We start from the raw sequence: 219,563 nt of genomic DNA, 5'->3' as shown, positions 1-219,563 counted from the left end.
TGGCATGGACTTGGCTCCCTCCCCTACCTTCTCCAGATCTCTGATTCAATCATTCCCATGACATTGATAAACAAGAAAAAGAATAGTTCCTTTTCATTCTCCTACCCCGATCCCAGCCAAAGAGAATGATGCACATCTAAGAAGAGCAGCAGTTCTGTTTTGACTTTTGCATCACACAAAAAGTTGTGGGTTTTTTTTTTAAAGATTCAACCATCAGTTTTAATTTATATGCTGGTGTTACAAAGCCATGCAACCTTTCTTTAGCCTTTAAATTCCACAAGGCTGTTGACCCAGAGCCAAGAGGAGAGAGAAATGAATGAAATCAGCCATGAATTGAGGGAAATTTGATCTTTGCACAAGGTGGAGTGGGGGGAGGTTGCTGTGGAGGGAGAAGAGAGACACAAATCCTCAAACAAAAGGCAGACCAAAGCAGTAGCTGCTAGCTAGCGGCAACATCCATTTCCTCCAGTAAAACAAAGAACAAGGCTGGGCTACAGCTGACCTTTTCCCCCCTTCTTGGGGAATCCAGTCCGTATGGCATGGGATGGGATGTGGAAAGGTAGAAAGAGAGAAATTCCTGCATCCCCCAGCAAGGCCCGTTTGCTTCACTTAATCCTGCCTCCTCCAGATAAATGAAGCATAGCATAAATCCATTGTCTAGGAATGGTAACTGAGCCTGGGGCAAAGCAGTCTCTGACCAGTCCCTCCAAAAGCAGGTTCTCCCAAGCTCCTCTTCCCTGTGAGCCACAAATACTCAGGTTACCTCAAATTCTGTCTCACCTGAATGCCTGCTCTCTCTTTAGCTGGGTAGCATCTTTAAGGTCCCCGGGAAGAGCTTCCTGTGGGTTTTCAGCATCCTGGGCTCAGCTGCTCTGCTGCTGCCTTCATGGCCAGGAGACGAGGAGGAGGAGAGAAGAAACGGCGGAGGGAGAGAGAAAGAAAGAGCACCGATGCTTTTCATATTCATGAGACTCTCCTTCCCCGGCTCAGGGATTGGACAGAGGCCATAGCAAGATACACCCTCCCTCCCTCCCTCCCAGAAGCCCTCTTTATAGCTACCCATCCCTAGCTCTACTTGGTGTCCACTGGAGCAAGTAGAAAGAAAACAATAGGAGATAATAGTAGTAGGGGTAATAGGTGGTACATATAGCATTTCAAAGATAGGAAGCCCTTGACTTGCAATATGTAGAGCCCAAATCTCTGAGCAGAGCATATTTTTTTTTAAATTCCATTTATATCCCGCCCTTCTCCGAAGACTCAGGGCGGCTTACAAGCTTAGCAGTAGCCTTCATTCTATGTATATGCCTGCTTATTAGGGCTTTCACACACACCCCAAGCGGCATTATTACAAAGTCAGCTTAATTGCCCCCAACAATCTATGCTTGTCAGGCAAGCTGGACAGGGTCTGAACACAGATTGTACAGCTATTTTGCAGGCTGCGGACAATTGGAATAGAGGGCCTTGGAGATTCCAAATATGCTGTCTGGTTTCCATGGGGGTGGAGAATGGGAAAACAAAATCTAAATGAAATAACTTAACAAATAAACTAGGTCCAGGTTTCATTCCCAGCATCTCCGGGGAAAATATCTGTGCTACAGGCTGTGAATTGCTGCTGGCAGGGCATCTCTAAACTAATATCCTTTTAGAAGGGCAAATCAAAACTATGGTTCCATAACCCATATTAGGAATAACTAAGTTAGCGAAGTTTAGAAGGCAGTATCAATGTAAATTGCAAGTGGTAATAATGGTAAATTGACCTGCTTTTCAGATCACATTTTAGCCGTGATTTCATAGTCCCACTTTTTCACAATGCTCTCTGTCTTTCATTACAGTACCAGAATTCACAGATCATTTGTACTTTCCGCTAACCAGGGTAATGCAAGTTATTGTGCAAGTTATTTACATTTAATTTTTAAAGCACATTCATCTTCCTTCCACCCTGCTTCCCTCATTATGTATTCCACATATTTCTATAGGTGATCCATCAATTTCTGTAGTCTTCTAACTTGGTAATGACCAGAGTGATGATCTAACTTCATTACCTAGTAAAAGATTTTTGTAAACAGAGAACATCTTGAAAGATTGTTCTTATTTTAGAGGTCACTTTCCCCCTCAGTGTCTTTACAAATGTTATTATACTGCTTCTTTTTTCTTTTAATAGCTCTCTAAAATCCTTCGTTAGATTCTTTCCTGAGATCTTTGTCTTTCTTGCCTTTTTTTCTCAGCAATCAACACACAAGATGCCTCCAGAGACAAGGACAGCCATCAATTTCTAGTATCTTTCTATATTGCTGCAATTCAATATGAATGCCTGCTTTCTTCACCTGGGCAGCTGGGCTGACCATGAAGGTTGGGATGACAAGCATATACTCTTGAACAGGGCTCCCCAATCTATGCTCCTTGGCCCGGTACCAGGCCGTGGCCTCTTGGCCATTGGGCCATCGGAATAGCTGGCAAGCCACCACCACCCATTCGCTTTAGCAATGTTGCATGGATGCTAGCAGCCCTGGGCGCACCAGCGTGCCACTGCAGGGGTGCGTAGCCCATTTGTGCATGCACGCAAGCTAGTGGCACCACCGTGTGCGTGCCCGTTTGTGTGTGTGCATGTGCTAGTGGCGCCACTGTGCACGTGCCTGTTTGAGTGTGCACACACACGGGCCGTGCACCCACACATTTCCCTGCTTCTCCCTTTCCTTCAGGGCCGCCAAGCTGGAAAGGTTGAGGAGCTCTGCTCTTGAATACACTCCTGACATTCTTCATTCATTCCCCACCCCACCCCCCCAGGAACACAAAGACAGGAGGACTTGGGAAGGATTCAGAGAGACTATATATAAAAACAATATATCTATATTTTAACAGTTAGACAAACCGTTTTCTATATGATAAGCTGAGTTTATTAAAAAAAATCCCTCTTTGTGATTTTCAAATGTGAGTCTCTCAAGAATGTACCAAAAGAAAAACGGGACAATTTACTGTTTTGGCAGGAGAGTTTACTATGACCATTAGGCCAGCCTGGTATAAATTTATTAACTTGAATTAACAGGTTATAAATTCAACAATGCTCAAGGTTTTCATTTTGTTCTATCCTTTATTTTGTCCAGGACTACTAATATCAATCAATCAGAATACAGCTGAAAGGGAGCTTAGAGGTCCTCTAGTCCAACCCCCTGCTCAAGCAGGAGATCCTATACCATTTCAGACAAATCTGGGAATCATACTTGAGATGCTCCAACCTACACCAAAGCCAGCTTCAGATAAAACTGTCACCTCTTGTATTTTCAAAGGGAAAGTAGGCCTTGCTTCTTTGTCCTAGCAGACCTTCCATGCAGCCTCAGATCTTTTCCTGTAGGCTCAATTAAACTTAATTAGTGACAGATTTTATTTTCCTGGGCTCCAAAATCATTGCAGATGGGGACTGTAGCCAAGAAATTAAAAGACGCTCCTTGGGAGGAAAGCAATGGCAAATCTAGACAGCACACTAAAAAGCAGAGACATCACCCTGCCAACAAAAGTGCGTATAGTCAAGGCTATGGTTTTCCCAGTTGCAATGTATGGCTGTGAAAGTTGGACCATAAAAAAGGCTGAGCACCAAAGAATTGAGGCCTTTGAACTATGGTGCTGGAGAAGACTCCTGCGAGTCCCTTGGACTGCAAGGCGATCAAACTGGTCAGTCCTAGAGGAGATCAACCCTGACTGCTCTTTAGAAGGCCAGATCCTGAAGTTGAAACTCAAATCCTTTGGCCACCTAATGAGAAGGAAGGACTCACTGGAGAAGAGCCTAATGCTGGGAAAGATTGAGGGCAATAGAGGAAGGGGACAACAGAGAATGAGGTGGCTGGATGGAGTCACTAGAGCGGTGGGCGTGAGCTTAGGTGGACTCCAGAAGATGGTAGAGGACAGGAAGGCCTGGAGGAACGTTGTCCATAGGGTCATGATGGGTCGGACACGACTTCGCAGCTAACAACAACAACAACAGTCTAACTAGAAAAGCAGGAGGTCTGCAGGCTGAGTCAGTGTTCTGTTACTATTCTTTATTTGCCACAGCTTTTATTCATAAAGATCTGCAGATTTTAAGAATGCAGTTGGGCATTAAATATGATGCTGAAAGAGAATTTATAAATTCCCTGTACTGATATAATCCACAAGTTTTGCTACAAGTGTAGTTTCAGAGAATTATGATTAAGCAAATTGAAAAGTCAGTTAAACAGTTCTGCATGACAGAGAGAGTAGAATATGATGCATATAAAACTAGTGTTACAATTAGCACACAGTGCAAAAATCAGGCATTGGCTGGTTCATACATTGCTGTAAACAGTAAAGCAGGAATGGTTTCTTGTGGCATAACACACTGATTTTATAGCTGATGTGGGATATGGATTACAGATTGGCCCACAGCTCACATGCCACAGTTATTAATTTATTAGATATATTACACTTTTGTTCAATATAGAATAGTTTGTTGCCTATCCACTTTGTTGCTTGTTCAAGGTTCAAGGTGTTAGTAATGACCTACAAAGCCCTACATGGCATGGGTCCGCAATACCTTGGGGAGCACCTGCGGCCGGCATCAACTTCCCTCCGCCCAGTACGCTCCCACAGAGAGGGCCTCCTCAGGGTGCCACCGGTCAAAGAATGCCGACTGGTGGCCCCCAGGGGGAGGGCGTTCTCTGTGGGCGCACCAGATTTATGGAACCATCTTCCGGTCGAGCTCCGGATGGCGCCTGATCTCCGCTCTTAAAACCCACCTTTTTGAACAAGCCGGCCTGATCTGATGGGATGGGGTTGGGTTTTATAAATTGGTCTTAACTTTTAATCTGTACTAATTTATTACGGGCATCGCTGTTTAATTACTTTTTAATAATTTTTAATTTTTGTATCTTGTTTTTATTATGTATTGCCCTGTTCACCGCCCTGAGTCCTTCGGGAGAAGGGCGGTATACAAATTAAAATAATAATAATAATAATAATAATAATAATAATAATAATAATAATATCGAATGCTTTGTTGCTGAATTCTCATCCAAGCTTTGCTAGCTGGGGTATTCTGGGACTTGAAGTCCACATGTCTTAAAGTTCTGAAGGTTGAGAAACAATGCTCTATATTGTTATTTGTGAAGTAGATTAGGCTAAGAGATACTGACAAATTCACTCTGTGAGCTTTATAAATATGCATGGACTTGAACCTGGACCATCCCAGCTTTATTTCAGCACTAACCACTACTATAGTATGGTGGAATTCTACAGTCTTGCTTCTTCCCTTGACTTTCATGTTATAAAAACAACTGTAAAAATATTTTTTTCTTTGTTCTCTAGATGTATTTCCACAGGGTCATCCTGATAGGCAAAACATAACCTGCAAGGCACAATTATTTTATTTATGTATTAAATTTATATGATTCCTATCTCATTCTGAAAAGCAACTCCAGGCAGCATATAAGTTAGTTCTATCTCTGTTAACTATCTATGACACAACTGATGATCTTAACATTTCCTTTTTTTGTTTTTTTGTGATTGCACACAAGAGAACTAAGTCTCAGTTTGATTCTTTGCTTACAATGGACCCTAAACTGCTGACAATGGGAGGAAAAATATTTTCTAAAACAAGACAGCAGTTATAATTTAGGAAGCAGAATTGCTAAATAGAAATACATAGACATTTCTCTTCACTGCCCAAGGTCAGCCAAATCAGCTGAAATTCTAGGAGGGGAAAACCTAAAGTAGAGATCTGATTTCCAGGGCCAACTGCTGCTAAGTAGCATTTCTTTTAAAAGGTTTATAAGTCAGTGGAATAAATAAATGACTTGATAAAAAGAACCGTTCCAGAAATAAACTTCTAAGGAAACTAGAGATAAAATGGATATATTTTTTTAGAACAGAAAAGAATAACAGAGTTGGAAGAACCTTGGAGGTGTTCTAGTCCAACCCCCTGGTCAAGCAGGAACCCTATACCATTTCAGATAAATGGCTGTCCAGTCTCTTCTTAGATTAAGGTTGTCAGTTCCAGTAATATTTAGTTTTTTCCTCCATCTCAAATATTGGACTGCAGAATTAGATTAACGCAGCATTTGCATGTTAGTGTGTTAGCTTTTATATTCTTCTTGATCTAAAAAACAAGACTTCACCAATGCATCCTTCCTTAAGGTAAAGGTAAAGGTTCCCCCGCATATGCGTGCTAGTCGTTTCCGACTCTAGGGGCCAGTGCTCATCTCCGTTTCAAAGCCGAAGAGCCAGCGCTTGTCCGAGGACGTCTCCGTGGTCATGTGGCCGGCATAACTAGACGCCAAAGGCGCACGGAACGCTGTTACCTTCCCACCATAGTGGTCCCTATTTTTCTACTTGCATTTTTACGTGCTTTCGAACTGCTAGGTTGGCAGAAGCTGGGACGAGTAACAGGCGCTCACTCTGTTACGCGGCACTCAGGATTTGACCCGCCAAACTGCCGACCTTCTGATCGACAAGCTCAGCGTCCTAACCCACTGAGCCTTCCTTACCCTTACTATAACATTTATATCCAGCACCAGCAGCATTCCATTGATTCTCTCCATTCTATCGGGTTTCTGTTATATCATTTATTCCATTTATTTATCAATTCCATTTATTAATTGTAATTCTAAGTTTACTCACTTGACAAATGAGTCTGGGCAACTAACACACACAACATTCTAACACGTTCCTATATCTTCCTGACTCAGTACCTGCAGAAAGAGTCAAGTTTTTAAGTCTGCCCAAAAGGCAATAGTGCTGGGACTGTGTGCATTAACGTATTTGTCTGCAACTAAATACACTAATTCTTCCAATTGCTAGTATTATTTGAGAAACTACTATACCCTACATTATTTTCCAAATGTTGTTGGCATGAGATTGTTTCCTGACCATCTTGTCCAGTAAGTGATCCACTTCAGAAAAACACAGTATGCCTTCTCATAGACAATTCAAAAATACAGAACATAACACCAAGGAAAAAGAACTATGTTTATTGCAATAATCATTGGGTGCCTGGTTTATAAGAAACAATGAACAAGGGAAAGCAAAGACTTTTTATAGAAGATGGAGATTACAAGATAGGAAATCCTAGGCATCTTGGGGGAAAGCTACGCAGATCCTTGTTAGTGTACCTTGAGTACTTCAATTGTTGGCACCCCTTTCAGGAAGGGAGCAGTGCTGGGGAAGCCCCTTTGTTAAAAGAGATGGAATGTTGAGGGTCTCAGCTGATGAAAGACAGAACCTTGGGGCTTCTCTAGATTCCAATTCCTTTGTAAGAGCTTCCCTTGGGCTGTACCCTAATAAACTTCTTTTAAATGATCTGGTTGCTTATTGGGAAGGTAAACCAAGGCAGAACCTAGAGCCAGATTTGGCTATCAGATGGCACGGGGACTTAATCTGGGGCAGGCTGTGTCAGTTTAGGGTAGGATTAGGTGAAGAGAGGAACTGAAATAAGCCCTGGTCACATCTAAAAGACAGGCAGGAAAAAGAGTTCATCCTCTATTTTATTTGCTACATGTATTTTCTCCACTACATATCTTACACTATTCTCTGAAATATTTGCACCCTTCTGAATTGCATGTGGTCCAGCAAAGACATTCTGCCATTTATAAAGCCTAATTTGATTTCAGTTAAAATGAACATCCTCTTTCAGGTTGCTGCAAAACGTTTTCCAAAGTCTAATAAATCTAAACTCTTCCAACAATTCCCTAATGCTCATGGAGAAGGGCGGGATATAAATGTAATAATAATAAATAAATAAATAAATAACTGACCTAGGTTTGGAAAAGGAATACGGTAGTCAGTTCTATATTGGCACTCTGTGCAATAAATAGGAAAACACCATCTTCTCTATTGGCTTTCTTAATTAGTTTTTTTTCTTTTTCTTTTTTGCTTTAAGAACTGTTTGACCTAAAAGATAGCTTCTACAGTATGTAATGCTTCTATAGAGTTTGATGTCCTGATTCCCTCACAGTTGCGAAACATACCTTGACACAAGTCTTTTCTGAGTAGGAAGTTAGTAGCAGACAGAAGTCTCTCCTGATCCTCACTGTAGTCCAGGGTTCCAGATTACTTCTCTTTTTAAAGAACGTTGGCTGGGATCAACCTATTGACTAAGAAATGCTGCACTATCCACAGCTAATCACCTGATCAATCAGTCAACTGCTGCCATAAGCCTCTCCCTGTCAGACCATGAGCTCACAAAGTAAGCAAAGACGTCCTTCATTCAGCCAGATGAAAACCACACAACCTCACCCAGTTAGCCAACAAGATTTCTAAAATGCTAAAACATACCGGCTCCCTCACAAAACTTCCCTGTTCCCATTTGCTCACTCTTAATGCTAAAAGTTCAAGGCACTAATTTTGCACCATAATCCACATTAAAACTTATCTGAATATTTGAACCAATTGATTTCTCTTTGCAAGTTGTTATGTGAGCCGAACAAATTATTGTTAATTCTGTAAAGCATACTAAATAACACATTAATCATATGCTGTTATTTCCAATTTTCCACTGTAAGGTTTTACACTTAGCCTCACAATTGCCCCAGCATTACTCAGGAATTTAAAAGAGCCAAAAGAAACTCCTGAGCCGAGGTTTCAGCAAGCAAACAACTTTTATTTTGATCAAAATAGAGTTGGATGGCCACATCTCTCTTCGTGGCTGGTAGAGAGATGAAGGCAACAACCAGGAAAGATGTCTTCCACCTTTTATACCTTTCCAGAACAAAGAAATCTGGTCTTGGTACTAGGAACCAAAAGGTACAGAAAAATAATTCCAAGATGATGACTCATATACAACAACCAAGGCTCCACCACAACTCCTTTTCCCCCTCCCCTTTAACATGAGGCTTTTACTTTTTCAAAATACATAAAGCATCTGACTACAAAATAATGATTACAAAATAACAAAACAATTTTTTTTTATTTTAATCCCATTTATATCCCACCCTTCTCCGAAGACTCAGGGCGGCTTACAATTTAAGCACAAACCAATGTGCTTAGCAATGATTACATAATACCAATACAAGTATCAATATAAAATGGTTACTAATGGTTACTATATAAAATAGCTGCTAATGTCAAACTTATACTAAAATCATAAGCACAATAAAATCCCTTCACCACCATTCAGCATCACTGAAAGACTCTATTACTATTGGGAAGCATCTCACCTGGCTTAGAGGAGGGTTCAATGCACAGTTAGTCTGGAGTTACTGTGCAAAAGCATTAGGAACGACCCCAGCTGGGTTCCTTGGAGCCTTAGCTATTTGTTACCAAGGGAAGGCTGCCAGTTTTGGGAGATTCCTATATTCTCGACAGAACATAATAAAGCAGTTAGCTTGAATTTTGTATGTGTGGGTCTGATGGTTCATGCTTGTCATTTTCACAGATTAAACAAAGCCATCTTTCTGGAATCCAAAAAACACATCTTCTCTGTAGCAGCACCAGCCCTCTGGAATTAGGCTAAAATCTGAACAGCTCCCATCGTATTGATATTTTGAAGCATCCTATGGGCCTGGCTCTTTGCTCAAGCATTTAGCAAAGATGACAGATGCCCCACCCCCTTTCTTCTTTTTTTTCACTCCCCTTCAAGTTTTTTTTTGCCATTCTTTTATTTTGTGCTGTTTTTGTTTTGGGGTTTGTTTGTTTGTTTTGCATTTTGTTTGATTTCAAATGTTTTTAACATTGTAAACTGTCCAGAATCACTAGAGGTATGATAGCCTATAAATGTAATAAATAATAAAGACACTATATCTTTTCTCCCTGTCATCCATAATTTTATCCATATCTATGATGTGACTCATTTTTTTCCCCCTAAACCAGGGGTGTCAAACTGCCAGCCCATGGGCCGGATGCATCATAGTGAAACCGTGTCCACCCCCATTGCCGGTAATGGCAAAAAAGTCACGATACACTGCAACACATCACATGACGTTGTGAGTTTGACACCCCTGCCCTAAGCCAAGAAAAAGTACTGCTGACTTCTGAACAATTCTTGCTGTTGCTGATTTGATAAACCATAATCCCTCACCTTTCTTTTCTTTCTCCCTATCACGCACTGGGAAGGCGATAATAGTTGATGTACTAATCGTTTATTTGTTCTCTATAAGCAAATCTGATTGAATACAGCTTCTATTTTCAAATTAACCTGGCATTGCTGATAAGCTCATCTATAGGGAAAGCATTTTGTCTGTGAAACTCACGCCTTTTATTTTCAGCAAGGCTGCTACATCATGTCCCATCCAGACCGGTCTCACAATGCATACTTGCATTTCCTTTCCATCTCTAAGAGAGTTTCAGTGTGAGCTACAGAATAATTTTAATAACGAAGAAAATACTATTTTATAATTCTAATTAGAATCCTAAGATTTGAGAGGGAATCACGAAGTGCAAGCAGAAAGTAGATACCCCATCTCTAATCATTTTATGCCCTAGGAAAGGGAGGCAGGAGAGAAGCTAGGCTTGGGAGAGAGCGAGTAGCAATGAAAGCTTAAAAAAAAAAGCTTCTATGTCAATCCAGTGGCCAAATAATTTCTGAGACCAGGCGCCAAAACAGACATCTTATTTGCGCGCCGACTACAATGGAAGGACCCCGCCTGCCTCTCGTGGCCATTCAGCATCACGCGCCGGCCGTGGAAGAAAGTCCTCACCGTTCTTGTTTTTCCTATCCCAGCTTTTTTGGTTCTTTGTTTGCTCATCCTTTTGCTTCTCAGCGAGGGAATCGCTGCAATGCCGCTTTACGAGGGTCTCGGCAGCGGCGGAGAAAAAACCGCCGTGGTGATCGATCTGGGTGCGGCCTTCACCAAGTAAGATAGTTCGATTCCTGTTTTTTTTTCCCCTGCCAAATCGCATTAGCCCTGCTTTTTGTGACTGTGCACCTATTTTCTCTCTCGCCCTCGTATTTTATCTATCAGCTGATTTTATACCGTATTGCTACGCACTGTTTTTGCTCCCATTGCGGGTTGCAATTGTATTCCGCCACCGCCATCACCTCGCTTTCTCCCAAGTGGTTTAATGAAAGGAGAGGTTTATTCATTTCGTAACGATCCGGGTTCTTAACTGTGCTTCATTGAATAAATAAGTGCTGGCTGCATTCCCATAATCGTTGACCATGAACTACTTCTTTCTATCCATAGTAGCTGTTTTGCATATCTTAGCCCAAAATCTGATGAACCACATCCTGCTGCGATGCAAGAACCTAGCTTGAGAGTTCGTGTCTAAGACTTGCTGGAGCTGCCTTTGTACAATGTGTTTATAGTTAATTGAATCATAGCTTATTGAATTAATTTAATTGCTGAATTTTCAAAACTACAGCTATAAGTCTTCATAGCTGCATGCTTTAAGTTACATCACCCTGAGCCACACTGATCACCATTTTTGGTCTGGGGCAAACCCAGGCACAGAATTCTAGTGTTGAAACTTGTACTTATTGATTGACCAGGGAGGAATTTTGCTTAGAAATATTCCAAACTGAGTTACATTGCTTATGCTACTTATGTAGTAGGGTGGTGCTCTCTGAACCTGGTTTTCTTCCAGCTGTTTTATTACTAATCCAGGTAACATCAATGCATAATCTAGGTAATATCGTCAATGCACTTACTTAGTAGTACACTATAAAATGCACACTATTATAGAAGAGAAAGGAGAGAGAAAAGAGAATTGAGTTCTTGAGCAAGTTGTATATAAAGAATCAGGCTTTAAAATTCTATTTCTGGTGTCATGTAAAACAGTCATATTGTAATTGATTTGCATAAATTATGGTTTGTGGGGAAATGTAGTATTGCAGATTCATATAATTTGAAGATATAAATCTTGGCTTAAAATGACTGGAGTTACATATCACATTAATATGATTGGTTTCAGTTTAATATTAAATGTAAACCCAGCCACTTACCATGTTAACAAAACACTTAAGACCTAGCTTTATAGTGCATCTTATATTAATCAGTGTTTCTGATTATCACTTGTTCAGAACTTGAAATTACAGCTAATTTTAATTAATTTAAAATTAATTAAATTAGCCCTAATATTCTACAATTACGTATTTAAGGGAAGAGAATGATAACATTTTAAATTTAAAATATCATTATAGTAATAGTTAGGAAAAAACCTCTCTGCTACAGATTTAAAAGTTTCTGTCTTTTAAAATAGACAAAACTAGTAAAAGAATAGATGAGGTTAACTCAACACAATGACCAATTAACATACTCTAATAGATTAATGGACTCTGCCTGCTTCATGCTTTAAGGTTCCAGGTAGCCATTATTGCCTGCAAAAGATAAGATTCTTAGATTTATCCTTAGAAGAACCATGAATCAGGAGCAGGGTTGAGAATGACATGAAGCACACAGAGTCCATTAATTTATTAGAGTACATTAATTGGTCATGTTAAATTGTGTTGAGTTAACTTCATCTATTCTTTTACTAGTTTTGTCTATTTTAAAAGACAGAAACTTTAGCAGAGAGATTTTTTTTCTAAGCCATTACTATAATGATATTTTAAATTTAAAATGTTATTCTCTTTCCTTAAGTATGTAATTGTAGAATATGTACTATACCAGCCATGTCAAACTCGTGATGTCACCTGACATCGCACAACATATTGTGACTTTTTCCCCATTGCTGGCAATGGGGTGGGCGCGGTTTCAGGACAACGCATCCGGCCCGCAGGCCGGCAGTTTCACATGCCTATACTGTACCATAAAATAACAAGGGGAAATGTTCCAAATGCTCCTGAATATATAGAAGTCCTTAGGTTTTTTTCAATATTAGTTTGGCTTCAGAAAAATTTAGTGTTAGTTTGCTTCTGGTGTTATACAGAAGCATATATATTGGTTCTTAGTAGGATTACCAGATTGGTACTGCCATTTGGTTGTTTTGAATGTGTATGTATTTTAGTATTTTTAATTTTCCAGATGTGGCTTTGCAGGAGAAACAGGTCCCAGATGTGTCATACCTAGTGAAATAAAGAAACCTGGTGTTTCAAAGGTAATCTTTTAAGAAAATATAATATAGTTCTGTGGATATCAGAACAAATGGTGGAAATTGCTAATTGCAATCAGTAAATATTCTAATTTAACTATGCTTTAACTAGCAAATCTGGAGAATGTAGTTAACAGAAGAGTTCTGTCTACCTACCAATATCACAGAAAGGAGACTTAACAAGTTATTATACAGTATACAGTATTTAATTTTTGTTGTTGCTGTTGTTAGCTGCGAAGTCGTGTCCGACCCATCGCGACCCTATGGACAACATTCCTCCAGGCCTTCCTGTCCTCTGCCATCTTCTGCAGTCCATTTAAGCTCACGCCTACTGCTTCAGTGACTCCATCCAGCCACCTCATTCTCCGTCGTCCCCTTCTTCTATTGCCCTCAATCTTTCCCAGCATTAGGCCCTTCTCCAGTGAGTCCTTCCTCCTCATTAGGTGGCCACAGTATTTGAGTTTTAGCTTCAGGATCTGGCCTTCTAAAGAGCAGTCAGGATTGATCTCCTCTAGGACTGACCGGTTTGATCGCCTTGCAGTCCAAGGGACTCGCAGGAGTCTTCTCCAGCACCATAGTTCAAAGGCCTCAATTCTTTGGCGCTCAGCCTTTCTTATGGTCCAACTTTCACTGCCATACATTGCAACTGGGAAGACCATAGCCTTGACTATACGCACTTTTGTTGACAGGGTGATGTCTCTGCTTTTTAGTGTGCTGTCTAGATTTGCCATGGCTTTCCTCCCCAGGAGCAAGCGTCTTTTAATTTCTTGGCTACAGTCCCCATCTGCAGTGATCTTGGAGCCCAGGAAAATAAAATCTGTCACTACTTCCATTTCTTCCCCATCTATTTGCCAGGAATTGAGAGGGCCAGATGCCGTGATCTTGGTTTTCTTAATGTTAAGTTTCAACCCAAGTTTTGCACTCTCCTTCTTCACCTGCAACAAGAGGCTCTTTAGTTCTTCTTCACTTTCTGCCATTAGAGTGGTATCATCTGCTATTTAATTTTACTTGCTAGCAAAATAAAGCTTAGGATCAGATTACCCCGTATATACTTGAGTATAAGCCGACTCGAGTATAAGCCGAGACCCCCAATTTCACCCCCCAAAACTGGAAAAAGTTATTGACTCGAGTATAAGCCGATCCGCCGTTCTGCAAGCCTCTGCCGCCAGCAGAGGCTCGATCCGCCATTTTGCAAGCCTGAATACACAGGAATACCCTGTGTAGCCGCGGCTCGTCGGCAGGTCTCCGTTCCTCCTGCCGACCTTTGGGGAGGTTTGGGCGCCTCCCCAAACCTCCCCAAACCTCGGCAGGTCTCCGTTCCTCCTGCCGACCTTTGGGGAGGTTTGGGCGCCTCCCCAAACCTCCCCAAACCTCGGCAGGTCTCCGTTCCTCCTGCCGACCTTTGGGGAGGTTTGGGCGCCTCCCCAAACCTCCCCAAACCTCGGCAGGTCTCCGTTCCTCCTGCCGACCTTTGGGGAGGTTTGGGCGCCTCCCCAAACGTCCCCAAACCTCGGCAGGTCTCCGTTCCTGTTTGGGGAGGTTTGGGCGCCTCCCCAAACGTCCCCAAACCTCGGCAGGTCTCCGTTCCTCCGCGCAGACCTGCCGACCTTTGGGGAGGTTTGGGCGCCTCCCCAAACGTCCCCAAACCTCGGCAGGTCTCCGTTCCTGTTTGGGGAGGTTTGGGCGCCTCCCCAAACCTCCCCAAACCTCGGCAGGTCTCCGTTCCTGTTTGGGGAGGTTTGGGCGCCTCCCCAAACCTCCCCAAGCCTCGGCAGGTCTCCGTTCCTCCGCGCAGACCTGCCGACCTTTGGGGAGGTTTGGGCGCCTCCCCAAACGTCCCCAAACCTCGGCAGGTCTCCGTTCCTGTTTGGGGAGGTTTGGGCGCCTCCCCAAACCTCCCCAAACCTCGGCAGGTCTCCGTTCCTCCGCGCAGACCTGCCGACCTTTGGGGAGGTTTGGGCGCCTCCCCAAACGTCCCCAAACCTCGGCAGGTCTCCGTTCCTGTTTGGGGAGGTTTGGGCGCCTCCCCAAACCTCCCCAAACCTCGGCAGGTCTCCGTTCCTCCGTGCAGACCTGCCGACCTTTGGGGAGGTTTGGGCGCCTCCCCAAACCTCCCCAAACCTCGGCAGGTCTCCGTTCCTCCGCGCAGACCTGCCGACCTTTGGGGAGGTTTGGGCGCCTCCCCAAACGTCCCCAAACCTCGGCAGGTCTCCGTTCCTGTTTGGGGAGGTTTGGGCGCCTCCCCAAACGTCCCCAAACCTCGGCAGGTCTCCGTTCCTCCGCGCAGACCTGCCGACCTTTGGGGAGGTTTGGGCGCCTCCCCAAACGTCCCCAAACCTCGGCAGGTCTCCGTTCCTCCGCGCAGACCTGCCGACCTTTGGGGAGGTTTGGGCGCCTCCCCAAACGTCCCCAAACCTCGGCAGGTCTCCGTTCCTGTTTGGGGAGGTTTGGGCGCCTCCCCAAACGTCCCCAAACCTCGGCAGGTCTCCGTTCCTGTTTGGGGAGGTTTGGGCGCCTCCCCAAACCTCCCCAAACCTCGGCAGGTCTCCGTTCCTGTTTGGGGAGGTTTGGGCGCCTCCCCAAACCTCCCCAAACCTCCCCAAACCTCGGCAGGTCTCCGTTCCTCCGCGCAGACCTGCCGAGGTTTGGGGAGGTTTGGGGAGGCGCCCAAACCTCCCCAAAGGTCGGCAGGAAGAACGGAGACCTGCCGAGGTTTGGGGAGGTTTGGGGAGGCGCCCAAACCTCCCCAAAGGTCGGCAGGTCTGCGCGGAGGAACGGAGACCTGCCGAGGTTTGGGGAGGTTTGGGGAGGCGCCCAAACCTCCCCAAACAGGAACGGAGACCTGCCGAGGTTTGGGGAGGTTTGGGGAGGCGCCCAAACCTCCCCAAACGTCGGCAGGTCTGCGCGGAGGAACGGAGACCTGCCGAGGTTTGGGGAGGTTTGGGGAGGCGCCCAAACCTCCCCAAACAGGAACGGAGACCTGCCGAGGTTTGGGGACGTTTGGGGAGGCGCCCAAACCTCCCCAAAGGTCGGCAGGTCTGCGCGGAGGAACGGAGACCTGCCGAGGTTTGGGGACGTTTGGGGAGGCGCCCAAACCTCCCCAAACAGGAACGGAGACCTGCCGAGGTTTGGGGACGTTTGGGGAGGCGCCCAAACCTCCCCAAAGGTCGGCAGGTCTGCGCGGAGGAACGGAGACCTGCCGAGGTTTGGGGAGGTTTGGGGAGGCACCCAAACCTCCCCAAACAGGAACGGAGACCTGCCGAGGTTTGGGGAGGTTTGGGGAGGCGCCCAAACCTCCCCAAAGGTCGGCAGGTCTGCGCGGAGGAACGGAGACCTGCCGAGGTTTGGGGAGGTTTGGGGAGGCGCCCAAACCTCCCCAAACGTCGGCAGGTCTGCGCGGAGGAACGGAGACCTGCCGAGGTTTGGGGAGGTTTGGGGAGGCGCCCAAACCTCCCCAAACAGGAACGGAGACCTGCCGAGGTTTGGGGACGTTTGGGGAGGCGCCCAAACCTCCCCAAAGGTCGGCAGGTCTGCGCGGAGGAACGGAGACCTGCCGAGGTTTGGGGAGTTTTGGGGAGGCGCCCAAACCTCCCCAAACAGGAACGGAGACCTGGGGAGGTTTGGGGAGGCGCCCAAACCTTCCCAAACGTCGGCAGGTCTGCGCGGAGGAACGGAGACCTGCCGAGGTTTGGGGAGGCGCCCAAACCTCCCCAAAGGTCGGCAGGAGGAACGGAGACCTGCCGAGGTTTGGGGAGGTTTGGGGAGGCGCCCAAACCTCCCCAAAGGTCGGCAGGAGGAACGGAGACCTGCCGAGGTTTGGGGAGGTTTGGGGAGGCGCCCAAACCTCCCCAAAGGTCGGCAGGAGGAACGGAGACCTGCCGAGGTTTGGGGAGGTTTGGGGAGGCGCCCAAACCTCCCCAAACGTCGGCAGGTCTGCGCGGAGGAACGGAGACCTGCCGAGGTTTGGGGAGACGCCCAAACCTCCCCAAACGTCGGCAAGTCTCCGTTCCTCCGCGCCCTGCCTGCCTGCTTCTTTCCGCTGCGGAAAGAAGCAGGCAGGCAAGGCGCGGAGTTTGGGGAGGTGCGCGCGCACCTCCCCAAACCTCCCCAAACTTCGGCAGGTCTCGGACGGCGGTGGCTTGGGAGAGGTGCGGGCGATCCCGGAAGCACCAAAGCCTCGGCCGCGCACAAGTCCTCGGTAAGTTTTTTTTGTTGACTGGAGTATAAGCCGAAGTGGAATTTTTCAGCCCAAAAAGTGGGCTGAAAAATTCGGCTTATACTCAAGTATATACGGTAGATTAAAGCCCAATATGAAAAGAGAGTTCCCAGATTTTCAAAATGGCTTTAGATAAGGCTGAGAAACAAGGGATATGATACACCCTTAGTAATTGATGTGGTAGAAACAGCAACAAGTGTACTTACCAAAAGAATTGGAGAGGATCCAAATAAATGTGTAAGTGTAATCTTTACTGGTACAGTAAATCACTGAACCCTAAGCTTTGAGAGCCAAGAAACAGTTTCAAGAGCATATAAGTTACAAATACTTAAATGTTGATTTATGGGCAATATAGTTCAGAAAAAAAATTATAGGTAGTTATTTTGCAAGAAAGGTAAATTAGGGGAGACCTGTATTTTTAATGACTAGGCAGTATAAAAAATGTGGTCACCTTTCTTTTTTGTTACAGTAGGAGTTTTTGTGCTAATAGTTTGCTAGGAGTCTTGTCCTTGAAGTATCAGGTCTCTTTGGTAACTTGGTATTTCCTCCTAGGTCAAAAGGGGCACTCTTGTCCTGTTTACCACTATTTATAGTACTCTTTGTTTGTAGCTTCTTTGAAACTAAAAAATTCTAACAAAGCAAAGTTTTCATTGTATGTTCAAAGGTTTTCTTTAAGGTTACATTTTATTGCAAGTGGAACTTTTTTAAACATTAGAAATTTCCTTCACATTGGAAAAAACAAAATTGAAATGTCAGTAAGTGGTTTATTTTATTGTTTTGATCACATCAAGCTATGGAATGTGCTTAGGAAAATAGGAATCTCAGAACATCTCATTGCCCTTATATGAAAATTATATTCAGATCAAGAAGTCACAGTCCGGACAAAACATGGCAAAACAAGCTGGTTCCATATGAGCAAAGGATACAAAGCTGATCATTTAAGGTTGGGTATTCTTCCCTTAAAATAATAATAATAATAATAATAATAATTAATAATAATAATAATAATAATAATAATAATAATAATAGAAGAAGAAGAAGAAGAAGAAGAAGAAGAAGAAGAAGAAGAAGAAGAAGAAGAAGAAGAAGAAGAAGAAGAAGAAGAAGTTGTTGTTGTTGGAAGGGACCTTGGAGGTCATCTAGTCCAACCCCCTGCTCAGGCAGGAAACCCTATACCATTTCATACAGATGGCTGTCCAGTTTCTTCTTAAAAACTTCCAGTGTTGGAGTATTCACCACTTCTGGAGGTGGGTTGTTCCACTGGTTAATTGTTCTAACTGTCAGGAAGTTTCTCCTTAGTTGTAGGTTGCTTCTCTCCTTGACTAGTTTCCATCCGTTGCTTCTTGTCCTGCCCTCAGGTACTTTGGAGAATAGCTTAACTCCCTCTTCTTTGTGGCAGCCCTTGAGATATTGGAACACTGCTATCATGTCACCCCTCACCCTTCTCTTTGTTAAACTACACATACCCAATTCCAGCAACCATTGCCTATACGTTTTAGCCTCCAGTCCCCCAATTATCTTTGTTGCTCTTCTCTGTATTCTTTCTAGAGTCTCAACATCTTTTTTACATCGTGGTGACCAAAACTGGATGCAATATTCCAGGTGTGGCCTTACCAAGGCATTGTAAAGTGGTATTAGTACTTCACGTGATCTTGATTCTATCCCTCTGTTAATGCAGCCTAGCACTGTGTTGGCTGTTTTGGCAGCTGCAGCACACTGCTGGCTCATATTGAAGTGATTGTCCACTAGGACTCTAAGATCCCTCTCACAGTTATTACTGTTGAGCAAGGTACTACCTATACTATACCTGTACATTCAATTTTTCCTGCCTAAATGTAGAACCTTACTTTTTTCACCACTGAATTTCATTTTGTTAGATAGCGCCCAGTGTTCGAGTCTGTCCAGGTCCTCCTGTATCTTAAGCCTATCTTCTGGAGTATTGGCTATTCCTGCCAGCTTGGTGTCGTCTGCAAATTTGATGAGTTCCCCATCTATCCCCTCATCCAAATCGTTGATGAAGATGTTGAAGAGCACCGGGCCCAGAACAGAGCCCTAGGGCACCCCACTACACACTTCCTTCCATGTAGATGCAGTTCCATTGAGGACCACACGCTGAGTATGGCCTGTCAACCAGCTACGAATCCATCTGGTGGTGATGCTATCTAACCCACATTTTTCTACCTTATCAAGTAGTAGGTTGTGATCTACTTGATCAAATGCCTTACTGAAGTCCAAGTAAATTATATCTACAGCATTCCTCTGGTCCACTAATTTTGTCACTTGGTCAAAGAATGCAATAAGATTTGTCTGGCATGATCTGTTTTTGACAAACCCATGTTGGCTTTTAATGATGACTTTGTTTGCATCAAGGTGTTCGCTGATTTGTTGTTTGATTATCTTTTCCAGAATCTTCCCAGGTATTGAGGTCAGGCTGATAGGTGTGTAGTTTCCTGGATCTATTTTTTGCCCGTTTTTGAAGATGGGAACTACATCAGCTCTCTTCCAGTCCTCTGGTAGTTCCCCAGTGCTCCAGGATCTTTGAAAAATATAGTTCAGTGGTTCTGAGATCACGTCTGCCAGTTCCTTGAGAACCTTGGGGTGTAATCCATCTGGTCCTGGTGATTTGAACTCGTCTAGGCTGGATAGATGCTCACTTACCATTTTCTTGCCTATCTTAACTTGTGTTTCTATTCTGTTTTTTATGGCACTGTTTTTGGTAGGTTGGACTGTTTTTTCCCTTTGTGTAAAGACAGATGCAAAAAACGAGTTAAATAGTTCTGCTTTCTCCCTGTTGCTTGTCACCTTCTTGCCACTTTCCCCCACTAATGGACCAATCATTTCCTTAACTTTTTTCTTGTTTTTTATATGTTGAAAGAAGCTTTTTTGTTATTTTTGACTTTGGTTGCAAGCCTTACTTCATTTTGAGCCTTAGCTTCCCTCACTTCATCTTTGCAGGCACAGGCTATTTGCTAATATTCTGCCTTAGTTATGTGCCCCTCTTTCCACTTCTTATACTTGTCCTTTTTATCTTTCAGTTTATCAGAGAGTTCTTTATTCAGCCATGCTGGTTTCTTTTGAGAGCTGTTGTTTTTCTTCTTTGTTGGTATTGTGCTAAACTGGGCCTTTATTATCTCACTTTTCAAAATTTCCCAAGCTTCTTGAATTGTTTTCCCCTTTAGGATTCTCATCCATGGAATTCTTCCCAAGGTCTCTCTAAGTTTATTGAAATTAGCTCTTTTAAAGTCCAAGACTCTAGTTTGGCTGTGTTCTATTGCTTGTGCTTCCAGAATGTTGAATTCCAATATTGCATGATCACTTCTCCCCAAGGTTCCTGTGGCTTCGACACTTCTATCATTTCATCTCTGTTAGTGAGAATTAAATCCAATATGGCTAATCCCCTAGTTCCCTTCTCTACCTTTTGGGAGAGAAAGTTGTCTGCTAGGTTTGTCAGGAATCTGTTTCCATTTGGTGCAGAATTTGTCTCCCAGTTGATATCAGGGTAATTAGTCCCCCATTACTATTGTGATGTGCTTCCTACATACCTTAGTTAGCTGACTAGCAAAAAGTTCATCTATTTCCTCTGCTTGGTTGGGCGACCTATAGTATACACCTATGGTAATGTCATTTTTTCCCCTTTTATATTGACCCAAATGCATTCAAGTTTACAGTTTTCATCATTGTTATGCTCTATTTCTGTAGAGATAAAGTTATTTCTTCCCCTTCATGGATTACTGCCTTGTCGTGGCGAAGGGGCTTGCGTAATTCAATGAAGCTATGAGCTATGCCGTGCAGGGCCACCCAAGACGGACAGGTCATAGCAGAGAGTTCTGACAAAACGTGATCCACTGGAGAAGGAAATGGCAACCCACTCCAGTATCTTTGCCATGAAAACCCTATGGACAGTACCAAAAGGCAAAACGATATGACGCTGGAAGATGAGCCCCTCAGGTCGGAAGGCGTCCAATATGCTACTGGGGAAGAGCAGAGGGCTAGTACTAGTAGCGCCAGAAAGAATGAAGCGACTGGGCCAAAGCTGAAAGGACGCTCAGCTGTGGATGTGTCTGGTGGTGAAAGGAAAGTCCGATGCTGTAAAGATTTTTTCTCCATAGGAACCTGGAATGTAAGATCCATGAATCAAGGAAAACTGGACGTGGTCAAACAAGAGATGACAAGACTGAACATTGACATCTTAGGTATCAGCGAACTAAAATGGACAGGAATGGGTGAATTTAATTCAGATGACCATCAGGTATACTACTGTGGGCAAGAATCCTTCAGAAGAAATGGAGTAGCCTTCATAGTCAATAAAAGAGTAGGAAAAGCAATACTGGGATACAATCCTCAAAATGACAGAATGATCTCAGTTCGAATCCAAGGCAAACCATTCAATATCACAGTAGTCCAAGTCTATGCCCCAACCACCAGTGCTGAAGAGGATGAAATTGACCAGTTCTATGAAGCACTACAGCACCTTATAGAACTAACACCAAAAAATGATGTTCTTATCATCATGGGGGATTGGAATGCTAAAGTAGGAAGCCAAAAGATAACTGGAATAACAGGCAAGTTTGGCCTTGGAGTGCAAAATGAAGCAGGGCACAGGCTGATAGAATTCTGTCAAGAGAATACGATGGTCATAGCAAACACTCTTTTCCAACAACCCAAGAGACGGCTCTACACATGGACATCACCAGATGGTCAACACAGAAATCAGATTGACTATATGCTCTGCAGCCAAAGATGGAGAAGCTCTATACAGTCAGTAAAAACAAGACCAGGAGCTGACTGTGGCTCAGACCATGAGCTTCTCCTTGCAAAGTTTAGGCTTAAACTGAAGAAAGTAGGGAAAAGCACTAGGCCAGTCAGGTATGAATTAAATCATATCCCTGTTGAATATACAGTAGAGGTGACAAATAGATTTAAGGAATTAGATCTGATAGACAGAGTGCCTGAAGAACTATGGACAGAGGTTCGTGACATTGTACAACAGGTAGCAACCAAAACCATCCCAAAGAAAAAGAAATGCAAGAAAGCAAAATGGCTGTCTGAGGAAGCTTTGCAAATAGCTGAGGAAAGGAGGGAAGCGAAAGGCAAGGGAGAAAAAGAAAGATACACCCAATTGAATGCAGAATTCCAGAGAATAGCTAGAAGAGATAAGAATGCCTTCTTAAATGAACAGTGCAAAGAAATAGAAGAAAACAATAGAATAGGGAGGACCAGAGATCTTTTCAAGAAAATTGGAGAAATGAAGGGAACGTTTAATGCAAAAATGGGCATGATAAAGGACCAAAATGGCAGGGACCTAACAGAGGCAGAAGAGATTAAGAAGAGGTGGCAAAATTACACAGAAGAACTATACAAGAATGAGCTTAACGTCCCTGATAATCACAATGAGGTGGTCACTGACCTCGAGCCAGACATCCTAGAATGTGAAGTGAAGTGGGCCTTAGAAAAGCTGAGCAACAACAAAGCTAGTGGAGGTGACAGTATTCCAGCTGAGCTATTCAAAATCTTAAAAGACAATGCAGTAAAAGTGCTACACTCAATTTGCCAGCAAATTTGGAAAACTCAACAGTGGCCACAGGATTGGAAAAGATCAGTTTACATTCCAATTCCTAAGAAAGGCAGTGCCAAAGAATGTTCAAACTATCGCACCATTGCACTCATTTCTCATGCTAGTAAAGTCATGCTTAAAATCCTACAAGCTAGACTTCAGCAGTATGTGGATCGAGAACTACCAGAAGTGCAGGTAGGATTTCGAAGAGGCAGAGGAACTAGAGATCAAATTGCCAACATACGCTGGATCATGGAGAAAGCTAGGGAGTTCCAGAAAAACATCTACTTCTGCTTCATTGACTATGCTAAAGCCTTTGATTGTGTGGATCATAACAAACTGTGGCAAGTTCTTAAAGAGATGGGAGTACCAGACCATCTTATTGGTCTCTTGAGAAACCTATATGTGGGTCAAGAAGCAACAGTGAGAACTGGACACGGAACCACTGATTGGTTCAAAATTGGGAAAGGAGTCCGGCAAGGCTGTATACTGTCGCCCTGCCTATTTAACTTATATGCAGAGCACATCATGAGAAAGGCAGGGCTAGATGAATCAAAAGTTGGAATTAAGATTGCCGGAAGAAATATCAACAACCTAAGATACGCAGATGATACCACTCTAATGGCAGAAAGTGAAGAAGAACTAAAGAGCCTCTTGTTGCAGGTGAAGAAGGAGAGTGCAAAACTTGGGTTGAAACTTAACATTAAGAAAACCAAGATCATGGCATCTGGCCCTCTCAATTCCTGGCAAATAGATGGGGAAGAAATGGAGGTAGTGACAGATTTTATTTTCCTGGGCTCCAAGATCACTGCAGATGGGGACTGTAGCCAAGAAATTAAAAGACGCTTGCTCCTGGGGAGGAAAGCCATGGCAAATCTAGACAGCACACTAAAAAGCAGAGACATCACCCTGTCAACAAAAGTGCGTATAGTCAAGGCTATGGTCTTTCCAGTTGCAATGTATGGTAGTGAAAGTTGGACCATAAGAAAGGCTGAGCGCCAAAGAATTGAGGCCTTTGAACTGTGGTGCTGGAGAAGACTCCTGCGAGTCCCTTGGACTGCAAGGCGATCAAACCGGTCAGTCCTAGAGGAGATCAATCCTGACTGCTCTTTAGAAGGCCAGATCCTGAAGCTAAAACTCAAGTACTTTGGCCAACTAATGAGAAGGAAGGACTCCCTGGAGAAGAGCCTAATGCTGGGGAAGATCGAGGGCAATAGAAGAAGGGGACGACAGAGAATGAGGTGGCTGGATGGAGTCACTGAAGCAGTAGGCGTGAGCTTAAATGGACTCCAGAAGATGGTAGAGGACAGGAAGGCCTGGAGGAATGTTGTCCATAGGGTCGCGATGGGTCGGACACGACTTCGCAGCTAACAACAACAAAGTTATTTCTTATATAGAGAGCAACTCCACCTCCTCTTTTGTTTAGTCTGTTTCTTTTAAATAATTTAAATCCCTCTAGCTGTGTGTTCCATTTGGGGTTGCGTCCCACCATGTTTCCGTAATGGCAACAATATCATATCTGCCCTCATTTACCTGAATTTCTACTTCACCCTGCTTACTGTTCATAATCTGTGCATTGGTGTATAGACATTTGAGTCCTTTATAACTGACCCTGTGTTTACTTGCTACATAACTTGTGTGGTGCCTGAGTTTCCCTATTTTCTTAGATTGCCAGGGACAGTGATGTTCTGTATCAATTAACTCACTGTCTCCTTTGTTTAGTTTAAATATTTCCCCAGAAAAGCTGTGAATTTATTGCCAAGTAACTCAGTCCCTTTCTTGGATGGATGCAGACCATCTCTTTTGTACATCTTGACTAATATAACCAACAGACATCTTGACTAATATAACCAAAGCCTTCTCCTTTACACCACTTCTTTAGCCACATACTAAATTCTGCTATACGCTGGCCTTTTCCATTTTGCTCCTTATACACTGGTAAGACCCCTGAAAAAGTGAGCCTACAGCCTATTCTGCTGAGTTCCTGCCCCAAGCTCTGGAAATCATTCTACACACAGAGTACATCCTTTTGGGACAATCGTTAGTGCCAAGATGTACAATAGCATCCACATCACAATCATTGCTGGCATTGTTGACTATTTTGAAAATACACTTCTTGTCCCTACTGGCAGTAACACCTGGAAGACACCTGACCTCTTTTGAAACCTCTGTATCCTTTCCTAAATTTACATCCCTTATAATTAAATCACCAACCAGAAGGTGGCTTCTCTTTTTGGGTGCCTTTCTTTTCTTGCATGACTGATGTATAATACCTGATTCGCACTTCTCCCTGTCAAAAACTAGTTCATCTTGGACCATGGTCCCCTGCTTATTTGAGTTATCATCGCAATTACCTTGACCTGTTTCCTTAATGTCCCTATTAAGGTCAGCAAAGGCACTGTATCTGTTATGCAGGGACACAGCGAAAGCTTTGGGTTTATGGTTCACAGCTCTCACCCTGCCAGATCCCACGGTTGTCCTGCCCTTCTCCTGCAGGATCTTTGCGGTAGAGGAGGCTGATAGCGCGGAGGCTCAGTAGAGTAGGAGGGCTGAGCTGAACACCTAATTTCTGCCTGAAGAGCGCAGATTACAGACCCTAGATAAATAATCTGTCCTTGTAGACTAGTGATTTGTGTACAGATAAGACAGTTTCCCAGTTTGAAAAGAGTGCTGCGAAAGACAGCTGCAAAGCAAGTATTGCACTGAACTAAGCCAGACATGCTGAGATGAAAGGAATCTCAGATGCACTTGCCCTGAATGTACCACCACTATTTTTGATTTTTAGTTATATGATTCACACGCCGTTAGGCATGCAGGCCGCTACTTTGCTCCTCGACCCACTTTCTTCTTAACTCACAGTATTGTAGCTTTTCCCAGCAGCCTCTGGCAGTTTAAAAGCAAAGAGGGCCCAATCAGCAAGGGCTTAGCTACTTTGCTCCTCCACCCACCTTCTTCTTAATATATCTTGAGGAAAACTAGAGTGAAAGAAGATAAAAATCATTTTAAAAGTGGAGGAGGAAGCATCAATATCCTGTGTTGTGCTGTTGGTATTATTCTCTTTAAAATAATCAATTTTTCATGCTTTTACCACAAATTTAATAATATTTAAACCACTTAGGCCTAGCAACTTTCTTGGCTGTAGAATGACAATCATAATGTTACACAGCATCCTATCTAAAATTTGATAGTTATAGAAGTAATGTTATAATTATACAATGAAGGTACAGCCCAAGAGAAAGAATCTTTATTGGCTTTATGGTAGCATTGGATTATTAATATCTGAGACTGTCAGGCACAAATAAACAGATCCAGCTATGTGGAGTTTAAGCTAACTATTTTATTATATTCTGCCTATAATACAGGAATCTCCCCAAACTGCTTGCCTTCCCTTGGGAACAGATAGATAAAGTTCCATGGAGTTTAGGAAGTTCTGGATCTCCTGCAGCTGCATAACAATTCAAGAGCTAATTCCTCACTTGAGCACACACACCCCCCCCCGGGGGCTGGGCATTTCCCAAGGAAGACTTATTCAAAGAGAAGATCATAACATTCATAAATCTGCCATTACTTAAATGAATTATATGTGTATACAGTAATTAAGAAATATTAAACAGATTTAAAAATACTTAAAGCTACTTAGTTTTTTTTTAATTCACAGCCTATCAGAGTTGTTCAACATAACATCAATACAGAAGAATTGTATTCGTACCTGAAGGAATTCATTCACATGCTTTATTTCAGGTAGGAGATGCTGCAGTAAATATTTTTGTGATGGATTATTATTTTGGAAATGATTGGTTAGATATTGGATTAAGTAAGATATCATTATGGCTGTATTATGCATTACAAAGCTTCCATTTCCTATCCTAGGATTTGATATTATAGCAAAGTCTATGGTGTTTGCTCTTAGAATTACATCGGACTTTTTGATATCTAATAAGCCAAAGCTTGCTCATCTTCTTAAAGAGCAAGCAAAATCAATATTTATTATAATCATCTTGGCTTGCAATACTCTGATGTGACAACTTGAAACCCAGGCATCACTACTAGATTCAAGCGGTCATTATTTTATTTGCTAATAAACTAGCTTGATTGTGAGTCCAGTTCTTGTGACTTACTTAACAAATTGGCTAAGTATAATTAGTGACCCCAAGTTCACTGTTATGGTTTATAGGTCCCAGTCATAACATTATTTTTTCAAGACTTTTTCAAAATTTATCATCTTATCAATTGATCAATCTGACTTAAAACAAGACAGAATGTCTTTCTCTTATAAAATAATCATAAAAAGAGACAAGATGTGGTTTGCAATATGATTAAAAATGTGAATGTCATTTCACAATATAAATTCTTACATTTATATAAGCATCAACCTCAGATTTTCCTAGTATTGCATAACTGATTTCTGGCCAAGGTAAAGCTTTTTAAAGGAATTCTTGACATATGCTTGCTCTGAATCATCTTTTTTTCCTTCAGATCTGGTTTTCTCCTCAGCACTATAAAAATGAATATAGGCAAATATAACTGAAATTCAGCATTTACCTCAATATACATGCTTCTTTGAAGCTCAGGCATGTGTTAATTTTCTCATTATAGAGTCCTTAGGAGTCTGAGGGCCAGTCAAAATGGAAGGACAGTGTAGTTTCCTTTCAACTGAATTTCTGACCTAGGAGTCAATATTCCAATATCTCGAATTGCTCTTTTTTTTTTGGTTCCCATCCATTGAAACATTAAGCCTCATTGTACTTAGGTAATTTATTCCATTGTAATTTATTCATTCAGTGATTTATAGACCACTCATATCACAAACTACTGAGGCAATTTTACAATGACCATTAATAAAAAGCAATAGACAACAATCCAGCCTAAACTAAGCAATTCTACCTAGGACCGCAATCTGCTTGAAAACTGCACACCTAATACAGTACATTTGTACACAAAAGGCTTTTTATTTTATTCAGCTTTCTGAACAGACTCATTCATTTTTCAGGCATTTGCTGGTAAACCCTCGAGATCGCCGGGTTGTGATCGTGGAATCTGTGTTGTGCCCTTCTCACTTCAGAGAGACGCTCACAAAAGTTCTATTCAAGTATTTTGAGGTACAGTAACACATTCCTTATTGCTTGCTGTAGCTGACAGATTTAACAGTTGTCAGATTTTCTTTATTCGCCTGTAATCAAAGCAACCATGGCCTAATTTTTAATAACTTCGCCAGTCACTGTCATTAAACTCTGGATCTGGATCTGTTGAAAGTAGTCCTCAGCATAGGATCAAATGGTGGTTGAAGTTCCAGATGTCCCAGAATGCCCCCTGGTCACATGATTGCCATCTGGGTGCTTGGCAACTGGCTTGCACTAATGACCCATTGCAGTGCCATGACATCACATCTGCCACCTTCCCTGCCTGCTTCCCAGCACACCCAGTGAGGACGTTGGCAGGGAAGATCACAGGTGGCTGGAGTAAGTCTTTCCCACCCGTGTACTATTTCCCAGCTCCTCTGTGCTTGCACCAACCTCTCGTGCACCCTCCCCAATCCTTGCCATGCCTTCCTTGTACACCCCTGCCCCAATTCTCACCGTACCTCCCTCATGAGCTTTCCCTGTGCCTTGCTGCACTTCCCTCACACTTCCCTGTGCATCCTCCCTCAAGCACCGTCCTCGAGCCTTGTTGTGCCACCTTTGCATTCTCCTAGCCTTTCCGTACCACCTTTGTGCATCCCCCTCAGGCCCTCCCCTACCCATCAGGCACCACTTACTAGCCTGATGGCCTTCTTGCAAGCCACCTGGGACTTGCACCCTCCCCAAACCTTGCCACGCCTGCTGCCTTCCCCACTGACTTGGTTGTGGGATGTCAGTAGGAAGTTGCTTCATCAACAGCCATGGGATTTAATTAATGGAGAGAGGATTGCAGGGATTGCTGTTGCTAATCGATGCAGTCACGATTTTTGACCGCATTGCTTAATGACTGAAATTCTGGGTCCAATTGGGGTCGTATGTTGAGGACTATCTATGGCATACGGTACTTTCCTTTAATGGAAACATTCAGTTACAAAGTACATAAACTTGTATCAGGGATGTTTTAATTTAGACTTTATCCTGTCCCAGGCCAGACAAACATCCACACATACATGGACAAAGGAATTAAGCTGCAAAAGGCTTTCCTATGGTTTAAGCAGTTACAAACAAGAGCAGGCAAGAGGTGTATGTAGCCACATGCACAGTTCTGAGTAGTCCCAAATCCCTTGGAAGCTTGCCTGGAAGGAGTTTCAAGTAGTCAAAATCCAAAGTAACAGCCTGAAGCACAGCGCAAAGGTCTCAGCATGGTGGGTAAGTCATCAGCTTGTCCAAGTTCAAAGGAACAGGCTTTCCATAGGCAGAAGTTCATGATGTATTGACTGGGATTTCCTGTATACAGATGATAATAGCAGAGTTTCCAAATTATCACAGACGCCCTGCAGAATATTAAAAATTACATTTCTGTGTTCCTTCTAGGTTCCTTCAGTGTTATTTGCACCAAGTCATCTGATGTCTCTTCTAACACTTGGAATTAATTCTGCAATGGTTTTGGATTGTGGTTATACAGAAAGCCTGGTGTTACCTGTATCTTTTTAAAATCTCTTTTAATCCTATCAGTCAGGAAGCAAGTACCCTAATTACGACAAAATGGACTCCCCAGAATTAACTAAGTTGACTTCTGGGCAAAAAGATTTTGCTTCTCAAAATATCCTACTTTAATTAAGCCAATTCTGCCAATTTACACCTTAAACTAAAAATATTCCCAGGACATTCTGCAGTATAAAAGGAAAATAAAATGTATAGGTAGTGCTCAATTTACAACCACAATTGACGCCCAACTTTCTTTTGCTAAGCAAAGCAGCTGCTGGGTGAGCTGTGTCCCCCTTTACAACAGTTTTTGTCTAGGTTTACGGCAGCAAGACTTTTAGTAGGTCAATATTGGAAGAAGGAGGAACTGCCGACTATAGAAGAATGGACTCTAAAAGTTTCTGACCTGGCGGAAATGGCAAAGATTTCGGCTTATTTGAAAGACCATTCGCAACAACGCTATATTATGGAGTGGAAAAAGTGGATTGATTATATCCAGAACAAATATGGGACCAAAAAGTTTCATCTAGCATTTGTATAAGTTTTTTTATATGATATTAGTATTGTTTGTAGTCATTTCATATGAGCTAGAGTGCGATAGACTTAATAGTTTATTGTTGCTAGCATATGGTTGTTTATGATTGTTTTTTTGCTTTTATACCTTGTATTTAGCTCTGGGAAGTCGAGGGGGGGAGGGGGGAGGGATAGGGAGGGCTAGGTAGGGATGGGCGGAGGGAGGGGGGAGGGATTGTTAAAGATAAAATGTATTGTAAAACTTTTCAATAAAAAAAACAGTTTTTGTCTAGGTTGTTAAGCAAATGTTACAATTAAGTGAGTCATGCATTCATCAAGCAAATCTGACTTCCTCCATTGGCTTTGTTTGTCAGAAGATGCCTAGGAAGATTGCAAGAGCCAAGGACACAGCAATCATCCTAAATGCATGCTGGTTAATGAGCACCCAAAGTTTGATCACCTAATTGTAGGGATGCTGCAAGAGTCATAAGAGTTGAGAATTGGCCATATGCCATTTTTTCAGTACCACTGTAACTTTAAACTGTCATCAAATGAATGGTTGTAAATAGAGGACTACTCATAATGGTAATAAAATAACGGTAAAGGCAACAAAACACAGATAGTCCTCGACTTACAACAGTTCCTGTTCAACGTTACCACAGTACTGAAAAAAGAGACTTATGGCTGTTTATCACCTACACAACCATTGCAGCATCCCCAGGTCAGGTGATCAGAATTTGGATGCTTGGCAATTGACTTATATTTATCATAGTTGCAATGTCCTGGGGTCATCATCAATGAGGACGCCAGAGTCACTGTGTTACTAATTTAACAACTGCAGTGATTCATTTAACAATTGTGGCAAGAAAAGTCCTAAAATGTGGCAAAATTCACTTAACTGTTTTGCTTAACAACAAATTTGGGGCTCAGTTGTGGTCCTAAATTGAGGACTGTAAATGAAACAGAAATGATTGGGAAGTGGGGAGATTGAATGTTGGAAAAACAAAGTTGGTACTGAAAAAGATATAAGGTTAATGGCCCTCTCTTGAGGAATGTTCCACAAGCTGCCTGGTTTGAGTTGTTCAGAGCCAAACAAGCTTTTGTTACCATAGTCAGAGAGCCCATCATTCTCCCATTATCTCCTGTCCAAGCAGTGAAAAGATCCAGGTTTTTTTAGCTTCCACAAATTGGTTGCTTGATGTATCTTCAAGTTATGCCTAAGCATGGGATAAAAATCAGCTTTATTTCAGTTCAGTGAAAATTGCAAGGGCTTTGGGGATTTGATGCATTTGAAGCCAATGCTACCTATTTATAAGTAAAACACTTGCATGCAAAATTTCTTCATGTTAAGTATTAAGTAATTCTTATTGCAGAAAAAGCATACACATCTTCAAGGTCATTTAAAATTATGAAATTAAAATTAGTGATGGGGTTTTTTTAAAAAAAACATATTCAGAACAAAAAGCGTAATTGTTGTTCCAAAATTGTGGTAATCATTATCCTTTAATTCCTATCTTAGCAACCCAGGGTTGCTATTACAAGATGGTTGGCCACATAAATTAGTTGTAAAACACTGAAATTAAAAGACGATTTTTCTCTTCTGGTAATGCTGTCATCTGCAATTGTACATTTGTGTTTGGTGCCTGTATTTCATCTTTTGAATAAGAAATGCTGTAAAGCAAAACATCCTTAACTGTTTGAAGATTTATGAAGGAATTCCTGTACTTAGCTGCTGGGATGCTCTTCCTTTGGGAGGAAAGGCCATTCACAAGTAAGCTGATAGCCAATATTAAGGCATTTACGAAACAGAGACCACTTTGGCAGTGTTTCTCAACCTCAACAAATTTAAGATGCATGGATTTCAACTCCCAAAATTCTGGACTTTAGAATTAAGAAATACCTTAAAGCTACCGAGGTTGAGAAACACTGGTTTAGAGTAATATGATTTTGCTAAGTGGGAACTAGGATAGACTGGGTTTTTGTCAGTCCTGCAAGCCATTTTGAGACCTTTTGGATTTCACCTTTAATCAGCTCTGGTTACATGGGAAGGTTAGTGGGAAGGGAATTATGATAATTGTAGTCCATGATGTTGGGTGAATACTTAGTAGCCTACCTTTGTTTGTAGCCATGAATACCAGTTAGATATTATATAAGGAAAATCTCTCCTGCATAATACTAGAATCTGGGATCGTCACTGGAGAGGGTTAAAAAAAAGGCTTTATGCTTTTTCATACAGCAAATAGTTTGTGCAATTTACTTTTAGAAGATGTAATAAATGTAGACAGCATGTAGAAGATGATCAAGCTAATACAAGGAGGATGCCATTAGTGACTATTGATCACCATAGTTCTTTGTTATTCTTCGGTATAAATGGGCAGACGTAGCACTTTCACTACTATTGCCAGTGTTAAGTGGGCTGAAAATATTGTATCCCAGTTGTCTCTTTTCCAAAATGTTTCCTATACTGTATGTTAACCAAAACATATCTGATGAGGTCACAAGGCTGAAAATAGTCTGTTGTACAAATGCATCATGTGGGATAGATGGATGGGTGCCAGAGAATCAATGACAGGTATTTCCTAAACATCTCCCATTCTCCTTAATACTCTATAGAGAACTGGAGTACCAATTGCTGGAGCAAAGTACAGTAGATACAGGAGCCACCAAAGGACAAAGCCTTACCTCAGTGATGGGTAAGATGGCAGAGGGAGATTTCTTGTCATCTCACAGTGGTTCTAGGGGAGGATAGGGGATGGATGGATGGATAGATGGATCTTGTCCTAAGAAGCAGTAGTTTCAATGCTGAATCCCCTTATTTCTAATAATCTTTCTTAAACCAGGAAAGTTTCATTATGCTTGATCTTAGTGTACTCCATTCTAAACCCTTAAAGATCTTGGTTGCGATCCCTAACCTTATCATTGAACTACTAGACCTATCAATGTGGGTGTTTAATTCATGCTGAAGCAAAGTTGTCTAGCTAATTTGCACTTATTTGTCTGCATGGTCTGTATTTGAGTTTTGTGTCCTCTGTAGGTGTTAATTCCAGATGTATTGCATTCCTGCTGTTTTAGGTTCTGTTCCAGAAGACATTATAGAAGACATAAAGGGTAAAACATGTTTCTTTATACAAATTTTAGTTTAGTTTTTGTCCGGAAATCTTTAAATGCATGGAAGTAGACTTTCACAAAATAGTGGGATTTCTTTAAATCTGCTTCTTCCATAAATATATCTGAACAGCAGCAGCAGCTAATTGCAGCCTCAGACATTTTGAGGTGCAATTTTCCTTACCATCTTGCAAACCAGCTGCTTCGTGTTATATTCTTATTTATAGTGCATAATGTACAATCTGCAAGCTATATCCATTTCCCCAAAATTTTGCTCCAAACCTTGCTAGCATGATATGCATTTCAGTAGCAGGCTTATCAGTCTTTGCAAAGGGTAATGATTCAAAAAAAAAAGTAGACGATATCAGTAGAAAAGTGTTTCTCTTACAGAAATCTCACAAGAGGCTTATAAATAATGAAGGACAATAATCTAAAGACTGATTTTATATCTCTCTGAAGTTCGCACATGTTTTGTGAGTGACCTCCAGCGGGGACTGAAAATTCAGGCAGCAAAATTTGATATGGATGGTAGCGCTGAGGTATGTTGAAAATAGGCAGAAGTTTCTATTCAGTAGAACAAATTTAATTATTTAAACTTTTAACGTTTCACTTTCTGAGTGTGTTCATTCTTTGTAGCGTCCAACTCCACCCCCAGATGTAGACTATCCACTGGATGGAGAGAAGATTTTGCATATCAATGGAGTAATCAGGTGAGCAATACAGTCACTTTTTTGCATTACTTTTGCAATGGACAATTACCTTTTTAATCTCTTTCACAGGATTTTATTTTCTAGGCAAGAGCAGAATGTAAGATATCCAAGCTATTCTTATCTAGAATGTGTCAAGTGTTGTACTAGGGGAGGAGGTTGGTGAAAGGATTAAATATCTGGCTCTAAATCTACACTACTGTCGAGATATATTTCATCAAGCCACACCAACCTTTGAATGGGATTTGGGAACCGCACTGCAAACAAGTGGGACCGCATCAACAAGTTTAAAAAGTAGTGATAATATATAAGTTAAGTAAATGTTATCACCCAAAGGGTGTTGCTACTTGGGATGGAAGGCAAGTAGAGAGATCAAGATGCTTGAGTAGGAAAATAAAATTCATGCATATGGCAACAGGAGTATAAGAGACAGCTGTCAAGGTTCCAATAGACAAGGCCAAATAAATCAGAACTCAGGCTTGAGATTTCCTCAAAGAACATATTTATTGGTTACATAGTATCCGCACAGTCAAAAGTGAAACCAAAGAGAGACAATATTACAAACTTCCTACCCCAACGTACCCAACTGGTACGTTCCCCAATAGAACAGTTTGGTGAACTTTCTAACCAGATACGCCTCCCCCCACCCATCTAACTGACAGAAGTGACCTTGGTTCCCAGGGAACAGTAAAAATGTTCAGACTAGTAAAAAAAAAAGATGTTGAGAGTTTAGAAAGAGTACAGAGAAGAGCAACAAAGATGATTGTGGGACTGGAGGCTAAAACATATAAGGAATGGTTGCTGGAATTGGATATGTCTAACTTAATGAAGAGAAGGATGAGGGGGGACATGATAGCAGTGTTCCAATATCTTAGGGGTTGCCACAAAGAAGAGGGAGTCTATTCTCCAAAGCACCTGAAGGCAAGACAAGAAACAATGGATGGAAACTAACCAAAGAGAGAAGCAACCTAGAATTAAGGAGAGATTTCCTGACAGTTAGAACAATTAATCAGTGGAACAATCTGCCTCCAGAAGTTGTGAATGCTCCAACTGGAAGTTTTTAAGAAGAGACTGGACAGCCATTTGTCTGAAATGGTATAGGGTTTCCTGCCTGAGCAGGGGGTTGCACTAGAAGACTTCCAAGGTCCCTTCCAACATTATTATTGTTACTATTATTACTGTTATTGTTATTAAAATCCTCTGCACCCCCTCCTATACTTGTGGCAACCTAGAATGAGCAAAATGGCTGCAGCCAGGTTTGTTGTAGACTTGACAACAGCACTAAGTCAGAGGGTGTAGGGAAGTGAGAAAAGATGGGGCAAGTAGATTTGGGCCACCAAATTTGGTAGCAGAATGGGGAGTGGGCTTGATTGTAGGCTATGTCTGAACCCATGGTACATTGCATACAGCCCGACGCAAAGGATCATGTACTTTTGTCTAAAGTCAGTACAATCCTTTTCAAGTAAGTTAGGTAACCAGGACAGAATGGGTAATATCCTCTGGATTCCTGAACACACTCAGGCCTCATTCCCTGCATGTGAACATTGTAAACCACCCAGAATTGCCTCACAGAAACATGGGTGGCAAACAAATTTAATAAATAAATAATAATCAATAAAATATATGACTCAAGGTTTCCTATTTTTTCATCTCACAGAGATTCTGTTGTTGAAGTACTCTTTGTCCAGGACAATGAAGAGAAATCCGTGGCTACTTTAATACTGGACTCCCTTATGGAGGTAGCACAAGTTGGATACAGTTGTCTATTTGTGTGTGTGTGTGTGTGTTATACATCAAGCTCTGTTAGCAACAATTTTTTTATCAATACCCTGACGTAGGTAACATAATATATAATATATAAAGGATACTGATGACACAGATGAATCAGGGTGGGATTCAGATATGTGAACAACTGGTTCTCTGTGTGGGTGCCACTACCAGAAGTCCATTCTGGGCCAGGGCAACAAAAAATTAGCTACCGGTTTTGCCGAAGTGCAAACCGGCTGAATCCCACTGCTGAATCAAGGCCCTGGAAGCTTTTATGCTTCTTTACCATATACAGTAAACTATTTACAATAGGAATTTACAAAAAGATCCCAGTTTCTACTAGGTGTCAGGTTTCCTCTTAAGTCTCTCTCCTAGGAGTTATTCCCCTCTAATTCTCCTCCTTAAATGCTTAATTTCCTTCCATTTACTCTGCCTCCCTCCTGTTTCTGGGATTATCAAAAGAGATAATCTTTCTCCAAAGACAGCTGTCTTCCTCCTTCCCTTCTTGGGCCTTGGCATATCTCAGGGATTTTGCCTTTCTTTTTCCACCAACTTTTCTTCTCCCTCTCCGATCTCTGGAACCAACAACTGTTCTATAATAATAACAACTACTACTTGATTGTCGCTTTGAATGTATGCTGGCTGAGGAATTCTGGGAGTTGAAGTCCACAAGTCATAAAAGGGCCAAGTTTGAAGACCCCTGAGCTATAGACTGATTTAATACAGAAAGTATCAGCCTTGGTAGACAAAGGCAATCTCATGAGAAAATGGGCAGTTTAAAGTAGGAAGTCAAGTACAGATGTTTTGCTTCAAACCACCTTTTTCCCCCAGTTTGCTATATCTTTGGTCGTGCTTAATTAGTAGCCTAACTGAAATGTTTTCTTTTTTTTTTCCTCTCCCCTATCAGTGCCCAATAGATACTAGGAAGCAACTGGCTGAGAACTTGGTAGTAATTGGGGGTACAGCTATGTTACCAGGATTCCTGCACAGATTAATGGCTGAAATACGATACCTGGTGGAAAAGCCCAAGTACAAGGAGATCCTGGCTTCAAAGAACTTCCGGGTGCACATGCCACCAGCCAAGCCGAACTGTGTGGCATGGTTAGGAGGTTAGTTTGAAAGAGCTGGGAACATCAAGTTCCCTTCGTCCAGTGCGCTCGCAGAGGGAGGGTCTTCTCAGGGTGCCGGCGGTAAAAGATTGCCGGCGGATAACACCCAGGGAGAGGACCTTTTCTGTGGGTGCGCCTGCCCTCTGGAACCAGCTGCCCGTGGAGCTCAGGACTGCCCCTGACCTACGTTCATTCCGCCGGGACCTGAAGACTTGGCTTTTTGAGCTCTCTGACCCAGGCTGAGAATTTTAACTGGGGTTTTATTTTCAGGGATAATTTAATCTTTTAATTCTCTTTTAACTTTGTATTTTATATTGATGTGATTTTAAAATGCCCTGTAAACCGCCCTGAGTCCTTCGGGAAAGGGCGGTATATAAATCTAATAAAATCTAAATCTAAAACTGGGATGGAGATTATGTGGCCCTGCGCACAGTATACAGCTTTCACAGCGCCACTCCTAGGAGAGACTGGAAAGCTTGGATACAGAGGTTCTGATTTACAAATTTTAGTATCTTTTCCTCACTCTTTTCCTTGTGGAGATATAGAACTGGGGCCAGATACCGCTTTATATGTGACTCTCAAGGTTCATGAGACTATCAAGATACTTGGTCTTAATGTTTTTTTATAAAGCCCTGTTTACATTTTTATCTGGCCCTGTTTAATTTCTGATTGGTATCCAGCTTCTCAGAATCACTACTACAGGAATTTATTACTATATCTTTGGAATGGAATGGAATGAAAAATTACCAGACAAGATTGTTTGGGGTAACAGTAAAATCTTACATGGGCTGTACCTAATGGAAACACATGAAAATAAAAAGTTTGATAGCACTTTTCCCTTTTGGCACCACTTTATTTGTTTCTCCATGTTTTACACTCTGTCTTATTCTGTATTACAGGAGCCATTTTTGGAGCTCTCCAGGACATTCTTGGCAGTCGTTCAGTATCAAAGGAATATTACAACCAAACAGGACGCATCCCTGATTGGTGCTGCCTCAATAACCCTCCTTTGGAAATGATGTTTGATGTAGGAAAAACACCTCCACCATTGATGAAAAGGGCTTTTTCCACAGAGAAATAACAGTTCTATTCTTGCTGTGGTGCTACCTTCTTTTTTCATCTACCTGCAGTTGGACTGTTTTGGAGTTCAGTGGAATATGTTGGATAAATCTGCAAGTTAAATTCTGGGGCACTGGCCACAATTTTGGCTGATTACGTTCCTTTCTGTCAGTTACATTGGCTTCCGATGATGCCCCAGTGATGCTTATTTATATACACAAATAATATCAACGTAAATGTTCAAGCCTTTAATGTTATTTAAGTTATATACTGTAGGTACATTTTTTAAAAGCTCACTTGCTTAGCATCTGATGCTGCACATATCAGTTCTTCCACCAACTGTAATGCTGTGTTTAATTTGAAATTTGATGCCTGTTAAAATATGTTTAAAATGTCCACAACAGTTTGAGGGTTTTCTTGAAAATTTAGTGAACAATCCTGGCCCTTGCTTTTGTTAAGGTAAGGAATGGCAATAGGGGCCTTCTTGATAATTGTCAACACCAAATATAAATTAGAACTTGTAGTTCACAACATTAGAAGAACCACAATTCCTTGTATCCCTCGCCATTGGCCGGGGCTTCTGAGAATAAATGTTCACTGACATCTGGGGGTGGGCTTGTTCCCTGTTCCTGAAAAAAGAGGAAGTGACACTTTATGAAAAGCCAATCGTAATATAATCTTCTACTTATAATGGAGTCAGAGTGCTTAAAGTTGATTCACATGTTAAAAACATTTATTTAACCAATCAGTACAAATTGTGTACTCTGTTGCTTTTATTTTAATTTCAGCTGCTTTAATTTATTTTACTTAGAACATTCTTTCCATCTCAAATGAAAATCATTTTCAGAAATTACGACCTCCTTTTTATCTTACTTGGAACTAGATCCATCCGTGGCTTTGGTTATGTTGATTTTCCTATGAAAGCAAGTCATCTTAACACATTTCATTATGATATTGTCATGTAGAAACGATATTAAAATCTCCCAAAACAATGTGTCTGCAAAATACGGTTGTATCTCTGCTTTCACTAGGCCTACAGAATTGTTCTTCTTATTACTTCACCCTGGTTCTTCTATAAAAAAAATTTTGTTTGGTTTGTTTTTGGGTGGGGTCAAGCTGAATAAAATTTGTTTCATTATCCTGTTTTAAGCAACATGTTCTAGAATTTATTGTGGTTTTCCTAATCAACCTTAGATGTTGCAGATTCTACTTCTTGTTGGGGCAAACTTAAAAGATGGTGTATAATACCATGATTTCTTCTTGAGGTAGAAATATTGATGTATTCCTATATGAAAAGAAAAAGACCAAATTCTTACTACATGGGAACAAATCTATATCCTTTGTTATCTGGATCTATACCTGTATCAAACAGTGATTATGGGAAATAATATAGCATGCAAGCATTGGATTCATATATTGCAGGAGTGTCAAACTCAATTTCATTGGGGGCCGCATCAGCATTGTGGTTGCCCTCGGGGCCAGGTGGGTGTGGTCAGGGTGGGTGTGGCCTACTGGGTGGGCATGGCTAGAGTGCGTATGGCCTACTGGGTGGGCATGGCCAGCTCTACATTGTTCGCATCAAGGGTGCCCATGGGGGCCTGGGCAGGAGTGGGACAGATCTGAGGGTCTCTGGCAGGAGGAGGGTCTCTGGGCCAGGGACAAGGCAGCGGGGGCCGTTCCCTCACTGTTTCCAGGATGGCTTCGCGGGCCACATGAAATCACTTTGCGGGCCGGATCCAGCCCCCCAGGCTTTGTGTTTGACATGTCTGATATATTGCATTAAGCCATGCTTTGAACGAATTACACATCTAGCCCTGTAACACAGAAGGGTTGGCTTGACAAATTATAAGCCATAAAGTATGATTGAAAGATAGTAGCTATTATTACACAACTTACTAATGCAAATGTAAATCATGTTATAGCCTAATGTGATGCATAGATGTAGATTCTTTCTTACCTTGATTTTTTTCTGTGAAAAGTCTTATTGACCTAGACATCTATTTCAAGTATCTATCATTTCCAATTGACTTATTCTGTTTAAAATATAAATCCTAGAATAGAATAGAACAGAACAGAATAGAATAGAAGCTGGAAGAGACCTTGGAGATCTTCTAGTCCAGCCCCCTGCTCAAGCAGGAGAACCTATACCAGGGGTCGGCAACCTCGGCTCTTTTATGACTCGTGGACTTCCTTTGCCAACTAACTTTCCAAGTCAATGCATTTGAGTCCTCAATTAGTTCTTCCCCTATTTTTGTGTATATTGTTTGAAGTAAGAAAGACAATTTGATTAAAGTATTTTTGGAAGAACCCTCAGCCCATTTATATTCATTAAACAGTCTCCCTCCTCCAATTTTCCACAGTTCTCCTGACAGCTTTATCTTCCGTTCAATCAGCTCTTCTTCCTTGTCCTCAAATGTGTTCTGAGAACTTGACAAGTAAGATATCTTTTCCATTTCTGGTACTGCTGCATTTTCTGATTCTTAATTTGTCTGAGTCTGACTGTTAGGTCTTCCATCTTTGGATCTGCTTCCTCTAATTTCCCTTCTATTTTCTGGGTTACTGGTTCCTTCTTTGTAGTCATTTTCCGAATTTGTAAGTTAAGACTAGTTTAGATTAGAAAGTTGTTCTTTTATCTCCTTTGCATTGTTTTTAGTCTCATCATGAGCTAAGACAATTGTCTCTTGTATTGATTTCAACATAGAATCAATTTATTTCTGAGATTCATCAACATTTTTTTGTTGGTATGTGAATCTGGGGGTTTTGGAGACAAATGTTAGAGATGGTTTTTTACCATTTAAGACTTAAGTGCAGAACACCCTTTTTGTTTTTGTATGTGGTCTTTATAGTCCAATCTATTTTGAGATTTAAAAAGTTTCAGTCAATTGTCATTTGAACTACAAATTATCCAGCCAGTCTGTCCGTCCTTAGGCCTCCCCTAAACAATTATAAACAAAGTCCAGGTTTTTCTATCAAGTGAAAAACCTATCCTTTCTGTCCAATGAGAAAAGAAACAAGTAAAAGTTATTCATCAATCAAAAGTTTACAATCCAAAGTGTTCCTGATCATCATCTCGATCAGTCATGCCTGTTTCTTCTACAGGGGAATAGTTCCACGACACAGCTCTAAAAGTCAATTAGTATTTATATTCATAATCCAAGCAGGCCAATTTCAAATAGTTTATCGTCTCTGCCATGCAGATAAGCAGCCCAAGAGTTGTTGGTTTTTTTTCCTTCTCTAGCTGTAGTCTTCAAAAGTGAAATTTTCCAAGTACACCCAAAGTCTTATCTGAGTCTGGGTTTCAGGCCAAATTTCCTTTAAGCATAATAAATTGTAGTGCCATGGTTCACCACTAGATGTCATTAACGCCTTCTTCCAGCTTCAAACTTACATTGCAAGCTTTTCAAGTCTCTTTTCTAAAAAAGTCTCAAAAGCACTTTTAGTCCCCAAATTTCAAGGCTATACATCTATAATGATTCCAAATTAATGTTATAATTTTCTCTGTTTTCCCCCAAGCAGTTAGCCGCTTTTTTTCCTGCGGAAATTCCCTCTCTCATCTGGGAGGATTCTATGGTTTGGCTGTTTTTTTCCAGGAAAAAGTCTTAAAAGTTATAAAGAGAGGATAGAGCCTCACCCAGTTTCATCGACGTTGCTCAAAAGTTGCTCATTAATGCTTATTTCCTTCAGTTGTCAGCAGTTAAGCTTTCCCTACTGATACACAGCAGCCAAATACTGTTTTCTGTAATAGGAATAGACAATATTTGGGGCTGCCATGTGTGGAACTAAGTTAGAAAACAAAGACTCATGTACTCATTTGTGGTAGCCTGCACACACAGCCATGCACGTTGACAATGTTGCTCCCTCTCCCAGTAATCCCAATGCAGATGGAGGTACAACCCCATCCCCCATTTGACTTACTTAGCAATAGCACTTAGACTTATATACCGCTTCACACTGCTTTACAGTTCTCTCTGAGCAGTTTACAGAGTCAGCATATTGGCCCCCAACAATTTTGGTCCTCATTTTACCGACCTCGGAAGGATGGAAGGCTGAGTCAACCTTGAGCCGGTGAGAACCAAACTGCAGGAGCTGGCAGTCAGCAAAAGTAACCTGCAATATTGCATTCTAACCACCGCGCCACCAACATTTATTGCCTGTCATGTTTGGCAAGATGCAGTAACCACGGAATCCAATCATTTCAAAAGCCATTCGGTGTCATAGAGTGACTGAAAGCAGAGTAGTCTGATAGCATTATGCAATGGTTTCTTAAATAAACCACAATTGTTATGTTCATGATACTAAACTGCATAATCCCATGTAAATCAAAATGTATTTGGTTTATGGCTCCTGAACTTTTTACATTGACAGCTTCCTTTAGTATCATCTTAATGTACAGAATTTAGCTAAAAATCCAAGCACGTATGTATGCATGCATCATTTAGCACATTTTCATCACATTCAATAAACCCAAAAATATATAAAATGTGAAATTATAAATTTAGATTACAGATATAATTTTTTCTTAATTTATGACAGCCAGGAAATCAGCAAAGTCTTCATTAAAGGCTCTGTTTTGTCACTGTCACTATACGTTGCATTATTTGTTTTTCAGCCTCACAATTCGCCATTGTGATGGTGTTTTGCCCCACTTATAAAGGGTGCTTGCACGTTTACCATGGCCAGTGCGAATTTGGTTCAGTATTGTCCATATCCAAACACCAAATTAACACAAATTAACAATGAAAATACAGTGAAACTTTGGGAAAAGTAGATTTATTGTAACTAATGTAGCTAAAAGGTTCTTCACTCCTTCCTAGAATCTGTCTGTACCTCCTGAAGGGTGTCTTCCTGGAAACCCTGATTTAAGGTGTTCCCAACAGGTTCTACATGATCCAAATCACACTTTGAACATGGATCACTGCTCGGGGCTTGTGTTTTCATAAGCATTGACCCACAGGTATAAATAATAATAATAAAGTTGGAAGAGACCTTGGAGGTCATCTAGTCCAACCCCCTGCTCAGGCAGGAAACCCTATACCATTTCAGACAAATGGCTGTCCAGTCTCTTCTTTAAAAACTTCCAGTGTTGGAGCATTCACAGCTTCTTGAGGCTGGTTGTTCCACTTGTTCTAACTGTCAGGAAGTTTCTCCTTAGTTCTAGGTTGCTTCTCTCCTTGACTAGCTTCCATCCGTTGCTTCTTGTCCTGCCTTTGGGCGCTTTGGAGAATAGCTTGACTCCTTTCTTCTTTGTGGCAGCCCATCAAATATTGGGACACTGCTATCATGTCACCCCTATTCCTTCTCTTCATTAAGTTAGACATACCCAATTCCAGCAACCGTTCCTTATATGTTTTAGCCTCCAGTCCCCTGATCATAGGTTGCCAACTATAATTTAGTTCAATGTCTTGTGTAGTTAGTCTAAAGAACATTGGGTCATACATGTCCAAATCCTGATTCAGTTAATTATAGTCAACCTGTTGGACAAATATATCCATTTTTTTCTGGGAAAATCCTACAGAATTAATGTTTTGGTTCATTCAAAGCAAGACTCAGCAACCTGAGTCCTTAGGGTTGCATGGAGGCCTACAAATAACTCCTTTCTTGTAGCCCACAAGCCTCTATTGACCAGAGTTGCCAGAAATTGGGAGTTAAGATTTTTGAGGTGGGAAAAAGAAAAAAAAATACTATCTACCCTACAGTATCATCTTAATTGTCAATAAAGCATAGAAACAGCACTAAGCTCTTGGTATGACCTATTGTATAACTTACACATTTACAACATTAAATGTAACTCTTGGCCATCAAAATATTGCCTGCTTGCTTAAGGGATCCACAAGACTTACTGAAGTAGCACACAGGTGATTTTAATGCTCTAATTTTAATGAAGGAACACTTAATTCTCTTCTCAGATAAAGAGGTCCATACCTTACTCAGCTGCCTGGCGTTATTTAGGCTTAAAGGCTTTAAGGTAGAAAGAGAATGGCTGCAGTTGACTTTCTTTTAGAATAGCAATTTTTAACTTCTCTCTACTCTAAAAGGGTTTTCACTCAGTAACTGAACAAGAAACAGCAGGATTGGATTTTTGTTAATTTACTCAGTACTATTAGAAGCCATCCATGGATGGGGAATTCTCATTGGAAAGCTACCTAGATGAGTGTTCAAGCCAGGTAAAGTCAAGGTTGTTAGTTTAGGTTAGTATAAGAATGGCTCTGATGTATCTTTTTGTGCTTGTGTTCATGTGAATGGGGACTACATTTTAATGTATTTTGTTGTGCTAATCTTAAAATGTATATTACTAGTTTATTTTGTGAAGCCATAAAAACCAATTATGTATAAGTGTGTTGGAACCTTTCTCTAATGTCAGTTATTATTTGGAAAAAAATTATCTTTTTTTCTATGGCTAGGAAATCCTAGAGTTATACATTAACTGTGAAGCTAAGCAGAGTGGGATTTGGTGAGGAATATTGTGAAATTCTAGGGCTGCAGGCTGGACTAGGAAGCTGTTCTGTTTGGCTAAAATAAATCATTATCTTTGATTGGTAAAACTTTTTTGTTTCTTGCTTCCTAAAGGTACAAATATCCTGCCTCAATAAATTTAGCAAGTATCTTATCTATGTGACATTCTCAGCCTATTATATTGGCTGGCAGCCTGTAAGAAGGACAATGTGCCTGTTTGATCTTATTTATTCTACTAGATTCAGCTTATATATGTGTGTTCTAATGATAAGATAATTCCAGATAAGTGTTACCAAATGACAAACTATGCATTAAGGGGTGGTAGATTCTCTGTTAAATTAACAACAGGCTAGATGATTTAAATTGGGGATTTGCTGAGTCATTAGCACTTCCCATTGTTCCACTTGGCACCATAGTTGCCTAAGACAGTTCATGAGTTATAGCCAAACCAACGTGGTGATTTCAAAACATCTAAGGCAGGGGTAGGCAACCTTGGTTCTTTTATGACTCGTGGACTTCAACTCCCAGAATTCCTGAGCCAGCATAGTTTTTTTTTTAAAATCCCATTTATATCCTGCCCTTCTCCAAAGACTCAGGGCAGCTTACAATTTAAAGCACAAATCAATGTGCTTAGCAATAGCCTTCATTCTATGTATATGCCTGCTTACTAGGGCTTTCGCCCCCCCCCCCCAGCAGCATTATTACAAAGTCAGCTTATTGCCCCCAACAATCTGGGTCCTCATTTTACCTACCTTGGAAGGCTGAGTCAACCTTGAGCCTGGTGGGATGCGAACCTGCACTAATTGCAGGCAGCTGGTGTTACTTAAGGAGGCATTAGCCCACTGCTCCACCAAGGCTCCACCAAGGCAAGTTGTATGGGGAGTTGTATTAATCTATGATGGTGAGAAATGAGAAATTTGGTAGTGATTTTTCTAACACTTTTTATTAAAAGACATGTGATTTCATGAATTGCTGTCCACTTGATCACATGTAGAGAATGGCTAGTTCTATCTTTACTTCATCAGATGCGTAACCAGATCCTATAACTGATGAAATAAGCAGCAACTCACAAAATCTCGTGCCTTTTAAGAAGTATTAGAATAAGTACTACCAGTATTCTGATTTTTTAAAATCACAACCTAGGGTTGTCAATCATACCTAATAAGGATAAACAAGAAGTAATTTCTCTGGCAGGGCCCTTTAAGAATAACACTGATCTCTTCTGAATTCATGGAATAAATAATTAACTTGATTTGCCTAGAAGTAAAAATTGGGAGATTCATGGAATTTGCTTCCAAATGTATTTAGAATTATAATATTGTAGAGAGATTATTCAAGGGAGAAAAACAGTATCTCTTAAAATTCAGGGTCCAGGAGCATCCTGGTATATTTTAAAAACAATGCCTCTTCCATCCTGAAAAAAGGCATAAAGCTGTTTATTAGTCTTATTAAAAATCAAAAATCATTTGCTATTGTACATATCAGTAAAATTTCTCCACAAAACCTGAGGTTGTCAACTGAGCTTCTGCTTGTGGTTTGGAAGCCTGACTTTTAAGTTTTACTACTGTGTGTGTGTGTGTGTGTGTGTGTGTGTGTTTAAAAGAAGCTCTGCTTCTTCCATTTACCTCCTGATTTTGTACAACAGTCAAAGCTAAGTCATTAAATACCATGCATCAATGTAGTACATAAGGAAATTATGGTGTTACTAAGGAGCTAGTACTCGGTGTAGTGCTTTAGGAATCCATAAAATCAAAGTCCCTGAAATGTTTTCTGTCCTCTCTCCTTGAAGGATGATCTTCCATCAAATAGCCCTCAAATGTATTCTCCCATGAGTCCCTTTGGGTCAGATTTGCCTATTTCTGTCATTCCGGGCACATTGTTTACTCCTCAGCCTGACCAAGGCAAAGACTTCTCTTCGGTAGATCTCAGCTTCCTGCCAGATGATTTTGGACAAGATGGCAAACATGGCAACAACAACAACATGCTGGAAGAATATCAAAGCCCCCAGCTGGGAATACAAGGCAGTGGAATCTTCTCAGAAGACAGTGGGGGGTCCCAACAGAGGGATGAAAATGCAATTCAGCCATTGGCTGATTTATCTGGGACGTGTCCCTCCATGACCCCCATGACTCCTGTGACTCCTACTTCAGAAGCTTCTGGCATTGTCCCACAATTACAGTAAGTTTTACTCAAAAGCTAGTTGATTAGGCACATTGGCATTTGCCTCATTTTAGTCAAGCATGTTATTGAAAACACAATTAGTGGGAGTAGTTAATGATTCGGTAGAATATTCAGTCCCAAAAGTTTGATTGAGTAAGCTATGAATAAGTCAAGCATATGGCATGAAAAAAGGGGCAAAGATACAATTGTTAAGTTTCCTAGGCAACAGTACCGAAGTGACTTGCCATTAGCTTTTTCCAGAATGACTATGCTTCCCAGTTTAGCATACAGCTCTGATATTCCCTGGTAATCTCCTGTCCAAATATAAATATGGCCTCTATATTTAAATGCAATTTCTATCGTATTATTGGAAACAGACCTGCACAATATGAGTGATAGCTTTTCAGCATATAATCAAGACTAAATTCAAAGTGATTGGAAAATTCGAATATAAAGCAGGATTACAGCTATATTAATACTTGGATGAGTAGATGGGAGTGGATTTTAAAACCTAATGTAAATCATAGAGAGACCTGCATTTCCATCCTCCCCCTCCCATCAGTTTGCAGTTCATTTTCAGTAAGTGTTGCTTTAGATGGTTATTCACATATCATGACTAAGCAATGCTTTTAGAATTAGAATTGGAATAATAGAGTTGGAAGGGACCTTGTAGGTCATCTAGTCCAGCCCAAGCAGGAGACCCTACATCATTTCTGACAGATGACAGTCCAGTCTCTTCTTGAAAGCTTCCAGTGATGAAACTCCCACAACATCTGGAGGCAAACTGTTCCATTGGTTGATTGTTCTCACTGTCAGAAAATTTCCCCTTATTTCTAGGTTGAATATCTCCTTGATCAATTTCCATCCATTACTCCTTGTCTGGCCTTCAGGTGCTTTGGAAAATAGGTAGATCTCCTCCTCTCTATGACAGCACCTCAAATATTGGAACATGCTATCATGTCTCCCCCAGTCCTTCTCTTCACCAGACTAGCCATGCCCAGTTCCTGTAACCATTCTTTATTTGTTTTAGCCTCCAGTCCCTAATCATCTTTGTTGCTCTCCTCTGCACTTTGTATAGCCTCAACATCTTTTCTATAGTTGTGGAGACGAAAATCGGATGCAGTATTCTAGGTGTGGTCTTACTAAGGCTTTATAGAGTGGTATTAGATCTCATGTGATCTTGATTGAATCCCTCTGTTAATGCAACTTAGGAATGCATTGGCTTTTTTGGCTACTGCTGCACACTATTGGCTCATATTTAACTGATTGTCCACTAAGACTCCAAAATCCCTCTCAGTTACTGCTTTTAAGCCTGGTTTACAGAATACTGAATAAAAGAGTTGGAATGGACCTTCAAGGTCTTCTAGTCCAACCCCCTGCTCAGGCAGGAAACCTATATCATTTCAGACAAATGGTTGTTCAGTCTCTTCCAGTGTTGTTGAAGGACTTCTGGTTAGGTGTCATGGCGTGATGGGCGCAGGAAGATGGGTCTCCGTCTTCCATATTCAATTTTGCCCCACTGGAGACCCTAAAAAGGGTTGAAGGTCACCCCGAAGAGGCAACGAAGGAGGGGACGCTCATCAATCAAGGAGGAATGGCGGCCCCTCCGCTGGATCCAAGGAAGCCCTCAAAACTGGTGGAGGAAAGACTGGCTACATTTGTGTGGCCAGTCAGAAGCTGCTGACAACCAAAGATAAGCACTAACAAGCACTATTTGAGCAACGTGGATGTAACTGGGTGAGACTTTATCCTCTTTTTATGACCTTAATACTACTCTCCTGGAAAAAAGAATGCCCAAAGCAAAGAATCCTCCCTGATGAGAAAGGGAAGTTTTTGCCCCACTCCCTCAGGAAAAGAAAAGCAGTGAATTAATTGCTTTGGGGGAAAATGGGAGAAAACTACAAGATCAATTTGGAATTAATACAGATATATAGCTTTGAAATTTGGGGACTAAAAGTACTTTTGAGAGTTTTTCTTAGAAAAGATATTTGAAAGTCTGTAAAATAGGCTTGGATTTGGAAAGCTGGAAGACGGTGTCAATGACAGCTAGTGGCAAACCACAGCACTACAATTTATTATCCTTAAAGGAAACTTGGCTTGAAACCCGGACCTAGATAAGATTCTTTGTTGTTTCTGGAAGCTTTCACTTTTACAGACTGCAGCTGGGGAAAAGGGGAAAAAACCCTCTTGGGCTGCTTATCTATGTTGGGGACCCTATTGGACTATAAAGACTACATACAAAAACAAAATGGGAGTTTCATACTTAGCCTTAAATGGTAAAAAACCATCTTTAACACTTGTCTCCAAAGCCCCCAGCTTGATATACCAACAAGAAAATGTTAATGGATCTCAGAAATTCTTTCTATGTTGAAATCAATCCAATGGACAATTGTTTTATCTCATAATGAGACTAAAATAATGCAAATGAGATAAAAGAACAATTTTCTAATCTAAACTTACAGATCCAGACAATGACTGCAAAGAAGGAACTAGTAATCCAGAAAACAGAAGGAAAATTAGAAGAAACGGATCCAAAGATGGAGGACCTAAAGGAAGGAATTAACAGACAAATGAAAAATTAGAAGATGCAGTGATAACACCAGAAATGGAAAAGATATCTTACTGGTCAAAATCTCAGAACACATTTGAGGATAAGGAAGAAGAGCTAATCGAATGGATGATAAAGCTGTTAGGAGAAATGCTGAATATTGACAAACAAGAAATGAAAAGAAAAACTGAAGAAGAAGGATGGAGGCTGTTTAATGAATATAAATGGGTTGAGCATTCTTCCAAAAATACTTCAATCAAATTCTCTTCCTCATTCCAAACAGTATATACATAAAGAGATATGAATTACTTGATGATTCAAATGCACTGACTTGGAAAGTTATTTGGCAAAGGAAGAAAGCTAGAGTAAGACTGAAAAAAAATAGTGGCTTTGACCTATTAGGTGGGATAATATACTACTAAACAGATGTTTGAATATGGTTGAGAAAATAGATAATTGTTAGAAATACAAGTATTATAATTAGAAGGATAGGATTTGTAACTAGAATATTATATTTTGCTATATTATATTTTTGCTATATTTTGGCGTCTAGTCATGCCGGCCACATGACCACGGAGACGTCCTCGGACAAGCGCTGGCTCTTTGGCTTTGAAACGGAGATGAGCACTGGCCCCTAGAGTTGGAAACAACTAGCACGCATGTGCGGGGAAACCTTTACCTTCATCTTTTTATGAGATGGGAAATATGAAAATTCTAAAAGGGTTTGAATAAGGGAAGCTTTTGGTTACCCAAATATAATTTATTATGAGAAAATTGTAAGTGTTAGAGATATTTTGAAATTGATGGGAAATTAAAAAATTTTAAAAACCAGAAAAACAGGATATTGATTGAACAAATGGATTTTAAGTGCAAAAGCAATTGAGATAAGTTCTGGCTAGAAAAGATATTATAAACTGACACTATCAATATTATGTATATCAGAAAAAAGTGATGAAGATGTCTATATTTAATTGTATATGTATTAACAGTAACAAGAATTGTATTTGTCCAGTGTGGGAAAATGCCATTAGAACAAGAGAGGTACAAGGAAGCACTGGATAGTGTAGTATTGGAACTAGACTGAGAAAGTTCATATGTACCACTGAATTACCAATGGACCCAGACAACACATTGTTTATTAACTACTCATGATTGTAAAATTAGAAAATTAATAAAAAAATTATATTAAAAAATAAACTTCCAGTGTTGGAGCAGCCACAACCTCTGGAGGCAAGCTGTTCCACTGATTAATTGTTCTAGGTTGCTTCTCTCCTTGATTAGTTTTCATCCATTGCTTCTTGCCCTGCCTTCAGGTGCTTTGGAAATTTGGAAAATAGGTTGACCACCTCCTCTTTGTGGCAGCCCTATAAATCCTGGAGAACTGCTACCATGTCACCCCTACTCTTTCTCTTCACTAGACTAGCCATACCCAATTCCTGCAACCGTTCTTCATGTTTTAGCCTCCAGTCCCCTCATCATCTTTGTAACTCTTCCCTGCACTCTTTCTAGAGTCTCAACATATTTTTGGATTTGGTGACCAAAACTGGATGCAATATTCCAAGTGTCGTCTTACCAAGGCCTTATAAAGTGATATTAACAGAGGGATAGAATCAAGATCGCGTGAAGTACTAATACCACTTTACAATGCCTTGGTAAGGCCACACCTGGAATACTGCATCCAGTTTTGGTCACCACAATGTAAAAAAGATGTTGAGACTCTAGAAAGAGAAGAGCAACAAAGATGATTGTGGGACTGGAGGCTAAAACATATAGGGAACGGTTGCTGGAATTGGGTATGTGTAGTTTAATGAAGAGAAGGGTAAGGGGTGACATGATAGCAGTGTTTCAATATCTCAGGGGCTGCCACAAAGAAGAGGGAGTCAAGCTATTCTCCAAAGCACCTGAAAGCAGGACAAGAAGCAACGGATGGAAACTAGTCAAGGAGAGAAGCAACCTAGAACTAAGGAGAAACTTCCTGACAGTTAGAACAATTAACCAGTGGAACAACCTGCCTCCAGAGGTGGTGAATGCTCCAACACTAGAGGTTTTTAAGAAGAGACTGGACAGCCACTTGTCTGAAATGATATGGGGTTTTCTGCCTGAGCAGGGGGTTGGACTAGATGATCTCCAAAGTCCCTTCCAACATTATTATTATTATTATTATTATTATTATTATTATTATTATTATTATTATTATTATTATTATTATTATTATTATTATTATTATTACTTCACGTGATCTTGATTGTAATCCCTCTATTGATGCAGCCCAGGACTGCATTGGCTTTTTTGGCAGCTGCAGCACACTGCTGGCTCATACTTAAGTGATTGTCCACTGCATGAATGTTCCCCCAACATAACAATTTCTGAGAAAGAAGAGCCGGTCTTAAATGTGGACAATCTTGTACAATGGAAGGGAAAAATTTGGCTAGTAGAAAATTACAGAAAAGGGATGGGTGGTGGTAGGCAGGGCAAAATGGGACATAACCATGATTAAAACTCTTCCCCAGTTTCACCCAATCTATATCTGTACTTTTGTTTTTTCTTGCCTAAGTGTAAGACTTTATTTTTCTCTACACTGAATTTCATTTTGTTAGATAGGGCCCAGTGTTCAAATCTGTCAAGATCCATCTGGATCTTGAGTCTATCATCTAGGGTGTTGGCTATTCCTGCTAGCTTAGTATCAACTGCAAATTTGATAAGTTCCCCTTCTCTCCACTCATCTAAGTCATTTATGAAGATGTTGAAGAGTACTGGGCCTAGGACAGAATCTTGTGATACCCTACTGCTTACTTCCCTCCATGTAGATGTAGTTCCATTAAGTACTACTCGTTTTCTTTAACTATAACATACTGTATAAATGAACCACTCTTGAGTGGTTTCAAATGATATTTAATCTACATTAAATTATGGCTTAGAGTAATTTGTGATGTCAGACTCACTGATACATGCTTAGAAAATCTAAGTTTTTGCCTCATTCACTTTCAACTGAAAGTAGTAGAATGTGGCCTGCTATCTATTAGCTCCGTGGCAGTATCTGACAAACCTTATGCTGTAAACTAGATTGGGAAATGGGGAAAAAATAATTCTGGAAGATGACATAGTCTCAAAGAGCCAGGTTTAACTAAAAGGAAGGAAATATTAGCATCAGAATTCACAAGACCTCTTCAAAGGTAGCAAGTTGTTTGGTGTATCCATGTCAGAGTTGTGCCACTGTTGTGAGGGCTCAGTTGGGCAATTTTATTGGCTGAGTGAGGATATTTTGGTGGTCTACCAACTTCAGTTAAGCATTTGATAGATCTTTTTACTATGTTCTGAGGGTTAAAATATTGTAAAATTCTTTACCAATCAAAGAAGTAAACCTTGAGCCATTTCAGAGCAGGTAGGAAGCATAGCCTCTCCCTCTTACTAAAATAGTAAAATGGGCTAGAAGCTATGGCAAATAAATTTGCAAAGAAGAAGAGACGAACTTCAGTAGAGAGAACAGAAGGAGATGATGCTATGGAGTTTTTGGTGCTATTTGAGCTTGAATTTTTGGGCTTGCAGGGGTTTCATTACCCAACCAAGTAATGTTGATTGCTGAAGGGGATGTGTTCTAGTCTTTTTGTTTCCTAGGGAACCACATTGCCTTCATCAGCCAACACTCAGATAAGCAGGCATCAATACTAGACATGCAGAAAACAAGGTACCCCAGCAAAACTAGCAGGGCAAGCTATATTATATAAACAGGCAGCAAACCCTACATTGACTCGCACTGAAGGTGTTACTGAATTGGGTAGGAGAGGGCTGGGGGTTGCCAAATTGGAAAACCTCTAAAAAGTACTCTTAGTAGGACACATCCACAAAGCCAATGTGACAATCTGCATCTACTTAGAGGCACAGAACAAAACTACGCACTTGAATTTGAGAACAATTTGAGAACAGGCTGAGGGCATCAAATTATCTATTGCTGCTAAGTCCTCTGACTCTGATGGAAACCAATCATCTTCAAATGACAACAGGACTTTTTATAAGTTAAGATATGGAAATTTATTAAGCAGCTTTGTGTGCAAAAATTGCCAACTGTAAAACCATACAATATTTTTGAGACATTTACAATAACACAGCATCATCATATTCAACATTTGATAAAAAAAACAGTTTTCCAGAATGGGATGGCCAATTCTTATAATACAAGGTAACAGACGTACATAAAACAAAAGTGTCTTTTATAGTAAACTATCTTTTGAGTGTTTCAAACTACCCATGTTTCTAATGCCTACTTTTTTAAAATCCAAACAATCCTGGGCAGTTTCCACCACTGTCTATTTCTTACTCTCCTCTTCAAGCAAGACAGCAAGGGTCTATCAAATATTTCAGCCTCTTAATTTTTTCATAGCATGGTTCAGCTGCACATCCTTCATCTTTAAGGCTGTTTCTCCATGTTTTTAGTTATTTTGATGTACCCTTTATAATTTCAGGGTGGAGAGAAGAGAGATCTTGCTCACCAGCTGGCCTAAATAATGAAGGTGTCCACTTTCCTTCCCTTCTGATAAACATAACTCAGTATCATGAAAGAAGCACTGCTCAGTTGAGCCATCCAGAATCCTGTATAATTACAGAGTAAGATGGAGGGGAAGAATAAGATGGGTACTACTCAATAGAATGAAGGGCACAAGTCATAATTCTTTTCCTTTTTTCCTTATCTATCCTTTGATTCTTTTTGCTTGTATTGCAATTAAATATTATAATTAGAAATGCTTTTTTTTTAAAGAGAACTGTCAGAAGGCAAAAGACAGTTCAGTAGAGTCAAATTTTGGGTTATGGTTTTCAACAATTCTGTTGGGGACCAGACACTGTTAATCATATCTTTAGATTCAGCAGATGTCTTGAAAAGATTAAGCAGTATGTGGATTTTTCACCTTGATAACATTTTAGCAAAACTACTAAGAAAAGCCTAACATGGCAAAGTATATGCTGTGGATACTAGAACATCATCAAGTCTAGTCCCATTGCTATCTTCCAGCCTTTGTGTTGGCAGAAAAACATATCAGCAAGAAATTTGCTCTCTCTGTTGCTGGTACCAGTTTGTTGTGATTCAGGGTCAGCCTGTGGGTTCGGCAGTTGGGTCGGACGATTCAGAGGAGGAGGAGGGGGGTTTTGGAGAGCTTGCTGATGAGAGCCCTCAGCCAGGCCCCTCCCACCTGGTTACGACGCAGACCCAGCTGTGTGAGCCTGACAGCGTGGATGAAGATGACCCACAGCTGGCCCTGTTCAAGGACGCCCAACGCAGGAGGCAGTCAATCAGGAGTAAGCAGAGGAAGGCAATGGGGCACCTCGGAAGGAGGCAGAGAGAAGCCACGTCCTGAACTGTTTAAAAGGGGAATGCGTGGGAGGGCTGGTTTGCTGAAGGCAACCGTTTGAATAGCTCCTGTTTCATGGTTCGTGTCTTGTTTTTGCTCTGTTTGCTTTTGTGTCCATAAATTTGGCAGGCTTAGTTCCAGCCTCTTGCCTTCTTGTAAAGGGGTTGTCCCTGCCTTATCTGCAGGGCCAGTAGTAGGCTGGTACAGAACACAGTTTTGTCATTAGAAAAAAAGTTGTTTCCAGGACAGAAATGTTTGTGTCACATTCGGGTACAAGTAGGAAAATGCTGTAAGAATCAGATAGCCCTGAATTATCAGAGTTGATAATCTCTAGATCAGGGGTCCCCAACCCCCAGTCCATGGACAGGCACCCATCCACGGCATGCCAGAAAACAGTCTGCACAAACAAGTGGAGCCCCGTCCACAGAATGCAGGCAGCATGCGAAACCATGACCCCTCTGGTCCACGGAAAAACCTCTCTCCACAGAACCTGGTGCTCAAAAGGTTAAGGGCCGCTGCTCAGCATAACACAGTATAAATACCACTGTACCCAAATAATACAATGTACTACTTGTGTTTTTTAATGAAACAATAAAATAATATTTTTTTTTAAAAAAAAGAATTCAAGAGCCTCTGATGACTGTTGGAGTAAAAAGAAAAATGAAAAAGAAGCTGTTTTTACTTATGCTATTGCACTCCTTTTATATAAAGTTCCTAAAGGCTTTTTTTATCCCTGTTGTTCTGCCAGGAACATAGTAGCCACTGTAAATTTGGCTTGCAAATTGGACCTAAAGAATATAGCCCTTCATGCCAGAAATGCAGAATATAATCCAAAGGTAAGCACTAGTTCGCTCTCTCATCTAAGGATTTTTTTTTTCCACCTCTGAGGCTGCTTCTCTTCAAAATCTAACCTCTCTAAAGATGTTCCAAGCAATTGCTTGGCCCAAATAGATTCTCTTTAAGTTTGCCTTTTCCAAACTGGTTTCATAGTAGTGTCCTGGCCAGTGAATGTCTACTTAGAATCGCCATGCTTTGCTCATTTCTTATCTATATTCACTCTGCTATTATTTTGCTATAGAAGACTGCCTATAGAACGCAAGGACTCATTCCTGACAACCCCATAACATCTCCATAACTTTTCCAAGGCTTGGCTAGCATATCTTGCTGAGCTCAAAATATATGGCTACCCAAAGCAGTATTTTTGAGACTCTGGAAAGTCAACTCTACTTCCATTTATATTTTATAACCAAAGAGCAATTTGTTGTGTTAGTCTATATTATCCCACTCCCTATGCTATCTGACCTATTCTTCCCTGCTTTTATTGAAGAATTAATTTCTGCTTTGCATCTGTATAGAGATTCTCAGTCATCCAGGTCACGGTTGATCCAAAAGTGCTTTTTCCAAAAAGCAACTGGACTTTCTTCTTTGACAACGTTTCGCTTCTCATCCAAGAAGCTTCTTCAGTTCTGAGAATTGAAGTTGTGAGAACTGAGAACTCGAAAGAGAACTGAAGAAGCTTCTTGGATGAGAAGCAAAACATTTTCAAAGTAAAAAAACAATATTCACTTATCTGTTGGGGAAAAAAAATTTGAAACATCCTGCCCTGCATGTTCCAAGCCAGTTGTATGTAGCCCACACAATTTCTACATTGTTAATGTGAATTCCTCTCCAGCAAGCCAATTCACACTGGTCTGTTTCCTGCTTTGGGGTAATAGCTTGCTAGTTCTTGCTGTAACTACATTTGGCATCGCCCTTTTAGCTTTGGATTCCAAGAGAAAGTTTAATGTTTTCTGGTAATTAAAAGTAAATAATATTATTGTTTGGGTAAGTAGCATAAAGGTACTGTATCTGATTAGATATTTCAAGCCCATCAGAGATTAAGAAAATCAAACTTTATTTTTTGAAAAAATAAAAAATAAAAGCCCTAAAAATCGCAAAAGAAAATACAGTATCCCAAGCAGATCACAAAATGGTGTTGGTCTGCTACAAATGAATGCTTTCTCAAGGAGATGTTGCAGATTAACAGACTACCAGAAGATTATAAATAAAAATAATAATTTCCTGCCTATCTAAAGAATAGTCAGCAAAATTGAGGCTATGCATTTCCTAATTTTGAATAGAAAATAATAATGTTAGATGTTTGTCTAATTAAATGTCAGAACAAAGAAAGAAATCAGACTTAATGTAAGTTTGGCTGGATTTGATACCTATTTAGAACTAGGCTTCTCTTGAAAAAAAGCAATCCCTTTGTCTCAATTAGCTGGATAGTCCTCACAGGCCTATTGTAAGTCCAAATATATCAGAACATATAAATCATTTGAATAGATAAAAGGCTGCATTCACATTTTTTATTATAGATTTCATTGTCAATGTTTATAAGCTATCTTTTACAAGGAGAGACCTATTTATGTAAGGGTTTATATTTCCCCAGGCTGGTAAGGTCACTTGCAACTATTGAAGCAATCTCAAAATAAGGATAGAATGGGAAGAAAAATGTTTATGGTTTTCAATGGTCTAGCGATTAAGGCTCGAAAGCAGGAGATTATGAATTCTAGTCCTTCCTTAGCCATGAAAGTCAGCTAGGTGACCTTGGGCCAGTAACTCACTCTCAGCCCAACTCCCCTCACAGGGCTGCTGTTGTGGAGAGAATAGAAAGAAGAAAGAGTACTGGATATGTTCACCACCTTGAGTTATTTGTAAAAAAATAATAGCAAGATACAAATAAATAAATATTCATAAAGTGACTAATATAATTTTAAAAGGATTTCAAATTTGGATTTTTCTGAATTTTAGAGATTTGCTGCTGTAATTATGAGAATTAGAGAACCAAGAACAACTGCCCTTATATTTAGTTCTGGTAAAATGGTGTGCACAGGAGCCAAAAGGTAGGAATGCTAAACTTTACAAAATTCCTCATCTAAGGATAGGATTGTTGTGATATAAGGCTAATGTGATTGATTCAGACCATTAAAACTCCATCTAGTTTAGGCTGGGCATCAGACAACAACACTTGTAACCATCCTAAGAAACAGCCAACATCTTTTAAATGTTTTTAAGGCAATAAGTACATGTACATTTATTGCACTGGGAATACTGATTAATTAATTATTTAGTGCCACAAGACCAACTAGTCACAGACATGTCAAACACAAGGCCCGGGGGCCGGATCCAGCCCGCAAAGTGGTTTCATGTGGCCTGCGAAGCCATCCTGGAAACAATGAGGGAACGGCCCCCACTGCCTTGGCCCTGGCCCAGAGACCCTCCTTCTGCCAGAGACCCTCAGAACTGTCCCACTCCTGCCCAGGCCCCCATAGGCACCCTTGATGCCAACGATGTAGAGCTGGCCATGCCCATCCAGTAGGCCATACGCACTCTAGCCACGCCCACCCAGTAGGCCACACCCACCCTGGCCATACCCACCCAGCCCCCTGAGGGCAACCACAATGCTGATGCGGCCCTCAATGAAATTGAGTTTGACACCCCTGAACTAGTGCATTGTCAAATATAGAGCCCCTGGAAATACCATTTTTTAAAAAAATAGAAATGTTCTTGTAATATTCCACCACACTATGGTTTATTAATCTTCCCAAACCTGCTACTTACCAGGTGTGCTGAACTACAGTTCCCATAGACCAGGCATGTCAAACTGCCAGCCCGCAGACTGGATGCATCACATCGAAACCGTGCCCACCCCATTACTGGCAATGGCGAACAAGTTGTAATATGTCGCATGATGTCACAAATTTGACATGCCTGCCATAAACCATCAGCTAGCATGGACAGTGACATGTTCGGCTGAGTATGAAAGGATCTATACTACTAGTGCTCATTTAACAACAGCAATTGGTTTCAAGAAAATAGTTTGAGTCATTATGCAATGGCAAGTGGCATAAACTTGATCTCCCCCAAAGTCCTTGAGCCCTTATCTGGTCATTCCCAGGGGAAGAAAAGCAGTCTGGTGAGATTTTTGTAGGCAATAAACAATAAAGTCCCTGACTCAGGCTATTTGAGTAATTCTGGTTGCTGGTGCCTGATAGCACTCCAATTTTTTTGTTCAGTAGCAGGAAACTATGATAGATATTTCTAGCAATTGTGGCATGAGAAACCTTCAGAAGCCGAAATAACCAGTTGGGAGAATACAGGTGACTAAAAGAATAGAAATTACTCACTCTTGTCGTAAAGCTTTGCTGGCTGGATTTTTTTTTTTAATGCTTGTTGTAAATTTGCAGTGAAGAGCAGTCACGACTGGCAGCCAGAAAATATGCTCGTGTGGTACAGAAGCTCGGATTTCCTGCAAAATTCCTGGATTTCAAAATACAGAACATGGTGGGCAGTTGTGATGTGAGATTTCCCATCCGCTTAGAAGGATTAGTTCTAACTCATCAACAATTCAGCAGGTATGTCTCTCCCCATGGGTGTGCAAGGGGAAAAAGCACCAGGAAGACTTTGACTTCCATTATAACTGACCATTCACTTGCTGGTTGAGATGGTCGATGGGACCTAAGCTGGGAAAGGCAGATGAGTATCAAAATTGTATTTCTACTGATTGTTCAGATAGGTTGGCTAAATAGTCTTGGGAGACTGCTGAATTCTGGAATGTGCCCTTTTGCTTCAGATCTAAAGACTAGCATTTGGGTTTTTGCTGTTCTGTGGTGCATCTAATGAAAGATCTTATGGTATCAACTAGCTGTCTTCTAAGAGAAAGCAGTTTTATATTTATCCATGCAAAAACTGTTGCCCAGTTTCTCAATTAATGATGAGTTTGGAAACTCATGACTCAAGTTATTTTTTTCAGGATCTGAATGATCTCACAAGATTGTGCTATTTGCTCTTTCTTACAAAAATCAGAATTTGTTGCCAACAAATCCTGGGTTGTCTTACTAATCTAAGTGCAAATGCTCATGTTGGCTGGGTCTGATGTTCTTCTGAAATATTCTAAAATCTTCATCTTCCATTTTGTTTTTGTGTGCATCCCATTTAGGTTTGTTTCAAGGGAACCATATAAAACCAAATAGGATTTCACCAACTAGTATTATTTACTTGGACACTTTTTTATTTATATCCCTCTTTTCCATTCAGCTTGAGCACTCAGGGCAACACATTGGATAAGTGTCCACATTTGGGGCAGGAGGCATATGTGGAAATTGGGGTGTGGGCTATGAAAATTCTAGAAAAAGGCTGGCCATTCCTAATTTGCACCGACAAAACAGCTATTACCATAAAGCAACTAGTGTGGGTATTTCTGACCATCCCTCTATCTTTTCAAGGCATTTTAACAACCTTTTACCTTTCTCTTTTTAATGTGAAGGTGGACATGTTGTTACTAGGGGTTTTTTATGCTTCAATTTCTATTGGAAAAGATACTTCAAAACATCCAGAAATGCAAATGCAGCCTCTGTAGCTGATTAAAGCAGCCTTGTCTTTTTTTTCTAGGGTGGTATCTGTAACCCTGGAAACTGATGCAATTGCTTCAATGTGTCACAAAACAGGAACTGCATTTACATTCTTTATGCACTACATCTCACCTTCCATTTTATTTTCTTAGATTGAAGGTCTGTATGGGGCTCAGATATATTATTTAAAATACAAATTATATCTGAGGCTGCTACTTTACTTTATAGTGTACAGTTACCAGTTTCCAAAGCATATTAAAATTTGATAGGGCAGAAAAGATGGCACTATGAAACATGGGGCAGCATGACCAAAGTAGTAGGCTGTGTACAGCATATGAACCCACAGCTATCCCAATATGTAAGGAATTTGTCATATAGAGATGTTATTCAGGGGGAAATGCTGTAGCACTTACTGGTGTTTGAACAAAGTCATTCTCCAGCATTTTAAAAATGTATTCACTACATACAGTTTATATGCCACATGCTAGAAAGACTCTAGGCCATTTTCTAGAATGTAAACCAAGTGGCTGTTAGCTGACTCTTTTTTATCATGTGTTTTTGAAAGGAGATATCCAGTTAATTAAAAGTACAGCCTTCCTATTGTAATTATGCAAACTGAAGTAACTTACTTGATTGTAACTATAAAAATTGAGGTACAAAATATTTTACATGTAATTTTTGCTTGTCAAAGAGCAAACTAAGGAATTAGAGTGTCATTGATAAAAGGAATGCGACAGGATAGAGTTAAAAGGAGACAATAGCAGGGAAGAACAGACTGTATTTTTAGGCCAGGGGTAGGCAACCTCGGCTCTTTTATGACTCATGGACTTCAACTCCCAGAATTCCTGAGTCAGCTGACTCAGGAATTCTGGGAGTTGAAGTCCATGAGTCATAAAAGAACCGAGGTTGCCTACCCCTGTTTTAGGCACTGGAAATTCCAAAGCTATTTTTTAAAAAAAATGAAGAAATCTCTAAAAGATAAACCTGTTGGCTCATAAGTAGTAAATTTTGTCTATTTTATTTTTTTTCTGGAAATTGTAGTTATGAACCAGAGCTGTTCCCTGGGCTTATCTACAGGATGGTCAAACCAAGAATTGTACTGCTTATTTTTGTGTCTGGAAAAGTTGTTTTAACTGGTAAGTGATTAAGTTGTATATAAGCAGTCTGTGTCTGCATCCCTAACACATACACAAACATTGCAGGGCACATTTATTTCTTATATTACTATTATTATTATCAAATTTATGTAACGCCAAACTTGTGGTTCAAGGAGTCTCTGTTGGAGCTAAATGAAGCTATTCTTTTAGACTGGTGTTTCTCAATTTCGACAACTTTTAAGTTATGTGCACTTTCAATTGTTGGGTACTGTAGTTGAACTGTCTAGGCAAATTCCAATGGGAGAATGCAGTCCTGTAGAGCAGGGGTCCCCAACCCCCGATCCGTGGACCAGTACCGGGTCACAGCATGCCAGCAACCGGGCGTCACAAGCAAAACCTCATCTGCAAGATGCAAGCAGCACACAAAACCATGCCCCCTCCGGTCCACAGAAAAACCTCTGTCCACGGAACCGGTCCCTGGTACTCAAAAGGTTGGGAACCGCTGCTGTAGAGCAGCAGTCCCCAACCTTTTTGGCTTGGTGGCCTGGTGTGAGGTGTGTGTCTGAGTAGCAGGCACACAAGCACATAGACAGCTCTATTTGTGTGAGTGGCGTACGCATGCTCTCCACTTGTGAATGGAGCTTCACACACAAGCAAAAGTGTGCTCCGCTTACATGGAGTTTCACAAGCAAATACAATAGCCCTCTGCTCAGGCAAGTGCAGGTTCATGAGCATGCACTTGCCCATCTCTCCCACAGCTGTTTTGAACAGGCTGAGGCCTGGTAATGGACCACGGTCCAGGGGCTGGGGACCCCTACTGTAGAAGACCTAGGATTTTATAAGATAAGTTATAATACTTTAAATAGCCCCTTTAATACTTGCTGACAACAAGTACAGGCCCCACAATATTGCTGCGATGTGCTCTCATTGAGCCATGGTGGTGCAATGGTTAGAATGTAGTATTGCAGGCTAACAATGCCAGAAGTTTGATCCTGACCAGGTCAAGGTTGAGTCAGTCTTCCATCCTTCAAAGGTTGATAAATGAGGACCCAGAGTATTGGGGGCAATAAGCTGGCTCTGTAAACTTAGCAAGTGCTGTAAAGCACTATGAAGTGGTAAGTAATTCTAAGTGCTATTGCTAATGCTATTGCCAAACATGGACACAAAAAGCTGCATTCTGAATCAACTGAAGCTCACAAGTGACTTTCAAAGGTAGCTCATGTTGAATGCGTTGCAATAGTCTAACATGGTGGTGATGAGGGAATCAATCATTGCAGAAAGTTCCTCCCACTCCGATATGTTGGCAACTGGCACACCAATCAAAGCTTAATAAGTCCATCCTGACAACAGCCTCCATCTCCTGTTCTAACAGGAGCCGTGAGTCCAGAACCCCAAATCATACTACCTCCTTCAGGAATAGTGGCATCTCATCAAGAGACATCTCTGGAGCAGACAATAAATCCCAATGGACAATAGTAACTCCATTTTACTAAGGTTCAGTTAAGCCCATTCTCTCTCATGCAGACCTTAACAGTCTAGCATAACAGTGCAAAGTTGGCCATTATCACTATCTTGATATAAATGTCCAAAGTTTGGATTATCTCTTCCAATGGCTTTATATGAATGTTAAATAGGGAGAAAACTGACCCTTGGGGCAACCCCCCCCCACACACAGAGGAATAGCCATTGGGTTGATCTTTCCTATTTCCCCAATTGGAACTGTCCACCAAGAAACTTCGTAACAGAGTGCCCCCAATCCCCAACCATGGAGGGTCTAGAAAGGATATCATAGTTGGTTACAAAGGCCGGTAAGAGTTCTAAAAAATGATGATATACTTCCTACTTCATAATAAATTCATAATGAAATATAATAGAGATGAACATGAAGTTCTTCATGTAGGAAAAAGCAATAATGGTAGATAAAAAGGTTAATTATAGCATATGTAAAAGGAACTTCCAATTAGTTGATCACAAGCTGAATATGAGTCAGCAGTACTATATGTGTCTGCTGACTTTAAAAAGCGTAATTGTATGTTGCATCAGTAAAAATATAATTTCCAACTCAAGGGAAGTAATATTTCTACTCCATTCACCATTAGTCAATATCCACTGAATGCCTCGACATTCTGGACATTGCACTGGGACAGGTGCACAGAAGAGCAGTGGGGATGCCTTACAAGCGGAGACTGAGGAAATTCCATATTTAGTTTGAGAAAAGGTATCTGAACATGTCCCATCATCTGAACATGTCAAAGAACAATTTGAGCATAGGCTTGAGCATCTGAGGATCTATTTACCTCCAATAAAGTCTGCCCTCCAATAAGACTTGAGTAGAGTGGGTGCACTCCAGATCCTTTCAGTTCAAAACGGTGTCATCTATTGGGATTTAGGAAATGGGATTTCTATATTGTGCCTGCTCTCTGGAATTGCATTCCCCTGAAGATATGTACAGTTCTTGTCCCAACATTTTGAAAGTCACTTAAAACTTGGTTTTGCTCCTAGGCCTGGCAGGGTAGGATGGCTACTAAGCCCCTCTCATGCTTGTTTGTTTTTTAGGTTTTTTTGGGACATTGTATTTATTTATCTGGAAGTTCAGGATTTTTCATGCTTTCTTTTTCTCTTTCTCTTTCTCTTTGTGTTTTATCATGTACACCACCCAGAGTGATCTGGAATCAGGCAGCCTCTAAATTTAATAAAATAAATAAAATGATAATAAATAAGTCATACTCTTGCCTGTAGCCCCAGAATGCAGGATACAGAACAATAATCTTAAATTCAGGAAAGCAATTTCCTATTGATTGTTTAAGAACACCTTTAATTCTATTAAGTTAAAAACATATCTGAACATGCACACCTATATATTATTATATAGAAATACAAATTAATTTCATTATTCCCCAAGTTAGTGGTACAGAACTGTAGGTTAAGAACATGTTTTTTTGTAGTGGGATGAAATTAAATGTAGTTAAAACTAATTCTAAAATTATTTTTAGGTGCCAAAGACCGTTCCGAAATATATGAAGCATTTGAAAACATATATCCAATTTTAAAAGGTTTCAAGAAAGTCATTTAAGTTATTTTTCTGAAAAATTGTAAATAAAAAAGTGTGTATATATTGCAGATGTTCTAGTAATTGATGGAAACAGCTTCTTGCCTTAGTTTTGTCTCATTTAATGTTCATCACATATTTGTAAATATAGCTCAGAAAAAAATTGAATGTTAGTATCCAAAGGAAATTAATAAGGAAACAGCATACATTCAGTAGTATACTGAAAATTAAATTCAATGTGGAGTAACCCCCATGTAATTGTTTTGCATAAAATAAACTAAAATATAAAGTAATAATTTATTTAGTGCTAAATAAATATGTAATTGCCTAAGAGCGATTGATTGTAAGCTGCCTAAACTGGTTTATCTGGCTTTGATTTCAATAAATCTTAATCAGATCACTTACCATGTGTAAATCAGGACATTTAATTATGCAGGTAGTCCTCAACCTACAACCACAATTGAGCCAAAAATTTGTTTCTAAGTGAGAAATTTGTTAAGTGAGTTTTGCCCAATTTTATGCCTTGTGTTGTCATATTTATTAAGTGAATCTCTGCAGTTCTTAAATTAGTAACACTATTGTTACTAATAATCGCCCTGTGCGCTCACACAGGGAGGGCCTCTTCAGCCAGACAATGTCGATTGGCGATCCCCAGGGGGAGGGCCTTCTCTGTGGGGGCACCTGCCCTTTGGAATCAATTCCCCTTGGAGCTCCGGATGGCCCCGGATCTCCATTCCTTTTGTCGTGACCTTAAAACATGGCTTTTCCAACAAGCTGACCTGGACTGATGGAAGGGAGGTTTTCTTAATTTTGTTTTATTGTGTTTTTAATCGGACTATTTATGGGATAATTTGATTTAATACCTTTTAATGTTTGTATTTTGTGTTTTTATTGTTGTTAGCCACCCTGAGTCCTTTGGGAGAGAGGGCGGCATACAAATCCCATAAATAAATAAATTGTTAAGTGAACCTGGTTTCCTCATTGACTTTGCTTGTCAGGTCACAAAAGAGGATCACATGACCCCTGGACACCAAAACAGTCATAGATGTGAGTCAGTTGCCAAGCATCTGAATGTAAATCACATGACCATGGGGATTCTGCAATGGTCATACGTGTGCAAAATCAACTTTTTCACTGCCATTGTAACTTCAAATAGTTACTAAAAATGCTGTTGTAAGTGAGGACTACCTGTAGTTAATACTGGTTATGTGATCTTGGTTGCAAGCTCATTGAGTTCTGTTTATTTTGATCTAATACTTTTGTTTTAACATCTGAATTTGAGCTAACAGATCTCAGGGGGGGGGGGGAAACCCGGACAACCAATTAATTAGAGAGATAAAAATAACCGCAACCGTTGCCACCATCTAAAGATTGCCCCGAATGTTTTTGCAGAGCAGATTTCTAACTGTATTGTAGAAAGTAGAGGGAAGGAAGAAATACAGGAGTAAAGTATACACAGCCATGTAAGTCCTGTAAATAAAAAAAAATGAATAGAATAATATATAATAGAATGTAGAACAGAAGCGTTGTCACTTTAAACGTACACTAATCAACATAAACATTAAATCGCAGATGTCTCTCACGCCTATAACATGCACAAAAACTCTTACCAGAAATAAAAATCTGCATGTTCCATGGGTTTTTTAAAAAAAACCAAAAAACAACATCAAAACATGTTTATTCGTGGTCTGATTAATAATTTTGAGGCTTTTTACCATGCACTGAATTCAAACCCGAGCACGCAGAACACGATGAAACTACAATTAACTACAATCGGTCGGTGGTTTAGTACGTCATGGGAACGCAGTCTTTTTTTTTTTCCTTTTTCCGCCTGCTTTCTGCCCAGTTGCTCGTACCGCACTCGTTCGACCTCTCGGGGTAACTTCAAGGCTCCCACTGAGGAAAGCCGCCGTTCCGACTTCCTCCTCTCCGCAGCTCAGCCTCTGCTGTTTTGCTTAGCTCCGCCCCCAGCCTTCAGCACGTGCTGCTCTGCCTCGCCTTTTTTCCCCGTCATGCCTCTGTTTGAAAACAAAGTCCCACGTGACCGCCGGCCTGCCGCTAGCCCGTCAGCAATATGGCGTCTTCCAGGGGCGACGGCTGGGCCGGCCCGAGCTGGCGGCGACCGGGGATTGTGGCCGCCGCGGAAAGGCCTTACCCTGCGGAAGCGGAAGCCGGGGCCGAGGGCCTCTATGTCGCCGTGGAGCGCTGCCCCCTTTGCAACAGCACGCGCCGCCGCCTGACCTGCGCCAAGTGCGTCCGCAGCGGCGACTTCGTTTTCTTCGATGGCCGCGATTCTGAGCGGTGGGTGCCTGTCAGGACGGGGCTGGGTTGGGGCCTGGATTGTTGGCCTTATTTTTTTTTGCCGGTGTCTCCCGAGGGGGCAGGATTAAAGGTCCGAAACGCAAAGGTTCCAAAATTCCGTAGTAGTTACTTAAAGGGAGTGGATAAACCTTGCTCCCACTTCTCTGGCCGATAGGTGCTGATGCTATATATTGAGCTCCTCTTGATCGCACATCACGCCGTACTACAGACCAGCCAACCGCACTTTATTGTTTGATGTGTAACCTCTGTGGCTAACTTACGTTGTAGTGGATTGTGGGAAGTGACAAATTGGATCAGTTAAATTATCTGTGGTTAAAGTGACTATGGACAAGTGTGATGTGCACACCCAGCCATTGAGTCTATAATGGAACACAAGTCTTGTCAAGCATTTTTATAATTAAAGGGATCTGTGAAAGCCAGTTGCAAGGTGTTCATTTCTCAAGTCCTGAGAAGGACTTGAGGATAAATGAATGAAAGATTTGTGAACACGGGTTATATTTGCTGGATGTTTAGTTCCAATTTTCAGTAGTCAATACAATCAGTGGTCAAATATGATGGAACCAAGAGTCCTACTTTTCCATCTCTGAGGTCAACTTAATGTTCTTAAAGATGATTGGCTGGATTGCCAGTTTAGTCACTCCAAAATTAAAATGTGTTTCCATTTGGGTTTAAGGTATTAGTATTTTGCTATTTGTTTCATTTATTTTGAGGAGAGGGGACACTTAGGCCAATATTTAAGACTTCCTATATAACTCCAGGTGAACACATACAAATTACATTCACACAATATGCGAAACTAAACTGAATGGTTACTTGGTCTCAGTAAATATATTACAGATAAATTGTATAAAGAGATTGAATTGAATAAATCATGGTCAGTGGGTTCAGTAAACTGCTGAGATCTTCAGTGTTTTGATAGTCTGTTCTCGGCAGTCAGGTTACGTGCTTTCTTGCACTCCTTAATTGTGGAATTGGCTGCCATGGTATATACAAAGCAATTTATTACGGGGTGTGAGGTGGGCTACCGTTAGAGAATGGCAATCTTAGGCTTTTTTTGTAGCCCCTGAACCTCATCTTGGGAAACAGATAATGGGACTACAGATTACATTGGTTTGTGATTGGTATTGTTAAATGCCAGATCTGCCTGCACTAAATATGTTCTCTTCCATGATTTCATTAAGGATGAAGGGGCAAGCTTGCTATGTATTGCTGAGACCTCAATAGGTAAGGGGGTGGGGTTTTTCTCAGAGATCTACTCATCTGATTTTTAGACTTTGCATCAACCATGACCCCAAGGCAAAGGGGAGAGAGTGAAGATTATCATCTGGGAGATTTTCCAGGTCACCAAAGACACTGTTCCATAGATACCCTGGGTTTAAGGCACTATTTGTGAGGTTGCTTTGAGGACAAGGTGGGGTCCTACTGTAGTTCCAACTTCCTTGATGTACAGTTTGATCTTATGACTGATGTTGAATTTTCATTGATATTTTGTTATGGGGGACTTTAACATGCCTTCCTATGCTGGGAAGAGAAGCAGCTTGTGAATTCTTAGACACCATGACAATCATTAGCTTGTCCCAGATGATCATAGACCCAGCCTAGATAAGCAGATAGCCATTAGAGCTGTTTTGTATCTTAGAACAGCTGAAATTTGATATGAAACATTTCCATCATTCCCTTGTCATGCTTTACTCATGACACAAGATAGATTCTGTTGATTTCCAAACAACACATTTGAGGTTTCACAAGCTTTGGAGAGCAATTGAATCAAGGGCCTGATTGACCTCTAGAATAAGAGGGCAGAGAGACCACTTAATAAGATTGTTCCTGAGTGACCTCTCTGTAGTCACTGATCCATGAGGAACTTCCGTGTGTATTGAAGGGTTCCAGGACATAATGCAACAGAAAACATACTTAAAGCTACTGTGGCATCAGACAAAGCATGACACTAAATATAAGTAAGAGTTTGTGCCTGAGATTATTCCATGATAGTAATAGGGGTAAACAAGTTCAGTTTATTATATTTCTGGATAACTGCCCAATAACATTTAAAATGACTTGGTCACTATTAAAGAAATCATCCTGGAAGCTGGTCTGCTGGAGTGTTGCTAAGCATCTATAGAATAAAATCTCTCATTCACTTGGATACTGGTTAGCCAATTTCTGCAGAGATAATAAAAGCTTAGCCTTGAGTTTTCTGGGATTGATTTGAGCTTGAGTTCCAGAAGAAGTGGACAGTGTCCTCTGTGCCATTAGCATTACTTTCTATGAATGAGATCTCTACCCTACATTATTGGTGAAAGCATCTGGAGAAGTCACAGGAGGTTAAATGCAATTAGTGGTAAGTGCATCCTTTAGTGAAGATATGCTACCGTGTTTCCCTGAAAGTAAGACTCTGTTTTACTTTCTTTTGGGTTCTGAAGTAAGCACTAGGTTTTACTTTCGGGGAGGGCTTAGTTTTTGCAGGTACCGGTACCAGTAGTCTGTGACTGCGCAGGGGTGGGCCGGGGCCTGTGCATGGAGTGGAGAAGCAAAATGGCGAGAGTGGTGGCGGACCTGGTACAGTACCAGTGTGGCTGTAGTGGGTGGTGGCAAAAAGGGCACAGAGTCTGGTGTGGGGCAAGTCGGCCCAGATCCAGAGTGCCACCCCCCCACCCCCCGCTGGCCTGCCAGGGCCCTTCGCCAATGGTCGCCATTGGAATCGCTCCGGCCTCGCCTCTGCCTTTGGGCTGCCTGAGTGCCAGCCTGCACGCCTACTTGGTGCTGCAGGCGCCAGGCTAAGGGCTAAACCTGGTGCTGTTCGGGACTTGGTAGGCACTGCAGCTCTCATATCAGCTGGGCGCTTTTGGTGGCAGGAGGGTGGAGTTGCTTCCCTTCAACTGCTGGACACCTGCCGAAAGCAGCCCAAAGGCGGAGGCATGGCCGGTGTGGTTCCACTGGCGGCCGCTGGCGAAGGGCCCTGGCAGGCTGGCAACGGGGCAGCACTCCCGATATGGGCTGACTCACCCCGCGCCAGGCAGGAACAGCTCAGCAACCCAGGCCAGGGCAGCACAGCCAGGAGGGCAAAGAGCCCTGCAAAGTAGAAGCAGCATGGGCAGCTACTTGGCTGCCACATGGCACCCGACGCGGCTGAGAAAGTCCCAGCAGCAGTAGGGCCAGCAGGCAGGGCAGGTGGAGGCTGGGGCTCGCCGAGGGGTTGGTTCATTGCGGCCGCAGGCAAGCAAATGGTGGGATAGAGAGGGCGGTGCCAGCTGTTGCCAGTTCCACCGGCGGCTGCTGGCAAAGGGCCCTGGCAGGCTGGAGGTGGGGGGGCGCTCTGGCTGTCGCACAGAAGAGCTGGGCTGACTCGCCCCACCCCGCGCTAGGGCTTACTTTCTGGGAAGGTCTTATATTAGGCCCACCCACTCCAAAAAAATCAGCTGGGGCTTACTTTTGGAGTAGGGTTTACTTTCGAGGAAACACGGTATCTTCTGTCTTGAAAGTAGTGATGGTGTGTCTATTATTCAAGAAACCATTGCTCAATTTACAGATTACAGAATAACAGTTGGAAGGGACTTTGGAGGTCTTCTAGTCCAGGTGTCTTCAACCTTGGCCCTTTTTATGACTTGTGGACTTCAACTCCCAGAATTCCTCAGCCAGGCACGCTGGCTGAGAAATCCTGGGAGTTGAAGTCCACAAGTCATAAAAAGGCCAAGGCTGAAAAGCCCTGTTCTAGTCCAACCCTGTCCTGTACTATTTTCTATACCTTACTTTATACCATTCTGGACAACTGAATGAGGACTACCGTAAGTATTTCTAACTCCATGTAGCAATACAGTGCAGGTTTACTTACAAGTAAGTTTTCTTCAGTTCAGTGGGTTCAGTACTGTGCCCATAGTTTCCCTATTCCAAGTTCTTTAAGTATGGAAAGACTGCTTTCAAGCATTTTACAAATATATAGTTTTTTAATTGTATGCCGCCCAAAGTTGCTTAGGAGTTGGGTGATCCTTGAAATACATACATAAACAGACCTTTCTGAGAGATGGATTAGTATATGGCTTTCTCTTATTGAGCGAGAATTTTTAACAGGTCAAATATTTCTGCCCTCTTTCATACCAGCTAGATTGATAGGATGCATGTTGGATTTTAATTACGGTATTTACTACAAATACTGTCACTTTATCTTTTTGTCTATAAAGCTTCCAGCATGACTTGTCTATCACAGTAATGAAATGCAAATATTAAATGACAAGATAAACAGCCAGCATCAAAAACATAAATTGGCAAAAAGTCATTACACGTTCTCCATCTTGATTTTTGAAAGAGCATTGCCTTCACTGTTGAAAAATATTGTCAGCAATGGAACAATATTTCTCAACTGAAAGAGCATTCCACAGAGATAGCATGGTTATAAAAAGGTGGGTTTTTAATGTTTTGTATCTTTATTGGTTGTAACTGGAACTTACAGGACTTGCTGAAAATTAGAAATGATGAACAATATCTTCTTATACATGTTTATGTAGAAATCTCTCCCCTTCCTTGCTGAATGATTAGGTTGCATTATATTATTACCTGTGGTTAATTTACCCGAGTTTTATTCAATTTATCCAATTTCCTAGGATCACAGGGATCATAAACCATTCACATAGACTGTGTTTGTGTAACAAACGTGCTAAAATGTAACTGGCTAATGGGTCAGTATGTCAGGTGGAAACAGTCAAAGGATTATTTCCAAGAAGGATTGTGAAGTCCTCATTAAGAGTAAAATCTGTCCCATTGAACATAGTGGATCTTAGCCTTACCTGTACAAAGAAAATAATTATTGTTTTATGTTATGCATTTTAAAAAAATAAATACACGTTTTCCATCGACAGCTTAAAATCAGTTGTGGTAGAAACTTTTCATTAGAATAAAGCAATAATGTTAGCTGCAGCCAAGCACAATAATTCCAAAATTTCAGCCTATAAACTATCCTATTAATAGAATACGGTAAGTTATATTCAGGAACGGTAGTGAGATATAATCAAATATAATATAGCTGATTTTACACACACACATATACAATATAATCCTTGTGTGTCTAATCACAATTAGTCAAAGTATTCTAGTAAATCTGTATAATATTAGTTTCTATGATTGTCAAGTTGGACATTTGTTATTTGAGGCGTAGCAGAAGGTGTAATACCTGTTCCACCACATTTTTAAATGTGTATCAGTCTGTGTGTGTTTCAGTTGTGGAAAAGAATTGTATAGTCTTACCTGTAGAAAGGAAATCATTACTTTTGCATTATGCAAATTTTAAATGAAAATATTTTGCATCTAAGGCTGCCATTAAACAGTGAGAGATTGTTCATAGTGTCAGACCATAGAATACTAAAGATGGAATACTTAACGTACAACCTCATACTGTACAACTTCACTAAATCAGTCAGATTTAATATGTAATTCGTGCTGATAAAATTAAATTGCTTTAAATATATTTTAATTTAATACAATAATCAAGTACCTTCTACACATAATTAAATAAAAGTTATTCAACCCCTTCTTTAAAAAAGTTTTGGAACTGCAGAACTGCATCCCAAAGTTAAGAGCAAGATAGCAATACCAATAGCACTTAGATTTATATACCGCTTCATAGCGCTTTACAGCCCTCTCTAAGCAGTTTATAGAGTCAGCATATTGACCCCAGCAATCTGGGTCCTCGTTTTACCAAACCCGGAAGGATGGAAGGCTGAGTCAACCTTGAGCCAGTGAGAATCGAACTGCTGAACTGCATTCTAACCACTGTGCTACCACCAAATAAGATCCAAAGGCCTTGTTTGTTCAAAACATACACAAACGATGACTCAGCATAACAAAACATCTTTAATGCAGTAGAATCTCCTTATCGTAAGTCAAAGATTACCTGTATTAGAATCAGGCAAATTACCTGTATTAGAATCAGGCAAATTTATTTAAGCTGATGTTAATATACAATCAATTTTCTGTGTATCTTATTGACTAATGGTACATAGGACAGACTTTTGTGATTTCCCAGACATCTGATACGTGAAGCTTAGTTTCTTCCTAGACTGAAATTTTATCAATTTTAAAAATAAATATACTTTTGGAAGAACAGATGCATCTGTTTAGGAATAATAATTTCCTGTTTAGGAATAATAATTATAGTGATTAATATTTAGTATGTTAGTATGTAGTCAGCCTGTTCTATAGCTTTAAAGTAATAACACTAGTAACAGTTCAGATTTATGTGGAGAGTTCTTTATCGTAGTGTTTTAACCATTGACCAATGAGTCTCCCACTTTTTCAATTAATAGTCCCATAGGCCTTTTCTTTTGTGGGACCCAGTATGTGTAATACCTTGCTCAAGGAAGATTGGTCTTCAGCAGAGCTTACAGCATCCTATCACTGGCTGAGCAGGATTCTTTGGCAAAGAGCTTTCAGCTTACATATTGCATAGCTTTTCTTCCATTCTAATTCTTTTTGTGCTTAAGCTTGACTTATTGTTATTCCATGGTTTATTTCTTTTTATGATATTGTTTTTCCATGGTGTTATTGATATATGTTTTATTATTCCAGTTGTATGAGTTATCTTAACATTTGAATGCTATACCTAGTTGATAGGATTGACTCAGTGGGATTTACTTCTGAGTATACTTGCATAAGAATATATTGTAAAACGGTTTTCTTCAGTCTGGTGCATCTCCTTTAGATTGCTGCTCTGTATCTTCTATTATCTTCAGCTAGAATGATTGGTTTAACCTTTAGTTATTTGTAAAAATAATAAAGGTACGATATGAATAAATAAATTTGTTTGGATTCAGAGGACTTTAATACGATATAATATAATACATTGGAAGATATGTACAAGCCTGAAAGTTTTAATATTGCTATATAAAATTTGCCTTCCCAAATTCAGATAGGACAATCCTGTTTTATTGCATAAGTACAGGCTGTGATGTTTCATAGTTTTGAATTATTTATGCTCTGGCATAGCTTTTATTGATTCCAATTTTCTAAAGACTAACATGATTATCCTGATTTTGGTGAGATCCAAGCTAAATAAGTTCACTACTCTTGCCTAAGAATTTTAATTTCTAGTTAGTTTGTTGATCAGCTAGTTGGCTACTAATGGATAATAATCTGCATTCTTCCACTTCTGTCTTAACAAGTCTAGTGCATATCCAGAAAATCTTCCAAGCGTCATTTCATTCATCTTGTTTCATTCATCTTGTTATTTATGAAGTGAATGACATGTTCAACATAGTATGTAAAAAGATAAAGTGATAATACTTTAAGCAAGGCCTTTCTAATATAGAGCTTATTCATATTCTTATTTATTGAGAAACACCTTTAAATGTTACTCTTTTCTAGGTTTTCTGAAAAAAAAGAGAGATTAAAGCACCTTAGAAAGAAACAGCATGAATTCCAGTCCCAGTAAGTCCCAATTCATTTTATTTTACTTTATTTATTTAAGCTGATGTTAATATACAATCAACTTAATTCATCTTAATCAATATAGACATATATTTCTGGTTGCTAGTTAACGTTCTATTTCTTTTTCCACTCCTCCATTTTTTTAAATAGGTTGTTAAAAGCTATAGAGGGGAAGCAGATAGCTGATCAACTGGTGAGCCTTGCAGAATTCTTTCACTTCATATTTCAACTAGTTTTCCTTAGTGCTGTTATTCACGGTGCTCCTTGCATGGGAAGGGGACCAATAGTTATTCCTTATCATGCGTCTGTCTTATATGTACGTGATGGTGGCCATATTTTGTAAATAACTGAATTTCAGGCCAAATGAACAATGCTTATTATATCTGGAAAGGTTGGGTGCTTAAGATAGATTATATTCAAATAAATCTCTTTTGGAATATCAGAATACTGTTCTGACTTTACCTAAAGCTGGTGCTATTCCAGGCATTCTAAAAAGTGTTCATAGCTCAAAATTGCCCTACTTTAAGCTTGCACTTGAAACAAGATGGTTTCAAGTTCAAAACACCTACAGGAGGGTTATAGTAGTGCTAGAAAATTTCCAATAAAGTTGGAGCAATTTTTTCAAATCTTAAATCATTTTGTACACTGTTATTAAATAGTACAATAGTAGGATATTTTTAAAAGGATATTAGTTGCTCTTAAGTTTGATGTAAGATTTGTGCTTATTGAAAGTGGCATTTGGCTCCCCTGATATGTCCCTGTCTGATATAGAGGTTTTTGTAAGGATTTGACTGCCATTGTTATTTGAGGGGGTGGCACAGTGGTTCAGTCATTTAAGATGCTGGGATTGTCGGCTGGAAAGCTGGCAGCCCAGGTTCAAGACCCGAGTGCCATGTGACGGGGTGAGCTCCTGTCCTCAACCCCACCTCCTGCCAACCTAGCAATTTGAAAGTATGCAAATGCAAGTAGATAAATAGGCACCACTGTGGTGGGAAGGTAACAGTGCCTGTGACATAATGCTGGCCACATGACTGCGGCAGTGTCTTTGGATAGCGCTGTCTCAATGGCCTTGAAATGGAGTTAAGCAACCGCCCCTTATAGTCGGCAACGACTAACGGAATAAAATCTGCAGGGATTCCTTTACCTTTTTTTTACCTTGTTATTTGAGGATCACTGCAGCTTGGCTTAGAGACTTTCTACTTCTGAGACGGTACCTAAAGAACTAGCAGATAATAAAATTCTATAGCTTGCATTAGACAGTTTGGTTGCAATATCAATCATTCTGTTATGTAATTCTCTTCTGAACTGAAGGTAAAACTAAAATGCAGCACAACCAAAGCATAGATGGTTAATTGTGATGTCAAATTGAAAGGTAAATCTAGGGCACCCTAATTACTTAATGTTCCCTTTACAGTGGCCTCAGCAACTTCTGGGTTGCTGATTAAACTGAATGGATTTTGGAAATGGAGTTAGCCATCTGTTTACTTTGACTAACATTATTATTTTTTAAATGCAAAAATTGTTTACAGAGGTCCTAATATGTGTTCTTTTATAGATGCATTTTTATCCAGTGCAAAGATCCTAATAGATGTTCTTCTTCTTTCAGAGATGGAAAATAATGTCTTGCAAGATGAGAATTGAGCAGCTGAAGCAAACAATATGCAAAGAAAATGAAGAAATAGTAAAAAGTAAATGATGGTTGCAGAAGTCTTGGCAGATTCCTGTTATGGAATTCCTATTCTGTACCCATATGTTCTCTGATAATTGTACAAAATTAATTTAACCAGTTTCATTAACTTACCAAAGCTTCTTTGTTAAAAGGAGTAATGGTGTAAAAGATTATTGCCTTCATATTTCAAATTTTCCTTTGCACTCCTGTGCTGTTTATTTATTTATTTTATGTATTTACTTAAAGATTTATATGGCCACCCATTCACTCTCATTGACTCTGGGCAGCTTACAAACAATTAAAAAAACAAATACAAAAGATTATAAAACAGTAACCCCATCCCCCACCCCCACTACTACTATGAAGTATTATTGGGTGTATGAACTAAATATATTTAATATGTAAAATTGATTAGCCAAATAGGCCTACCTGGCATTTAGGGCAGGACTTTTCAACCTTTTCACCCATTGTACCACTTTTAGAATATGGTAATATCCGAGTACCACCAGTCGCCTAGCAAGGTGTCAAAAACTTGATGACCAAAAAAAGGAAAAAAGTGATGAAGTACAGGTAGTCCTCGACTTACAACAGTTTGCTTAGTGACTGAAGTTACAGTGGCACTGAAAAAAGTGCCCCCCCAGCCACAGCCGAGCAAGATATGTGCCTGCCCGCCTGGCGGCGCTCTTCCTCCTGTCTGAGGTTTTCATTGTTGTGAGCATTTCTGTTGAGGATTGGCAATGGGGGTGGGGTGGGGTGGTTGGTTTTTATTTCCCCCCCCATCTGCTGGGTTTTTGCAGCAGGTTTTGGTCACTTCACATGACCCTGACACTGACCGTCATAAATATGAATCAGTTGCCAAGCATCTGAATGTAAATCACAAGACCCTGGAGATGCTGCAACATTCCAGCTGATCGGTGCTTCTTCTGGGCTCAGCAGAAGCACCAGGATCAGTGCCGAGCTCCAGTCCCGAAGAAGCGCCGATCATCTGGAAAGTGGCACTGATCCTGGCGCTTCCGCTGAGCCCTGACAGCCTTGCAGCTCCAGAGCCATCTCTCGCTCAGGCTTGTGCGGTGCTGCCATCAGTTCAGCTCATTCCCCTCCCGTGCTACCACTTTTCTAGGATGGTCGCGTACCACCTGCCAGGTGCCAATGTACTGCAGGTGGCACCCGTACCACTGGTTGAAAAGTCCTGATTTAGGGTACACCCTCAAGTGAGCTTCCAGAATTCTTTGACACTAGTCAAGGTTCTTTGGGCAACATGCAGCATTTTCAATACATAACAGGGTCAGAGCAGGCACATAATTTGAAAACCAATGTTCTAGTTCAAAGAAAATTATTTGACTGCATATACAAAATGTTTCTTGTTTTCATGCGAAAATAATATATGTTCTTTCACAATAATAACATACTAAAATGTAGGCAACATTTTAGAAATTATCTGTATTTTGAGTGAAATCTTAATACTACAAAGTAAGAAGTCCATGGAAAATGCATTCTCAGTCTAGTATTTTTTCTGGTGGTGTTGAAGAATACTATTAGGTGGTGGGATATATAATCTCTCTTTTTTAATTGTTCATTTATGAAAATTATTCCTTGCTTTTCTACTTATATAAGACTTGAGAGCAGCACACATTTAAAACAAAAATACCAGATTAAACTGTAGCATTAAAGTCTATAAAATCAGTAATGAAGAAAGATGCCTCCTTACTGTGTTTTTAAAATATTGGTGCTTGATGGCTTAAATGCATCTCCCTAGAGAGGACATTCCATAGCTTGTGAGAAACACAGTGAGATATCTTCAGAACTTCTACTGGTTTATGTGATGTGGCAGTGGTCCTCAAATAATTAAGCTCTGTGGTGCTTAAGGCTTTAAAGGTCAGTATCTTGGAATGTAACCAAGATGTATATAACCATCTCTGTCCAACCTACTCAAGAAGGGTTGTACCAATAGCAATAGTGCATAGACTTACATACCACTTCACAGTGTTTTATAGCCCTATCTAAGCAGTTTACAGAGTCAGCATATTGTTCCCCCAACAATCTGGGTCCTCATTTTACCAACCTCGGAATGATGGAACGCTGAGTCAGCCTTGAGCTGGTGAGACTCAAACTGCCAAACTGCTGGCAGTCAACAGCCAGGAATCAGCGGAAGTAGCTGCAGTACTACCTTTTAACCACTGCGCCACCTTGGCTCTTGTAGCTGTTGCTATGGTGGAAATTGTGTAAAGGTGATCCTTACCATAGTCATGTCTTGGGAATGCAATGACAACTAAAGATCACTACCTGAGTGCAGCTCAGTCCCAAACAGGCTGAACATCAGTTTCCCTCCTCTCCAGATCAGCAGCTAAAATATTGGGATAACTCCATCAGATTATTATTTTAATAACTCAGATTAGATTTATGAATGCTGTCTGCCCTGAAATCTTAATAACTTCCTATTACTTCTGCCAAATTTTCTTTTGATTAGGGGGAGTAGACCTGCAAATGAAATACTGGGCTGCAGCTGGCTTTGTTTTTCTTTTCTAGGAGGCTCTGTTGGGCCTAGAAGTTTTACTCAAGATCAAGATAATGCTGGAAATGGTTGTTTAGTCTTGCAGCATGTTTTTCTTTAAAAACTTTTTTAGTGTGATAAATTAGGTGGGACAAGGTAACATTGGCATCCTAAAATGCTATGCTGTGGGTTTCAGGTTTAATCCTGCTTTGAGATCCCAGACACTGCTTTATTTCACAGTCATTACATATTTCTATTAAAGATACAATGTATAATTTTGCATATTTAAGTAATATAATTTATTCATACATTATCTATTGAGTAATTAGGTGCACCATTTTGGGAGTCTTCCAAAGATTTACTTTTGCCTGTGTTGTTCTAGATTCAGAGTGGCTTCTTAGGATCAAAGATGAGAACCAGAAACTTTACCGAAGGGCTCATCGCCATCAGGAGAAAAAGGAGAAAATCCAGAAGCACAACTGCAAGCTTGGAGATCTAGTAGAGAAGAAGAACTATGACTTGAGAAGTCATCACGAGCATCTGGCAGATCTCCGGCGGTCACATGTCCTGGAATTAACCTCTGTTATATTCCCTATTGAGGAAGTGAAAATTGGTATGAGGTAGGCAGGAAGAGTAGTGTGGCTGATGTGGTTAACCATATATTCAGAAAGTGATTCATGTTCATAGTCTATATAGAAGAAATGTGATTTCTACATACTTTTGTAATGAGGGGCGGAAAACCAGAAGGCAGTGACACAGAAGATGCACTGAATTGAGATGTTCTCTGGTTATTTGAAAACAAGCCTCACTGAAACCAATTGAATTTACTTCTTTAAATTGAAGTATCTATTTAATTTGTATTCTCCCTTTCTTACGGTAGTTTTTCCTCATAACGCTGAGATGATTAGGTTGAGAATTCATTACTGGTTTAGGATCTTTGGAAGCTTCAGTACCATACAGTATTAGTTATATTGTTTAGCAAATATCTTATTGTTTGGAATGAGTCAACTGAGCCCATGGATAGTTGGCAGAGTTGGAAGTTTAATCGTTTTTAATTTTTGTATCTTGTTTTTTAATATGTATTGCCCTGTTCACCACCCTGAGTCCTCCAGGAGAAGGGCGGTATACAAATAAAATTAATAATAATAATAATAATAATAATAATAATAATAATAATAATAATAATAATAATAATAATAATAATATAATAATAATAATAATAATAATAATAATAATAATAATAATAATAATAATACTGGCACATAGCTACAAATTCAGGTAGTCCTTAACTTACAACAGTTTGTTTAGTGACCATTCAAAGTTACAACTGTGCTGAAAAAAATAACTTACCATATTTTCTGGCGTATAAGACGACTTTTTAACCCATGAAAATCATCTCAAAAGTTGGGGTCGTCTTATACGCCCAGTCGTCTTATACGCCGGAAAATCAGCGAGCCCGGGAAGGCACGCCCTCCCCTCTCACTGTGGAGGAAGCAGGGCAGGCTGGCGTCTGGCGGGAGCTGGCAGGGTAGTCCTGCGCACGCGCACGCTCCCAAGCTGTTAAGGAGCACTCCTTAGCAGCCGGGGAGTGCGTGCGTGTGCAGGACTGCCCTGCCAGCTCCCGCCTGACGCCCTTCCCTCTTGAGGCAGCATCGCTCCCCGGCTCCTAACGTAACAATTGCAGTGATTCACGTAACTGTGGCAAGAAAGGTCGTAAAATGGAGCAAAAGTCACTCAATAAATGTCTTCCTTGGCAGCAGAATTTTGGAGCTCGATTGTAGTCGTAAGTAGTGGACCACCCGTATACAAGATTATAATCTACAAGTTTGCGTAGAAAGGACATAATTAAGGGGATTTCAGAAGTATTAGTTTGGAAAGGCCAACATCAGCCTGTCACATAGGTAGATAGCATTCTATTTATTTATCCCCTTTTCAACAGAAAGCCCTCCCTCTAAACTCCTTTCTTAAGTGTCGGTCAAATGAGGTGGGATCTTTTCTTGAAATGGGTTGCTTGGGCTGAAGCTCGTCAATCTGTTGTTGAAAATTCTTAGATAGTTGTAGTCTCTTTTCTAAGTAAGCTTCGCTGCCTGTTCTTCTCTAGAAGTAGCAAATACTCTGAAGGAGTAGATTCTTTTTTCAGACCTTGTTCCAATTCTTCTCGTTTCTCCTCTTGAAGTAGAAAAGTGAAACACTTTCACTTTTATTTCTACAAAGCTAAACAGGTTGTTTAATGTTATCTAGTCTAGTAACAAAACACCTGCAAGCAAACCAAGTTCAGAGAAGACAAGGATTCCACAACTCAGAATCTTTCCTCATAATCTTCACTGATTCTGCTAACTTTCTTTTATTCTTATTTGACGCATCCTCTGTATACTTTTTCCTTTTCTACTTGGTGGAGCAGTGGGCTAATGCCTCCTTAAGTAACACCAGCTGCCTGCAATTAGTGCAGGTTCGCATCCCACCAGGCTCAAGGTTGACTCAGCCTTCCATCCTTCCGAGGTAGGTAAAATGAGGACCCAGATTGTTGGAGGTAATAAGCTGACTTTGTAATAATGCCGCTTGGGGATGTGTGTGAAAGCCCTAATAAGCAGGCATATACATAGAATGAAGGCTACTGCTAAGCTTGTAAGCCGCCCTGAGTCTTCGGAGAAGGGCGGGATATAAATGGAATTAAAATAAAATAAATAAAATAGGAATTATAATTACTGTTCCCCATCCTGGAATGGAGATTTCTCAAAATGCATTGTTTGTGGAGATGTCTATAACTTCTTACCAGACCCAGCTCAAAAGTAGGGCATACTTTGCTCCTGAATATACCGGTAATAGCTGAGAGAAAGGACTTTTAGCACTCAGCCAGTACTATATGTTTTCCTATTTCTGTTCTAGTAAGGTGTCTATCTGGCACTTTCTTAGTTTCATAGAATCTGAGTTTTTAATAATTAAGTGTTTGAAGTGCTTTAAATACAGTTCCAAGCATGTGCTGTGAAGTGTAGCAGTGGGCCCTTTATATAGAGGTGGGGAACAGACAAGCAGGTCCAAGTGTCAGGAGGCTAATGGAAATAAGAAAAATACAGTATAGCAAATTTATTCACATTTGGCCCTTCATGGTCTCAAAAGAGAGAGCCTTAAAATAAATACACTTTCCCTGGAAACGTCCATTTGTCATCAGATTCCAGTGTCCATTATGAGAAACGAGTTGTCTTGATAGTAGCAGTTTATGTCTTTTGGTCTTTCTTTCACCGATTTGGAATTATAGATTCAGCTGAAGAAGTTTAGGCAGTCCTTTTCCTTTACAAGAATCAGCTGCTTTGCTCCCCATCTGACATTCTTGCTGGAGGAAACTGATTAGCAAAATGCCTCAGGGAAGTGAGTTATTTCATGGCCAGGCCTTTTTGAAGAGTTAGGGAGATTTTACGGGTATCAGTAGAGAACGTTAGCAGCGTTACTTCCATCTTTGGCTTGCTCTGCATCATCAACTGCTTGCTTGCTATATCCTTAGTTATCCCGTTTCCTCCCTTCTCAGAAGCCCTACTCATCTCGAAGCTCACCAGGCACGGAGTCTGAACATATTCATTCCTTAATAATAAGGCTTACTGCCAAGAAAATGGGTGTTTTTCCCTCCCCGCATAGATGGCACAGAGCTGCAAACATAGTGCTTTTCTGTAACTTTTTAAAACAATGCCACCTTTTCCTATCGTGCATGCTCTGAAACCTCTTCTTGGAATAAAATCTGAACTCCTGTGCAATCGTTTTAGTAACTATTCCTTGCCTTTCCTCTAGGGACTCCACAGATGTATCTTCAGAGAGTGACAATGCCATGACCTCTAGCACAGTAAGCAAGCTTGCAGAAGCCAGGAGGACCACCTATCTTTCTGGGCGATGGGTGTGTGATGACCATAATGGAGACACCAGCATTGGCATCACAGGGCCTTGGATAACCCTTCCCAACAATGGGGATTACTCCGCTTACTACAATTGGGTAGAAGAGAAGAAGACCACACAAGGACCAGGTAATGGGCTAGGCGTCATTTAAACTATTTTGAGTCTCAGGGAGCCAGCTTCTTCATCAATTTTTTAAATTAATATTGAGATGCAAATCCAATGATCTTGCACAGATATTTGGCATATTGAAATGTAGGAAAAGCACAGGGATACCATAAGCGGCCTTCTGAGCCACGATTCTCATGGGGAGCCTAAGAATTGCAAAGCATGATATTGGCTAGAGAGTTTCCCCAAAGCATATTTTTAGCTCTCATAGTTGAGAAGATGATTGCTCATTAACTGGCACTATTTCTCAGAATTCTCAGAAGCAAACAGATTGACTGATCTCAATGCTTTGGCAACCCTGGGTGCCAAAAGAAAAAAAACCCCAAAACCCTTAGAGATCTCACACAAGAACTTTAGCGACACTTGGTGAACTTGTGAGATTTTACAAAGGTAATTTTTAAAAAGTTTATTTAAATTTGAGGTTCCACAAGCAACATTCATAGTTGTTATGGGTACCTTGTTCTCTATGAGTACCATATTGTGAATCCTTGGTCTTTGCCTTTTCTGGTGTGGCCATGAAAATTGATTTTTTTTCCTTCTGTTCCAGACATGGAGCATAACAATCCTGCTTATACCATCAGTGCTGCTTTGTGCTATGCAACTCAGCTGACTAACATTTTGTCACTTATACTGGATGTAAACCTTCCCAAAAAGCTATATAACAGGTAAGGAATCTAGAAGGAGCTAGAACACGTGCAAAAACGTTTATCGAGAACATTATGTTGAATGACGCTCTAGGAATTGTAACCATTATAACCTATCACTTTATATACACCAAATTTTGAGTTCTAAGATTTTGCAGAAATACTAATAACCGTAGATTGACAGACTGCCAAGAATATGCATGGATACTGAGATGGTAATAAAACTTTAGAGATGGTGGATAGCAAACCCTCTTGTGACTTCATTTAAAAAAAAAACTGACTACCCAGGGCTGCAACATTCCTGGCATTTATATCATTGGAGTAGGTGGGCACTAAATTCCATTTCCCTCTCCCTCTCCCCCCGCCTCTGTTAGCTCTCCCAACAAATCTCTTTTGCCAAATCAGAGTGATCCAAAAGATGTTTATTTGCCTTGAGTCCTTGTTCAAGATTTTATGCCTTAATGTTTGCCCCTTAATATATTTTGCAGTGAGTTCTGCGGAGAAAATCTTAGCAGGAGGAAATTCACCTGGGCAGTGAAAAAGCTAAATGCCAATATCCTTTACCTTTGCTTTTCTCAGGTAGTTTTCATTTGGTTTCTTTTCCTTCTTGGAAGGCTTTACATTGTTTCCTCCTCATCTTTCAAGTCCTGCCTGATGAGTATTCTGCTTTCCTTCATATGCTTTTCCAGCATGTCAATTTAGATCTTCTGCACCCTCTGCATACACTCAGAAACTTGATGTACTTGGTCAGTCCTGAGACAGAACATTTGGGAAGGTAAGAAACAGTTCAATAACAAATGCCCCACTTTCTTCCCTGCCATCAGATGCTTTCTAGAAGAGCCTCCTAGCAACCCTTCTCTGTATCAGATATCACTGTAAACAGTGGTGAAGTTTGATAAATACTGTATATTCAACACCTGACACCAATAACATCCACTCTGAACGTCACCAACTCCCAAGTCAGAGAGAAAAGAGAATTTGGTCCTGCAATATGAGATGGGCCTTTTCAGTTACAGATGTACTTTGTTAAGGAATTATGAATTTCCAGGTAAAATAGTAGGAGTAAGTTTCTGACTTCAGTTGATAGCTTACCTATTTTTCAGCTTTTTTCATTGTGACAAGGGATTGAATGTTGTCTCAGTTCTGCATGAACTGCCCTATCCCATAGAAAACCAACACTTCTTGTAACTTGGTGCTTTATGGGGTCTTCACAGTATTTATTCCCTTATTCTGTGATATGTTTTAAAATTCTTGCTTCATCATGCAAGCTTGCTCCAAATGAGATTTTGAGTCAGTTGCTCAGCCCAAGTGTCACATCCTCAGCTTTGACTTTTACTTCAGCTCATACATGTGTGCTTATTTCCCCCCCCACTCCATTTTTGCTACCAATTGTGTGATCAAGCATCTCTTCCTCCCCTCCCCCTTGCTCCCTCTCCCCCTTCCCCTCCCCCAACAGGTCTGGACCATTTGAGATCAGTGCTGATTTGGAAGATTCCATGGAGTTTGTGGACCCCAGCGGTGCTGGTGAAACAGATGAGAGTGGAGATGAACACATAAGTGATGAAGAAACTGACCTTGGAACAGACTGGGAGAACCTGCCCAGCCCACGGTTCTGTGATATCCCCTCCCAGCCGGTAGAGATGCTGCAGAGCCAGAGCACGCAGGCTTCTCAACCGATAGCCAGCAGCAGTGCTGGTGGCATGATCTCCTCGGCAGCAGCCTCGGTTACCTCTTGGTTTAAGGCATACACTGGACACCGCTAAGAAATAGTTGGGCCTCTATGACCCACCGTCACTGTAGAAGACTTTGTGATTCAGTTCGGTAGTGCCTGGAACGGGGTGGGGTGGGGTGGGGAAAGGGTGTGTGTCTTACTTTCATTTGCAGAAGCTCCAGCAGCTCTTGGTTTGCCCATGCTGTGAAGTTCCTCCCATTTTCTGACACCTGCGACGGAATTCAGCAGCTCTGAATCACAGTTTTTTTTGTGTGCCGAAAAGAATTACCTGAACATTTTATTTCTAGTCTGCATTTTCTAAAAGAAGCTAAGAAAGGCAATCGCTTGAAGCGTGGAGACAGGAAGAGAATCATGGAAGAAAGCAATCTGAGAGTCATGCAAATGCTTAAACTCATCCTGGTCAATCAGTTCCAGCAATGCTCTTGGACTTCTTGGTTTTGTGGAGTGTACATCATTTGCAAACTTACCACAGAAATGTACATTTCAGGAACCTTCTGGCAAATGATGCTTTTTAAATGAGTTTCTAAATTCTGTTGCCATAATTTTAATACAGAAAACCATCTTTTTTTAAAAAAAAACAAAACACACTACTGTGATAATTCTATCTTTTGTATGTGTTGCATTCATCCATTAGAAGATCTTTCTGAATATTTTTCACAGAGTTTCCAGGCTCCTTGTTCTAGCACCAGACACCAAAGAGAGGCTGGCCCCTAATAATTTGCAAATATAGAGCCACTCTGCTGTAGTCAGAAAGTTTGTATTCATATGTTCTTTCATAGGGTGAAAGTTTGGTTTTGTGTACTACATGTTCTCTGTCTTTTGGAAAGCTGGCACTCCAGAGATGAGAACATGAGGACTTATCCGCCTTTTTGTGTCAAGTTAGTGGATAAAGAATGTTGTACATAGAATTTAAAACTGTTGTGATTTTGTTTTGAGTTTTGGAATGATTTTAGAAGTAAAAAAAACTTTCCATTTTCATTGTATTATTCTTGCCCATCGTCCTTTAACATAGGTTTATATATTAAACCTACTTCAGATGCTCCCTCGGCTGTCAGTCAATTCACATGTCTGTTTATGTTTCTCTTTGTCCATGCAGTATTGGCCCTCCATGCTGAGATCAGGACTTAGGGGTTTGGCAGTTTTGCATTATTCTTCTCATTAACAAGGATGAGGGACAGTCTTGCAAGTCAGGCTTGTTTGAGGATTCATCATATGTCTCTCATGCCATCATATCTTTACTTGATCATAAGAATTATTGGCTCTCACCGAGCACATCTTCCAAACCATCATGGTTGGAACTCCAGTGAGAAAATCTCCCTAACCAACAGGTCTGGGAAGGGATTGTAATGGAGTAAGGAGAAAATGGCATGTAATCATTTGCTCCTTCATAAAGCAGTTTCTGCCTTCATATTGCCTAGTGATCCAAAATATTGGCTAGGCAACTGTAACTTCTGTTGCATCTTTTGTATGCTGCCCCATTTGTGGACTCTGGGTTTGTAGTTAATAGTCCTAGCAATGTGAGGTTTAGATGCTTTTCTACCTTGGAGCCGGTTCAGCCTTTTAGCAGAGCAGGTACATCTATGATGTGGAATATCCTTTCTTCAAAAATACACCCACAATGCTTATCCTAATGCCCTGGAGATTCAACGTTGGGCACTTTTTTCCTGTATTACAAAGATTTGCAGTCATGCAAGAACTTCTGAATTGGCAAATATGTTTTATTCAGTGTTTCTGCCGTGGTCTTCTATTTAAGCCTGGAGTTCATATAATGAAGTGCATAGGGTTTTAAGTAACTTTGCTATGCAGATTTTCTCCCCTGCCAAATAGGAATTTATCTGGAGGATAGAGAAACTAGTCCTTTATATTTTTGTTGCTAAACCAAAGATTGCTTTAGTTAGGTGTTTTGATTTAAAACCAGATGGTGTGATTCTTCCATCATAAGACTTAGTATAGAAAGATAGCAATACAATGATCCACATGCATCTTTACTGGCTTCTGTGGAAGCTATATTGATTTACAAAAAAAGTGGCAGTGGATGGAATTGTGTGACTTTGGGCTTTGTCTCAAAGATCTTGGGTGACATGGGATTGTCCTCTTACTTCTGTTAATGAAACAAATGGAAATTTGTAAGAAGCAAGGCACTTTATTAGTTGCAGGTGATATGGGCTGCTTAACACTGACTGCAGGGGGGGGGAATTGCAGGTGGGCTTTCAACACTGTAAATATGTTTTCTGTTGTGTGTTCCTTTTCTCTCCTGCTTATTTTTGAATGCAAACACTTGGAAATCATTTCTAGTGAACTGAAGGAAATAAATGTAAAAAGCCAGTAAGCCATGAATCCTTTTTGCTTGTCACTTTCAACTTCTTAAACTGGCGCCTCTCCTTCAACAGTGGAACATTGCTTTGGAGGCCACCAAAAGGCATCCAAATAATAATAAGGTAGGGTGCTGCTCCCTTTCAAGAAAATAATTGTATTTTTGTAATGTTTTTACACTTCTAGAGCTGTCTGGAGAAGCTACAAAAACATTTTTACCATAAAATTACAGTGCAATAGAGGAACATTCTGCTTCATGGACAGGGAAACCATTGATGGGTATCCTGGGTTTACATCACTAATTGCACATTTTGCAAGATGTCACGGTGTCACAAAAGTAGAGCCGTATGTTTAGGCCCAAGAATCTCAACATGCTTAGTGGGTTACTAGAAATACAGTAAGCAGTTTGCTGTCTGAAAATTGGTTCTCCAAACAAGGATTGCTAATTTGAGTATCCCTAAATCCTTAGCTTGAAGCAGTAGGCGTGAGCTTAAATGGACTCCAGAAGATGGTAGAGGACAGGAAGGCCTGGAGGAATGTTGTCCATAGGGTCGCGATGGGTCGGACACGACTTCGCAGCTAACAACAACAACAACAAATCCTTAGCTTCTTTTTTTAGCTCATGACCTTGTGGTGCCACTTTCAAACTAGTAGTCCTAACTAAATGCAAATATGTTTTTAAAATTGTACTACTGCAATAAATCTTTGGGTTTTTAAAAAATTGCTCGGTTTTATTTTTACTCTGTTCTGATAGTACTGTTATCACTGGAACTACTTAATGTCCACATGCATGTATTTCAGTTGCAGAACACTATGAAGGAGAAAATACACATTTCATGCTAAAATATCTAGTGTTTATATTATCAAGAACTTACCTAAAGAAAACATTTGGCAGGGATCTTTTCACTGGTTATAACCCCAGACTGAGCCCTTTTCCCCCTAATTTGTGATGCAATTTAGCCATCCAGATGTAGCTAATTTTATAACTAAGAAATGAAAATTGAAAGGCATAAATGACATATCGTGTTATCTGTAAATATTGGAACCAATAACTAGTAGAAGCCTGTTATATTTGAATGTTTGAATCAAATTGATCCAAACTTTTTTTTAGTAATTTCCTAGCAGTTCAATCACCACTGCTTGTGATAGATAAGCTGGCTTAAGTCGAGAACTGAGAGTATTACATAGCTGGTATGTTCAGAATACAAGGAAAGGCAAATTACACATTTAGCTGCAACATCACCAGAGGTTGGGGGATGAATTTACAGGATGGGAAGAGGCTGGTATGGGGGGCCTTGGCATCCTTACTGGAACAGCGCAGAGCATGACGAAGGTGTGCAACTGGTGAAGTAGCTGAAGCTTCAAATGATAGCTCTACTAGTCATTTGCAGACAGCAGGAGAGGCTACATTGACTTGTCTTTCTTTCACAGAGAACTGGCTTTCTTGTGCTACACTTTTTTTTAAAAAAAAAACCTCCCTCATTTAGAGATCTTCAAATAATTCAGTTGGGTGGGAAAAACAAATACTTTGTGATCTATAATTAGACATCTTGATTTACAACAAGTGTTTCTGACTCAAAAGTCATCTTAGGATTGAACTCGCAAGTTTCTGACGACAACATTGATGCATCTGTCCATCTAGTTTTCTTACCAATACAGTAGATGTGATTTATCATTGCCATTTTTAGGGATATTTTTTAGGTTTCTTGTTACAGCCCCCATCGTTCCCTAGTGGTTGCCTATGTAAGTACTAAACTGACCTAATCCTACTTAGGGTCAAGCCAGGCAAATGGTCCAGGTGCTATATTGTTCACTCGGATGTTTCTGCCAAAAACATTTTGAAATCAGATGTAGAATTGTTTGGCACTAAAAACAAATTCCAGAATGAACAAATATTGTGAACCATTAGTTTTGCACCTGGCTCAAGTACCTTGTGTCTTTAGAACATAATCGAAATGGCTGAAGACAGTCTATTGCTGCATGTTTGGCAGTGCCTAAGTGGAAGTAGTGTCTCATGTTTCACAGTGTATACAATATCCCATTGTGTATGCAGATTACTTTGAAAGATACCCATTTCAATTAAATCTGAGAAGCTGTTTAGGTTTGATCCAATCATAGGGATGGATATTGTTAAATTCCTTCCTTTTGTAAATAGCCCTTAATAGTTATGCAATGCTTTTGATTTTTAAAGTGTTTCTCTGACTAACTCCTACAAGTTTGTCCATAGGAGGCTTATTGTGCTGGAAGCAGCACACCAGCCATCTTCATGGTCTTAATCAAAATAAGAGTTGGAAGGGATCTTGAAGGTCTTCTAGTCCAACCCCTTGCTCAAACAGGAAACCCTCTTATCATATTGGACAAATGGCTGTCCAATCTTCTCTTGAAAACCTCCAGTGATGAAGCACCCACAGCTTCTGAAGGTAAACTGTTCCACTGATTTATTATTCTCCCTCTTGGGTAGTTTAGGGTTGCTTCTCTCCTTGATTAGTTTCCATCCATTGCTTCTTGTCCTGCCTTCAGGTGCTTTGGAGAATAAGTTGATCCCCTCTTCATGGCAGCTTAGATATTGGAACACTGCTATCATGTCACCCCAGTCCTTCTTTTCACAAACTAGACATACGCAATGCGTGCAACCATTCTTCATGTTTTAGTCTTCAGTCCCCTAATCCTTTGTTGCTTTTCTCTATTTCTAGTGTCTCAACATCTTTTTTATATAGTGGTGACCAAAACTGGATCTTACCGAGGCATTATAAAGTTGTACTAGCATTTCACATGATCTTGATTCTATCTCTCAATGCAGCCTAGGACTATGTTGGCTTTTTTGGCAGCTGCATCACACTGCTGGCTCATATTTAACTGCTCGTCTACGAGGATTTCAAGATCCCTCTGTTACTACTATTGAGACAGGTACCATACTATACCTATGCATTTGGTTTTTTTTACCTAAATGTAGAACCTTTTTTCACCATTGAATTTCATTTTGATAGAGCCTAGTGTTCAAGTCTGTCAAGATCCTTCTGTATCTTAACCCTATCTTCTGGAGTGTTGGCTATTCTTGCCAGCTTGACCCAGACACGTTGAATGGTCCTAGGCCAGCAGTAGTGAGTTTAGTGAGCCCTTACTCAATCTTATCTAGAATGGGCTATTCTGCATGACAAATTGAAAATCATGTAGATTTTTCTTCCAATAACCTCACAATCCTAGACTGCATTAATAGACGGATAGAATAAAGATCACATGAAGTGTTAATACTTTATAATAAGACCACATTTGGAATACTGCATCCAGTTTTGGTCACCATGATATAAAAAAGATGTTGAGACTCTTAGCATTGCAGGAATTGGGTACGTCTAGTGAAAAGGACTAGAGGTGACATGATAGCAGTGTTCTAATATCTAAGGGGCTGCCACAAAGGGGATCAACCTATTCCCCAAAGCACCTGAAGGCATGACAAGAAGCAATGGCTGAACACTAATCAAGGAGAGAAGCAACCTAGTCCTAACAAGAAATTTCCTGACAGTTAGAACAATTAACCAGTGGAACAACCTGCCTCCAGAAGCTGTGGGTGGTCCATTACTGGAGGTTTTTAAGAAGAGACTGGACAACCATTTGTCTGAAATGGTATAAAGTTTCCTGCCTGAGCAGAGGGTTGGACTCCTCCTGGGATAACCTCCAAGGTCCCTTCCAAGTTATTCTGTTATTTCCTAAGGTTTACCTGAGATTTGTAGTAAAGTGAAATCTGAGTTCCTAGTTCAAAATCTTACCTACCTATACATACATGCTACAGATTATTGTATATAGTCATGTTTGTTCTAGCTTTATAATGAGGGATCCGGTAGTTCAGCAACACAACTCACTATTCCAATGTTAGTAATTAAAGAAAATGGGATGGTAGTTATGGTAATATCCATGGGAAATACACATGAGAGTAGCTGTGTCAAGAGTTACCCAACTTAGGTGAAAAAATGCTGAAGAAACTGCTTGATTTTAGTTCTTTAATGAACAATACCAATTCTCTCAATTGGTCATCTAATTACTGTGCTAACTACAACTAACAATGATTACCATGAAATTTCAATCGAGCACGGGTGTCAAACTTGCAATGTCATGTGACATGTCGTGACATGACTTTTTTCCCCATTGTGCTGTTTTGGCGTGACACAGTTTGACACTCCTGGTCTAGAATGTGGCTGGTCGCCCCTCTATCAAGTGTCTTCTTGTGAAAAGATTATTCGTTATTTTATGCTGATCTAATAAAAGCAACTGACCGAGGAAAAAGAAGATATTTATAAAGAACCATAAAGTGGCCAACATCTTGCTGGTAAAGTGCTTTCAGTCTGAAGAATTCCGGTTGAGCATCATTATATCAAATGTATATGGCTGCCCATTTCACAAGAGGTAACTGGGTGACACACAACAATGATGTCATTTGGTAGCTATTTGTCCACTAGTTGACCTTCATTTTTAAGAAAAATCCCCCCCAGTATGGCTTAGAATGCTGTTCCACTTTTTATAGGAAGTGTGTTGGTCCCCATCTACACCCCCAAAACAGGAGAAAGTAATGTAACCTTTACGAATGATAAATTTTGTAAAACACTTGAAATAATTTTCATCTGAATCTGAGATCTGCAAGGGTACCAATACCAAAAGGGTTTTTTTATGAAATGCAAGGGCGAGGGGTGTGTTGCCCTGATACAATATATTTCACAGCTATTGCGATCTCTGATTTGGCTCATGGCTGCCAGATTGAACCCAACCCTTCAAAATAAAGTCCGGATGCCTTCTCCATAAAGCACGATACCAATGTTTTCTTGACAAAACCTTAAGGCAGGAGTGCCCAACCTGGCTAAGACTTGTGGACTTCAACTCATGGCTGGCTGGGGGATTCTGGGAGTTGAAGTCTGAAAATTGACAAGGTTGGACACCCGTCTTAAAGGAAATAAAGGCAAAACTAGAGGTTCCCATTACCCTTTCAGATTAGAAATTATTGCCAAGGTAGTACCCTTAATTAAGAACATAGCAATTTCCCCTATATTTTCCTCTTCTTCCATTACCTCCCAAAATTTAGGCCAACTGAGCTGTTGCCTCTCTTTAAGGGATTTCCACACTTGGTTTATTTTCATAGCTGAAATTCTCAAATCATTTTGAACTTTTCCATTTTGCTCTCTGTGGCTTGTAAGCACAGTGCTGACAAATAAAACATTGCTTCCCATTTCTTTGAGTGTATTTTTCTTTAAAATAATATAAAAGATTTGCTGCAAATGTACGAATTGTAAAAACCATTTCAACCTTTCATTTATATAATCTTTTTTTTTTAATTTTAGTGTGCAGTATCTTGAAGGTGTAAATTTGCAGAGCATGTAACAATTCATGAAATTAACCAATCTTTCCCAAAAAAAACGTTATCAGGTTTCTCATCTTGCATTTTTTTTAACTTCATAAAGGTGCCAAGTTCGAAAAACACTGCTCTAAAATATTTGTAGTATCTCCATTTTATGCTAACTAGAAAATTAAACAATTCAATTAAGCAATTAAAACCATTGCTCAGGATATAGGACTACCATTGACTGATGTAGAATCCAGAAAGGAGGGAATTCTTCAAGCTAAGGACAAATCTATTCCTTGCTATCCTTATTTGCTTTCATGGCCTTCTTATTTTGTTCATGAATATTCCGTAAGAATAACAATATATTCAGGAAGAACCAACCAAGATTAAAATAGACTGAAGCCTGAAACAAGATCTTGATTATAAAGGGAATCAGGCATAGAAATCTTGCTTTTTAGTAGTCAAAATATGATTCATGAGGAAAGTTGTTTCGTGATGTAAACAGCTACTTTAGTGTAAGATTAATTCTGTTTGTATGAATTTCTGTAGAAGACGTCACTGTAATAAACATCAGTTGTCTGCCATTGTTACTGATTAAATCTCAGACTGTCCTATTCACGTGTTATATCTGGCAGAGTCTCTAGATTTATTTTGAAACGGGCACCATACAAATGATGTAATATGTAAATACACATAGGTATAGCTAATAGTATGTTATTTGATCCAGGTCAATGTTTATGCAAGCTGGGAATCTTAAGAAAATTTTGTGGACGTCTGAAAAAAAGATAGTTTAGGTTTAATTTGTGAAGACTGATAAAATTTTCTGGGATTTGCAAAATTCACCAAGACATGGTTAACGTCTGTAATGTTCATTTTCGTATCTTTGGTATTAGAATCTGTTGCCTCTAAAAAAAGGGGAAAAAATAATGTGCCACAAAATACACATTTATTTCCCAAATAATTTCTTTTAAGTACTAGGTACTTAGTACTTTTTCTAAGCACTGGGAAGAAAAAAAAATGATAAAGGACAGATTTAGAATGCACATTTTATTAAGTAAAAAAAAAACCCCAAGATAAGGTGGATGTAATAGACCAGAGCTCTCTGCTATATGACAACAATCTTCTTTTTCCTGCTACCACCCTCAAATATAACCTACCACATATGTGTTCTAGTCGTTTTAAGGTTGTCCAGTTAAACCATCCTTTTTGAAGATTGATTTACATATTTAGTTTCCTTTCAGAAACAATGTTAATATATATTTATATATATTTATATATATAAATGTATATTTTATACATGATATACAGATTTGAAAACGAGACACTTAAAACACAGGACTGTAGCCGCAAACACTGAGGTACTGCGTTGCAGCACTTTGATGTTGGTCAACCAGCTGTCGAGACACCCAAGGTGAAGCTATTCTAGAGCACTTATGTACACGGGTGGGCTAAACACAATCTTTTCTCTAAAAGGTAAAAAGGCCTTTGTGATTTAAAGTATGTGCAGTTTGGTAGCCCTGTGGAAAAGGGAAAGAAAAACCACCCAACAACTACATACAGTGTAAACATCACAAGGCATGGAATTCTCCTCCTACCCATGATTGAGGCTCCCAAAAGATGTGCAGAATGTGCTAACAGTCCTCATCTATTTCCCTGGATTTCTTGTGAATCGCACGATTAAGGTTATGGCAGGCGGGGACCCAATGATTGTCATGGAGGCCTAACTTGCATCCGGGGACATTCTTTTGGGATCTGTGACAACACATCCAGTACCCGGGCCCATAAGGTAAAGCTTGGCAATAGGGCTTGGGGTGCCACCGACATAACGAGACATCACCCTTGGTGTACTTCTTTTTGCACTGTTTGCAAGGGTCTTCTCTGTAGCGTGGATCACGAACCCAGCGTGAATCTGCTGGCCTGACATTGTAGTACTCAATGATAAATTTGAAATATCCACAAGTGCATTTGAGTGCCACCAGACTCCTGGTGGGCAATAAGCCAAATATCTTCACCATAATGTGGTGGGGCAGGAAGACCAGATATTGCTGGGGCTCCAAAAGTTGCTGGATCTTAAACCTGGTTTCCAAAAAGTCATGAGACCTTTGCCTCTTTAGATGAGATGAGTCAAGGATCTGCAGTGCATTCTCTGAGGAAACATCAGGGCAGTCACCTGAAACATGGCTTCTCATACAAACTTGGTCAGCAGAGGAAGCTTCTTTTCCTTGGGTCCCTGTTGGACATTCCTCCGTAGGAGTCTCCACTGACTGCAGGCACTCTTGGGAGATTTCACATTTGGATAATAGCAAGAAAAGTCTTCCTGGAAGAGAATCTTCACCAAAGCTCAAATCAGAAGACAGGGTTTTTTTGCAATTCTGATCTATCTTGCTGACAGATATGCTAATATTCAAGGATTCACTCACTCTCACATTTGAATTCAAATTAGGAACATCTACTGATTCTTTTGGTGTGCGTTCAGTTGACGAAGATTTGTTATATAAGAAATGCGGAGATGTCTGAACAGCTTCTGAATACTTAGAGGGATGTGACTCAGTGGTGTTTTGAGAATTATACCAGCTGACAGATATGGTTCCTTGCCCATGCTTAAGATCATGGTTCCCTTCAAGAGAAGCATCAAAGGAAGACTGGCCAGAAGAGGGACCTTCCCATAAACTAGCTTCCACTGAGCCATTGTGCTTTGATCCCCACCCCACCTTCTCATCATTACATTCTTCTTGGTGGAGGACCAGAGATGATACCTTGTCGGACTCGTTCTCTGGTAGTATTCCACTTGCCAGGAGCACTCGCCCTACATTCCGCCGGAAGCTACTATTTCTAGACAAGCTCCCTGCTTCACGTTCGCTTTGGCGCCTCAGGCACTCCGATTCAAGCTTTGCAACCATCTCCAAGACACGCACTGGCTCAGCCTGCTGCTCTAGACCGTGACTGCCACAGGGTGGCTTTTCAGACGGAACCTCGGAAGCCCTGAAGTCAGAAAAGAACACAGGAGAAGAAGGGGCAGCTTTAGGTTGCCCGGCAAACCTGGGCACAGCAGAGGCACTGGGACAGTTTCTGGTGCAACTGGCCAGCAAAACACTTGCTCTTTGCTCCAGGAAAGCAACCATCTCAACCACTGATAATGGTCGAACAGGGAACCCCCCTTCACCACCATCATTCACATTATGTACGGAGCAGTGCTCAATGCCACAGGCAAATGGCTCGGGCTGGTAGCACCTCGCATTGGCCTCTCTCATCCTTTCCAAGTGGATCTTGGCCTTTTTGATATCTAGTGACTTTTTCCGGCGTTTGGTTGCTCGCCCATCTATGTCCCAAGTGCTTTTGTTCTTCATGGAAAATACTCGGGTGTTACTACATAGCTGGGCTGCAAAAAAGGCTATTTTCTCTTTTGTGTTCCCAGGCTTTACAACCGCCCAAATATCCAGCAGTCCCTCTTCCTCTTCCCCCTGATGGATGGAGGCAGGCGGGGTAGCTCTCTTCTCTTTGACCCTGGGTGTTTCCACATGGCTTTGGTTGCTGTTCCTACTATAGGGTGTATTGGTCGAGAGGTTCCCCAACGGTTTCCAAAGAGGCGGATTGGCTAAACATTTTGGTTTGGGGTTCCTAGGTTTTTCGTCTTTTGCTAATCTCTGCTCGCTCATGGGTGGGCTTCGTGGAGAGTCCAGGCTTATTTCAAAAGATCTCTCTTTCTTCTGTAACTTGAGATAGGGCTTTAAGTGCATTCCAGATATTCTGGAGAGGAAAAGGGAAGGGAGTGAGAAAGAAAAGATACACTTTAAAAAATTACTGATTTAAGAGTAAATATGAATTTAAGGATTAAAACTGCTCTATGAACTTTGGAATTATTACACTGTGGGTTGGGAAAGGCCCTTACGTACCCCAAATTCTTTCTTTTTTTTTCAACTTTGTATGATGGAAAGCTGCAAGCATGAAAAGTGGTAGCATAATTTTCTCAAATTACAAATATAATATATCTGTTAAGACTTCAGCAGGTAATAAGGCACCTAATATAGTTTTGTAAAAGGAATAGACAGATAATGAGAAGAAAAGGCAAATTTGTTTTTTTTTGAAGGGTTGGAATTTTAGGTTTTATTCAGAGTAATGAATATTCAGCACGTCTATTTAATATCTTATTTTTAAAAAAGGAAACGATGCTGCTGAAAACAGGTTGCTGTGCAGAGTAACTGAGATAAGAGCAAGCAAGCCGCTTATCAGGAACCATGTTACTTTCCAATCATGTATGTTAAGTAGTATTCATTCCATCCTTTAGGATGTGGAAAGGAAAGGCTGAAGAGGAAGATGGGATGCTAGCATTGCTTACGGAGCACTTATACTGGACTCCAGAGGGAAGGTCCAAAGGAATGAAGTCTCAATTGATTTTGTGGCGAAATCTAAGATCTACAACTGATGGTGCTGATTCAAGTGGGTCAGCAATTCTGGGAGCTGGTCCATACAGCCTCAGGTTGCCAGCCTCACCTTGTCCCAGAATTCCTCTGTGGTTTATAGCGGTGTTCCTTAACCTTAACAACTTTAAGATGTGTGGACCAACTCCCAGAAATCCCAGCCAGCACATTTTGAAGTTGCTGAGAGACACTGGTTTATATGATAGTTGATTTGCTGCTGAATCCCTTTTTTGGATTCAAAGGGTATCCAATATTTAAATAATTCAAATTATTTGATGTGTTCTTATGCCTTATTCAGAAACAGCCTGTTCTTTCATTTTATATCTCTGAAATGAGCAGGGTATTATAACTCAAACCCCACCATTTTGCTAGTGACGCAATCTATAAAACTAGGCATTCCTGGGGAGATCTCCATGCCAATTATTTTAGCCGAGAGGAGTGCAGCAAAATAAGAAAGTGATTCCCAAAGCAGAAGCCGGAGGGCTCTGGAGCATTTCACTTGGCCACAGAAGGCACAAGGCATTCATACCGTTTGACTGGGTAGAAGGCGGAGGATGTAGAATTCAGCAGTTCCCGGTGGAGGCCAGCTCGGTAGGAACTCTTCATCATCACTCTCCCCACTCCCTCCCCCCCCTCCACCAGCCGCAGGTTGTCACAGCCAATCCATCTCAGTCCACTGCCAGGGCTCTTGCATCAGTTTGTTTCGCCCCTTGCAATGGCCAACTGGGTCTTTGACACCTAAAAACCGCAGGGAAGAAATGAAATTATGTGATCAGGCTTGAATTAGTAAACCATGCACAACCGACCGGTACTTCAGCCAATATTCAGGATAATGCAAACCCCCTCAATCAGGAGGGGCACAGGTTTATTTGCATAAGGTCACACAAATGCTAAACAATCAGAAGGTTTCCGTGTGTGTTACAGTGTGTAAACCATGGAGTGTGAATCCAGCCAACTATGGGGTGTATACCACAATCAAGGCTATGTGTGAATATAATTAAATTACCTGTTATCCATCTGCATCAGAACTGTCCTGATGCAGCTTTCAGAAAGCATTTTTTCTCCATTCCTACCTAGAGATGTCAGGCAACAAACTTGGTATCTTCTGCATCCAAAGACATACTGTATCTATCACTGATAAACAGGTCAATTTTTCTTTCCCCTACTTCTTGTGCTAGGTAGTCACATTTTTCTTTTGGATTCTCTGACAAAGGATTTGCAAGGCTCAAACGTCGGTTAAGTAATATGCACATGCACAAATGTAGCCATACAGTATAAAAACCTATACTGTAATATGCATAATAACCAGGGCTTTTTTTCTTTAAAAAAAAAGGTGCTGGAACTCAGTGGTGCTGTCACTGGGAGTGATGCCGGTGTCTTGCTACGGCGTTGCCGCCTGTCCTTTGCACCCTCGCCCCTGCGGCTCGGAGACACATGCCGCGGGGATTCCCCTCCCCACAGCCTCCGTGGGGATTCCCCTCCTCGCAGTTGCCACGCCGCGGCCCGTGCTGAGCCCCCACCCGGAGCTGCTCCGAACCCCAACCCAGAGCTGTGTTCCTCGTGGCAGTGGTCTCTGGCGCCAAACAGCTTCTTTCCAACCACATCCGGAAAAATTTGTAACAAACATTGGAATTCTCAAGGCCAGGTTTGGTATTTCCCAGCAATCTGTTACTGCAAGGAAAAAGCAATCCCTGCTGCGTTACTGATCCCAGAGAAGCATTTGCATGTATGCAGGTATCCTTAGGGTGCCATAGTTATGGATGAGAAACATTGGTTGCAAAGTTGGCACTTCTGGATGTAATAGAGATATATTGGACTTATTTTTGTTTCTTTGCATGTTTGATATTTTTAAAAAGGCATATGCTACTGACTACGCTTATGCACATATCTAACATCTTTTGCTAGGATACATGACCACTGCTCATCCAGAATGTGAAAAGTGAAAGATTGTGACTAAACAAAATTTTAATGTACAGATAATACCACCAGAAATTATTTTAGCCTTTTTAATAAATGTTGTTATTGATGTTAAGCTCACCATGGAACATCATATATTGTTATGTATATACTAGGTTAATTGTTTAAAGACTGAAGTGCAACATAACTAGATTCTAAATAATCTATTTTTCAAAACACACAACAGTCCAAACAGTAAAAGTAAAGTCCAAATTAAGAATATTTTATTCTTAAGAATTGTTTAATTTAAAGTGGTTTAGTTGTAATAGATGGTTATAGATTCAAAATAGTTTTCAAGAGTGTACAAAAGATACTATTTTTTCTAGCATCAGCTAAATTAGACATATTACATTGAGAAAAATGTTTCTCATTTCTTTCTTGTTACCTTTACTGATTTCATTGCAGAGATGTTAACATAGGAAATAGATTATTTTGTTATCTAATTTTACCTTCCAAAAGACAGAAGCAGATGAAAAATGTGAGGTTCTTTCCTGTTGGCTTTTTTGAATTAGCTGTTTTAGATTCTAAACGTTTAGTTCCTAAAGAAGTAACCTTGTAAATAATTTTAATGTCCGCCTCTAGTGCAGGGTAGGCAACCTTGGCTCTTTTATGACTCAAGAACTTCAACTCCCAGAATTCCTGAGCCAGCGTGGCTCAGCTTGGAAACCTCTCTCTTTCCCCTCAGCGTGGCTGGCTCAGGATTTCTGGGAGTTGAAGTCCACGAGTCATAAAAAAGAGCCAAGATTGCCTACTCCTAAAGCCAATAGAGGGAGCTTTTTTTTTTTTTTTGCAAAATAAAGGTGCCGGAAAAAAGCCCTGATAATAACAAAACAAAGAATAGATCTCACAATATAATGGTCATTTAAAATTACTTCTACGGTTATTACAGTAGAAATAAAAACAGGAAGCATCAAAATTGCAAATATTCTCAGAATACAATGCTGGCTTTTAAAATTTTACCTAGCCTATTGGATTTTGGAGAGAAACAAAAAGATCTTCAAGCTAACTTCTTAAAGAAATTTCATTACCAGACTACAAAAGCATCATTGTGGGGAATGGAGTTTCTGGTTGCTTACATGGGATAGCTTATTCTACTAGCCTTGACTGGAATATTTTTTCCTTGATTGCATTTTGGGTGGGGTATTGTAAACACAGACTTAAGCTAACTTGTACTGATGCCTCTACACTTACACCTGGAAAGAAGCCTAGAAATTTATCTGAAGCAAACACAGAACTTGTGGCCAGAACACAGGGTGGAAACCAAACCCTGCGTTTGTGTGTGTGTGTGTACATATATATACATACATACATACATACACACACACATATATACATACATATACATACATACATGTGTGTGTGTGTATATATGTATATATATGTATATGTATATGTATGTGTATATATATATATATATATATATATATATATATATATATATATATATATATATATATATATATATATAGAGAGAGAGAGAGAGAGAGAGAGAGAGAGAGAGAGAGAGAGAGAGAGAGACTAATATCAACCTTAGCAATCTGGCTCTTTATGAATACATAGACATCAATATAATTGCATTGTGGATCCCCATGAAATGGTATCAGTGTGTCACTTTATATTCTGTAGAACAATGTCAGTTCTGTCCCTTTATCTCAGGAATCCAGAGCAGAAGGACACTGGAACTTCTCGAGAAACAGGTGTCATCTCTAGGGCAGAAGAGTAAAAGCTATCATGAAGCTGCAAAACAACATTTACCAAGAAATTAAGAACCTGTTTTGTACTAGGTAGATTCACACATTGTTCTAAACTAGAGCTAGTTTGACCATACGTTACTGAATATATTATAGTTAGCTGGCTTTGCAAAATCATCCATTGTAGACAATTTTTGCTGTGTCCAACTTTCTCCTTTCAGGGAAGATAGTTGAGAAGATGGTTGCTTTGCAGTTTCAGAGGGCCCTTGATGGAGCAATTGTCTAGATTCCTTCTAATCAAGTGGCTGGGGTAGGGGACTGAAATAGTATTGGTTGCACTAGTAGATAAGCTCTGGAGGGGAGTAGGATGGAGGCAGTATGCCTATCCTGGCTCTCTTAATGGCCTTCAATACCAGTACACACCTTCTTCAGTAGCCAACATCCAGTTAAGCAGTTAACACCAGACAAACAATCAAGCAGAAAACAATATCCTAACCAACGATCTACTAAGGCAGGGGTATCAAACTGCCGGCCCGTGGGTTGGACGCGTCACAAGGAAACTGCGCCCACCCCATTGCAGGCAATGGGGGGGGAAAAGCTCTGATACGTTGCACGACGTCATGTGACATCGCGAGTTTGACATGTCTGTACTAAGGAGACAAACTATCAAGCAAATAATCAATCAATCAATCTGACAATCAGAAAACAGCAACCTACTCAAGAACCACCAAGGAAAAGATCATATTCCCACCAATATTGGCAGGGCAAACAAAGACCAAAACACATCTGCACTAGCACTGATTTTATCTAATCAAATAATGAGATGTCTGCAAATATCTCATTGAGGGAGATAGGGGTAAAGTAGCTTGATATATAAATAAACAAACAAAGAAGCTCAAAGAGCATCAAGGACTCCACATAACGTTCTTTTCTTTTGGCCTCAATACCATCAACCACAGTATTCTTCTGGACCACCTCCAGGGGTTGGGAATTGGGGGTTATGTTGTTATCCTGGTTCTCCTTCTTCCTCTACAATTGGTTCCCAGTATTGATGGGAGGAGGGGTCTTCCCCTTTTATGTGGGGTATCCCAATGATTGTTTCTTTATCCATTCTTCTTTAATATCCAGGTGAAGCAGCTGTGTGAAGTCATTCAATATCAGAAGGTGAGGTCTTAGCTATGTATTTCTATTCCTGGTCAATAGATGCTGTAGACCAGACATGTCAAACACAAGGCCCGGGGGCCAGATCCGGCCCGCGAAGTGGTTTCATGTGGCCCCTGAAGCCATCCTGGAAACAGTGAGGGAACGGTCCCCGCTGCCTTGGCCCTGGCCCAGAGACCCTCCTTCTGCTAGAGACCCCCAGATCTGTCCCACTCCTGTCCAAGCCCCCATAGGCACCCTTGATGCCAATGATGTAGAGCTGGCCATGCCCATCCAGTAGGCCATACGCACTCCAGCTGCGCCCACCCTGGCTATACCCACCCGGCCCCCCTGAGGGCAACCACAATGCTGATGCGGCCCTCAATGAAATTGAGTTTGACACCCCTGCTGTAGACTCTCAGTGCCTGCACGGCACTCGCCCAGGATATTTGAGGGACTACTTTATTCTCACCATTTCTATCCATTTCACTAGGCTGCACAGGAGAGGCGTGCTCTAGACCCCTCTATTAGGGATTGTCACCTTGTGGGACCCAGAAAGGAGGCCTTTTGTGTAGCTGAGCCTGTTCTCTGAAATACCATACCACCCTAGTCCAGTTGGCCCTGACTCTCTTCACCCTTCAGAAAACCTTGAAGACCTGGCTATTTTCCTGGGCCTGGGGGCCTGAGGAATATAGGTAGTCCTTGGCTTATGACCACAACTGAGCCCAAAATTTCCATTCCTAAGTGAGACAGTTGGTTAAGTGAATTTTACTGGATTTTACGATCTTCACTGCTACAGTTGTTAAGTGAATCGGTGCAGTTGTTAAGTTAGCAACACGGTTGCGAAGTGAATCTGGCTTCCCCGTTACTTTGCTTGTCAGACGATCATATAAAGGGGATCCAATGACCCTGAGACACTGCAACCGTTATACAGGACAGTTGCCAAGCATCCCAATTTTGATCATGTGACCCAAGGAACACTGTAAGAGTTGTAAGTGTGAAAAATGGTCATAAGTCACTTTTTTCAGTGCTTTGAATGGTCACTAAACAAATAAGTTTAAGTTTTTTTAATTTATATACCGCCCTTTTCCCGTAGGACTCAGGGCGGTTTACAAAGTATTTAAAAACATCAATACAATACAAGAGTTAAAAACAGTTAAAATAATTAAATTTGATCCCTGAGGGGGAAAAAAAACCTCTCAGCCTAGGCCGGAAAGCTCAAAGAGACAGGTCTTCAGGTCCCGGCGGAATGACCGAAGGTCGGGGGCAGTCTTAAGCTCCACGGGCAGCTGGTTCCACAGGGCAGGCGCACCCACTGAGAAGGCCCTCCCCCTGGGTGTTATCCGCCAGCAGTCTTTTACAGGCGGCACCCTGAGAAGGCCCTCCAAGTGGGAGCGCACAGGACGAAGGGAACTTGATGCCGGCAGTAGGTGTTCCCTCAAATATCCTGGACCCAAGCCATTTAGGGCTTTATAGGTCATCACCAGCACCTTGAATCTCACCCAGAGGGCAACCGGAAGCCAATGTAGCTCACGGAGTAGAGGTGTTACATGGGAGTATCGGGAAACCCCCATCACAACTCGTGCAGCAGCATTCTGCAGCAGCTGAAGCCTCCGAGTGGTCCTCGAGGGCAGCCCATATAGAGAGCGTTGCAGTAGTCCAACCGGGAGGTCACGAGTGCATGGCTGACTGTGCATAGGGAATCTCGGTCCAGATAGGGTCGCAACTGGCGCACCAGGTGAACCTGGGCAAAAGCCCCTCTGGTCACGGATCCTATGTGATCTTCAAAATTGAGCCGTGAATCCAGGAGGACGCCCAAGTTGCGAGCCCTATCAACGGGGGGTAACACCTCACTCCCCATCGTTAAAGATGGAATAGTCTGGTTAATCCGAAATGCCGGTATGCATAGCCACTAGTTATAAGTTGAGGACTACCTGTAATTCATGCTATACTGGTGAATGGTGTGTTCAGGACCCACTTTGTGTTAGTTGGTTGGTTGTTGTTTTCCTGTGGCTTAGTGTGATGGGTATACCAGGTTAGTGAGTTAGCTCATTCTTTAGCCACTAAGGAAAAAATTGGTAGTCAACTGTCACCATTAGCATTTAACAGTAGACCCAGTCTGCTAAATTTCAGTGGCAGGATGACTGAATTTCAGTGACATAACATTTCAGCTAAAACAACAAGAAAGTAAGTGTGGGAATGGCTTTCAAACCAAAATTCATTAGCCACCATGATCTGGCCCAATGTTTATAATATGTATACCTGCTGCAATCACAAGACCCTCAAAATGGTCTATGCAATCAGTTTTCCTGACTTAGTCTTGGTACCCACCCAACTTAGTATCTTGGGAGAATAACCCATACATTTTGAAATTGTTGTAATAACCAACTTTTTGAAAATAGAATTTTAAGCTAGCTGAAAATGAGTTGCTCAGATTTCACCAAAGAATTCTTTCCCCAAGCTGGAAATGATTGGAAATGATTTTTCAGCATGCGAATCACTGCATCTCTAACTAGCAATAACTTCCAGTTACAAACTAACTTTGAATAATTAACAGGATACAACAAAAAATAGATGAAATCCTTACAAATTGAGCAGAGTCCCAAAGTTTTCACTTTTTGCTTATCTGCATGTCCATAATCATTTATGATCAGGTGATTCTTAGCTGAATGTGCCAAATTTTGTACCCATTTTCTTATGTATCCACTCAACCTCATCTCAAGCCCACTTCGCTAAAGGCAAATCCCACTGATTTAAACAGAAGTTACTTCCAAGCACAGATGCTCAGGGTTGCAGGACTCTGCTGCATTTATCAAAATTCTCTGCCGTTTTGTTAACATGGGATAAAGCATTCGACTTGGTAAATCAAGTAGAAAGCTGTTCCATTTCAAATAGTTCATTTGGCTGCTGGGGGAAGGGGTGTCCCAGAGGATCACAGTGAAACAATATGTAAGCATGCAAATGCCATTCAACTCTGCCAAAACCTCAAGTTTCTTCAGATTAAATCCACCCTGAGAACTTCAATTAGTAGACAAAATGTTTGCATTAAAAAAAATAAAAAAAATAAACGAGTGATATAATTAATTCCACTGCTGAATATAGATGATTTATGACCCTGACAAAGCTGCTGACACTGCTGTGAGCCTGGAGGGCAAAGCTTTATTGGAAATCCTGAACCGATCTTCCCAAATGTGCTGTCCTTCTGATGTGTTGAACTGTAATTCTATCTGGCTGGACATGACAGAGGGGTGTGACTTAACATATGTTGAAAAACAGACATGATCTATTGCCCTTGAAAGGAAAAGCAAAGGCAACATGGAAGGGATGTGAGCTGTTAAGGATAAAGATGGGGAGGCCTCCTGCTGGCAAACCACTCCTATTCCCATGTGTAAAACTATCCAAAATCCTGAAAAATGGATGGAAATTGCTTGTTAAATAAAATTCAGCTATTTTTGCCACTGAATTCTGGCAACACAGTCTGAGTGCTGGTGAAGTGCAAATGGGGTGCTGGGCTGAATCAAAGTCTTCACACCAAAAGTGGATTTTGGAGGAAAAAAAGAGGCTGAGAATCCAGCAGGTATTCCAAGAACAAGCTCCTGAGAGAGGACAGGAATGTCACAATGGAGGATTATTATTTTTCTGTTGCTTTGCGTGTACACTGAGAGCTTCTGCACTAGAGACAAATTCCTTGTGTGTCTAATCACACTTGGCCAATAAAGAATTCAATTTAATTCAGCATCTAAAAAGGTAGTCCACTGAGTTAACTCTGCTCTCCCAATAGCAGCAGCATCCTGACCAGCACAGTCCCTGGGCTTCACTAGTATACCAGAAGCTAACTGACAGAGGTGCAACACCCAATATGTACCACAAGAAGCATGTTGTGCAGAGACATAGAAAGCCCAAAGTGCTTTTTCAAAAGGCAATTGGACTTTTCTTTGCTTTTCCTTGAAAATGTTTCGCTTCTCATCCAAGATTTTTTTTTTTCAGTTTTCAGTTCTCAGAACTGGAGAAGTTTCTTGGATGAGAAGAGAAACACCTTCAAGGAAAAACAAAGTAAGTCCAGTTGCCTTTTGAAAAAGGACTTTGGGACAACCATGACCTGGATGACTGAGAATCCCCATAGACAAGACATTGAATCTATCTTCAATAGATTCCTCAAAAGAGGTTGACCATGTCCTACAGTTCAGCAAATTCATCCAAGCGGTAACAGCAGCAAATAGCATTGGACTATTTCAATGAGACCCAGTTCGGTTTCAGTTGCCCACGTAACAGTGGCATAAATTCAGACAGACATCCCATTGAGGATGGAAGGTGACACACTGTCTTTGAAGGCCTATTCTGAGTATTTTCAACTGTGTATCCATGGTGACCTCAATTCTTTTTTGCATTGTTTCACTGTGGTTCTTACTGTCACAATCACTAAGGCTTGCACACATTTTCCAGTATTTCCTCCCTAAAAATATTCAAATGGAAGTAGATAAGCGATTTTCAAAGAGTAAAAAAAAAACAAAAAAACCAAGTTCGCGAAATGCTAAGCACCGGAACACGATTGTCTAAAACTAAATACACAGAGATAGAAGAAAAACATTACAGAGAGAGAAGAATACAAAGAACAAAGATAGCGCTTATTAAAAACAAAACAAAATTGGTCTGATCTGTATAAGCAAGGTAAAGGTAAAGGTTCCCCCGCACATGCGTGCTAGTCGTTTCCGACTCTAGGGGACGGTGCTCATCTCCGTTTCAAAGCCGAAGAGCCAGCGCTTGTCCAAGAACGTCTCCGTGGTCATGTGGCCGGCATGACTAGACGCCAAAGGCGCACGGAACGCTGTTACCTTCCCACCGGAGTGGTCCCTATTTTTCTACTTGCATTTTTACGTGCTTTCGAACTGCTAGGTTGGCAGAAGCTGGGACGAGTAACAGGCGCTCACTCTGTTACGCGGCACTCGGGATTCGACCCGCCAAACTGCCGACCTTCTGATTGACAAGCTCAGCGTCGTAACCCACTGAGCCACCGCGTCCCTTACAGTATAAGGAAGGTGCTAAGCTTCTATCATGAAAAGCTGCATATTTTATCCCATCTGTTTCACAGAGATAGCACATACTGGTCTTCCTGCTTGATTTCCTCTCCGAAGGAGAGAGGTGTTTTCCACACAACATACAATAACACAAAGCCTAGCGCCAGAGGTATTCCACAAACACCACCTTTTCCTGCTGGTAGTGCCAGTCTGCGTTTCTGTACCTAAGACACATTTTCACTGATGAGGTCATATGACTTTTATTAGGGCTTCAGAATCCTTCTACACTTAGAATGCCAGAGAAAATGTTTATTCTCTAATGTTATTTGACTTTTCAGGGGTTTCAAAAAGGCTTAGGTATAAATAGGTGTGCTTAACTTTGTAAAGCTTACTGCACTTTGACACTTTTTAGGCCAAAGGGGAGGAAAATGAAAATAGAGCAGCCTAACAGTGAAAATAATTTTACTTTAAATGCCAATGGAGTGATCAAAGGATCACAAAATGGAGGTGCGTGGAGGCGGGGATGGTGGTGGGAATACATATCAAACACAGATGACTATAGTACATCTATGCTGCATCACAGTGTGAGTCAGACTTGCAAGTTCTTTTTGTGAAAAATAAAAATCAAGGGGGGAAAAAAGCTGGATCAATCTTAGTTAATACGCACATCAAAGCAGGCTTCCACAAGTTTGAGCAATAAAAGCAACCAATGACTGCTGAAGGGAGCAGTCATATTCCTCATCGGATGTTGATATTTCTGTAATGCTATAACAGCCTGAAGAAGTCAGTTTGATGTCAGCAAATTCAAAAATCACAATGCCAGTTACTGGAAGCCATGCAAGATTCCCCTGAAGCAAATGGCTGCTCAGCAGATCTTTAGGGTAGCAGAACTACATTTGATCCATATATACAATAGTAGCAACCTGGGTGTAGAGTACATTTAAAAAGCTTTATAAAGGGGGAGAGGAGGCTTTCTGTATGATTAGGATTGCTTTCAACAAAATCCAAGAATGCTAACAAAACCATGCAAGCTAAAATTGGTCACTCTACAAATAATAAATAAACCAAACAAGACATGTATAAAAATGGAGGATTCATGATGAGCTGGGAGTAGACATGACCACCATCATTGCATCAAAATGCAAGATGGATGAGAAGGATAGAGTTTGTTTGAACATACAGGAAGTGTCCAATCTTCATGAAAAAAAATTTAAAAAACGTGTCCCCAGGGGCAATTGAAAGAAATGAACACTACACACCAAAAAGTCCCTCAAAACTGTTCTGCCAAATGTTGTAACTCCTGCTGAGCTACTCTGTATAGAAAGTAACTTCGTATATAAGAAATGGCTCATTTGGGAAGCTACCTTATATCCTTTATCTAATCTCAGAAGAAGGACCCACTTTTAGTCCCAAAGATATAGGGCATTTTTTATTGATGCAGATAATTAGGCTGCACCAGGGAACAACAGCGGATTGATGTGGTAAATCAAAGATGTCCAACTAGGAAACTCAGAAATCTATCTCTTGTGGTAATCAAAGCAGCTTAACCCGAAAGGACATTCAAACAGACCTCGAATTCTTTGTGATTCAATTTTAACGGAGTTCAAAGCTTATAAAATGCTAGGACACTAAGATACAGTAGTAAAACTACAATTTGTTCCAACTCCCAAAAAGATCACAGGCTTTGACTGAAACAGAAACAGCAGACACCAAAGTTTTTAATTTTCTTCAAAGAAGGAAATGACTATACAGGTTAAAGAAACTAAAAATCATTTCGGCTTTTCTCTCCACTTCTTTTCTGGTGCTATCCCTGATACTGCCTGCTTGAGGAAACAGTACAGACTTTTGCTGTCCAAGAGAGAGTACAAAAAGCCAGATCCAGCAACTCCACGTTCTGTTGATGACCAGCCAGATTAGCCTTGGGCCTTCCAGATGTAGGGCTATTAACTCCCAATTTTTATTGCCAAATTAGAGCACCATTGAAAATTTGGGGAACTGGAGGATACCCGGGTTGATGAAGGCTGGCCCAGAATGTTTCCAAAAAGATAAGGTCTGGTTACAAATCCTCAGAGATATTATTAATGTGGAAAGATCTGCTACTCAGATTTCCGAGCTGGTTATTTTTCCACATATAACTATGGGGAAGACTGAACTGAAGTGGGGCCACAGGCTAGTAAAGGGAGAATTCACCTTCACACATATACAGTGGAAGTTTGCACAAAATGCTCAAGTCAATTACCAGGTTAGCCCATTGCATAATATAATGAGTCATCAGCCTATAAAGAAAGCCCTGGGAGGGCATCTAGAATAATTTGAAATCCCCACCCTGGGTTGTGTTTAGATGCCTTTGTTCTTGGGAGCCTTAGTTTCTCTCTTAGTAATTTTTGTTATTATTGGTAATTAGTTTTGTTATTTTATTATATTGTATTTAACCTTACACTGTAAGAAGATAATATCAAATTTTTAGAGGCACATAAACCCCAGTAACTAAGCAAGTCAGTCAGTCAATGAATGAATAAATGCTGTTAAATAAGAGGATGAGAGCATTCAGCCTGCTTGCTCCACGGTCTTATCTCCAGGACTGGGACTCCTGTATTGAACTGCGTCTCCCACCATGCTTTATTACTGTCAATGGAGGCTACATGTGCAAAACCAAACACTCTCACGGCCTTGTCGAGATGTCAAGCAAATGATCCTCTGCCTTTCCTCCAAGAGGTGGAGAGAAAATAAGCCTAAGAAACTTGTTTTTTTCCATTTTGGCATTCACAGTGCTGATATTGGAGATTTGACTAACTTCCAGCTGGGGACTGCTGTTTTTATTACAGCTACTCAAAACAGATCCTCCCAGTTCATACTGTCAGGAATCTGGAAAGCCACTGGACTCACATCACACCCTGAAGAACTCAGAAAAGTTCAACAAGGAGATAAAGCAATGCACCAGACTACCTACCATCAATTATAAAATATACAAGATTTTCTTCTTGAAAGCGATACAGAGCCCTCACATACCCACATGAATTCCTCTTTACAAATCCATGGACATAGGATGTAGGGCATTTGGACTGGGTGTATCCCAAGTTTTTAAAGTTGTATTGGAGGCAGGAGCAACCTGCAGCCTGACCCCAATGACTCAATACATTGTCTATTAAAATGTGCCATTATTATTTTTTTTTCTTGAGGGCAGAATAAAAAGATGCATGATGGCTAAGCACTCACATTTCTCTAAATACCCACAAACCCATCTCACTCTGAGAAGACTCTGGGCAGTTTATAAAACCATAAAAATAAATATTTAAATGCAATAAAATATACAACTATAGCTCTGTTTGCCCATTGTTTAACCTATAAAAAGAATTTTTATTGTTTCTCAAAAGTACAAGCAGGACCCGGTCATTTTTTTTTTTTTATTTTAATTCCATTTATATCCCGCCTTTCTCCGAAGACTCAGGGCGGCTTACAAGCTTAGCATACAGCCTAGCAGATAATACGTACAGAAAACCAGAGATAAGCAACCCTGTAATTCCCATTCAGACTTTCTAAAATAGAGTTCCCACTATTACTTGCCATTAGGCATACTGCCCAAAGCTGACAGTATTTTAAACCCAAAGCATCAGGTTGTGTATCTCTGTATTTAAACACACAGAACCATTAAATGCTTTGTAATATCTAAGAACATATAATAATGTTTGAAACAACTAATTTAAGTCTGAAATTTAAAAATACACAGCACTGACTGTGAACCTAAGCATGGTGATTTAAAAGGTGGATATTCTGCTCTAGAATTTGACCTCATCATTATTTTGTATAGATCCACTGCAGTCAATTGGATATAAGACAGTTATAATTACTGCAAGTCCAGCTGACTTCAATGGGGCTGTTCCAAATGTAACTAAATCTGGATCCAGTTTTGTACTTTCAGTGAAAGTTTCTAAAATTTAGAAAGTGTTATTGTATACAAGCGATTCCGTGGGAATACATAATCAAATGCAGGCTTAATATTCAGAAAATGAAAACGGGGAGACTTCTAGTTAGCAAAATATCTTTAAATAGATTTTTGAAATTCTTCATAACAGCCTTTATGCCCATATCCATTATTAACCCAAACTTAAGACAGAATGAGGTGAGCACAGCAGACAGCTAGATGTGTAGGACCTTAGCTAAACTTTTATTCATAGTCAGGAAGCTCTTCTATACAGGTACGGTAAGTCCTTCCTAGGTCATATGAATCCATCTTGGAAGCAGGCACCATTTTGGAGTGGCCACAATGAATTGTAACCACTCTGAAAATGGCAACCATTTCTGGGACAAAGCAATGTGACCTGCAGGGATGCTGAGGAACGAAGCAGCCTGCAGTCTTCCCCCCAGTGCAAGCTCCAGAACTCCACAGATCTTTTCAAGGTAAATGTGCAAATAATGATGGGGTGGGTGGGGAGGAGGTGTGGGACCTGGTGGGGTGGGAAGCAGGCCCAAGACCTGCAGTGACCTGCAGGTGTGTGGAAGGTGGCCCAAGACTTGTGGGGACCATGAAGGGTGGGAAGCCAGGAAAGGAGAGCCTCAGGGGGTGGGGGAGACCTTGGGATGCCTGGCCCAGCCCAACCCCAAGGAACCCCGTGCTCCACATAACCACATCAGGGACAGCAGAGGTGGGGGTCGTTAAATGAGGCAACTTTGTGACAGTAATAGGCAGGCTCCGTTGAGGACTGCCATACATGAAATGAGGGGGGAAACACTGTTTTGTCTTTTGGCAGTTTTTTTTTAAAAAAAGTATAATTTTATTATTTTCTGCCACTGGGAATAGGACTGAAATGGTTAAGGTTTTTCTTAGTTTTGGCAAGTGAAGTTTCTTGGATTTCTTAAACTAAAAAAATCAAGATTGTGCTGCTGATTTGAGGAGACCTGGGGACCGGAGGGAGGGGGACTGGGAATTGCCAGTGAATATCCTATTATAAAATATCTAATGACAATATACCTGGATCAATGTTGTTTCTCTCTTTACCCTGACATAATTAATTTTCTCCCATCATCTCTTGCTTTTCCCCCCTCAAATCATTCAATACTTCGAAGCATTAAAAACCTAGAGGCCCTTCTTCAGAAAATCCATCCATATATTTAGCTTGGATTGTAGAAAATTACCAAAGCCCAACATATTAGCCTATAGAATTACCAATTCACTGACTGATCAGTGAAATGGCCAATTACTTTCAACCAGGGGTCAATGCTACCTTTTTTCTAGTTTTCTAAAATGGGTCTTCAACCTTGGCAACTTTAAGACCTGTGGACCTCAACTCCCAGAATTCCCCAGCCAGAGCTGAAGTCCACAAGTCTTAAAGTTGCCAAGGTTGGAGACCCCTATAAGAATAATAAAAACCTACCCAACAAAGTACAAAGCTTGTTTGTTCAAGCAAAATAATACACAGCAGCAATTTTTGTGGGCACTGCAAGAGCACAACATTTCCTTATATCAGTTGAGATAAAACTGCCAGGTATGCAAGTGAGCACTTAAGAGAAAGCAAGGAGATAAATGACAGCAATATTCTCATAATATGGGCTGAACTCCAATAATTCAAAAAAAAAAAAAGGGGTTCTACCGCCACTAAGCTATTTTAATCTTATAATGTGCTTGTTTGCAACAAGAAGCCATCAGTGCAAACAACAATGAAACAATAAGATTTGGATACACTTTGAAAGCATGCAAATAAAAGCACGGGAAACACCCATGAACTCTCCCGGACGCAGGAGCAAGAAACGAAGGACAGAGCAAAATAGCAAAATCTTGCAGGGAAGGAAACATGTGCTTTTAGGCTCCCAAGCTGGAGTGGAGCCCTAATGTTTCTCAGTTAAAAATAAATCCCCCAAATGGGATTGCTTATTATGGGAAATTGTATTGCAGAGTTGGGAGGATGGGCAGAAGGAAATAGTACCTCACTATTATTTCAGCGGCCCTGGGGCTGCACACCCTTTTTATTTGTAGTCACTTCTGCAAGCCAACAATGGGCAGTATATATGTATATATACCATGAGATTTCAAACAATCAGCACAGCCTTCATGGGAGCAAAAGGTTGCAGCCAAATTAAATGGGTGGAGACGCTGTTCCACAGCCTTGGAATTTGCTCATAGGATATAGGAAAATATGACCAGAGTTCCCTTTTCCAATGAATAAAGGGGAGAGGGGGAGGGGGAGGGGAGCTGGGAAGAACATGGCTCAGTAAACATGAAATGATTCAAAGGGGATACAAAGGAGGCCACAACACTGGGAAACAATACCAAAGCGAGTGGAAATATGTACCGTGCTAGAACAGCCTTCTTCAATCTCTTGGCTGTGCTGGCTTGGGATGACGGGAGGGTTCACCCAACTATCTGGAAAGCACCAAGCTGGAGAGAGCTAAAGAAAAGGCTCAAACCCCCACCCTCCTGCCCCTCCTTACCCGGCTGTGCCAGAACAAAACACTTATCCAAACAAGAGATACCTGCAGCAGGTCATCATTCCCTCTTCAAGGTTGGGCAGCAGGCAGGCAAAAGAAGCAGCTGATGGAGACATCACCCTCCTCTTGTGTTTATGCCCGCAGGCTGACCCCCGGGGTGAGGTGAATGGGGCCCCGCTCCACTCCCATCCCTTCCTGGAGTTTCAGTCCTGTCAAAAGTCCACCTGCTCTTCACATGAAACCAATCCCATGCATCATCCAGGCACTGAAATCACGTCCTTCAGGCTGGCTGTGACATCAGTCCGTTGCCATGGGAATGAAGAGGACGTTCGGAGCCCAGCATTACAGAACTGCTGCAGGATCAATCAGCAGAGCCTGTTTTTCCACGGTACAAACCGGTCCAGATTTTTTTTTCTCTCTTACAGTCGAGAGAAACCGTCTCTTAAGGCAAAAAAAACACAAAAAAAAAACCAACCCTGTCCTCGAAGAAGAGCCACATTCAGATAGTTTTGGGGAGGGGGGGGAGGGAAGATGGCAGCTAAAATGTACAAACAAGGACCTAAGCTGAACAGCAAAGCACTCACATACTGGGCACACAGAAATTCTCAAGATTCAACCAGCAGCGTCGTCGTGGACGAAGCAGCGCTGCAAACTCTCCCTTGGGCATCTTACAGAGCCATTGTGGGAGGGAATAATAGGCTGAGAGTGCTATAGTCCAGGTATCTGAGTCAGTTCACAACAAGATGCTTCAGGTGCCTGTTCAGCTGGATTGAGGAGCACCATCATTCCCAAGGTGGAGAGTTAAATAAAGGCCATAAACTATAATTAGGTAAGAAAATTAAGCTATAGACAGCCTTGATGCACCAAGCTCTGGAAATGTTACTCAGCTCCTCCTTGACAAGTAACACAAATATTAACAGCCCTGAAGGTTAGAAACTTGGTGGTGGTTCGTTTTTTGTTTTGTTTTTTTTCCAAATGAAAAGCTAATATTTTCAGGAAGCCATATTGAAGAAAAAAAGGTCTGTTTTCACACAATCCCTGTTTTTCATCAAACCAAATACACTGAAGGAGGAACATTCAGTGAGTTGTCAAACAGTCCTCATCTGGGGATTAATACTAGTGGGGGAAGAGAAGGGAGGTTGAGCACTGCGGTTTAAGAAATTGTGGTTTTAAATAACTATTTTTAAGACTTGCTTTGCACTGCCCAGAGACTCATTTTAACTCAGATTTTGTGTATACATTGCAAAATGAACGAAGTTATAGCAAATACATTTAGGAGCCATGAACTTGCCTGTGATAAAATGTTAACAAGGAAGACTTTTCTGGATAAGAATAAAAAATAAAGGAAGGAAGGACAGTGGAATAAAATTATATATCCTTCATCAGTCTATTCTAGAATGAATCCCAATGTAAAATATAGTGGTGTTTTGCATATGTTGCCAGGGCTTGAAGGCAAATATTCATAAATGCACCATTCTTTCCACTAAAGGATTTCATTAAGATTTAGATAAATTTCAAATTAATCTCTTGCTAAACCATAAATGGTAATGAATATCGGAGGGAAAATATATAAAATTATTTGTTTCTATTTTTATCTGTCTATTCAATTGGATACGCAAGGTAGTAAAAATATCAAAAAATAAAAAGTCAAAACATACAAAACAAATAGCAACATAACCATTTATATTGGACAAAAGAGAATCATCTTAGCTGCTCTTCTGGAACAAGAGAAAAAATGAATTCAGTGTCCAAACCACTTAACATTTCTAAAACTGGTTTAGGTTAAGGCATCAGACTAAAAACCATGAGACCGTGAGTTCACGTTCTGCATTAGCCATGAAAGCCAGCTGGGTGACTTTGAGCCAATTGTCTTTCTCAGCTTAGGGTTACTGTTGTGGGGAAAACAGGAGGAGGAAGGTGTACAGTATTGGATATGTTTGCTGTCTTGAGTTATTTGTAAAAATAATAAAGGCAGGAAATAAGTAAATAAACAAGGCCTTGTTTGACACAAAGATCATGGAACTTTATGGTTATGAAGTATACAACCTCTAGAACAGACATGTCAAACACAAGGCCTGGGGGCCGGATCCGGCCCGCGAAGTGTTTTCATGCGGCCTGCGAAGCCATCCTGGAAACAGTGAGGGAACGGCCCCCACTGCCTTGGCCCTGGCCCAGAGACCCTCCTCCTGCCAGAGACCCTCAGATCTGTCCCACTCCTGCCCAGGCCCCCATAGGCACCCTTCATGCGAACGCTGTAGAGCTGGCCATGCCCACCCAGTAGGCCGTACGCACTCTAGCCACGCCCACCCAGTAGGCCACGCCCACCCTGGCCACAACCACCCGGCCCCCCGAGGGCAACCACAATGCTGATGCAGCCCTCAATGAAATTGAGTTTGACACCCCTGCTCTAGAATATAGTCAATCTGTCACAAGTACTCCCGGACATTTAATTCTACTATACTTCCTAAAAAATTATTTTCCTTTGCTTTCAGTTGGCTCACCCAATCCAATATGTCTGATGGTCAGAAAGTCTTCCCAAATCCAGTATATGTCTATGCGTTGGGCCTACTATATTCTCTGTGGGCGCGCCGGATTTATGGAACCATCTTCCGGTCGAGCTCCGGATGGCGCCTGACCTCCGCTCCTTCCGGCGCGATCTCAAAACCTATCTTTTTGAACAAGCTGGCCTGGCCTGATGGGATGGGGTTGGGTTTTATAAATTTGTTTTAACCTTTTTTAATGTGTTCTAACTTACCGTATTCATGGGCATTGTTGTTTAATCGTTTTTAATTTTTGTATCTTGTTTTTTAATATGTATTGCCCTGTTCACCACCCTGAGTCCTTCGGGAGAAGGGCGGTATACAAATTAAATAAATAAATAAATAAATATTAACCACAAAAAATGTCTGCAAGTGTACTGCGAGTGAAGAGCAGGCATATTACAGGAAGTTGCCTTCAGAGCAAGAAAGAGTTTTGGGGGCATTTTAAACAGCAACATATTTATTATAACACAATAATTTTGTGAATCATAAGTTCACTTCATACAGATTCAGATTCAAAGTGGCACTGAGTATCAAAATCCAAGAGCAGGTATATCACAGAAAATTGTTTAAGGAGCCCTAACTCAAAAAGACTCTATATAACATGGTAGTCTTTGACCCCGGAAGGGGAAATCCTGAATACTTCTGAATTGTAGACAGATTGACATCCTTCATCTTGAGCAACTTCTTGAATCTGGAAAATAGCTTGTGGACTTTGTCCCTATGAATGAAAACGTTTGATAAGACAGAGTCCACAATTAAGACTGAAACCCAGGAAACCAAATCTTCTGGTCAAAGTTCAGCAAAATGAAGCTACAAGAATGACGTATGTGAAGTGGAAGCATTTTCACTGGAAGCCAACCAAATGGTCTCACCAAAGCAAAACCTTCTGGAAAATACTGGAAAAAGTCCACACTGTGGTGCTTCATCTGCACAAGAGACACATCTAGAGCTTGACGTGCTCTGATCTAATTCAGAGGGTATTTCTGATGTTTGGGACATCTCTTTAAGCATATTCATAGTTTTGAAAGTTTTTTCATCAACGGGAAGAGAGTTGTACTTTCCCTGGAAGTACAAGAGAGACAACTCTCCAAATAGCTGGTTCATCTTCATGTTTTGGTCCCAAGCAATCAGACTGACATTACAAGGATATTCTAATCACAAAGGTGGTTGAGTTCAAGGACACTATCTTTGATGCAGCGAAGAATATATTTATTAGATTTTTATCCCCTCTTTATTGATTTATAAGTAACTCAAGGTGACAAATGTAATACTCCTTCCTCCTCCTATTTTCTGTGCAACAACCCTGTGAGGAGAGTGAGTGACTGGCTCGAAATCACCCAATTGACTTTCATGCCTAAGGCAGGACTAGAACTCACAATCTCCTGGTTTCTGGGTCAGCACCTTAACCACTATACCAAACTGGCTCTCTGACCAATGCTTCTGGGGAATGCAGACCATTTACAGCTGCCATCCACGATCAAAATAGCAGCTGCAATTCAATTTTCAGTAGAGTTTGGCTGATCGTTTTCCGTAATACAGAATTAGTCATCGTTTAAATACCACTATAAGGAATAGTGAACACAGACTAAGTTTTCTCTATTGGGAGTCCCCGGGTTAAATACATCCAACTTATGGACAATCTGTAGTAAAAAAAAAGGCTGCCCATTACTAAAAATGGCAAATGGTGTATTTCCTCGTGCTGACAAAGCACTGAAGCCACATGTTTTTAATATACAGCTTGTTTTCAGCGATTCTTGGAAGCATTGTACTGCTTCAGTGCTTCATTGGCTCAAGGACAATGCTCTACTCCCATTTTTAGTAATAGGCTGTCCATTTGCAAGTATGAATTCCGTCTTACATACAAATTTGAGTTAAAGATTGAGTTAGGAATGGCATTCATTTTTAAACGGGGAACTAGCTATATTTCCATTATGTACATCACATGACATCATTGTGGAAAGGACCAAAACCCGGTCCTAGCCCCAATGCCTTTGTCCAACGCTTAGAGGCATCACTTTAAAGCAGACATGTCAAACACAAGGCCCGGGGGCCAGATCCGGCCCGCGAAGTAGTTTCATGCAGCCCGCAAAGCCATCCTGGAAACAGTGAGGGAACGGCCCCCACTGCCTTGGCCCTGGCCCAGAGACCCTCCTCCTGCCAGAGACCCTCAGATCTGTCCCACTCCTGCCCAGGCCCCCATAGGCACCCTTGATGCGAACGATGTAGAGCTAGCCATGCCCACCCAGTAGGCCATACACACTCTAGCCACGCCCACCCAGTAGGCCACACCCACCCAGGCCATACCCACCAAGCCCCCTGAGGGCAACCGCAATACTGATGCGGCCCTCAATGAAATTGAGTTTGACACCCCTGCTTTAAAACAATGATGACCATTGATCCTTGCCTTTTTTCAGGTCCAAGAGGTACAGAGGATCCCTTGTAACTGACATCCCTGAGCTGGATACCTCTGAAATGCTCAGTTTTGTTTTGTGTTTGTTTAGGGAAGTTATTGGAGGTGGTTAAAACATTAGAACTAAGGAGAAATTTCTTGACAAGTTAGAACAATTAACCAGTGGAACAACCTGCCTCCAGAAGCTGTGAATGCTCCAACACTGGAGACTGGACAGCCATTTGTCTGGAATGGTATAGGGTTTCCTGCCTGAGCAGGGGGTTGGACTAGATGACCTCCAAGATCCCTTCTAACTTTTATCATCATCATCATCATCATCATCATCATCTTCATCTGTTTTGTCCCAAAGGTGCTTTTTCACAAAGCAACTGGACTATCTTGGTTTTGTTTCTCCTTGAAAACATTTCACTTCTCACCCAAGAAGCTTCTTTTGGAAAAAGCACCTTTGGAACAATCATGACCTGGATGATTGAGAATCTCCATAGACATCTGTTCTATCCCTTGTTTTGTCAAAGGGAGCAAGTATGTATTTTTGCCACTAAATTCTGATTTTGGAAACTGGGGGGTGCTTAGGAGTCAGAAGTATCAGACTAGGGCTGTAAAAACCTTTGAAAGTCACCGGACTCACATCACACCCTGAAGAACTCAGAAAAGTTCAACAAAGAGATAAAGCAATGCACCAGACGACCATCAATTATATAAAATACAAGATTTTCTTCTTGAAAGCAACACAGAGCCCCCACATACACACATGTATTCCTCTTTACAAATCCATGGACATAGTATGTAGGGCATTTGGACTGGTGTCTCCCAAGTTTTTAAAGATGTATTATATGCAGCAGCAATCTCTATCCTGAGTGCCGCAGGTGGCCTACAGCTTTTTTGGTGACCCCAATGACTCAATATGTTGTCTATTAAAACGTGGCAAGTTTTTTTCTTGAGGACAGAATAAAAAAATACATTTTTTATTTTATTTATTTTAATTCCATTTATATCCCGCCCTTCTCCGAAGACTCAGGGCGGCTTACAAGCTTAGCAGTATGATGGCTAAGCACTCACATTTCTCTAAACACCCCCAAATTCCCATTGGAAAAAATTGCAAGTTTTATAATCAAACATGATGATTCACTGCTTATTCCTCCCTTTTCCTGTGGTCATCAAAAAGCTATTATATTATTATTTCTATTATTCATTTATTTTATATATTTATTAAATTTATTTGCCACCCATCTCATCCCAAAATCAGGTCAGTTTATAATATTAAAATAACTACACACACACACACACACACACACACACACAAATAATTATACAAGGAATTTTGTCACTAAATTCTGACTTTGTAAACTTAGGGGGGGAGGGGTGCTTAGGAACCACAAGTATGAGAACGGTGTTTCATGGACCTTCTAGACTGCCCAATTCCTTTACACTAAATTAAATCTACATTTTGTTAATATTCGTGTCAAGCAAGAACATTTGGTGTTAGTTATTTTGAGAAAAAAAATTCTCCCCAGTTATTTATCCCTAATCAATGCGTCCTTTTAATAGATACACTGGAGGGAATCTTAAACTTTTGAATGGAAAGCTGAGCCTGCTTAACATAAACAAGCAAATTGTTCAGGAACAGTTTACTGAAACATTATGCAGCATGGAAAACTGAGCAAAATAAAAAGACATTAGTGAATCTGAGGCAGCAAAGAACTAGAGACTGGCTTTATTCCCTTACAATCAACTTCTATTTCCAGAACACAACCATGTGGCCTTTTAGTAATGGGAATGAATGAAAAAGCATCAATCCTGATGCAGAAGAATCATCTTTTCTCTGGATGGGCTTGTTGTGGCACCTAACTTCAGGTTTGCCCCCTTCGCCAATAAAGAAAAAAGCTCAAATAATTCATAACCAAAGGGGAATTCTTTGGAGGGCAGACACTTGCGTTGTTATAGCAGGTGGAAAATCTATGGCCTTACAGATACTTCTAAACAACAGCTCTCAGCAGCCCCAATCAGTATGGACAACTGTGAGGGATGGTGGCATTTGTAGTGTAACAGTATCTGGATAGCTGCAGAACCACTACCCCCTTTTTTATACATTCCATATTTTATCTTTCTTTCTTAAGGGAATACATGAATTCAGGACAGAAGTGCCCAACCACTTTCTCCTTTGTTCACACACAAAATAACTTTGCTAATTTATTTTCCCAACTGCCTATATGTATTCTGTGAGGTGCATCAGTGATCCAAAAATAAACTACAGCAACTTGGTAACACATGAAGACATAAAAATATTAAATTTTCTTCTGATTTATAGATGCTCCCCTTGGTATGCCAAATGAGATTCTAAATTCATGAAAGCCAGTAATCAAACAATTAATATAAACTTGTATGGATAACCAATGCCATGGCTTACTAATAGCTTTCAGGTGTGTTCAAGACTTACTGCATCAACACCTCTTAATTCCAACAAGTTACAGAGCAACTCTTGCACAAAATATGTGGAACAGTTCAAACATCTCCTTCTGATCACCTGGCAATATCAGCAGAGAACAAGCAATGGTAGAAAATGGGAGCCTTTGTTTAACCAGTAAATGAATCCCTTTGAGGTCAGTTTCTCCTAAGTTCAACTAATGCCATAATTACAGAGAAACTAAGCGTTGAGAGGCAGGCACCTTTGCACTAAGAGCATTTGGAGGAGTAGAGATTCATTCATTCATTCACAACCAGCAGACTGATTAGAAGGTGAGAATGTCAGTGCAAGAAAATCCTGCAGACGTGATAAATACCTCCTGTGTATATGCACACCTTTTGTCTCTCAGGAGACTTCAGTTGTTTCATTTATTTCTCACAGCAGTATCCCTGTTCTGAACTCTAGCAATACCTCTGAGCCACCACTTCCCCCATATTTGCTGGTTTTCTTTCAGTATTTTTTAAGCAAATGAAAATGTAACCACAAATAAGTTTTTATTTTAATACCAAAAATGGATAACGGGGGAAATGCAAGGGTCAATCGGTTCTCTTTCACACATCATCCAAAATCAAGACTCTATTAATACATTTCTGTGATGGCCCTCAGTAAGAAAACTGTATGAACACGCAGATATGTACGCATGGAAAAGACCTGCTGTATTTGCTAGCTGATTTTGACAACTGACTAGAGACGTGTTTAACCATCTCTTAAAACTTGTTGCAGCCTTGCTGAAAGTGCAGTGTCACTCACTGCCAAATGTACATGGCCTTCCTAGCACTTCCTACTTCTCCTGCAATTATGAGATATGCTCCCTCAGCTCATATTCTTAACAGTAGTCTCCCTCACATAAAAGTGATTCCAGTATAATTCCTGCTCTAAGTCTTACAGATAATAAACATCTGCTTGACCTTGGTTTCTCTGCTTTCTAAACTAAACTTGCCTTGTACCTCTGTACAAAGCTTTAAAGCTTGGACACGACACAAAAACATTCTCAGAAACCTCACACAAACCCTGCATTCCTGCTTATACAACATACTAAAACAAAAGTGCAATCAGTAAACGGTGGGATTTACTGTCTTAAAACAAACCATGGCTTATTCTTTAGACCTATTTACGTCATAAGAAATGAATCACATTATGATGTAGCATATTTCCAGTTTCGGAAGAATCACTGTACATGCTGGGACAGATTCTGTCATTCAACCCCAAGAAGGCAATAAGAAATAATTTGAACTGCTCACAGACAGATTTTTTTTGGGTGTGTGTGTGTAAATTTAAGGACTACCTTCAGAAAGCAGTCCCTCTGCGCAGTTTCAGACATCACAGCACCCGCAGTGTTTTTTATAATTCTTTGAAGGGCATTTCTGAAAAGCAAACAGGGAAGGGATGAAGTTAGAGGCAACTAGCAGACACTGAACTTTTTTATCTTGATAAAAAGAACGTAGCATTCAAGTTACAGGGGATGGGAATAAATGTAGTCAGGGAGGTGTCAGATGGAACACTGTGACGAACTTCTCTGGAGGACACAGAGAATGATAATGCCAAGGTGGCTTCTCCAACCTTGTGCCTTTCAGACATATTGAGCAGCCTGACCTTTAGTTTACAACATATCTGCAGGATACCACATTGATCATAGCCAAGATTAAAGACACAATTATAGAGACATCTATGCTTAACTTCTGACATCTCCTACACAGCCTTAATTCGAAACTCAAGGAGAGGAATCCCTGGGCACGGCAATCCAACTGCCTATCAAAATACCTAGCATTTGGACAAAATCTAAAGAAAAGGGGTAAATGTTAATTTTTTTTATCGAAATACAGGATTTTTCTTGTACAAAGACAACTTATCCATCAAACTCAAGTGCTACTAGCACTAACAGACAGCATTCCTTCATGGTTAATTGGAAGCCACTCAGAGTTGGTTAGAAGATAGATGGCTATATAAATGCTAATAGAATAACAAGAGTTGGAAGAGATCTTGGAGGTCTTTTAATTCAACCCCATGCTCAAGCAGAAGACCCTGTATCATTTCAGACAAACAATTGTCCAATCTCTTCTTAAAAACCTCTAGGGATGGAGCACCCACAACTTCTAGAGGCAAGTCATTCACTGATTAATTGTTCTGTCAGGAAATTTCTCCTTAGTTCTAGGTTGCTTCTTTCCTTGATTAGTTTCCATCTGTTGCTTCTTGTCCTGCCTTCCGGTGCTTTGGAGAATAGCTTGACCTCCCTCTTCTTTGTGGCAGCCCCTGATATATTGGAACACTGCTATCATGTCACCTCTCGTCCTTCTCTGCATTAGACTAGACATACCCAATTCCTGCAACCGTTCTTCATGTTTTAGCCTCCAGTCCCCTCATCATCTTTGTAGCTTTGTAGCTCTTCCCTGCACTCTTTCGTCTCAACATTTTTTTGGATTTGGTGACCAAAACTGGATGTACTAACACTTCATGTGATTTCAAATAAATAAATAGTATTTTAAATAAATAAAAAATAATAGTGTCTTTGGATAGAAGATACCTTAATTCCCAGTTAGAATTACAGAGGTAGGTTGCACAATATATATATATATATATATATATATATATATATATATATATATATATATATATATATATATATTTAAAGGTAAAGGTAAAGGTTCCCCCGCACACTCGTGATAGTCATTTCCGACTCTAGGGGCCGGTGCTCATCTCCATTTCAAAGCCGAAGAGCCAGCGCTTGTCCGAGGACGTCTCCGTGGTCATGTGGCCGGCATGACTAGACGCCAAAGGCGCACGGAACGCTGTTACCTTCCCACCGGAGTGGTCCCTATTTTTCTACTTGCATTTTTACGTGCTTTCGAACTGCTAGGTGGGCAGAAGCTGGGACAAGTAACAGGCGCTCACTCTGTTACGCGGCACTCGGGATTCGACCCGCCAAACTGCCGACCTTCTGATCGACAAGCTCAGCGTCCTAACCCACTGAGCCACCGCGTCCCATTTAATCCCATTTATATCCCGCCCTTCTCCGAAGGCTCAGGGTGGCTTACAATCTAAAGCACAAATCAATGTGCTTAGCAATAGCCTTCATTCTATGTATATACATGCTTATTAGGGCTTTCGCCCCCCCCCCCCAAGCGGCATTATTACAAAGTCAGCTTATTGCCCCCAACAATCTGGGTCCTCATTTTACCTACCTCGGAAGGATGGAAGGCTGAGTCAACCTTGAGCCTGGTGGGATGCAAACCTGCACTAATTGCAGGCAGCTGGTGTTACTTAAGGAGGCATTAGCCCACTGCTCCACCAAGGCAGTGGGCTTGGAGGACTTTAAATTGATGAAGACTACAATGAACTCTTGATAAAACTTTAATAAGAATAATAATTAAGCAGACACTTTGGGATCAGGTCCAGCTTTTGAAATTTTATTTATTTGATTTTCTTACAGTCAGGGCCTCAAAGCAGGATACAAGGAACTTCCTCCTTCCATTTTTCCACTAGCTCCCTGTGAAGTAAGGTTAGGCTGAAAGAGTGTGATTGGTTCAAAGAAAACGTTTTCATGCCAAAGTTCACCCCAGTCAGGATTCTGGACATTATCTTCTTCAGCTTCCTTCAGTGAATATGGTACCTTCCAATTATCACGAACATCTCATAATTCTCCATCAACATAGCCTTTATAAAGAGGTAGTACGAACACAGAACTCAAGAAATCCATACTTAGGGCACAAGAACTTACTGAGTAACTTTGGGTCAGCCCCTATCTCTTAATCCAACCTATCTTAAAGGGCAACTGGGCATCAAATTGGAGGAGAAGCAGTGTTCAAATTATTGTAGATAAATAAACGTCCACCGTCTTGAATTCCTAGAAGAAAGGAGAATTCTGAATCTAACAAAAATATATAATATTAAGTTACAGTTTACTCCTACCTTGCCTTTAAATTGCCCTGGGATTTTATGTGCACTTGGCACCCTAAAGGATTACAACAGGAGGGCCTGGCATTCAAAATCAGAAATTAGATCTGGACAAATTTTTGTTTATTTTTATTTCAACAGTCCCAACCCATCCCTTTTGCAATCAGGCCAGTTAACAATGGAGCATTGTGCTTATTCTGAAAGCAAAACTGGAATCCTAACTCTTGTCTGGACATGTTAAATATCAGCTGTGCAATGTTTCTAAAGGACACTACTAAGACAGTAAAAAAAAAACAGGCAAACTGCTTTAGTATCGCAGAAGCTGTAGACAGCCAAAAACATGGAACGTTTTTGCTTTATTAATAAAGGAAGATTACGAAATTGTGTGTAGGATCTTGCTTATATACCCTGTAATGCAAAAGGGCAGGAAGACCCAGAAATGCACAACCGCTTTGTGAATTAGACCTGCAGCCAAAGCAAAAAGGAGTTTGAAAGGAAAGCAAGAGGGGCCAATAAAAATATTTCCTATGCCCAAACTCATTGCATGTTCCAGAAGCCCTGTACTTTCTGTAGCTAGCATTTTTTTTAAAAAAAAAATCTCCTAAAATGTAGAGAAGTACAGGAAGTACTTCACCATTAGCAACTACCTCGGACAGTGACTATTCAGGTTACAATTAGTGATGACAAACTAACTCTGCAACCAATCCTTGCATTTATGATCTGTGCAGTCAAGTAAAGCAAAAGAAAGCTGGAATAAGATCATAAGCACAATTGCAGTTTCACTTAGTGACTACTTTGCTTAACAACCACGTTGCTGGTAATAAAATATTGGGATTAGATGCTGAAGCCAAAGATAAAAGAAAGCTAGAATCCTGGACTCGTCACGGCTAGCTGGGGCCTTTGAACAGGTTTAATTGGTGTGGCAATTGTGTCCTTTCGTGGACTAGGAGATTCTGCTCACCATCACCCAACCCATAGTCATCTTTCAGTTGAATTACTGCAATGCAAGATATGTCAGGCTGCCCTTGAAAACTACCCAGAAGTTAAAACTGGGTCCAGCATGTAGTGGCATGTGCAGTCTGAGGCACCTCACATTTTGCCCATGTTACCCCAACCACATCTTCCTTCCCCTGTCCTTACTACTTTCTACAGAGGGACCATCGAGAGCATCCTGTCATACAGCATCACAGTCTGGTTTAGAAGCACCACTGCTTCAGACAGGAAGGCGGTGCAGAGAGGGGGTGAGGAAGGCAGAAAAGATCATTGGCAGTTCCCTCCCTCCCATCCAGGACATAGCACATAAGAGTTGCTTGAGCAGGGACGCTACACATCCTCTTCACGACCTGTTTTCCTTGTTACCTTCTGGGAGGAGGCTTCGTGGTATCTGAAGCAGTTTTGTGCCATACAGTATTAACATTATGAACTCTAAAGCTTCCTCCTTCCATTATGTATTCAAGATGGACAGTGATTAATATTAATATGTTACTTATATGTAAGGGTGTAGGTCTATACATAAGTTGCATATAGTATGTTTAAATGTGTGTTATGTATGTTTACACTTTGAGAGCAAGCAACTACATTTCATTTTTAATGTGTGCCATTGTGCCCACAGTAAAAAATGACAATAAAGTCTATCTATCTATCTATCTATCTATCTATCTATCTATCTATCTATCTATCTATCTATCTATACATCATAGGGCCATTTGCGGAACCACCCTTCTTTGAAGGTACCTGCCTGTCCTACCAGTTTAGAGAAAGTAGGCATGCTCAAGTCCCTTTCCTTAACTGTTGCTATCTAACAGGACCTCAAGAAAGTTGACTTTTCTATGGCTGGTCCAATTCTATAGAAAAGCCTCTCCCCTGAAATTCAGAGGGCCCTTGCCCTACAAGTCCTTGGTAAAGCTGTGAAGATCTGACTCTTTGCCGGGCATTGGACTAGGATAGATGTGAATGCTGCAAATGCCAAGCATAAATGTAGAGTTCATGGGACCTTGTGGCATTGTGTTTGGGATGCTGTTGTTGGGTTTGATCAGTTTAATTTATTCTGCTTTTGTTGAATATTATTCAGAGCCATCTAGAATTACTATGTATAAGAGAAACCATATGTGCTTTTTTTAAAAAAAACTAGACTAGAGTTATAGGGTTGGAGGAAGCTTAGATGTCTTCTAATCTAATCCCTTGCCTAAGATAGGAATCCTCATACAAGTTGTCCTCAACTGAGCCCAACATTTCTGTTGCTAAGTGAGACATTTGGTAGTGAGTGTTGCCCCATTTTATGATCTTTCTTGGCAGAGTTGTTAATTACTGCAGTTGTTAAGTTAGTAACACGACTGGTGTGAATTTGGTTTTCACGTTGACCTTGCTTGTCATGCCACAAGAGGTGATCACATGACCCCTGGGCACTACAACTGTCATAAATATGACAGTTGCCAAGTGTCTGAATTTTGATCATGTGACCATGGGGATGCTGCAATGGTCATAACTGAAAAATGATCCTAAGTCCCTGTTTTCAGTGCAGCTGTAACTTCAAACAGTCACTAAACAAATTGTTTTAAGTCGAGACAGCCTGTACTGGCCTTGATGGAGCAGTGGGCTAATGCCTCCCTAAGTAACACCAGCTGCCTGCAATTAGTGCAGGTTCGAGTCCCACCAGGCTCAAGGTTGACTCAGCCTTCCATCCTTCCGAGGTAGGTAAAATGAGGACCCAGATTGTTGGGGGCAATTAAGCTGACTTTGTAATAATGCCGCTTGGGGGGGGGGGCGAAAGCCCTAATAAGCAGGCATATACATGGAATAAAGGCTATTGCTAAGCACATTGATTTGTGCTTCTTAGATTGTAAGCCGCCCTGGGTCTTCGGAGAAGGGCGGGATATAAATGGGATTAAATAAAATAAATAAATAAATACTATCCTAAATAAATGGTCTTCCCACTTTTGCTTGAAAAGTAGGTCCGCTCTTTCACTGCTTAATAGCTCTTGCAATCAAAATAGAAGAAACTGCTATTCTAACCAGCCACTCAGTTGTCCATATCCTTCAGACCGAATAACTGAGTAAGAGTTGGAAGGGACCCTGGAGGTCCTCTAGTATAACCCCCAGCTTGGGCAGGAAACCTATACCCTTTCAGACATATGTTGTCCAATCTCTTCTTAAAAACCTCTAGAGATGGAGCACCCACAACTTCTGGAGGCAAGTCATTCCAATGATCAATTGTTCTGTCAGGAAATAACTCACTTCTGTCTGAAGCTCACTTCATCTTAAAACTGACTTCTGTCCGTTCCACCTATTAACATTCATATATTTATCTACAAAAAGGTCTCCAACTTTTTTGGCTCGTGGCTATATTTGGCATTTTGAGGGTTCTGGATGTCATGGGTATTACTCATTATAAAACAAATATGCTGGAATTCGGCAGAGTTAGCCTGCAACACTGCATTCTAACCACTGCACCACCACGGCTCTTACAATTATGTATGTATTTATTTAATAATTTATTACTCTTTTTTATGAATTGTTTCTCTCTTGTATGCATGTGTGTGTGTGTGTGTGTGAGAGAGAGAGAGAGAGAGAGAGAGAGAGAGAGAGAAAGACAGAGAGAGACACCAGCAGAGTCAAGCTAGGCATTTCTTGAATTGACAAGCTGAGCCCAAATAGTTTGCCATCGCTGTACTAGAGCTGTATTTTTCTTGCTCTTATGACTAGAAGTACCGCCATACAAAGGAAAAAACAACAACAACGATGGAACAGCTGAAGTCACAAGGATGACTAAAATTTGTTGTGCCCAGGACGCAAGCCTCATCACTGTTTCATTGTAAGAAAAAGGAAAAACTTTCAAAAATGCTTTATTTCCACGATCAAAGGGCTTGCAGAGTAAAATTTTTATGGCCCAGAATGTTCAAAGCTTTGATACACAGTGCACAAAAACAGCGCTTTGAATGTTTCATCACAGTTACTGCACCTGATCGAGAGTGATCATGCTAAAAGCACAGCCATGGATATATTTAAAAAAGGCACAGCAAAAAGCAGGTTCTCAAACAGCTGCACTACATTTTTGCCACTCCATTTTCTCACCACCTGCTTATCTTATAGATCGATGTTCCCCAGCTGGATCCTCTCCAGCTAGCTGGGAATACTGGAATTTGTAGCCTGAATGTAAACGGAGGTCAACAGAATGTAGAAGACTGTCCTAGAAACAAGACAAGCTCACACCTGCTTTTTCTGATTTCTAGATGCCAAAGTTAAGGTGAAACCGATGAGGGAAGGAAGATTAGAGAACTATGTGGGGGGTAATTAGATTTGATATTTGTTCATTTTTAATTTGATCTGACTACAATCTGATTGGTGCTTTGGAGCTTTCAATGAAAGGACTAAAAGCACAGTTCTGCCTTGGGAAAGAGGGAATGTTTGCAGCATCTAAGCCTTTGACATGACTTAAAACCCCAAGCTGCCTTTGAGCTTACTTCCCACTTCTTTCTGCCATCAGAACTTATTATTTCCAGTTGTACAGTATTAATGCAGTTGCTTTGATGTCAAACTTATTATGTGCTTGCTTTTCTCTTCCCATACTTTATGCTAGATATCTTAAATATCTTAAGTAGAAATGGACAAATAGGCTTGCTACTTTCTATAATGTACACTTTTTCCCCCCAAACTCATTGTATTGTTTCCAACTCATTAACATTCACCTAGACCAGGGGTAGGCAACCTCGGCTCTTTTATGACTCGTGGACTTCAACTCCCAGAATTCCTGAGCCAGCATAGCTGGCTCAGGAATTCTGGGAGTTGAAGTCCACGAGTCATAAAAGAGCCGAGGTTGCCTACCCCTGACCTAGACCATGGGTGTCAAACTTGCCGCATCACGTGACATGTCACGACTTTTTTTGCATTGCCAGAGCTGGGGTGGGCGCGGCCTCCACATAATATTGCTAAGCACATTGATTTGTGCTTAGATTGTAAGCCGCCCTGAGTCTTTGGAGAAGGGCGGGATATAAATGGGATTAAAATAAATAAAAAAATAAATAAATAAATAATGCAACCGGCCCGTGGGGCGGCAGTTTGACACCCCTGACCTAGACAGTCTGCATGAAAACTTATATAGGCACCCGAGTTCATAAATATTTCTTTTAACATATACTGCATATGTTAGTAAACTAAGTTCTTGCAGTATAGGTGTTTTGTATGCATTCTTTGTCTGAAAAATTGTATTAAAAATCTGGAAAGTGAGAAAACTGATAAAAAACAATTTTTGAAAATGATAGTACACATATCGTGAATCCAACCAAGTATCTTCCCTGTCTCCCATATACTGAAAAGAAAATATACTTCTCTCGTGTTTCAGTCCATTCTACGCTGTATGCCCAGATCCTCCTTAGAACTACTGATTAATTTTGCAGAGACCATAAATTCAGGTTTCACACCTACCAGATTTCACAAGGGGTCAGCTTGTGAAATAACCCCCCCTGGAGTGATGTTTTGGAAGGAAGTCCAAAAGGAACTTGCAAGATGAACGTAACATTTGCTAACTAGAACCAACATGTTGGTTTGTTATTTTTCACTGAATAATCACGTTAGCTCTATTCGGAGACTGAAAAAATACAATGGTAAAAATGAAATGTGCAGGTTTGGAAAGACATGCACACACAGCAGTTAGGGCCTTGTTAATTGTTAGCTTTCTAGAGTTAGTGCTTCTTTAAGTCAGAGTTAAACAGCTGTGATATACTGAGCTCATTTAACCTGTCTTTGAAGTATGTTATCTTTTTCTTGGAATTGGCCATTTTCTACAAAGGACAAAACCCTCAGTTTACAGTTGTGTAAACCCTGCCTAAAATTATTGCAGACACTTCAGTGTAGACATCTCAGTGAAGCCAAACAAAATGAACAAAAATTTACCACAGTTTTGCCAGATCTCCTGGTAATCATTTCTTACTGAAGCCTTTAGAAACAGAAATCTTTTAAAACCTTCTCCTAAGCTATTTCTGGGAGGATCCAAGGACTCTCTGTCCTGAAAAAGCAGCGTTGATAGAGCAGGAGTCCCCAACCTTGGCAACTTTAAGACCTGTGGACTTCAACTCCCAGAATTCCCCAGCCAGCCATGCTGACTGGGGAATTCTGGGAGTTGGAAGTCCACAGATCTTAAAGTTGCCAAAGTTGGGGACCCCTGTGATACAGGATAACCAGAAAATAGCTGTTACTGAAGATGCAAATACCTACAGTAACAGCTAGCAAACACCTGTGATGGTGACAAGGGTAGACTTTTTTCTCAGGGGTGTTCCAGTCTAATTATGAATTTCTTGGGGAATATTTGGAACCTAAAATGGAACCTAAGATGACATTCCAGTTGATCTTGTTGAACGTTCCCAGAAGATGAGGCTGAAATGCTAGCACTTTAGATCATTTTTCACCTTTCAGAGGTCAGATTGTAGCTTGGGTGTGTTGCTGGATACAAAAGAAATCCTGGATGGTCAGATGGTTAGCCTGTCTAGGACTCCTCAGCATCAATTGGTGTACTGTCTCCATCTCTTCTTGGAGATGATGGTTGTGACTGTCATGGCCCATGTTTTAATCCAGAGGTGTGAAACTGGCAGCCCACAGGCCAGATGCGTCATGTGCAAGCCATGCCTACCCCAGCTCCGCAAAGGCAAAAAAACACTGCGATACATCATGTGATGTGATTGAGTTTTGACCCGTGTTTTAATCATTCCTACTTAGACCACCCGGGTCACTGTAATACATTTATTAAATAAACAAAGTGCTGTAATCACTCATTGAAGAATGTTTGGAAAATACAATCAATGCATGTACCACAACTAGATTTTTTGATACACTTTTTACCAACTGCCTTTCCTCTCTCTCCCAACAATTGCTTTGGATTCCAATTTGCTTCCAAGCCCAATTCAAGGTGCTGGTTCTTACCTACAGCATTTTATTCAAATGGAATCTCCTAATAGTTTACTCTCAGAAGTCCTATACTGTGCTCCATCAAAAAGACAGGCTAGGCAAGTTGCTTTTGCAAGTAATCTGGTTTCCTCTCAATTTGTTTTAATTTCTTTCTCGTGTACCTTCCTGAGGGCTTAGTTTGGGCCATAAGTGAAGTTAGAAATTAGAAATACTTTAACACAAGTAAGTTCATATTGTTGCTTAGATTTTTTTCAAAATCAGGAACCGGTGGAAAAATTAGCTTTGAAAGTAGAGCAGAGGACAAAATGCTCAAGAGACCAATGAAGTAGGGAAGAATCATAAATGAAAGTATAGAAAACAAGGATACAGAAAAATTAAACTTAAGACTGAATAGATGCTATCTCTCTTCCTTGTCCATCTTAAAATTGCTCTGTGGGGAAAGAATGTGCTGCATTTAAGAATAATTTGTCAAAGCAAGAACATCCGTGATAATCTCTGTATTCTGAACACAGCCAATATGATAGGGCAGGTATGAAACAAATTAAAATCAAATAACAGAAAGAAAAACAATTAAAATGTTCTACCTACCATATATGAAATGGCGGCAAAAGTCAGTACTGAAGAAGGCCAGGAACACAATGCAGCCTCCGAAACCACACATAAAACTTTATGCAGCTCATCACAGGTTAAAAGGTTCCTAGGATGCAGCCATTTATGTTGCAGCTGATAGAATCACATGCTCCACCCCCAAAACCTCAGTTGGAGATTTTAGGTATTTATCTGCTTAGCTTTCTCTCCAATAACATTACCATTTTTATTTGCAAAAATTTTCCCCTCTGTGAGACCATCCAATCAATCCCCTACATACAGTCTGAAAATCATATTTAAGCTATACTGCCATGAGAATAACTGCTTGTTCAAGGAGGCTCACGGTTAAACAGGAACCAGGAAAAGAGCTAACCGTTTAAGGGAACCTTGATAGGCTGTCAAGTCATTTTTGACAATTCATTAGGATATGCTGTCCAGGAAAAAAAAAGTTAATTTGCTGAAGGAATGTTCATGAAAAAAAGAAAATTTTTCCCCGTACTTAATGACCTGCAATCCCACCCAGAATGAAAAAGACCAGGAATTTGGCACAAGTTCTTTCTCAGGCTCACTTTACTGTACAAACAATGATTAAATGGCCAATCCTGCACAACAGATAAGTCCACCTCAGAAAAATGCAACGGAATTTGATAATATCCATGTTGTAGCTAGATATTTTGTCTGCTTCCTCCCCTCCATCCCATTCAATTTGTCTTAAAGGAATGGCCAATGTAATAGACTGCCTATTGCAAAACAAATTACCCAGAAACCAGGAAGTTAATTAGTTAGGAATCTCCCAAATCATTTATAATTTCCCCACTATAATTTAAGCATCCCTCAGTTCCCCCTCAGATATTATTTCAAATACCCACTTAACACAATAAAAAGAAATGGCAAATAAAATAAGAAATTTACCACTCACATAAAATCAGCAAGCATTTCCCCATGACATTAAAAAAAAAGTATACCGGCCTTAGTATCATGCTTAATGAAGAAAATGGGATTAGGGATGGCTAATGTGTAAGCAGCATTGAAGGCCTGTTTATTTAAAACCAGAGGTAGAACAACAAACCTAGCAAGGTTAATAGTCCAACTTTAGTACAAGTTGTGTGCGGGTTATTGCAGTACTGAAGGGTGTGGTGGAAGGATAAAGGGGAAAGAAAAGAACTTAGCTTTGAAGTGCTCTTAAGAATGAGAATGCAATTAAATACTGCTCTGTGCCAGGTACAAGCTGTCAGATTATCCTAGAGCATCTATTATAAAAACTGGACTCCTCACTTAGCTTGCAACATGGCCACCTGCCTGCCAGTATACATTACACTTTTTCATACAGGTTTTGTAAAAGGAAATGCAGGGGAGGAAGCTTCCCTTCCATCTCAGATTTCCAGATGCTAGCTTTTGTATTATTAATGCCACAGTAATAAATATGTCAACTAAAAAGAACAACTTGGGAGTTTAGGAAAGGCCTTGAAATTGGTATTTTAAGCATTTCTCCATCTGGAAACTATTCTGATAATAGTAAACGTTTGGCTCAAAAGTGTTACATGGATCAGAGAGATATGTCAATGGCAAGTTCCATAATACAAAGAGCAATAGATGTAGAATTGTCTAGTTCCCAGATTTTACCCCATAAGTCTATTATATGTCAAAAAAGGCCTAGAATCTGGACACATTTTTGTAATAATGGTTGGATGTGTTGTTTCTTCCCTAGTCATCTTCAGTGGTCAAGGGCTGCAAGGGGCATGGGGGTGATTTCATTAATTTCATAAAAAGTAGAAAGGGGGGTGAGTTCTGAAATTCCAGGGTTTTTTTTCCATTGTGAGATGTTTGGGGATGTCAGTTTACTGCAATTAATATTTACTGCAATTAATTACCTTTAGTTTTCCACTGATAACCACTGGAAAATTGTGCCTATGTCTGTTTGCCATTAATGGAATTTGAAAATCTGCAAAACAGGAGTTAGGAGCCATGCATGGAACAAGAGTTGTCCACACTTTCCCTACAGAAATATCCGTCTTGTGATTCGGTGTAATATTCTATGTTCAGTTTAAGCAAACAAACATCATAATCCAAAACTTACTTCTTGGGATTTGTATACAGTGCCATCTTGCACACAAATGCAAGAATTCAAGGCCTTCTAGAAGGTTAGCAGGGTGAGGGCCATCTGACTTCTCAAAAAGAGAAGCTGTTTAAAAGATCAGATTGGTGACAAAGAAGGAACATCTTCAGGATTCCACTAAATGCCATTGTTTCACAGAATGGAGCTGGATCATGCCCATCCCATTGGATCTGATGGGACAGGCAGAAACAATTAGAGACAGAAGTCCTATAAATAATCTGGCCCTGTGCTGTGCAGGGTTTATAGATGACAAGTAGCACTTTAAATTGCACCCAGAATCTAGTGCGAGCCAGTGCAGCTTGTAGTGCACCTTGCAATGGCGTTATATGGTAGCAGCACGGTGCACCTCAAACTGCTTGCACCACTGTATTCTAGACCAACTGCAGTTTCTGAATACTAAAGGGTAGCTCCGCGTAGAACCCATTACTGTACAATAGTCCAGCCAGGAAGTGACTAAGCAGGAGTGATCATGAGCAGAACCCCCCAATCCAGAACTGGGTATAATTAGCATAAAAGGTGGATCATACATAGTCTCCTGGCCACAGCTGCCACCTGCTCCTTGGGGAAAAAAACAGTAACATTACCAGCTTTGTTTGGGGGAATGCAGTTATCCCAGTCAGAAAATTAGAAGGCCTAAAACTCAAAATCACTCAGTTTTGCAAGGGTTAAGTTCCTCATCTGAACTTCCAAAGCCCCCAAGCAGTAGAAAAGATCTCTGAAGGTACTGGATTGCTGAGGGCAGTGGTGTATAGCTGAGTATCATTACCATTCTGATCATACCTAACCCAGAGTTCCCCAACATTTCTGGCTTAGTGTACTGGCAGGAAGAGAAGGGTTGGTTCTGTGTGAGCGGTGGGCAAGTGCGCGCTCCTGCAGCTCCATTTGTACGAGCAGCAGGGCCGGCCGCCCCCCGTGCAAATGAAATGTATGTATACGCACTCGCCTAAGTGGAGATGCACGGGCACCCATTTGCACACCCCGGTGGCTGGGGACCCTGACCTAACCCACTGTCAATCAATAACCTAACACAGTTATTAATTTGTAAGATATGAACACTTTCATAATTATGCCATGCAAGCTGTACTTAGCTTAAATCAGGAATGTCAAATTGTCGACCTGTGGGCTGGATGGATCATGCTGAAACCGCGCCCACCCCATTGTCGGCAATGGGGGAAAAGTCGCAATATGTCGCGCGACATCACATGACGTCACGAGTTTGACATGCCTGGCTTAAATGGTTCCACAATACTTTCATTGGGAACAAAAGCTTTATCTGAATGTAATCTCAGAAAATTGCTTCATTTTAAATCAGGTCTACAGAACTTGGCTTGACTCCACTAAACCCAACTGAAATTTTGAGCAATGCACTGCAGCCCATTAGGTGCTTGGCAATCTCCCTGGCTATTCTGAGTTTGCGGATGTAAACCAACAAGTTTTATGGACCCCGGAAGTTGCCTGACACAGCCAATTTTGTGACTGTGATAATTACAAGTGGTATGAACCTGATAGAAAAAACTGTTGTGATACAAGAGAGTGTTGAACTAATTGGAGGGACCTTTAGTTCAAGTGCAATATTATCAATTCATATATTTGACTTCATGAGTACACTAGATCTTGTTTTATCACATACCACTATGTTCTGAACTATTCTCCACTTCTATCCCTACCAATGCATTAAGACCTAGATGGAAATGGCTTGGTTTCCGATGTTATGGAAGAAATGAAGGCTTAAGATACAGAAGGATCTGGACAGACTCGAACACTGGGCACTATGTAACAAAATGAAATTCAATGGTGAAAAAAGTAAGGTTCTACATTTAGGCAGGAAAAATCAAATGCATAGGTATAGTATAGGTGGTACCTTGCTCAATAGTAGTAACTGTGAGAGGGATCTCGGAGTCTTAGTAGACAATCACTTCAATATGAGCCAGCAGTGTGCTGCAGCTGCCAAAAAAGCCAACACAGTGCTAGGCTGCATTAACAGAGGGATAGAATCAAGATCAAGTGAAGTACTAATACCACTTTACAATGCTTTGGTAAGGCCACACCTGGAATACTGCATCCAGTTTTGGTCACCACGATGTAAAAAAGATGTCGAGACTCTAGAAAGGGTACAGAGAAGAGCAACCAAGATGATTAGGGGGCTGGAGGCTAAAACATATAGGGAACGGTTGCTGGAATTGGGTATGTGTAGTTTAATGAAGAGAAGGGCGAGGGGTGACATGATAGCAGTGTTCCAATATCTCAGGGGCTACCACAAAGAAGAGGGAGTCAAGCTATTCTCCAAAGCACCTGAAAGCAGGACAAGAAGCAACGGATGGAAACTAGTCAAGGAGAGAAGCAACCTAGAACTAAGGAGAAACTTCCTGACAATTAGAACAATTAACCAGTGGAACAACCTGCCTCCAGAAATGGTGAATGCTCCAACACTGGAAGTTTTTAAGAAGAGACTGGACTGCCATTTGCCTGAAATGGTATAGGGTTTCCTGCCTAAGCAGGGGGTTGGACTAGATGACCTCCAAGGTCCCTTCCAACTACTACTTATTATTATTATTATTATTATTATTATTATTATTATTATTATTATTATTATTATTATTATTATTATTATTATCCAACAAATAGTTTCAACTACAAACAAGGTATGAAAATCATAGTCTCATATCTGAACAGCACACACTGCAAGAAACTAAATCTGAAAACAGAACGGAAACAAAAAAGAAATTTACCAGCATATATAAATGATATACACCAATGAGAACTCAACTAAATGTTTGTGTCATAATTAGGGAATGTATTGAAATACTTGTTTAAAACATTGGGTTACATAAATCATGTCTTTTCCACAAATGAGAGAGACTGAAATCAAGCGGAAAACCTGAGGAGTGGGCACGCTGGCTGAAGAATTCTGGGAGTTGAAGTACGCAAGTCATAAAAGGGCCAAGTTTGAAGATCCCTGATCTAGAACCTTTTAGAAAAGTGTTTTTCAGCAGGGACAGTGAAAATTACCTCCTGTTTTAAACTTGCACAGTATCAACTGAAGTCTATAGGTGTCTTATCATCTGCATCTGATCCTCATATTTCAATTTTGAAATATTACAAAATCAAGAAGCAAAATACAGATAAACTTTGTCCAAAGTCCAATCTACCTACTATAAAGTTATTCTGAGGTAAGATAGGAGGCCTATAAATTAATTAAGGTGCTTTTAAAATCCTTGTGAAAGTTCGCTACCAAACAAAACAATGAAGTTTCTGGTCAAAATCTGAATTAGTTAGAACTTTTGATGTGTACATATACAACACAAACTGTGAGAAATTTTAAATCCAATCAACTGTAATATACGATAGCTATCAGGAACACCATGTACTAAATGGCAAAGCAAGCCAAAACAGTTCAGAATTGCTGGGACAATTGCTAGGACAGAGAGAAACCATACAAACATCAGCAAGAGTGATTGAATGTATTGAAGAGCACAGAACAGAACAGAAGCAGGAACAAATTCCCTCCTCAGAAAAAAGTAACAATAATAATGAAAGCAGTATGAGTTTGACATTCTCTACAATGAGAATCTGGTATATTCCAGTTCATTAATAAAAAGACAGCAATATATTCTACTCTAAGCTGTTTCAGAGAGGTGGGTACGGATCTCAAGTTGGGGGGGGGGAGAATGATTTCTAGAGCAGGGGTGTCAAACTGCCGGCCTGTGGGCCGGACGTGTCATCTGGAAGCCGACAATGGCAAAACCGTCCCGATACGTGACGTTGTGAGTTTGACATGTCTGTTCTAGAGAGTGGAAGCTTTGGCAAAAAAGGGTCTGGTCTGGTATGATTTAAATTTCTTTGGAGACAACCCCTTCCCCAGAACTTGAGATTAAATAGTTAAAGAACATAAAATGGAGCATCGCTAGATCCCATTGCTTCTACAACCTGCATTACCAACTCGAAATGCTACTCAAAGGCAAGACATGAGAGCAACAGTTCTTCAATAGAAGCAACAGTCTTCCTTTCTTAGGTGGTAACATAAGCTTCTCCAACCTCTAGCCCAAGGGTAGGCAACCTCAGCTCTTTTATGACTCATGGACTTCAACTCCCAGAATTCCTGAGCCAGCCACGCTGAGGAGAAATGGAGAGGTTTCCATACTGAGCCATGCTGGCTCAGGAATTCTGGGAGTTGAAGTCCATGAGTCGTAAAAGAGCCAAGGTTGCCTATCCCTGGTCTAGGCCTAGGCCGCTTTATGACTTGTGGACTTCAACTCCCAGAATTCCTGAGCCAGCCACGCTGAGGAGAAATGGAGAGGTTTCCATACTGAGCCATGCTGGCTCAGGAATTCTGGGAGTTGAAGTCCATGAGTCATAAAAGAGCCGAGGTTGCCTACCCCTGCTCTAGCCTTTTATGTATGGATTGCTATTTTCATCATGCTTCCTTATAACATGGCCTATAGCTTAATCATGCCAGGGGTGGGGCGGGGGCATGATAGAAGTTGCAGTCCATCACATTTGGAAATATTTACTTGGGAAAACTGGTGACTGCTAAATAAATATGGATATGCAGATAGTCCTGTCATTTTTCACATTAATTCACAAGTTCTTGGCTGATTATTACTTATTATTCTTCTCACATCTCCTTCAGTTCATGCTGGTATGATAAATAAAGAAAATAAGAAAGACACTTTTACATGATGTGAATATCCTACCTTCAGTCTTCAAACACAGCTGAAACTAGATGAGGTACTGACTGCCAACTTCAAACTGCTCAGGGACTCATCAGACAGTCAAAGAAACTGGAATCTAACAAGAATTGATAGCATTGCCAATCCAAGAGCAAGTTGAAGCTGCAATCTACAAGAACATCTGGCAACAGAATTACTATCCTGATTGAAACTTTGAAGTTGGAGAAGAGCCATTGTTCCACTAACACCCAGAACAAAGATACTTTAATCTTTTAATGTTCAAAGAGAGCTGTTGCAGAATTTGTAATTCTTAACTCATAAGCAGGCCTTCAGTCATGAAGGAATACCACTTTTAGTGCCTTAGATGGCCACCTCTGTGGTTGGTACAGTATTGCCTAAAATTAGGCCAGGGATTGAGGAAGGAGTGGCTCTTTGCATCCCAGAGGCTTAATGGTGTAGCTCTTGAGTGACTAAAATCCCTCCTGATCAGGGTTACAAACTGTATTTAAAGTGAAGACTATATCTTCACTTTTAGATGCTTTCAGGAAGCCAAATCCTGAATGTTATCTGTGTTTCTAACAACAGGGGAGTATTCTTCCTGTATGTGAACACTGCTTCAAAAGCTTGGAGGAAAAGTCCAGACAGTTCAAGGGATGGTATAAAGTAATCTTTGATGACCAGACTCTGGGGAATCCTGCCCACCTTCACTTTTATCTATCTCCAAAGCTACTATTTACAGGAATTATAAGAGTGAAGAGTATCTGATTAAAAGAGAATTGCAAAAGCATTTAGCAAGGCTGATAGCCAAACCTGTGACCCACTTCATTAAGACAGCAGTGCAAGGAAGTACAATGAAGGGTGCCTCTTATCATGGATAATTGTTTTAAACAATCTAGAAATGGCCATGCCACCACCACCATCATGCGATTTTTGAAAACCTTGAAGCAGGAATCCTTGATTCTGCAGTATGTTTTACTTCTGATTGCCAACTGAAGAAACTGCTCCATCCTATTTGTTTTAGCCCTTTACGGTGTTCTATGTTAGTGGGCTAAAGCCACCCATCATTTTTATTTTCAAAGAACACCCATAGGGAGCATGTGGGATCCATGGCAGTCTTGTGAAGAAATGATGTGAAAACTGATTACAGAATCTAAAATTTAGAAAGAACCTTGGAAATTATAAGATAAGATAATCTTTATTGTCATTTTTTTACTGTGGCACAACGGCACACATCAAAAATGAAATTTAGTTGCCTACTCTCAAAAGTGGAACACATACATGACACACACCTAACCATACTATATACACATATGTATAGACCCACACCCCTACCTATACATAACAAATAAATATTAAATATGAATATTATCTAGTCCAGTAAATCCATTATTATAGCAACTCTTAACACAAGGCCATCCAGCTTGGTTTAAACATCTCTTGTGAAGGAAAATCAATCCATAACATCCTGAGGCATGAGCAATACTTTTACCATTCCAACAGAACAGAATATATGTAGCTCAAGATTGAACTGTGGACTCGTTGGTGCACTCTATGTTTGGTTATTTGCTTGCAGACATTTCACTACCAGACTAGGCAATAACATCAGTGCTAATGAGAATGGGCGTGGCTCCCTGTTCATATATAGAAGTTTGCCCTGCCAGTGTTGGGGGTAGAAGTGATTTTTCTCCTTGGCAGCTCCTTGATTAGGCTATCATTTTCTCCTAGACTGTTTGACGGGTGTTAATCCTTGTTTATCTGGGTATTGGTTGCTGGAAAGGGTGTGTTCTGGTCTTCCTGTTTCTTTCTTTGCTTTTTTATTATCTCCTTTGAATGTTGTATAAATCTGATTTATCTCTGTGTGTCTAAATGCCAAGCTGATGATATGACCTAGTTGGGTAGTGAAATATCGCAAGCAAATAACCAAGCTCAGAGAGCGCCAAGGACACTACAATTCAATCTGAGTTATATATATTCTCTTCTCTTGGGCCACGTAGTCTACAGAAATCATACATGGGTACCCAATGCTTCGGAAAGCACACAAATGGGAGAAATTTGCATGAATGCCGCAATTTGTTTGAACAAGCCGGCCTGGTCTGATGGGTTTGGGTTTTATTACTGTTTTTATGTAATTTATTTGTTGTACTGGGCATTATGGTTTAATCTCTTCTTAATTTTTGTACTTTGGTATTTTAGTATTTATTGCCCTGTTCACCGCCCTGAGTCCTTCGGGAGAAGGGCGGTATACAAATTAAATTAAATAAAAAATAAAATAAATACATTTGCATGAATGGAAATATTCTTTCTGCAAATATTAGCACATCATAAATAACTTCAGGGAGCAACTGGAACAAACTGATTCCCAAACACACAAAAATGCTGACCACCACCATAAAGATTACCTCGTAAGTTGAAAAAAAGGAAAACAAAACTCCAAACCAAACTGCCTAAGCTAAGCCCCAGAAGCAAAGAGGTTCTTGAACCCAAATGGATAGTTAACATTCCAACTATCCACTATCCAGATATTGCCTCAACTATAGCATAGGCAACAGTAATCAATTAGAATTCTTTGCATCCTTAGAAGCAGCATTTATAAGCACACGACTTGCCCCAGCAATAGCAATAGCACTTATATACCGCTTCATGGTGCTTTACAGCCCTCACTAAGCGGTTTACAGAGTCAGCATATTGCCCCCAACAATCTGGGTCCTCATTTTATTGACCTTAGAAGGATAGAAGGCTGAGTCAACCTTGAACCGGCGAGATTCGAACCGCCAGCAGTCAGTAGTCAGCCTACAGTTGTTGCCAAAATTGTGGAAACCTTTTGGGGAAAAGTGTACATTTGAGGTTTGATGGCTAATAACACCACTTTTCTTTGGAGTAGTACCATAAAGGTATACGGTATATCAGTGGAAAGATAATTTAATCAAGAATGTAATGCAATACATTTTATGAAGAATTTGCTATTAGAATAGCAGTCATAAAGAAGAAAAGTGAAACAGAAACACGCAGAAAAAACGAGATATACAAAAATTATCACAATAGAAAAAACGAGATATACAAAAATTACCACATCGGTTAATACTTAGTTGGGTAACCTTTAGCATGAATTACGGCCTTACAATGTCTTCCCATGGAGTGAACCAAGTACCGTACTTTAGTTCTGCAGCTGTTATAATATGAAACCAAGATTAAATGATTGCTTCTATTAACTGGGTTTTATTGCTGGGTCACTTCTGACTAACAAGTTCCTTTAGTCAGCTCCATAGATTTTCAATTGGGTTAAGGTCTGGGCTATTCCGAGGCCATTCCAGCAGTGGAATATGTTTTATCTTGAAACCACTTTTTGCACACAGCAGCAACATGACATGGAGCTGAATCCTATTGAAATATAAATGCTTCATTGTCTTGGAAAAGATCACGTGCGGAAGGCTTCAGTTTGTGCTCAAGTATTTCATTAATGTATTTTTGGCCATTTATATTCCCATTAATCACACAAATTCTGCCCACACCTTTTGATGTCATACAACCCCTGATCATAACACTGACTGGGTGCTTCACGGTACATGTAATGCAATCAGGATGCAAATCTCTGATTCTTCTCCTTACATATTTTATGCCATCACTACCAAACAGGGAGATGTTGGTCTCATTACTCCAAATAACACTGTCCCATTGTTCCTCTGACGAGGCAACATGAGTTTTAGCCCAGTTTAGTCTTTTCAACCTTTGTTTGAGAGATAAAAGTGGCTTTTTTCATGAAATTCTAGATTTTAGGCCAAATTCTTGCAGTCGGTGCCGAATAGACCTTGCGCTCAACTTCACATTGCATTGCGCCATTTCATCTTGTATATACCCAGATAATTTTGTTCTGTCACGTAGGCACAGTCTCTTAATTCTTCTATCATCACTTGCTGTTGTGCACCTTTTCCTGCTTTTAGCAGTGTGGTTTTGTAGTGACTGAGTCTCCTTATACCTCTTCAAAAACTTAGAAACGCCACCTTTGGTTAAGTTTCCACCAATTTTTCTTCTAATTTCTTTATAACTGTAGCTTTGTTCACTTAATAATACTATTTTACATCGCTTTCTGGGTGACCAGTCAACTCTTTGCACCATTACTTTAATGTTATTACATTTTACAAGCTTACTAAATGAAAGAACACGAAAAAACCAACCAACTTGATAGCGATCACATAACACATTGACAAATGTCCTCCTCTCAGCTGACATGACATCAATAACTGAATCCTACTGTGATCTGACTGGCTCATTGCTAAAACAAGATGACACCTGATTGGCTCTCTAAACACTCATGCTCATTGGCTACAATCAGATGTAGGAAAGCTACCTGATATCAACATAAGCAAGTTGTCCTCCCTTTTTTCTGGTTATTTGGCTATAGCTTTTCATAGAATACAGATAATTGAACAAACTTTGTTGCATTGCATTCTTGATTAAATTATTTTTCCTTTGACATATAATTTTATGGTACTACTCCAAAGAAAGGGGTGCTATTAGCCATCAAACCTCAAATGTACTTTTCCCAAAAGGTTCCCACAATTTTGGCCACTACTGTAATTAGCCTGCAGGGACGCGGTGGCTCAGTGGGTTAGGACGCTGAACTTGTTGATCGGAAGGTCGGCAGTTTGGCGGGTCGAATCCCGAGTGCCGCGTAGCAGAGTGAGCGCCTGTTACTCGTCCCAGCTTCTGCCAACCTAGCAGTTCGAAAGCACGTAAAAATGCAATTAGAAAAATAGGGACCACTATGGTGGGAAGGTAACAGTGTTCCGTGTGCCTTTGGCATCTAGTCATGCCGGCCACATGACCACGGAGACGTCCTCGGACAAGCGCTGGCTCTTCGGCTTTGAAACGGAGATGAGCACCGCCCCCTAGAGTCGGACCGACTAGCACGCATGTGCGTGCGGGGGAACCTTTACCTTTACCTTACTGCACTCTAACCACTGCACCACCACGGCTCTTAGTGACCCAAGAAAACATAAGGGAGATAATCATACCACAGAACAGAACAGAACAGAACAGCCCTCAAAAACCTAAACAAGGACGAAACCATCATCATCCTCCCAGCAGACAAAGGCCAAACCATAATTATCATGGACAGTACACAAAACATATAAAATGTCAAAGAACTGCTGGAGGGCAAACTATATCCCAGAAAACACTAGCCCAATACAAAACACAGACAACCTGACCAAGAGACCCTTCAATGGCCTAACGAAGAATGGTTAAATTTCAAAAGAAGAACAGTAGCAGATGAAAAGCAGTGGACTCATCTTCCCATGATCTATGGATGCCCCCAAATACACAAGCTCTTTATTCAATTGTATCAGAATCAGGGACCCCAGTACACAACATGGCCAAAGAACTTAAACAAACAAACAAAAAAACCCTCGGACATGTCACACAGGGAAGTATTCATTCTATCAACTCCCCACTACAGTGCCTCCAGAAAATCAACAACTTAAAAATAGACAAAATTATGCTTTCATTTGATGTCACAGCTTTATGTCCATAGATCCAGAACTAGTGAAAGAATCCATGGCAGCAATAGTACACAACACACCTGACCTAGCCAAACACAGTAAGATGAAAAGACCCAGAATCACGGACCTCAGCAACCTCTGCCTCACTACCAACTTTCAGTTTGATGGACAAATATATCAATACATCAGAGATCTCCGCTCTCAGGACTCAAAGCATAAGTTGTAATACAATGTCTAAAAACTATAGCATTCTCACACATACAACCAAACATATGGATCCAGTATATACATAGTTGATTCCTTTGTCATAATAAAAAAATAGAGAAGACATGTGGAAGCCAAATTAACCTAACAGCTGCATTACTAGCTTAACTGCAGTGATTCGCTTAACAACTGTGCCAAGCAAGGGTGTAAAATGGGGTAAAACTCACTTAACTATTGTCTTCCTTAGCAATGAAAATTTTGGGTTCAATTGTGGACGTAGGTTGAAGACTACCTTTATTTCTTTGTGGCGAGGAACAGCATCCAGAGAAGGGCGGCTGTTCTCTTCTGGTTATGATCCCAATCAGATTCAACCAAGAGGGAACTGTCATCTTTTAATACAGCTTGCTAACTTGCAGTTCTTATTCTGATTTCATTACTCTGCAAGTCATCAGTTCAGCCCTCCAGCAAAAACTATCTGGCAGCTTGCTGTTTTAAGGAGAGAGGAGAGAAATGGTTGAAAGGCAGAAATTTGAGCATCAGAGAAGCAGAGAGAGAGAGAGAGAGAAAGAGTGGATAAGCCTATTCACCCTGAGCCCTCTTCCCCCAATTGGCAACTGGCTTCTAGCAAATTTTCCCTAAGACACATCAAAACTGTCAACTGCCCCACTCTTTGACTTTATAGGCAAGAGTATATACTATACGTCATCCAGCAATAAACTGTGATTGTTTCCAGAAGATACAAGTTCATCACTGCGGCAGATTAAATGATCGTCCAGCAGGTTCCCTTCAGGAGAAAAAGCAGTGAGTAGAAAAGCTTGGATATTTGCACATGAATGACACAGAAACAAGACACTGCCAGTCTAAGCTGAATTCAACATCCCTAATGTCCTTTCTGGCTCACCCCCAGGTTTCCATCCAAGCACTATCAAGCAGCACATAGCCTGGTAACTTCCTGGCAAGGATCCAATAAGCCCTCATATTCTCAACACCATTACATCCACTTTCCCCCACAAGTTAGTTAAACCTTTCCTGTAAATAGAGGACAGCAAGGAAAAAGAAAAACCAACCAAACAAAATGAGCCCCCTTACATTAGCTAAAATGAGGACAAAAAAAGAGGAGAGGAAACAAACAAAAACTTAAATCAAAGCACCTAGCAGCCTTTCTCTGGGCTTGGAAGCTAAACAAGTCTGGCCCTTGTTAATGCTTGGGTGGGAATCCACACCAAAGCTATAGACCCCACTGGGAACCTTGAAAAACCAATTTAGAAAAGTCTGAAATTGCTTATGAGCTTATTAAGAATTTATAAGATCAGCAAAAGTAGGTCGACTGGAACATGTTCCAAGACATACAGTAACTCAAGGTCAATCATTCTGAAAGAAAAGTGCTAGCTTAAAACATTTTAATTAAGAGGATAGGAAGACGAAAGATTTTTAAAGCCATTTGGTTTCAAATTAGTACAGTATCCTTGATATCTGAATCCAGATGCCAAAGACATACAATCAAAAAGTTCAGAGCCAAGAAATTAATTCTAGGAGCTCAACAAAATAATTGAAAGGAAGGAGGAGTAGTAGCTACAAAGATAGAAACCCGACACACGAAAAAATGTTGCAAAAATACAACTTCCAGTATCCTTCACTACATGCCAGGTAAGGTTGCTGGGGGATTAATTCTACATCATAGAATTTCTATGTGAATTTCAGCCAATTATAGTCATTGAGGAAGATACAACCAGGCTCAAATTAACCTATTTAGGACACATTATTGTTGTATGCAAAGTCCTAGGTCTCTGAAGGAGGCTCAGAGCAATCATTCGAACAAAGCTCTACACCTCCGATTTCTGCAATGAACTCCCTACACAAAATGGCTTAGCACCCAAGTCACATAGGACAATCAAAATAAACTACTCCCAAATCATTAATTCTAGTTTTCTATGTTTCTGAAAAATGCAAGGGAATAAATATACACTGTTAAAGGTGAGAAACCACAAGTATGTAATCCATACCTGGTGTAAAAGATCCAAAATGTTCTTCCCAGTCTCAAAATGGCAGTCCCTGATAAGAGGTGAGCAATGAACAGGGGGCTTGTACAAGAGGACCCTTCAAGGTTCAGATTCCTTATGTTCACTGAAACATCTTTAATGGCAGCTATTCCTGGTTTTCTTATTTGCTTCTAAATTAAGCAGAAATTGTTTTGGTACTCTAGAGATAGGAAGTCAGTAGGCAGAATATGGTGGGAGTGGGAGAGAGAGATTAAACAAAGATACAATCTACCCAGAATTGGGAAAATGAAAGAAGTTTATGCTGGCAACAGTATTTCCTTACAACAAAACTGTCTGGCCGAAAGAAAAATATATTCAATAAATTCAGGCTTGCTCATATACCATTCATTTGCTCAGCTCTCAGACTCTTCCAGAAAGTCATGTCAATGCAAAAGCAAGCATAATTAAGTTATTGTAACCTTTAAACTCACAAAACAACTGTGTTCTCTGGAAAACACACATCAACAAGCATTAGTGAAAAACAGAGCTTTTTTAACAACAGCTGGTGTGCCTAGAGATTTCACATCTATGTTTTAGATTTGCACTGCAAAGAACTGGCTTCAAAGCTTCACATGTTGGCTTCAAATGATTCAAAATATTTGCTGGAAAAAACACTTAACTTCCAAAGTTGTAAACAGGATGGCTTTGTCTGCAATGAACTGCCATTGCTGTAGGGCATTTTGAAAAAGAAACTCAGTGTTAACAACGATAAACTTTTCTAAACCAAAAATATGGTTGCATTTTCCTATGCTACTATTCTTGAATGAGGGACTTGGGGACACACATGCTTCCTATTCCACTCCATTCTTTTCTCTACCCTCTTTTTTCCCCATTTCAATTAGGACATTGGGCCTATCTTTGCAGAGGGTTCAAAAGCTGACACTAGAGTAAAATTGAGCAACAAGTTTAGTTTCTAGCATACACTTTATAAAAAAAAGCCGATCAGTGTAAGTATTCAGTATGAGACTGATACATAGGATCAGCTTCAACCCAAATATGTTCAGTGTCTTTTATCAACGTCTTCTCAGGCCTAATTCAATGTGCTGATTTTTTTTTATATCCAATAAAGTTCTAATCTAAAAAGTTTGGAATCTGGATAAATGAAAAGTCACCTTTGGCTCCCCTTTATAAACTTGCCCAAAGTTTATCATTTTCTTCTGCAATCCTCTTATGTTCTCCCACCAACAAGAACGATTACAACAGGGCTTTTTCTGAGGAAATCCCTCAGAAACTGATCAGATAAGTCCTATTTTTGCCAAGTTTTAGGCAGCTAATAAAAACTCTTCCATTGAGGTTGCTTTTTGCTGGGCCAATTGCTTTCTGATTATTATAGGGATGTTTTGTTCTGGCCTTCTTTTGGACTGTTTGATACAACAATGTTTTTAACACTGTTGCACTGTGGACTCCTTTCAAGCATAACAAAAACCCATCGATATTTCATGATAACATTGACTTCAAAAGCAACAAAAACACCTAATGTTTTGATAGAAACATACACAAGCAGCAGTAGTGAAACCTTTCATATATTTACACAAATATTCTAGTAAAAATAATGAGATATTGCAGTTGTGCAACTATGTACTTTTAAGCTGTCTAAAACTAAACAGAAAACTACTTCAAATTCCCAGGCTTCTGCGTACATTTTGCAAAATGACATTTCTAGCTCTTCTATCAAAATCAGAATTCAAATTTAAGGCCACTTTCACCTACAACTTATTATATAAAACTAATAAAAATAAATATCCAGACAAAACTGTTTTCAGTCAGATCCTCAGCAAAATTCAGGAATAAATCTCCAGTAGTAGTATAGAATAGGAGAATGATTCCCTCTCCACAACGTTCCATGTCTTGTCCAGAGGGTCACTCCACTATCTGGAACAAATCTGGGTGGTTCACAGAGAAAAGAAAAAGAGGACATTGCAATATGCAAGCAAATATTCCATATGTAGAATATTTAATTCTATCCACTGTTCATTAAAAATTTGAAAAATAGTTTTAATTTTTTATTCTGGGATCAAAAAAATAATTTAATTTTAATTTGAGATCAAACATTTAACAGAGATGATAATATAAAAAAATGCCTATATTTGGGGGGGGCACTGTCAATAATTTTTCACCAATGACTGCCCCCAGAGAAGGACCTTCAATAAACGTAGAAACGTCTGAAGGTTGTGACAAGCAGGCAGTTCATGTAACCTTCTTTCAAGCTATAATTGGCTTTGAAACTTAAGTTTCTAGAGCTGTTTTATGGCACCAAAATATAAAATTCCCATTATATCTTCTCACTTCAGAACAGAAATATTCCCACAAAGATGTGCCCTCTGCTGGTATATGCCCCAGTTGGAAGACAGGCCAAATTAATTACTCTCCTTCCACAAACACATTTAAATCTAAATCAGAATGGACAGGCACATGGACCTGCTCTTGACATTTCATCTTTGGCCTGTGTTTCTCAACCTCAGCAGCTTTGATCTATTCACTTCAATTGCCAGAATTTCTCAGCTAGCATCTTGCTTAGCTTGAGAAGCACTGCCTTTTGCTAGGCTGGCTAGAATACAATATGGCAGTAGTCAATATTGGTAAACCCTTCATTGAAAAATTCTAATCTAAACGCAAAGAAATACTTCCATATTAATGCAAATACATTGATGGATTTTTATTTGAATTATTACTGAGCAATGTGAAGATCTGAATAGCTGAAGAATTTCACATGATTGAGTCTATAAAAATATTTTCTGAAGATAAGAAAATTCAATGCCATTGTAGATTATTATAGGAGAACCGCTAGGATAGAAAAAAGAATATAATGTTCTATTGATGTAGTAACTGAAGACTTAGACTAAAAAGTGGACGACTCTGGGTTCTAGTCCTGCCTTAGGCATGATGCCAACTGGATGACTTTAAACAGTCACTCACTCTCTCAGCCCTAGAAAGAAGGCAAAGCAAACCACTGCCAAGAAAACTAAATCTTTTTCAGATAGTCTCAGACATTTGCAGAAGTCAACCCTAAAACTGTATACAATGTTTCATTATTATTTGCAATGTAATTTGCTTCACAAATTGCAGTAAACATACTGTGATTAGGACAATACCTTTTTGAGCAGTTTTACTAGACTATTAGAAACGACAAATTTACTATTTTTGATAAATTTGGTTCCATACAGTAAACAGTAGCTATAATATAATCTGTGTTAAAATGTGTAAAAAAAAACTTTAGTTATGTTCAACAACATGCCAGCCAGCACAGGAGTGGCAACTCCATGAATCAGGGGTCCCCAACCTTGGCAACGTTAAGACCTGCTGGCTGGGATATTCTGGGAGTTGAAGTCCACAGGTCTTAAAGCTGCCAAGGTTGGGGACCCCTGCTCTAAATGTTACTACTCTACTCAGTGACCCAGCCTGCCCAATATGGACTAAAGCTGGGAGAAGTGGTTCAGGCCACAGGTTCCCCACCTCTGAGCCAGCCAGCAAAGTGGGATATAACATTTATATAAAATGACCTATTTTATCATTTTAAAAGTACAGAAAAAGAATATCCATGCATCTGTAGATGCCTGTTTTGTTGAGAGAACCTTTTGTGGTTCAAGAAAGGGAGCACTTTTGCTATACAAAATCAAGTCATTTCAGTGTTAAAATTTAAGAGAAAAATGGGGAGGGGAGAAATAAAGCTTGACAGACGTATGTGCAATAGAACCCTGTTTTTAAATATTTTCTAAAAGGAAACAAGTCACACAAGACCAGGAAATGGGTACAGACTATGTGTAAGGGAGTGGTGCTGACTGTTTAATGATTACTCAATACGACAAGGTTTTATTTTTGCTGCTGTGTATTTATTGAAATCCCAGTAAAAACAATTGATAAAACAAGGTCATGCAACCAGATATATGTGCTGGGTGCAAAAGAAGCACAACTTCTGAAGCTACTCTCAACACTTCATTCTGTCACTGCCACTCCCTTGCTTTGCAGCTCTCCGTATCCCAAGCACACCCAGTCCCTGAAGCTAAAGATTAGGCATTCTATTATTGAGGAAATGCACTGCAAGTATTTTCCACTTATGATTTCAAGGACCACACTTGATGCTGGTAAATGTCCGGAGGTAAATGAAGTTTACAATAGAAACAGCAAGTGTAATTTATGGGTTTGCTGGGAAGTGGAGAGACAGGGAAGTATGTCAAATGCCACAGCTCTGCTTGGACAAGTTAAATAATATCTGGGAAACACTGTAAATTATTGTTTCATTCTCATATATGCCACTCTGGGACTAACACTGAGGATTAGTATCGGAAGAGAGTTTTATAGTCCAGGTATAGTTTGTAAACTATTATGAGGTACTTTTTAAAGTTGCCATAATAGTATCCATCTCTATCCATGAGCTTAGGCGGAAGCAGCAACTGAGAATATTTTTTTTATTCTACAGAATTTGACAGAAGAAACCATGCTGAAGTCAGGCTCCAAAACTGGGAGCTCCCCCCACCCCCCCAAAAAAGTAGAACAGGCTGGATATGTTATCTCTGAGCAACACTTCATGTGTGTTTCTTTAGCACCAAATTGTCTCTAAGGGTACTTGGAGCAGAGTCAAAGGGAGAAATGCTGAGTTAATTGCTTTCCCATGACTGTCTTATATGCTAAGCCAGGTTAGTTTGGCTTACAGTGACAGCTAAAACTAGAACATGAGCTTGTCAATGTTAACTTGCCTTAAGCATGGTTTGACATATCTAAATCCAGGCTACTATGCTGATTTAGTTAGGGAAGCTCTAGAGAAAGGCCATAAGGCATATGGGACTACTGTATTACGGTGTTATTCATTTGATATATATTGAGCTATGTGACAGTTTCTTTGGGGAAACATAAAGGATAATGGAAAAGATTAGCCTTTTCCCACAACATGCACAATGGTTCTCAGTTCGTATACATATATTTTAAAAATAGGAAGTGTTTCCTGGTAAAATGCTTTTTATGATGTTTGGTCTTAGCAGCAGAGAGAGAAAAAAATCCTATCAGGGTACTTCTCTGAGGGGTCTTTGGTACTTTCTGAGCTTGGTTGTTTTCTTGCAGACATTTCATTACCCAAACTAAGTAACATCATCATTTGCATTGATGATCCCAAAAGTGCTTTTTTCTGAAGAACTGAAGAAGCTTCTTGGATGAGAAGGGAAACATCTTTAAAGAACAACAAAGGAAGTCCAGTTGCCTTTTGAAAAAGCACTTTTGGGACAACCATGACTGGATGACTGAGAAGCTCCATAAACATAGCACTGATGATGTTACCTGGTTTGGATAATGAAATGTCTGCAAGAAAACAACCAAACTCAGAGAGCATCAAAGACCCCTCATTTTAACCCTCAGCTACAAATATTCTCCTTTAAGGTACTTCTCTTGATTAAGTGTGAGACAATTTGTATATTAGTTCCTTGGCCACAGTATTTGCCAACAGGATCCCTGACCAGATTTCTCCATTTCTTTTCAAAGAATGCCGACTGGTGGCCCCACAGTTCTCTGTGGGCGCGCCGGATTTATGGAACCGTCTTCCGGTTGAGCTCCGGATGGCTCCCAACCTTCGCTCCTTCCGGCGCGATCTAAAGACGTATCTTTTTGAACAAGCTGGCCTGGCCTGATGGGAGGGGGTTGGGTTTTTATTACTTTTAAATGCGTTTTAATCTATCTAAGAGTTCTGGGCACTTGTTTAATCTTTTTTTAATTTTTGTATTCTGTCTTTTTAACATGTATTGCCCTGTTCACCGCCCTGAGTCCTTCGCGAGAAGGGCGGCATATAAATAAAATTAATAATAAATAAATAAATTATTTATTTATTTAACCTCAACACAACCCCACACAGCTCTTGGTAGTTCACATGATGTGCTATAAGCATGACTATTCTTGAAGTGATGACTCCAACATGCAGCCAAGATAAAAGCACATTCCCAAATCTACATATTATCAACCATGTCATTTTTAAAAAATAAAATACCGGTAGTCAACAAACTCTTATAAGCCTCACAACTCTTTAAAAAATAAAAGATGGATTATTTGGCATTAAACAGAACACAGTACTGCAAACCACTCACTGTATCTCAGACCAGCAGCACTTAAGTTTAACTGGAAGAGTTTGTGTTCCTATCTTTAAAAGCCATTGGAGTACATCAATCTTCAAAATAGGAATATAAGTATTCAATTGTGATTTCACACATGGCAAATTAGCAAGACTGATTTAAGTTTAAGGCTTTTAAACTCATGAAATTCTCAACCTTCCAAATTACTGGCATCCAACACCTTCTGGCACACAAACAAGGGGGAAACATAAGATCTTAAGACAGCAATATTAACACTTTCAACCAATCAATATTTTAGCTACACCATGGAACAGCAAGTGATGAAGAAATCAAATTCTTTCCTTTTCAATCTAAATGGAACCCATGTATTCTGGCCGGGCTTGGAAGATCGAATTCTATGCTTTCTTATCAAGGGAGTCAAACTGTATTCGATAAAGGATTGAAATCTATGTTCAGTAGGTATGGATCAAGGTACGCTGCAGACAAGAATGTGATGGAATAAAGGAGGCAATCTTATATATGTTGTCTCTTACACCAGAAGATGCAACAGATTAGATCTAACCATAATTACACTTTGTTTATTCTGTCCATAGGACCATGTTGGTTTGATGAAAATTAAGACCAAGTAAGAAAAAGTGAAGTTTGATTCTTTGTGTCTATATTTTTAATCTAACAACCCAGAGTGATGTTCTTTCCATTTGTTAATAAAAGGCTCAGGCTGGTAATCTAATAGTGTTGCTGAAAGTGCATCTGTAAATATTTGTTAAGTTCAAATCTGGAAAGCATCACCAAACTTACTATCATTGACTTTGCTTTAAAAAGAGAAATATATATATATTTAACCAGACCATTGAACACATCACTATTGATTTCAGAAACACTCTCTTACTCAATATTTTAAATGTGATGCTATCTCATTTATTATACATTCTTTTGAGCTCATTAATATGCAGTATTAGTATACTGAGAAATGCTGCTCTGCATATTACAACATATTGTCCAATCCAATTTCACAATACCCTCTTTATGTAACTGTCATTGTAGAACAGTGAGACAGAGGAAAGGAAGGCAACAAAACACTCACAAAAGCAGGGAAAACCCACAAACTATTTTTAATATCTATTGCATTAATATATTGCATTTAAACAAACATTGTTTATCTATATACTATGGCTCCCAAGTCACAGAGGCACCATACCACCACCAATCACTACACAACATCATTCCAAAGTTAGGTGGAACTACATAGTTTATAGATGTCTAAACATGCAAGAAAGGTTTAGACATTCAGCAAAATGAAATACTGAAGCTTAATCTGGAAGATGGCACTGCATGTTATATTGTTGTTTACATAAAGAAAAACCAGAAAGACTCTGCTTAGGATTTTTTTTAGGTATTTTATTTAGGGATTTTGAATTTTTGAGTTGTTTTTGTGTCACCTTGAGATATATCTCCATGATTGTACATACCGTAATAGCAACCATTGCATTACCAAGATAACTCTGAACCTTATGGCAGAATTGGCAACATTATAATATCCAGGGTCCACTCTTAAAAATTGGGAGGAAAAGCTGAGAGCACAGTGGATGAGATAATTTCCTACAAATGAATTGGGGCATGAAAAAAATAAATCCTAATTTATTTTTTAAGTGTTAAATCTTTATTACGTTACATATTTTCTGTTCTCCCTATCTCAAAATGGAAAGAAACTTGGTGTTACCGAAGTAGCTTATATAGGATGTGATGGTTGCAGATGGTTCATTCCTCACTATTGTAAGATTCCCGAAGAGGGTTTTAATATCAAATATCTCACTCTCATTGTCTATTACCCTGCTGAATTGCACTTACAGAAGCTGTAGTCCAATATATCTGAAGGGCACTAGTCTAAAGAAGGCTATGATAGGGGCTCAAGAAGAAGCTAAAACTGTAATTGACCATAATATCTAATTGATACTACTTGTCAATTTCACCAGCTTTTCTTCACTGTTTCCCAGTAAAAAAACACTGAATGCTCTTATGACAGAAAAGGAACAGACATGAAAACTGTCCTAGCTATCACTACTTGAAGAAAAAACTATTTAAAAGTAAGCAATAGCAGTAATAGCTGGAGCATTTTAAAGGATGAATGGCTGGAGTTTCCTCAACAGAAGCAGAAATGTGAAGATAAATTTCTCATCATATGCTAAGCTTTCCAGAGGGTTTTGCATTTATATAGCTTTAAAGCAGGAGTAAGCTATTTTTTCTGTCAAAGGCTGCATTACACAAAAACTCTGCAGGGAATCATGTTATGGGCAATATTGAAGCAAGCAATATATAAGCCACACTCCAAAATACATGGAAAACACCCTTCTGCACTTCTTTGTTCTTTTCTCTCATATTTTTTTTCTTTAATATCTTTTCTCTCTCAAACAACAGGTTCCAGAGAAGGAACTAACAGCTCTTATCAGGAGTCTGAACAATTCTATTTCATAGGATTTTTGGAATTAAACCAAGACTTGAACGCTACCCTAGAGCCACATGTGATCCATTCCTGTGTAAACAAATGTATAACTAAAATCTAAAAACAATCTTATAAACCTTGCAACCACACAGGAAATGAGTGTCATTCATTTAGAAGAATCAAGAAACTGGTTCTATCATCATAGCATTATTCAAGCATATAAACGCTAAAATATGCTACAGCAAGAACCCAATGAAACGTAAGAGCCGCCACTATTATGGACAAGAGCACACATTAACGTACCCAAAATACAACCACCAGACTTTTAGACTGACTTACAATTCCCATTTTTTCTCAACCACCATATTCAGCTGTAATTCTGGTTTAAAGCTGATTTTTTTAACAGTTGACATAAACTCAACTAAAAGATGGGGGGAGAGAGAAGTGAACTGAGAACAAAAAAATCAATTCTTAAGTCTTTCATTTGAAATGAAATTGATGACACATCATATATCGATTTTACCTGTAGGCATAAAAGAGTGTCTACATATGTACATACAGGATCTCTCCTACACACTGAAGCTGTTCCCTAAGGTACAAAGATGCACCAGTTTCTTCCACATTCTGGAAACACAGACACAGAAAAATAATAATACAGTAAGTTTAAAAATCACAGACAGCAGCCCTTGGAATATAGCTAGCTGATCATTTTGTTAGATTTTACAAATTCCTTTGACTGGGATTCCAACCCTGCATGAGGTAAATGGTATGTTTTGTAATTATTGCAGTGGAGCAGATAACAGTCTGCTCTACTAAATTTTGATTCAAAGATTTGAGAAAACCTTAATTATGAATGAAATGAATTGTTATTCCAAAGCCCAGTCCCAGATCCCTCAGATCAGTATTTCCCAATATCAAATGATACTTCCAAATCTTGCAAGCAAGAGCAGGATCCCCAATTCTGCACTTCCTTCTGCATGAAAAATGTTAAGAGAAGACCCCTTTTGGGTTTGGGTTTGTGTTTTTTTTAAAAAACAGCCGCCTTTTTCAACTGTGAAAGCAAATGCAGCCAGCATCTTAAACCAAAATCTAAACATGGAGGACCTTCATCTCTCATCCAGAGAGGAGGTCTCTTTCAAGAAGCAGAAACTCCAAAACCGACCTCGATTTTACATAGTCGGAACATTATTTTCCTTCCTTTCTTTTCCACTATCTCCCCTTCCACGACCTTCGAATATGGAGAAAAAAAATCAAATCCCTAACTCTTAATGATAGACGAGGCAAGGAATCCCCACCCCAAATTTCCCCACCCCGGAGCGGAGAGGGTCTTGCTCCTAAAAACTCATCATTTCCCCCTCCAGCATCTTAGATATCGGAAAAATCGGACGGCCATTCTCCCAAATAGACCGGGGGAGGGGGGTGGGGGAAAGCAGGTCTCCGAGGCCGCTTCTTCCGAAATGTGTCCTTGAATGATGGCCGGGAAGCCCCTCGCGGGCATCAGGCGTGGAGAAAGTGGACCCCGGGCCCGCCGGAACAGGATCCAGGCGGCTACGGCGCCAGCCGTTTCTAAAGGGGCCTGAGGGTGCCTTACCTAACGAGGAGGCAAACCGAGCGGCCAGCTCCAAAGGGGCCTCCGCCGTCTCCCGCCGCGGTTCGCCTTGCCGACGTCTCCTCTGCCCCTTCCCTCGCTCGGCCCCAACTCGGGGGGGGGGGGAAGCGGGGAGGAGCCTCCGCCGAGGCCTTTCGCCAATCCAGGCCCGAGGCGGAGCCGCGGTGTCGAGCCCGGAACCTCCCGAGCCCGCGGTTGGCGCCGGGCCAGGCGAGGAGGCCCTTTTTGACCCCGGCGGCTTCCTCCGCCCGCTCCCCTTCCTCCGCCGTGCCAGGAACCGGCGGACCAGCCGCCCACTTCTGAGTGAATTTCAGGCTGCGCGCCAAGTTGAAGCCGCCAAATATACACAGCTGCCTCCGCCGCCGCCGCAGCACAAAAGCCATGTTCTTTTACGACATGAATACATAGCAAAACTGTGTACACCTTGAGAGTAAGCAACTAAATTTCATTTTTAATATGTGCCAATGTGTCCACAGTAAAAAATGACAATAAAGGTTATCTGTGTTCAGCGGTAGAACAGGCCGGTAGCACCTTCGCTTAAAAGCCAGGTGTCGACCTTTGGACCAAGTTGTTACCGGTTTGGCTTCATTTAAGATTTCATGCTGATTTTAGATGCAGGATTGCACCTTTTTAAAATCGGGTACGAACCGATTTTATTCAGTATGTTAATTTTGGGACAAGCTAATACTGCACTGTTTTATTTTTTTAAAAATCGGGCTCCTATACTTTTTGCAATCATCTCTCCCTTTAATGTAATCTTAATATATATACCTCCCCTAAAAAATCCAAACACTAAACTGAACACACACAAAAACAATGAAGAAAATACAATTAAACTTTGGGAAAGGCGGATTTATTTTAAAAATGTACAAAGGATTCTGCAAACCTTCCTTGAAGTCTCTACATACCCAAAGGAGATATAGCTCACAACTGGGAAACCCTGTTTTAAACCTTGGTGTAGCCTATTAAAGCTGGGTTGATTGTTTTCTCAAAAGTGTAATATTAACTTTAATGGCAGACTGATAACATCTTTTTAAAAAACATTAAGCTTAGATGTAGCATGTTACCATCCTTCTTTGCATTGCCAAGGATTCATATACCATTATTAAAAATTAAAAATAGCATGTTGTATATTTTTCTCCAATCAGTAGGCCTATCTCTCTTTTATGATCTTTCCAGAGATAAATGAAAATATCACTGTTGTTTCTGTATAGCCAGGAGATTTAATCTGCATTTCTCAAGATTTTTAACTGCTGAATAATACTCCTTTATCACTATGGTGTTTGTTTTACTGAGAAAAATGATTGGCTGCAGATGCTGCACCAATTGTTCAAGGTGGCAGATTTTCCAATCAAGGGATATGAAGAGAACTGAGAAAAGCCTCTCACGAAACAATTTAGAAAACTAAAGGAATAGCATTGGAGAAGATAGAAAATATAGTGGCTGGATTGACATATCATGGTTAAGACTTGGTTTGTAAAGCTACTTAATTGGATTTCCTGCTTTCAGACTTTATATGAAACAGGCAAACCAGATTCTAGTTTAATGGGGAATTTCATGTTCCTAATCTTACCTTTTTATTTTTCAGTTACTGTTACGCAACATTCCTTCCATTCAATCTATACATATGCATAATCTTTTAACTTTTTTTAAGGTGAAACATTTGATATTTACATTCTGTAGTTGTGAAGTCAATCTGCCTTTACAGTACTCCAAACGGAAAGCTACTATTCAGTCATTTGAATCAGATTTTTCTGAAGAAATCTAAAGGTTTTGGCTTCCGTGCAGCTAATACATCTGTCTGTCTGTCTGTCTGTATCAATTTATAGAGACAAAATAGGACCAAGGAATTTGAGGGATCACTCATCTTCCATGTTTGCCTATCCAGTAAAAGCTGGCAGAGTTGGCATTCTTTGGTTCCCCTCAATTCAACAGTGCCATCTATTGGAGCCCAGGAAGAATGCCTTCTTTGCCACAATGCTTGCCCTCTAGAAATCCATATTGAAAGTATTTTCACAAAGTTGAGATATTTAGATATTTTAAACAACAGCTCCTTCCATTATACAATTTAATTCTTTAAAGGTTGCTGTTAAATGCATTTGTCTGGAACATAAAAAATCTGAATAAGAGAACTTGTTAGGGTTCCTCTGTGATCTGTACATGTGAAGGTTAAGCAAATACAGATATTGGACTTGAGTTACCTCATAGACATTGTACCAATAGTTTTAGAGCTTACCTGTTCACTGAATAAGAACCAATAGTCTTCACTAGTTCTCTGGATGAAGTTGATAAATTACAATACTTTAAATGACAAAGCTCGTGATCTATTATAGAAAAAGCTTATTTCATCTAAACTGTTCCTAAACTGCCTTGGTGGAGCAGTGGGCTAATGCCTCCTTAAGTAACACCAGCTGCCTGCAATTAGTGCAGGTTCGCGTCCCACCAGGCTCAAGGTTGACTCAGCCTTCCATCCTTCCGAGGTAGGTAAAATGAGGACCCAGATTGTTGGGGGCAATTAAGCTGACTTTGTAATAATGCCACTTGGGGTGTGTGTGAAAGCCCTAATAAGCAGGCATATACATAGAATGAAGGCTACTGCTAAGCTTGTAAGCCGCCCTGAGTCTTCGGAGAAGGGCGGGATATAAATGGAATTAAAATAAAAAAAAATAAAAAACAATTTTAAGCACCACTAATAAATACAGTTTTATCTCCAGATAATTTTTAAATAAATTTTCTAAAATACTTAGAATTATAGAGTTGGAATGTATCTCATTTAATCCAGGGGTCCCCTAATCCTGGATCATGGACTGGGACAAGTACTTGTCCGTGACCTGTTAGGAACTGGGCCACATAACTGGAGGTGAGCGGCGGGGGAAAGCAAGCGAAACAAGCCATTCCCTCCCCCCCATCCGTGGAAAAATGGTCTTCCACAAAACCCATTCCTGGTGACAAAAAGGTTGGGAGACACTGATAAATCTATCTCCCTGGTTAATACAAGGTCTATTACAGTATTGCTGAAAAAAGGCTATCCAATTTTTGTTTGAAAATATGTCTTGCAACTTTCTATCCTTACTTCCATCATGTACATATATTGCTTCATATCTCAGCTTTTGTTAAGTTTTTAACATTTTTTTGAATTCTCAACTGCATCCAACGAACTTTCTCAATCTGTCTTCCTTTTAACCTGTTTACTGTTCTTTTGTATATTAGTTTTGCAGTTTCTTCCTTTCATTTTATATGTATAACCAAATTTGTACATGTAACCAGAGTTAACTATGAACATAGTTTTGATAGAAACCAATAAAATGTTATAAAACACTACTTTAGACTCCCCCACTTTTATTAAGCAAACAGATAACATTCCTCTGCAAAGTTAATTACAGCTATATCAGCCAAGTCTACCTTCTTTAACCTCTTTTACTTGTAAGAACCAGCAAATGGAATGAAGCTTTGGCCTGAGATCTAAAAAGGCATTATAACTGGAGTGGTGCCCTTTACTGAATAACTAGTGTAGTCCAAAGGTTCTCTAAGCATGTCTATGTTTGCAACATATACTATTAACTTAATATATATGTACCTAGTTATTGGCAATTGGGCAGTATATTCATACATACATACATACATACATACGTGTGTGTGTATGTTAGAAGAGAATCGAGCACCAGGATAGAACCTCGGGTCGAACCTGAGCCTCTGTCTCAAGACCTAAAGTCGGGCATGTTGTAGATTCGTCCTTCCTGGGGATCATTGTTATGGTCACACCCTCCAAATCGGTATCTAATACAGGGCATGTCCCAAAGTCTTGTACTCTTATAAATAACCCTTCTAGCTTCTTTTGACATTCATTCCACTCAACAAATACATAATGCACTACTTTTTTCCCATAGCTGCACCCTATGTGTTCCTTTTTATTGACTTCATTTTGGATGACAGTAAAGATTAATTGAATTGCATTTGACCTCTTTCCAGAAAAATCAAATCTTGTTTCTTCTAGAATACTTTAATTAAAACAGACTTTATTACTCCCTTTTCATCACGACTTGGATGGCTGCCTACAACAAATCTATGCAGTCATTTTAAGATTTATTTTTTCTTGGCATCTCAGCAAGTTTTTGTTCTGTTTGTTTCTATAGTAACATGTTCTCTATTAATGTACAAGCTGTTATGCCAATGTTAAACTGTTGGCTGGAACTTCCCAAATCCTGTTAATAAACTGCAGATTGGAATTAAGGGACTGTGAAGCTTTAGCTACCTATGATACTGGTACAGCAATAACTTAAGGCACAGGATTTATATGAACTCACTGGAGAAGAGCCTAATGCTGGGAAAGGTTGAGGGCAAGAGAAGAAGGGGACGATGGAGCTAAGTATTTAATCACCCAAATGCATAACCAAAGAAAGGTTGTTCTTAACAAATGAGATCAAAATCATCCCGTTCCTGATTGTAGTTGAGTACATGTTGTCTGATGCGAGAGGAATCAGTCCAGGTAATAAAGTCCTCCATGGCCCTGGTCACCAAGAATGCAGGGTCTGTTACAACTTCTGGTCCCACCCGGATATGTCCCTGCTCCACAAAGGTAACAGCAGATTTCAGGTTCTGCGCCATACGGAGCTTTATCAGCAGACAAGGCAAACGGCGACGGCAGAAGGAAGAGGCCGAGACTCGATCACATTGCTCAAGAGAGCTCTTAGATGGTACCACACCCATGGCATAAAGCTTCTCCAGAAGAGCAGCAGTGCTCCTAGCACGGAAACCCGCTGATTCTGGCACATCACCCAGGTCTCTGATTCGGCGTGCTAGGTCCCGAACAGCCCGACTAAGCTGATTGTAACGAGTGTAATCTTCCCTCCTCTGTATACGGTAACGACGAAGCACACGCAGCTCAGCTAGATTGCCAGATGCAGCTTCCCAGTTCACCAGGTCTAGCTTCTTGAGAAGCTTCTGCTCATGAAATTTCAGTTTGCGCACCATGCTCTTCTCTTTGATTGCCTCAAGGGGAGAAACATATTTAACTTATTTTTACACCAAGATGCCTTTAAAAGACCAAAACGTTCTAAGTTCAGTAACATAAACATGTTAAAAAAATAAATGAAAATACCAGCTGTTCACAAGAAGCAGGTTTCTGCCAATGCGGCTGACACGTTTATAACGACGCACCAGAACCTCATGAAAAAGTTCCATGTTTTTATCTACAGATCACAATTTAAGAGATGTTATATCGGCAAGAAGGGATAGGATAAGTTAAAGCGAAGGAAGAAAATATGCTTGTAAGCCGCCCTGAGTCTTCGGAGAAGGGCGGGATATAAATGGAATTAAAATAAATAAATAAATAAATGTGCACCAAGTCTTACTTAAGGATTCTGAAGCACAGCTGAGCACGGAATATTTAACGCACTTCGAGTGGGTTCCCTTACTTTCCCCTTCCCCTCCCCGGCTTTAGATATCTAAAAAGCGACATCTGCTTATCAAATTCTACTTACCCGCTACTTACGCCTTTGATATTTAAAGAAAAAACGTAAAAGCCCCGAACTCGCAATACAGCGCGTGCCCGGAACGTAACACGAATGCCCACGCGGGCGAAGGAAGCAGCGCGGCTTCCTTTTCCGGTCCCGGCACAGCAGACAAGCCCCGGGCTTTTTGAACATAGACTTATGAAAGAAGAGGGGATTCACACCGGTCACTTCCGGGTTGGCTTGGGATTTCCTTAGCCGCAACAACAATCTAGTTCTAGAGGAAAGTGAGGCAAGAAAGCCTTAAAGAACTTTTACTGCATCATATTAAAGTCATTATTCATCGCTTAGAATCTGTTCTGAGGAAGCAATTGGAAGACGGGTAATTATTTTGTTAAGTTTACTAAACGCCGTTCCAATCGTTAACTAGCTTTGAGGGGCAAACAAGTAAACATGATCAAAACAACACCTGTTACATAATAAAGCATTCCTATGACGAGGACTCATAAAGCCCTTGTCCTAATGGTAACCGAGTAGAATGGAAACCAAGGGGCTGGACGATGTTGGACGGTGTTTTTCCAGCAGTCAGAATGACCCCAAATGCTAATTCTCAACAGAAGAGTATAGGACGGGTAGGCAACCTCGGCTCTTTTATGACTCAGGGACTTCAACTTCCAGAATTCCAAGCTGGCTCAGGAATTCTGGGAGTTGAAGTCCATGAGTCATAAAAGAGCCGAGGTTGCCTACCCATGGTATAGGAAATGCGCAAAAAAACCACCCTGCCGGAGGGCTGACAATTAAAATAGCGTTCCCCAGTTAAGGAAGGGGGAAATTGATGGGCTGCAACTTTTCCACAATACTTACTATCCCTCCCTCTTTGTGTAGTTTAGGATCGTACTGTCACATATGAATATGAAATCTTCGAACCAATCCGGGCTCGGCGGGGGACTGGACCTTTTATTAGGGCACCAATAAAAGCCACGCATCATCTTCCAATTACATCTTTCCGATGGTAGACGGACTGACGTCAAAGGATAAAAGTATAATCAATGAAAACGCAGTATTGCTGTCTGAACGACCAATTAGAAACGGTAAAAAAAATTGACTCGGAGCTTTAAACGAACCTGCTGGGTCGATCCGCAGTTCAAGCTCTTGCGTGAATCTAGCTGGGTGCGGACGTTGCGTGTGGCTGTGAGGTAGGGCGATGTTCCTCAGGGACGACTCGCAAATGGATGCGGGTTGGGGTGACGTGGTTGGGGCGATGGTGGGTCCTGGGAATGGATTTTGGAATCGGGGCGGATGATGAGCAGATCTTCTGGGTCTACCTGTATGTATTTCGAAGCAGACGTTTGGTCTGGTAGTTTGAACAGAACAGAACGATAAAGTTGAAAGGCACCTTGGAGGTTTTTTAGTCCGACTTTGTGTACTATTTCAGACAATGCCCGTCCACTTAGTCTCAGGAGCAAGCACAACTTCTGGAGGCAAGCCGTTCCAATGGTTGGTGGTTCTCACAGTTAGGATTTTTTTTTCTTTATTTCTAGTTTGGTTCTCTCCTAGATTAGCGTCCACCCTTTGTTTCTTGTCTTGCCTTCTAGTGCTTTGGAAAATAGGTTGATCCCCTCATCTTTGTGGCAGCTGCTCAAATATTGGAGCACTATTATCATGTCACCCTTAGTCCACTTTTTCAGTAAAATAGATATACCCTGTTCCTGCAGCCGTTCTTCATATGTTTTAGCCTCCAGGGGCCCTTAATCGTCTTCGTTGCTCTTCTCTCTCTCTCTCTCTCTCTTTTAAAGGCATCAAGCTAGAAACCCAGAGACTGTGAGTTCTAGTATTGCCTTAGACCTGAAAGTTAGCTGAGTTACTTTGAGCCAGTCACTCCCTCACCCCAATCCATCTCACAGGGTTGCTATTGTGGGGAAAATAGGAAAAATATTGATATTGATTTGCTGTCTGGAAGTATTTATACAAAATAATAGCAGGATAAAAATAATTTCAAACTCTGGCTGAAATGGGTATTGATTAAGAATCATCTTGCAGCAACATGGGCCACAAACATTTATAAAGTAAAAATATTAGTCAGCATTGATGCCTCTGTTGCTATTTTGTTGCCGTAAAGCATGAATAAAGAATTAAACCTTAGCAACCTTGAGAAGCTGGGCTGTTCAGCTTGTATGAAGACAATCACAAAGCATGGTAGTGGTATAAGAAACCAGACCAACATCATTGTGGTCTAAAACTTATGAGGACTTATGAGCCAGAGCACTGGGACTCCATCACCCCATGTTATGCCAGTTGGAAATGCTGGGCTTGCACAACAATATATTCTGTAATGGCTGCCTTTCTTTTAGCCTCTCCCAAAACTAGTGGAAGGCCTTCAGGAAGTAGAGTAAATGGCATTCTGCTGGGGAAGTAATACATTTCTTAACACAGTTGGTATTGAGCTGAAAAGTAGGCATTTGTTAAGGAATGGGATATGCTACATCTCAGGTCCCATCTTCCCCCAAGGGCTGCTGTAATTTATTTCCTGCCATTAATGGAAAGATTCCTTGAAACCCAATGCAGTAGCATAGAAAAAGACACTGATTTGCCTGCAAATCTTTAATTCCCAGCTATAACAAGAGAGGTAGAATTGCCCTATCTACAGACTATAAGAAAAATCCAGGACTGAAGGCAGCTTCTCACGGAACATAAGTTGCTATAGTTCACTTTTGGTGGTGTAGGGAGAGTAGTCTTCTCATGGTTCCTCCAAGCGGGGAATAAACATGGCAACTGCTTTGGGAAGAAGGTTGTGGTTTATTGCAGAGGAAAGCCAGACAGAAAGATGGATCCAACAGAAAAAGAAGGACTGAGCACATGTGGGTGGCAGGTTTTTATACCCCCTGGACTCTATTGTCTGGAGTTATTTCCTGTTTCAAGCTTTGTATTTCCTTTATCACATATTCTGTCCTGAGCCTAGGTGTGCCCCTCTAGGATTCTTGCTGGTTGTATGTCCTATTATGTCCCCTGCTTCCCTGGGACTGTGGCTGATGTTGACTCTAGAGATCTTTCTTCCTAATCCCAGTTTCCTGACAAGATTATCACATCTGCATTTCTATAGAGTTGGTTTCTGCTTGGGGGAGGGAGACTTGGGGCTATTAAGAAAACCTGGGCATGTTCTGCCTCTTTAACTTCTTTTTAGGAAATGTATTTTCCTGCCCTTTTAATATTTCCTTCTCTGGGGAGCTGACTTCCCACAGTGGGAACTATTGCTCTTCTGCTTTGCCTGGAGAGACAAGTTGCTTAGCTAGATAAGCTGTAGTTCCAGTGCAGCCATTGTATTCTGATGTTGAGTCATGTGTTTTGCATTTTACTTTGCAACAGGACAAAATGTTAGAAAGCAAAGAGACTCTTAAGGTGTTTACATTCTGTTCTATGACTTACTGTAGATTGCTAGATCCTGACCCTTTACCTTTTTAAAAATGTTAAGAATAGGTAAAATAGGTACAGTGTTTTCTTTCTGCAAAAAGTCCTGGATAAAATGAATTCATAGGCTATATATTATTCTACAATAGTGTGCACTATTCTAAAAGTATCCTTTAAGTGTGTGTGTGTGTGTGTGTGTGTGTGTGTGTGTGTGTGTGTGTCCTCTCTATTCCTTCATCTTATTATATCTCCTTTCCTAAATGTGTCTTAGGTAAGTGCTTCTATATGCCTATTCCTTTAACAGAAATGGAAAATTACAACATGTACATTCCTTGTGTACTTCACAACTGTGAGACCCCCTGGTGCTGAGATTGGTGGGTTTCTTAATAATACTGCCTAGTTTGGTAATGAAACATTTGCAGGAAACCTATCAAGCTCAGAGAGCACCAAAGATCTCACAGATGCAGCATATCTGAGCTGCCAGCCGTCTGGTTTTGGGAATTAAAGAAAGGAACTGTGAAAATGAAATGCCTTCTGCCAGTATTACAGGTAATCCTTGACATATGACTACAATTGGGATGGGGAATTTTTCATTACTAAATGAAAAGTAGTGATGTCATGCTGCAAACATTGACAAGTTCATTGCTTAGAGATGGCAATCCCAGCACTGCCTATTACTATCGTTAAGTGACTTCCCCTGATCATTAGATGAGGACCTACCCCGCTCCAAGCCATTCACAGCTTGATCTCTCCCAACCCCAAGCCTTGATTTTTTCATGGATAAGGGATTGTCTCTCCTCAACTGCCCCCAACTGCCTATCCCCCCCTCTGCAACTTTTCCACCCTGAGCCCTGTCTTTTGTAGTGGCAAGCAGTCCCAGATTCACATGGCTCTGGGCTGCTTGCCAGTCCCAGCGGTTTATGAGTTTCTTGGTGCACTGCAGGAGTTTCTTGGTGCGTTGGGGCTGTAAAAAGCTGTGTTGCAAAGGCTTAGCCACCCCAGCTCAAGCCAGCAATGCAATGCAAAGCCTCTGAAGCCCAGGAAGCTCCAACAGTGCTGTGCAAAGCCACGGCATCCCCCAAAGCCCCTTGTCCCTGTGCCCCACCACCCCAACTGGACTTTGCTCATCTTCTTGCTCCTGCTCTGATGACGTCTGCTGATCTGGCCCTTTGTAAGGCACCTGCTGGCTATGTGGTGGCCATCTTACCCAGGTCTTGTGAGGAAACCGCTGTGTGCAATCCGTGGAAGAGCGCCTTGTGCAGCCAGCAGCTGCCTCTCAGAGCCATTCCAGGCATGCTTGTTCAGCAGTGGAAGAAAGAAGATAGGAGAGATCAGCTAGGGCGGCAGGGGCCAAAAGGGCATAGATGGGGGGAACATAGGTGGGTGGGGAGAGTTGGAACACCCGAGAGCAAAATGTGGATGGGCTGCCAAGCGCCCAAATCTTTATCACATGACCATGGGGAAGTAGAAATAGATCATTCGGTGTTGCTGTAAACTATGAATAGTTGTACATCGAGGACTACCTGTATGAAGCATTCATGTACGGTGTAAATGCAGTTAGAGTAATGTGTGCTTTTCTGGTTGCCCTATTCAAGAAAGATCGTTAGAGGTACATAGAAAATAGTAACTAAAATTATTGGAAGATGTAGCAACCATTCTGTGAAAAAAGTTACATTGCTTGGGGTATGACAGTGGTACATTCTGCTATTTGTTACCTGCATAGATTTACCAATATGCATAGAAAGAAATTGCTTGTCAGTAAAATTTTCAGGTAGCACTGTAAAGATCTGTAGTGTAAAATGCTGCTTGCCCTTATTTAATATCTAGATTAAGATGGCCACTAATTTTTCCACTCGGTACAAGAAAGATCTGAGCATCGATACCCTGAAGACAAAACTTGTTCGCCGAAAGTCTACAATACAAAAATTGAATAGACACAAGGAATTTAATAAAGGCAGATAATTTGGACTAGTAGCTGATGTGAATATATAGCCATCAAGAGACAAAGTTACTTCTCAGCTGGGTGAAAAAAGCAAAGGATGTATGCCAAAGCCAAGTAAGTAAAAGCTTTTTAAATATTAACCAAGACTTGTTTTCAGTTTTTATCTTTGTTCTTCTTCCTAAATTTACTAAGTTATTTGATTATCGTTTTCAATACAAGAAGTCCCCAGGTTAAGAACAGGTTTCATGTCTAAGTCTGTCCTGCAGGCTGAATTTGCACACAAACTCTTATTTTATGAAATGTTTGTCTTGCTGTGACTGCTGAAAACAGACCAGAGTGTGCACAGACACTGGGTGGGGTGGAGATTGCAGGGGTCTGCAAGTGGGGAGACATGCAGGAGGGCTCTTGGGAAGGGTCTACGACAGGGGTAGCATAGCTGACTCAGGAATTCTGGGAGTTGAAGTTCACGAGTCATAAGAGTCGAGGTTGTCTACCCTTGGTCTACGACAACGTATGCCTCCTTAAGTAACACCAGCTGCCTGCAATTAGTGCAGGTTCGCATTCCCACCAGGCTCAAGGTTGATTCAGCCTTCCATCCTTCCGAGGTAGGTAAAATGAAAACCAACTTTAAGTTGACAGAGCAGCGAGGGTTCTTTGATTCATATACTACTTCCTAGTCGATACTCCGTAGTGGAATCTGTATCATGATTTTAATAGTTTTGTCCCAGGTGAAGTCAGGTGTGCTCACAGCCATGTTATTTGGAGATGCGGAGAGCCGTAATCCAAGATAGGCAAAGGATACCAAATGAGAGAAAACGGAATAAGAATTGTTGCTCCATTTGGTTCCTACTGGTTTTTTGTGCTCCCTTTTCCCTGCAATGTTCAGATTCGGAATGTAAGCTTTTCTGGGGCTGGGCCCCAGCACTTTTTGCTGATGAAACAATCACGAAACAGTCATACAGGCAATGAATGGATGCTACTGTAAGAAAGGATAAAGCTAGACGAGACTAGCTGGACCGTTTCCTATTAAAAAGCTTCATGTGCTCTTTTTGAGGTGCACCATAAATCATCCTTAGTAAGCAGTTAGTTTTGGAGCTGGTAAATTCTGGTTAGGCATTCTAATTGTTACAATAAAAACAGATATATTTAACCTTGGTGGAGCAGTGGGCTAATGCCTCCTTAAGTAACACCAGCTGCCTGCAATTAGTGCAGGTTCGCATCCCACCAGGCTCAAGGTTGACTCAGCCTTCCATCCTTCCGAGGTAGGTAAAATGAGGACCCAGATTGTTGGGAGCAATAAACTGACTTTGTAATAATGCTGCTTGTGGGGGTGGGTGGGTGAAAGCCCTAATAAGCAGGCATATACATAGAATGAAGGCTATTGCTAAGCACATTGATTTGTGCTTTAAATTGTAAGCCGCCCTGAGTCTTCGGAGAAGGGCGGGATATAAATGGGATTTTTTTTAAAAAAAACCGTGCTGCTGTTATCAAATTCAACATCAGATTGGTTTCTTTAGTATCACAATCTACAACAATACCCAATAAAAACAATTGTGGAGAAAACTTTATCTTTCTCTTAAAAATCTTTTGAATGTTCCACCAAATTTTAATCCAAAAAGCTTTTATATTTCTACAAGTCCACCACATATAAAAATAGGTGGCATCTAAACTACCACATCTCCAGCATTTAGACTGTAGGTTAGGATACATGTTACACAACTTTTTGGGATCCAAATGCCATCTATAAAACATTTTATAAAAATTTTCTCTTAAATTTTGAGCCTGAGTAAATTCAACAATTCTAACCCAGATTACCTCCCAAATATCCAACGAAATTGGTTCCTGGATATTTTGTGCCCACTTTATCATGTTGTTGTTGTTGTTAGCTGCGAAGTCGTGTCCGACCCATCGCGACCCTATGGACAATGTTCCTCCAGACCTTCCTGTCCTCTACCATCTTCTGGAGTCCATTTAAGCTCACGCCTACTGCTTCAGTGACTCCATCCAGCCACCTCATTCTCTGTCGTCCCCTTCTTCTATTGCCCTCGATCTTTCCCAGCATTAGGCTTTTCTCCAGTGAGTCTTTCCTTCTCATTAGGTGGCCAAAGTATTTGAGTTTTAGCTTCAGGATCTGGCCTTCTAAAGAGCAGTCGGGATTGATCTCCTCTAGGACTGACCGGTTTGATCGCTTTGCAGTCCAAGGGACTTGCAGGAGTCTTCTCCAGCACCATAGTTCAAAGGCCTCAATTCTTTGGCGCTCAGCCTTTCTTATGGTCCAACTTTCACTGCCATACATTGCAACTGGGAAGACCATAGCCTTGACTATACGCACTTTTGTTGACAGGGTGATGTCTCTGCTTTTTAGTGTGCTGTCTAGATTTGCCATGGCTTTCCTCCCCAGGAGCAAGCGTCTTTTAATTTCTTGGCTACAGTCCCCATCTGCAGTGATCTTGGAGCCCAGGAAAATAAAATCTGTCACTACCTCCATTTCTTCCCCATCTATTTGCCAGGAATTGAGAGGGCCAGATGCCATGATCTTGGTTTTCTTAATGTTAAGTTTCAACCCAAGTTTTGCACTCTCCTTCTTCACCCGCAACAAGAGGCTCTTTAGTTCTTCTTCACTTTCTGCCATTAGAGTGGTATCATCTGCGTATCTTAGGTTGTTGATATTTCTTCCGGCAATCTTAATTCCAACTTTTGATTCATCTAGCCCTGCCTTTCTCATGATGTGCTCTGCATATAAGTTAAATAGGCAGGGCGACAGTATACAGCCTTGCCGGACTCCTTTCCCAATTTTGAACCAATCAGTGGTTCCATGTCCAGTTCTCACTGTTGCTTCTTGACCCGCATATAGGTTTCTCAAGAGACAAATAAGATGGTCTGGTACTCCCATCTCTTTAAGAACTTGCCACAGTTTGTTATGATCCACACAATCAAAGGCTTTAGCATAGTCAATGAAGCAGAAGTAGATGTTTTTCTGGAATTCCCTAGCTTTCTCCATGATCCAGCGTATGTTGGCAATTTGATCTCTAGTTCCTCTGCCTCTTCGAAATCCTGCCTGTACTTCTGGTAGTTCTCGATCCACATACTGCTGAAGTCTAGCTTGTAGGATTTTAAGCATGACTTTACTAGCATGAGAAATGAGTGCAATGGTGCGATAGTTTGAACATTCTTTGGCACTGCCTTTCTTTGGAATTGGAATGTAAACTGATCTTTTCCAATCCTGTGGCCACTGTTGAGTTTTCCAAATTTGCTGGCAAATTGAGTGTAGCACTTTTACTGCATTGTCTTTTAAGATTTTGAATAGCTCAGCTGGAATACTGTCACCTCCACTAGCTTTGTTGTTGCTCAGCTTTTCTAAGGCCCACTTCACTTCACATTCTAGGATGTCTGGCTCGAGGTCAGTGACCACCTCATTGTGATTATCTGGGACGTTAAGCTCATTCTTGTATAGTTCTTCTGTGTAATTTTGCCACCTCTTCTTAATCTCTTCTGCCTCTGTTAGGTCCCTGCCATTTTGGTCCCTTATCATGCCCATTTTTGCATTAAACGTTCCCTTCATCTCTCCAATTTTCTTGAAAAGATCTCTGGTCCTCCCTATTCTATTGTTTTCTTCTATTTCTTTGCACTGTTCATTTAAGAAGGCATTCTTATCTCTTCTAGCTATTCTCTGGAATTCTGCATTCAATTGGGCATATCTATGTTTTTCTCCCTTGCCTTTCGCTTCCCTCCTTTCCTCAGCTATTTGCAAAGCTTCCTCAGACAGCCATTTTGCTTTCTTGCATTTCTTTTTCTTTGGGATGGTTTTGGTTGCTACCTGTTGTACAATGTCGCGAACCTCTGTCCATAGTTCTTCAGGCACTCTGTCTATCAGATCTAATTCCTTAAATCTATTTGTCACCTCTACTGTATATTCAACAGGGATATGATTCAATTCATACCTGAGTGGCCTAGTGCTTTTCCCTACTTTCTTCAGTTTAAGCCTAAACTTTGCAAGGAGAAGCTCATGGTCTGAGCCACAGTCAGCTCCTGGTCTTGTTTTTACTGACTGTATAGAGCTTCTCCATCTTTGGCTGCAGAGCATATAGTCAATCTGATTTCTGTGTTGACCGTCTGGTGATGTCCATGTGTAGAGCCGTCTCTTGGGTTGTTGGAAAAGAGTGTTTGCTATGACCATCGTATTCTCTTGACAAAATTCTATCAGCCTGTGCCCTGCTTCATTTTGTACTCCAAGGCCAAACTTGCCTGTTATTCCAGTTATCTTTTGGCTTCCTACTTTAGCATTCCAATCCCCTATGGAATCCCTCAGAAGAAATGGAGTAGCCTTCATAGTCAATAAAAGAGTAGGAAAAGCAATACTGGGATACAATCCTCAAAATGACAGAATGATCTCAGTTCGAATCCAAGGCAAACCATTCAATATCACAGTAGTCCAAGTCTATGCCCCAACCACCAGTGCTGAAGAGGAAGAAATTGACCGGTTCTATGAAGCCCTACAGCACCTTATAGAACTAACTTTATCATACAATCTTTAACTAACAATTTTTTAAAAAATCCCATTTATATCCCGCCCTTCCCCGAAGACTCAGGGCGGCTTACAATCTAAAGCACAAATCAATGTGGTTAGCAATAGCCTTCATTCTATGTATATGCCTGCTTATTAGGGCTTTCACACACACCCCCCAAGCGGCATTATTACAAAGTCAGCTTAATTGCCCCCAACAATCTGGGTCCTCATTTTACCTACCTCGGAAGAATGGAAGGCTGAGTCAACCTTGAGCCTGGTGGGATGGAAACCTGCACTAATTGCAGGCAGCTGGTGTTACTTAAGGAGGCATTAGCCCACTGCTCCACCAAGGCAAATTTAAATTTGTTGTTTAAATATTTATCACAAAGAAAGCCTCTTGAAACAATTCTTATATTATGTGTCTAATGTGTAGAATGATTTTTCACTTTTTATTCTGTTCTTGTCCCTGGGACAATTGAGATCTGCTATGTTTAAGTTTAATTTTTTATTCTCCTATGCTATATATCCAAGCTCTTAACTGTTTCTCACCAAACTCATTTGGTTGAATTCTTCTGGAGAAACTTCTTCATGTAAGTGTTGTTAAAATATGATGCTCAGAATATGATCTGGCATTTGACCTGAGCAACATAGACTGGGACTATTCAACTGGGGCTATTACTTATTATGTGCTGGATATTATGCCTGATTTTTTCTTGTTTTGTAGATACTGTCTGCTATTCAACTTGCAATCATCTAAATTGGCTAGATATTTTTCTGATATATTGTTGCCAATATAAGTCTTTCTGCCATTTTGTGTACTTTGTTTTTTCCATATCTAATTGTGGGACATTGTTTTTACCACTTTTTGATTTGAGTCTATTGTTCTACCTATTCCAGATATCTTCTAATTTTGATATCATACTTTATGTGGGATTTCAAGTTGCATTTGTTAAATTTTAGCTGCTGCAGCCAAGACTCGTGAACAAGAGCGCATGGACATGCTCCAGCGCTACAATGCTGAAAAAGAACTTATTCTGGCTACCTATTGACTTTTCACGGTAAAAAAATGCCTGAGATTAGTTTAGGTTTAATCCCATTTATATCCCGCCCTTCTACGAAGACTCAGGGCAGCTTACAATCTAAAGCACAAATCAATGTGCTTAGCAATAGCCTTCATTCTACGTATATACCTGCTTATTAGGGCTTTCCCCCCCCCCCCTCGGAAGAATGGAAGGCTGAGTCAACCTTGAGCCTGGTGGGATGCGAACCTGCACTAATTGCAGGCAGCTGGTGTTACTTAAGGAGGCATTAGCCCACTGCTCCACCAAGGTTAAATATATCTGTTTTTATTGTAACAATTAGAATGCCTAACCAGAATTTACCAGCTCCAAAACTAACTGCTTACTAAGGATGATTTATGGTGCACCTCAAAAAGAGCACATAAAGCTTTTTAATAGGAAACGGTCTAGCTACTCTCGTCTAGCTTTATCCTTTCTTACAGTAGCATCCATTCATTGCCTGTATGACTGTTTCATGATTGTTTCATCAGCAAAAAGTGCTGGGGCCCAGCCCCAGAAAAGCTTACATTCCGAATCTGAACATTGCAGGGAAAAGGGAGCACAAAAAACCAGTTGGAACCAAATGGAGCAACAATTCTTATTCCGTTTTCTCTCATTTGGTATCCTTCGCCTATCTTGGATTACGGCTCTCCGCATCTCCAAATAACATGGCTGTGAGCACACCTGACTTCACCTGGGACAAAACTATTAAAATCATGATACAGATTCCACTACGGAGTATCGACTAGGAAGTAGTATATGAATCAAAGAACCCTCGCTGCTCTGTCAACTTAAAGTTGGAGATGAGTGCATAGATTTACAATATAATTGCAGTCATTGTAGTGAGTCCTCAGGTATGCAGATCATCTGCCAAGTGAAAACGGTTTAAACTTTTGATCTGCTAAAGCTGATGGTTTAAATATCTGATAGTAGCAAATTTTATACTGTAACTTTATCCTGAAAGAAAAATACGTAACTATCCAATGGAACTCAGACTGGAGATTTTTTTTTTACATCTGTCAACCTGTTTACTAAACAACCTGTTAGGCTTGTTTGGGGGGCTTTAATAATAATAATAATAATGAGTTGGAAGGGACCTTGGAGGTCATGTAGTCCAACCCCCTGCTCAGGCAGGAAACCCTATACCATTTCAGGCAAATGGCTGTCCAGTCTCTTCTTAAAAACCTCCAGTGTTGGAGCATTCACCACTTCTGGAGGAAGGTTGTTCCACTGGTTAATTGTTCTGTCAGGAAGTTTCTCCTTAGTTCTAGGTTGCTTCTCTCCTTGACTAGTTTTTGTAACATTTTTAGTAACGTAGTAACATTTCATAAATTAACACTATAAGTAAACATTTATATACTTACTAAAATTGGAACAGAGGGGTGCTCTTAAATTGCCTCAAAACTGGCAGCAAATATTTCTATCTGAAAGCCACAAGAAAACAGCTTGACGGGATTTTGGAAGACTTAAATTCTAACTATATATTAAATGTATTTCTTTTGTCCCACAGCCAAATCTGGATGTCAGCCTTTTCTTCACTCCTTTGAGAAACAAGGCCGAAAAACGTGTTTCAATTGATTCATGCAGCAACCTTATTATATTCTATATACTTAATCGTTATCGCCCAGTTCTGACAGAAAACCTAACTATGCAGTGATAAAGATGGTGTTTGGTTTACAGTCTGTGTACAACTATATACTGTATACACAAGTAAGTAAGCAAAAGAAATGAAAGAAAGAATTCTACTAGTAGGACATCTCCTGAAGCTCAGTTTAACTGAGCTAAGTATTTAATCGCCCTAATGCATAACCAAAGAAAGGTTGTTCTTAACAAATGCAATCAAAATCATCCCGTTCCTGATTGTAGTTGAGTACATGTTGGATGCAAGAGGAATCAGTCCAAGTAATAAAGTCCTCCATGGCCCTGTTCACCAAGAATGCAGAGTTTGTTATAACTTCTGGTCCCACCCGGATATGTCCCTGCTCCACAAAGGAAACAGCAGATTTCAAGTTTTGCACCATACGGAGCTTTATGAGCAGACAAGGCAAACGGCGACGGCAGAAGGAAGAGGCCAAGACTCGATCACATTGCTCAACTAATCAACCCCTTTCATGGACAGATCATTATCTCCTACGGCTGGGCCTCCGCTACGCCACCTCCCGCTGCTGGGAGGCGGAACCGACCAGGTGGTTCCGCCCCAGGCGCCTGATGGATCCAGAAAGGTTTCAGACGGCGCTTGAATTGATTCCTGACTGTGCATTTTTGTTTTTACACCACCTCAAAGTAAAATATTTTCTGTTTTCACAACTCAATGTACTCTTGTGGTTACTGTGTGACTCTCACTGCTCTCAGTACCCTTCCTTGTCTGTGCAACTCCTTGGTAGCACAAGGAGATCTCTGCACAACAATCCCTAGCAGCGTCCGCAGATAATCGCCCGGCCGCCCTGTTTAGGGTGACCCGTTCCCTTTTAAATCAGGGGACAGGGGAGGACCCCTTGCAGGGACGTGCCGAGGAGTTTGGTCAGGATCTGCTGGACAAAATCGCTTAGATCTGTTCTGAACCAGCCCTCTTCTCGCACCCCTAATCAAAAGAAGAGTCTGAAAAGCGTCCAAGACAAAAAGGCTTCTGCCAAGTTTTAATTACACTGTTACAAAAATACAAGAGCTTGACTTCTCAAACGGAAAAGTTGCTTTCAGCAACCAGCCCCTCCCCAAACACTTCTTTTATAGAGAGCTCAGGGCGTGGTCTCCCTGTGCCTCCTCCCGAGGAGTCCCATAGCCTTTCTTTGTTTGTCCCTGCTCGTCTGCCTCCTGCGTCGGGCGTCCTTGAACAGGGCCAGCTGTGGGTCATCATCCTCCGCACTCTCGGGCTCACACAGCTGAGAAGAGGTTCCCGGCTGAGGACTCTGCAAAGCCTCCAAATCATCATCAGCCGGTTCGTTTCCCTCCTCCCCCACATCTGAGTCCTCCGATACATCGGACCCGGCTGTCGGACCCACAGGCTGGCCCTGAGTCACAACACTATCCCGCACCGCAGGGCCCTTCCCCCGGGTCTGCCGATCCGGATGCGGTCGGGATGGGAACTGTTCGTGAAAAGCAGTCACCAACGCAGGGGCATGAACGGCGGTCGCGTCTTCCCATGTGAAGTCCTCCGGCCCGTACCCTTTCCACTCGATCAGGTACTGGAAGCGACCTTTCAGCCAGCGGGAATCCCTGATGCTGGCGACCTCGTACTCGGGGGGGCTGTCGCCATCACGAGGTCCTGATGGGGGAGGTTCCGCTTGGCGAAGTGGACAAGCCGGTTGTTCGGGGACCAACAAGGACCGATGGAAGACGGGGTGTACGCGCAGGGAACGTGGCAGAGTTAAACGATAGGCGACCGGGTTGATGACGGCCTCGACTGGGAACGGTCCAAGGTAACGGTGGTCCAGCTTCCTCGCCGGCCGAGTGGATGGTAGGTTCCTGGTGGACAACCAGACCCGATCCCCCACCGATAATGGAGGCGTATCCCTTCTCGACCGATCGGCGAACCTCTTGTAGTCGGCCTTGGCCTTCTCCAGCTGCCGTCGCACCAACCGATGGATCGCCTGTAACTCCGCCATGAATTCGTTCGCTGCCGGCTCCGGTGAGTCCACGGGAGAAAGGGGGAAAAACCGAGGGTGATAACCCACATTGGCCAAGAACGGTGTCATCTGCGTGGAGGTGTGCTGCGAGTTGTTAAAGGCAAACTCGGCTATGGCCAAATAGTCCACCCAATTGTCCTGCTGCAGGTTAACGTAGCAGCGCAGATACTGCTCCAAAATGCCGATGACCTTCTCGGTACCCCCGTTGGTCTGAGGATGATGCGCGGACGAGAGGCAAACCTTAATGTCCAACGCCCGCATCAACTCCTGCCAGAAGCGGGCTGTAAACTGGGCCCCCCTATCGGAGACGACTCTATCGGGAAGGCCGTGCAGCCGGAACACCTGTTGGATGAACATGCGACTAGTGGCGCGAGCTGACGGTAAGCCGCGACAGGGGATGAAGTGCGCCATCTTGGTCAACATGTCCACCACCACAAACACTGTCGTGAAGCCGGAGGATGGGGGTAGATCCGTCAGAAAGTCCATGGACACAGCCCCCCAGGGTCTCTTGGGCGTTGGCAAAGGCTGCAGTAAACCAGGCGGGGCCCCTGTTGCTGACTTGGCCTGCCTGCATGGGACGCAGGAGGTGACATAAGACTGGACATCGTGTCGGACTCGGGGCCACCAGAATGTACGGGAGACCAGGTTCAGAGTCTTGAACAGGCCAAAATGCCCCGCAGCCGGGTTATCATGACATTGGCTGAGGACGAGTCCCCTGAGTGGCCCTCCTGGAACATAGAGCCGGTCACGATAATAAAGGAGTCCATCCGTGACCGACCAAGGCGAATCTGGCCCCACCTCTTCCTTCCGCTGAGCCACCCATGCCTCCTGCTGCTGCGCCTCCCGGATCCGAGCCCGTATATCCACCGGCTCCCGCACCGCAGCAAAAGACTCGACAGGGATCACGGTCCTGGGCGGAAGCTTGTCTTCCACTCGGGTGTACTCGGGCTTCCTGGACAGAGCATCCGCTCTCTGGTTGTGCCCGCTTGGTATGTACCGCACCCGGAAGTCAAACCTCGCAAAGAAGAGGGACCACCGGATCTGGCGTTGGTTCAAATTCCGAGCGGTCTGCAGGCTTTCCAGATTCTTGTGGTCCGTCCGGACCTCGATTTGATGCCGCGCCCCCTCCAGATGATGCCTCCAAGCCTCGAACGCCGCCTTGATGGCCAGCAGCTCCTTCTCCCAGATGGTATAGTTGCGCTCCGAGGGATTCAATTTCCGTGAGTGATACGCGCAAGGGAAAAGGGTACCGTTGGGCGTCGCTGCCTGGAGTAACACGGCCCCAATGGCAATGTCGGAGGCGTCCGCCTCCACGACAAATGGCCGTTGCGGGTCAGGATGCTTCAAGATGGGCTCCTTCATGAAGGCGTCCTTCAAAGCTTGGAACGCCTGTTGTTCGGGGGCGTTCCACTGGAACCGAGTCTTCTTCTGCAGGAGCCGGGTGAGGGGGGCTGTCAAGGCAGCAAAGCCAGGGATGAATGTCCGATAGTAGTTGGCAAATCCAAGAAGTCGCTGAATATCCTTCACGCGACGCAGGGGTTGCCAACTCTGCAACGACTCAACTTTACTCGGTTCCATGGCGATGCCCTCAGGAGAAATGCGGTGACCCAAGAAATCAATGGTCACCTGGTAGAACTGGCACTTCTCCAACTTGGCAAACAGCCGATGTTTCCGGAGGCGCTGCAGGACCTGACGGAGATGCTGATGATGCGCTTCACGCGACGGGGAGTAAATCAGGATGTCGTCCAGGTAAATCACAACAAACTGGTCCAACAGATCCCGAAAGATGTCATTCATAAAATGCTGAAACACAGCGGGGGCGTTGGTCAGGCCAAACGGCATCACCGTGTACTCGAAATGTCCATAGCGAGTACCAAACGCCGTCTTCCACTCATCACCCGGCCGAACCCTGACGAGGTTGTAAGCTCCACGCAGGTCCAGTTTCGTGAAGATCTTAGCCTCCCGGAGTCGGTCCAAGAGCTCGGGGATGAGGGGCAGCGGGTAGCGGTTACGCACCGTGATAGCGTTGAGTTTCCGGTAGTCACAGCAAAGCCGTAACTCGCCCGACTTCTTTTTGACGAAGAGCACGGGCGCAGACACTGGCGAGGACGAGGGCCGGATGAAACCACGAGCCAAGTTCTTTGTCAGGAAGTCCCGCAATGCAGCCAACTCGGGCTCCGACATGGAGTACAAACGCCCCACTGGGAGAGGCGCATCAGGGACTAGGTCAATGGAGCAGTCGTAGGGCCTGTGCGGGGGTAATTGGTCCGCCTCTGACTCGCTGAACACGTCAGCAAAGTCGGACAGTTCGGGAGGCAAGGAAACCCCTGGGGATCCCTCCACCTGGCCGGCACAGATATGGCGGGTGTGGTCCACGCACTGCAAACTTGGGAAGGTGACCAAGTTCTGAGACCAATAGATCTGTGGATCATGCGCCCGGAGCCACGCCAGTCCCAAGACCACGGGGAAGTGCAGATCCGAAGTGACGTAGAACTGAATGGCCTCCACATGGGTACTGATGGCCATACACACGGGTTGCGTGGCGGCCGTGATAGGCCCGGACAGGAGCACTCGACCATCGATGGTCTCCACAAGCATGGGCGGATCCACTGGACACTGGGGAACAGCCCATTTGGCCACAAAGGCCGAATCCATAAAGTTAGTGGTAGCCCCAGAGTCAATCAAGGCATGGACCGGAATCCCCTCTGGCTTGCCAGGGAGGATCAGTCGTGCCTCCAAAATCAAATGCCGCGGAGGTTCACAGGCACCGTCGGAACGGCGTCGCTCGGCGTGATCGTTGTGGGTCGCCCGATCTGTCACACCGTCTAGATCGGGCTCGGGCCGTTTCCCGATAGCAAAGCAGGGGACTTTCTCGGGGCAGGCTTGGTCACTGACGCCCGCTGACGCTTCTTCGGGCAAGAAGCAGCCAAATGTCCAGGGTCCCCACAGTAAAAACACAACCCCTCCGATCGTCGTCTGTCCATTTCCGTCACCGATAGACGGGACCTGGCGGCACCCAGCTCCATTGGCTCCTCCCTCTGGACTGGGGGCTCACGCACAACAGGGGCGGCAGGGGTCTGTGGGGTGGCACGGCGACTCTTACGCTGCTGCAGCCGGGCATCGATCCGCAGACAAAGATGGATCAGCCCATTCAGGTCTGAGGGAATGTCCACGCGAGCCAGCTCATCCAACATCTCCTCTGACAAGCCATCCTGAAAGGCATCCACGAGCGCAGCCTCATTCCAGGCGGAATCCTGGCTAAGCAGCCGGAAATCGCTGATATAGGCCTGTAGAGGGCGCTGACCCTGCCTCAAAGCTTTCAGGCGTCGGGTGGCCGTCTGCGCCTTAATCGGGTCCTCGTACATGAGGCGCATATGGTCACAAAACCCCCCAAAGTTATCCAACAAAGGGCTAGGCTGTGCCAACAGAGGCGTGCCCCAACGAGCTGCATCTCCCGACAGAAGGCTCAACACAAATCCCACCTTATCTCGGTCAGTGGGGAAATCAGCTGCTCTCACGCTGATATAAAGCTGGCATTGTCCCAGGAAGGCAGGAAACAGTTCTGGATTACCAGCAAATTTATCCGGCATAGCTATCTGACATTTCCTCCTGGGTGGGGGGGCAGCATGTACCTGAGCCTGCAGTTGTGCCACCTGAGTGGCCAGCAAGGTGAGTTGCTGGTTGAGCTGGGCATGCTCGGCAAGAAGCTGCTCCATCGTAGTATTAAGGGGTGGGTGGTTGAAAGCAAACTGTTCTGAACCAGCCCTCTTCTCGCACCCCTAATCAAAAGAAGAGTCTGGAAAGCGTCCAAGACAAAAAGGCTTCTGCCAAGTTTTAATTACACTGTTACAAAAATACAAGAGCTTGACTTCTCAAACGGAAAAGTTGCTTTCAGCAACCAGCCCCTCCCCAAACACTTCTTTTATAGAGAGCTCAGGGCGTGGTCTCCCTGTGCCTCCTCCCGAGGAGTCCCATAGCCTTTCTTTGTTTGTCCCTGCTCGTCTGCCTCCTGCGTCGGGCGTCCTTGAACAGGGCCAGCTGTGGGTCATCATCCTCCGCACTCTCGGGCTCACACAGCTGAGAAGAGGTTCCCGGCTGAGGACTCTGCAAAGCCTCCAAATCATCATCAGCCGGTTCGTTTCCCTCCTCCCCCACATCTGAGTCCTCCGATACATCGGACCCGGCTGTCGGACCCACAGGCTGGCCCTGAGTCACAACAAGATCCGGACCAGTCTGGACTACGACTGGGCAGTATCTGACGAGGGGGAAGTGATGGGTCTGGCCGACATTATTTGGGAGGAGTTTGACCCTGTGACTCCGGATGAAGTAGACAGGATCATGGGTAGATTAAGTGCTGCCACGTGTTTGTTGGACCCGTGTCCCTCCTGGCTGGTTTATGCGGCTCGGGAGGTCACACGAGGCTGGCTCTAGGCAGTGATTAATGCTTCTTTGAGTGAGGGGTGCTTCCCTACCACCTTGAAGGAGGCGGTGGTGAGGCCCCTCAAGAAACCTGCCTTGGATCCAGCTATTTTGAATAATTTTCGTCCTGTCTCCAACCTTCGCTTTCTTGCGAAGGTTGTTGAAAGCGTGGTGGCACGATAGCTCCCGTTAGTCTTGGAGGAAACTGAGTATCTGGATCCGTACCAATCGCATTTCAGGCCCGGGTACAGCACGGAGACGGCATTGGTCACACTGGTGGATGATCTCTGGCGGGCTCGGGATAGGGGTTATTCCTCTGTCCTGGTCCTATTAGATCTCTCGGCAGCTTTTCATACCATCGACCATGGTATCTTGCTGCGACGTCTCCCGGGGCTGGGAGTGGGAGGCACCGTTTTACGGTGGTTCTCCTACCTCTCGGGCCGTTCGCAGACGGTGTTGGCAGCAGGGCAGAGGTCAGCCCCGAGGCCCCTTGATTGTGGGGTGCCCCAGGGGTCGGTCCTCTCTCCCCTCCTGTTCAACATCTATATGAAGCCACTGGATGAGATCATTCGGGGTGAGGTATCATCAATATGCTGATGATACCCAGCTTTTCATATCCACCCCGAACCAACCCAGTGATGCCCTCGACGTGATGTCCCGTTGCCTGGAAGCGGTAAGAATCTGGATAGGGAAGAACAGGTTCCAACTCAACCCGGACAAGACCAAGTGGCTTTACGTACCGGCATCTCGTACAGTTCAGTATATTCCACCTTTGGTTAGGGGGGGAGAGGTGTTACCTCCCGTTGATAGGCGCGCAACTTAGGCGTCCTCCTGGATGCACGACTCAGTTTAGAAGATCATGTAGGAGTCGTGGCCAGGGGAGCATTTGCCCAGGTTCGCCTGGTGCGCAAGTTGCGCCCCTATCTGGACAGAGATGCTTTATGTACGGTCACTCGTGCGCTCGTTACCTCCCGTGTTGATTACTGCAATGCTCTCTACATGGGGCTGCCCTTGAAGACCACCCAAAGACTTCAGTTGGTGCAGAATGCGGCCGCCCGGGTTGTGATGGGAGCATCCCAATACTCCCATATTACACCCCTCCTGCGTGAGCTACATTGGTTACCGGTTGCTCTCCGGGTGAGATTTAAGGTGCTGGTTCTTACCTATAAAGCCCTTCATGGCTCAGGCCCGGGATACCTGCAGGACCGTCTGCTGCCAGGAACGACTTCCCACCGCCCTGTGCGCTCACACAGAGAGGGCCTCCTCAGGGTGCACCTGCCCTGTGGAATCAGCTCCCCTTGGAGCTCTGGATGGCCCCTCACCTCCGGTCCTTCCGTCGTGACCTTAAGAGATTTCTTTTCCAACAGGCCGACCTGGACTGATGATAAGGGGTTTTAATATGGTTTTAATGTTTTATTGATTTTAGTTGGGGCTAGGTATAGTTTAATTTCTTCTTAATATTTGTATCTTATTTATATTTTATTATTGTTAGCCGCCCTGAGTCCTTCGGGAGATAAGGCGGCATATAAGTCCCAATCAATCATAAATAAATAATTGATTAATTAATTAATTAATTAATTAATAAGAGAGCTCTTAGATGGTACCACACCCATGGCATAAAGCTTCTCCAGAAGAGCAGCAGTGCTCCTAGCACGGAAACCCGCTGATTCTGGTACATCACCCAGGTCTCTGATTTGGCATGCTAGGTCCCGAACAGCCCGACTAAGCTGATTGTAGCGAGTGTAATGTTCCCTCCTCTGTATACGGTAAGGACGAAGCACATGCAGCTCAGCTAGATTGCCAGATGCAGCTTCCCAGTTCACCAGGTCTAGCTTCTTGAGAAGCTTCTGCTCATGAAATTTCAGTTTGCGCACCATGCTCTTCTCTTTCATGCCTCAAGGCTGGCTAGCTTTGAGGGGCAAACAAGTAAACATAATCAAAACAACACCTGTTACATAATAAAGCATTCCTATGACGAGGACTCATAAAGCCCTTGTCCTAATGGTAACCGAGTAGAATGGAAACCAAAGGGCTGGACGGTGTTTTTCCAGCAGTCAGAATGACCCCAAATGCTAATTTTCAACAGAAGAATATAGGACGGGTAGGCAACCTCGGCTCTTTTATGACTCAGGGACTTCAACTCCCAGAATTCCAAGCTGGCTCAGGAATTCTGGGAGTTTTTTTTTAATTCCATTTATATCCCGCCCTTCGCCGAAGACTCAGGGCGGCTTACAACCTTAGCAGGAGTTGAAGTCCATGAGTCATAAAAGAGCCGAGGTTGCCTACCCCTGATATAGGAAATGCGCAAAAAAAAACCTGCCGGAGGGCTGACAATTAAAATAGCGTTCCCCAGTTAAGGAAGGGGATATTCATGGGCTGCAACTTTTCCACAATGCTTACTACCCCTCCCTCTTTGTGTAGTTTAGGATCGTACTGTCACATATGAACACAAACATCGTAACCGTTTCCCGCCTCCACTTCCTTTACGCCCAACTGCTCCGAGAAATATATATAACCGGTGAAGCAGCAACTTTTCTTTGAACCAATCCGGGCTCGGCGGGGGGCTGGACTTTCTATTAGGGCACCAATAAAAGCTCCGCACCATCTTCCAATTACATCTTTCCGATGGTAGACGGACTGACGTCAGAGAATAAGAATATAACCAATGAAAACGCAGTACTGCTGTCTGAACGACCAATTAGAAACGGTAAAAAAATTTGAATCGGAGCTTTCACCGATCCTGCTGGGTCGATCAGCAGTTCAAGCTCTTGCGTGAATCTAGCTGGGTGCGGACGTTGCGTGTGGCTGTGAGGTAGGGCGATGTTCCTCAGGGACGACTCGGAAATGGATGCGGGTTGGGGTGACGTGGTTGGGGCGATGGTGGGTGCTGGGAATGGATTTTGGAATCGGGGCGGATGATGACCAGATCTTCTGGGTCTACCTGTATGTATTTCGAAGCAGGTTGTATGAAGACAATCACAAAGCATGTTACTGGTATAAGAAACCAGACCAACATCATTGTGGTCTAAAACTTATGAGGACTTATGAGCCAGAGCACTGGGACTCCATCACCCCATTTTGGATGGCCTTGGTTATGCCAGTTGGAAATGCTGGGCTTGATCAACAATATATTCTGTAATGGCTGCCTTTCTTTTAGCCTTTCACAAATACGAAGAAGAAAATCAAATCTCAAATCAAACTAGTGGAAGGCCTTCAGGAAGTAGAGTAAATGCCATTCTGCTGAGGAAGTAATACATTTCTTAACATGGTATTGAGCTGAAAAGTAGGCATTTGTTAAGGAATGGGATATGCTACATCTCAGGTCCCATCTTCCCCCAAGGGCTGCTGTAATCTATTTCCTGCCATTAATGGAAAGATTCCTTGAAACCCAATACAGTAGCATAGAAAAAGACATTAATTTGCCTGCAAATCTTTAATTCCCAGCTATAACAAGAGGTAGAATTGCCCTATCTACAAACTATAAGGAAAATCCAGGATTGAAGGCAGCTTCTCACTGAACATCAGTTGCTATAGTTCACTTTTGGTGGTGTAGGAAGAAAAGTCTTCTCATGGTTCCTCCAAGCGGGGAATAAACATGGCAACTGCTATGGGAAGAAGGTTGTGGTTTATTGCAGAGGAAAGCCAGACAGAAAGATGGATCCAACAGAAAAAGAAGGACTGAGCACATGTGGGTGGTGGGTTTTTATACCCGCTGGACTCTATTGTTTGGAGTTATTTCCTGTTTCAAGCTTTGTATTTCCTTTATCACATATTCTGTAAGAAGCTGTGTTGCAAAGGCTTAGCCACCCCACCTCAAGCCAGCAATGCAATGCAAAGCCTCTGAAGCCCAGGAAGCTCCAACAGTGCTGTGCAAAGCCACGGCATCCCCCAAAGCCCCTTGTCCCTGTGCCCCACCACCCCAACTGGACTTTGCTCATCTTCTTGCTCCTGCTCTGATGAAGTGTGCTGGTCTGGCCCTTTGTAAGGCACCTGCTGGCTATGTGGAGGCCATCTTACCCAGGTCTTGTGAGGAAACCGCTGTGTGGAAGAGCGCCTTGTGCAGCCAGCAGCTGCCTCGCAGAGCCATTCCAGGCATGCTTGTTCAGCAGTGGAAGCAAGAAGACAGGAGAGATCAGCTAGGGCGGCAGGGGCCAAAAGGGCATAGATGGGGGGAACATAGGTGGAGAGAGTTGGAACACCCCTGAGAGGGAAATGCGGATGGGCTGCCAAGCGCCCAAATCTTTATCACATGACCATGGGGAAGTAGCAACAGTCCATTCAGTGTTGCTGTAAACTATGAATAGTTGTACATCGAGGACTACCTGTATGAAGCATTCATGTACGGTGTAAATGCAGTTAGAGTAATGTGTGCTTTTCTGGTTGCCCTATTCCAGAAAGATTGTTAGAGGTACATAGAAAATAGTAACTACAATTATTGGAAGATGTAGCAACCATTCTGTGAAAAAAGTTACATTGCTTGGGGTATGACAGTGGTACATATTGCTATTTGTTACCTGCATAGATTTACCAATATGCATAGAAAGAAATTGCTTGTCAGTAAAATTTTCAGGTAGCACTGCAAAGATCTGTAGTGTAAAATGCTGCTTGCCCTTATTTTATATCTAGATTAAGATGGCCACTAATTTTTCCACTCGGTACAAGAAAGATCTGAGCATCGATACCCTGAAGACAAAACTTGTTCGCCGAAAGTCTACAATACAAAAATTGAATAGACACAAGGAATTTAATAAGGGGAGACAATTTGGACTAGTAGTTGATGTGAATATACAGCCATCAAGAGACAAAGTTAATTCTCAGCTGGGTGAAAAAAGCAAAGGATGTGTGCCAAAGCCAAGTAAGTAAAAGCTTTTTAAATTTTAACCAAGACTTGTTTTTGGTTTTTATCTTTGTTCTTCCTAAATTTACTAAGTTATTTGGTTATCTTTTTCAATACAGGTTAAGAACAAGTTTCATGTCTAAGTCTGTCCTGCAGGCTGAATTTGTACACAAACTCTTATTTTATGAAATGTTTGTCTTGCTCTGAACTGCTGAAAACAGACCAGAGTGTGCACAGACACCGGGTGGGGTGGAATACAATCATTAAAGAAAGGATGCCAGAGGAGGGACAAAATGAAATGTGAATGACAAAAATTAAAATATTTTAAAAATTACATTAAATAATTAAATTGAATTGTCCCGGAGTGAGTTGGCCACAGTGAGTTGTCCCATTCTGCTTTGAAATGCTGCATTGGAAAAAATAGGTGGTGTTGTGCTATTCAGCCATATAGTCTCCCTACCTGCAGCATCAAGGCTCTTGGCAGTCAGGTGCACAAGAAAAAAGAGACTGCCAGGGTCTCCTCCCTTGCAGTGCCTGCAACTGTGTGCATGAGAGAGATGTCATGTAGGAGTGTGAGAGAGAGACTGCCTGGCTTCCCCACCTGTAGTACTGGGGTTGTCCTTACCGGCATGCACCTGCCTTTCTCTTTTTGAGTTGAGTCTCACTGCCAGTCAACTGTCCACTATTTTAAGTTCTGCAGGCAGCCCATTTATATCAAGGTGGTGTTCGTAAGACAAGAGGTTCATAGCCCGGGGACTTCCTGTATTTCTAAAACCTCTTGGTTTTTAGCCTACAGTTGGATTAAATTTATTAGTTTCTGTGATGGTTTAAAATCAGTGCAGAATTTACAAAGTTTTAGTATCTTTAACAATTTGTTGTTTAAATATTTATCACAAAGAAAGCCTCTTGAAACAATTCTTACATTATGTGTCTAATGTGTAGAATGATTTTTCACTTTTTATTCTGTTCTTGTCCCTGGGACAATTGAGATCTGCTATGTTTAAGTTTAATTTTTTATTCTCCTATGGTATATATCCAAGCTCTTAACTGTTTCTCACCAAACTCACCTGGTTGAATTCTTCTGGAGAAACTTCTTCATGTAAGTGTTGTTAAAATATGATGCTCAGAATATGATCTGGCATTTGACCTGAGCAACATAGACTGGGACTATTCAACTGGGGCTATTATTTCTTATATGCTGGATATTATGCCTGATTTTTTTTCTTGTTTTGTAGATACTGTCTGCTATTCAACTTGCAATCATCTAAATTGGCTAGATATTTTTCCCATATATTGTTGCCAATATAAGTCTTTCTGCCATTTTGTGTACTTTGTTTTTTCCATATCTAATTGTGGGACATTGTTTTTACCACTTTTTGATTTGAGTTTATTGTTGTAACTATTCCAGATATGTTCTAATTTTGATATCATACTTTATGTGGGATTTCAACTTGCATTTGTTAAATTTTAGCTGCTGCAGCCAAGACTCGTGAACAACAGCGCATGGATATGCTCCAGCGCTACAAGGCTGAAAAAGAACTTCGCAGGTTGAAAGAGCAGAGAGAGAAACCTATTTTTAAATGTGGACAGTTCAAACCAGATCTCCCTGGTTTTCTCTCTAAAACATCACAGATTCCAGTATTGAAGTTATCAAAAGAGAAGGTAAGAACAATTTTATACTTAAGCTTAGTTCCAATGCAATCTTGTATTCCTTTAGTGAGCCCAAGTTGCCTGAAACAGCTAATTCCTATGTTGGGTTAATAAAGTATGAGTTGAACTTCATACGTTCTCTGAACTTCTTAAACATTTCAAGCTTTTCCATTTCTTGTTTGTTTGTCCACATTTAGAATTGGAAATGAAATTCTGTTTTTAGTCCTGGTTTAATGTCTAATTTGTTCAGTGACTATTCAAAATTGTGACAGCACTGTGCATAGGGACTTATGACCCATGCCTGAAGTTAAGGTTGTTGCAGGGCCTCCGTGGTTGCATAATTGCAATCTGGAAACTTGGCAATCCATTTGCATTTACAATAGGTTGGCAAGCATCCTGCGATCCTGTGATCACCATTCGCAATCTTCCATGCTGGCTTTCCCAGAAAGTCAATTGTAAGCCAACAGGGAAAGTTGCAACCATCTGCTGCCTGCCAGGATGATTTCTTCTGATTTCTAGGGACTGGCTGCAAAGGATCTGTCCTGAAATCATAGCAGGATGTTAGCACTGAGTGTTTGCAGGACAGTATGCTTGCAGCCAGCCCACAGGAACCAGAGGGAGTCCTCTTGTTTCTGGGGGCTGTCTATAAATGCCCCGTGCTGCAAATACTGCATGCCAAAATCCTGCTTCAGACTGTATGGCGTTCATGCACTGGGTTGGAAAAATGAAGAGGTCTTTGTGACCCCCATTTCATTTCTCCAGCCCAGCACATGAGTTCTCTTTTATGCACGGTGATGAGCTGCCTATCCTCCTTCAGCAGAGGGCTCTTTTACTCCACTTAATGACCCACATGGTCCCTTAAAGACAGCAACTTGGAAAGCTGGGATTGCAGTCGAGTGGCTCTTTCACTATTTCAGGTTGCTGACCCCTCCCTATTACCATTGAGTTGGTCTTGCCGCCTCTAAGTAACCTACACGTGCACTGGCTGTTACCGTTGACTTGGTCTAACCATCATTAAGTGAAACACGTCACTAAGTGAAACACATTTGTTGCCTGTTACCATTGAGTTGGTCTTGCCATGTCTGAGTGACCTACACGTGCACTGGCTGTTACCGTTGACTTGGCCTGACCGTCACTAAGTGAAACACATCACTAAGTGAAACATGTGTTGCCTATTACCATTCAGTTGGTTTTGCCGCCTCTAAGTGACCTACACGTGCACTGGCTGTTACCGTTAACTTGGTCTAACCATCATTAAGTGAAACACGTCACTAAGTGAAACACATTTGTTCCCTGTTACCATTGAGTTGGTCTTGCCATGTCTGAGTGACCTACACGTGCACTGGCTGTTACCGTTGATTTGGTCTGACTGTCACTAAGTGAAACACATCACTAAGTGAAACATGTGTTGCCTATTACCATTCAGTTGGTTTTGCCGCCTCTAAGTGAACTACACGTGCACTGGCTGTTACCATTGACTTGTTGTGACTGTCACTAAGTGAAACAAGTCACTAAGTGAAACATGTGTTGCCTATTACCATTCAGTTGGTTTTGCCGCCTCTAAGTGACCTACACGTGCACTGGCTGTTACCGTTGACTTGGTCTAACCATCACTAAGTGCAACACGTCACTAAGTGAAACAAATTTGTTGCCTGTTACCATTGAGTTGGTCTTGCCATCTCTGAGTGACCTACACGTGCACTGGCTGTTACCGTTGACTTGGCCTGACCGTCACTAAGTGAAACACATCACTAAGTGAAACATGTGTTGCCTATTACCATTCAGTTGGTTTTGCCGCCTCTAAGTGACCTACACGTGCACTGGCTGTTACCGTTGACTTGGTCTAACTGTCACTAAGTGAAACACATGTGTTGCCTGTTACCATTGAGTTTGTCTTGCTGCCTCTAAGTGACCTACACGTGCACTGGCTGTTACCGTTGACATGGTCTAACCATCACTAAGTGAAACACGTCACTAAGTGAAACACATTTGTTGCCTGTTACCATTGAGTTGGTCTTGCCATCTCTGAGTGACCTACACGTGCACTGGCTGTTACCCTTGACTTGGCCTGACCATCACTAAGTGAAACACGTCACTAAGTGAAACACATGTGTTGTCTGTTACCATTGAGTTGGTCTTGCCATCTCTGAGTGATCTACACGTGCACTGGCTGTTACCCTTGACTTGGCCTGACCGTCACTAAGTGAAACACATCACTAAGTGAAACATGTGTTGCCTATTACCATTCAGTTGGTTTTGCCGCCTCTAAGTGACCTACACGTGCACTGGCTGTTACCGTTGACTTGGTCTAACTGTCACTAAGTGAAACATGTCACTAAGTGAAACACATGTGTTGCTTGTTACCATTGAGTTTGTCTTGCCGTCTCTAAGTGACCTACACGTGCACTGGCTGTTACCGTTGACTTGGTCTAACCATCACTAAGTGCAACACGTCACTAAGTGAATCAAATTTGTTCCCTGTTACCATTGAGTTGGTCTTGCCATCTCTGAGTGACCTACACGTGCACTGGCTGTTACCGTTGACTTGGCCTGACCTTCACTAAGTGAAACACATCACTAAGTGAAACGTGTTGCCTATTACCATTCAGTTGGTTTTGCCGCCTCTAAGTGACCTACACGTGCACTGGCTGTTACCGTTGACTTGGTCTAACCATCACTAAGTGAAACACGTCACTAAGTGAAACACATGTGTTGTCTGTTACCATTGAGTTGGTCTTGCCATCTCTGAGTGACCTACACGTGCACTGGCTGTTACCGTTGACTTGGCCTGACCGTCACTAAGTGAAACACATCACTAAGTGAAACACATGTGTTGCCTGTTACCATTGAGCTTGTCTTGCCGCCTCTAAGTGACCTACACGTGCACTGGCTGTTACCGTTGACTTGGTCTAACTGTCACTAAGTGAAACACGTCACTAAGTGAAACACATGTGTTGCCTGTTAACATTGAGTTGGTCTTGCCGCCTCTAAGTGACCTACAGGTGCACTGGCTGTTACCGTTGACTTGGTCTAACTTTCACTAAGTGAAACACGTCACTAAGTGAAACACATGTGTTGCCTATCACCATTCAGTTGGTCTTGCCATCTCTGAGTGACCTACACGTACACTGGCTGTTACCCTTGACTTGGCCTGACCGTCACTAAGTGAAACACATCACTAAGTGAAACATGTATTGCCTATTACCATTGAGCTTGTCTTGCCGCCTCTAAGTGACCTACACGTGCACTAGTTGTTACCGTTGACTTGGTCTAACTGTCACTAAGTGAAACACGTCACTAAGTGAAACACATGTGTTGCCTGTTAACATTGAGTTTGTCTTGCCGCCTCTAAGTGACCTACACGTGCACTGGCTGTTACCGTTGACTTGGTCTAACTTTCACTAAGTGAAACACATGTGTTGCCTATCACCATTCAGTTGGTCTTGCCATCTCTGAGTGACCTACACGTGCACTGGCTGTTACCCTTGACTTGGCCTGACCGTCACTAAGTGAAACACATCACTAAGTGAAACATGGATTGCCTATTACCATTCAGTTGGTTTTGCCGCCTCTAAGTGACCTACACGTGCACTGGCTGTTACCGTTGACTTGGTCTAACTGTCACTAAGTGAAACATGTCACTAAGTGAAACACATGTGTTGCCTGTTACCATTGAGTTTGTCTTGCCGCCTCTAAGTGACCTACACGTGCACTGGCTGTTACCGTTGACTTGGTCTAACTCACTAAGTGAAACTCGTCACTAAGTGAAACACATGTGTTGCCTGTTACCATGCAGTTGGTCTTGCCGCCTCTAAGTGACCTACACGTGCACTGGCTGTTACCTTTGACTTGGCCTGACCGTCACTAGGTGAAACACGTCACTAAGTGAAACACACGTGTTGGCTGTTACCCTTGAGTTGGTGTTGCCGCCTCTAAGTGACCTACACGTGCCCTGGCTGTTACCGTTGATTTGGTCTGACCGTCACTAAGTGAAACACATCACTAAGTGAAACATGTGTTGCCTATTACCATTCAGTTGGTGTTGCCGCCTCTAGGTGACCTACAGGTGCACTGGCTGTTACCATTGACTTTGCCTGACCGTCACTAAGTGAAACATGTCACTAAGTGAAACACATGTGTTGGCTGTTACCATTGAGTTGGTCTTGCCACCTCTAAGTGACCTACACGTGCACTGGCTGTTACCGTTAACTTTGCCTGACCGTCACTAAGTGAACCACATCACTAAGTGAAACATGTGTTGTCTGTTACCATTGTGTTGGTCTTGCCATCTCTGAGTGACCTACACGTGCACTGGCTGTTACCATTGACTTGGTCTGACGGTCACTAAGTGAAACACGTCACTAAGTGAAACACATGTGTTGTCTGTTACCATTGAGTTTGTCTTGCCATCTCTGAGTGACCTACACGTGCACTGGCTGTTACCATTGACTTGGTCTGACGGTCACTAAGTGAAACACGTCACTAAGTGAAACATCTGTTGGCTGTTACCATTCAGTTGGTTTCCCCGCCTCTAAGTGACCTACACGTGCACTGGCTGTTACCATTGACTTGGTCTGACCATCACTAAGTGAAACATCACTAACTGAAACGTGTTTCCTATTACCATTCAGTTGGTTTTGCCGCCTCTAAGTGACCTACAGGTGCACTGGCTGTTACCATTGACTTGGCCTGTCTGCCACTAAGTGAAACACGTCACTAAGTGAAACACATGTGTTGGCTGTTACCATTGAGTTGGTCTTGCCGCCTCTGAGTGACCTACACGTGCACTGGCTGTTACCATTGACTTGGCCTGTCCACCACTAAGTGAAACACGTCACTAAGTGAAACATGTTTCGCCTATTATAGGAAGAAGCAATTTCTCTATCCAATTGGTCTTTATACTTGAAGGGAAAAGTCTGCATGTTCTGTGTCAGATGGCTTTTCTAGTTTAAATAATCCAAGTTTCATTGAGTTAATGCACAAATCTGTACAGTTGTTTTATTTTATTCTGTACAGTATTTCAGAGCTGTAGATATGATTTGGTGAAATGATTCTTACAGCTCAACATATTTAGTTTTACACTGCACAGTATTTTGTAGTATTAGATGACACTTTCATGTTGTGTTACTTTAGATTTAAACTACTGAGTGGGGGCAAGGGGACATAATTGAAATCTGCATTTGACCATGAATTTGATTCCATAATCTTGAGTCAGTAACACATACATATGCAATCTGTAGGGACTTTTATGAGAAAAATGCCTAGGTACAGCAACTCAAAATATTTAGAAGAAAGGATAAAATAAAATTAATCAATACATGAAAGGGGGGCATTATTTGTTATACAAAAGTGTGAAAAATTCAGTTGCAATGAGATAATTGAACAGTTTATGTGAACTTTAGTTTCCAACTAAAGTACATAGTTACATGAACAATTTAACTGCATATGTTTTAAACTTATCCTTCAGCAATCCTTTAAATTTACTTTAGTTCAAAAAATGTTTTATTTGAACATTTTTATAAATTGTTTTTGGAGAACTCCTGAAAGGCACATACTAAAATATCAGTAGGTAGTCAAGCAACAGTAATTAAGAAAATAATTAACTCGGAGCAAAATAAGACATTAAAAAAGTCACATGAAAATTCCTAAACGCTTTCTGATTATTCCAAAAATGTTTCTTGCTAAAAGCTACACATATAATATGGAGATCGCAGTTTGCTCATTCTTTTTTCTGGATTGTTCCTAGGAAGCTCCAGTTGTCACGCGAGTTACAAGGTCAAAAGCGAAACAGTTGCCAGAACCAAGGAAGCCACAGCTATCAACGGTTTGTCTTACATATTTGTTTTTGATCATATACCATTTGCATGTTAATTACAACAATGTGCTGTCACATTTGTGGCAATTAAATTGGGATGAACAGAATTAGATTATACGTGAAGTATTAGTAACTAACTTATTTGTGGTGCATTACAATACCCGGAATTAAACCTATCCTACTTCGGTTTTGCTCATATTATAAAATAAACATTGATGAATCAATACATGATTGTTTTTAGCAAAAAAAAATGGAAATGGGGCTTTGTGCTTTCTGATCTATAGTAAGGAGTATTAGATATTAATATATCATGTAAATTGAATTGTTCTGTTCATAACCCAGACAACGATTGGGGTGGGGCTGGGTTTGGACAAGGAGATCTATTTTTTCCAAATTCTTGATGCTGTGAAGTTCATTAAATAAAGGTAGTCCTCGTTTAACCATTCATTCAACAACCATCTGAAATTATGACTATTGCAGCAACCCCGCAGTCAATGTGATTGTGATCTGGGTACTTGGCAACCCATTCCCACTTCCAGCCACGTGCCCCATGATCATATGATCTCCTTGCCAGCTTCCCCAAAAAGTCAGTAGGGAAGCCAGCAGGGAAGGTGGCAAGCTGCTGCTCCCTGCCGAAAAGACTCCTTCCACTTTTGGGGGGCTGGCTGAAAAAGGCCTGTCTCAGAATCCAAGAGGATTTGCAACCAGCCCACAAATGAGAGAGTCCTCTTGTCTCTGAGGTCTGGCTGCAAATACCCTGTGCTGCAAACACTCCATGCTGAAGGCCTGCTTTGATTTGGAGGCAGACGCAGCAAAGGGGGTGCAATCAGCCTCCAAAAACCAGAGGGAGTCCTTTCATGTCTGGGAGCTGGCTGCACATTATTATTATTCAAAATGTTCCTGTTGTTTTTTGTTTTTGTTTTTTTAAACAGATTCAGGAATTCAACACAAATCTTAAATTCCTCATTAGTGTATTCTTCCTTTCAAGTGGATAATGTAACACTTGCTGGCTGAAGAATTTTAAGAGATGAAACCTACACATTTTAAAAGTTGAGGTGGTTGAGAAACACTGGTCTAGAACACATGCCCAGAGGGTTTTGTGAAATCTTGTGCCATATCAAAAAAGATGGTGAAAACTTTTTTAATCATGAGCTCTTTGTTTTTTAGAACATGAAGAATGGAGGAGAGTGCTGATCAACAGATACATGCTCTGTGTGTCTTCCATCTCTTTCTTTTCTAGAGATGGGGTTAGATGCAGAATTCTCTCGCAACCTAGATCTTGTATATTAGTTTTAGAAAGATTATTTTGATTTAAAGCACTACTAGATGTTATGTGCCCAAAATTTTACGTACCACTATTGGTATATTCTAAGCAAGCTTTACAAGGCTATCAGTTTTATATAAAATTAAGAACTGCATTTTGAAATGCTTGCTCTTGTTACTGAAGCAATTTTTGTAATGTTTGCTGTTTGATGGTAGAGATTTAAGGCACACACCAGGTGACTAAACAGAGAGTTTTAAAAGGCTGGATCAAAAACAGGTCACTGATGGAGTAAATGGCTAATCAACATCTGCTTATAGACTGGAATTAAATGGATACACAGTGTGATTGCTTTCTTATTTAAAAAAGGAGGTGTGTTTTTATATTTATATTTCTTTAGGTTGCATCTAGCTATACTAGGAAGGGCTGCAATTGGCAGATAGCTCAACAAGAACAGAAGCAAATCTGCATAGACAAACCTTCCAAAAAAGAGAGTAAAGGTATGAGTTCTTTGTCCTTATTTAATAAGGGTTCCAGTGGCTCTTATGAATTTTGGTGAGGAAATAGCCAGAAGATGGTAATGCAGTTTCACATCACTGCGGAGTAGGCAATACACAATGACTATAGTGTAAGTTCTGCAGTGGTTTTAGTACCAAAATATCTAGAAAGTCCCAGCCCTGACCAATTGTGTGACATGGTCCAATCAACTTTATTTAATTTTTGTCTTGCAAAAATTTCACAGAACATCTAAGATTTTAGTGATTGAACAGCTTTCTCCCATTTTTCAGAGGTGCAGTCTGGAATCACACACAGAAGAGTAACTAGAGCAACAGCGGCGGCTAAGTCCAGAATACCGCAAGCATCACAATCAACTATAATTTCAGGTGGGTGAAATTGTACTAAAGGAGTTTACATGGACGACTGAAGATAAAAATGTCCTTGACACAGATTCAATTTCTAGCGATATATGAGCACAGCCATGCAATTTCCTTGATTTGTCATGGCCTACTTCTGGGATGTTATTTCAATTTCCCAGTCTTGCTTTCAGTTTGTGTATTTTTGATAGTCTCCTATCCAATTTATAATCAAGCACGATCTCACTGATCTACTAAGTGCAAACAAGATCATCTATGTGACGCCACCTGCTTGATAATTTTACTGTAGGCGTTCTGGATTTGAATTCTGTTTTTTACTACACTTCCTATGTATTTTTGTCTCTCTTTCTATAAAATATTTATCTTCCATTGCTTGTGGTGAAAAATTCTGGAATAATGTTCAGTTGTTCTTTTTTAGGTAATCTGCCACAGAAAAGAATTACAATTAAAGGAAAGCAGCAGAAAGAGATAATAAAGGAACGGACAACAGTAAGTTGTTTTTTCATACTATATTTTTTCCATGTATGTTGTAGTACCATAAGTGGTATGCTGCTATTATCCCTAATGGCAGTTCAGAAATCAAAAACTGTGACTTGCCTAAACTGAAATAGTGAAGTTTTGCTGATTCAACTCATCTGAGTTCAAGCTTATATTCAGGAAAATCGTGATGATGGAAATATTTCCCAGTTGCTTCTGTTTTTTAAGTTAGTAGGTTTAAAGTTTTAACATGCATCAAACCCTCAGATATGACCTAGAGACAAATGAAATTGGAATGTTACCTGCTAATATTTTCCAGAGAAAAACTATATATGAGTCCTTCGGGAAAGGGCGGTATATAAATCTAATAAAATCTAAATATGTGTGTTTAAATCGAAAGAGAAATCACTGTGTTTTATCAGGTAGTACACGATACAAATCAAAATATTCTAATGGAACAAGAGAAAGAAGAGGTGAAGCTCCAATCGTCTGCAAGCAGTGAACAGAAGGACTCCCTTGAGAAAGAAGACATCTCAGCACCCCCAAAAAGAAACCGTTCATTTGCCCCTCAGAATTTTGTCTTTAGACCTCCCAAAGGCTTGACCACCTACAGAGTGAAACCAATGTCCCCTTCCAGGGCAAATGTGTTCTTATCACCCAATCTTTCCTGGAGCCCCTCAGAAACAATCAGGTAAGGATATCCCACTTCAGACTTTCATATAAAGTATTTTATGAATCTGTTCAAATTGTGTTGATTTCTCCTCCTCCTCCCCCCCCCTTGCTTAATGCTGCTTCAATGATTTTCAAGCTCATAGAGGAAACAGCTCAGGAAGATAATTATTCCAACTTCCTCACTTGTTAATTTCGAGTTCTCCTTATTCCTGTTGCAATTAATTTCCTCTTAAAATGCCTCAAAACCTTTCAAGGCTGAGTATGAATTGGTTGCTTCTGGCTATCTATGGTGGTTTTCTGTTTAGAGCTCTGTGAAATACGAGGACCAGGATGTCTTTCAAATGGAGATACCAAATCAAAATAGTATTGGTCTCTCAGATGGTGCAGTTATTTAAGACAATTTTGGGGGTATACCTGTAATAAAGCTATGCAGAGACTTGATTATAAGGAGCAAACTTTGAATTCAAGTAGGCGTACAAAAGTAGAACCGTAACGTAGATTTCATGACGTGTCATTGTTTTCAACACCAACAACCAGATAAATAGGCTTTTTCCGTAACTATCTCTAACCTATTCTTTTAATTTTCCCAACAGCCTCCCAATCACTCCAGTATCTGAGTCCATCCATCTTCTGCTGGCTTTCCTCTTTTCTCTTTCTACCTTGCCCAGCATTAGAGCCTTTCATGTGCATGTCATGTCAAATGATATTATTATGATGTGAGGGTAATCTACAGTTAAATTTACAGTTTAAATCTGGTGGAAACATAATAATTCAAATCCTAACCAAAGACCTAAGAATTATTAAGGCAACATCTAAGAATGTAGGCAGTTTCAAGTAGGTTAGGGTTGCTGGGGGTTGTTTTGTTTTGTTTTGTTTTGTTTTGTAAAATTAGTGTGTTCCAAGTCTGATAAATATTTCAATATTTCCAGACATTGAGGAAGCTCTTTAAGCATTGTTCTGAGGTCTACAATCACATTTGATTTATTTATTTATTTATTTATTTACTTACTTACTTACTTATTTATTTATTTATTAATGGGACTTATATCCCGCCCTATCTCCCGAAGGACTCAGGGCGGCTAACAACAATAACATAGAAATTAAGATAAAATTAAAATTAAAGTCATCTGTGCAATAAATTAAAATTAAAAATTAAAAATAAATTAAAAATTGTAAACATACGGTAATTAAAATGCCTGTCAGTCCAGGTCAGCCAGGTGGAAAAGGAGTGTTTTGAGGCCGCGGCGAAAGGACCGGAGATCTTGGGTCATCCGAAGCTCAGGGGGGAGCTGATTCCATAGGACTGGCGCTCCCACAGAGAAGGCCTTTCCCCTGGGGTTCGCCAGCCGACATTGTCTAGCCGACGGTACCTTGAGGAGGCCTTCTCTGTGTGAGTGTACTGGGTGATGGGAATTCGTTCCCGGTAGCAGATGGTCCTGCAAGTATAACAACAGATTTCTTTTTTCCATACATGTTCAGTTTTGATCATAATTTTTGTTATTATTATTATTATTATTAGTGAAGCCAACAAAGAAGAAAGGCAAGGTTATGGACTGCAGTTATCCGCCAACCCAGAAGTGACAAAGGAAGCCACTAAAGGACACCAATATTCCCTGGATTTATTGGAAGAAACAGAAGGAGGTATATCTAAGAAAATGTCTATACAACTGGGGCTAAGAGATCAAAACTTTAAAAGGCAGGGTGAGAAGTCCCATTGTAGAAGCTCGTTTGCCTTTAGTCCTTTTTCTCCACTTCAGTCTCTGATTTATAGTGCCGACAAACAGTAGCTATCAGGCAGGGATGTGCTATACTTCAGTGAAGCTGAAGAAGTACTTTGCAATGGGTGTACTTTGCAACAGTGATCTGTTGATACCTCTTTAATGAAAATGTTCTTGATCTAAGTACTGATAAGCATAGTCATGCTCAGAACCCCACCCTATTGGCACATCCTTAATTCAGACCCTGCAGCCATGCATCAAGGATTTTGATTTTACTCAAACCCTTTGATCTTTTGAGGGATCCCTGGGGATGGGATGGGGATGATGCAGTATGACTGAGGGTGCATCGGCCATATGGACAGCATTTAGAATTCCATTTTTTTGTGTTAAGCCTATTTAGACTTAACCATTACTCTGCATTTATTTTAAAAGGTCAGAATATTAAATTTGGCAGTTAGTCAGGTTCCAGGGCCAGCAAATGAAACAAAACGAAACCAGAGACTATAAGCAGACTTGGGGGTAATAGGCTACCACTCGTCCCTCCCCTTGCATTAGTGTTAAAAAAAAGAGAGGAAGGCAATTATTTAGTTGGTTAACTAAATAATTGCAACTTTAAATATGCAAAATACTAATAGCTTGGCTAATATGATGGTTTAAATTTTATTGATGGTTACTGAAAGAGCAACTATAGCCTGTTTAGTTGCAGGTTGCATTCCTCCTATATTTTATACAGATTCTGCAATTTTTCCATCTAAATTTTTTTTCTAGAACATGTGCCTGACAAGATGAGGGATAATGGTACTTTTGAAAGTGAGAGCAGTGTGCAGCAACCAGATCTTCTAGCAACTGCAATATCAGAGCCAACAACAAAGCTCCTGCATGACGTGTCCTATTTTAGGTCTGTAGACAAAATCAAAGGGATTTAAAGTAATAAACTGCCTGGATAATATCTTCTCCAAAGAGATTTCTTCACCTTTGTATTACAGTAAACAACAGATTTGCTGGATCCATAGATACTAGGGGATAGAAATGGTACCCAATCCATTTTACCTAGAGGTGTAATTGCTTGGAGTTTAAAATGAGATTATATCTACTTGTGCTACTGTGCGCGAAAGAATGTACCTTTCCAAGCAAGCCTATTTCTGAAAATTATACACCAGTCCCACATTAGCACCTAAGCTGATTGTCTAAGTAGAGTGCGAACAAAAGGGTAGAGATGGCATTTTCCTTACTATCCATTCTCTCCCTTGAATGAAAAGCAATAAAGTAAAATGGCTAGCAAAAAACGGTCTGTTCGGTCCTACCTAGCCTAGAAATCATTCTTCTTATTGGAACCATATTTCCCAGGCTGCTACTATAGGCACTGAAGTTTCTGAATTGCAACCTTAACTGTAATTATTTTAAAAAATATTACATGTATGAAAGTGATTCGGCATGTTCTGCCTATCTTTGTTTAGAATAAGTAGGGAAGGAGGCAACAGAAGTTCTCAGATCAAAGAATTGTAACATGTCCATCCTTAGCCAATATTTAGCTTGCTAGCAAGAGGTATTCTATATAATGTGTTGTTGTTTTTTACTTAAAATTAATATTTTTAATTGGTATTGAAGCACTATACTTTTAAACTTTAGTTCCTTTGAGTATGTTATGGGTAAAAAAATTGGGTCATTAACTGAACTAATGAGAAATGGTGTGAATGTGCTTTTGTTTTAAAAGAAACATTCTTCAATCTGAGACCGAGAGACTGACCTCATTTTGTCTTGAATGGGATAAAACTGTTGAAATGGATATTCCCGAGGAAGGTAAGAGACAAAACACAAAAAGATTTTATGAAATCATTGTCAGAAATAAACAGCTGCCTGAGTTTAACTGTGACTCTGATAAGCCCATATATCTTTATCTATAGGTAGGTCTCAATTAGTGTAGTTAATGAATTCTACAAAATAGCCGCATTATTCAAATTCACACTGTTTGAAGTGATATTTCAATGGAAAATATGGTTCCAGCTTGATGGAACAGGCAATACATTTTTTAACATAAATTGTTGTAAATATATTGTAGTAAGGTATAAAGATAATTTACTTATTTAAATTTATGATTAACAAAGTCACTGAGCCTTGGTGGAGCAGTGGGCTAATGCCTCCTTAAGTAACACCAGCTGCCTGCAATTAGTGCAGGTTCGAGTCCCACCAGGCTCAAGGTTGACTCAGCCTTCCATCCTTCCGAGGTAGGTAAAATGAGGACCCAGATTGTTGGGGGCAATTAAGCTAACTTTGTAATAATGCCACTTGGGGGTGTGTGTGAAAGCCCTAATAAGCAGGCATATACATAGAATGAAGGCTACTGCTAAGCTTGTAAGCCGCCCTGAGTCTTCGGAGAAGGGCGGGATATAAATGGAATTAAAATAAAAAAAATAAAAAAGCAATATAAAAACTAAGTATCATTCCTAAAGGCTAACTTACACTGATTGCTTTCTCTTTAAATCTTCATACATATGCTGGTAGAATGAGTTTGCATGCTTTAAGCAATGTTAGTGTCAGCATTCATAATTTTTTAGTTCACAATTTCTATAGCTCAAAAGATATCTTCAGATTTGTTGAGAGTGAACCTCTTCACTTGCACATTAACTGTTTTCCTCTGATGGAATTATTCTGTTCTGCATTTTGCATAAACAAAAATCAGCAGTATCTAAAATTGCAACTGTATATGCACCAGCCTCAATTGCACAGGTGCTAGCTTTGCATATTGGGCCACAGTAAATACCCGTATGACTTACAGCATACATTAACCTGAATATCACATTCAAATTTACATGAATTGAAGCCTTCGTCTATATATCAGTAGTTTTAATTTATATACTGTATGCAACAAAATACTGTTTTTCCAGCAAAAGATCTTGTCCGCACAACCATTGGGCAAAGCAGACTGTTGATGACAGAGAGATTCAAACAATTTGAAGGGCTGATAGATAATTGTGAATTCAAACGTGGAGAGAAAGAGACAACTTGCACAGATCTGGATGGATTCTGGGATATGGTAAACTTTCAGGTAATTTTTTTTAACTGTTAAACCTCTGTTTGCATTCAGCTGACTCTTTGTTTTTTTTTACCTTTACTTAATGGCCAGACCTCTGTTCGGTCAACAGTAAACAAATAAATCTTAGCCTGGTAATTTAAATTTTGCAATGGATGAAAAAGGTGAATGAGAATTGTCCTAACTAGGAAAAATGCACCACAAGGAAATTGCACTTTTTAGCTTGAATATGCATGTGCCTTGGCTGCTGAGAGCATATTAACTGCTACACATAAAACTCAAGTTTGTTTTGGCCATCATGTAAACTTTAAATCTACATCATACAATAAAAGCTAGGGTTCTCTATCATGCATTAAATTTGCAATCTATATTAAATTCTTTCACCCAAAGCAGCAGGATACAATGAAATGTTGCGAGACATTCCTAGGAAATGGCTAAAAGTGTCATGTCTTTGATTTCTAGGTGAAACTATTTCCTAAGGAAACTTACTATGCTTTTTAACACTTAATATCTTTTTTTAAAATGTAAGTGGGGTTTTTTTGTAACCTGGTTCGCTTTAATTTTGTTTTGCAACTTTTCCTCAAATAGGTAGAAGACATAAATAAAAAATTTGAGAACTTGAAGCAACTTGAGATGAATGGGTGGCAAATGGTGGATGATGCTCAGCCGTGTAGACCTGCCAAGGTATGAGAGCCTTTGCTGGTTCTGCTTTTAGGGGGTGATTTTGCATGGCAGGTAATTACTGAGACTATTTCTAAAGGCAACTTTCTTGGGTGATACAGGCAACTGTACAAAAAAGGCACAATTAGGTTTCTTATGGACGAGAATTGTATTAAACTTAGCTACTTGTTCATCTTCTGGGAACTGTATCTCCTATAACCAAATCTGAGATGCACAGCAATTCAGATCAAAAATGGGAAATGTGATTTGTGGGGCTTGGATGAGTTTGCTATATCTGTCAATCATCCCTTTGTCGTCCAGCTTTCCTTTTTGTAGCCACTTCACTTCCAGGCTTTTGGCTTGCTTCAGGTTTTTGTTTTAATGCATTCTATTGCCCTGCTCACCCAAAGGTTTGCTTGTTGTAAACAAATAGATACATTGATCGTTGGGATTTTTGTTTCTGATATCTGATATGTAATTTATATTTCCAGTGAATTTTAAAGTGTGGTGAAGCTAATATAGACCCATGGCTAATCTTTTGATTGCCTGCCTTGACATTCCTGAGTTTTGCTAGCTGCTAAGAATAGTTTGACACTGTGTGAAATCTGATAGGGAATGGGATAATTCAATACTCAGTGGTGAATTTATCAGTACTATAGTCAGTTTGAGACAGATGACCTTTAAATGTTTCCTAGGAGTGAAGCCATCTCATATCATAATTTAGTATTAGAGGGCTTCGTACTGGGTATCTTTGTGAGCGAGAGAGTAGGGTTTGGCTAAATATACTATTTATTTATTTATTTAGATTTATATATCGCCCTTTCCCGAAGGACTCAGGGCGGTTTACAGGGCATTTAAAAGAGAGTCAATACAAACATTAAAACAAATTTAAAAAGATTAAATAAAACCCTGAGAACAGTAAAAAAAAACCAATTAAAACTAAAATTAAAAAATTCTCAGCCTGGGCCAGAGAGCTCGAAGAGCCAGGTCTTCAGGTCCCGGCGGAATGAACGGAGGTCGGGGGCAGTCCTAAGCTCCGCAGGCAGCTGGTTCCACAGGGCAGGCGCACCCACTGAGAAGGCCCTACCCCTGGGTGTTACCCGCCGGCAGTCTTTAACCGGCGGCACCCTGAGAAGACCCTCCCTGTGGGAGCGCACTGGACGAAGGGAGCTTGATGCTGGCAGCAGGTGTTCCCTCAAATATCCCGGACCCATGCCATTTAGGGCTTTATAGGTCATCACCAGCACCTTGAATCTCACCCGAAGGGCAACCGGAAGCCAATGCAGCTCGCGGAATAGAGGTGTTACATGGGAGTATCGGGAGACCCCCATCACAACTCGCGCGGCTGCATTCTGCACCAGTTGAAGCCTCCGGGTGGTCCTCAAGGGCAGCCCCATGTAGAGAGCGTTGACAAGCAGTTCCAATTTTGGAATTGTAATACATTTTTTTGGGGGGGGGAACTGCTTTTGTCTGTATTATTTATTTTTACTCCTATTAATAAACCATTCTACAGTAGTTGCCTGGATAGTCAGAAGGCTTGACTGAAGAATATGCCCTGTTGGAAGTATATTTGAACTTTCACACTCAGCCTCTTCACTATCCCGAGCAGAAGTAATCTTTTTCCTACCTGAAATACTGTCTTATCTGATGAGATATCCCCTGAGACAGACAAATCTTTTGGACTGGTGGGCACATCTGAAATGCTGAGAATATCTTGAGGGCACCCAATCGTAGATTGGGACAGAGTCACACATTCTTTTAGTGACTGCAGGAATGGAAGGGCCTATTCACAAAAGTTTGTTTACCCAGGAAACAAACTGGTGAAGCTGTTCTGTACTACTTTATCATTTTATCTAGACAGAGGTCATACTTCCCAGCAAAGCTTTCAGCAAAGATTTTCTGTTATAAATTGATTGGGAGTGGTTTTTATATGTTTTTAGATTGGTTTTTAACTTGCTTTTATTGGACTGGAAGTTTTTTGCCTGTTGTGAATTGCCCAGAGTTGATTAGATGAGTTGGATGTTTGTACAAATTTTAATAGTAATAGCATCAGGAGGATGGGGTTTTATTTTTATTTTTCTTTGGATCATATGCCCTACGTTTCTCTATGTTGGCAACGTGAAGATTTTGCTTGGTTAAGGAATTCTGGGAATTGAAGTCCACACATCTTCAAGTTGCCATGGTTGGGGAAACAGTGCCCTATACTCTGTCAGGCTACTCAAGATTGCATTACAATATCTAAGACAGGTAGGCAACCTTGGCTCTTTTATGACTCAGGAATTCTGGGACTTTTATGAGTCAGGAATGCTGGCTCAGGAATTCTGGGAGTTGAAGTCCACGAGTCATAAAAGAGCCAAGGTTTCCTACCCCTGGAATCTAAGATGTCATTGGAGTTGGGTCTATCGCTCCCTCTCTGACGGAGCAGTGTATGCGCGATGCAGTTAGGATCTCTAGAGAGGTCTGGTTGCATTCCTTGTCCCCTGAGTTTTTAAAGGCTGGCGATAACCAGCATTGCCAAGATACTTTTTTGATTTCCAGAAAAAGCCCATCCTTCGAAGAACAGCCAAAGCAGCAGGGGGTTCTGCCGAAAGGAGAGCAGCCAGAAAACGCCTTGCAGCTGTAAAAGCAGCCCTGAAGCACCAGAAGAAAGAAGGGCTGGCAGCAGATGCTTCAGGCCAAGAAACCCCAAATAAAGCAGACCGGATATTTGATGGAGGGTTTTTCCAAATTGAATCTCCTGCCAAACCCTTTCCAGGTCAGTCCAGAGCACTGCCTTTATGCAAGAACATACCGTATGTCTTACGATGATAAGTTATTGCAGTAGCTACATCTTGCTGACTCTGCATGAATTCCCGGGAGTTTACACAAAACCGTAAAACTTCAAAACAATTCATTTTGCTTCACTGTTCCACAGCATTAAAGATTTGAAAGCTCTCTGTTTCACTCTTTTCCTCAAGAAACATTAAGGAAGATACCATCCAGGTTTCAGAGGGCAAATTATTTCACAAACAAATATTCCATAAGAAATATCACCTTCCCTGAGAGTTACATGGGGTGGGGAATCTTTAGCACCTCCACCTAGTATATACAGTACATATTGGATAGATGGGTTTTAGTTGGAGCAAGCAGCTAGGTGACCAGACAAGTGGGACTTCACAGATAATAACGTTCTGATTGTATTCAAAACCCTGTTGACAACAAGTGCGGTGCCACAATAATATTGTTAGATGATTATGGTGTTTCTCATCCAACACTATGTAGCCTGCTACGTTTTGTACAAATTGTAACTTCCAAGTAATCTTGCCTAATACATTTTATTTATATTATTTTTCAATATTTGGTTTTATATTATTTTGGTTACCCACTTCAAGACTCTGGGTGTGGGTGGAGTATTCTACCTCCTAGGTGATGGGAACCATTAGGTCTTCAGATATCCACATCCAGAAACTAGGGTGCCTTAGAGCAGTTGGTAGCTAATCACAGTAGTCCTCAACTTACAATCATTCATTTAGTGACCCGGGTTAGAATTGAGACTGGGAAAAAAGTGCCTTATTTTTTCACATTTATAACTGTTGTAGCACCCCTATGGTCACATGATCAAAATTCAGATTCTTGGCAAATGGTATGTATTATGACGGTTGCAGTGTTGCAGGATCAAACGATCACTTCTTGTGACTTTCTGACACGCAAAGTCAGTGGGGAAGCCAGATTCACCTAATAACCTTGCTATTAACTTACCAACTGCAGTGTTTCACTTAACAACTATGGTAAGAAAGGCAGTAAAACTCACCTAACAACTGTCTTGCTCAGTATTGGAAATTTTGGGCTCAGTTGTGGTCATAGGTTGAGGACTACCTTATCAAAATTGAAGTAAGGAATTTAAATGGGAACAAGGTTGCTTTATTTCAAAACAGTTTCTTCAGTAGATACCCACTTCTCCCTTCGGTTTTTCATTGTATATTCTTGGCGAAGTTACATCATCCAAGCCCACATATACTATAAATACTTTTCTAACTTTAGGCAGAGCATTTGAGAAAGAGTTCTAAACTGTTGAGCAAGCTGAGCTTCCCAAGGGAGCAATGCTTACAAATGGAAGCTTTTCACTGAGAAGCTCTCACTCCAGCACATAGGTCAAAATCCTAATGTGGTATTTTGGCCCTTGCATTCAAGCTATGTCTGGCTACATCCAGATAAACCCTGGTTTAAATCCTCATCCAGCTGTGAAGCTTATTTGGAGAAGTCAGTTTAATCTGTCTCAAAGTTGTGAGGGAAGCTGAGTGAGACAGCTGGAGAATGCCTTACTATTGGTCAAATCTTCTGTTAAAACGTTTCATATTGTCTTACTAGAGGATGACTTAACCATATACGTGTGGGGGGGTACACATACACACACAGATTCATATTTTAAGCATTCCGCATCCTTTCCCCCCATATCTTCTGCAGATGTGGGGCCCAGAAACCAAAGTTTATCACAGATAACATATTAATAGAATACAATATTCAATTTCTCATCATCCATTGCCTACAGGCTGGACTCCGAAATCAGCCAACAGGATTTCCCGATGGACGACCCCAAGATCTGCCAATAAGGCCTTGCTTCAGAATTGTGCAGAGATCTGTGTTTTAAAGCAAGGCACATCAAGTACCTCCAAAGCCATTCCTCCTTTTCCAGATCCTAAAGCATTTTCAGATCTTCCTGGAACTGACCACCGTAGTTCCACATCTCAACAAAGGTATGCAACTAAATTGGCCCTTTGCTTTGGCTTGTACAGGAATAACCCTTCTGGGGAGATCCAGAGGAATCTCACAGCACAATTACAACTTTTGAGTTGCCTGAAAGAACATTGGGTTTTTCACAGCAAGATATTTCTTAAGAGCAGAGCAATTCTTGCATAAGGAATTCTGCCTTTAGATGAGCTCCATTTCAGTTTTATACCACAAGCATGCTGGGGCTTTTGAGCAAATGGCTGTTTCTTCTTTCTAGCCAGAAACTTATTTCTGCATCATAGCACTGCAAACTAAATTCTTAATTCCTCCATTACGCATTAGAAAATATAGCATAGATTTAAATTGACCTGAAACAGTGACTATAATTTTTCTGCTGATGATATCTTAAGTTTTTTTTAATTCTCCTGTTTTGCATTTCTAATCCTTCCAGCAATTATGTTAAAACCTAATTTTTATTAATCACATGGCTGATATTTCCAATTTTTCCTATGTTGAATAAAATAATATCAGGTGTTGGGAGTGCACTCAGTCTTACCAACATGCTGGGAGAAATTGCTATTAATGGTATCTTTCTTTTAATTCACACTCTAAACTTCAGTTTTGTCATAGTTTTCCAATACCTTGAAGTTTGAAGAGAGGAAGTTTGATATGTCTTTGTAAATCAGTTCAAGCTCCACTCAAATGGATATAGGGCTATTCCTGGTCATTGTAACATAATATACAATCCTCTGAATGCCAGGAGCTGAGAAAAATGAATGGGAATCTACCGCTATTATAATCCTACCTGTAGGCTACCCATTGATCTCTGGTGGGCACAATGGGGACAGAATGCTTGACTAGTTAGAGAACATAATTGTTTTTATGCTGTGATGTTTCTTTTTTTTTATTGAAAAGTTTTAAAATACAGTTTTCCTTTAAAAAACCCCCCTTCCCCCTCCCTGCTCCCCCCCTCCCTCCCCCCAACCTCCCTCCCCCCCTCCCTCCCCCCCTCCCCCCCCCCCCGACTTCCCAGAGCTAAATACAAGGTATATATATATAAAAAGGCAATCATAAACAACCATATACTAACAACTATAAATTCTAAAATCCATCACTCTCTAGCTTATATAGGATAAGACACACCTTAACAATATTAAATATATATAAAAAACTAGAATAAAAAAAAACGAAAGAAGACTTATTCGAATGCTACATAAAACTTCTTAACCCTATACTTGTTCTGGATAAACTCAATCCATTTTCTCCATTCCATAATATAACGTTCTTGCGAATGATCTTTCAAATAGGCCGAAATCTTCGCCATCTCTGCCAGGTCGGAAACCTTTAAAGTCCACTCTTCTATGGTCGGCAGTTCCTCTTTCTTCCAATATTGGCCTATCAAAAGTCTTGCCGCCGTAATTAAGTTCAACATCAGCTTGGTGTCCACAACTGTAGTGTCTGCAATTATTCCCAACAAAAAAAGTTGCGGACAAAACTTTATCCTCTGTTTAAAAATCTTCTGCATATTCCACCAGACTTTTATCCAAAAAGCCTTAACCTTCTTACATGTCCACCATATGTGAAAATATGTTGCATCTTCATCACCACACCTCCAACATTTAGGCTGATAATTCGGATACATACTTGCAAGCTTTTTAGGATCTAGATGCCATCTATAAAACATTTTGTAAAAGTTCTCTCTTAGATTTTGAGCTTGAGTAAATTTTACGTTCCTCACCCAAATCTTTTCCCACGTGTCCATTGTAATAACTTCCTGGATGTTTTGGGCCCATTTTATCATACAATCCTTAACAAGCTCTGTTTCCGAGTCAATCTCTATCAATGCAAGATATATCCGTTTAATATGTGCTGGTCCCTGATTTCTAATCTGCTTTATCAAATTTTCATCAGTCATTGTAAATCCATTTTTCTGGTCTTCTTTCCACCTGGCCTGTAATTGAATATATTGAAACCAAGTTTGAACAACCTTCTCTTCTCGCAAGAGGCTATATGATTTCAAACACCAAACATTCCTTTCCAGGCTTAAAATCTCCTTGTACGTAGTCACATCATGTTTGAAACCAGCATGTATATTTTCTATTGCGTGTTTTGGAATTGCCCACAATGGTATCTTGCTGCTTAGCTTATGTCTATACTTCTTCCAAACTCTCAGCAATGCCTGTCTTAAAATATGCATCCTAAACACAGTATCTACCTTCTTATCATACAACAAATATGCATGCCAGCCAAACAACAAATCATGGCCCTCAAGATTTAATAACCTCAATTGTGTCAAATTAATCCAATCGCTTATTCCTACTAATGCAGCAGCTTCATAATATAATTTAAAATTAGGCAATTTAAGGCCACCTCTCTCACGAGTATCCTGCATAATCTTAAGTTTAACTCGTGGCTTTTTCCCTGCCCACACAAATTTATTGATACCACGCTGCCATTCCTCCAAGTTAGAATCTTTCTTAAGAATCGGTATCATTTGAAACAAAAATAAAAATTTGGGCAGGACATTCATTTTCACTGCTGCAATCCGTCCCAACAAAGACAATTGCAATTTTTGCCAACTCTCCAATTCTTTTTGAATTTTCCCCCATAGTTTTTCATAATTATTTTTATATAACTTTGTATTAGAGGGCGACAAAATCACCCCCAGATATTTAACCCTTTTAAAAATCTCAAATCCAGTTAATCCTTCTAAGAGAGCCTTCTGTGAAACTGTCATATTTCTAGCCAAAATTTTAGTTTTCTGTGTATTTACTTTAAATCCAGAAACCTTCCCATATTGTGTTATTATTTCCATCAGGTCCACAACAGAGTTCTCTGGCTGGGTCACTGTAACAACCAGATCATCTGCAAATGCTCTCAATCTATAGTCCTGATCTCCAACTTGTATCCCCTTAATTTTTTCCGAATTCCGAATTTTAACCAATAATATCTCTAAAGTTAACACAAATAACAAGGGCGATAACGGACACCCTTGCCTTGTGCCCTTCTCAATATTACATGCTGCTGTCAGGCTGTTATTAACTATAATTCGGGCAGTTTGTTTTTGATATAATGCCCTAATTGGCTGTAAAAATTTTTCCCCAAAATCCATTTTATCTAAAACTTTCAACAAAAATTGCCAATTCAATTGATCAAAGGCCTTTTCAGCATCTAAAAAGATTAGCGCTGCAGAGATCTGGTTGTGCCTTTCCAAAAACTCTAACACATCAACTATATGTCTCACATTATTTTTCATTTGCCTACCACTAATAAACCCCGTTGCTGTGATGTTTCTGTGCGTCCTATTGGTGTATGCAATTTGAGCATTTGTAATTTTAAAAGTTTTTAGAAACTGGAGCGATACAGTTTCAAATCTGCACCTCTTGGTTTATTTTCTCCAGTGGCAATCAAGCAACAGAGGAACCGTGTGCTAAAACAGACATGGCAGAAAGATCAACTGTAAGTAGTAGTATCTTCTTTTAGCATGTCCTTCTTTCATATCAGGATGTCACAAGATTGTTTTCTGTTGCTTCAGAAATTGGGACTGCAGATTTTGCTGACAGTGGAAACATGTCAACCCCGTTAGGGAGACCAGACCAGAAAATCAAACTCCACATGAAGACTAAAACTATTTTTATTGAGATTGTTTATAAGAATCTTACAAGTCATCCTGCTTTTTATGTTCCATTGGATCAGGGAGGCATCCCTCTGAGCCACTTCTAAATATTAACTTGTTTCTCAAAACGTAATAAATGGTGTACAATAATAACACTCTAGAAAATAGTGGCTGTCTTGTTTTTTTTTTCATATAAAGGGGGGACTATGCAATGAAAGTAAAACTATTGAGTTACCTTCTTTTTTAATCTTTAACTTAATGAAAATGAAAAGTTTATGCCAGACATGTCAAACACAAGGCCCGGGGGCCGGATCCGGCCTGCAAAGTGGTTTCATTTGGCCCGCGAAGCCATCCTGGAAACAGTGAGGGAACGGCCCCCACTGCCTTGGCCCTGGCCCAGAGACCCTCCTCCTGCCAGAGACCCTGAGATCTGTCCCACTCCTGCCCAAACCCCCATAGGCACCCTTGATGTGAATGATGTAGAGCTGGCCACGCCCACCCAGTAGGCCATACACACTCTAGCCACGCCCATCCTGGCCATACCCACCCGGCCCCCTGAGGGCAACCACAGTGCTGATGCGGCCCTCAATGAAATTGAGTTTGACACCCCTGGTTTATGCCCTTGCATAAGTGCCAGTCAGTGGTTTAAAAATATCTTTTCTGTCATTTTTCTGTATTCTAAAGCAAGGGTCCCCAACCTCCGAGGCGTGGCCCACTACCAGGCCTTGAGCAGTTTGGAAACGGGTTGCGGAGGTGGTGGGCAAGCACACAGACCTCTACACTTGTGCAAGCAGTGGGCGCACATGCCCACCGCTTGTGCAAATGGAGCTGAAGCGCACGTGCTCTTGCCCACCGCTCACACGGAACCATCTTTCCTCCCGCCAGTCCGCAAAGCCAGAAAGGTTGGGGCAACTCTGTTCTAAAGAATGAGCCATCTTCAAGCTCCTTTAAGATCTTTGCTTTATCTTCGCTTCTAAATCCAGAATGGAGAAGCAGCCAGCTGTGACAGGAGCTCATCCTCAAGTGACATGGATGTTTACCCATTTAAAAAAGAAGAATCAGAAATTAGAGATGAGATGAAGCAGACTTCAACAGATGAGGTCAAACAGAGTTTTCTCAGTCCCACAGAGAATTCTCAGGCTGCAAAAACTTGTGATCAAGAAGAAGTACGGCTTACTCCAGAACGTAAGTAAAATTTGTGTGGATTTTCTTGAGATAAGTGGTACAAAGTCATTTCGAAATGAGATGGTCAGCAAATAAATTAAGAAAGAAAGGGAATTCTTTGGCAATCTTATAATCAGATTGTATAAGAATTATTTGGGAATCAAGTTTTCAGAGCTGTCTTTGTGTTTTGTCATAGATGTCTAAGTTATTTGGTCCTTTTGCTTCAGGCTGCTAATAAAAGCTGATGGCTGCAATTTGGGCATGCGTTTATATGTCCTCACTGCAATCAGTATAGAAACCTTTTAAATTATAAATAATAATGTGTTAGAGATATATAAGGTAAAACCAGTACTAAATAAAGTCCTCTCAGAATGTCTGCATAAATATCACTTATTTCAGTTGGAAACTTCCAAATAATATAATTAATATACGATCAGGTTATGGGATCTCCCATTTTCTGCAGCAACTGGAATCTAGAGTGATGTCCGGCTATCGACCCAAATTTTGGGCCAGATATGTCAATGACACGTTCACTATTATCAAACGACAAGAAAGCTAGTTTCATGCAGGAACTAAATTCAGTATTTCCGGATATCCAGTTCACAGCGAATGAGGAGGCCAATGGCAACCTGGCTTTCCTTGATGTATTCGTCAGTCGCCAAACTCCACATGACGGTTTACTGGAAAGTGACCCACACGGATAGGATGCTACATTATAGAAGTAATCACCGGGTATCGCACAAGATTGGCTGCATCCGTACATTATTTAAGTGCATAGATACGCATTGTACCACGAGGAGAGCCAATGATAAAGAACGTGCCCACCTATACCGAACATGTAGGCGCAACGGCTACCCAGCTAACTTCATTTGGCGATACAGCAAGCACCAGGAGCACCATAGGACCCAAAATAAATTGACAGCTGCAACCTGGACAACGATACCATACGTCCGTGGTAGCGAGCCTATGGCAGGCATGCCACAGGTGGCATGCAGAGCCCTCTGTGGGCATACGTGCCGTCGCCCCAGTCCTAGGCCTTCAGCTGGGTTTTATAAAAATGTTTTCGCTTTAGGCCTTCGATGCCGTGTGCCCCCCAAAAAAAGTTCAATCAATCAATCAATTTCAACTTCTCGCAGGAAAAAAAAGGATCTCGCAAAGTTGGAATTGATTGATTGAACTTTTTAGTCCCACCCAGTCTGCCGTTACCATTGCAACCACGCCCACCCGGCACCCGATAATACATAAGTGAGTTTTGGGTTGCAGTTTGGGCACTCAGTCTCCAAAAGGTTCGCCACCACTGCCATACGTCAATGGGGTATCTGAGGCGACGGCACAAATATTGGTACCACACAATATCAATGTGGACTGCCAATGTAATTACATCAGACAGGCAGCCAAACGGCTCAAGACTAGAATGCATGAGCACAAGTTGGCTGTCAAAAGGCACGAGCAATACTCACAGATATGGACACATGGTCAACAATAACCACTCGTTTGACTTTATGGGGGCGGAGGCCATCACCCAAGACACCTCTAAGGGAGGCCGCTTGCTCAAGGAAGCCTGGTGGTCGGATGCACATTCAGTTAATCGCCATATAGAGCACTTACTGGCTTACCGAGCATTAAAGGCACATGAACAATGAAAAATACTGCCCACACTCAGAGAGAAGGGGGACAAAAAAGACCAAAGCCATGCGACCCATGCAATGGAGAGAACGTCGGATACACAGCAGTCTACTGAGGTTGGAAGATAGGAGAAAGTGAGGAGTGATCCAGTGACAACTCCCAACGATCAGATGCGGACGGGGCAAGGAACGAGAGGGCTGCGACCTGCACACGCACTAACGGACGGGCCAGCAAGGATGGGATTGACTGGCACGGGCAGCGGAGAGCAGGAACGGTATGCGAACGCAACGAATGCATTGAAGTGGCCAGCCAAAGGACCAGAGGATGATCGGCAGACCTACATGGTGGAATGGCACGCATGTCACCAGACCAGGGCACACGGCTACTTGCAGGAACTACGGGGGGTGGGGGGGAATCAGAGGAAGGTCTGGCAATAGCCTTAAACAGCCGAGCGCAAGCAAGGCAGGTGGAGAAGAAGGAGCCCCGGAGTCGGCATGTATACCAGCAGACGGGGTACAGCAAAAAGAAACTGAATTGACCAGGATGGGCCAAATAAAACAGGCGAGGAAGGGGGCAATGAGAGGGGGAAGGATGGTAAGACCAAAATGCGAACAAGGAGTTGCGGGGCAGTCAGAGCAATTACGGTTGGCTAGAACAGACAGGCCTATTACGCACTCGATGAGTAGAGCAGAGTCGATGAGGCTTATATAAGCAGACTCTTCGGCTTCCAGCGTTTACTCTGATGACGCCGGCAGAGGACCGGTGAAAGCTAAGCCAATAGATAGTTGTTTTTTTGCCAATTGTTTGTTTTTATTGTTTTACTGTTTTTAGCAATAAACAACTGTTTTTATTTATCCCAGAGTTCGAGGATTTTGTATACATACGTAATTAATATACTATGTATAACTTAATATTCATTTTAAAGTACTTCTCTGAAAATGAGATTCTGTTTTCCAGGCTTGTCCTGTGATGATGGAATACTAGATGTCCAGGTAAGTCTACTTGAAGTCAGTTGAAGAACCATTGGATGTTGCTTAAAATGTACAGAATTACATTTTGGAGATAAATGAATCATTAAATAAATGTGTTGTTATTTAATGATGTATTATCTCCATGGTAACTTTGTGATGGAAACCTCTGTAGGGATAAGGGCTCATGGATCCATATATATGAGGAGGTATCCATGCAAGTAGAAACTTTGCATTGTCAAAATTTCAGTTCATATAGAGTCCTCTTTGTATGACACAGTTTCAACATACACAGATTCATACGATACGTACAGGTTTTGGGAGGTAGGTTGTGTCACAGGCATGACACCAAAGGCAAAATTTTAAGGTAGTCCTTATTCTGGCTACCTATTGACTTTTCACAGTAAAAAAATGCCTGAGATTAGTTTAGGTTAAATATATCTGTTTTTATTGTAACAATTAGAATGCATAACCAGAATTTACCAGCTCCAAAACTAACTGCTTACTAAGGATGATTTATGGTGCACCTCAAAAAGAGCACATGAAGCTTTTTACTCTCGTCTAGCTTTATCCTTTCTTACAGTAGCATCCATTCATTGCCTGTATGACTGTTTCATGATTGTTTCATCAGCAAAAAGTGCTGGGGCCCAGCCCCAGAAAAGCTTACATTCCGAATCTGAACATTGCAGGGAAAAGGGAGCACAAAAAACCAGTTGGAACCAAATGGAGCAACAATTCTTATTCCGTTTTCTCTCATTTGGTATCCTTCGCCTATCTTGGATTACGGCTCTCAGCATCTCCAGATAACATGGCTGTGAGCACACCTGACTTCACCTGGGACAAAACTATTAAAATCATGATACAGATTCCACTACGGAGTATCGACTAGGAAGTAGTATATGAATCAAAGAACCCTCGCTGCTCTGTCAACTTAAAGTTGGAGATGAGTGCATAGATTTACAATATAATTGCAGTCATTGTAGTGAGTCCTCAGGTATGCAGATCATCTGCCAAGTGAAAACGGTTTAAACTTTTGATCTGCTAAAGCTGAGGGTTTAAATATCTGATAGTAGCAAATTTTATACTGTAACTTTATCCTGAAAGAAAAATACGTAACTATCCAATGGAACTCAGACTGGAGATTTATTTATTTTTACATCTGTCAACCTGTTTACTAAACAACTTGTTAGGCTGGTTTGGGGGGCTTTAATAATAATAATAATAATGAGTTGGAAGGTACCTTGGCGGTCATCTAGTCCAACCCCCTGCTCAGGCAGGAAACCCTATAGCATTTCAGGCAAATAGCTGTCCAGTCTCTTCTTAAAAACCTCCAGTGTTGGAGCTTTCACCACTTCTGGAGGAAGGTTGTTCCACTGGTTAATTGTTCTAACTGTCAGGAAGTTTCTCCTTAGTTCTAGGTTGCTTCTCTCCTTGACTAGTTTTAGTAACATTTTTAGTAACATGTAGTAACATTTCATAAATTAACACTATAAGTAAACATTTATATACTTACTAAAATTGGAACAGAGGGGTGCTCTTAAATTGCCTCAAAACCTGCAGCAAATATTTCTATCTGAAAGCCACAAGAAAACAGCTTGACGGGATTTTGGAAGACTTAAATTCTAACTATATATTAAATGTATTTCTTTTGTCCCACAGCCAAATCTGGATGTCAGCCTTTTCTTCACTCCTTTGAGAAACAAGGCCGAAAAACGTGTTTCAGTTGATTCATGCAGCAACCTTATTGTATTCTCTCCTTTTCCAGACAAGGAGAAATAAGTTATTTTTAAAATCTTAATCTGTGCATGTAATCAATAGGTGCAAAAACGGCAGGAGATTTCTTTTCCTTCATAAGTTTAGTTCTGTTACTAAATTGAACTGCCCTTGCACAAGTATACTACTTCTGGAGAAGACACGCATGGAGAATATGAATATTAGATTGTTCTGTGGTCTGTATCTTGAATCTTTAATGCAACTGCACTTGAAGAAAATGTTTATGAATTGGCTTAACTTGGCTTGACCAGTTAAAATATTTTGGAACTCAGATGTGAATAGTAAGTTGTTGTTTGTCATTAAGTGTGGCAATGAGTGTGGGAGAGAGGAGAAAAAAAAAGTATTTTATGGTATGTGGCTGCTGCATTTTAAACGCTGTCTATTTTCTTTACTCTTAATAATCAAATTTACACTTCAGTGTATAAACCCAATTATTAAAGTTCTGTAAACTAGAATAATCTCTTATGTGGTGATTTGTATCTGCCTCCTAGTACACTATTCTTTCTTCAGCCATTTCCACTTAGATGTATTTATTTTTAAATCAGAGTAATTAAGTAAAATATTAATTTAAATACTTGCTTTAAATCAAGTTTTCCACTAATACTATTTCTAAAAAGTTTATGTAGATGTGATGTGTAGATGTACCTGTATTCTTATTTTTATTGCCCTGTACACCGCCCTGAGTCCTTCAGGAGAAGGGCGGTATATAAATCAAATAAATAAATAAATAAATCACTGACTCATAACTGAGTAGTAGGCCAATTCACACATTATATTAAGTTATGATTACAGGTAGTTCTCAATTTACAATCACAACTGAGATTGGAATTTCCATTGCTAAGTGACAGAAGCCACTAAGGTCCCAACTGCTATTGGTAACTGAATCCCACAGTCTTTAGGTAAGGCAACTTCCTACTGGCTTCCCACAACCAAAGTTGATGGGGAAGCTGACAGGGAAGTTCCAAGTCCCAGGTAGATAAGTGGCTGCTGCCAGCTAGAGGAGAGAGCAAGGGGATGTAAGGGAGAATCCATGAGATGTGGGGTGTGTGTGTGTGTCAGGGAGGATGCATGAGAGGTGCCATGAGAGTTCAAGCTCTGCAACTAGCTAATGTAGAGCAAGTGTGGAGGAGCTGGGAAGGGGGGGGGGCTTAGCCAAGCAACTTGTAATCTTATCTGCCAGCTTCCCCAATGACTGAGGAACCCAGGAGGGAAGGTTGCAGATGGCAATCGTGTGATCATGGGCAACAAGTGGTAAGTGTAAATGGGTTGTCTAGCATCCAGATCATGATCACATGGCCATAAGGGTTCTGAGAGACTCTGAGGATCATTTGTAACCATCATTCAGCATTGTTATTATTGCAAAAGGTCACTTGGCTGGGTGCTAGCAATACTAAGTTATAAACCAAATGTGGACAGTTCTACTAAGCCTCTAAGAGTTACAGGGCATGTCTGCTAATACTGTATATTGATGTCACTGAATGAAAGAGATGAAAAATGCTGTCTTTTATGAGCGTAAATCAAAATCCTTATCTAAGTGCCATGTTTTTGTGTAAAGTGACATGAAAATCATTTTTCACTCACAGCTCGGCCGAGGCCCTAGTGGAGGCCTGGGAAAGGACGGCCACTGAGGCCCTTGACCGAGTTGTACCCTTGCGGCCCCTGACCCGGTGCAGATCCCGTCGGGCTCCATGGTTTTCTGTGGAGCTCCGGGAGATGAAGCGTCGGAGACGGGGCCTAGAGAGCGGTTGGAGGTCCAGCCGATCCGAACCCGACCGATTGCGACTAAGAGCCTATATTAGGTCTTATCTCGCTGCAATTAGGGAGGCGAGGTCTAACCACTTCGCCACCCTTATTGCGTCCGCAGATAATCGCCCGGCCGCCCTGTTTAGGGTGACTCGCTCCCTCCTAAATCAGGAGGTGAGGGAGGATCCCTTGCAGGGACGTGCCGAGGAGTTTAACCAACATCTGTCGGACAAAATCGCTCGGATTCGGACCGGTTTGGACTCTGACTGGGCAGAGTCTGACGATCAGGACACGGGTGGTCTTGTCGATACCATCTGGGAGGAGTTTGATTCTGTAACTCCGGAGGAAGTGGACAGGATCATGGGGAGGCTGAGCACCACCACATGTTTACTGGACCCGTGCCCTTCCTGGCTGGTTTATGCAGCCCGGGAGAGGACACGCAGCTGGTTCCAGGCAGTTATATCGGCCTCTTTGAGTGAGGGTATCTTCCCCGCCGTCTTGAAGGAGGCGGTGGTGAGGCCTCTCCTCAAGAAGCCTGTCCTGGACCCGGCTGTATTGAACAACTTTCGTCCTGTCTCCAACCTTCGCTTTCTTGCGAAGGTTGTTGAGAGTGTGGTGGCGCATCAGCTCCCTTTGGTCCTGGATGAAGCGGATTATCTAGACCCGTACCAATCGGGTTTCAGGCCCGGGTACAGCACGGAGACGGCATTGGTCGCGCTGGTGAATGATCTCTGGAGGGCTCGGGACAGGGGGCATTCCTCTGTCCTAGTCCTATTAGACCTCTCGGCGGCTTTCGATACCATCGACCATGGTATCTTGCTGCGGCGTCTCAGGGGATTGGGAGTGGGAGGCACAGTTTTACAGTGGTTCTCCTCCTATCTCTTGGGACGTTCGCAGTCGGTGTTGGCAGGGGGGCAGAGGTCGACCGCGAGGTCTCTCATTTGTGGAGTTCCTCAGGGGTCGGTCCTCTCGCCTCTCCTGTTCAACATCTACATGAAGCCGCTGGGTGAGATCATTCGTGGCTTTGGAGTTGGGTATCATCAGTACGCTGATGATACCCAACTTTTCTTTTCGACCCCAAACCACCCCAGTGATGCCCTCAACGTGATGTCCCGTTGCCTGGAGGCGGTTCGGGTCTGGATGGGGAGGAACAGACTCCAGCTCAACCCCGACAAGACTGAGTGGCTTTGCATACCTTCGTCCCGGGTTTATTCGGACATTCCACCTCTAGTTATGGGGGGTGAACTATTACCCCCCGTAGATAGGGCTCGCAACTTGGGGGTCCTCCTAGATTCACGGCTCACTTTGGAAGACCATATAGGAGCCGTGACTAGGGGGGCCTTCGCACAGGTTCGCCTGGTGCGTCAGTTGCGGCCCTATCTTAGCCGGGACGATTTATGCACGGTCACTCATGCGCTCGTGTCCTCTCGTCTGGACTACTGCAACGCTCTCTACATGGGGCTGCCCTTGAGGACTACTCGGAAGCTCCAACTGGTACAGAATGCAGCCGCGAGAGTGGTGTTGGGAGTCTCCCGATACTCCCACGTTACGCCTCTGCTCCGTGAGCTGCATTGGTTGCCAGTTGTCTTCCGGGTGAGATTCAAGGTACTGGTAACGGTATTTAAAGCACTCCATGGCATGGGGCCGGAGTACCTCAGGGAACATCTGCTGCCGGCATCAAGCTCCCTGCGCCCTGTGCGTTCCCACAGAGAGGGCCTCCTCAGGGTGCCACCGATCAGAGAATGTCGATTGGTGGCCCCCAGGGGGAGATCCTTCTCTGTGGGCGCTCCGGAGCTGTGGAATCAGCTACCGGTAGAGCTCCGGATGGCGCCCGATCTTCGCTCCTTTCGTCGCGATCTTAAGACATTTCTGTTTGTACAAGCCGGCCTAGCCTGAGGGGGAGTGTTGGGGTTATTTTATTTTTGTTTTTTAATTTTTCTGGGGGTTTTTAGTGTTGTATTTATATTGTTTTTAACTAGGGCAATTTGTTTAATCTTTTTTTAATGTTTGTATTCACTATTTTATTCTGCCCTGTGAACCGCCCTGAGTCCTCAGGGAGAAGGGCGGTATATAAATGTTATTAAATTAAATTAAAAAAATTAAATTTTCCTGTCAAATCATTTTGAGGATCCCAAAATAGGGTTTTAATGGGAAGAGAGGCATACCTGATTTGTATCAGCTACAAACCTTGGTCAACCAACCACTAACTGGCTAATTTCACACAACATACTGAGCCTGAAGCAATCCATAATTTAGTGCAATTGTGAATCAAGCCAAAGTATCCTTCCAATATGAATAGCAGCAAAGATTGAGGCACATATGCCTTTGACAACTTTCTTGGAGACTGGTGAATGTACTTGATACTCTTAGCATCAGAACACACGTATTTATAGTTTAGTTTAAGTCATGTTTCTCAATATCAGACATGTGGTCTTCAAGTCCCAGAATTCTCCAGCCAGCAAGCTTCTATGTCTTATGTCTTAAGGTTGTCAACTTTGAGAAACACTCTTCTAAGTTATTCTTCATTACCAGTTATTGCAGTCCTTCTATATGGCTAAAAAAGTAAAAAGCCGAAACAATATCTGTAATTGTATTATAGGGAGAATGTCACTGAAGCAAGCCAAATCTTGGCTTGAAAAAATTAATGAAAGCTCAGATTTTGAAATGCTAAATTACACACTGCAGGAAGAAGTCAGAATTTACAACTATGTATACATGTAGGGACGCGGTGGCTCAGTGGGTTAAGACGCTGAGCTTGTCGATCAGATGGTCGGCAGTTTGGCGGGACAAATCCCGAGTGCCGCATAGCAGAGTGAGCGCCTGCTACTCATCCCAGCTTCTGCCAACCTAGCAGTTCGAAAGTATGTAAAAATGCAAGTAGAAAAATAGGGACCACTACGG

General features: G+C 41.2%; 6 protein-coding genes and 1 long non-coding RNA gene across 19 annotated transcripts; 5 read left to right on the top strand and 2 right to left on the bottom strand.

The window, feature by feature from the left end:
- Nucleotides 1-10,615: 10,615 nt before the first annotated feature.
- ACTR10 (actin related protein 10) lies at nt 10,616-38,745 on the top strand. Of its 3 annotated transcripts, XM_083378299.1 has the most exons (14): nt 10,637-10,793; nt 12,903-12,975; nt 18,047-18,128; nt 26,398-26,480; nt 27,730-27,838; nt 29,231-29,338; nt 31,558-31,625; nt 32,468-32,547; nt 32,927-32,962; nt 33,419-33,498; nt 33,596-33,669; nt 35,324-35,405; nt 36,341-36,542; nt 37,442-38,745. In XM_083378299.1, exons 4-14 carry the CDS (start codon nt 26,467-26,469, stop codon nt 37,621-37,623), a joined length of 1,035 nt encoding a protein of 344 aa, XP_083234425.1. In that variant the 5' UTR covers nt 10,637-10,793; nt 12,903-12,975; nt 18,047-18,128; nt 26,398-26,466; the 3' UTR covers nt 37,624-38,745. The 3 variants fall into 3 exon arrangements, with proteins under 3 accessions (XP_083234424.1, XP_083234425.1, XP_083234426.1); XM_083378298.1 differs by lacking the exon at nt 18,047-18,128 and having other exon boundaries at nt 10,616-10,793; XM_083378300.1 differs by lacking the exons at nt 10,637-10,793; nt 12,903-12,975; nt 18,047-18,128 and adding an exon at nt 18,215-18,432.
- Nucleotides 38,746-45,882: 7,137 nt separating this feature from the next.
- On the top strand, nt 45,883-64,193 carry TBPL2 (TATA-box binding protein like 2; the record flags this gene model as incomplete). Its single annotated transcript, XM_083352814.1, has 6 exons — nt 45,883-46,232; nt 54,853-54,940; nt 56,898-56,989; nt 58,334-58,501; nt 60,539-60,633; nt 63,588-64,193. The coding sequence occupies 6 exons, from the start codon at nt 45,883-45,885 to the stop codon at nt 63,665-63,667; spliced, it is 873 nt and encodes a 290-aa protein (XP_083208940.1). The 3' UTR covers nt 63,668-64,193.
- Nucleotides 64,194-65,682: 1,489 nt separating this feature from the next.
- Nucleotides 65,683-84,058, top strand: ATG14 (autophagy related 14). 2 transcript variants are annotated; one of them, XM_083378244.1, is made up of 10 exons: nt 65,683-65,893; nt 73,319-73,381; nt 73,532-73,574; nt 74,988-75,069; nt 77,924-78,161; nt 81,322-81,551; nt 82,136-82,253; nt 82,721-82,811; nt 82,922-83,007; nt 83,689-84,058. In XM_083378244.1, the coding sequence occupies exons 1-10, from the start codon at nt 65,718-65,720 to the stop codon at nt 83,993-83,995; spliced, it is 1,434 nt and encodes a 477-aa protein (XP_083234370.1). In that variant the 5' UTR covers nt 65,683-65,717; the 3' UTR covers nt 83,996-84,058. The 2 variants fall into 2 exon arrangements, with proteins under 2 accessions (XP_083234370.1, XP_083234369.1); XM_083378243.1 differs by having other exon boundaries at nt 65,683-65,944.
- A 6,890-nt stretch (nt 84,059-90,948) lies between these two features.
- On the bottom strand, nt 90,949-155,833 carry FBXO34 (F-box protein 34). 6 transcript variants are annotated; one of them, XM_083378127.1, is made up of 5 exons: nt 155,648-155,697; nt 154,616-154,680; nt 120,949-121,027; nt 96,551-96,759; nt 90,949-95,350 (listed from the first exon to the last, which is right to left on the bottom strand). In XM_083378127.1, exons 4-5 carry the CDS (start codon nt 96,628-96,630, stop codon nt 93,235-93,237), a joined length of 2,196 nt encoding a protein of 731 aa, XP_083234253.1. In that variant the 5' UTR covers nt 96,631-96,759; nt 120,949-121,027; nt 154,616-154,680; nt 155,648-155,697; the 3' UTR covers nt 90,949-93,234. The 6 variants fall into 6 exon arrangements, with proteins under 6 accessions (XP_083234253.1, XP_083234251.1, XP_083234252.1 ...); XM_083378125.1 differs by lacking the exons at nt 154,616-154,680; nt 155,648-155,697 and adding exons at nt 123,379-123,504; nt 144,229-144,742; XM_083378126.1 differs by lacking the exons at nt 154,616-154,680; nt 155,648-155,697 and adding exons at nt 123,379-123,504; nt 128,976-129,099.
- Nucleotides 155,834-160,017: 4,184 nt separating this feature from the next.
- IMP3 (IMP U3 small nucleolar ribonucleoprotein 3) lies at nt 160,018-162,073 on the bottom strand. 2 transcript variants are annotated; one of them, XM_083378469.1, is made up of 2 exons: nt 161,980-162,073; nt 160,018-160,654 (listed from the first exon to the last, which is right to left on the bottom strand). In XM_083378469.1, the coding sequence occupies exon 2, from the start codon at nt 160,634-160,636 to the stop codon at nt 160,073-160,075; it is 564 nt and encodes a 187-aa protein (XP_083234595.1). In that variant the 5' UTR covers nt 160,637-160,654; nt 161,980-162,073; the 3' UTR covers nt 160,018-160,072. The 2 variants fall into 2 exon arrangements, with proteins under 2 accessions (XP_083234595.1, XP_083234594.1); XM_083378468.1 differs by lacking the exon at nt 161,980-162,073 and adding an exon at nt 161,146-161,755.
- Nucleotides 162,074-162,253: 180 nt separating this feature from the next.
- On the top strand, nt 162,254-174,334 carry LOC310649769. Of its 4 annotated transcripts, none has more exons than XR_014494306.1 (3): nt 162,254-162,311; nt 166,348-166,576; nt 173,538-174,334. It is a non-coding gene; the product is annotated as an uncharacterized lncRNA (long non-coding RNA). The 4 variants fall into 4 exon arrangements; XR_014494307.1 differs by lacking the exon at nt 162,254-162,311 and adding an exon at nt 164,755-164,791; XR_014494308.1 differs by lacking the exon at nt 162,254-162,311 and adding an exon at nt 164,850-165,069.
- Nucleotides 174,335-182,803: 8,469 nt separating this feature from the next.
- On the top strand, nt 182,804-215,424 carry DLGAP5 (DLG associated protein 5). Its single transcript, XM_083349573.1, has 19 exons — nt 182,804-182,881; nt 184,696-184,924; nt 186,378-186,568; nt 192,303-192,380; nt 194,033-194,132; nt 194,421-194,516; nt 194,926-194,996; nt 195,407-195,675; nt 197,176-197,297; nt 198,143-198,272; nt 199,089-199,174; nt 200,260-200,420; nt 200,994-201,089; nt 203,604-203,820; nt 205,594-205,798; nt 209,174-209,231; nt 210,372-210,573; nt 213,136-213,170; nt 214,806-215,424. The coding sequence occupies exons 2-19, from the start codon at nt 184,702-184,704 to the stop codon at nt 214,923-214,925; spliced, it is 2,460 nt and encodes an 819-aa protein (XP_083205699.1). The 5' UTR covers nt 182,804-182,881; nt 184,696-184,701; the 3' UTR covers nt 214,926-215,424.
- Nucleotides 215,425-219,563: the final 4,139 nt, after the last annotated feature.

The sequence above is a fragment of the Vipera ursinii genome (genome assembly GCF_947247035.1).
Source record: "Vipera ursinii genome assembly, chromosome: 1".
Lineage (NCBI taxonomy): Eukaryota > Metazoa > Chordata > Lepidosauria > Squamata > Viperidae > Vipera > Vipera ursinii.
The sequence above is the reverse complement of the archived record's forward strand: the minus strand, read 5'-3'. Positions and strand labels throughout refer to the sequence as shown.

Bases quoted from the DNA above. Each gene is read 5' to 3' on its own strand.
- ATG14 (XM_083378243.1), top strand. From the start codon at position 65,718: ATGGCGTCTTCCAGGGGCGACGGCTGGGCCGGCCCGAGCTGGCGGCGA. The intron at 75,070-77,923 runs GTAAATGATGGT...GTGTTGTTCTAG, and splicing joins AAATGAAGAAATAGTAAAAA to ATTCAGAGTGGCTTCTTAGG. The intron at 82,812-82,921 runs GTAGTTTTCATT...ATGCTTTTCCAG, and splicing joins TTTACCTTTGCTTTTCTCAG to CATGTCAATTTAGATCTTCT.
- FBXO34 (XM_083378124.1), bottom strand. From the start codon at position 96,630: ATGATGAAGAGTTCCTACCGAGCTGGCCTCCACCGGGAACTGCTGAAT. The intron at 95,351-96,550 runs GTATGAATGCCT...TTTCCTCTCCAG, and splicing joins GCCTTCTACCCAGTCAAACG to AATATCTGGAATGCACTTAA.
- DLGAP5 (XM_083349573.1), top strand. From the start codon at position 184,702: ATGGCCACTAATTTTTCCACTCGGTACAAGAAAGATCTGAGCATCGAT. The intron at 198,273-199,088 runs GTCTGTAGACAA...TTGTTTTAAAAG, and splicing joins CATGACGTGTCCTATTTTAG to AAACATTCTTCAATCTGAGA. The intron at 199,175-200,259 runs GTAAGAGACAAA...CTGTTTTTCCAG, and splicing joins AATGGATATTCCCGAGGAAG to CAAAAGATCTTGTCCGCACA.
- IMP3 (XM_083378469.1), bottom strand. From the start codon at position 160,636: ATGGTGCGCAAACTGAAATTTCATGAGCAGAAGCTTCTCAAGAAGCTA.
- ACTR10 (XM_083378298.1), top strand. From the start codon at position 10,717: ATGCCGCTTTACGAGGGTCTCGGCAGCGGCGGAGAAAAAACCGCCGTG. The intron at 35,406-36,340 runs GTAGCACAAGTT...CTCCCCTATCAG, and splicing joins TACTGGACTCCCTTATGGAG to TGCCCAATAGATACTAGGAA. The intron at 36,543-37,441 runs GTTAGTTTGAAA...TCTGTATTACAG, and splicing joins CTGTGTGGCATGGTTAGGAG to GAGCCATTTTTGGAGCTCTC.